The sequence below is a fragment of the Sminthopsis crassicaudata genome, chromosome 4, assembly GCF_048593235.1.
Source record: "Sminthopsis crassicaudata isolate SCR6 chromosome 4, ASM4859323v1, whole genome shotgun sequence".
Classification (NCBI taxonomy): Eukaryota; Metazoa; Chordata; class Mammalia; order Dasyuromorphia; family Dasyuridae; genus Sminthopsis; species Sminthopsis crassicaudata.
This window is the reverse complement of record NC_133620.1, coordinates 452412868-452652867: the sequence shown is the minus strand read 5'-3', so window position 1 is coordinate 452652867 and position 240000 is coordinate 452412868. Positions and strand designations below refer to the sequence as shown.

Sequence of the window (240000 nt, the reverse complement as noted above, 5' to 3'; positions counted from 1 at the left end):
CTCGCTGAGCCGTTTCCTTTCACCACGGATGCTATGAAACCTTTTTGTAAACCATGATTCTTAGGGGGCCACCCAAGATCCCCCCGATCTCAGAAACATACGGTGCGATTCTGATGGGGATTAATAGGGAGAGAGTATCTGTGGGCTGCAACTTGGAGCCAGCTTGACCTTGGCCACCCTGAAATCCATGAGACTATAGTCCCAGCCCACTTCGGATACATTTGGGTGGTTCTGTGATCCTGGGTGAGGCGCTTGCCCTCTGGAGGCGGGTGGGAGTCCGCCTTGGTGGAGAGTGTTCCTAATGTGGGAGTTCCCTCTGTTGCTGACATCAGATGCCCATTCCCTGTCCCTGTCCCCAGGACTATAATAGGACATTGCCTAGGGTGGAAGGACATGAGGAGGGCAGCCTGTACCATGGAGCAGGAAGGACTTGGGGGGGGGGGGGAATTTGTTGGGATGGAGAAGGGCATCCTCCCTTGCCTTGGTCAGATATGGGAAGCTCACTCCTCCCTCCACATCCCTCCCCCATCCTGTGTAGTCAGACCTGTTCCAGGATGACCTGTACCCTGACACGCCAGGCCCTGAGCCAGCCCTGGAAGCAGATGAGTGGCTGTCAGGCCAGGATGCAGACCCCATACTGATCTCCTTGCGGGACGGCTACGTGCCCCCTAAGAGCCGAGAACTTCGGGTCACCAAGCGCAACATCCTGGATGTCCGGCCGCCCACTGGCCCAAGACGCAGCCAATCTGCCAGCGACGGCTCTTTCTCGGTGAGCTGGGTCCCGTGCCAGTGGGACCCCGGGCTTCCTCCGCCTCAGTTTCTCTCTCCATTAGTCCAGCTATCTCCGGAGGCCTCAGGGGCAGTTGTGAGAACTCTGGTTTGGGTATCAGAGGTATTCGAGTCAGGGTCTCCCTTCACTTAAATCACCCTGCTGACATCTCAGCCAAGGACCCACCAGAACTTGCTATAGAGAGCATCCCTCGGGGCTTTTCCAGATTTCTGACCCTAAGAACTGCTTGGGGGACCTCCCTGCCCAACGTCCCATTGAGCACCCCCCCATCACTTCCTGCCTGGATCCTCACCTCAGTGGGGAGCAGAGGCCATCATGACAGCCCTTCCCTTTGCCCCTTCTCCTCAGCAGCAGCAGCAGCAGCAGACCCTGGAGACGCTGCTGGAGGAAATTAAGTCCCTCCGGGAGAGGGTCCAGGCCCAGGAGGAGCGAATCACAGCCTTGGAGAACATGCTCTGCGAATTTGTGGATGGCACCGATTAGCCCCCACCCCAGTCCCCATCTCTTGCTCCCGCCTTCCTTCTTCTAACCCCAGGATGGGAGGGGAGAGCCTGGGACAGGGTTGGAATGGCCGGGAACTCAATCCTGGGGACTCCCCACAGAGGGGAGGGTGAAGAGCAGAATGCTTTCCCCGACCTTCAAAGGGGGAGTGGGGCATGAATTGTGGCCTTTTCCTCTGAGAGAACTCAGCCCCTCTCAACGGGACATTCACCCCCAACCTTGTGTGTCCACAGCGGGGGGTGTAGAAGGGCTAAACCGTGTACCCCATCAGGGGCAGGGCTGAGGGATATTGTTAGCAATCAGTCAGTAAGCATTTAGTAAGCTCCTTCTGTGTGCCAAGCAGAAAAGACAAAAATGAAACTATTGCTGCCCTCAAAGAGCTTACATCCTTTTGGGGGAGACTTTGATGAGGCTAGAGGAAGGACTTGGGGGGCCAGTAGAGTTGAAAGTGGAATTTTAGGTAAGCCCTCTTGGAAGGGGAGGTGAGATCAGGAGTGCCATGGTCAGTAGGAATAGCCCCTTTCTCCCAAGTTCTTTCCTTTCTCTCCCCAGCCACTAATGGGGTGGCTCTGGAGATGTGGGGGTGAGGTTTCTCATTGGCTGGGCTCTAGAGGTAGGGGCTTTGCTCCAGCCCCAGGGTAGGAGGTCAAAGAAGGCAGAGACTGTCTAGTGCATCGATGAAGGGGCTAAGGGATTGTTGGGAGCCTGAAGGGCCATCCCTTTCTCCATCCTTCTAACCACTCATCTCCCTCAAAGCACGTGGGCTCCCACACTGACCCCCATCCCTGGCTCAGGTGGAAGATGTGCTTTGGAATGGAGCAGATTCTCCAGCCCCTGCCTTGCCCCAGCTGTCCTTTCCCCCCTCACAAGATGTGCTTTGAAATGGAGCAGATTCTCCAGCCCCTGCCTTGCCCCAGCTGTCCCTTCCCCCCTCACAGGCTCTGCTCTTTAAAAAGGAGATTGTGGAGGATCGAAAAATTAAATATTTTATTAAATACTTGGCCTAGAGTGTATGTGTCTGCCTGTCTGTGGCTCTGCCCCTGTGAGACAGGGCTCGGGCTGGCCAGGGGCTGAAGGCGCAGTGAGCGCCCAGGGCTCAGGGAGCCCCTACCTCTTTGCCACAGCTGCTGCAGCTCCTAGAGAGGGATGTGGAAGGATGGGCATGAGGGGCCCTCCTCAACGACCCCTATTGCCTATAAAATGTAGGGGTGGATCCAGGAAGAGGATGCTTTGTCCCCTTTTCATTCCCCATCTGGGGCATCTCGGCCACAGGGGCCCCCATTCTTAGGGGGCTGAGCTGGAAGCACACCTGGGAAGTGAGAGTGTTCAACTCCGAGTCTGAAGAGGCAGCTTGGGATGGGAAGGGGATATTTGTCTTTAAATCTCCTCAAGGCTTTCCCATGGAAGGGCCAGCTTCATTCTGCTGAGCCCTGGAAGGCAGAAGTGGGGCCGCTGGTGGAGAGGGTGCTCCAGCAATGATTAATCCTGTCCCAGAATTCCCCCAGGGGCAGGAGGACCACCTTCCGTTCTACCACAGAGGACCAGGGGTTTATTGCCACACTCTGACAAGGGGATCATGGGCCCTCCCAAGAGGGGTCACTCCCACCGTCCCTCCCTGGGGGGAGGGCCCTGAATGAGAGAGGCTCCTGTACCCCCCAAGCCTCCTCTCCCACCTCCCCTGGGCTTCTCCCAATAAAATCAGTCTCAGGAGGAGAACTTCCTGTTTTAAAGCCTTTTGTTGCTTTGTTTTAATTGTGTCTCTTCTGCTGGAGTGTCCCTGGCCCAGGGTGGGGAATGAGGGGAGAGGCGGGTGGGACAGGGGGTTCAGTCTTGTTGCTTTTGTCTGTGTGTGTGTGTGTGCTCAGAGTTGTCCGGCTGGGCAGGCCCTTCTCACAGTGTGAGCCAGTCCTTTGGGGTGGGGGGCAGGGGGGTTGTGTGCATCGGGACCCTTGCCCGGGGGTCTGTGCTTCTCGGGGCGGGTGGGGAAGGGGAGAGCAGGGAGGAGTTAGCACCATTGGGTGGAAGGTTTCTGTGGTTGCACCCTCAGCAGGGGTGGGATGGGATAGCAGCAGCTGGTGGGGTGGGGGCTGGGGAGAGGGCACGTGGTGCCAGGGGGCATCAGGAGGGCCGGGTGTGACCCCCTCACACAGCACACCTCCACCACTACCGTCTCAACCTTCTATAGTGCCTGTGCCCATACGCCCCCTCCGCCCATCCTCGGAGACACCGGAAGGCAGCCTGAGGAGGGGGCACCACGTCCGGTGGGGGGTGACGCTTTGCCCTCCTCCCTGCCCTTGCAGCCCACGGCGGGGGTGCGGCGCTGGCTCCCAGCCGTGGGTTCCAGTGTCGTGCCCCCCGCCTGGGAGAGGTCAGAGCCACCCTGAGAACCGGGAGGGGCGGGGAAGGGGGAGCTGGCTGCAGCGCCCAAGGCGCCCAGGCCCAGCTAAGTGCACTTGACTCAGGGAGGGGTCGAGGGGGGCCGGGCCCCTCCGAGGTGCTGGTTTGTGTTGGGGTGGAGCACACGGGGCGGAGCTGAGCTCCCCTTCCCCCAGGAGCGTGGGCCAGATGTGGGCGGGGTCTGAGAAGGTTTCCTCGGGGCAGAGTAAGCAGGCAGGGGGGTCGGTGTTGGGGCAAAGGGGCCAGGGCTCGGCCAGCCCTCCGCCTGTCCGGGGTCCGAGCACCAGCCGCCCCTCTAGCACTGCTCTGGGAATCATGAGGGGGAGGGGGAGGGGGAGGGGAAAGGCTCGCCCTGCCCGCGGAGGAAGATGCCGGGGTTCGGCGGCCGGGGGCGGGGGCCGGGTACAGCCTGCGAGGGACTGCAGAGAGCCGGCCCGGCCCACGTGCCCTCCCCGCCCCCAGCCCCGCCCTCCGGCCCCGCCCCGGAACCGTCCCCCTGCTCTGTCCATGGTCCCCAGCTCGAACCCCGAAGCTCTTGCGTCACTACCAGAGTCTCAGTTCCAAACCCCCTCCCGTCCCCCTCCTCCCAGAGGCTCAATCTGAGTGTGGCCGGGGGCGGAGCCAAAATGGCCCCTCCCCTTCCGTCAGTCCCGGCCCCGCCCCCGCCACGCCCGCGGGGAGGGCGCGTCCCGGGCGGCCCAGCCCTAGCACCCTGGGAGCGGTCCCGCGAGGCCGTGGCCGAGGCCCCTGCTTGGGAGCGGGGAGGGGCCGCGGGGAGGGGGCCGCGGGGCTACTGCTCGGTCAGCGACAGCTGCAGAATTCTCTTGAACTCCTCCTCCTCCTGGCGCTCCCGCCGCTCCGCCTCCTCCTGCTCCTGGGCGGACAGCTCCATGGCCAGGCGGAGCTGCTCGGCATAGCTAGGGAAGGCGTGGCCGGGGCCGCCGGGGCCGGGGGCGGGGGCTGGGGGCGCCGGGGGGCCGGGCTGCCGCTGGGGCGTGTGCTGGGGGGGCCTGCGGGGGAGAGAGAAGGGTGACACTTCCCGAGAGACCCGGGGGAGGGGGGGGGGCGCCCGACTGAGCCTACCCTTCCGGAGGGGAGGGGGGACAAGGAGCGATGTCCCTCACGCCGGGAGCTTCGTTGGGCCCACGAGGTTTAGGAGAAACGCTAGGCCCGACCCCGGGCCAGCTCGTCCGAGCTTAGGCTTGCTTGGGGAAACTGGCCTGGAGAGGACTCCCCAGGCCCGGCAGAGCGTGGGCCGGAACTCCTCCCTCGGCCCCAGAGCGGCCCGGACACTGTGACCTCCGGCCAGGCTTGGGGGGTGCATGGGGCCCGCCCCCACCTGGAAAAGGTATTTCCTCTCAAAGCCTTGGGAGGGGCCCCTCTGCCCCCAGCACCGGCTTCCGCGGAGCGCAGCGGCCCAGGGCCGGGGCCCGTCCCCTTGTCCTGCTCCTGGGCAGGGCACCCTGGAGGTCCGGGAGAGAGAGCCCCAATCCTCCCCAGAACTCCCGCGCGACCCCACTGGTGCCCCTGTCACTGACCTGTCCGGCCTTCGGCCTTCCTGGGACATGGGGTGGGTGCCAGGCTTGCTGTTGGTCAGCGCTTCCCAGATGGTGACCTGGGAGAGGGGGCATGGGGCGTGTCAACCTGACCCTGAAGTCACCCGCCCCCCAAAAATCACTGCTCCTTTCCCATCCCCAGCGTAGGGCTCTCCCCGGGAGATGGCGTGGGGGGAGAGGGACCCCCCAGTCCCTGCGAGTGGCCCCACCCTGTGGGGACGCATGAGGCTGAGCCAGAAGGGGGCACTGCCCGCTGGGCACACCTGGTCATATTCACTGCCCGCCTCTAGCAGGCTCTGCTGGATGGCGAACTGCAGCAAGTCATCCTCTTCCTCGCGGCCTGGCTCCCTCTGGCTGCCCAGGACGCTGTACCCCCGGGGCGCCTCGAACAGCGAGGGCGCGATCTCACAGCCGCGGCACGATGCTGGGGGGCGGGGAGACGAGCGTGAGAGAGAGAAAGGCTCACCAGATGTGGAGGGGGGGGCCTCCCACACCCTCCTTTTATGGGAGAGGAAAAAGACCCAGGGAGGGAGAAGAACAATCCCACGGTGGAAGCAGTTTTTGGACCCAGTTCCAAGCATCCCCTATGCTCGCGGGTTTCCACCGCTTTGGGAGGCCCCACACCGGAGACCGCCAGGCTCCTTAACCTGGGGGGGGGGGGCCCAGGGCGGTCCGGAGGAGGAGAAGGGCTCTCACTCATGGAACTGGAGCTGCTGATGCTGGAGTTGTCACTGCTGGGGGACGGGGCTTCGCTGCTGGGGCTGCCTCGCACGGAGGTCACCGGCTCGTCACAACCATTGAGGTTCCCGAAGGTTATCCGGGCATTGAGGATGTGGAAGATGGGGATTTCTGGGAGACGGGAAGGGAGGGAAAGAGCTGCTGAGAATGGCCGCCTGCGCCACCCACAGCCGCGCGCTGGAGAGTGAGGAGGCAAAGATCCCCACAGCCCCCGCCCTCCAGGAGCTTCCATTGTCCCTCTGATTCAGCCCGTTCTTGAGGTAAGCCAGAAGGGATCTTGGAGGTTATCTACAAACCCATTTTAGAGGAGAAAACTGAGGCCCTGAGAACAGAAGGAACTTGCCTAAAGTGAGAGAGGAAATGGAAGAAGGAGGAGAAAGAGGATGTGGAGGAAGAAAAGGAGGAAGAAGAGGAAAAGGAGGAGAAAGAGGGGGAAGGGGAGGAGGAGGAGGTGATAGAAAAGGAAGAAGAGAGTGGAGAAGTTGAAGAGGAGCAGGTAAGGAAGAAAGGAAAAGGAAGAAGAGGCAGAGGAAGTGAAAGAGGAGAAAAGGAGGAAGAGAAGAAAATCATCACAGAGAGAGAGAAAAGATGGGAAAAGAGAGGAGAAAGATTAAGAGAAAGAAGAGAGAAGAAAAGAGGAAGATAGAAAAAAGGAGAGGAAGAAAAATGGAGAGAAATAAAGAGAAAGGAAGAGAGAATAAAAAAAGAGGAGATAGGTTAGAGAAGGAAAGGAGAAAGAGATGGAGAGAAAAAGAACAGGGGGAGATAGAAAAAACAGGAGGAAGGGGAAGAGTGACAGAAAGAGGAAGAGAGGAGAGGAGAGAAGGGGACAGATGAAGGGAGGGAGACAGAGTCAGATGGAGAGAAAGAGAGAAGAGAAAGCAAAAGGGAGAGCCAGAGGGGAAGGGAGGGAAAGTAAAAGGCAGACATAGAGACAGCCGGGCCACATTAAGATGTCCCAAGGTGTGGGAGTGGTCCTTTTGTGCTCAGCACTCCCCATAACCCCTTGATCTCAGGCTAGGACAAGAAGGAAGACTCGAATGGACAGATTGGCAGGGGAGAGAGGGGAGCACACTCACCAATCTTAACAGGAAAACCAGGAGGCAGGCGCAAGGTGATGAAGTCTCGGAGCTTGGCAAAGAGGGCATTGCTGATGGCCATGAGGTCAATGATGGGAGCCACCTGCTCACACAGGGACAGTGGGTGCTCTTCACATAGCCATAGCTTGGCTTTGAACCTAGGGTGTCAGATCCCCAAGGTGAGGCGGGGGATAAAGATCTTAGGGAAGGAAGGCTCACCCCCTCGTCCAATTATCCTCCCCGTTCCCCCATTCTCTCTCATCCCTGTGAGCCTCCCCCCCTTGCCCAGGGTCTCCTGCCCTGCTTAGAGCCTAGGAATCAAGGTATCCTCACTTCTGGGTCTTGGTGGTGAGCTCCATGGGCCGCCCCATGTCCCGGTTACCGAGCTCAAAGCTGGGGTTGAAATACTCCTCTGCAGTGATGGCGGTGGGGTTAGTGTGGCTCAGCGTCTGAGTAATCAGGGTCTGTGCCGGGAAATCAGTTCCATTCATTCCCATTCACACAGAACATCCATAGGAGCTTGAGGCCAGAACTTCTCAGGCCAGCTAGGCCAGCCCCTCATTTTACTGATGAGGAAATGGAGGCCCAGAGATTTGATCTGACTTCCCCAGGGCCACATGTATAATAAATCCCAAAGGCAGAATTTGAACTCGATTCTCTGATTCCAGAGGCAGTGCTCCCTCTGTTTCTAGACACCGTTCTTAGTTCTGAGTATGAGAAGCCCGCAATGAAATAGCCCCAGCCCTCAAGGAGTGTATGAGGGGGAGAGCACAGGAGTAGAAGTCGGAAGAACAGAGAAGCAAGCACAAAATAAATGCAGCACACTTTGTGGAGGATGGCACCAACAGCCAGGGGAACCGGGAACGGTTTCTGGTAGAAGTTAAGGCTGTTTGAAGGGAGTTAGAGGATCTGTGAGGGGGAGTTTAGGTGGGAAAAATGCCAAGCATAGGGCACAGCCTATACAAACAAACAGAGGTGGGGGAATGGAGGAGGGCCAGCCTACATCAGGCAGAGTTTGGCTGGACTGTCCATAACCCAGGCCAGTAAGGCCAGAGCATGGGTGCCGAAGGTGAAGCGGCATAAAGCTGGCAGGTTGTGGAAGGCATTAAAAGCTGCATTCTATCCTAGAGGTAGAAGGGAGCCATTCATGTCTCCTAAGCAAGGGCTGGAAGGGTCTGACCTATTTTAGAATATCAGTTTGCTGGCTCCACGGAGGAGCCATCAGACAACAATCTCACCTCCACCCACTGTGACCCCCAAGCTGGATCTAAGTACATTCAGGGGCTAGATCTCCCTTCAGCCTCGCCCAGTGTACACTCAATCAATCAACAAGTATTTATCAAGCTCTTGCCATGTACCGGGCACTCTGCTCAGTGCCAGGATACAAAGAAAGGCAAAATAAGGCCCTGCTCTCTCCTGCTCTCCAGGCCCCAGCCAGGATGACATAGCCTATAGGGATCCAGGAGCTCTGGAGTTGAGGAGAAGGAAAGAGTAGGATCTCAACAGGCTATGGAGGGCGGGGGAGGAGAGATGGCCTAGAACAGTTTCCCCAATACTTCCCTTCTTCCCTGCCCCCACACTCATATGGTCCCTTCCAGGCATGCCCCTCCCCAATATGGCACTCACCCCATTATTGGGCCCCCCGTGCTGCTCAGCGATGCCCAGGAAGGACTGCAGTGGGGTCTTGCTCCCTGCAAGAGACAGAGGTCTCATCACTTAGGCAGGTACCACCTGTTCCTACCTGTTCCCTTTGGCACTGCATGCCCTACATGGTCCATGACAGAAAAGCAAAGACCAGGACCAGAATTATGCCTGAGGCAGAAAGCAGAAGGGCTGCCAAGATCCATCTCAACTCTGCTATTCTATGGCTCTATTCCATGTTGGGCAAGACAGCCTAGGAGCTGAGCAGGGTGCCCTTGGGCTGCCAAAGGGCCAGGGGAGAGCTGAAAACAACCACCTTCCATCTCCCCGGCTTTAAGAGAAACAAAAAGCTACCATTGTGGTTTTTAATGATTGCTGGCCCTATCTTGGGGGTTACATGGTATAATGGACAGAATGCTGGACACGAGAGTCAAAAATCCTGCCTCGGACACGTACTAACTGCGTGAGCCTGGACAAATCAATTAGGCAAGAGCCTCGGCTTTCTCATCTGTAAGACAGGAATAATAACAGTCTGCATCACAGGGTTGTTATGAGGATCAAATGAGATAACATGTAAAATACTTCGCAGATCTTAAAGTGCTATGTACATGGCATCTTTTGTTCGATGAGACTTCAGAAAGCAGTGGCTCTTGCCATTTTTCTTTTCTTTCCTGTTTGTCAGTTTACTGGGCAGGTGAATACAATGAACATTCTTTATAACCAAGGAAAAATATTAGGAAGTCATTAAACCTTTTTATTATTTTATTTTATTTCTCAGTTTCTTCTCAGAATTGTTTTGAGGATCAAATAAGGTAATATTTGTACAGTGCCTGGCACACAGCAGTCACTTAATAACTGCTTGTTTCCTTTCTTCATTTCCCCTCAGTTCACTGACTCTCCAAAAGACAAGTCCAATGCTATACAGACTAGGGATGACATGTACTTTGTTTCTACATAATTTTACCACTTCTGTGAAGTCTCTCTATTTTGAAGATTTTCACTCCATGTAATTTGGAGGTGATAAGTATTCAGTGAGGCCATGGCTACAGAAAATATTGGGCCTAAAATTTTATGAATCAGTATTGTATCTAGATGATTAGAGGCAGTGATTTTATCTTTGTATATAGAGTTATACACCAGAGAGCTTCAGGCATATAATTCTTGTGACTTGATAAAATTTAAGAATCCAGAATGCATTAAGTACCATTTCCTTGTAAAATCTGCATCTATCCATATGGTTGAGCTGATTTTGGGTGACATTTCTGTAATTTTTGGTGGTAATGCCCAAGTCCCATAGAATCATGATAAATTCTATCGCTGAGGGGGGAAAAATCCAAGGGACTTAGCCTCTTATTCATTTGAGATAATATTTTTGATTGAATTTATGTGGTTGACACTCACGGAAGGTCTTTTTGTTCCACAATTAGATCTTAGCCATTTAAGTTCTACCTAAAGATAACCCAGTATTGATCACATTCCAGAAGTATTTAAGTTTTTAACTGGATAAGGATGCAATCTGAGAACTTTTATCAAACCTCCTCCTCTTTTTTGACAAAAACAGTTTCATCTTTCTCTGACTACCTTAGGGTGGTAAGCACCGTGTTTCATTAACACAATACAGGTTTTTTTTTTTCCAGATCATTTTAAAATCTGTTGTGCACTTTATTGTTCTAAAAATGTGCACTGACTTATACTGGAAAAGTGTTCATTGCTCTAAAGTTGTTTTTCCTAATGTACTTCTGATTCAGGATAATGCAAATCATAGCTTGAGAACTGGAAGGAACCTTAAAAGACATTTTGTCCCTCATTTTATAAATGTGGAATCTGAAGTCTAGGGAAATTTAAGTGAGTTAGAATCATAGGCTCATGAATGTGGAATTAAAAGGGATCTTGAAAGTCCTTGTTCATTAGCCTCACTTTACAGATAAGGAAGCTGAAGAGATAAAATTTTTAGATCTTTATAATTATCACCTTCATTCACTGATTCTAGTTTGACCTTTGTTCAAGGGTAAAAGTTTGGAGCTCTATTTTTTTTTTTTTAATACTCATTCACTCCTGTGATCTTTCCATATCATTGGAGAACATATCTGGGTGATAAAAAGGCTATGGAATGTTTTTGGAATGGGTTTTTTTATGGATCCACATAATGGCTCCATGGATGTCATATATGTACATCAAGTGATTGACAGTAGCATTTCCCACTCTGACATCCAGAAATTTGAATCCTGGGCTCTGCCACTTACGATCTGGACTAACCTTAGGTAAGGTACTTCACTCCTCCAGGCTTCAGCCTGTTCATCTATAAAATGATAGGGTTGTGAGAACTCTTCTGAGTTGAATCTTCTATGAGATGAAATTCTTACCCTACCCAATTAATTGCAAAAGTGCACAAATAATATATTCTGCACATATTTTCAAACTTTTCCATCGTATCAATAAGTTGTGCTCATTTTTCCTTCTTTCTCTTTGTTAAAAATATTATTTGTAATGTGGGATTGTACTCTGGAAGGAGAAGGGGAAGGAATAATGAGGAAAAAATTGGTGATCTTAAGAAAAGATACCAATGAAGACTTTAAAAAAAAAAAAAAAGAATTTTATAATGAGGAAAAAATTGGTGATCTTAAGAAAAGATACCAATGAAGACTTAAAAAAAAAAAGTTTTAAAAAATGAAGGAGTTGGACTCCAATATCCCTTCTACCTCAGAATTTATGATCCTATTTTATGATTTCTCTGGGTCTCATACATAAAATAAAAGGCTTGAAGTCAGTATCCATTAAGGTCCCTTCCAGTTCTCAATCTATGATGCAATGAAAGTATCTGATCCTGACCACACTGATAAGGCATAAGGACAATGGAAAGCAAATTTTAAAATTCAATTTTAAACTTTAAAATTTCAACTACCACTCAAGTACTGGGGCATGGAAGTCATTTAGCAGAGAGGGAAGAGTGTAGAAGGGTGATCCAGATCCCCCTCCAGCCAAAACCCTTCTGTGACTTAAGTAGCTGGTCTCTGAGAGCAGACTGAAGCCAGGCTGCTGCAGAATCCCGCCAGCCTTGGAGGGGCTGATTCTTGACCATGGGCACACAATCCTGGCCATGGCAAAGAATCATGGAAGCCATTCCAAACTGCAAGGACCTACCCAAGCTTGCCCTCCAGTGGCATAGCATTCTAGATCAGGAATTATTAATCTTTTATTGTGTCATATACCCCGCTGGCAGTCTGGCAAATTCAAAATAGGGTTTTTTTTAAAGCATAAAATAAAATACATAGGATTACAAAGAAAATCAATTCTATCAGATTATTAGTTATAAAGAAAAAATTTTAATGAGTTCAAAGACACAAGATTCTTTGTTTTAGAGCTATGATAATAAAGGTGATTTTCATGGAAAAAATTTTAAAAACCAATATCCCTTTTGTGCTTTAGGGTTCCAAAGTACCCGTTGTCACCTTTAATCCTTGACAATGTCCTAGTCTGAAGGTAGTATGATTAGCATTATACCCATTTTACAGAGGAGGCAGCAAACTGACACCCAGAATTGAAAAGATTTCTCTAGACTTAAACAGCTACAATGTGATAGAGCCAGGACTGAAATGTAAGCCTTCTGACTCCAGTCCAGCACTCTGGGGTATCCCTGTTTTCTTTAAGGGTCAGCTCAAATCCCGTCTTCCTTTATGAATGAGACTCTTCCTGCCCCAGCTAAGGCTGCCCCTCTCAATTACCTCCTGTTTCTTTTGTTGTGTCTTGTATATACTCAGAGATTTACAAGCCATCTTACCCATTAGACTATAAGCTCCCTGAGTCAGAAACTATTTTCTTCCCTTTCTTTGTATCCCCAGTGCTTCGCCTGGCACACAGGAAGCACATAATAAATGCTTGTTGACTGGTTGACCATACTAGGATGTGTCACTATTATATCCCGTCTCAGACAGGCTAACTGAGGCTCGGAAGAGTGAGGTCATTTAATTAGTCAGTGGCAAGGTTGAGGCTGGATCCAATGTCTCCTGACTCCCTCACTCAGGACCCTTTCCACTGGACCACAGTAAGCCCTCGCTGGGATGCTAGAAGATACCACCAGAGGGAGCAGTGGAGCTCCTGCCCACTTCACCCAGGCCCACCTGGTCTTCCCACCATTACCTTTGATCTTGCCTTTGTGCTGTTCCGATAAATGCTCTGTGCGGGTTCGGGTGATGAGCTCCACGTTGGATGCACCATACACCTGGAAGAGGTCAGAATGCAGGTTCAGCAGCAGGTTCTCCCCCTCTCGGATTCCTCTTCCCACATCCCACTTACTCACCCACAGAGTGGGCTTTTCACCCACTTCTCCCCACCCATTTTCTCACTGTGAGCTTTCCACCTATTTGCTGAAGGAGAGGAAATAAGTGGACTTATTATAGACCTGGAGAGGTCATATGGTCCAGTCCCCTGCCTTCACGAGATCATCAGTGATCAGACTCTAAATTCCTGGAAGGCAGGGACCTCTTCTTGTTTGTCTTCACACTGTAATTTCATTGATGTGGGAAACTCCTTGGTATAAACACGGTTGATGCTTCGTTTTGCCGAACAAATAAATGAATGTCTAAATAACGAACCCAGCCATGTGTGGGCACAGGAGCAGCGAGGTGGGCAGTGCAGACATTCTGAGAAGGGGGTGAGCTACATCACTTACAACCTCTCTGACTGGAAAAAGCTCTGCTCTTCTCTGAGATTCAAGTTCCCTTCTGTGAACCGAGAGGTATTCATTACGGTTCCTGTTCTAAAATCTATTCCATGAGCCATTGTCCCCACTTTACAGATGAGGAAACTGAGTCTGAGGATGGGACGGTGATTTGCTCAAGTTCTCGCAGTGACGGAGAAGAGGAGCCCTGGCCCCCAACACCCTGCCTAGTGCCTTTGCCACTGGATCAGAAGAGCTCGCTGCTTTCCTTCATTCAACTCAGTAAACACTTATTAAGTCCCTATGACATGTTAAGCACGAGGGATACAATAAGAAGCAAAAGACAGTCCTCAAGGAAGTCCCTCTCTTGTCCCTCCTGAGACAGTCACCGGGGCCCCTCCTGTGCCCAATCCCTCACCTTAGCTTCGTAGCCGTTCACCATTTCGGTCTTCTCACTGCGCCAGCCCAAGATGCCCGTCTTATTCCTGAAGAAGGATAGGGTTATAGAGCCTGGCTAGCACCCCCCGAGCCCTGGGGACCCGAGGAGCCTCTCCCCAGTCCCCACCTCTCAAAGGAGATGTTCTTGGTGTCCAGCTGAGTGGTGACCACGGGCGCAGTGAGGCGGCTGAGCACCTGCTCTTCTGTGGGCTGGACGGCAGCCAGCAGGACGTCCCGGTCATGGGCAGCCAGAGCCAGGGTCTCCGTGTAGACCACTCGCCGGTCGTGGTCGATCTCCATCACCACTGCGCTTGTGTCTGCCCCAGGGGATGGGACGGAAAAATATCAGACTGAGGAGGGGACAACAAGAAACCTGGATTCTGCCCCTTCCCCATTCCCTTCTCCTAATCCTTTGGGATGCAGGAGAGGACACAGACCACACCCCACTATTATGTCATTCCCTCCCCCCAGCTAACATTTATTAAAAATTAATTTCATTCATTTCAGTGAACATCTATTAAAGCACCTACTATGTACCAGACACTGTTAGAAGCTGGAGAACCAGACAAAACTGAGTCCATTTGCCCTCGAGGAGTTTACATTCTATAGGTAAGAGTGTTCTGGGGATGGGTTGCATACTTGGGACAGTCAATAAACACTTACTAATAAGCACCTACTATGTGCCAAAGCCCAGATCCATGCAAAGTGCTGGCTATTCTGGGACTGACCCTCAGCTCCTTCCTGGCCCATACCCCTCCACCTCCTGTCCTGTCCTAGGACTGACCTTGGCCCCTGAAGACAAAGCTACGATTTCCCCGCTGCCACGTCATGTGGTCAAAACCCAGAAGCGTGGTATCCACTCGCAGGTTCTGCCCGCTCTTCCAGACCTTGTAGGTGTCGCTGGGGCAGATCTTAGAAACCAGGGGCACTGCGGAGAGGAGGCCGGGGCCTGAAGTTTCTGGGCAACGTTCCCCCTCTCTCCTCCAAGTATTCCTCAGCACAGGGGGCAGGGGGGCTCTTCCCAGAAGTCAGTGGGAGGCAGACCCCGGCTCCTATGAACACCTCCCACACAACCCGATCCATTTATCCTGAGCCAGTGTGTGGGCAACGAAGTGTTAGAAAGAGGTTAAGCAGCTGCTGAAAGAGCATCCCCCAAATACACCTCCCACTGCCTTCCCAGCCAGACTGTAACTCATGGAAATGCTACAGAGGAGAGAGTAGTCCATTTAGAGGCTGAGGGTCTGGGCTCAAAAACTAGAAAGCCAAGTCTGCCATCCTGTGACCTTGGACTTGTTCTCTGGCTAAAACCGGGGATTTCATTGTGTGAGATGGAGAGGCGGTAGCACAAGAAGCCGAGGGACCCAGAAGTTTCTGGGCATGGGCGATGCAGAAATTGATTTTTCTCGACTATGTGTATCTGTTAGGAGGGTTTTGTTCTTCTTTTTTTCAGTTTAATGAATTAATGAGGGTTTGTTATTTAGACATTCAACAAAAGTTTATTAAGCACCTTCTGTACCCACAGCAGGCCATTTCTTACACTGCTAATATCTTCCTTCCACTGGGGAAGGAGCAGAGAGAAAAAAATATGCTTGTGAATTGAAAAGAAAAGGAGGAGATAAAATAAAATAAGGGGGTTGGACTGGACGGCTCTTGATCTGTGGTTTTATGAATGAACAATGAGCTTGGAGGTCAGACATGAGTGTGGGCTCATGCCCCGGGGCTTCTACTCTGAATCCAGGCAGGTTGTTTCTGCCCTCTGGCTGATTTTACTCTGAATGAGTCTGAGGGGCCCCCTGAACTCTGACGTTCCCTGCCTCCAGAATCCTTTGGTCTAATACCCCGGAGGCCAGGAGCCCAGAAAAAGGCCTCGGGACACTGGTCTGTCCCTGATGGACAAGAATCAAGAGCAGGCAAGGTGCTAGGGTCTCCCCCCAAGCCCTGGACTCTGTGACTCACCCCAACTGGTGAATTCCCATTTCATTTCTACGTAGAAATCCTGGGCCTGGGCCAGAGAAGAGAGGAAGAAATAGCTGGGTTTGTTTAGGCAGGACTGGGGTAGGAAGGGCAAGAGGGAGAAGGGAAGGTGAGGGCGAGCAAGGCTGGCGAGAAAGCGGGGTTACCTTGCGGAGTTTCTCCAAGAGCACAGGCACACCTGCCAGCCTCTTCACGGCCCGCTGGTAGTCCCGGTACCGTAACACGAGTTGGACCAGTTCTAGGTCGCGGGTGCTCACGGCTTCCTGGAGCACTGGGACAAGGACAAGCGTGGGGGTCACTGGAAGGCAGTTTGAGCCCCAGGGCCCCAAGCCAAAAAAGACTTCAGAAGCCATCTATGGAACCCCAAACTTGACCCCAAGCATCATTTTACAGATGAAGAAATTAGGTCCACAAATCTTCCTACCCCACTAGGGCATCTCCAACTCAGAAAGGAACAGAACCAAGTCTGGGCTGGAGAGAGGAGGCAGAACAGCAGGTCTAAGGGTAGTGCCTTCTGGGAGTGGGGCATGTCCTGGGGAGGCCGGAGGGAAGGAAGGGACTCACCTGTCCAGCCACTGCGGTTCTCTCTGCCCACGTCTGCGCCGTGTGCCAGGAGCACCCGGGCGCACTCCAAATGTCCCAGCGTGGTGGCCAGATGCAGGGGAGTGCGACCGCGTGGGTCCAGCTGCTCGATGTCCGCCTGAGAACAAACACGGCCTGAGTTCCTCACCTGGCCACTCGCCTCGATCCCCAAGTCACGGCAGGTCCGATCCTCAGTGATCCGCCACGTGGGGAACAGGCCCTTTTTTGGATTCTAGTATGAACTGAAGCAAGCCCCTCTCCACAGATGACTTTGATTTCCTCATCTGTAAAATGGTGTAATTCCCACAAGGCCGATCTCACAGATGCATAAGAACAAATAGGTCAGCAGATATCTATGTGCTTTGAAGAATTACTCAGAAAACTTGAGAGCAGTTGAGCATAAATTAGACATAGACCGACAGAAATCTCACACCATATACCAAAATAAACTCCGGATGGACCCATGACTTAGAAATAAATGGTGACATCATTAGCAAATCAGAGAAGCGAGGAAGACGGTACCTCTCAGATCTATCACTAGGGGAACAGTTCAAGACCAGAAAATAACAAAGAGGATCACGGAAAAGAATATAGACGATTCCAGTGATATAAATTCAAAACTTTTTGAATAAACAAACCTAATACAGTTTAAATTAGAAGAAAAATTTTAAAAGAAAATTAAGAAAGTTGATTCCTTAATAAATATCTTATTGTTTAATTTTTAAAATATGTAAAACAGCGCCATTTGTATCAGTAGATTTTTTCTGTTTGGGAGAATATAGTTATTTTTCATGAATATATATTATTTATGCTAACATTTAATGAGATTATTGTTTTTAAATAAATAAATACTTTAAAATAAATAAAATTAGAAGGGAGACAAGTAACTGGGGAGGGGGGAATCTTTCTCATAAGTTTCTCTAATAAAAGTCTTATATCCAAGATATATAAGAAACCAATTCAAATGTATAAGACTAGGAGCCATTTCCCAATTGATAAGTGGCCAACGGAGGTGAACTGACAGTTTAATTTTTTTTTAATCCCCCCCCCCCCCCCCCCCGGCTGGGGTTAAGTGACTTGCCCAGGATCACACAGCCAGGAAGTGTTAAGTGTCTGAGACCAGATTTGAACTCGGGTCCTCCTGAATTCAGGGCTGGTGCTCCATCCACTGCGCCCCCTAGCTGCCCCCTGAACTGACAGTTTTCAAAGAAAAATGTCCAAGTTGTCAACAACCATATGAAAAACTGCTACAAATGATTAATAATTAGAGGAATGCAAATCAAAGAATCTCTAATAAATGGAATGTGGAACCTCCATCTAGTGGATTGACAAAGACAAAAAAAGAAAAATGACAAATCTCGGAGGGACCAGGGAAAAACAGGCACATAAATGCCTCCCAGTAGAGCTGGGAATTGATCTGGCCATTCCGGAATGCCATTTGGAACTAGGCCCTCGAAGTTATGACTTTGACCCAGTTATTTCCTTGTTAGACTTATCCCCCCAAAGACAGCAAAGAAGCAAGAAAAGGCCCCCATACTGCAAATATATTTGGGGAAGTTCTTTTTGTAAAAAATTCAGAAATGAAGGGGGTGCCCATCTCTTAGGGAACAACTAAACTAATTATGGTTTCTGGATGTAAATGGAATATTATTGTATCATAAGAAATGATGAAATGGACAATTCTAAGGAAATAACGATGCAGAAGGAAATGAGCCAAATGAGAATAATCTATACAATGACGACAGAAAAACAACATGGACTCCAATCGATGCCAGGACAAACCTAAATGCAGAAAATTCAGGGTGGATCAGACTGCCCATCTCCCGCCAGAGGCGCAGAACTTAAAATACAGGAAGAGAGAGACCTTTTTAGATGTGGTCAAGATGGAGATCTGTTTGGCTGGATCATATATGAGGATTTTATTTTGTAGGAGGGAGAGATAATAAATGCTAGTAAAAATAAGCAAATTACTTTTTAAAGCCATAAAAAAGAAAAACCACTGTATGCCTAGAGAAAGAATTAAAATGCTAAACATTTAATTTTGTCTACTCGTCCCTCCCATCACCTTGACTGTGTAACGGGGCATTTTCTCTCCTACGTCTGGAGAAAGGAGAGTAAAGCCCTCAGAATGGGAGCTTCTGGTGGGATCGTTTATTCATAACAGCAGCTAAGAATTCTACAGGCCTTCAAGGTTTGCTTGATCTGATCCTCAGAACAGCTGGTGGAGGAGAGGGAGAATACTATTATTATCCCCATTTTGCAGATGTAGAAACTAAGAATGAGAGGGGCTAAACAGCATGCAATGTGCCAAGTATTAGGGATTAAAACCAACAACAACAAAAACCAGTCACGGTTCTTTTTCTTTAATCTTTGTTATAAGGAAAGGCTTACTGAGTGGAGGTATCTCTGAAAATGAATTTGATATAAAAACAAAAGGCAAAAAAACTTTTTAAAACAGTAATGAGGGTAAACATTGTTCCTGTCCCCAAGGAACTTACATTCTATTGAGTGCATGTGACATGTATATAGTTAATAAATGTACCCAAAATAATTGAGGCAGTGGGAGTTAGAAAATGCCCCCCCCCCCAGGAGGAGGCAGTAGAAAGAGATTAGGGAAGCCAGAGGTAGAGGTGAGAAGGAAGTACAAGCCCAGGGAACGAGACGGACAAATGCACGGAGATGGGAGATAGAATCTCCTTCACTGGGAACGGCAAATAGGCCAGTTCAGCTGGACCATGGAGGTCATTAGGAGAACATTATGTAACCGGCCCAGAAGTGCAGACCAGAGCCTGTCTGGGCAGGGCTTTACGGGCGGAGGGGTTTGGGTTTGAAGCCGGTGGGACTCCTCTGGCAGGGGATGACACGGCCAGTCCCACGCTTTAGGGTCATCCTGGAAGCCTGGCAGGGGCAGCCGAGGACAGAAGATGCTGGGGATTTTATTGCAAGCTCTCCAGTGATCTCTATTGTCTCCTCCTCCCACCTCATGAGGGCCTCCTGAGGCTGAGGAAGGAACAATTCCTCCCCCATTTAAAATGGAAGAAGGCCTCTATTCTTTGCCCAGGGAGTGTGGCTAAGTCCGGGGGGCCAAGAAGAGGAGGGAGGGAGGGAGGGAGGAATCTCACCCTGAGGGCATGGCAACACCAAAAGGGCCTCCCAGGTGCAGGGTCAGCACAGGGGGTGAGGCTGGCTCAGGCTGAAGGACACAGGGAGGAAGGGGGAGGGGAGAGGGCAGGAGATGCCAGTGATACCCACTGCTCCGCCTGCATCTGGCTCTCTCTGTTCCATGCACAATTATTCCCACACCCCCCGTGGCCTTTCTGGTCCTGGCACAGCAGGGCACTAATAAAGTCCTGGAAAGCATGGCAGTCGGGATGAGGCGACGGGCCCTCCTCCCCACCCCGGCGTCTCCCGTGTTCCAGCTGCCTCCCAGGGCATCCAGCAGCTGGCACATGCTACAGAGAGGGCCAGAGACTGGTGCTGGGCTCCCCAAGAGATGCCAGAAAGAGCCTCCAAAGGACCCTTCACCATTGCCCAGGGAGAGCCCCGTCATGGGTGAACGCCACCTGGCACTGCTCTCCCCGTGGGACTGCCTCCTTAGGCAGAGGCCAGGGAAACCCTGGCTGCCTTTGACTTTTGAAAAGGCACGCCCCAAGGGAAAATCCTCTCTCCCCCAGGACCCCTGGAGCCATCCAAGGTGTGGCCCAGGGCCCGGAGCTTGTGCCCTTTCCGGTTAGGGAGGATGGTCCTGCTCCAGGCACCCCCGGACCCCGTGAGTCACTCCCCACCCAGCGGGGCAGGGGAGCCATCATCCAGCTCCTTCTGCTGCTCTCCCAAGGCTTTGCTGTGGGGGCTGAGCTGCAGGTCACCGGGCTCCAGACTGGCATTTGGCAGAAGCACTGGGACACGTGGCTGCCCTGCCCTGCCAGCTGAACCCCCCATAGGTGAAGGGGCCGGGGTGCTATGAGCCACCCTGATCAGGACTGAGTGGAGAGGAACAGGGCTGACTGCGGGAACACCGTCTCCCCCAGAGTCAGGTGAGAACGCCCATTAAACACTTCCACCAAGGCAGAGAGAGGGCTTTAGCTGCCAGGATGAAGGTTTCTGGCAGGATGGTGCACCCAGCACCTGCTGCAGCCCAGCGGAGCCAGGGCGGGAGACCCAGCGGGAGCGGCTCCCAAAGCATCTTGGGGAGGCAGGAATTCTGGGAGCTGGACCGGCTGGGCAGAACCCCTCCCCAAGACCCAGGCTAAGTCTGCACACACAGCTCCAGGGACCAGGTCCAGAACGGGAGGGCCCCTTCCAGGCCTGATGTCCGACCCACTCGCTTTACAGAAGGGGAAACTTCCGGGATTGGTCTGAGCTGGGAAGTGTCTGAAGCAGGATTGGAATCCAGGACTCCCTGACTTCAGCTCCACCGGGAGTCAGATTCACATAGAAATGGGCCGCTATGGCAATGTATGGATTTGGAGAACCACACGTGAAGATTCCAAATCACAATTTCAGCTTAATCTGGTTCAGGCTGGGCTCTCCCTTCTCCCCTGCCCCACCCCGTCCGCCTCCCCCAGACACAAACACGTGTGGCTCACGCACCAGCGTACAGAGGAAGCGCCCACATGTGATGTACACGTACGGGTTATGCACCCAGCCAGCTTTGTGCACATGGGCACCTGTGGGCACCAGCACGCTCCATCACAGGTGGGCATCTACACGCTCCTGCAGGCGGCACGCACGGGCACAGAAGCTGGGTAACCTGTCCCAACGCACCTGCCCCACAAAGGTTCAGGCTTGTGTGTACACACCTAAACACGGCTGAACACAGGTGCTTGCAGAGATCTGCCTGAGGGCACGTGTTTATCCATAGGTCATCATAATAACATATAATTAACATACAAGCATTTATACTATGTTTTAGGTTTAGGAAGAAGCATGTGTACCCATTTTGCAGAAGAAAATCCTAGCTCTCATAGAGGGTAAGTGGTTAAGTTTTCTACACAGGCTCCAAGCTGAAGGCACCCTTGGAATCTCTGATCCTCTCCTTTTACAGATAAGGAAACTGAGGCACAAGAGGACGTGATTCACCAGGATCCCAGAGGAAGTAACTGGGATGCAAATCTGCCTCCAAATCTAGGGCTTTTCCACGGCACACACTTAGGGCCATGTGCTGTCAGACACGTGCACACGCGTGGCAGCCGGTCTGAGGGCTGCTCCGGGGGCCCCGCGGGTGGGTGCCTGTGTACGTGTAGCAGCGCACCTGCAGACTCGCTTCCTCTAGCGTCAGACACAGAACAGCATGTCCACGTGCACACACGTGTATTCCATGTAACAGCAGCGGCAAATAGGAATGTGCGCACCAGAGTTCATGGCGCACGTGTGAGGGTGAGTACCTAGCCACACAGGAAACAGGAGTCTTGAGTCTGCCCCCGGGGCCCTAGCAAGGGTCATTCCACTGGACAAGTCGCCTTTCTCCCTGAACCTCCGAAAAATGAAGGCATTGGACGAGCGGGCAAGGCCCCACCTAGACTCTGTCTTTCTAGGGCCATGCTTGTACACCGGCACAAGGCCGTACCGGCGTGCGGCCCTGGCTCAGGTTCCTCTCTAGAAGAAGGGTCTGGCCGGACTAGACTGAGGCCCCTTCCAGCTTTGTCTGGGAGTAGCCTGGGACGGGCCGAATGGAGACTAAAGCCAGCCAACCCCCGATCCCATAGAGCTGCTCTTTCCATCCCGTCCTGGGTGGGGTGGGGCCGACCCAGAACTGTCTCTGGCGTCCCTTGGGAGGTATCACCAGCCTGGCCCTGATCCCAGGGTTCCAGTGGACTGAGAGACTTTGTGGGGGTGGGGGCGGGGCGGGGAAGGAAACCTTACTCTTCCTTTAGAGCTTCTCCTATCCCTCCCCCCGAGGTGCAGCACCAAAGTATGTCACATTAGGAAGAACATTCTCCAAGCCCTAGGGCTTCGACTTTCCTTGGAGGAAACTGAGGTCTGGGGAAATGAGAGGGTGACACTCAAAGTTATCGAACCACATTTATTAAACCCTTACTGTATGCACAAGACTAATAAGGCTTGATTGTGCTGCTACAACTAATTAGCGGGTGGTCGAACTTAAATTTGTCCCCATTTTACAGATGATGGTGAGCCTCACGCTGAGTCTCTGATTCTCTCATCTTACAGATGAGGAAACTGAGGCACAAGAGGACGTGATTCACCAGGGTCACAGAGGAAGTAACTGGGATTTGAGCCTGTCTCCAAATCTAGGGCTTTGTGGTAAGTGATTAAGCCAGGACTGCCCAGCATATTCATAGCCCAGGCTTTACCGTCTCCATTTTACAGGAAAGGAAGGCAGAACAGAAGACCACTAGATAGCAGCGGGCACCATGAAGCTCTCCCCGACTGCCAGAGGGGGTTGTTTATAAGAACTCAAGGCTCTTCTCTCCAAGCTGGCACGTCTGCCTTGGGCATGACTGTCCCGAAGCCTGGGGCATCCCGGGTGTGCCCCCTACCCGGCACCCTGCCCTGTCTCCTCCAAGCCTGCCGGCTTACGGCTGGGGGGCACCTTGGCGCAGCCTGGCACTTCGATACCTGCCCCTGTTAGAAGGGAGGGAATGAGGCAGGGTCCCCCTGGAGCACTCAAAATAAAGACCAGAAGGATTTCTTAAGTGAGAGGGAAGGCAACAGGCAGCAGGGAGGCGGGGAGGGGGAAGGGGAGGAAGGAGGGAGGAAGGCCCGGCTGCCTGGCACTGGGAGGGAGAGAAGCCCTACCCCCAGACCTTTCTAGCCGAGATCTCGGTCCGTCAGTCTCTCTCCTTCCTGCCTCAAGGGAACATTGATTTTTGGTTTTTGGGGTTTGAGGCTGGCTCCCTCTGACCTCCTACCTGCGGTGACAGCTCCATGCCCAAGGCTGGTTGGTCAGGATGTACCCACCCAAGAGTCTCAGGGGCATTGGGAAGGGGGTGTGCTTGTGCATCCTCACTAGCTCCCATAGCTAGAGGTCCCCAGATCGAAATCCCTTATCAACCAAGCCAGAAGCCCCAGCAGCCTCCAGGATGCCCAAACGTTAAGATGCAAAGTACTTCCTATGTTACCCTGACAACCATGGCCACTAGGCGCTATTATCACCATTTTACGGATGAGAAACTGAGGTCAAATGACTTGTCCAGGTCACACAGCTAGGTAGGATTGGGACTTTTAAACTTGGGTCTTCCTAGCTCCAAGGCCTGCACTCTATCAAGCCTAATCAACATAAGGGGAAATTGGGGCGGGGGCAATCTGAGACTGAGTGGAGGACATCTTCCTAACAACTCCATTTTTGCAGCATCTGCTGGGTATGTACAGGGGCTGGTCACTGGGGGGGGCGAAGACAGGAAAGAACTTGTCTGTCCTTGAGGAGTTTCCATTCTATGGGGAGAAAGGGGGGAATTGGGGAGTAACCTGTAAAGAAAACAAGATAATTTGGGGAAGAAGAAAGAACAGCAAGAGATTGGGAAAGGCTCTGAGTAGGAGGGCGCTTCCCACTCAGGATTCTAAGGAAGCAAAGGTAAGGAGAAGGGAGAGCGTTCCAGGCGTCTGTGTCAAGGCGGGGGGCACCGAGGCGAGCTCCCTTCAGCCCAAGTTCCATTGCAGAACGGGGAAGAGAGAGAATCAGGAGAGACAGAGAGAAAATGAAGAAGAGAAAGGGGGAGGGAATGAAGAGGGGGGGAAGGAGAGGGAGAGCAAGGGGGGAGGGAGAGACGGGGGGGGGGAGGAAGAGAAAGGGAGAACATCCACATCCAAGGGAGGCCTTCTGGCCCCTCCACTTCCCATTGCCCCCCACAGGAGCTGTCCAGCGCTCCTTGTTCCAGAGAATCACCAGGAACATAGGATTTCAAGAACGCTCGATGCCCTCTGGATTAATGGGAGTCTCAGTCCTGGGGAAGCTGGCACCACCACTGCCCTTTGGTTCTGGGCTGGGCAGCTTGGCAGGAGCGACGTCCTTGCCTCAGCCATGGTGCCAATCTTCCACCGGCCCCCCAGCATTCGTCCTGGTGCAGGTGCCAGCCAGGGTGAAATGGACACGCCAAGTCATCCAATCAACAACATTTTGGGAGGATTTCCAGCGATCACCTCACCCTGGAACCCCACTCATAGCCAGAGCCCATTAACTTAGGCAGAGGAGAGAGGGCACAGGGCTGGATTTGGATCCTGGCTCCAACACTTACTAGCTGTGGGACTTTGGGCTTGTCACATGACCTGTCTGTGCCTCAGTTTCCCTCTCTGTAGAATAAAGAAGTTGACTTTGAAGGCCCTTCCAGCTCTGGAGCCGTATCTCAGAGCTCGGGGAGCCTTCCTCTCTGCTCCAAAGCTCATCACATCCTCCCTGCCCTTTCCCTAGGGAGCTGCCAGCCCCGGCTGAAGGCGTCCCCCTCCACTGGGATTTTCTTGGAGTCGAGAAGGTGTCTGTTCCGCCAAATTGGAATGGGGAATCCCTGTAGCTCAGTGTCCAGAGAGGCAGGGGCAGTGGCTGGGCTCAGAACCTGAGATGAGAAACTGACAACCCCCACCAGAGACCACCAGGAATTCCCCAGCCCAAATTCCATCCTGGGCAAGAAAGGGGATATTAGTGGGAGCAACACCCTCTCTGGATATCTCCACACTCTGGGGACACCCTTGGGATGCAGGTAAGAGGGGGAAACCCTGCCTTTGACATCGGTTCCAATCCTGCCCCCAGCTGTGAGACTTTGGGTAAGTAACTTAACTGTTCTGGGTCTCGGTTTCCTTTCCTGTGGAATAAGTAGCCTGGCTTAAATGAACTCGAACAGATCTCTTAGACACAATCCCATCGTCTGGTTTCCTAGGGATAGCCCCCTGCTTCGGGGAGGGGGTCCCGCTGTAACTCTGGATGCACGGCAAGCCCCTGCTCCTGAAGGAGGCCGTGCATCTTGCCACGGCCACGCTTCCTCCGAAGCCCAGAGAGGGTTAACCTCCTGGCCAGGAGTAACCCCTGTCACTGCCCTATATTTCTCTGGCCTTGGAAACTGGATCATGGGCCGGTGTCCATTTCAAGGAAACACCAGCTCAGCAAGCGAGATCTTGACTGTTCCTGAGCGCAGTCCCGAAGGAAGGGAAGAGTTAGGGATAAGGGCCGTTTGTGGCCTGTTCTTAGACCTTACCCGCCCCTGCTAGCACCCTCCAACCAAGGCAAGATGGCTGTCAGCCACTGTGTGTGTGGGCAGAAGAGAGAGGATCTGGGGTAGAAGGGCTGGGCTCAGACGCTCCCACCTTAGGCCTTCCTGGGGGCAAGACCATGGTCAGTGCAGCTGCAGGACTTGTGGGATGGCTACAGAAAGACACATTCAAATCCTACCTCAGACACCGACTGTGGGCAAGTACTTCATCTGAATGGCTTCTACTTTCCTCGGTTTCCTCCTCTGTAAAGTGGGAATACTAATAAAACCTACCCCCAGGGCTGTTGCGAGGACCCAAACTATATGAAGTGCTTTGCTATTATTCCAGAACTCCCCTTTGGTCAGTTCTTCCCAGAGTCTGTTACCTCCCCCCCCAGCTCCCACGCTAGGACTCCTGTCATTGGGGGTAGTTGGGGCGGAGAACAGCTTCCTCAGACCCAGCCTCCCAGCCTTCCAACCTCTGGCCTGCGAAGGTCTCCGCCTTTCAGATTTCTGCTGCTGAGATTTCCAGGCCTCTCACCAGGTTAGAATCTACATTCATCCAGATTGTCTTCTCCAGGGAGGTGGGCATGGGCCCCGGCGGGGGCGAGATCACCTCCCCCCTCCTCCCTTCAGCAGGACACGATTAGGTAACACCCCAATTCTGGGATTGTTGTTGCCTGGACAACCACACACACACACACACACACACACACACACACACCTATCACTAAAGAAACCTCCCTAGACTTGGCCCTTAGGGTTCTGCAGTTCATGAGCCGGCATTTCCCTGGAGAAAGCTTTGTTTTTCCTACCAGAGGAGGCAAGGAGGGAGGGCAGGCCTCTGCTACTCCTCTCAGCCTAGATCCCAGACGAAGCGGGACCTCACTCTGGAGCCCCCCCTCGTCCCCTAAATTGACCTAGGAAGGGCACAGTGTGAGCCTGCTTCCAGGTGCCCCTTGGTGAATTGTGCCACAGGGTGACTGAGCTATCCGGCTTTGGGGTGGCCAAGTCAAGCTTCCCCTCCCAGGACGGACAAGCACCTAGGGGAGGGATGGAGGCAGTGCTCCGTCCCCAGCTCCTTCCCAGGGACCCTGGCCATGGGGGCGGGGGCGGGTACATCTGCAAAAGGGAGCAGTAAATGAGGAAGGCAGAAAGGAGACTATCCCAGCCGGGAATGGCCTCAGCTGCCTGGCAGGCATGGCGCTGGTGACCAATGAGGCAGGAGTTCTCCCCTGTCGGTGTTCTTGTGCCCCCTCCCCCCTTTTTTAAAGCTAGGAGCCAGTGCAGCGAGATTTTTAAAGCTCATAGGTTAGATCCGGGGCTGGAAGGGCCTTAAAGGCTGTTATCTATTCCTAAAAACCCTCTCATCCTGCGGCCCTTCTCAGTCTTTAACAGTGGGAGAGCTGGGCCGGACCTGCCCTTTCCCTTCAGCACTAGAATGAGGCCGCTCCTTAAGAACATCATTAGGGGAGCACAAGAAAGGGCTCTGTCCTCCCCACCCCCAGGGAAACCGCTAAGATGTATATGTGAAGCTAGAGAATCCGGGGTCTGAGGAGACCCCCTGGTCTTCCTCTCCCACCAAAAGTCAAGAAGCAAGAAACACAATAGAGCCGCGGAGGTCTCTAGGGGGACCTCTAGGGAGCCCCGCCCAGTCTCTCTCCCTGACCTCTGACCCTGTCCACACCCAGAGCTGCCAGCCTCCCGGTGCGACTGGGTGAGGAGGCTGAGCCCCAGCTGTTCCAGCCTTCCCGGGATCTCAGTAAACAAACCCCAGAGGTCCCTGGTGCAGAGCCCCCCACTCCCCGCCCCAACCGGAGAACCCGGAGGGAGGGGGTTTGGTGATCCAAAGGAAGGGACAAAGACGAGGAGGGCCAGCGGGCCGCAGAGGGACGGCAGGCCGCCGCCCCCCACACCTTTGTTAACTTGCAGCTCGGGTCGGGGCTCCGGCGCCCCAGCTGTGTCCTAGCGGAAGCCGGGCTTCGGGAGGTGGGCGAGGAGAACGGGAGCCCCAGCCCGCCCCTGCCCGTTAGCGCTAGTCTCCTGTGGGCAGCGATGGGAAAGGGGCATCCTGCGCCTAGAAGCCCGGCTGCTGCTGCCTTGAAGGGCAGAACCCAGACACCTGCAAACCTCGGGGAGGGGGCTGGGCGAAAGTCGGGGTGAGGGCCGGGGGTCCTGGCCAGAGGGCCAGGGAGGAGGACCCTGGGCAGCTCCCGCGGGCCACGTGGGGGCCAAGGCCGTATTTTCCGGTGTAAATACGCCGGCTTCACCGGTCGCTCTCCAGCCGCAGCAGCGTGGCCAAGGCCGCTCCCTAGCCAGCCCCCTCCCCCTAAAAAGCCCACACAAAAGCCCCCAGCCGCGCACAAAGCCCGGCCGCAGAGCGTGCGTGTGTCGCCCTTTCTCCCCCACGCAGGGGGACTTCCCCGGGGCGAAGGGTCGGGACCCACAGACGGACACCGAGCTCCCCGCTCCGCTGCCGCACCGCGCCCCTGTGCGTGGCTGCCCGGGACGTGGGGGTGGGGGGCAGCCGCGACGCCCCCGACGGCAGCGCCCCGGGCCCCCGAGCCCCCAGCCCTGCCCGTCACTGGCACCTGCTGGGCGCCTCCCGTCCTGCCCGGCAGACCCCCCCCCCGTGCCCGGCAGGGCCCCCACCCACCTGGCCGCCGCGGACTTCTCTCTCCAGCTCTCGGTAGCGGTTGTGCCAGACCAGGTAGTGCAGCGGGTATCTGCCCTCCGGCCCCTTCCTGGCGGCGGACGCGATCATCGTGCCCTCCGCATGCCGGGGCCGCCTCTCCCGGCCCGGGCTGGGGGGACGGGGACACGCACGGGGGGCTGCGGGGGCAGGGCCGGCGGCGGAGCCTGCTCGGGAAGCCCGGCGACGGGCAGCTGCACGGGCATGTGCCTGGGGAGGCAGGCGGGCTGGCGAGCTGGCGTCGGCGGAGGCGGCGGAGGGGGGCACGGCGGCGGCGAGGCGGGGGGCGGGGGAGCGGGTTCCCAGCGTCCCCGAGAGGAGGGGAGAGGAGGAGGCACGGAGGGGGAGGAGGAGGAGGACGAGGAGGAAGAACGGAGAAGGAGGAGGAGGAGGAGGAGGGGGAGGAGGTAAAGGAGATGAGGAGGAGAAGGAGGAGGGGATGGAGGAGGAGGAGATGAGGAGGAGATGAGGAGGAGGAAAAGCCTGAGCCCCGGGTTACCAGCACTAGGCAGCGCTGTTTGATTTCTTTGCCTCTCCTCCCACACCCCTGTACACAAAGGCAGCGCTACAAGGAGGGAGGAGGGGAGAGAAGGATCAGGCGCCTGGAGAAGGAGGAGGAAGAAGGCAAGCGGGGGGCTCGGCCCTGGTGGGCACCGGAGGCATCCCAGCGGGCAGGGGAAAGAGCAGCCCCTCGCTTCTCCCAGGCGCACGCCTCCGCTTGGCATGGCCAGCGCAAAAGCCAGCCCCTTCCTCACCCCTTCCCAAAGGCAGCAGGGGACCGGGGAACCCCGGGGTGTGGGTGAGGAGGGAGGGAGACCCTGGTGCGGAAGGCACAGCCGGTCAGGGCCGGGAGTCCGAGGTCTCGCTGCATCATGGGAGTTGTAGTCTGCACCCCCCAAGCTCCAGAAGTGGCAGGTGTCGGGGGGTGGGGGGTGGGAAGGGGCAGGGTATCCCTACCTTGCCAGCCTCTCATCCCTTCCCTTCTAAAGCCTTGCCACAGAGTGGGGCTGGAGTTCTCGGCCTACCCCGGGGACGGACAAACTAAGGTGGGGCCCCAGAATCGGTCCAATATTCCAGAACATCTCCGTATGAGACTGCCGCCCCCACTTTCCCCTCCTTGGGGGCAAACAACACTTTCCTTCCTGAAAGGAAGGTTTAGGAGACCCCAAACCCGAGTCTTCATCAGTAATTCTGAGCCTGCTGAGATCGTGGGACATAGTGAGTCTCCAGTCCCGGGTTCAAATTCTGCCGGAGACATTTGCGGCCGCCTGGCCCTGGGCGAACTCGGCACCCTCAGTGCTTTAGGCAGCCTTCTAGAACCCCGAGGAGCAGAGAAGGAGCCCGCTTGCTTTGATGGTGGCAGTTTCTTCTCCTAAATCCAACCTTTTTCTCTGTACCTGCCCTGAGCCTAAACTGATGCTAACGGAGCCCCAGTAACCGAGACGTGGGGGAACATCTTAAGTCACACTTAGTACTAGTCAAAAAAAAAAAAAAAAAAAACCGCCTTGTACAGGAATTGGAAGATTAGAAAGTTCAAGCCCCACAGTTTACTAGTGAGATAAGGGGGATCCAAGGAGGCTGTGAATGTCCCAGGTCAGACGGCCAGGCCGCCTGGGGAAGGCGAGCAAGCTCCGGGGCGCACGGGGATCCGGCCCGGCTGACCGGGGGTGGGGGGGTTAGAGACGAGCCGGGGCTCGGACAATCAGCGCGCGTGGTTAACCGCCCGCCACACAGCGGGGACCTGGGGAAGCTTCGCTCGCCTTCTCTCAGCTCGCACACTCGGGGAGTCACAAAACAAGCCTTGCAGTTTCGTCAGACTTCCCGGGACGGACAAATCGTCCCCATGTTCCGCAGCCCATTCAAAGCGAGGAGGGGCTTGATAGAAAATGACATCCTCGTCCTTCCCACCCTCTCTCCCTGGCTGTTCCTCACCGCCCCGCCCCCCCCCCCCCCAGCCCCTTCGGGAGCCTTCCGGAGCACGGGATGTCCGCCACTAGGGGGAAGGAGGGAGCAGTTCGCGCCCCATCCTCTGCGGAAGAGCCGGCCTTGGGAGCGCGGGCGTGCGCGCCCCGCCTCCACCACAAGGGGTCAGCAGAGGGTTGTCCCTGGAACCTAAGCGTCCCTGTCCTGCAAGCGTGGCTGAGGGGAGGGGGCTTCTGGGCGCTTCCTCGTGACATGGCGAGACCCGGGCGGAGGACGCGGCTTCCTTCAAGCCTCAGTGGCCCGAGATTCGCGGACGTCACGTGCTCCCGAATGTCCGATAACGCCCCAGCCTCCCGATCACTTTGTATTGACTCTGGATACTTTGTATCCGTGGGCGCCAGTCCTTCCGGCAGAACGTAGTCCCGTGGGGACGCGGACGGCTGCCGCCTTTTACCACACAATAGGTCTCGGAAAACCGCGGCGTCCGCAGGATCCCCCCAAGAAACTGTAAGCCCCTTAAGGGCAGGGCTTGCTTTTGACTTTTGGTTCAGTGACTTCCACTATTCATAAATGTTTTTTTTAGTTAAACGAGCCCCCTCCCCAGATTTCTGCGCATTTTGGGGAGGGAGAACATGGCGGGGTTGCGGGGGTTAGACTGAGGGTCGGAGTCAGGAAAGCCTGGATTCAAATCCAGCTTCTGATGCCGTGTCTGGACTAGAGCGCCTCAAACGCCTCAGCTCTAGATCCATGGCTCTGGGCTCTGTCCCCGCCCCGTCTGCTTAGAGGTTCCCCCGGAGTCGGTTCATCCTGGTTCTGGGGACGCCCTCCCCTCCTCACCCCAGAGACGGAGCCCAACCGAGAGATTGAGGGGGGCCGCCGGGCACCTGTCTGCGCTCCTTCTCGTCTGCCAGTGCGGGCGGCCACGTGCTCTCCAACTCACCCACACAGCCCGAGAAACAAAGACAAACAGCCCCGGCAGCTGAGAGCCGAGCAGACATTTAATAAATGAAATTCCATCGCTGAGGACTGAAGCTCCAGCGCCAGCTCCCACCCCCAGCCTTCATTCCACATGCATTCACTCACCAGGAGGCTGGAGGACTACAGAGGAGGGGGAGGGGAGGGGGAGCCCATCTCAGCATCCCGGCCTCGCCAGGGTGACGAGGAGAAGGTCCCTGGGGGGAGGGGGCGGCAGCGGTTGGCAGGTGAGGCTCCTCCAGGAGAAGAGGGAGCCAGCCAGCTCACCCACAGCTAACTCAGGTGATAAACGGCCTGACAGAGACCGCATTGGGGGAGGGAGCAAAGCAGGCAGAGAATGCTCCAAGCTGGCATTTTCCTTCCCTTTGGTGTGATTATAAATACTCCCAGTGGCCACACACTTTCAAACAAACTTGTCAATCCGGGTAGAAATAAGTGGAAGGAGACCGGTCTCCCTGGATTTGGGGCACCGTGACTCACGGGCTGCTGCTGTCTCCGAGGGAGCGAGTCAGCCCACCCACAAGCCCCTGCCACGAGCATCTCTGGCACCTCTCCCATGGAAGCCAATCTCTTGTTGCCAAGTAGAATCCCCTTTTTGTCTAGACATCCACCTGCAACCTTTCCGCCACTGGAATGGCTTCTGACACCTTCCCCTCCCCACAGCTTTCCCACCCTTCCCAGAGACAGAGCCAAAATGGAAAGGGGGGAGAGGGGGGCTGGGGGCGCCGGGACAGGCAGAGAGGGGGGCATTTTGTGCTGTCAGACACATATACACAATGCACACACGCACACAGTGTACGTGTGCAGCCCGGGGCCACAGGTTCTGAGCTTCCCAATGCTTCCCCCACAAAATTTCCGCTACTGACCTGCAAAGAGAATCCATCCCCCCAAAATAATGCTGGGGTACCTGTGCATTTACACCCACACACCCACACCGGGGCTGCAGGTATACTGGGCTCCTCCCCTGCAGAAATAGATAAATGGGTACATGCCAAAACACACCACAGTACCTACAGCAGTAGGCGGGCGTGTTTACACATACAGACACGTCTCCGCCTCCAGACCGCTTCAGAAGTGGGCTAGATTCTTAGCCACGGGGAGCAGGAGTTTAGGTGTGGCCTTGCCCGGAAGCAGCGGGTGACCTCTCTGGCACCCTGGAAGTCAACGCTTTAATTCAGTTCAATACCAACAGAAGGAGAATATGGGGAGAGAATATATAGCTCTATAATACATAGGATGAGAGAGAGCTGCAAGGGACCTTGGAAGTGATAAATCTGACAGAGGAAACCGGGAGGTGATTTGCTCAAGGTCACATAGCTAATGTATATAATAATAAGGCACAATATGGATAAAAATGACTCACTCCGCGCCCTCTGGCTTTTTTGAGTGCTAGCTAGGTGGGGGTGGGGAAACAAAGTTTGGGGGAGTGAGTTTCTTTCTTCACGAAACTTGATCTATATTCCTCACCTGGGTGTTCAGCTGCCCTTCCCCCACTATATGGGAAATTAAGGGATCCGGACTTCCTGCGTCAAGCTAAGCCAGATGTTGGGAACTAGGAGGGACCCCAGGAAGAAAAGCAGCGCATTTTATGGAATTAGGGCGTTGTCTGGGGCTCGGGGTCACCCAGCCAGAGGGTGTCAGAAGGAAAGCTTGAGCCCACAGTTGCCGACTCGCTCTCCATCAAGATGGCATCGTTGCCCCCCCTCACCCAAGCGTGGGTGCACCCTGCGGGGACGTGTGCCCCCTCCATGCATATATAGCACGTTCTCCCCAACGCAGACACCCGCGTGAGGACCCGAGATGTGCTAGACAGACAGTGCTCCGAGGATCACGGAGGGATTCGACTGTAGAGCTCTTGGCCCGTCCCTCCTCCCCCAACCCCCACGGACTGGTCACCCTCACTCAGAGAAAGGCCGCCTCTCCCCCGACATTCTTCGGCCTCCTCTCCAGGGTGGGGCGGCTTGCGAGGTCACCCCTAAACTGGCGTATTTACAGACAAAAATAAACGTCCGCGAGGAGGTCAGCGAGCCCACTTAACCTCCCACCTTTGCCCATTTTCCTTCACCGCCAGCCCCCAGTGCTCCCCTTCTTCCTCCAGCTTCCGCGGCTGGAAGAGGAACTGGAGCGGGTGACTCACCACCAGCTCCGCCCTGCCCTCGTTTTGGGGGCAGGAAGGGGAAACTGAGGCAAGAGGCCAGGACCCGAGGCGAGCCGGCGGCCCAGAGCCCAGGCAAAGTCTCCCCGCTCTATTCAGGATGGGAGAAGACTGGGCAGTGGGAGGTCCCCGGGGCTGGGTTGGGGCGTCGGGGGCGGGAAGAGCCCGGCCCTCCTGGCCCTTTAAAGCCCCCCCCCCTCCTCCCGCACCTCGCGCCTCTTCCTGTGCTCCTTCCCATTTCCTTTCTCCAGCTGGGAGCGGGGCGTGTCCGGACCCGGGCTGGGGGTCGGGAGGCGCGCGGGCCCCTCCCCCGGTGGGCCGGGCCTGCGTCGCTTCCTGCAGGAGCAGCTGAGAGCGAGCTGAGCAGCCTGCGGAGAGCCAGGGGCCGGGCCGGGCCGAGCGGAGCCGATTCGAGCCGGGCGGGCCGAGCCGAGGAGCGCGCGGAGGGGCGGCCGGAGAGCACGGCCCGGGGGGCGATCTGAGCGCCGGCGGCCGGGGCCCCGAGAGGGCGGACGCGCGGCGGGGAGCGGCCGCCGCCGCCGCCACCGCCGCGGCCGCCGCAACCTCAGCAGCAGCAGTGGCCGCGGGCGCCGCGAGAGCCCGGGCGGCAGCAGCCTCAGCCTCGGCGGCGGCGGCCTCGGGGACCCCCTGCCTGCGGCCGACGCCCCCGCCCGGGCCCCCCACAGCCCCGCGCGCCCCCCACGCTGGCCCAGAGGGCTGCGGCCGCCTCGCCGCTGAGGATGTCCCGGAAGGGGCCGCGGGCCGAGGTGTGTGCGGACTGCAGCGCCCCGGGTAAGGCCCGGGCCGGGGGCGGGCACCGGGGCCTGGGGGAGGAGGCCGACGCGGCAGCGCCCGAGGCCGGGGGCGGGACGGGGCCGGGAGCCGGGAGGCGCCGAGCCCCCCTGGCCGGGCGGCGGGCCCCCTCCCATCCCCGCCTCTGGGCGGGCGGGAGGCTGGGGGCTGCGGCCTCGGCAGCCACTGCAGAGCCAGGTGTCCTTGGGAGGGGCAAGGGGGTGCACGGGGGCCCGGGCTCCGAGGGGAGGGGGGGAACCCGCAGCCCGGGCGCAGCGTGCGCGGCGGGGCCGCCCTTCGTGCCCGGTTCAGTCAGGGGTCATCCCGGCCCTAGCCCCTCCACCGCTGCGGCCCCGCCCCCACCCCCGCAGGCCCCCGGGGTCCGAGCTTCGGGAAGGACGTTTCCCGGCGCCTTCTTCCTTCGGCAGTCTGGGGGAGCAGCCCCTGGGAGCAGCCTCGCTAACCCCTCCTTCCCCCAGCCCCCCAGACAGCGTACAAGTGGGGGTGCCAGTCCCCCTGCATCCCCCCCTCCAGCTCCTAGGCGGCAGAAGGGCTGTGGGGGAAGCGAGAAGGATTTTTCCTTAGGGGGGTGGAAGTGTGTGTTCTTAGTTTGTGTCATGGAGTCTCGGCTGCCTCCTTCTGTCTTACACCTGCTGCTCACACGTCCCCGGCTGCCGGGTAGCTGCAGAGGGCATCTGTGGGCAAAGGGGTGCGCAGGTGTCGGCCCTCGCCGTGCTCGGGGACGCGCACACCTGGGCTCCTGGGTATTTCTCACCACAGGCGCCAGAAGGCAGGAGTTAGCCCGAGATGCTGGTCTAGGGGCCGGCCTGTCCCAGGCCTGTTCTCCCCAGGCTGGAGCCGCAGGAGGGCCGCGCAGGGGCCGGGCCGCTAACTTTTCAGAAGGTGCTGACTGAATCCTGGGCCTCTGGAGGTGTTAGGGCTCTCACACCTACTCTGGCAGACCAAACGGAAGCCTTCCTCAGCCCCATAAACAAAGCCTGCTGGGTGGGGGAGGAGGGCCGGCTGGGCCTGGAGAGGTGGTTCTCCTCCCCAGGTTGTCAGGAAAGTGGGAAACCCCAGGGTCAGATGCCAGGCAGGAGCACAGGACACACCCTCTGCCACGGGGGCCTTGGGACCTCTGTGGGTAAATACAAGTAGAGGGAGGGCGCTACTATGTAGGACACTGGACTCAAATCCCACCTGAGTTCAAATCCCCTCAGCCTCTTACTCTGGGGTCTTCCACTCCAGAGCTCAGCTTCCTTCTCTGTAAAGTGAAGGTCCCTTGCAGCTTAAGATCTCTGACAGGACCCCAGGGCTAGCTGCCTTCCTGCTCCGCATCTGCTGCCACTGGCGGGCACTTCCCCTTCTCCCAGACTTGGGGGTCCGTTCCGAGTGGGAGTTCTTCACCCCCACCTGCTTTGTCCCCAAGGAGGAAATGAGGGGACAGAGCAGAGAAGCCCTTTCCTTCTGCTGTGGGGGGGAGGGAAGTTCAGAGGGGGCCTGCTGGAATAAGGGCTGGAGGAGACCTGATAGTCAGAGGTAATCTCCTTGGGCCTCAGTTCCTTTAGCTGTAAATTTGGGGTAAATTGTTTAAATGGCCACATTTATGGTTTCTCCAGGGTCGCTCCCTGGCTTCTTCCATTTGGGAGAGAGGTAGCCTCTCCCCCAATTCCCACTTAGGATGTCAGATCCCTCTGGGAAGTGTCCAGAAAACCTCAGAAGGCAGGGGCAGCTGGTGCCCAGTTTGCCCTCTCGAGACTGGCAGAAAAGATGGGGGAGCTTGTGCCCTCTTCACAGGGAGTCCCCAGTGTTGCTATGTCGGCTCCAGTGACCATTTTGAGAAAGGGGCGTCAGGAGAGGCCTTCTAGTATCCTGTGGTATCTGTTGAGGGTTAGAGAAATCTCTCTCACCGTGATGGAGTCTCTGCGGTTGCCCAGCTGTGGGACCCTCTGCTGATCCCATTCGTGTCAGAGGTTAGTCTCTTTCTGGTGGGTGAGATACCCCCAAGTTGGCATGGGACTCTGCCCTCAGGCCTCTCTTCTGCCCCGCTCGTGGCTCTTCTGGAAAGGCAGCCTGGCAGAGCGATTGGAGCTGGGCTTAGAGTCCGGAGAAAGGTTTAAATTCTGGCTTAGGCACTAGTTAACTCTAACCCTGGTCTTCTCAAACTCTCAGAACTTGTTTCCTTCTCTATTAACCAGGGCTGTTAATGCCTTTACTGGGCTGCTAGATCACCTGCTCTGTGGTTAAGGGCTGGGGACATAAAGACCAAAAACAAACAAAAAAAATCTGAAGCAGTTCTTGCCCTCAAGGAGCCTGTATTCTATAAGGAAATGATTGAAATATTTACCGAGCAGTTTCAGAAAGGACTCCCTGCAACAGAGGCATTTCTTTTCCTCTAGAAAGCATCGCATGACATTTTAACTGGGCTTTGAAGGAAGTTAAGGATGTCTAGAGGTGAGGATGGGGAACAGTCTGTGCAAAGACTTGGGAATTGGCAATGTGCACAATGATGTCTAGAAAGAGCTTTGCAAACTTTCGAGCTCTCATCGGTGGTGATTAACGTCCTCCTCTGAATGGCCAGGACGGGGCTAGGAAGGGCCTCACAATAGTTACATCAGGTCCCTGACAACACAGGCTTCCGGAATTGTTCTAGGCAAAGTAGTCTCCTTGCTGGGGCCCCAACTGGGTACCGGCTCCGTCTCTGCCATCGGTGCCCAATATGGCCGATCTCAGGGTTGGTTGGGGGACTCGGAGTCAGAAGGCACGGCTGGGCATGAGATGCTCTCTCTTTGCTCTCCATTCTAACTTTCAGTCTCTGATCTCTGAGCCTCCTTCTGGCTCCCCAATTCTTTGGTTCCATGATGAGACGACAAACAGAACCAACAGAACCAGGTTCTGGCTATGTCTTATCACAGAATCAAAGCTGTCTAGAGCTACAAGGGCCCTCAGAGGCCATCCGGTCTCATCCCCTCATTTTACAGATGAGTAAACTGAGGCCCAGAGAGACTCGGGGCTCAAGGTCGCTCAGGTGGTACTCTTCATTTATTCTCCATTCTCAACTCTGTGGTCGCCCATTAGGGTCTTTCCTTGAATGTTTAGTTCATGTCTTGGCTCTCCCATTTTCCATTTTAGTTTAGCGTTTGGAGACTTGGAAAGTGGAAAAAGAATGGGACTTGCAGCACAATTGGTGGTTGTGATGATGATGATGATTGCCAATATTTATTAAACACCTACCATGTGCTGTGCTAATGTTTTTTACAATTACTAACTCGTGAGAGAATCACAGCTCTGGGAGGTAGATGCTATTTTTATTTTCATTTTACAGATGAGGAAACTGAGGCAAACAGGTTAAATGACACAACTAGTGAATGTCTCGGGTCTTCCTGGCTCCAGGCTTGGCAGCGGATCCACTAGTGTTTAGGTTCAAATATCACTTCTTATTCGATTTGCGGCTTCAGGCCTCTGGGTCTCAGTTTCTTCCTCTCTACAGTGAAGGGGAATGGGAGGTGTGGGGGACCAGATGATCTAGCCCTGGGATCCTATGAATGGTGAATTGTGGCCTCTGTTTTCCCATTCCCAACAGCGTCCTGTTTCCTCAGATGGAGGGTTATTATTAAGTCTCTGCACTTCAGTGTTGGGGGGCACCCGTGGTTGCTCACCTCGGGTAGGCTATAGGAGAAGAGCTTTGATGGAGGACAAAGGAGACAGTGCTGAAAGGATGAGATAGAGCCGGGGGTCACCGGCACCTGTGGTCCCACGTGAGGCTCAGCTTTGTCACTGCCCGTCCCAGGGGGTGCTCGCACCTCCCCCCCACCAGAGGGCTGAGTTAGGCCCATGTTCTAGGTTGGTTCCGCTGTGTGAGAGGTCCTCATGGTGGCTTTTGGAGAAGGAGGAAATAGTTTCTAAAGCAGGCAAGATGTGATGGGGAAAAGTCCCAGGATCTGGGCCCAAGTTCCATGCTCTTTCATCTACGTGTGACCTTGCCTTTAGCAGCCTTAGTTTCCTTGTCTATAAAATGGACATTAAAATCCCTGTACTACCGATCTCAGCATGAGGGTCATAAGTGAGAGAAAGTATATAGCGATTTCAGAAACTGAAGCTCAGTACAAATAGAAGTTGTTCGATCTAACGTACAACATTTCACGGTGATAACGGAGTCACTCGGGGGTAGTGCTTTTGCCCTGGGATTGCCTTTTTATTATCTGGAGCTCTGAAGTCTAGCACTGAATTAGCTCCACAGTTGTTTAATCTCAGTGAGCCTCAGTTTCCCCCGAGTGTTTCAGCTCTGCTGCTGCCTCTGACCACGGCCTGCACTGAACATCCTGGCAGAGTCCTGCCTCCCGGGCTCGCGTCCCTTCCCCTCGGGGTCCTCCTTACCTTCTCTGATTACCCAGGGCAGTGACTCCCCTCCTTCTGCCCCTGTTTTTCCCCTCCCCCCAGAGAGGGAGCCCGGAGCCTTGGTCAGAGGGGATGCTCTCAGGGCAGTCATTAGAATGATATACTGAAGGACAGGAGGGGAAACTAAGAGGTGGAAGTCGGTTGTCTCCTTCCTCCAGAGGGGCCCTGCCTTTGTCCCATCTTCCCGGGGAGGACACCGGAGAGCGGAGGCAGCAGGCACCGATGCCAAGCTGTGCAGCTGGACGTGGCCTAACCGCCTCTTCGGGAGCCATCTGGGCCCGTGTCCCCCTTGGGTGGCCCGGCGATGGGCAGGGGACAGCCCGGAGGCAGAATTTGCCTTCTCTTTTCCTTTCTTTCTCGGTGCCATTCTCCTTACGGGACTTGGCTCCGGCTGAGGGGAGCACTGGCCAGCTCTTTGGAACCACCAAGGCCCAAACTGCTGCCCATTCTCTGGTCACATGCTTTAGCAAGCTGGGAGGGACCACATGTCTGGCTCTGGCTAGCCCCCGCCCCCACCTCGGCCCCTGCTGTTCACCCCCATGTCCTTCTGTAACCATCTGCTTCTCTGGCTCCCTCCCCCCACAGCCTAAAAGTCATTCCTGGCTTGGGCATAGAATGGAGGCCCATGGGATACTGATCCTCCAGCATCTTCAGAGCAGGAGCAGGGCCAGCGGCCCACCGTGGACCCCTGTAGGGGAACAAGCTGACCTCTGCCGGCTTCTGCCATAGGGAAAGTGCCGCCACCATTCGCACTGTTTTACGTTCTTGTGACTCCTTTCCTGTTCTCATTGCTCAGGAAAGGGAAACTGAGGTTTGGAATTCAGCTCCTGGAACATGAACTCCTGGCACATGCCCCAGGTCTCTGTTTTCAGAGGGGAGCGTGGTTAATAAATACACCCCAGTAAGTGACCCTGCCCTTCTCGTTATCCGGTTTCCACCCCTCTTTCCTTTTCCCTGCACACTCAGGAGCCTGAACCCTGCCCTGATTTTAAAATCCCAACTCCCCTTCCCCCACTGGTAACTCAGGTGAGTGCCCAGTCTGAGGGAAGGGATGGGATGGGGGAGGGGGAATGGAGGGTGTCTGGGGAGTGGGACCAGTCGCCTCCCAAATTTCCCTGAAAACTACTTCCCTTCCTGTCCCTCCCCTCCCCCATGACCTATCACTTCTGGCCTATTGAGATGGGAAAACTTTATGTACATGTGTGCGCTCTTCTCCACGCGGATATTCCGCCGTATGGCTTGGGACAGATCACTTCACTTGAGGGAAATGTTTCCCTCTTGAACGTTTCCTGGGCTTTGGGCTCAGGGCGTTTTCTTTAGGGATGAAATGAGAGAGGGGAGTTGGGTGACAGGAGCTGGGGGGCACTGAGTGTGTGTGTGAGAGAGAGACAGAGAGATTTATCTCTGTTGCTCGGAAAGAACTGACCTGTCAAACAATGAACTCAAACTAGGACTTCCTCCGGCATCCATTGTTCAGTCCTGAGGCTCCTGTCCCCTCTTCAGTCCCCTTCCCCCACAGCCTGTACCTCCTCTGGCCACCGAGCCTTATTCAGAGGGTTGGGGCCAGTATTTATTGTTTCACATCCCTTCCCAGCCCCGTGGGGCCTCCGGGGCACCGTCCGTCCTAGTCCACCACACTTCTTCCTGCCGAAGTCACCTCGTGGGAGCACGGAGCGGAAGGAAGATGTGGGGCAGGGGCCCTCAGATTTGGGAAGGGCCCCCCCGGACATGGTCCCTTTCTGCCCCTGACTTTCTACCTGGCCCTCTGTAACTGGCTTGAAGAAGCTGGGGAGGGGGCTGTGGTCAGGCCTCAAGCCCTTTTCCTATCTTTGGGTGGAGGGCCTGAGTTTCCATATTCCGGCTCCCATGTTACTGGCCTCTGCTGTTGGGGTACAGGGACTGAGGAAAGTCCGTCAGCCATCATGGCTCCGTGCCACGGTCAGAGAGCCCAGATGGGCTGGCACAGATGCCAGCCAGTTTTGCCCTTCCCTGGGCTGCCTTGCCAAGTATAAGGGAATGCTGGGAAGGGGAAGAGAAGGGGTGCCACCTATTGGCACTGAGGTCCCGTGGGTTACCTGGAAACCAAGACTAACCCTTCTTAGCCCCAGCTGCTGCCAGGACATCGGGCTCCATCAAGTGCCAGTGCTGGTGTTCTGTGCGATTTTCCTGTGAGAGAGAGACACCGAGACAGAGGGAGGGGGAGAGAGAGTGTCAATGGGGGAGCGGCGTCATTGTCCCAAATCCTAGCTGGGGAAGGTTGAGTGCTGGAGTACACTATCTGAGTGATGGCAGAGGGAGGGAGGTGCTGGCCATGCTTCCCAGCCATTCCCGGGATGGGGAGCATCCCTAGGACCTCACAGTGTGAGTGTGGAGAAATCTGTTCCATCATCGCTGACCTTCACTATCTGTGTGACCTTAAGGAAACCTCAGTTTCCTCATCTGTAAAATGGGCTAGTTGGCCTCTGAGTCCCCACCAGTGCTGTTGCAGCTCCAGGGGATCTGGGTAGTGACCTTGAGCCGAGCCCTCCAGGGTTTTCCAGCCCTCCAGGGAGGAACTCTGATTGAGTCATGCTCCGTTTCCTGAGAGTGGGCTGGCGGCTGGCCCCTGACCCAGATGGGCTCTGAGCAGGGCTCCACCACTGGCCACACCCAGTTCAGCCTGTTGGGATAGGACCCGCTCCCTCCCCCCTCCCCCCATTGAGACCACACATTTCAGTGGTTGCTTCCCTGGGACACATCCCTGGATGGAACACTGGCCCAGAGGAAGAAAGGAAAAAAGCAAGCATTTATTAAGTGCTCACTGTGTGCCAGACAGTGCTAAATACTTAACCGACTATCTGATTTGATTCTCTTAACTCACCTGGGAGCAGCTTCACCCGAGGCCAGATTTAAACTGATCTTTTTACTCCTGGCCCAGCAGAATGGGGGAAAGGCTGGGACCTTTGGTGAAAATCCTGACCAACCCCCTCCTCTCCACGACACAATAGCTGAAGAAGGGTCAGGTGTGCCCTGCCTCCTTGACCATTAAGTGGCAAATGAGAAAACTGCATCCTTGAGTCCTTTGACCCTAATTGAAAAGTCTTTGCACCCCCTACCCTGAAAATCAAAGTTAGCCTGGTCTCCCAGTAGTCTAGGCCAAAGTTTCTTTCTTTCTTTTTTTTTTTTTTTTTTTAATAATATTATCCCTTGTATTCGTTTTTCCAAATTATCCTCCCCTCCCTCTACTCCCTCCCCCCCCATGACAGGCAATCCCATACATTTTACATGTGTTACAATATAACCTAGATACAATATATGTGTGTAAATCCCATTTTCTTGTTGCACATTAAGTATTGGTTTCTGAAGGTACATGTAACCTGGGCAGATAGATATTAGTGCTAATATTTTACATTCACTTCCCAGTGTTTCTTCTCTGGGTGTAGCTACCTCTGTCCGTCATTGATCAGCTGAAAGTGAGTTGGATCTTCTCTATGTTGAAGATATCTATTTCCATCAGCATACATCCTCATACAGTATTGTTGTTGAAGTGTACAGCGATCTTCTGGTTCTGCTCGTTTCACTCAGCATCAGTTGATGTAAGTCTCTCCAGGCCTCTCTGTATTTCTCCTGTTGGTCATTTCTTACAGAGCAATAATATTCCACAACATTCATATACCATAATTTACCCAACCATTCTCCAATTGATGGGCATCCATTCATCTTCCAGCTTCTAGCCACTACAAAAAGAGCTGCCACAAACATTTTGTAGGCCAAAGTTTCTTAACCGAATGTTGTGGTCGTGAAATTAGGCTTTAGCATCGGTGATGTCTGATTGTGTACCTGTAGTTTGGTGTAAACCTTTCTCTGGCAAAAAGGGGTTGTGAGTAGCATGAGAGAGATAGAAATGTGTTTAGAAGAATTGAATGTTTAACCTACATTGGATGGCTTGTTGTCTAGAGGAGGGAAGAGCAGGGAGAAAAATTAGGAACCCAATGTTTGGCAAGTGGGGGTGTGCTGAAAACTATTTTTGCATGTATTTGGAAAAATAAAAAGCTATTATAAATGTTTGGTTTTTTTTTTTAAGGGGTTGGGAGTGGGACAAGTTTAAGAAGCCTTACCCAGCTCCAAAAGGAAGTTCTCTGTTCTATTGTTTCCAGTATATGGCCAAATACGATCAGTATATGATCAAAGTAGGAAGGCCTGGCTCAGAAGTGGGAGAATGTGGATTCAGATCTGAGGCTTATTGTCATTGTGACTTTGGGGAAATCACCTACTTTCCCTCTGCCTCAGTTTCCCCATCTGCAGATTGGACGGGAGGGACTCTGAGATCCCTTCCAGCTCCAGAGCTGTGAGCCCCTAGCTCTTGATCTTTGGGAGTCACTTCTTCTTTGGGTCTAACCTGGCTCCCTCCTGCTACCTTTGGCAAAGAGTATCCCAATTCTAAATCAGTTGTGTCACTTCTTCAGGTGTTCCCTTGACAGCCAGGTCACTAACAGGACAAGGCATTCCAAATCTGAGTAAGGGAACATTATAAGAGGGAAGGGAGAGAGGAAGAGGTGAGGGAGAAAAAACGGAGCGGGAGAAGGAAGAGAAGGGAAGGTGAGGAGAGAGAAGGAGAAGAGACAGAGGATAGAGGAGAGAAGGAGAGCAGAGGAAAGAGAGGATGTTTGGAACCCTTGGTACAGAGCGTGTCTGGAAAGTGCTTCGAGATTCCTCCAGCCCAATTATTGTAGTGGAAGGACTTCGTTGGTTCTTAGCTTTCCCTGGCTCCTTCCTATGTGCAGTGGGTATAATGGTTTCGCCCAATAGATTTTAGAATTGGTAGGCACATGAGCTGTTTGTCTGATTAGCCCCATTTTTCACAGATGAAATCACTTTACTGGAGAGGTCATATCCAGATGGGTGCCCGCCCAGCAGCTTTCAATGTGAAAGATTAGGGATGGCCATGTCACATGGCCAGTAAGTGTCTGAACTAAGATTTGAATGAAGGTTCTTTTCTTTTCTTTTTTCTTTTTTTTTTCTTAACGGAATCTTTTTTTCCCTTCCCAATCACATCAATCCAATTTTTAGCATTCATTTTTACAAAATTGAGTTCCAAATTTTTCTCCCTCTGCCCTTCCTCTCCCCTGTTCCAGAAATGGTAGGCAATTTGATTTAGGGTATACATGTGCTATAATGTAAAAATATTTCCATATTAGTCACAATTGTGAAAGAAGAAACAAACCAAAAGAAAAAAAAAAAAACCAGAAAAAAATAAAGTAAAAAAACTGTGCTTCCATCTACCTTCAGAGTCCATCAGTTCTTTATCTGGCTATGGCCAGTGTTTTCTTTTTCGAATCCTTCCTACTTGTCTTGGATCATTGTGTTGCCAAGAAGAGTCACTCATGGTTGATCATCACAACATGTTATTGATACCGTGTACCATGTTTGGTTCTGCTCTATTCACTTTGCATCAGTTTGTACAAGTCTTTCCAGATTTTATTGAAATCTGCCTGCATTTCTTATTGCATGATATTCTTCCATTATATTCAGCTTGTCCAGTCATTCCCCAACTGATAGCATCCTCTCATTTTCCAATATTTTAGCACTCAAAAAAAGGCTCCTATAAATACGTTTGCCCTGGTAGGACCTTTTCCTTTTTTTAAGATCCCTGTGGGATACAGACCTAGGGTCAAAGGGTATAATCTTTTCTTGTCCTTTGGACATACATAGCTCCAAAATGCTGTCCGGAATGGTTGGATCACTTTACAATTCCACCAGCAATGCATTAGTGTCCCAATTTTCCCACTTTTCCCCAACATTGATCATTTTTCTTTTTTGTCATATTAGCTCATCTGATCGGTTTGGGGCTGTATCTCAGAATAATGTTAATTTGCATTTCTCTAATCAAGAGTGATTTAGGGGAACAGCTAGATGGCACAGTGGAGAGAACACCAGCCTTGAAATCAGGAGGACCCGAGTTCAAATGTAGCCTCAGACATTTAATAGTTCCTGGCTGTGTGACCCTGGGCAAGTCACTTAACTCCAGTTGTCTCAGGGGGAAAAAAGTGATTTAGAGCATTTCTTCATATGCCCAGAGATAGCTTTGATTTCTTCATCTGAAAACCATTCGTGTCATTTGCCAATTTCTCAGTTGGGGAATGGCTTGTATTCTTATAAATTTGATTCAGTTCTATGTATATTTGAGAAATGAGGCTTTTATCAGAGATATTTGCTCTAAACATTGTTTCCCAGATTTTTGCCTTCATCATCTTGGTTGCGGTGGTTTTGCTTGAACAAATTTTTTTTTTTAATTTAATATAATCAAAGTGACTTTACCTTTCGTAATGCTCTATCTCTTGCTTGGTCATGAATTCTTCCCCCCTCACAGATCTGAGAGTAGACTGACTGTTCCCTGCTCTTGCTATTTGTTTATGGTGTCGCCCTTTATGTCTCCCATTTTGACCTTATCTTGGCGTAGGGTGTGAGTTGTGCCGTTGTTTCCGAGTTTTCCGGGCCGTTTTTGTCAGAGAGGGAATTCTGATCCAGAACTCGGGTTCTCCTTCCCCTCCCCTGCTCTCCATCCATCATGGCATCCTGCCTCCTGCTCCTGCTTCTTCCCTGATTCCGCTGAGTTCTGGATGCTTAGTTATCCCATTGAGAGACAGAACCATCGAGGCCCTAAGCCAGCCACTCCAAGCTGGGTGAGTCAGGAAGGAGGCACAGGATGCGGCCTCCCCTGCGGGTCTCTCTGCAGGGAGGGCATTGGCTGGCTGCCTGGGGGAGGGGCAGGGGGCAGAGTTGGGTGACCCTGAGCAGGGAGGGAGAGAGGGACAACAGAGGCCCTGCCTCTGCTCTGGGCAGGCACACAATAGCGGCTTTCTCCCTTGTGACCTTTTCTCAGCTTGTGCTCTCAGCAGCTGTCCCTGCCCCCGCTCCCTCGGGGCCTGGGAGGGAACTTTGGGAAGGGAACTGGGGGGTATCCTCAGACCCGGTCCTGACAGTCCCATCCCGCCAGGCAGCAGGCAGATGGAGCAGGAGTGTCCTGGCTGAAGGCAGACGAAAGGCTAAGCTTTGGAGGGCTTCTTACCTCCGGGTGAACTGCCCTTGCTACTCATGGATGCTTTTCCCACAGTGCATTGCAAGGGCTGGACCAGAGAAGGGGTCCCAGATCCCAGCCTTCTCTGACACAAAACGGCTCCTACTCCCTGGCTCTAGACCAGAATTTCCTCCTTCATCACGCTGAACCACACCTCTGAGCGGGTACTCTGGGCCAGGGTAGCCGAGGGAGGCAATAAAGGGAGACAGCAGACCCCCAGAACCCCCACACAAGGGATAGCGCTGCCAGTGGCAGGGATGCCCATGAGTGGGGCAGAGGGTTTGAAAGCTGATGTGTTGGATGGGGCTTCCCTGGGAAGAACTTCTGGAGGGCAGGGACTGTGTCATTTGGGCTTTATATTCCCCCCATACCCAACATGGTGACTGGCACTCAGTAGGTTTCTAGGAGATGTTGGTTGGTTGGTCCTTCCCCCAGATCTGAGCATAGCGCCTGGCACACAGTAGGTCTCTAATAGGTGCCTGTCTGTCAGTTATGCCCCAGATCTGAGCACAGTGCCTAGCACACAGTAGGTCTCTAATAGGTGCCTGTCTGTCAGTTATGCCCCAGATCTGAGCACAGTGCCTAGCACACAGTAGGTCTCTAATAGGTGCCTGTCTGTCAGTTATGCCCCAGATCTGAGCACAGCGCCTGGCACTGCAGGGCACAACATGACTCACTCAGTAAGCTGCCATTATCTCCTTATGTTCTTCCTTCTCCAGGGAGACCCTTGAACTCTCTGGGGTGTGGGAGTATGGGCAGGAGGTCAGAGAGAAAAGAAACAGAATGCAGGGAGCTCAGAGGCCATTTTAGAGCGGAGGAACGGAGGCTCCCAGGGGGATGACTTGTCAAGGGCCAGGCAGCCGAGAAGAGATTTGAGCCCAGTTCCTCGAAGCTTCTAGCCCAGGCCTCTGCTGCTTGCTGGCCTTAGGGCCTGCTCTATGACCGGAGGGGCTGGCCAGGACAAGGAGTGTGTCAGCGGCTGTCTTTGACTTACCTACTTCCCAGCCCCGTGGGGTCTCACCTTAGAAACCTAAGGCACTGACATGGTTTTTGCCCTGGGTGAGACTGGCCTTGGGTTTGTGACCCTCTGGATTGTGGAGCAGGTTAGAGGATCCCAGCTAGCCCAACTTCTTCATTTGACAGCTAAGGAAACTGAGGCATGAGCTGGGAGTGAGACTTGCCCTGATACAGTGGGTAAGGCTCAAGGGCTTTATCTTTACCTTACGTAAATTCCAAAGATCCAGGGAGCGTCAGATTTGAACCCGGGTCCTGTGACTCCGTTCGGTGTACTTCTCCCCTTGTGCCAGTTCTTCAGATGCCATAGAGACTCGGAGCATGCCCCAAGATGTGGGAGTAAGTGGGGGGGTGGGAACAGGCCCTGGTGGGGGAGGGAACTTGACTGAGCAGAGGGATGAGCCGGAGGTGAGGCGACAGCTTCTCGCCTGTTCCCGAGAGAAAGGGAGGAGTGTGAGATGTGCGCGGCCCATCTGCCAGCTCCATGCTCCGGTGGAATGGCCGCCCCACCCACTCTCCGGAGTCCTCCCTGCTCCCCAGGCCCCCGGCCTAGAGCAGTCCACCTTGGGTGAGGTGCCTTGTGGAGTGTCTGCAGCGTCGCTGTTGCTCTCTGTGGGTCAGAGTCAGAGGTTCCCCAGAAATAACAAGGCCCTTCATTTCATATCCCAGTTCCATTCCCCGGAAAGGAACCCTTCTCTTTCCTTGGGGAGGTGGGGAGCTCTGGGCAGAGAATGCGGTTGTGTGTCTCCAGACGTGGTTGCTATGTGGCTGTGCTTCCTTGTTTTTCTTTTTTGCCGGGGAAGGCTCACTGAAGGTGAGGGTGGGGAGAGAGAATGTCCGGAAATGACTGATATAAAAACAAAAGACATTAATAAAACATTGGGAAAAATGGAAGGTGTGCCCCACCAACATTGCAGGCTCCATCCCGGGGCGTTGCTCATGGGGTGGGATCAGGTGGTGTGCTGGGGGGATCCTTTGGGGGAGTCTCTACTTACTCATGGCTCCGGCAAGGGAGGGGCAGGAAGGGGACCCTTGGGTAGCAAGCTTGCTGGCTGCCTCCTCCTCCCTCCCTTCTCAGAGGAAGAAGCCCCCAGAGGCCACTGAGAAGAGGAAAGGGGGATGTTGAGTAGACTCGATAAGTGGATGGACTCTGGCCTTTCTTGGGAGAACGTTCGTTGGCATTAATTAATCATTTCACTTAGGCTGAAAGAAGGGAAGTTCAGGAAAGGCCCTGGAGGCCCTGTGGGAACGAGGAAGAGAGGGGAGTGGGGGCTTCTCTCCTAGGATGCCAGAGCTGGGAGGGAAGGGCCTTAAAGATCAACCTACACAACCCCCCCCCCTTTATTAGTGAGAAGGAAGCCATGGGGGAGGGGCTTCCTCAGGGCCCCTGTGGCGGGGCCAGAGCTAGAAACCCAGGATTCCTGGCTTCCCGTCTAGGATTCTCTCTTTTATCTCATGCTAGCAATCAATCCAAAAAAAGGGGGGGGGGCTGCCACTGTAAGAGGCAGGGCATGGAGCTAAAAATAAGGGGATATCTTCAGGAGGTTAGCTGGAAGAATTGGCATTATAGTGCACTGGGAAGAGGGCCCCCCAATCTCTTCTGAGACGAATGCCATCCATCAGTAAGTATTTATTAAGTCCCTACTCTGCCAGGTAGCAGGGATGTCAGGGATGAAAGGATTTGCCTGAATGCCCATCCTCCCCACACCTTCACTTCAGTCATTCCTGGGAAGAATTAGGGAGAACTGACATATTCCACTGGAGAAAAGGGAGGAAACTGGGGCCTATAAAGAGGGTTAATTGTTAGCCTTGTCAGGCAACGAGAGGCCTTGGGGTCCCAAGGAGAGCTGAAATAACTGCCCCTCTTCCATAAGGACTTTGCTTGATTTCTCTTCCCAATCATTTGTGCCTCCCCCTACTCCCCATAATTCCATTTACGTTGTAAATATTTTATATTAACTTATACACATTTTTTTCAGTAGAATGTAATGAGGGCAGTGTTTTCATTTTTTGTTGTTGTTGTTGTATATCTAATAGTGGATCTCTCCCCCCTCTTATTTTTATTCATTGCCCACCTCCAGAACTTAGAGCAGTGTGGTCTCCGTAGTTCAGGGTCTTCCAGAGTTGCCCGGGGTGTTAGAAGCCTCACCCAGGGTTAAGCAGCCAGTCAGTGTCACCAGTGGGCCTCAGCGCTGGGTTTCTTGGCCATGAATTCCTACTCTCTGCCATATCCCACCGCCTCTCCCTATAGAGACCCTTAATAAACGATGGTTGATGAGTTGCCCGATCCGGGAATACCCAGGGGTTGCAAGGATGGGCATTGTTGGAGCGCCTTGTGGAGTGTCTGTAACAGTTGCTGTTTGTTGCCCAATGTTTGGGCACCTGAGTCCTTCCCACTCTCTCTGCCATATCCCACCGCCTCTCTCCGTAGATGATGGTTGATCAGTTGCCTGACCAGGAGTATCCAGGGGTTGCAAGGATGGTGTTTGGGTGTCTGAGTCCTTGCTTCTTGTGCCTGGTTTGCCATCACCCAGGTTGGCGGGAGAAGGAAGCAGACAGACTGAGAAGGGGAATTGGACTCTTGGAATGACTTCTTCCTTTGTGATTTTTTTTCCTCTGTCACCACCACTTTTGGAAACCCTAGATCCTGGTTGGGCCTCCATTAACCGGGGCGTGCTGATCTGTGATGAGTGTTGTAGCGTTCACCGGAGCCTGGGCCGCCACATCTCCATTGTCAAACACTTGCGACACAGCCCCTGGCCTCCCACCTTGTTGCAGGTAAGCAGGGAAGTAGGGAGGGGACGTTAGGGTTAAGTTGGAGGGAAGTTGTGGGGTAGCTGCTGGAATGGGCTCTCTTGGTCAGTGTGCCCTTAGTTCTTGAAGAGTTATACTGCCTGAGCAGGGACCTATCTCCATCCCCCTGCTGAACATGGACACCCCCCGCCCCAGCTGTTTCCCGAGACCTTCATTTGGGCATGTCCGCTCTAAGGATCATAGACATAGAAAAGGACCTCAGAGGCCAGTCTAATTTCTTAATTTTACAGATGAGAAAACTGAGGTCCACATAGGCTAATTTCTTGTCCAAGGTTACACGGAAGTAAGCGTCGTTGGCAAGATTTGAACCCTGATCTCTTGCTTCTAGAATTGATGCCCTTTCCAGTATTTTGTGCCACAGTAAGGTAGTGCCAGCCTGGGAAGTATCCTAACTTTGCTTTTTTTCTCCCACTCCAGATGGTACACACCCTTGCCAGCAATGGGGCCAACTCCATCTGGGAGCATTCCCTTTTGGATCCTGCTCAGGTGCAGAGTGGCCGGCGAAAGGCCAACCCTCAGGACAAAGTCCAGTGAGTATGAGGGTTGGTGGGAAGGCAGGGGAAAGCTGGCCTTCCAAGTAGGGGGCTGGGAAGAGGCTGGGGCAGGGGGTCTGGAGTGGGAGTTGGCCAAGGAGGAAGGCATGGAGCAGAGCCAGGATGATGGGGGCCAGAGGAAGGTGGACATATCCTCATTTGCTCTTGCCTTTTTTTCTTCCTCCTCCCGCTCCCTATTTCCCCAGCCCCATCAAGTCAGAATTCATCAGAGCCAAGTACCAGATGTTGGCATTTGTTCATAAGCTACCGTGTCGGGATGATGATGGCGTCACTGCCAAGGACCTCAGCAAGGTGAGGAGGACATAGTTTGAGGATTTTCTTTTGGTAAGAGAGGCTTCCCCGAATGGTTGCTGCTGGTCTCAGTGAGATGGTTCCAGCAAACCGAGTTTACTCATCTTTCCTACTCCATGAGGCACGAGGGTTGAGGGGCTCCCCTTGTGGGGATCCATGACTGGTCCTGCCCTGAATTTACCATTGCACTAAGCCTCATTTACCCATTCTTGTTATGCTCCCTCCCCTGACACACATTTAACTGGCTCCTCATCCTTTCCAGGCACTTTCTGTTTTGAGGGTGGATGGAATAGTTCTGCCCTTCAGAGTTGTCATGCCCTAGGGATGGGATGCCCTCAGAGTTGATACTGGACTCTGACTGCCCTGAATCCTTTCTCTCCCCACCGGGCAGCAATTACACTCCAGTGTGAGGACTGGCAATCTGGAAACCTGTTTGCGCCTGCTGTCCTTGGGAGCCCAAGCCAACTTCTTCCATCCTGAGAAGGGCACGACCCCCTTGCACGTGGCAGCCAAGGCTGGGCAGACGCTGCAGGCGGAGCTGCTGGTTGTATATGGAGCTGACCCAGGTGCTCCCGACATCAATGGAAGGACTCCTATTGACTATGCTAGGTGAGTGTTTGGGGATAAAGGGTCTTGCAGAAAGAACCTTTTGGAGGAGAGGGAGGATTCTGGGTGGGTGCTAGAAGCCCTGCCCTTGAGCCATACTCTCCACATACCCCCTCTGCAGGCAGGCTGGGCACCAGGAGCTAGCAGAAAGGCTGGTCGAGTGCCAATATGAGCTGACTGACCGGCTAGCTTTCTACCTGTGTGGACGCAAGCCGGGTGAGTATAAGGTGGCACAAGTTGGGGGATGGCCTCCCTGATCCTCAACCCCAGCAGCTGGCTCCGTAGCAACAAAGCCACTTAGGGAGCAGTGTTGCCCAGCAACCAGCTCCTGTGAAACTGCCTAGGGTCCAGGCTCTTGGAGGAGCAGGGATGAAGGTGGGGGCTGGGGGGAGTGTGGCAGAGTGGTATATGTGTACAACATCCCAGCAGCTGCTGCTTCTTCACCTTTCCTTCTCCCCTTTTTCCTCATCTCAAATGCCTACCTCTTCTCCTTCCCCTTGGCCTGTTGGGAGCCCCAGAGCTTAGGGCCCAGGACTGAGAGGTGGGAGTCCAGGAGGAGGGCTCGGGGCCAGCTGTGCCCATCCCCACTGGTGACTTGGCATTTCTGGTTTTGCTCAGATCACAAGAATGGACATTATATCATCCCGCAGATGGCTGACAGGTGAGTGTTACCCCAACCTAGGGAAATGACCACCCTCTGGGAGGGCCTGGAACCCCTCCTTTTATACAGGAAGAAGCTAAGGCCCCCAGCCCCTTAAGGACTTGGAGGAGGGGATGTGGTGTACTGAGACCTATAACCTAAAATCTATAGGTTTTTTTTTTTTTTTAATTCATTGTCTAAGGTGGGGAAAATGGGCTAGATGGGGCTCTAGCCTCTTGTCCAGCTGCCCCCCAGACCTTGGTCAGTCTGGAGCTCCCATTTTATTCTCCTCTGATATTTCAAAATGGTAAAAATCAGACTCACTTCATGGATTTGGGCACTGAGGGTCCTTACAGCGCCCAGGTATGCCCAGAGTATTAACTGCCTGCAGGCAGATTTGCTTATCTGTAAAATGGGTATAATAGTAGCAGCGCCCTGGCCATTATCAAACAAGAAGATAGTGAGGAAAATTGCCAACGATTATGTAGCACTTACTGTATGCTAAAGCACTTTACAATCATCTCATTAGTTTTCATAACAACCCCGGGAAGGAGGTGCCGTCTCCACTTTACAGTTGAAGAAACTGAGGTAAATAGAAGTTAGGTGACCTGCTCAGTCGCACACAGTCCCGCTGCTCTATCGTTGCCACCTCGCTGTCCCTCTCTGTGTACAGTGCCTGTAATAAGTGATGTCTGATACATGAGCATTAAATGTACAGGACTATTCCGACTTGGCTCAAGGCTGAGAGGAAGTCCGGTCCGGCTCTGTGAGTCAGTGCGTGGCCCAGCCTGAGACAGATCGCTCCGTCTCAGTCCTCTCCGTAAGCTGAGGCTGGACTAGGTATAGAAGAGGCATCCTAGTATAGCTTGAGGATCTGAGGGCCTGGATTCAGGTCCCACCCCTGGGGTGTGATTACTGTCCCAGGCCTGTTTCAGTCCCTTAATCTTCCTGGGCCAATGAAGAGATTGGGCTAGAAGGTCGAAGAGGGCGGCTTGGTGGCCCAGTGGTTAGAGCGCTACAGCAGGAAGATGCCCACTCTCAGACACGTGGGTCAACTGGGCAAGTCATTTAACTTCTGTTTGTCTCAATTTCCTCATCTAGAAAACAGGTTGATGTGGAGATCCAGTGAGTTTAATGTAAAGCGTTTTGCAAACCTTCAAGCACTAAATACATGTTGGCTGTGACTATCTTTATTATTATTTATTCCTGCTGCAGATCTACGAGTCTGTGGCCTGTCTGTGACTTTTTCCGGGCCTCCGCTTGCCCGTCTGTAACACACAGGGGTCCAGTAGCTGGCCTCTGGGGTCCCTCCGAGCCCACGCAGGCTCTGACCAGGCAGCCCGCCCCTTCGGGACTGTCCCATCTCGTCCCACAGCCGGGAGGAGGCCGTGTGGGGTTTCCATTTGCTCCCAGAAGCTTCTCTTCTCTCCCTCCCTCCAGGCACCCCATCCTGGGTGGTCAAATTGACCAGCTGGCACACTTTGATCATGGCATCCATAGGGAAGATGCTCCTGCCCTCTTGTGGCTGCTTTCAAAATGGCAGCCTTGCCTACTGTCATGGCTTTAGCTGCCAATCCTGAAAAGAAAGGGGAGGAGGCCCCTCTCTGGCAGCTTTGTTGCCTGGGCTTCCTTGTACAAGAATCTTCCCCAGAACGCCCCCCCGGGTCATGAGGGGGTGTATCTTTTCCTTTACTTTTTCCATTCAGACGTGAGCATTTTGGTACTGCCCTCAGTGGGTGAGAGCGGCGCCGGCTGCTTGGCCCAGATGGCGTCCATGTGCTTCTTGGTGGATGCCCTTTCTCTACCAGCTCCTAGCTCCTGCTCCTGCCTCTGCTGTGTGGGGATGGAGAGAGTGCATGGCGTGTGTGTGTGTGTGTGTGTGTGTGTGTGTGTGTGTGTGGTGGGAGGAGCAGGCGCCCCCAGCCCTGCCCTGCGCTCGGGTAACCACTGCCTCTGTCCTATTCTTTCCTCTGCTGCCTTACCCTGGACTTAGATCTCGCCAAAAGTGCATGTCTCAGAGGTATTGTGCCCATGGGCCAGGCGTTTTGCAAGGGACTGGGGGGGAGGGACGAGTTTGGGGCTCCCCCTTTCCTAGGGGCCTGGACTTCACACTTCCACCAGGACACCTGCATGTGGGGGAAGTCCCCGGCACGGGGGAGGGCACCTGGCTGGGCCTTATCTGCCTGTCCTCTGTGTCTCACCCCCACCCTGACGTCCATTCCTCACCTTCCCCACGCGAAGCCTGGACCTGTCGGAGCTGGCAAAGGCGGCAAAGAAGAAACTGCAGGCGGTGAGTGAGGGTGTCTGGGCCTCTCCATCTCTGCCCCGATGGTCCCCCTGACCCCGCTCCCATCTTTGCCCCGTCCCCATGGTTCCCGTCTTCAAAACGGGGCATTCCCCATCTTCCTTGTGCCCGACTTTCTCCAGGCCTGCCCCATCACCTTCCGGGCTGCGGACTCTTTGTCCTCATCTGACCTGCTCCTCTGCAGGTAGCCCTGAGCCCCGCTGGGCAGGTGCCAGGGCAGAGCGGGCAGGGCCAGGGGAGTCTGACAGTAGGGTTGCCGGGACCTGGGGGAGGCAGGTGGCAGGCAGGGTGTTTGCCTTCCCGTCCTTGCCCACCACAGACTTTGAGTCAGCTCTCGGGTTGGGGGCGGGGTCCCTGCTGTCTCCCTCAGCCGGACCCCTTCTTTGCCTACAGCTGAGCAACCGGCTGTTTGAGGAGCTGGCCATGGACGTCTATGATGAGGTGGATCGAAGAGAGAACGATGCAGGTGGGCTGGGGGAGGGGCCACGGACATGGGGGGGGGACAGTGTTTGAGAGTGCAGAGGTTTGAAGCCGAAAGGGATCTTAGCGGCCCGTGCAGAAAGAAGCTGGGGCCCCAAGCCCCGGGCCTTAAGGCAGATCAGATCGGGACATGGGGGCTACAGGCAATCCTGTAACTGGGGGAAACTGAGGTCCGCTGAGAGATCGTGGGGGCTCCGAGTCAGGACCCGGGCCAGGACTTGTGCTTTCCGCCGCTTGGCGTTGTGGGGACTTGCGTCCCGGCGGCTCCTCAGCTGCTGTTTGAGGTGACCTCTGGTGAGGGGCCAGGGGAGAAGGAAAGATGGCCCCGGACGGCCTGAGCAGGCGCCTCTCACAGCAGCTGCAGGCAGGGAAGCTGGAGGCGCCGAGCCAGGCTTCTGGGCCTCCCCGCCTCTTTCCTGGCCCCACCCCCATTCCTTCATTCCTTCCCGGCCACAGCTATTCCAGCCCAAATACTAAGGGGGAGCTTGGGGGGGGGAAGGGCCGTTCTCTCCCCACCCACCCGCATACATCTGCCCTCCCATCGGCCTCGCCCTCCCCCAGATCTTTTTCGGCCCTACCTGGCTCTGGGGCCTCTCCCCGCCACCTCCCCCCCTCCGAGGAGGCCCCTAAAGTTGCAGCCCCCGCCCCCGGCGTGACTGACGGCCCATTCCCCCTCCCCCCAGTGTGGCTGGCCACCCAGAACCACAGCACGCTGGTGACGGAGCGCAGCGCGGTCCCCTTCCTCCCGGTCAACCCAGAGTACTCGGCCACTCGGAACCAGGTGAAGGGGCCGAGCGGGGGAGGGGAGGGAGGCCGGGCGGGGGCTGGGGGGGCCTCACGTGGGTGTTTCAGCTTCTCTCCCCTTGGCGCCCCCGCAGCCTTGACGGAGCCGTTACTTGGCCCATCGGTGCTGGGTGCCGTGCCAGCTTTGCCCAGCCCGGCTCGGCTGGCACCTTGGCTGTAAGGGGAGGGGAGCGTCCTGAGGGAGCGGGGTGTGTCCCCGCGAGCCCCGCCCCCGCCTCTGCTGGCACTGGGAGGCGCTGCTCCGCCCGAGGGCCCGGCGCCCCAGCCCGCCCCGCCGGGACCTCCGCTCACCCCAGGCTCTCCCTCCTGGCAGGGGAGACAGAAGCTCGCCCGCTTCAATGCCCGGGAGTTCGCCACTCTCATCATCGACATCCTCAGCGAGGCCAAGCGGAGACAGCAGGGCAAGAGCTTGAGCAGCCCCACAGGTGGGCCGGGGGCGGGGCCAGCTAGGGGCGGGGCCGGGACTGCCTGCTCCTGCCGCAGCCTTGGGGGAGGGGCGTGGGCCTCCCCACGGAGGTCTCCCTGTCCCTAGGCGCCGCTCAGGGGTCACACTCCCTTCTCCCCCTCCCCCCCCGGAGCCCGGGCAGGCCCGGACCGCCGCCATGTGTCTGCCTTTGCCTCCTCAGACAACCTTGACTACTCCCAGCGCAGCCAGAGCGACGTGGACGACCAGCACGATTACGACAGCGTGGCCTCGGACGAGGACACGGACCAGGAGCCCCTGCGCAGCGCCGGGGCCACCCGCAACAACCGGGCCAGGGTGCGTGCGGGGCGGGGGAGGGGCCGTGCCCTGGCTCGGGAGACTGAGGGACCTGCCTCTGCCCGCGACTCTCCGGGGGCGTGGCCCTTTCCGGCCTTGCCTTGATGGCCCCTCCCCCAGAGCTGGACTCTGCCCTTCCTCAGAGGGTGCCTGGGGGTGGGGAGGAGTCAGGGCTGGGGGAGGAGTCGGCTGGGGGCGGAGCGGAGAGGCGTGCTCATCTTCTCTCCCTCCTCCCCAGAGCATGGACTCCTCCGACCTGTCGGAGGGGGCGGTCACCCTGCAGGAGTACCTGGAGCTCAAGAAGGCGCTGGCCACCTCGGAGGCCAAAGTGCAGCAGCTGATGAAGGTCAACAGCAGCCTGAGTGACGAGCTCCGGAGACTGCAGAGGGAGGTCAGGGAACGGCCCGGTGCCCCGGGGACCCCCGCGCTCCTGGGGAGGGCGGCCTCCGCCTGAGGGTGACCTCTGCCTCTGCCCCCAGATCCACAAGCTGCAGTCGGAGAACTCCCAGATCCGGCAGCAGTCGGGTCCCGCCCCGGCGGCCCCCGCGCCCAGTGAGCGGGCAGAGCACGGACACGGGGGCGCCGGCGTGGCCGCCCACCGCCGGGACCGCCAGGCCTTCTCCATGTACGAGCCAGGCTCCGCCCTGAAGCCCTTTGGGGCCCAGCCTGGGGACGAGCTCGCGTCCCGGCTCCAGCCCTTCCACGGCAGCGTGAGTGCCCGGGGCTGCCCCGCGGGTGAGGGTCGGGGCCCCTCCTCGCACCAACGCCCTTTCTGTCCGCAGGAGCTGGAGGACGACTCCGTGTACTCCGTGCACGTCCCCGCCAGCCTCTACCGGGTAAGTGGGGCCGCGGCGCTCCCCGAGCTCTGTGGGCGGAGGCCCCATCCCCGCTGGTTTGAGATCTTGGCAGCGGCTCGGGCCTGTGTGGGTCCCTTAGCCCCCGGCCTCAGTTTCCCTGCCTGCCGCATGGAGGGGTGGGGTTGCGGGGTCCCTCCAGCTGTGGCTGTGCCCCGAGGAGCCTGTGCTGGGAGACATCAGAAACCCTGGCACTTAGCCGCCCCTGCTCTGGGTTCCAGATCCGCAAGGGGGTCTCTGCCTCGTCTGTACCGTTCCCGCCTTCCTCCCCGCTGCTGTCCTGCACACAGGATGGAGGCCGCCACATGGTAATGAGTCTGACTCCTTTGGGTCTGCTCCCAAGGGCCACAGCCCCACCCCCTTCTGAGGGGAGGGAGGAGGACCAGGGAGGGGGGAGGGGCGATTTCAGACCACTCTTTTCCTCTCCAGAGCAAACTCTCCCGCCACGGCAGCGGGGCCGACAGCGACTACGATAACACTCAGAGTGGGGAGCCGCTGCTTGGGTGAGCACCCCACTTGCCCCATCCGCCCGAGGTGGGGCCCTGGAATCAAATCCCGCCTCTGACATTGAGCATTCCTGCGGGCTCCCTCCTCTCGAGATTCGGCAGTGGGGCCTGAGCACGTCTGGGGCCTGTGGCTCAGGTGCTCACGTCCGTCAGGGGTTTATGTGGGGGGAGGCTCCAGGGTCCCGCTGCCTCGTCAAACGCTTGTCTGAGAGGGGACGAGCTCCGACTCTGGGCCTGTCTCTAGGCTGGAAGGAAAACGTTTCTTGGATCTGGGGAAGGATGAAGACTTTCACCCTGAATTAGAAAGCCTGGATGGGGAGCTGGACCCCGGCCTGCCCAGCACGGAGGACGTCATTTTGAAAACGGAGCAGGTCACCAAGAACATCCAGGAGTTACTGCGGGCTGCCCAGGAGTTCAAGCATGACAGGTACCCCAGGCAGGGGCAGCCCCCGGGGGAGCACCCTGCACATGCAGTGAGGAAGGAGGGGAAAGTGAGGGGACATCTCACGCAAACCTGCGAGCACAGGACATGCTCCCGCCCCCACACACACGCATGCACACACCTTCACCTACATACACACATCACAGCCACACACACACGTACATTTACAGACACTGACACAGTCACACACTGACACATTCATACATGTAAACTAACACATGCACAGACAGACAACCCCCCCCCCAGGTGGTAAATGCTCCCTCCCTTTCTCTCTCCCCCTCCCAGTTTCGTGCCCTGTTCAGAGAAGATTCATTTGGCAGTGACTGAGATGGCCTCCCTCTTCCCGAAGGTAGGGCTGGGGGAGTCTGGCATGAGGGGAAGCCCCCCCGGCCTCTCCTTGGGGCTCTCCGGCCTGCACTGGGGGCCTGCAGCTGCAGCCCCTGAGCGCCCCGCGCCCTTCCTTCCTCAGAGACCCTCCCTGGAACCCGTGCGCAGCTCCCTCCGGCTTCTCAATGCCAGTGCATACAGGCTGCAGAGCGAATGCCGTAAGACAGTGCCCCCTGAGCCCGGGGCCCCTGTGGACTTCCAGCTGCTCACGCAGCAGGTGATTCAGTGCGCCTATGACATCGCCAAGGCAGCCAAGCAGCTGGTGACCATCACCACCCGAGAGAAGAAGCAGTGACCAAGCTCCCCCCTCCCAGGCTGCCCTCCCTGCCCTGCCCTCCCCTCCTAGGGGCCTCCCGGGCCAAGGGAGCCGGTCACTTCCAAACTCACTCCTCCCCATCCAAGTAGCCGCTGGCTCAAGTGCCCTTAGCGCTGCCGTCTTCGCCGAGCAGCCATGAGCCTTGGTGTCCAACACCCTCTCACTCCCCCCCTCCCGGGAAGGACGGGGGTGAGGAGGGTGGCAAGGGACTCTTTGCCCACTGGAAGTGAGGTGTGACTCAGGGACAGAGTCCAAGCAATGGGACCCAGCCCCCTCCCACCTCCCTATTGTAAATAGGACCTTTCCCTAGCAGAGATCCAGGGTGGGGGTGAGAACACTAGGACTGCTCCCTTGGTCCCCCAGCCCCTTCCTTCCCCGCCTCCCTAGGCTCCTTCAGCAAAGGATCAGGGGGAAGGGACACTCCATGCTGGGGTCCGCTCCCCACACACGCACACCCACCCCCATGAGCCAGTTTAGTCCCCTCGTGGGCTGAGCGGGGGGCACCCCCCCACCCTGTACATAGTACCCGTGGATGTCCCCTTTCCTGTAGCCACCAGCCCCTCGGCTGCTCTCTAATGCCAAACGGCCCCTGCCCCTGGTGTGGGCTCCGCTCCTGCTCGGGGGCTCCCAGCAGCAAACACTGGAAATCGTTTTTCTTAATTTTAACTTTGTGGTAACTGAGTGTCCCTGTGTGCCTGAGTGTGAGTGAGGGGGCGGCAGTGCCGTCCTGCAAGCCTGCTCCCTTTGGGATTTTTTTTTTTTTTTTGGATTGGGATGGGGGGGAAGGAAGGGAAAAAAAACGAGGACAGGGGGGCGGGTGTGACCAGCTGGAGCCTCCCTCTTCCCTGCCCTGGGCAGAGCCATGCCAACTTGACGAGTTGTGTTGTACCAGCTACGATCCCCAGCCCTATACCCTTTTTCACCCTCCTCCCCCCCAGCTTCCCCTTTTTTCTACAAAGAGGAGCTGTGGCCTTAAAACTCAAATGCCCTGCCCCACTTCACTTGGGAGGAGCCTGGGTGCTGGGAAGGAATTACTCTGCCTTGCCAGAGGGCAAAGGACCCGAAGCCTGGGGCTGGCTCCCCTAGGGTCCCTAACTCATCTGCCAGGCCTAAGTTCTTGCCATCTTGGTCCCTTCCCAAACCCCTAACCACCCCAAGGCCCACTGGGAGGCACGGGTTCCAAAGTGTGGGGCGCTGTCCCTCGCCAGGGCTATAGAGGCATGCCATGTTATCTTGGCAGGGGTGGGACTCTCCGGCTCCTCTCCTTCCTCACCCCAAACACTCCACCCCATTTGGGGCTGGGGGCTGGGCCATGTCTGTGTGGTGGTGGGTGGGCTGACTGTCAGCTGTGTGTCATGTACATTTGTATCAAAAATAAATAAGTGATCATTCTGTCTGCTTCCTACTTGGGGTGGCACCCGTGGGCACAGGAAGCCTGTCTGAAAGCCTGCAGCTAGTCTTGGTCTCTGAAATGCCAGGCTCTTAAGTCCTGCTAAACCTCATCCCATGAACAGAAATACCTCCTTCCTCCTAAGGGAGGAACTAGCCCCCTCCTAGAACAAACTAAGTCTGGAGACTCCCCATGACCTTACTCAATATCCCCTTGAAGAAAATCCATAGGTTTATCAAGGAAATCAATATCAAAGTTGTAGTCAGAATATTAAAAGATGCTCACAGCCCCTAGGTAAGAATCTTTTCCATATATTAACCACAAATTGATTTGCATTCCTCTTACTACTAGTAATTTAGAATTATCTTTCATGTGGTAATTCTTTTAAGAACTTTTTATATCTGTTAATCACTTTTCTAGGGCGGGATCTCAGGGTTATGTGCTGCATTATTTCTCTATGTGTCCTAGATATCCAAACCTTGTCAGGCTTATTCCTTTCCCCAATCAGTGGCTTGCTTTGTTATGATGGCTGCATTGATTTCTTTGAAGATCTTCAGTTTTCTCTGATTGCGGTCACAGAGAAGGTGCCAGTGTCCTGCACTAGTGGGAAAAGGTTAGGACGGCCTGCTGCCAATGCCAGGTCCAATCTGGGATAATCACTAACGTTTATGGGGTGACTACCACGTGCCCCAGAGATGTTATTTACAGATGAAGAGACTGAGGCTAATCAGTTATCCAGGACCACAGAGCTAGTAAGTATCTAACACGGCATTTGAGCTCAGACCTTTTGGATCTCCAGCACTGTTGCTCTGCCCACTGCACCACCTGGTCACACTTTACTTTTTGTGATAATCTGCTGGTTTGGTTAAGATTTCTTCCTTTTTTTTTTTTTAAGTAACATTACCTTTAAGGTTAAAGATAATTCCAAGGCTTCACTTGATCCATTCATCTTGTCACCTGACACCTTTTCTGAACTGATATTCCTTAATGTTCCTCCCTAGATTTTGGTAGAATTTCAGAAACTGTCACCTGAGGGAGATACTTTTTTGTTGTTTTTTTTGCTGAGGCAATTGAGGTTAAGTGACTTGCCCAGGGTCACACAAGGGGTTAGCATTTTTGAGCGATTTCCTGTCTCATCATTTTCGTCTGAGTTCCTGGTTACTGCAGCTAAGTCTCCAACAGCAGCTGTTGGAACGCCAAGCTGCAGGGGTTAGCAGCACATGGGGCTGCAGGTTGGCTGATAGCTCTGCTGTCCCCTGGCCTGGCCCTGCCTTCTCTCTGGTTCCAGGCTTAGTTTGGGGCACGTTGTAAGAAGGGTTTTGATAAACCAGAAGACAAACATTATGAGGAAGGGTCCCAAGATACGGCCAGAAGAGGATAGGGAGAACAGAGAGCAGGGAAAACCTGATATATTGGAAGTATTCTAAAGGGTATCATCCCAGGCAGAGAAAGTAAGGCACTTCACTCCTTCCTCCTCAGTCTCATCTGTAAAATGGAGCTAATCCTAGGTAGCTAACCCGAAAGAATTTTGAAATCCAAAGAAAATATTCTTAAATACTTGGCAAACTTGAAGGTACGCCCAGTCCATGTCAATCAATAAAGGATCCCCCTCAGTTGCCAGAAGCCCAGAAGTCACGCCTGGGGAGAGGTTTAGCTGCATTTAGATTGCATTTCTGCACAATGCACTGATCATTTGACAACCCCCAGGTGAGGATGATGAAAGGTAATTAATTTTTGCTAAGGGCCCCCCCCCATGAAATCAGGAACTGGGGATGAGTGGCCCCCCTTAAGAGGCAATCGGAGGCTTGAATGTGTACGTGGAAAGAATCGCACCAAAAATGGAAAACAGTCATTGGAATGAACAGTTGTGACTTCAGGAGACCAGATGAGAAGATGTACAGATTTCTCTCCAGAGGTGGGGGACTGCGGCTGAAGAACCCCCTGTGCCTCTAGGTATTGGAATTGGTAAGTTTTCCTGGGCGCCCTCCCTCTCCCCCTTTTTATTCGTGGCATTCTGGGTCAGGGAGGACTCTAAATGACTGAGAAAGCTAGGGGCCCAGTGGATAAAGTGCTGGACCTGGACTCGGCGTCAGTAAACTTCGGACTTGGTGGCCCTGGGCAGCCCACAACACGCGCCTGCCTCAGTTTCCTCCTGTGTAATAGCACCTGCTCCCTGCGGCGGCCGGTGCGGATAAAGGGCTTTCAAAAGACGCATGCTATAAACGCTAACTGGGGGGGGGGAGGGGGGAAGATGGGGAGAGAAATAACTAGTCCGAAACAGCTGGCTTTGGGACAGCGCGCCCCAGCAGCTGGCGCAGCCCCACGGAAGTTAGCGGCCTAGGGAGCCCGGCCTGGCCCCAAAATCCGAACCCTCGGGCCACGCGCCCCACCCCCGGCACAAACGGAGTTCCCTCCCAGTCAATCAATCACGGGCCTGGGCCCAAAGCCAAAAACCAGGACACGGGCCTCCCAACGGCCTCCCTTTAGTCCGAAGCTGGGGCGCCCCCTGAAGGAGGGCGTGGGGTGGGGGAGGGGAAGGGGGCGGCCGAGTCCGGGCCGGAGAACGAAAAAGCCGCGGAAATCTACTAAAATAATTTAATTAAAAGTTCAGGGAGCGGGCCCCGCCCGGGGAGGAGCCTGCACCGTCCCGACTGTCCAGCAGAGGCTCCAGCCGGGCGCCGTCCACGTGGCAGGGTGACCCCAGGCGGGGAGGAGCCAGGCTTGGGGCCGGCCCCTCCCCTGCCCTGCCCTGCCCTGCCTTCCTCCTCCTCGGCGGAGCCCGCCAGCCTTCAGGCCGAGGAGCAGTCACTGTCACCGCTCCCGAAGTCCGGGCCCAGGCCGCCTCCTTCCGGGTCGGGGCCCGGCGGGAGGAGGGGTCTCCGACGGGAGCGCTTGGGTCTTCGGGGGCCGGCGGCCTGCAGTCTCCGCTTCAGCACGGCTGGGGGGAGGCAGGCAGCGGGTGGGTGAAAGAGGGCGATCGGGGTCAGGGGAGGGGGCTCCAAGGGGCCGGGGGAGGGGCCACCGGTGGCTGGGGAGGAACAGGGCGGGGAGAACTAGGGGTGGAGGGGCGGCCAAGGGTAGGGGATGGAGAACTAGCAAGGGTTGGAGAAGGACGCTTGGGGAAGAGCTCTAAAGGTGGGGGACGGCCTAGGGCCTTCGGGGAAGAAAAAGCTCGGGGAATAGGTGACCTCGGGCCCTCTGAGTGTGGGGAAGGGGACCGAGGCAGGGGCCCTCACCTGCCACGGTGTCCTGGCTGTCCGCCGGCGGCCCCCAATAGATACTCTCCCCTCGACGGAAGTTTCGGTGCAGCCGTGTGCAGAGCGTGGCCAGCGTGAGAAGCACCAGCAGGAAAGTCAAAGCCGTGGCTGCCCACGCAGCCTCCTCTGTGCGCGGGGTGGGAGCCCGGGCCGGCCGGGAAGGGGCTGCCCGGGGGGCCGGAGAGGGCTGCCCCGGGCAAACGCAACCCCCGGGGCTTCCGTGGTCTGCTCGGGAGTCATTGTTCTCTCCCCCTCTCTGAGGACTGGCCATCATGGGACTATCCCCGGCCTTCCGGGGGCTGTGTGTGACAGGCCTGCGGAGCCCTGCCGAGTGCGGAGGGGCCCTGGTAGCAGGGGCTGCAGGCAGGGAACCGAGGGCGGCTCGAAGTCCCCTCCTCTTGGCTCCGAGAATGTACTCTGGACCCCAGGACTTAATCCGTTCCCCAGGGGGGCGCCAGCTCCGCAGGGCAAAGGCTGTAGCCAGGGCCTGTGAGAGAGCCACAAGGAACAGAAGTCACCTCCCTGTTCCCTCGGTCTAAGATCCGCCCCAGACGGCGGGTGGAGGCTCCCACCACGGGCCTCACCTGCGCACTCCCTCTTGGGCACAGGCGATTCTTGCCTAGGGTGAGCTCTGCCCACTGAACCCAGGGGGCACTGGAAGGGAGGGGCCAGGCTCTCCGTTTCCCCCTTCTCCTCCTCTTCTTCAGCCAGTGGGCTGCCCAGGCTGGCTCTACTCGGGCCATCTCAAGCGATGTCCCCCACGCAACCAGTACAAGAGGCTGTAAGAGACACCGCCAGCACAGGCGTGGGCGGGGCATTTTAGCGCCCACTTTACCTGCACTCCCAAGAGAAGGGTTTCTCTGAGAATCTCCTGTTCACAACCAGAGACACCCCTTTCCACCAACATCCAGACCTCCCCCCTCCCCTGCCGAGTCCCAAGCTACTCACCCGTTGCTGAGTGAGGCCCAGATGAGGGATCAATATGGGCCGGGGTACACAGACGCAGGCCAGAAGGGCAAACTGGAGTTTCAGCCAGGGGTGGACACAGGGGTGGTACAGGAAAGTAATGTTTCTGCCCTGAGGGAAGGGCTCTAGCTCAGGCTCAAGCCTGGGCACCCAGACCCAGGGCTTTCTGTCCCTCCTTTATGAGCCATGGAAGCATGGGGAAGGTCATTTCTCCGACGTTCACCGATATTCTGATAGTGGGAGCTATTTCCTCCAGGGCCCAGCCAGTTGTCCTGCCTCCCCACTCTCCCGGCAGCTCTTTCACTTCTGCCTGATGGAGCCTTCCCTTTCTACTCACCCTTTCTTTCTGGGACTCGCTCCCCCTCCTTCAGAACTCCATTTTCTCCAATCCACCAAACTCAGACCACTCTTTTACCCTTTCTGTCCTTGGTATTGTTCCAAATAAAATGTCTTCACTGATTAGATTGCTGTGGCTCTCTCTGGATTTTAAGCTCCCCACGGACATTCATTCATGTTTTCATTCAATACTTGAAAGATGCTACCATGAACAAAATTGTGCCAGGCTTTGTTTTTAGGGGGAGATAAAAGGTAGAGGAGATCTGGTCCACAGCATTCAGGAAACAGGAGAAAGAGCATGGGCACGACATTCACATATGTAATGTGCACAGAAGAGCACTTGGATGAGGATGCAAGAAGGATTTGTAAAGGCCATGGCCCTCAAGGTGCACTTTGTTAGATGGGCAGGATTTCAATGGGGGAATGGAGGGAGAAGCATTACAGATGGAGGGCGAGGGGGATGGAAATCTAGGAAGAAAGAAAGCTCACGATGTCTGCAGAGGACAGAGGCAAATTCCACTGACTGAAATATAGAACATGTGGAGAAGAAAAAGGAGAAAGAGGGGAAAATAGGGAGGCATCAGCTCATATGGGGTCTTCAATGTCAACCTAAGTTTAGACTTTATTCTGGAGGAATGTGAAGGGACCACACTGAGGTGCCTCTGAGAGGTGCACTCAGGTGTACTTAGGAAGATGTTTGGCCCCTGTAGGAAGGAGAGACTGAAGGGGGTAGGGGAGACGGAGAGGTCCATTAAGAGGTCATTGCATTAACCCGGGGAAGGTCAGACCTGCTCAGACATAAGGCCCAGGCTGATTTGCCTGAGCTTTAAATTATTTAGTTGTGCAAATTAAGGACCAAAGTGATCAGCTCAGCGGAAGCCCAAGCCTGTCTTCTATTTATTCAAAAGTTCCAGCAATATTCAAACAGAAGGCTCAGCAAGACATAAGGCTGCCCACCCCATGGTGTTGACTTAAACACCTCAATAAATTCTAAGTTACTCAATAACTTACTATGGAGGAGAAAAGCTGTAATAAACACTGCCTCTGGAAGAAAGAAGGCTCTAGTGAAGACACAAAGTTAAAGACAAGCAGAGGTGGAAGAGAGAAAGTGTGTGAACTTCTCCTTTGTTGCTAGGGTTCAAAGAGCAGTTTGGGGTGAAGGGGACGGAGGAGAAGCAGGCTTTCTAACTGCCCCGTCCTACAGAGCTCTTGGGATCCCTCTCCAGATCAGCCCTCTTTTATGTGCCGTCTCCCCACGAGTACACAGCATGTACTAACTTCATTCATTGAGGGAGAGAGGATTTGGATAGATGCAGAGGGGAGAGAGTCAAGAATGACAAATATCAGGAGGCAGCGGAGCATGAAAAAAATGAGCCCGGTCTGGCTAGACTGGATGGGTCGCCAGGGAGCGAACCATGCCGGGCCAAGCAAAGCCGCCACAGGAAATCAGGAATTTCTGAGAAGAGGAATGATAGGATGAAAGGTTGGGGGAAGATTCTCCCAGGCATCAGCCTTAGAAGGGGGAAAGGTAGAGTTCCCCGGGGGAGTGCTGTAATAGCGGTTCTGAAGCGCCAGGGACCTCTCGGCCAGCAGTGGTACAAACGAAGGGGAAGGCCCGGAAAGGTAACAGGGTTAACCGTGGGCTTACACTGGAAAAAAGGTTTCCGAGATGCTGAGTGACTTCCATAGAGATCCATTCTCAGAAATGAATAGGGCTCTTTTTAAAGAACTTTCCCACACATTCTCTCATCAATATGCCAGGCAGAGGCTTGTCCGGGGCAGGGGGAGGCAGGACAGGGACGAGAACCCGGGAGTGGCTGACTCGGTTCCAGGTCTGTCCAGCTCACGAGGCCCCGCCCCCGGCTCCGGGCCAGGCAGTCAGGAAGCACTCACTCACCATGCCGGTGCCCCATACGGGTGGCAGGGCACGGGGTGGATTAGTTCGGCCGAGCAGAGGGTCCGAACCCCAGGGTTATGGGTAATAGAGTTAGTGACACAGGATGAAAGAAGCAGCATCGGCCTTGCCCGTCACCACCATGCTGTGGGTGGCGGCTCGGCCCCTACCTGCCCTGGGCCCGTCCAAGTCTTGGTTATTCTCGGAGACACCTGTGAGAAGAGGAGGAGGAAGTTTGGGACTCGGGAGCACTCTGGGTGTTTGGGGAGGAGGGTTTAACTTTTGGCCAGGGGAGAGATGGGAAGGGGCAGGGAAAGGCATTCCAGGAAACGCTCCTTAAGGAGCTTTGTAACGGGTGCCTCGGTCAGAGTTGGCTCTGGAGAAATCAGTCCCTGAAGGACAGCAGGGTCTCCTGGAGTTCTCAGAAAGAGCCGGAAGGGGGCGTCACCGCAGAACGGGGAACCGGGCCAGAGACCGGAGGCTTTGGGCTCAGCTGCCTCTCCAGCCCTCAGAATGGGGGTGGACGCCTTCACCTTGGGCCCTACATACACCTATGCAAGGGAGGGTCCTACCTCTTGGGGCAGAGGCCACAGCTCTCCCGGGCACCGCACCCTGTCCTGGGCCAGCTCAGCCGGGACCTGCAAACCCAGAGGCAGAGAATTGGGGCGATCCGTCTGGAAGGAATCCCTCCCCCCCACGCTCCCCTCTCTGGTGTTCCTCCTCCCAGTCTGCCCGGGGCGCGGGGTCCCAAGCTTCACCGGAAGGTGCCCTCCGGACTCAGTTTCCCCACTCTCGGAAATGGGGCTCCAGGTTGGCAGAGCCCAAGTCAAAGGTTGACGATGCGGAGGCGGGGCCTCGGAACGCTTTCCTGGGTCCTCCTGCCCAGCCTCTGCACCGAGGCGGGGACACTTGGAGATCTCAGAGGAGGGGGTGGCAGTGCCCGAATCGGGGCACAGGGCAGACTTACCGCCCTGAGACCGCGCGCGGCCCCGCAGAGCAGCGCCGGCAGCAGCAGCAGAAGCAACAGCAGCGGCGGCGGCGGCGGCAACAGCGGCTGCAGCCAGAGGGGCGCCCCCATCCCCGCCAAAGTCCAGGACTACCTCAGCGGGGAGCTGGCCCCGCTGGCCCGGCCTCTGGCCCCGCCCCACTTCCTGGCTCCGCCCCTGCCTCGCGCCCCGCCCGTTCAATGGACAAACTGCCCGCCTATCGCCCCGCCCCCTACGGTGCTCCTCCTCCGGAGCACCCCCAAAGGGCCCCGCCCTGCTCTCGGGCTGCGCGGTTAACGAAGGTGGCGGACTGAGATTCTTCGCTCCTGGCCCCGCCCCCCGATTTGGCCCCGCCTCAGGTGAGTCTGGGCCCCAGATCACGCCCTCAGGCACCGCCCCCTTCATACGCTCCTCACGCTGGATTTTGCGGTGGAAGGGGAGAAATGAGCGTGTGCGTGTGCGTGTGCGTGAGGGCGGAGGGAGGAGCGGTGAGCAGCTACAAAATATCTGGCCGGCCGCGAGCCGTGACGCCAGCTCGGCGGGGTCACGTTGAGGGGAACTGGGCGAGACCCGCCGAGTTGCTGGGGAGGGGAGAGGAGCATGAGGAGAGGAGCATAAGGAGAGAAAAATGGCGCTTGCGTTGAAGCTGTGGGATGCAATGCCAGGTGGGAGGGTAGGAGAGGGATTTGCGCACGCGCAGTCTCTAGTGGCTGGGGGGGGGGGCGGGGACAGTTGGCTGTGCGCGCTGGGAGGGGTTGGGAGGAGTGGAAGCGTTTAGATTTTGCCCCGCAGGCAAAAGAAAGGTTTTTGCCGGAATCTCTAGGAACCTCCTGGGAAAGAGAGCCTCGCCGGAGTCCGGGCCAACCTATGCTGCTCCCTCAGCCTGTTTCCTTTCCCATAAGATGGGGATCCATGATCGCAGCCTCGCCCAGCCCCGGGTGAAACACACAAATGTAGCGCTTTGTACGCCTCGAAGCGCTTTATAAATGTCATCCTCGTTACTTCGTCCGGGTGAAGGCAGGGAGGCTCCTCACGGCCCCCAAAGGGCTCAGCACCCACTGTGAGACGTGAGGCAGGCCACTTCTCCTTCGTCTGCCTCAGTTTCCTCAGAATAAATGAGAATTATAAAAGCACCAAATCCTCCGCAGGGGGTTGTGGGAACAAAATCAGGTAATTCCGGTCAAGCGCCTCCAGAACCTTAAAGTGCTGGAAAACGCTGGCTCCTGTGGTTACAGCGTTTCAAACACTACGTGTTCAAGCGCCGTCAGCCACAAAACGAGATGCCACGCGAGGCTCCAGCGTCTCCAACAGTGCAGCGTTAAAGTGTGAAAAGCTACGGCTCTTACACAATTCTTGGTACTGTTGCTGCAGCTCCCCCAAGCTCCGGTCCCACAAGGTCCCCCTCCCCCCAACGTCCGGGATCCAATCCCCAAACCACTGGTCTCGAACTCCCCCACCCGGATTGCAAAATCGGCTGGGACAAAGTGTGTGAGGGCAGGGGTGTGGAGGGGAAAGATGAAGAGCAGGGAGGAGCCAATCACCGGGCTCTGGACCGGGCTGGTCCTATTAGGGGTCGTGCCCAGAGGAGCCACCCTCTTGTAAATTCCTGGCTGCAGTGGAAGTTGCCTCTCCACCCCGTGGGAATCCCTCGTCCAGAGCACCGATCCACAGCCTGGGGGAGGGGGCTAGAGAAGGCCCAGTATCTCATATTTCCCTCCCATCCCCTTTGCCAGCCGATCTCCCCACACACTCTACACCATTACTGTGGATACGGATGTTTGCTAGGGATGGAGGGAGCTGGACTTTGTCCTAGTGATATGGAGCAGGCAGCCAGCAAGATTGGCCCCTAAATAGGGGAGCTTGCCCTCTGGCCTGCCTACGCTCCCTTTCCCTTGGTCCCTGCTTCGGCCAACAAGCTCTATTAAAATCTAAGGAAGGATTCATGGCGGTGATCCAAGGGAAGGCAATACAATTCTTTCAAGCCAAGAGACCCTGCCCTCCCCCAACACAGGAGGTTGCCTTGCCCCCTCCACCTTGGTTAGCAATTCTTAGACCCCCGACCTAGGGAGACCTCCTGCCCAAAGAGGACTTCGTTCTCTACAGGGCATCCCAAAGCTTTATCAGGAATTCTCTTTACACGTCTCTGTCTGGTCCCACTTTCTGTGAAGGGCTTTTTTTTTCCCTGAGGCAATTAAGGTTAAGTGACTTGCCCAGGGTCACACAGCTAGGAAGTCTGAGAAGTCTGAGACCACATTTGAACTCGGGTCCTCCTGACGTCAAGGCTGGTGCTCTGTCCACTGCGCCACCTCGCTCCCCGTGGAGGACTCTCTTTACAAGAGTCTGTCTGTGAGAGCTCTCTGGGGCCAGGATCGTTTTGGGTACTCTCTCCACAGAGGCCTCTGAGAGTTCAGTTAGGGCCCGGCATTTTGGGGATCTCCCCACAAGGTCTGACAATGGCAGCTCCCTTTCCGAGGCTCGTAGTGTGAGAATTTTTCCGTGTTCGGTGCTTTTTCTGCCGTCAGGGCCTTCATTGGGTCCTCTCTCCCCGAAGTCTTTATAGGAGCTTTCTTTTTGAGGTCAAGGTCTCTCTAAGGACTGTGGAGACCCGCTCTCACCCTAACAATCCCCGATCCGTCTTTGACGACTTTGGCTTTTGAATCTTGCTGTCCTCTCTTCCATTCAGCCCTCAAGCACTCCTCTCGTCCCAGCTTTGAGACAGTAGCCTCTCCCGGCCCCTAAGCTCTCTAGCTCCCACTTGCCCTGTGGACCGTGGCTGCCGAGCCCAAAGCCCGAGGTCCAAGACCAGGCAGAGAGCCTGGGTCCGGAGAGGACGACAGGGAAGGGAGGGAGGGGAGGCAGCTCCTGCAGTGGCTCGGACTGAGGGACGGCGTGGAGGCCAGCCAGCCGCAGCCCGGCCGCCCCCAGCCCTGCTCCCTCACTTTTCCAGTGGGTAGGAGGGAGGCCGGGCCCTCGGACGCTGCCCTCGAACTTTTCTGGGTCCCCTCCTCCACCCTCACGGCTGGGCCTGCACCGAGGCAGTCCAACATACGTGGGATAACGGGAAGGTGCCCTGGGAGAAGCGGGGGAGTTCCCGCAGCTCCCCGGAGTCTATCTGGGATCCCTCAGAGCAGGCACGAGCAGGGCCGCACGCCCTCCCTACGCCGCCCAGTTGGCACCACCTTCCTACCCATGGCCCCTTCCGGCAGGCAGGCGAGACCGCGCCCCGCCCAGCTCCGGGCGCCCCCTCGGCCCACACTCCCGCCAGCCGCAATCACTGTACAAAGGACGGGCGGGGGGGCGGGGTGGGGGCGGGCGGCCCCGAACTGGCTGCGGCTCTGAGGCCGGGCCAATAGGGAGCCAGGGCCCCCTACGCGGGAGGGCTCTCGGGCTCCGCGGTCCGCCGCGGCCCGGCGCCGAGCTCGCAGATTTCCGAGGGGGCGGACGCTCGCGGCCACGGCCCGTCTGGCTCCGCGCGGCAGCCCGCTCCCTCCCCCTCGGACCCGGAGCCCGCTCCGCACGCGCCATGCCAGCCTGGGGCCCCGCCCTCGCCCTGCTTGTCCTGAGCCTGCTCTGCCTGCTGGCCCGATGGCGGGGGCGATTCCCTGACGGTTCCGGCAAGGAGCCGGCGCCCAGGAGACAGGAGGGCACCAAGGGACAGGTGGTGGAGGAAGAAGAGGACGACGAGGAAGAAGAGGAAGAGAATGAGGAGCAAGAGGGGGACAGGGCCGCCTTTTGGGACGGCTTCAGTAAGGGCCAGGAGCTGGTGGCCGGGGGCTGCCGCCTCATCTTCAAGCGCTCGGCGCTGGCCCACCTTCTGCTGCGCACCTTCCGCAGGTCCGTGGCCCTGCGCGAGCCTGCGCGCGGCTCGTGGCTGTCCGGGCCGCACCTCCAGACCCTGTACCGTTTCGTGCTCCCGCCAGGCCGCGGGCTCCAGCTGGCCCGCGAGAACCTTCAGCTGGCCGACAACGGGCTGGTGGCCCTGGACTGGGTGGTGGGGCCTTGGACCCCCAACCCCCAGATGGTGACGAAGGCCCACAGCTCCCCGCCGGTCCTGCTGGTCATCCCCAACTCGTGGGGGCTCCTCACCCGCAACGTGGTGCAGCTCTGCCTCCTGGCCCTGGAGAAGGGCTACTACCCGGTCATCTTCCACCGAAGGGGCCACCAGGGCTGCCCGCTGCTCAACACCCAGCTGCAGACGTTCGGGGACCCCTCGGATCTCAAGGAGGCCGTCACCTACATCCGCTTCAGACAGCCCGCGGCGCCCCTGTTCCTGGTCAGCGAAGGCTCGGGCTCGGCCTTGCTGCTGTCCTACCTGGGGGAGTGCGGGTCCTCCAGCTACGCCACGGGAGCAGCCTGCATCTCGCCCGTGCTCCGCTGCCGGGAGTGGTTTGAGGACGGGCTCCCCTGGCTCTACGAAAGGGCTTTCCTGCTGCACCAGAAAATCACTCTCAGCAGGTGGGTACCCCGGGCAAAAGGCGCCGGAGCGGCCCGGACGGCAGCGGAGGCGGCGGTGGGGGCGGATTGGCTCCCCCGCCCCGCCCCCGTCCCTAGCTGGGCTGCCGGGGAAACGCACCAAGTCTCAAACAGGTGTCGGGCCTTAGGGAAAGTCTGGGCCGAGTTGTGCCCGCGCGCCCGCGGCGGGAAAGCAGGCGATCTAGTCCGTGCTCCCTGGTTTTCAAACTTTGGGCGGTGTCTAATCCCGTTTTAATCCACACTGGTCTCAGGCTCTGAGCATCCTGGATGCTGAGCAAGCAGGTCGGGGCTGTCCAAAACTGGAGGGTCGGCGGAGGGGAGGAGCTTTGACCCAGCTTGGCAGCAGAGGAGGGCAGGAAATGGCACCCACAAGATGAATCATCCTTAGACCGAGGCAGATGCCCCACAGAGGTTGGACAGGGTGTCCCAGCTAAGTCACCGACTGGTTGGGTGAGCTTCAGTCACTTCCTCTCTCCAGCCTAAGCATCCTACCTTGGAAAATGAGAGGGTCAGACTGGAAGCACTCTTAAAGTCCCTTTTTCCTTCTAATGTTCTTCAATTCCCTTGAGTCTTTTGATCCCTGCAGAACTGGTGGGTGGGTACTTCTCAATAGAGGGGGGTCCATGTCCCCAACCTTGGAGGAGGGGAGGGAGTTTCCACAGCAGATAAGTTGTCAATATGGATAAAAGGTTAAAAAGGTTAAAAACAAAAACAAAAACAAAAAAACCCTTTCTGCCTCCTTTTTCCCATTGTCTTTCTCTTCCCACTTTTCCCTCCCCCTCTCAAAACTGTGAAGAACACATCATCTGTATTAGAGCCATAGAGCTTTGCACATGGCCTGTATTTAATAATGCTTCCCCAATGACTGGCAATTTATAGAAGTGAGGAAGGTGGCGTCCCATTCCTTCCAACTGAAAATCAGTATGGCATAATGGATAAGAAATTGGCCTTGAACTCAGGAACACTTGAATTTAAACCTCACTTTAGTTTACACTGACTGTGTAAAACTGAGCAAGACATGCAATTTCTCAGTGTTTTAGGCAACTTCCTGTGATCCTATATTGCAGAGGGATTGGTTTTTTGTTTGTTTGTTTTATTTTGTTTTTTGTTTGTTTTTTTGTGTTTTTTTTTTAAACATTCATTGGCAAGAGGAAATTTCCTTACCTGAGAGTTCTTCACACCGGTGAAATGACTATTCTATTTCCTTACCCTTGATGATTTTATTTCTGCTTTCCTATAACTGAGTAAAAACTTCTTCACAGTATGTCTCATACCCTCTTTTTTCATTATTCATTCATTCAGTCATTCATTTACCTCTATTGTTCATTTCTGTTATCTAGCATGCCAAAAATGTCTGCAATAAATTTTATTTTTATCAAGATTGTAGCAGAAAAGTTCACAAAATGCTAAGGAATTACTAGCAAAAAAAAATGTTTTGCATGTTCTCAATTTAATTTTGTGTACTTTATTCATTATTTCATGCTCACCGTGTTGGGGAAAATGTTTTAATTTAAACTTAAGATAAAAATGTTTCTAAAATAATCTGCAGAAAAAGTATATTTTCAATAAAGGATTAAAAAGGAAAAAAAAAAAAAAACTGTGAAGAACAAACTTTGTACTCCACAGGGCTGCCATGGTAACAGAAAATCCGGTTTAGAGACCCAGGTGTCCACCTTCCTTCTTGGTTGCCATGGTTTCAAGGCCCATATGATTTGTAATAAAAGCTGCTACCCTGTGCTTCTCCACCACCAAGAGTCAACCACTCCTGACCTTGAGACAGCATTCCAAAACCAGGGGTGAGGAAATGGGGTAGAGGAATTCAGAGGCGTGGGAAGTACCTGGAGTCAGTGAGTCTGGGGCTGAGCATCTGAGGCAAACCTTTTGGGGCCCAGCAGATGACATCTATCTCGGGTCATCCATGGTCCATGACAGGTTCGAAGCTAGTTGAATCTTATGGTGAAGAGAGATGTCATTGATCCTTGCTTGGTTCCCACCTGAGAAGTGACTGTCACATTGTGGGAGTCTGAATTGGAAACAAATGCAATCTGATGTCATCCGTGCACACTTCACTGAGTCTCCTTTCAGATACTCTGCCTGGAAGACTGCAGGAGATTCTGAATTCTTCCTCTGCCTCCTCTGCCCCCAAGTTCCCTCTTGGAATATCTTCCCCAAATGTCCAAGCCACGTACAATCATGATAGGCAAATGACTTTTAGCATCAGCCCAAATGTCACTAGGTAAATGGATCTGCTCCCAAAGATGATCATAAATACATAGGTTATCAGAACTGGAAGGATTCCCAGACATTATTTAGTTCAATACCATATAAAGGAAATCAGAAAAACAGAGGGACTTGCCTAAGGTCACACTGTGTGACCTTATGACAAAAAATGAGTTCCCCGATTTCCAGGTCAGAGCAATCAAAGAGTCTGTTCAACGTTAGGCAGCAAAAACACCAAAAACAATGTTTGGGAGGAAAATATTATGTATGTATTGGAGCTTTCTGGCCTACCCCAAGCCAGCCCAAACAGAAATGATCTCTTTATCATTTGCAATTTGGGATCATCAGAAGCATGGCTCTGGCAGTCCGGAAACATTATTTAAAACTTGTTGAACAAGGGGACTTACCCTCTTTTGTGTCTGACTCTTTGGACATTTCATAATCATGTTTTTAAGCATATAAAATACATAGAACTACAAAGAAAACCAATTTACTGAAAGTAAACATGTCATTTTTTCCCCACCAACTTCAGATTCCCTGAAAGCTATCTCCCTTAGGAGTCTATAGACTCCAGGTTAAGAACCTCTGTTCTACAACACAACATTCTCACTCTCTCTGTTACTTGCTTGCATAGCGTTTTCTTAGTTTTTCTTTTTCTTCCTTCTTGATCTGATTTTTCTTGCCCAACAAGATAATTGTATAAATATGTATGCATATATTGGATCTAAGACATATTTTAACATATTTAACATGCAATCCATGTTTACCAATCCAATGATTACCTGCCAGCTAAGGGAGGGGGTGGAGGGAAGGAGGGGAAAAATTGGAACAGAAAGTTATATAAGGGTCAATGTTGGAAAAATTAGCCATGATATGCTTTGTAAATAAAAAAGCTTTAATTAAAAAAAAAAAGAATTCTATTCTAAAATAATATCTCAAGAAAGCAGGAGAAACTAATAATCCACTATGTTGTTCTTCTGCCTCAATTTATAATCTTGTCATTGACAGATATGCTACAGCCCTAGATGACATAGTGGACACGGACAAACTCTTCATGAGCCGCTCTCTGCGGGAATTTGAGGAGGCCCTTTTCTGCCGGACTAAGAACCTCCCCATCAGTTGGGACACCTACTGGGATGACAATGACCCCCTCCGGGATGTGGATGAGGCTGCGGTGCCCGTGCTATGCATTTGCAGTGCTGATGACCCCATTCGGGGCCCTCCAGGCCGAACCTTGCCCACCAAACTCTTCCAGAACAACCCCTACTTCTTTCTCCTGCTCAGCCGCCATGGAGGCCACTGTGGCTTTTTCAGGGAGGACTCTTCCCCGGCTTGGAGCCACGAGGCTACCCTGGAGTATTTCCAGGCTCTGATTGAATTCTTCCAATCAGAAGAGAGGGTGAAGGGGCTTTCCCGCCACCGATCCTCCTTCTTGGCAGGCCGGAGGCGTCGATTTACTCTGCAGAAGCGAGAGATGGCACCGGCCTCCCCTCGACTTGAGGAGATGTTCAGCTGGAAGCGCTCATATACAAAATGAAGTGCAGAGACACCCCCCGCCCATTGTTGCTGCCCCTGATCCCAATGCCTCATGGGGAAAGGAAGCTGGCTGCCTCCATCCATCAGCTTGGGTCCTAAATGAAAGATGCCAGCTTTGGAGGGGGCAGCCATCATCCCTCTTGTCTCTTAGTGGGGGTGAAAGTCTGTGGGGGCTTGTTCCTACGTCCTCAAAGCAGAAGGGGTCATTCCAATTCATCCTGCCCTAAACATCTTATTCTGGCTTGCCATCTTTTCCCATCATCATGGATTCCAAAAGCCAGAGCAGGGAGTGCAGCCATTTTCTCAGGAGCAGTAAGCAGCCACATTTATGTTGGGAGTCACATGTGATGTTCTGTAACTGATTTCTGAGGCTAGGGCAGCCTTTTAGCCACTTAGTAGGAAGAACTACAAGGCCTTGAGTGCAAACATCCTGTGTTGAGTCCCACCCCTTTCCCTCCGCCTGGAAAGTTCTGTTCTGAATACAGGAGTTGTTTCAGCTTGACAAGGGATAAGCTCCTCATTTGTATTAGAGAAAACTGGGGTCCCCCAAATGGAGACAGGGCCTTTAGGTAGTCATTCATTCTGGTCTGTAGAGCGGCTCCCCTAAGCCTTGAACCTGAGGGGTAGAAGGAGATGTGAGGGTTAGAGACACGAATCTTTTTCTAGGTCTCCTCAGATCCCCACTTTCAGACTTTTTCTTGTCATTCCCTTCCTGTACAATCTTCCTGACAAGGAAGAGAACAGAGGGTAAGGAAAATGGGATAAAAATTCCCAATTGAGCTCCGGCTGGTTTGGTACCATTAACCAAAGGCTCCAGGGCTGGGGCCTGCTCTGAGAAGGCCCCGGGGATGGTGCCAGGATCCTCGGGATCAAGGGCTGCCGGCACAGCTGGGACTTCTTTAAGTGACCCAGCTTCTTCAATTTCCTGCTAGGTTTTCAAGAACCTTTTCCTGTCTTGGGGCATGATTGCTCTATTCCAAGAAAGCTGGGTCATAATCTCCCATTTCTCTCTTGTGGGCTAAGTTTAAAGGATCGTATTATTTTACATAAGGATGGAAAGACAAACTCAAAAGTCTCTTTTCTCTCCAGGGTTTTCTGCCTATTTCTTCAAATGGACACTAGAGACTTTCCTCCATTCCAGGGTTAGGAGAAAGGGGAAAGTTATTACCCGTACTGTGAATGGAAAACCTTGAGGGGTTGCTGCCTACCCAGTGTCTTATTAAAACTCAATTTTATCGTCTTTTTTTTTCCTGTCCCAGTTATTTGAAAGTTCATTCACACTGAATTTAGGACTGCTTGAAGGCATCCCTGCTTCCTCCGGTTTACAATCATCATCAGTGAAGGGATGCTTTGTTCTATGAGGTAATCAGAAAGAAACAGCTGCAGATGGGAAGACAGCCTTGTCTGCAACAGCCTGTAAGGTACACCGCGTTTCACTAAGACATGAGGTCTCGTTTCTCATGATTTTCTTTGAACCTGTCCCTGTACTCCCTCATGCGATCTGGAGAGTGTTTGCTCAGATGTGACCAAACCACATCCTGGTCTAAAAAGCAACAAAGGAGCTTTGAAAAGGGAAACACATTTGCCCACAGTCACGCAAGACAAAGGCTCGCCTCTGATATTCCTAGGGGCAGAACCTGAGCTCTGCAGATCAGATTACTGCAGTTCTTTGGAGGTGAGGTCTAATGGATCCGGTAATCTGTCTGGGTACGAGAAACACCTCCAGGCTGCAGATATGGACAGAGCTGGGTCATTCAGGAGGAATTTTGTTTGAGAGTTAGATGGGCCTTTGCTCCTCCTCTTCCTCCTCCTCCCTCCATTCTGTCACCTTCTAACCTTCAGCCAGTGACAGGAAAGGCCAGGAAAAGCAGCTGAAATATAAATCAAACAGTTCTGGGGCACACATGTCACTCTGACAAAAGGCTGGGCGAGAAGGTAGGCGGTCGTGGCTCTGACGTAGCCCAGCATAGTGCTGTGCCCATGGCAGGTGCTCAAACACTTCAGTGAATGAATGAATCAGCATTTCCTTTATCAAGACTTTTTTTTTTTCCTCCTTGGCAACCAGTAATTCAAAGCTGGGTGCAAAGTCAGAAATAGCCTGGTGGCTGTAGCAAGCAAGAAAAGCTCATGCAATTTGTGCCCCATTTCCAAAGGCACAGTGGTGTAATAACTCACTTAGGTCTTCCAATCATCATCGTCATCGTTGGTTATTTTTTTTTTTTTTTTTGGAAGAGAAGAATGAGGAAAAGAAGAAAGAGGAGAGAACAGAAGAGAAGGAAGGAGAGGAAGTTGAAAAAGGAAAAGAAGCAATTATAATTGCCTTCAGATTTCCCAGGTATTTGCAGTGACAAGTCACATCAGGATAAAGTCCAAAGCCAGTGTGGTCCAAACCCTGGCAGGTCTCGGGGGGAGCCAGAAGGACATGGCTCAGAACCACACAGCTGGAAGCTAGTTTCAGGCTCACTTAGTTCCATCCACTTACTTTCACAGAGGAGAAAAATAGGGGCCAGGAAAGGAAGTGGGAAAACCTCAGACCCACAACCATCCACAACCCCTTGCCAAGTCCACAGGGCGAGGAAGTTGCTTCCTCTCCACCTCTCAGCTTCCTGATCCCCCATAGGAAACTCGAGTCTGCGGGCTGCAGCTCCAGAGCCATTCCCATAGTTAGATGAGGTTTGGGTGACATAGTCCCAAAGGGATCTTACTCTTTCTACTTTGCCTGAGTAAACAGTCAGTCACCTTGAGACAAGCTGGACAAGCTCGAGGCAGATAATTTTGAATGACCTCTTGGGGAAACTGGAGGATGAAAGCATTTTGCAGGCAAACGTCAGCATCTCAGAATTAATTCTCAATGCACTGAATGTCCATATGACCAATTTATAGGCCCTCTTTTGGTCACTTGGAGGCTCATGAGCAGAAGCAAAGTGAAAACCTAAAATGACGTGACTGGGGGAAGGAAGCGATGTCTTAAGCCCTGGTCACTCGAATGGATCATCCGCTTCCTCTCCAGTGCTGTTGGCATTGAAGAATTGGCTGGATTTAAAAAAAAAAATGGGCAATTACTTCTTGCGATCTCTCCAAATTCGACTAGGAGGCAATATCAAAACAGGTGGTACAGTGGATAGAGGAGCTGGAGTCAAAAAAAAAACTGAGTTTGAATCCTGCTTCAGAGACTCCTTAACTGTAACACTTCGGCAAGTCAGCATCTAGCATCTATGCTTCAGTTCCTTCACCTGTCTCACAGAGTTGTTGTGAGGATCAAATGAATTAACCTAGGTAGAGTGCTTTGCAAACTTTAAAATGTTCTATAACCGCTATCCTATCGTTATTAATTATCCCAAAGTGGCTTCCTACAGAGGTAAGTGTAGCTTGAATTCTGAAGTGGGAAGCCAGCCAGTCTCCTGCTTTGTAATTATAGTCAGAACTTGGAGGAATTTTAGAAAATAAAACATGCCTGTGAAGGGTTTAAAAGCCTATTCTACAATAGGATTTTAGAGGCAATGAAGAGATATGAAGTTTTGGCTTTTTTTTTTTTTTTTTTTTTTTTCCTTTAATGGGAATATTGCCGCACAAAAAAGTGGCAGAGCAAATGAAAATACTCCATGATTGTTTTACATTCTGGCCAAGTGTAATTGAGAAGACCTCAAAGGTAGGAAAACAGCCAGCATTTCTATAGAGCTTTATAAATATAGATCTCATTTGATTCTTACAACAATGCTGAAGAGTAAGTGCTATTTATTCCCATTTTACTGATAAGGAAACTGAAGCCAGGGTCACAGCTAATTAATATCTGAGACTGAATTTGAACTCAGGTCTTTCTGACTCCAAGTCCAACATCCTATACTCAAGTATTTAACCCAAGTCTCTGAACCAGCTATTGACAATAACTGTTGAGAATCAGATGAAAAAGCTCATCAGGTCTACTCCTACAATCTCTTCCCCTTTAAGAAAAAGTCAATTTATCATCGTTGTATTAATCAGCCGTGTGGTTGGACAGAAAAAGGATTCATCTCTTGATGTTTGTCTGCTTGTCTTTCCCCCAAATCTCTAGTCAGAAACAAATGCAAGTCTTTATCCCCTGTTATGTGGGCATGGAGAAGAGGGACGTACTTATCCATCTGGGGATTGAGATACCTCATTGCACGGCCACAATCTACAAACATTGCTGTTGCCTGGAGTTTGTGGCGCCAGCCTCTTTCTTCAGAACCCTAAACAGCAGTTGCTGCTTAATTAATAACTAGACTTCTTGCTTCAGTTAATCATTCCCCAGCAGTCTGAAAATTTTCCCACCTGTCAACGCTGCTGGTTTGTAGCATATGGGCCCTAGCCCTGACTTTTGCCATGATGGAAACCCCTCGGTGGTGTGCTGAAAGTTTGGCCACCTGAGTTCTGCTCCTTCTTCCCACTGTATTTCCCCCAGAGATGCAGTCTGTCCAAGCGATGTGAAGCCAACCAATCCATGCCTTCTCCTTTTGGACAATACTGGCCCACTCGTTGCCTCTCACTCCTTAGTCAACCTGCTTCCTCTTCTCATCGCACACTGCTCTGATAAACATCAAGGAATCTTCTAAAGCAGGTGAGCGAGCCTCCGAGGACCCGCCAGTGAACTAGGCGTTGCTTTGAATTCCAAGACAAACACAGCCTTCTCCCTATCAGGAGGCAGTATTTAAAGATGAGGCACAGACCTGAGACTCTTAAGGCTTGGTCTCATCAAGTTGGAAAGGAGTGACAATTGAGTCTATGAACTTGGGAGGGAAAACATTCTATTCCTTAAGAGGCCCATCCTCGTTCTGTTCTATTGAAAGCATATTTAACAGTCGAGTATTATCAAAGGGCCTGCGTTCAAATCCTCTTTTCCTGTGCTATTGGAGAAGTCACATCACATCGTGTTCCTTGGTTTCCTCATCTCTAAAATGAGGGGGTTGAATTGAAGACTGCTTTATAAAGCGATAGCTCAGGAGAGGTATGGTCTCTATTTCATGTCTCTAAATAAGAAAACATTCTTAGAAGTACTGAATGATTTCTGTAGAGGCTCACACAGCTTTTAGATGATAGCAAGGCCAGAAAACCAGAACCTCTGCCCCTGGGCCAGTGACCTCTCATGCTTTTGGGAGCACTTACCCACTTTGATGGGGATCCCTTCCCTACCTCCGCTGGATTTGTACTGCTAAGTGTACCCTCAGGTGAAAAGCCTGAGCATGACCCGGTTACCTTTGGCTATGTGGAGCCAGTGAGAATAAGGGGAGAATCTCTTTAGCTTTCTGACTCACTGGATCATAGGTGGAAAGATGGAAAGGATGTCAGGTGTTAGGTGACTTCCCCCCATCGCACAGGTAGAGTCAAGATTTGAAGCTAGCTCTTCTGACTTCAGATTCAGCAACATCCCAACCCCTGTACTGCTCCAGCGACTTTTATTGCCCGATCAATGCTGACATTATCTATAACCACTTTACGGTTTATAACCGTCTCTCTTCACAACAGAGAAATAATTTGCCCTGTGTCACAGCAGAACCGGAATCCAGGACTTACACGTAGCCAATCTTTCTATACTGCCATCTAACTGATCGGGTTCCCGAGTTACTAATGACCCATTGTGTTATGGAAAGAGCATTGAACATGGTCTAATTCTGGCTCTGCCAGTAAGTATGTGAATATGGCCCCTTCTAGCTTAGACATTCAATGACTTCAAATCCGGGGGGAAGGTGCAGGCAAGGCTGACACCTCCCTATAAGCTTTCTCTCTATTCTGAAACCAGGTCCAAGTTGGGAGATTCCTGCAGTCATTCAAACCACAGTGCACAACTGATGGATAAGATGCCCTTAGAACTTCTACCTTCAGGTAGAATAAGGAGAGCTCAAGGCCAGATGACTGTTTTGGTGAAAAGGATGGTGCAGCTCTTGGGAAATGCATAATCACATGGAGTCAAGCCACAGAGGACTGCCCAGTGAAATATGTGACATGTGTTATCTAGAATCCAACTTTTTAAAAAAGCTCATTGAGACTGTGTGTACTAAAATTACTTTATTACAGTTGATTTTTTTTAACTTTTCCTTTGCTATGATACAAAGGATACTTACAAACAAAATATTACATATGACCTTGTTTTCTCTCATTTTCTGACAACTTGGTAACAGCTTTAAATGCACAATCTATACAATTAATACAGGTTATATATGAACTATAATGTATGCAGAACCAGAAGAATACTGACAATATACTGTACAATAAGCCTCACCAGTTAGTGCTGTGGACCATCTTTACCGAAGAGAAAAATGCACACTTGTATCATACCATACCAACTGGTGCTCATATCAAGGGAAATTCCCCAACGCAACCCCTTGTAAGCCTCCACTGTGGGCATCTGTTTGGTCTGAAAACTCAGAGGACGCGACAAAGGTGTAGTTAAAAAAACAAATTTATTAGTATGGTGGCAGCACATCACACTTTCAACATGATTCTTAACCTAAAAAAACAGTCCTAGTTTCCAGATCCAGAGGTCCTTCACCCATCATGACAATGTGACAGGCAGGGGGCCGGGGGAGAAAGATGGTGACTGCCACAAGAAAGGCAAGTGATCTAACCAAATTTTGAGTCCTGTGGAATCTATAATTTCTCCTCCTTACCACAGGGAACCAACAAGTCACAAAAGCTTCTTGATGAGACCCAAGCAGACCTTCTCGGGGCACCTGGTCTTACCCAGACTCCCCACAATTGGTCTTTTAAAAATATTTGTGGGAATTACTGGAACACATTCTGGGCAACAACATATTCCAATAAAGAAAGGCCCTGTGAGCCATGAAAAGAGTTTCCCTTGAGTGGGCCACCAAAACTGGTCCTGGGGCTGTTACATGTGTGCATCCAACTCCCAATGGCCTACTCAGAACTGATAAGGTCACAGCTTTTTTAATCCTTTCCTTTATTATTATTATTTTTTGTAAAAAGGCAACCGACTGAGCATTTTTTTTTGATGAATGGCAAAATAATATTTTTAAAAAACCTAGCATTTGCAGGAATAGTGCAAATGTCATAAAATGGCCTTTAAGAAAGGAAATGGGGAAAGGAGAAGAAAGAAGTGATGAAAATTCAAGATGGAAAAAAATGGATTTTTTTTTTTCCTTTTTAAAACTTCTACAATACCTGTAGGGGGAAATCATGCTGGAGATGAAGAGATTTAAGGGGAAGTGAATATACTGTATAAAATTAAAAACATAAATAGGCTATCTGGATGATGGGTAGAAGCAGAAACCAATCTGGGTTACAAAAAGGATTATACATTCAAGATGCTCTTAAACCCAGTGGGATAACTTATGTTAAAATTGTGTTAATAGTTAATGTTAGAAATCTCAAGTTTGTTTTTAAATCTTCACAATACAAGCAAAGCTGTTTTAAAATATACACTATACACATTTCTCTCCCAGCCTCATTAATGCACATTATACTATCTTTCCTGTATACAAAAACAAGGGGGTTCTTATAGCTAAACTGCTCAAAGTAACCCAACCATTTATTACCTAAATGTTTGCCTTAAATTTTAAATGGGTTATTGACTTCTGAATAATCACATAAATAGGATTTAGCAAAACAAGTGTTAATAAAAACTTCTTAAGCATTTACAATTGATCAAGTTGAAATAGTCTGGGTGAATTATACACGCTATACTGCAAAATGTCACTTATTTACATCAGACCCTCATCCTGTTTTGTTTTTTTTTTTTTTTTGTTTTTAAGAAAAAAAAAAAAGGGGGTGGGAGAATGTCCTTAATTTTCTAACCTAGTAGAAAAGGGTCTTCATAAAAGCAAAGTTAACATGACCACAAAGTTCTCTCCTCTCCCGGAAGTCCCTCTTCTTTCCCTCCCCGATTCTGCCATACCTTCTCTCCATGAAAACTGTTTGCATTTTAAAATGGGTTCCTATCTCATTTCAAATTTCAAGGAAACTTGGTAAAACTCCTCCTCCAATCTCCTTCTGGTCTCTTCTGTGTTTACTGAGTACTCTTCCCCCATTGTGCCTTTGTCTGGATGGGCTCCTCCTTGGACAAGTTTTTGGTTGAGAGCGGTTGGCACAACTTCCACCCAGTACAGAATAGGAGGTTTAACACACACCATTGTGGTGGAATGAAGGGAAGAGGTTCACTGAGGAATAACAGGATATTTGGAATGGGCTGGTAGGATGTCCACACTAATGGAAGCCAAAATACAACTAGCCAAGGGCAAAACAAGGGGCTTCAGTCTCAGATGATGGCGGTCTGGGCAGAACAGCCACAGGGACCACCTGTATCCATGCATTTGGCAACGACAGCCTTCTGAACTGCTTATTTCACTTATACACATAGAATTTAAGGTGTGATGCTCAACTCAGAAAGTAAGAACCAAATGTTCCCCTTCTATTGAGCTCCATGCTTTCTTTCAAATGGCCCTAATGTATTTCTGATGGAAAGTTAAGCTGTTCAAAAGTGAGGATTTTAACTTTTAATAAACATCAACATCTCAATTCCAAAGGTGGCTAACCTCAGAGCCGCCATCATGGAGACACGTCATGTGGGCACTGAAAGCATGCAAACCAGGCTCCATGGACAGGATCTTTCTTGGGATTTCTGTGCCAACAAAGAGTTCCACTCATTTCACTTGAAATTCCAGCTGTAAGGGAGCCCAAGGAACAAAAGCACCAAACCATAAGGTACCTACTGCCTGCATAATCGAAAGAACACGAAAACACTTGCACTTGAGAGACAAAACATTTCTGCAAACATGGGCACTGGGGAAGGGAGCTCTCCCTACCTCACTCACGATCGAAGATATGCAATCGTGACATTAAAGAAAATCACTTTGCTTCCAACGTATTTAAACTTGACACATGATTAAGCCTCACATCCTCCTGCGTACAACATTTAAGCATTTTAATTCTAAGCTTTACCTAGGATGGTTATAGGGTTAGATGCTAGGGCCACAATGGGCAATGACAGCAACTCCTCTCTAGCTGGCACAGATCTATAAACTTTAATACAAAAAACTCCAAAAAAAAATAAAATAAAATTACAGAAACTAGGTCAATTTGTTACCTACATATTTACAGTTAATTACACGGTTTTCACTCACAATTGCTAAAATGTCAGCAAAAAAGTCAAACTGTGCAGGTGGAAGTACCCGTACTTTGGAGGCATTATTGGGTATGAAGATACCCTTTTTATTTGTTCATTCAGAAGTATCAGCTCTTCTCCACTCTTTCCTGGCAGACTATCCAGAGATGATCTGGTTGGCTTGTCCAATGCTCATCCTGCTACTTTCAAAGGGAGCCTTCAGAGAGAGATCAACATTTTTGTATATAAAAATAAAGGGGAGGGGAGAAGGTACATGGGTGGGGTGGAATGAGGGTGGGGAAGATGCTCAGAAAATTTCGATGTCTGGCAAACAGCAGGGTAGCAATCATGGCCAACAGCTCTTCCATTTTACTTGCCCATCTCTTTGGGCAAGTGTTCAGAGACCCACAAGATATCAGATAAGGTGCACAACTGAGTCTGGTATCTATTTAGTTCATATCCATTTAGGACTACCATCAAGCCACAGATGCTCTCTGCCAGGTAAACGGAGGTCTGGGAATCGGTACATTCACTCGAGGGGAAACTGTTCTACATGGCCTCTGTAGACAGTTGGGGAACACTGGGAATCAGTAGAACATACAAATAAATGCACAACAGGAGGAGTTCTCAGCTTCACCTTCTCTTCTGGACAGTGTTTAACAAGACAACTTCCTTCTTTACAGCATTAATAGCTATAAACAGAGCCCACGAACATCTCTACAAACATTCCTAATGTAGCTCTAACTGTAGTGATTTCATAAAAGTGCAGACAACATAACCAGACACAGCAAAATAGACTTCAATCAGTAGTCCCTGAAAACAAGAGGAAGCTCTACAAAGCTCACAGCACATTCTTCTGGAGTATTCGACTGAGGACGGGAAAAGTTTACAGTTCCTCATAATCAAAAGGGAAGTCTTCAAAGATGAAGAGGCTGACTCTGATTTGACAATTCTGTGGACATTGTCATGCTCTTAGACAAGGGAAACAGGATCTTGGTGGGAGAGAACATTGAGGCAAATGGATGACCTGAGAGTAACAGAATCTGCTGCTGCCTTCTCCTCTGAATCCACTAGCAAATCCAACCCTCCCCATAATTGAAAGGTCTATCTCTTTGGGAGCTGAAGGAACAAGATGGAAACCAATCTCTCTGGCAGAAACAAAGGGTTACTGCTTGGGAAGCCCAGGGAGAGAGCAGCACCAGAGTGAACAAGTCTCTGGCCATGTTGAGACAGCCCTTCACTCCTTCCCTGTGGACGTCCCTTGGGAGGGAAGAGGACCAAAGCATCCCCTCAATGCCCTTGTCCTGGTTTGGAATCTCATTTAACAGCTAAGGATCAGTGGCGGCATCTCCCTGCCCCCACCCAGAAACACAACTGCATCCTCTGGTCTCTGGTCCCTTCCTCGCGACCATTCACTACTCCGGGCCACTTCGCGTCCCCAACACCACATCCCTCTCCAGAGCACAGACGCCCACTGGCCTCTGCTTCGGGGCCCTCCTGCTCATCTGCAGCTGAGGCTTCACTTTCTCAATCCCCATGGACTCGTTACCCTCTTTCTTCAATAGCCTCAGAGGGCTGAAGGGGGTCACAGCTGCCTGGAGTGATCCATATTCTCACAAAGACCAATCCAAACAGCAGACACTAAGAAGTGTGGGACCCATGCATTCTTGCTTTAACTGAGAGAGTTGGGGGGGGATACACACACACACACACACACACACACACACACACACACTCATATATGTATACATGTGTGTATTTGTATATATAAAAAGAACAGGACTCTAAGTGCTTTGATGCAAATGTATAGCACGGCCAACTTGTCTATCTCTCTCTATTTATATATATATATATGTACACACTCATATGTATATACAATATATACATACAAATGATAGAGCTATCCCAAGAAATGTGCATATTTAACATAGTGTTTTGTTTAAAAGCCAGTAGATCATGGTATAATACAATTTATTTCCACTAGTGAATGGCACACATGGAGGAATGCAGAGGAGGTGTTTCAAGTATAAAAGTTATCTTCACAGGTGAAAATAGATAGTATTATTCCAGTGTCCAACACAATGCATTCTGCAAAGAATTAAACACACCAGACATTTGGTACTTACATAAACTACTGCAGTTATAAAGTCTAGAGTGAAAATAGGGTTAGTAGAGTTTGTCTTCCAACCTGACAAAAATATCCAGAGTTTTCATTTTAAATGGGAAAAGAGAAAGGAAGAATGTTGATATGCTTCTTTAATTACTGCCCTTTGCCCATCTGGCAACTGGCTTCTACAGCATCCTGGGAGTCATGGAATCTCAGAGCTGGAAGAAACCTTGGAGGTCACATTAGCCCAACTTCCTGGTTACACAGACAAGCAAAGTATAGCCCCAAGAGGCTAAGAGATTGCCCAAGTCATGTGGAGCTGGCTAGTGACTTGGCCAGTGAGAGGAGCCCAGCTATCTAGCTTCTCAGCCCAGTGCTTTTTACACTATACCCCAAAAGATAAACACTTCTGTGACACTACTCAGCAAGTAAGAAGTATTCTCTGTAAACTGCAACTTGGGGCTGTTTTAACTCCGTGACGAGTTAAATGTGCAGATGGGCAGGGGAGGGGGAATAAAGTATTTTAAGGTACAAAGTCAGTGATTCAATGTTAACAAAGAAGGTCGGGCCGTTTTCTACCATCAGAGGTTCTGGATCCCAGATGCAGCACTTGCCAATTTCTGATATATTTCTAACAAATTCCTCATCATTGCTTAAACACACACAGGAAGTAGACATGCATCAGAACTCCAGAGAGATAATATGATCTGATTACCAGGGAGTATGTGCAAACTGATTCAGAAAGGGCTCGCCTCACTCAAAACCATCCAAGTTTCCTTTTACAAACTTTTCTACGGGATAATTCCCACTATGTAGAAGACTTTGCAGATTTTTTTCATGCGCGCGTACAAACACACACACACACACACACACAAATCAATTAAAACCTGAATCAATCTTTGCAAACTATCTATTTTAATTAAAACATTAACCTAATGGAATAATTCAGGTCTGCACATGACCAACACATAAAGCTGGTGACTACACAATCAGGTTGGCTACAAAGCCCTATTGAAGAAGACCCTCTGCGGTCAGTGAAGTCAGGTGTCCCAGGACCCAGGCTCAGAGAGAACACCAGGGAAGTAACTGAATTTGATTAGGCCAAAGCTCTTTTTCACTCAAGTCAACAACAAGGAGAGAATAAATAACTTCTGCTCAAAACAGACCGTTGGTGCATCCAGGGGATTTTAAGTTAGTCCGAGATGAATTAATCTCAATAGATTTTGTTCCTATTAGCCCTTACGCACACAAGTTCTGGATGTATCCCACCCCTCAGCTGCTACTACCATGTTACATTCCAGTGGATATGTGAGAATTCCTGATGAAATTGTAACTCTCTCAAATCAAATGAGGAAAACACAATGTCCAGCCAATCTCAATTTTCTGAAAGTATTTGAATTATGTTGTCCTGCAAAAAATGGCTAACAAACTACATTTCTAGTCAATAACCAGATATGACAACTAGTTGTGACATTTACCTTTGGACCTGTGAAGAGCTGCAGTGTGAGGTACGTTGCTAATTGGATTCCCTTGTTATGTGGATCACTGTCCTATTTTCATGAATGTCCTTTTTAACCTCCTATGGCAAAGGCTTCCAAACAATTTACATAAAAAGAAAATTTTCTTTCATTTGGCTTTATTAAGATGTCTAATATCCTTTGAATGGAAAAGATTTGTGAGAAAATGGACACCTCGGCAAATGGTTATGAAATCTGGTGGGGTTGGAGAGGTGTGCCATTGATAGGAACTGAGAAGAGACAAGGTCCTCAATGCCTTAGGATTCTCTGTAAGATAAGTTCTAGAGTTAGCAGCTAGGGTTCTCTTCAAGACAAGCTAGGAAGGGGGAGAAAAAAATAAGTTACAAAAACTTTGGTGATGGGAAAGAACATCTACATCACGTCAAACTCGACTGACCTGGTTTTAATCAAGGACTTCCAGCTTGGCCAACTGGCACTGATGAGAATACCAGGAAACTCCTGACTCAGTCCTAAAGGTTGATCCTTCATCATAAAAACAAAACAAATGAACAAACACAAATAGAAAAACCAACAAAAAAGATTTTGTCAACAGACTCCCTGACCAGTAGAATTTATTTTTAAAATTTTGCCAAACTTCCTAGCTCCTTTTCAGTAGTACTGCTGACACAAGAGAATAGAGACTTCTGGAAGTGGTGTCTCCTATTTTAGGGGAGGGGGTTTTAACCTGCTACCAAAAGATCACAAAGCCTCAACGAATGGGAAAGTTGCAGAGCAGTGCAGCAATGGAAACGGTAACTGAAAAGAGCAAAAAGGGGCTGCCCCATGCAGCCCATTTACAGTGGTGATGGGGGTCAGCCAGCAGCTGGTCAAAGTCATTGGCTCAGCGACTCCTGTACACTCTGTATGGCAACTAGACACCGAAACAATTGGCTACACTACATGTAAACAGGACATTGCAACAAGCCAAAAGAGGGGAAAAATCACATCTGTGTAGTGTGGGAAGAATTTCAACAGGCAGCAGTTTGCAAACATGGTATCCTTCAAATACATGGCCATGGGCATATATTGGCTATGTGGCTTTTGTTTTCAAGACGGGGGCAAGGGAAGAACAGGGCCTCCAGAATGATCCAGGTGCTCAGCTACAATGGGAAGAGCAGCACATGTGCAGTCTTTGCAACCTTAACCTTTCTCCACTCATGCTAGAAAAGCACAGTATGGACTAGAAGAGGAGGAAAGACACCAGAACTGAGTTTCTTTCCTTTAAAGGCTCAAAGATTTGTTTCAACTGCCTCCTGATGTAGAGCACATTAGGATGGTCTGGAGCACTAACAAGCCTGTGTAGCTCCCCCAAAATAAAATAAATAGAACCCAGGCAAAACTGTTTCCGACCCCAGGAAATGGGCGGCTTCCTGGAAACCTTTGGTGTCTGTGGATGTGTCTCCTTTCCTCCTGCTCTGGGGATGCTGAGAAACGAGGCCAATTTAAGAAGAATTTTAACCTGGGGAGGGAATGTAGGTCTGGCCCACACATTAATCTAGCTTAGTGCACACATGTTGCCTGCCATGAGCAGCTTTGAAGGATTGTGGGGAATTAGGAAAGCTCCAAACCTTCCTATAAGCCTCTGAGAGTAGAGGAACCCAGGAAGTAGTAATATAAGCTCACTGTACTGCATTCAGAAATGCCCCTTTTGGGAGAATGCCTTCCATTACATGCAAAGGGGGTTTTGCACCCATACAATGCCTGGCCCCAGTACTCCCCCCTCCAAGTAATAAAACAAAACAAAACAAAAAACCATGCCCAGCAGCCAAATACGATGACATCCCATTAGTAAACACAGAACGGAACGCTTTACAAAATGAACAAACTATCCAGATGCACTCAGCTCCCACACTGCAGCGCCCAGGTGACATGGCTGTGGTGATGACGTCTGGAGGCGGCAGTTGCTCTTGGCAGACAGCTCCAGTGGAAGTGCCACGCACGATCATTGTTGGAGTTAAGTATAAGACATGTGTGAACCATTGGATATTTGTGAAGTAACACTTGTGCTCCTGCTCATGCCCTGCTCTGTCCGTCCCCCAGAAGCTGTCCGCCTCAAAGCCTGGGGGCTGTTGCGGACTCCCATGCCGCTGCCTCGAGGCACCCCTTGCATTGGCCCCGAGGGATGACCCCATGGCTGGGGTCCACCTTGCATTGGGTGGCCCCAAGCTTGAGGTGGGCCACCCATTGGATGACCCCAGTGAGGGCTTGGGCCCCCGGTGGGATTATGGGACCAACCCGAAGCTCCAGGGTAGCTGTGGCTGAATGCCTCAGGGGAAAGATTGGAAAGGACCATGTTACTAAAACCTAGCCTCATGCTCTCAGAGTCAAAAGCTTCAATTTCTCTGGCTTGACGCTCTAGCAGGCTTCGTATTCGTTCTGTGCGCTCATTCTGCAAGGCCAACATCTCCTCTTCAATCTGAGTTGGAAAGAAGGGAAAAACAACTTTTAGAGACCAAGTATTTACCAATGCCCCTTTCATCTTTATGTTGCTTCCACTTTCCCTCTCCCTGGGGCCTTCCTAATACTCCCTTACAATTGGAATGCCCCTTTTCTTCCCAGTTCTACTCATGAAAATACTTTTCATTCCTTTCCAACATCATATCTTCCTTGAAGTCTCAACTCTGGCTCTTCTGGACATCTTCATCCCCTGATGCTTCATGTACCCCACTCATGCAATACTTCCCAACTGGAAATACTACTCATATGTACTTCTCATCCAGGATCTTAATTATGGAGCTCTCTGAGAGCAAGGATTTTGTCCATCTATGTCCCAGGACCTCACAAAGATACTGCACATGCAAAGCTACAATGAATTTTAGATGAATTAAACAAAATAAGGAGAAGGCTATTTTATTTGCTATTACTATTACTGCTATTAACTGTAGCTTTTTGGAAACACATTCAAAAGCAAAGTCAATATTACTTAGTAAGACTATAGAAGATAATAGTAACTTAGCATTTCTCAAATGTTTGACGAACCTCTGTATGACAACTGCCCAAAGATTGTTGCCTGTTATAAAAAGTATGCAACACATCTACTAAAAGAGTTTGATCCCAAAGTTTATTCAATATTTCACTTCCATATATTCATTTTATTTTAAACTAAAAGACAAATTCAGAGGACTTCTAGAAGTCAAACTAAGTAATAAGAGACATAAGATTGCTAAACTAGCTACAGAGGGAATTAAAAGGAAAAAATTACTGTACGTGGTGAACTTTAGCCACTGTTTCACTGGGTAAAAAAGTTCAGAATCAAACACTCAGTCTAAGGCAGCATTAAGATACAGTGGGAAAACATACAGATCAGGTGCCCACAACCCTATGACTTTTCTCTGTAAGAAACTTTTTCTTGTTTTTTAATGAACAGGGCAGGGGGAAGAAGGGAAAGAATGTAGAACTGAAAATATAAAAAAGAAAAAGTCACATGATTCCTCTGGGTCTTTCTTTCCTCCTCTATCAGGAAGGGGGCTAGCTCTGGGGGTCCTTCCAACTCTTAATTCTGATTATACAATGACTCCTGATTACCTGCCTTTCTCGTCTTCTAGCAAATGTAGTTATTCAAGTCTTCACTTAAATCCAGCAATCATTTACCTTCTTTCATTAATCTTCTCCTAATTTCTTGCAAACAAAGTTTCCTAGTTATTGCTATTATAGATATAACCCAAAATATTATATCTCTAGACCCAGCCAATAGCAGCAAAGGAACTGACTATATGTTGAATAGCTGATAAATCAGTTAAGGATCTGGTTATCAATGACCCTAAATTTAATCTGTTTTAATAGAAGTACAGATTATGTGGCTTGGAAACAAAGTCCTTTTTTAGATAAGATACTGACAGATATTGGCGTCAGTTTGGGTTTACATGTGATTCATTGCTTTCTGCCAATGTCAGTTTCTAGCCTGAGAGGAGTCTGTGACACACAGTCCTAAGACCAATTCTTAAATTGTTCATTGATTCTTAGGTCTTTGATATTCCCATGAAATTTGGTAATAAAGTATTAATGAAAGCATCACAAAATTACACTGATTGGGACAACATTGTTGGGGCATTTCAGCCAATCAATATTAAGACACTTATTATGGCCAGGAAAAAAAATATCAAATTGTCGCTGAGAGCCAGAAGTCATTTAAACTATCTTGTGTAATAACCATGTGAACCAATAGGTGCATGTAAATTGGAAACATGTAAATCCAGAAAAGGCTTCCTGCAGCCAGGTGCCCAAAAGTCCGGCTCTGAAGGAAATGAGGTAGAAGGGAGGAACTGCCTTCCAAACAAAGTACACAGATGAGAGGAAAGAGGTGGGGATGGGGGAGAACAAGAGGGAGGCCAGTCTGGTTAGATTGTCAAGTGGGCAAAGGGGAAGCATCCAATGCCTTTAATACTCATTCTTGTCACCTCCTTAATACCTACTTATTTCCTCTCCTTACATGATGGCAGGAATACCATGAAAAGCCCAAAGTTTGCAAGAGACCTCTCTTGCCCCTTGAACGACTACAGGCACAAATACATGCCCTTGCATTTTTCCAGCACGGCCAATGGACTGCAGTGTCCGACTTAACTGTACTTCTGTATCATCAGGGAGAGCTCTACTAGGAGTCACTGCAAAGTGATGGTAGCATCAAAGAAGCATCAATAAAACATTTTTTTTTAAAAGGCCCAGGCCAGGCCACTTCTTTTCTTTAAGCCAAAACAATTTCACACGTGATAGTTATTACATATAAGTAATTGCTTTGAAGACATCCTTAAGTTGAAGAGTTCATCAGAACCAAATGGGTAAATACAGTAGGATCTATCCCAATTCATCGGATATTTTTGTAGGAAATGTTAAGCTCCAGGGAAGAGTGAACAACTTTCCAAGAGGAGAAAGGACTCTAGTCATGATGTAAGAATGTCAGATACCATTTTTACTCAAAAGTCCCCCAGAGAGACACTGTCCTGGCCAAGAGCACTACAAAGTTCATTTCCCCTTTGGAAGAAAGATGACTTTGAGAATAGTCTATGAGGACAATTCAGAATCTTTTTCATTTGGCACATAACATTCTGAATCATTTAGATGCAAGATGAATCTAAGTGAAGGCTGAGAAAAATAAAAGTATGGTCTCACTCATAGGGAAACATACATAGCTCATCTGCTGGGTGGCTTAGTCTATAAGAACTTACATTTCGTTAGACTTAAAACAATTCCATGCCACAAATGATTATCCATCTGGAAACAAGTAAAATTTACTCTTGTTGGGTTCAAGAATATTTCCCTATTTTCTAGGCATTTTGTTATTTGTTCAGTCTAAGTTTCTTTTCATCAGGCAATTGTGTTACAAGTAGGTAATTGTGTGACAATTCTAATATGACATTAAAGAATTAAAATATAGAAATTATCCTTGGAAAACCAGGTAGCATTTGAAAACTGATACTTTTAAAACATTTGACATTTCTATTATATTGACTGATCTTCAAAGAGCCATTCTGGGCCTGCATGTCAAGGAGTCATGTTTCCTATGACATTAGAAAAATAGACTTCAGTTGGACATGGCCAGAAGACAAAATGATACTAATTCAATATTGAGAAAATGTAGCCACTAGGTGGTGCTAACACACAAAGAGGAAATCCTGAACTCCAGCATTTCTTCCTGATCTTGCTGCTTAGGATGGGCTAATTAATGGGAGAAGAGCTGGGAAAAGAGCTCCAATTCAGTCATTTTTCATGAGTGCAGAGAATTTTACATTGAAATTCTAGAGTTTTCTATGTTAAATATAAAGTCTAAATTCATAGGGCTAGATGGTTTCTAGGACCAATGGGAGCACTCCTGCAAAGATTCCTCTCTTTCTTTCCTCCTTTCTGTCTCTGTCTCTGTCTCTCTGTCTCTCTCTGTCTCTCTCTGTCTCTCTCTCTCACACACACACACACACACACACACACACACACAAAAATACACTTGCTTAGTTGGATCCAATAGGGGAAAAGAATTCCCAATCTTTGCCACCACATATGCTAATGCTGCCAAACTTCTCTCAAGATGCCCTTTTTCTGCCCAACCTTTCAGCTGTGTGAATAAGCAAAGGGCTTGGTATGGGTGACAATCCTCTTAAATCAGTGATCTCTGGGAATCTGTTTACGTGGAAATGAAGACTGAGGCCGCCAGACATTCCAGGCAGACAGTCCCGTCTTCTCTCTCCACTACTGAAGCTGTCTGTCCCAATATCCCCGTTTTAGCACTCATCTTCCCTGAGTTCTGCCCCTTTCTAATGATCAGCCATTAAGGCTGGCACCACCAACATGACTATATTACCGGATGCTAACAAGAGATGCACAAGCCCATGGGTCAGATATACCTTTTGCTCCAAGAGTGCTCTGCGGAGGGAGACCCTCTGCTCTAGCTCTCGAAGCTCCCGGTCATGCTGGGCCTCCGCCTGCATCTTGATCTTGCTTTGATATGCATTGAGTAGTTCCAGCTCCTGCTGCAGCTGCATCTTTAAAACTTGGCACTCAGCTTCCTGAGCCTCATCCAAACGAAGCTGGGAGGGGAAAAAAAGAGGCCTGACTCACATGGGGGCAGGCTTCTGGTAACCCACTCAAGGGTGGGGAGAAGAAAAGAAAAGAGAAAGGGAGAACAGGGAAGGGTTTTTGTCTGTTTGGGTTTGTTTTTTAATAAAGTATGCACTTATTACCTCTTGTAAACAAAGATGATACTTTTAATAAGCTAGCCTGAATAGAGCTTGAGAAATCTAGTATCAGGCTAAATGATGTAAGTTTTTTTTTTTTATTTTTTTTACTCACTAAAGGGAAAGAACAGAAAAGCAGCAGCATTCCATTCAAATGGGATAATGGGGGAAACTCTCAATCTAATACTACTTATTGGCCCACTGAGTTGGCCAGCTATAACTACTGACCTTAAGCAGTTAGAAGGGACCTAATCCTGTTCTTTAGAAAAAGAAGTGGTTTATGGGGAGAAAAGGGGGCTGGGACAGAATCTGTTTCCATCTGATTCACTCTCCACCTCATGGGAAGGCCACTGTCACTAATGTCCTGGAGCTACAGCAGGAGAATTTTGGTTTCAATGTCTGTTCTGGCTATCTTCATGTCATCTAGGTGGGGGGAGCCTGTGCAGACAAAGCCACTCACAGCTTGTGTAGAGAGCATTTCGTTAATGCTGTGATCGTACTGCTCTGCCAGAATGGCCAGTTTCCTCGTCTGTTCCTCCTTGAGCCGCTTGAGAACTGCTTTGTGCTCACTCTTTGGTGTGGTCTCCAACAAGTGGTTCCTCAAGGCTTTGTACTGTCTGGTCTGAATCTTGCAGGTGTCTTGAAACTGTTTTTTTATTTGTAGTTCTTTAGACTGAGAAAAGAGAGAAAGGATGCATCAGTTAGATGGTTTTCAAATTACTCTTATCTTGAGAAGCTGAGACTTCATGCTCTAATTACAAGCCTAAAGGAAAGAAACAGAAGTAAGTCCAAGGCACACGCACACACACACACAAAACAGATGGGATCCCAGGCCACAGCTACCTTCCTTTAAAACGTGGAACGTTGGCATTTTGATAAGAAAAGCTCCAACTTCAACATGTGTCAGGACACAAAGATCCTACTGATGGCTCTGCTCTCAGCAGTCCTCTTCCCTTTTCTGGCCAACTTGGTCATGACTTCAGGGATTCATTCAGTGGACTCTGGATTGGCTTGAAAATCCTTGTGATGGACAGAGACACAAACTCAAAGGGCCTCTCTGAATCAGTATGCTGGGAACGTCACAGTTTCTGTGAATCCGCCCTCACAGCAGCCTCCTGAGCCCTGTCTCTGCCACAGGATGCTCAGGCCCGGCCCTCCTCGGATGTCAGGGAGAGCCTCAGGTCCAGTTACCAGATTGGCCACACAGCCATAAACAAACAAGAGGAATGTGACATGCTTGAGGCTAATTGAGAAGGTTTTTCTACTCCGTTAATACTCCTGTCTTTTCTCCTTCAGGGGACAAGCTTACTCTGTGATTGCACAAACAAAGGAATGAAAAAGTATCAGTCACTGCCTTTCTCAGTGCCCCTTCCCCAACAAGCATTAAGAAGCTGGCCCCTGCTTTAGCTAGCCCACCCCACTCTGCTATCTCCTGCCTCCTGATCACACTCCCTTCTACTTACTCCTGCTTGTTGCAAAGCAGGCTTCCCGGGGATTCATGGGACACCAGCTTGAACAAGGAGCTTGAATAGTCTAATCACCTGCTTCTTTCGGTGGAATGATCTCACCCCTGATACTCTGCCTGGATTCATTCTCCAGGATTAGCATACAACTGATTTCCTCACACTAGCCTCATTATGAATTATGAACTCCCAACTGCAAATATGGACACCCATTCCACCTGTTACTTTCCTATTTCCCTTTCACCTGGCTCAATCTCCCCCTGCATACTCCTTACTCCCATCTGCCTACCCATCCCACTGTATCTTTGGGATCCTTGCCCTGTAATCTACACACTTCCTGTCATCTTTTGCTTTTTCTCACTTCTTCCATTTTCTGGCATTCACTTAGAGCTTGCTGTTCCCTTGATAACAAAATCACATCATCTCCTGATTGGCTGTTCTCCTGATTTCATGACCCCCAGAAACTTCTTTTTCTGCAAATGAAATCAACTCTTAAAAACACCTGTTTCCTGAACATTCCCACCCAATTGGAGAGGGTAGCTCTGGGGGACACTGAAGAGTTCCTCTCAGATTCTCCACTATTTCATTTCCCATCTGGTTGTCCCCCTTCTGTTCACCCCCATACACTTTTCAGCTTCTGTTGATCATCTTAATGCCTTTTCTTTGTATTCCCAGAGTTGAGCATAGTGCCTACAATATAATAACTGCTTAATGCATGTTTACTGACCCTGACTTTTCCCCCTTAAATCTTTTTCTTTCCTAAATCATCTTCTGGCTCTGAAATCTGGATCCCTCTTGATGAAAGAGCCAGCCTCTGGCCATCTTTCCTAGAACTGCTTGCCCTTTTACTCACAACTCCTGATTCATTGCTGTGATGATGGCACTAGAATACTTCTTGTTCCTTCAGCCCCTCTCACTCAGAAACCTCCCTTTTCTTTAGGGCCATGCTATTCAAATTTATCACCCAATCAAGATCTTGATGGTTATTATCTATTGGCTTCTAGAACATTCTCCCATCCTCAATGAGTTCACTGCCTGATTCATAGCCATTTTCCACTTCACCTCTTGCATTCATACAATTTTCCAGTTGCTCAATCTATTAATTTTCTTGATCTATTCCTCCATTGTTCACCTTAGCTACATATCAAAATGGTTATATACAAATGTGGGTTTGTTCATTAACTCCAAAATTCCTTCACCTGAACAGCATTTTTTATCATTTCATCTTTTCCCATGCTTTGAACTCCTAAGCCTGTTCTACTCATTGTGACTTCCATTCCCTTCCTCAGTCATTTCCTGGTCTGGAACCCTATGATGGCTACAATCTCCACCCAGTGCCAAATCAGCTCAACTCTGCACTTGTCCCTGTCCCATCTCCAACCACATCTTGCATAGCTCTAACAGTTAATTACTCTAGACATCTTGTAAATTTGATTCCTATTTATTTGTTACTGAATGAAGCTGAAGAAAAATTTTACAGAGCTGCTCTGATTGGGTTTATTACAAATTAATGTGACACAATCTCAGCTGAGCCCTCATTAGAGCAAGGCAACTATTTTATACCTTCTGAGTTGATTTGTTCTACCATTCACCATCTTTTATTCTTTCTCAAGCCTTCTATAGTATCCTCTTCTTCAGTGTTTCAGCTGAGAATCTCGTTTTATACTTTAAAAAAATTTGAAGCTATTCAGTGAGAGATCTCTTTTGATTTCCTATCACTCAAACACCTCCTTACACTATCTTCAACTTCCCTTCTACAGACAAATCCTTCTACATTCACCCTTAATCTCATCATCTCTCACCCTCTCCAGTAAACTGTCCTTATATTATCTATGTTAGTCCTCTCTACCCCTGTATCTTCCCCATTCTTAAAAAAGCCTTAGTTAATTGGTTATAATCCTATGTTGCTCCTCCCCTTCTCAGCTTAGCTTCTTAAGAAGGCTGCTTACACTTGGTACCTCCCATTCCTCTCATCCCATTCACTAATAAACCCTCTGCAATCTGGCTTCCAAACTCCCTAATTAATTAAAATTCCAAAAAATTAATTAATATTCCTACCTCAAGTCCAATTCATCCTCTATATTCAGCTACTAACAGCTACTAAAGTGATAATCATAAAGTGTATGTCTGCATTTAAATCCTCTACTCAATAAACTCTAGTGACTCTGTATTACCCCAGGATCAAATCTAATTCTTCAAATAAAAACTTCTGTTTGTTATGTAAAGCCTTTCATAACCTAGTCTCTTTTACCTTTCCAGTCTTTTTATACTTTACTTTAATCCACATCCATAATGACCCATCTACACCAGCCTCCTTCCATCTTCCCTTTGCCCCCTTCTCCCCAAGATGCCTCTGAGCTTTCAATCCTCATACTTAAAGGCCTTCCTTGCTCACCTTAACCTCCTTGGCTTTCTTGCCTTTTTTTTTAAGAGTCAGGTCAATTCCCAACTCTAGCAAAGAGATCTTTTCTAGCCCCTTCTGTTGCTAATGTCATTCTTCTGGAATTAGATTCCATTTACACTATATATATATATTTTATAGATTTACTGTTATTTGTTTATTGTCTGCTCCATTAAAATGTGAGCTCTCTATAGCCCCAATCAATACTTTTTTCCTTTCTCTGTATTCCCAGCCAGTGTCCAGCATACAGTAAGTATTTAGTAAGTGCTCACTGAGAAATAAAAAGAAAGCTTAATCTTTCCATAATCTAGAAAAAAGTCATACAAAGATATATTCAGTTGGGGCTCAAGAATAGAAATAACCTATTGTAACATATGTAAAATGTATGGGATTGCCTGTCATCAGGGGTAGGGGGTAGAGGGAGGGAGGGGATAATTTGGAAAAATGAATACAAGTGATAATGTTATGAAAAAAAATTACTCATGCATATATAATGTAAAAAAATTTTTATAAATAAATAAAATTTAAACAAAAAGAAAAAAAAAAAAAAGAATAGAAATAACCACCATTCTTCTGGGATCTCTTCGGAAGATAAAGTAATTCTACTCTAGAGACACAAAAGGGCCCTTGCCTGTGGTTGGTCCCCAAACCTTTAACCAAAAAATCAGGGAGAATATATGTCCATATTAGTGATGTCCAAGTACTTTAAACAAAACCCATTATTCCTTGTCCTGCTTGCCACAGTTCAAATTGATCACCACGCTGCTTCTCTCAAATGACATACCCCCTTCCTTTTTGTACTTCTGTACTGCCATTTCCCCACTTCCTTACTGGGAATTTAGTCTAAGACTCAGCCCTATAAAGCCTATTCTCATTCTCTCAGCTCCTAGTGCTCCCTCCTAAAATTTGTGTACCTGTCAGATACTAATTATCATATACACTGTATCCTCCAACAAAGTGCAAAGTCCTGGAGAACCAGGATCCCTCAAGACACAACACAGTGCCTAATACCACAGAGTTTTTCAAGAACTGAAATTTTAACTAGAGAAAGGTACCTGCAGACATCCTCAAGAGGATGCAAACACTTACCACACTAAAAAACACAAGTTACACTATAGAGTCTGTGTAAGAAAAGAATATTTTTGTTTGTTTTTTGGGTAGCTTTGGAGAAAAAAAAAGTTCTAAATTCTTTGCCCTAGGATCTGATCTAAGGAATCTTCCTCTCTACTGAGAGAACATTAGAATTATGACTGTTCAGTTGAATTGCAATCTGCTGGGCCTAAACTGTCCTTCCCCCCCTTCAAGGCATGATTTCTGGCAGAGTGTCCTTATTCACAGTGGATGACATCAAGTTTATTCTTTCCTCACTTTCCACCCACTCCCTTGAGACTCCCTGTCATAGTCACATGTCGTGATTCTACTGGAGGTCTGGAGAGAATTTCTTTTAGCTAAGTGGAAAATGTAATTTTCTATATATATGGTACCACATCTCTGAAGCAGAATGCTTAATCCTTAGAATTTTCCCTGTTTCTTCCAGTCAGAAACTGGGCAGAGAAAAGAATCAAAGGCTGTTACCATGATGCACCACTCTTTAACAAGTTTTCATATTTCAAATGCTTCATGATGAAAGGTATCCAATTTGTTAATCTCAGTGGCCTGAAGGGAGAAAAGGAGGTCTCTCCAACTAGCCATGAAGAAGAAAATTTACTTGGAAAGGAAAGAAAATAAAATGACGGAATGCTACTAAATCACCAGAGCTACAAGTGAGATAAAATAAAAAATTTAACTTGGACTAAATTTAAAGTTCAGAAAAGGAAAACCCCTCACTAAAAACCAGATTACTTTAGATGGAAGAATCAGCTTCAATAGAGAAAAGGCACTTTTTACTCACATAAAACAAGTAGGTAAGTTACAACATGAAGGAAAACCAGTAGGAAATTCTGAGTCTATGCCCCACTCCCCCCAACATCTCCTGAAGGTGAAGAATTTCCTGATTATAGCATCTATTCATTCAGTCACAGAGCACAAACAAAAACAAAAAGCAAAGAACAAATTTGTCAAATCACTGCCAAGCCTAAATGTTTCAGCTTCATAAATGAATGAAGTTTAAAGTCCATAATTTAAGTCAATGGGGACAGCAAAGTGTTTTGAGATCGAGAATGAAATTTCCTTCATGTCCCTGATCTACCTCAGATCCTCCTGGGTAACTACTCTGAAGACTTGGGTGCTGTGGATAGAGATTTTGTAGACACAAGTATCTCTGTTCCAAGACACAGTGAGTCCAATAGGAGAACCCTTCTTTTTCTACTCCATCAGGCTTTAAGTAACGAGAATGAGTGCCCTGCTTCCAAAAGAGACAGCAGCAAGAAAGCCCTCAGGATCATTCAACCTTTAATAGACTTTATGACCTTCACTGGACATGGATAGAACTTTAGGAAGAAATAGTTTAATTCTAGCAGTGATACTATGGTATGTTACAAGTACATAACTTTTAAATTCAATTTTTCTACTATTAAAATTCTATTTTTTTTAATCCTATACTTTGACTTAATAACTAGCTTATTCTGTTCTTCTCCTGACACTAAACAGCACTGATCAGCAACATTTTTCATTTAAATGTCCATATTTGTACATTAGCAAATGAGCAGAACTGAGTAATACTAAATTGTTTACAGGCCAGACCCAAAAGGCTATCTTATTTGGAAAATAAAGATGATTTAGAAATCATGCCCTCACCTGATATTTATAAAGAAAAATTGTTACATATATAAGAATTAAGTTTGCATTCCAGCCACTTGTGCCAAGCCCTTAATGACATGGGCTGGTAGGGTCAGGAGATAACATGGACAGGGACTGGAACAGGCTATGTGAGTTCCTAGACTTTTCTGAGATGGTTAGTAGTGTCCAGAAAGAAACTATTCAGTGATAATCACCTTCATTTAAGTGTGTACCTTTCCTTCCTGAACCATGCTCACATCAGAGAAAAAGATATGCCACAAAGGTACAAAGATGGTATTGTTGGGGAGAGGGAAATGGACCACACACACACACACAAAAATCCTAGGAAAAAGTGTAGGAAAGCTATTTTTTCGCTGGTTCCTTTGTGTCTCCATAGGACTTCTCACGTACCTTCAGACTCTTGGGCTGCTGCCGAACCTCCATGACATGCTTGCGCCTCAGCTCCCTCTCCCGCCGCTTGTTATACTCCAGCTGGTTGGTGAGCTCTGTCTGGTGCTGTAGCCTGATCAGTTCACAGCGCATCTTCTGAATGGTACTGAGGTGGCGGAACTCGAGCTCTTGCATGGACTCGTGTTGTCGCAGGAGCATGGCGTGTTCCAAGTCCTTCTGGGTCTGCCTTTTATTTAACTCCTAATCGAGAAAATGAGAGACAGGGATGAGCTGTTTCTCAGATACACGAATAGAAGGAGGCTCTCTGACTTGGGCGTGGCTACAGGGCAGAGTCAATGATTGGGGTCTTTGGCTAGAGCTGCATTCCTTGGCATCAGGTAGCACACATTTTCTTATACTTTGGGGCACTTGGTGTTAATGATTCTTCCTAGTAATTATGGCTACTATACAATTTATCAATATGTTTAAACTATATGTATAGTTTATGTTTAAGCCATCCTGTCAAATGAAAGTCAAAATCAAGAGTTCCTAGAGGTTAGACTAGGAGATGATTATCTAATTGACATTCCAACTTCTACAAGTATTAGGATTAAGAAAAGGACCCTCAGCTGGCCCAAGCAATACGTGTGCCCATAGTGCCATACTGAACCTCTGACACGACTGCTAACACACCTCTCTGACAAGATCCTGCTCCAAATTATGACGGCCGAGCAGCATTCTCCTTTTGAAGCGCCGGCACTCCAGCTCCAGGTACTGCCTCTGCCTTCTGAGGAGGTTAGCCTCCTCTTCTGCTTGGAAGTGCTGGATGTTCTCCTTCTGTTTGGAGAGCCATTCTTGTTTTTCTTTCTTTGGGGTACTCTGGTTTTCATTTAGCTCCTGGAAAAAGAATTCAGACTAAATTCTATTATCTATGTGCAACCAAAGTCATCACACCAGATTAGGATGATATTTATTATTCCTTTGACCTTCTGAGAACCTAAAAAAAGAAATTCAGGACATCACCTACAGTGGCCAAATATTGTCCTTAAGGTGACATTTCAGCACTAGGCAATCTTGGTCTTCAGAATACCCCAGAACAGTGTTTTGTTCTTTCTTGGCATTAAAAGTCAGTGAAGAAAGGACAAATGGCCTGTGTACCAGGAAACACATAATGCTTTTTAGATTTAAATGGCTCCATTTTTAACAAACTGTAGAATCAGGAGTAGGGTCTGAGAAAGCCCACCAGTTAGCATGCACCATATAGCTAAGAAATCCCTCTTCAAGAATGCCAGAAGGAAGTGAATGTTCTGGGGCTGCTATTTTAAAAAGAGTAGCATAAAATATGGAGCTGAAACAGTTATTAAGCAATGCCATATCTCCTGGTTTTACAGATTATAAATGGTTCTATAATAACCACAGAAGTCCCATAGTTTATTACCTTATATTTCAATCCATCTACCTCAACAAAAATGCTCTTATAGCAAATAAGAGAACAAAAATGGTCAAGAGACTTAATAATATGAATGGCAGAATGGCCAATGGACTAATCTAAAGTCTTCAGTACTTTCCGTAGTCTAAACACAATATCAAAATTAACTATGATGATGCAACTGAAAATTCTTTGAAACTGACATGCTTTATTCATAATGCTGGTCCAAGAAGATGACAACAAAATTTAAGTTTTACTATGTCTCCATCTTCTACCAAATGATAACACATGAATAACAGAAAAAAAATCAATTAATAGGTTAGGCTTATAACAAAATCATCAAATCTAACTTACTGCTTAAAAACAATTTCTGTGTTACCCAATTTACTTGAAGAGTGGTCACTGTTTATTTTTATTGATATCAATTAATTGATATTATTTCTGATATCAGAAAATCCAGCTTACTTATCATTAAATTCAGTTATCTAATAACAATCTTATAATAAATATATTTGAGGAATATATTTTAGAATCTCCAAGTTTTCATCTGTATTTTCTGTATTACAGAATTACCATATAAAACAATCACTTGAAAAAGCCTAATTACTAAAATTGTGCTTATAATAGGCAATATGTCTTTGACCCGCAACATATAGATGGTTACCTTTGATGAGATGATGAATACATGAAAAAGAATATATAAGATATTATATAGGATATCCACATCTTGCCTATCACATCATTTATAGTTAACTATATGTATATTAAAATATTTCAGACAATCAATTTGTAAGGGAAAAAAATTTATCTGCCACTGAAAGTGCTCTAAGAACAGAAATCTTTTAGTGTGTAAGAAACACTTTTAAGGTAAAAAAAAAAAAATTTGTAAGATTCCCAAAAGATATGACTTGTGCTATTAGTATCTATTAATTGATGCTTCAAGTATCCAATTAGATCACTTTTCTATCTAGAGACTTCATTTAAATACTCATTCTTATGAACAATTAATTTTGCTGCCATTTTACTGAAGGTACTTCCTCCCAGGACTGTTGTGAGGACAAAAATAAAATAAAATAAAATAAAAATAAAAATAAATAAATAAAAAATTTAAAAATATATATATTTATAAACATATATATACACACACATATATATTTATAAACATATATATATATAAACATATATATACACACATATATATTTATAAACATATATATACATATATATATATATTTATAAACATATATAAAGTATCTTCAGAACTATCTGCTGACCACCAATCTTTAATAATTCTAAAGAACAAAGAGATATGAAAGGTGTGATCAAACAAGACAGTGAACAAATTTTACTTTTGAGAAGCCAATATGGCGAAATCAACTATCCTTACTATGGGGTCAAAAAAGTTTGTACTTTTATTAGCAGAAATCCAATTTTTCCTAAAATGAATGGCTTTTGACTTATTCTAAGTGATATGTATCACATCTGACCACATTCTTGTAAATTATTAATAAGAATATAAGTTTCTGCCCATAGGAGAAATTAATACATTTATAAGAACATATAAAAATTTAGATTTGAAGCTGAAATACTAGTTTGCCTTTCGAAAGACATGGAAGATAGGGAGGAGGTAAGAGATGAAACTAAAAGCATCATTGGCATCTAATCTAGAAATAGGGGATCTATGCTAGACATTCCTTGTATACTGATGGTATAAAAGTGCCTATGAATGACTCTGAATAAGACCCAAAGATTATAAATTATTTTACAAAGAAATGGCTATTTATATAAGCCATCTTTATGGGTTTTCTCAGGTACACCAATTTAATGATAACTGGAGCAATGATAAGTTGCCTTCTTTAAACCAATTTTAGGCTGACTTTTGAATCTTTTCTACCACTGCAAGTCAAATAACTTTAGCATTCATCATGAGAAGTAAGAAATTATTCCCCATGTTCCATTTAATTATCTCTTTAAAAATGCTTGCTTTATTTCTCATGTACCATACTTATTCTCAGTATAATGGAATGGATAAGTAATCAAAGGTAAAAGAAAAGCATCAATATCAACCATCAAGGAATGCTTCCACAGCTGAGAACTTACATCTAACTTGGGATTGCGGGATATTTTTATGAAGTGGTTTGCCCAAGCAAACTCATTCCTCCCAACTCAACCAGTTGCAGAGCCGAAGTCTGGCCTCAACATTTGCATAAAAAAAGAGAAATACCTCCTTAAGTTGCTCTTTGCGTAATTTGTACTCTCTCTTCTGGGACTCTAAAAAGCTATTTAATTCTTTTTTCTGCTGTGCTTGAATATGTTGTTGGAATTTCTTCTCTTCATTGGCCATCACTTTTGCCTAGAAAAACAAACAAACAAACATATAAGAAAAGGTGAATTGCATGCCATTCAACTTAATTTACTTTATTGTGGTACAACATATATATCAACTTATGGAAGATTAAGTTGTTTGTTTACTTAAGGTCACCATTTCTGTGTCACCACTTTTATATGAAGAATGTTACATGATACTACACAACTAAAAGAAAAGGAAAAAACTTAAACCATTTATTTCTTCTCAAATGATAAGTTGTTTATTGACTTTAGCAGTCACTATTCTCTAACATCATGTAGGCAGAAGCTATTGTCTTGCAACCAACATTCATTTTAAAAAAGAAAATTCCAATGAAGAATAAAATGCTAAAAATACCACACCAATCTGACAAGTGAAGAAACTGAGACAAAGACTTATTTGAATAACTAACCCCAAAATTGTTAAGTTAAATAGTGGAAGTGACTCCCAGTCCCTGATCTAAATGATCAGACCCCAGAAAATTTGAGCAAAAGTCTTTTGGAGCCATTTTCCGATCCTCAAAAATAATGAAAGCTACAAAAGATAATTTCACTGCTGCCATTGGTTATTCACAAGCACTGCTTATCATCTAAAATGAAGGGAGAACACATAGGAAAATTACTCCCATCTTTCTGTGCTTCATCTGCAAGCAAACAGCATAAAGCAAAAACATCTTTCTGAAGCTACAGAAATTCCTTGAGAGAGATACTATACAATTAAGGGTTTTCTCCCTAATTGTCAATTTGCTTGACTTCTAGGAAGAGACATGGAAAACACTCAGTGTCATCCCTTTGTCAGTGCTAAGAGATGAACATCAATTGACAGGACAACAAACACGTTCACAATCTGTTTCCCTACCTCCTTCTCCATAGCCGCTTGGTGTTTCTTGATAAGTTTCTCCATTTCTGCAGCAAAATTGTTGCGCTGTGTCTCGAGGTCTTTGTCTAGTCGGAGGCGGTGCTCATCCATCTCGGCCTTGAGCTTGTTCTCTAGAGCCATCAGTTGCTTCTGGTGTTGCCGCCTCATGCGCTTGTAGCCAGACATCTGTTCTCTCAACTCCGAGTCTTGCTCATGTTCTTGCATCTGCCTTGTAACCTAGGTGTTCAAGGCAAGAGGGATGAAATAAGAAAAATAATTTTTCCTCCTTATCCTTTGGAAAGAGATCAGTTTTAGAGATGTTTGAAAAGCCTAAAAATTGGCACCTGGCTTATGTCATTGGCAGAAGGAGCACTGATTCTGGGGCCAAAGCACCCAGGATGAGACCCTAGCCACTAGCCTCTAATCCTTTGTCTCCCAGCCTCTGTAGGCCTGTTTGCTTTTCTGTAAAATGGCAGGTCTGGAGTAAATGCCTGCGGATTCCTTCTAGATCTACAACAAAGATTCCCTCAGTGGCATTTTATGGATGCCAGCCTTGGGTTTAATACTAGTTAATATTCTTTTACACTAGATGAGACATTAAAGTTGGTCAGCACATGAGTTCAATGCATGGGCTAACACCTCAGCTGACAGACACATGGACAGAAGAATATTAATAGGGTCAAGTGCCTCAGGAAAATTAACTGGAAGAAAAAAGAAATGGCTCAGATGAGAAAAAAACAACTATTAGAAAATATGGCAGAAAGATACACGGGAGTTAGGAGACCCTAGACTAAATATGTATCAACAATTTCTTGAGATGGTGAGAAAAAAAAAAGAATCTAAACCTTAAAATTCACATGAAGAAGCAGGCAGGGCATGGAGAATACTGAGACAATTTCCCTACAATGATTGGCTCTAATCAGGCATTTCAGTACTGATCAGGAATTTATTGGTAAACTACAGATTTACATGGAAGAAATGATAAAGTTCCTGTATTTAATTTTGCTATTTCTCTATTAGTAGTAGGAAGAATTTAAGAAACACCCAATTAGTGGGTTGATCAGTTTGCAAAGATTTAAAATCCATGCACTGATCTCTCTATCTGAGAGTAGGAAGCAAAGGAGTGGCAATATAGCAAGCTTAGGTCATATCTCAGACAGTTTAAGTAAACCATCAGAAGGCAAAATCCTTGGATTTAAAGCTATACACAAAATAGGGACTCACGGGATCTGTTTACTAATGGCCTTCTTAATAATGTATTTTTTGGATGAAATAATAGAACAGGAATGCCCTCTTGTTTTCTGAATGGGAAACTATGAGTTTATCACAAGATTAATGAGAGCTATAAACAAAATTCCAAAGTTTAATATGCCTAAAAAACAAACACATCCATAGCATGTATAGGTTTTTGGCATAAGATAGACAAGAAAACATTATTTTGCTTGAATGGTTCCACTGAAACTTGTGATTTGGACTCAACTGCACAAAAATCTAAAATACCCAAAAACAATACAAGGTTGTAGGACATCTTTTTAAAGGAACTCATGAATTCTCCCACTACCCTTATAAAGTATAAAGAAATATATATTTTAATGTTCATTTGGAGAGAAGGTACATTAAAGACACAGGCATTTAAGGTACACCACAAACTATAATGCCCCCTATTTCTTAAATGTGTTACAGTCTTTTTCTATCTAACCTATACCTATCTAATTTTCCAGCTCCATTTCTGATGCCCCCCTCTTCAGGAAGTTCTCCTTGAGCTCTTAATTTCTATGAATAACAGTTGCCCTTCTTATGGTGATTTTAGCCTACTTTGTAATAATTACATAATGCTATCTTACTGCTTAGATTGCAAGCTCCCTGAGGCTGTGTCATATACCCCTGGGGAAGACACTGGAATCAGATTAAAATACAATTGGGAAATATATAGTAAGTAAAAATACACTATAGCATTGCATCCTGCATATAACAACTGAATAAAGTGCCAAATACTTTGCAGGCCTCATTGAAGAAATGAATTTATGCTCATGTTTGGGGGACTACCTAGAAGCACCCAAAAGCAAAACTGAGGACACAAAAGAGCTCAAAGTTAAGACTTGCATCTGTTTAAAATATCAGAATCCAAGAAAGAACATACCAGTGATGCTGTGCGGATAGTAGCAAAGTGTTCTCGATTACGGTAATGTGACTTCTGGCGGGACACTTGTTGGGGTGGAGACTGTGGTTCAGATGCCCTGGTTCTTGGATCTGCCTCTTCTCTATAATTTTCTTCTTCCTGATAAATGAGGATGACATCAATAGTATAGCAGGTAAAAACACCCCCACACCCCCCCCCCCACACACACACACCCTTAACTGCACCTTTGAAGGGAAAACTTGGAATTTGACTCTATCAAAGACAACTTAGATTAGTAATTTTCTTAAATAACATACACATATGCCTAAAAACTAAAAATCTCTCATATTTCATCTACAATCAATTTAAAAATCAAAGAATCTTCCCTGAATACATAATACATAATACAGACTCAGGATACTAAAATACTTAATGTCTACATTTATATTCTTCCCACCATGTGGGAAAGTAGGGTCACTTTTAATACAGCAAGAGTGCTGATAGTCACAGCACTATGCAGTTGACCTCTTCTTTGTACTATGAATATGTGAGTCATGATGAAGTACATATAAACTAAAAATGCTATCATGCTAACCAAATGCCTCAGAAAGGCACTTCATCACTTCTCATAGGATAATGATCCAGTAGAAGCCACTATCTTCACCAACAGAATATGCTTGATTTGATCTATCAGGACTACTGTTGTCTTAGCACCAATATGGCTATTTCATAACTTTCCTTAGTCCAAAAAAAGTCCATGAAACCATTTTAAGCAATGGAATCTTCATGAAGTATTGACTCTTTCAAATAAGTACCCTGAGATTCTTAACTACAAACATTTTAGAAGCAGCCTATTAACTGAGGGAATAAGTTCTTTCACTGTTGTGGTCCACAGTGTCTGAAAATACAAAATAAACTTTAATTCTGCCCTGAAAGCTTTGCTCAAAGACATCATTATAAGCAACACTATCAGAAGTAGTGCTAAAAAGTGCTTTTAAAGTTTTACCTCCTGTGTTCTTTTTAGGGAATAGAGAGACAGGAAAGACTTTGCAAAAACAGACATAAAGGAGAAAGCAGGCATATCCCTGATATTTAGTTGGTTTCCCCAGATACTTTGGGGGAATTTTCCCTTGGGTAAAATTGGGACTGAGATACCTTGATCCCAACAATAGAGCCAATTCACACTGTGTGTTCTAATATCTCTGACTTCTATTTGTTATCTTTTTATATGGATTTACTTTAAAATATAAATTAAATTTAACCACTGCAAAGTGAAACTTAACTTCTAACATAATAAATCCTTTTTTTCCCCCAAGTGCAGTTTACTAAGTAGGAATCTAATTTTGTCATTAGCATATTTGAAGCAAGTTAAATAAAGGAGTTCAATCACGGCCTAAAAAGTATTAGAAATCCCACCCCTTCTACATGATTTACATCCACTTTTTATATTATAGTTTTTTTGAAACACAGATACTCACAGGTTTTAAATGGATGACAGAACTATTAGACATCACTGTATGATCTCCCTCCATCATATCTAATTCACTTTTGTCATCTGAGGCATCTGGAAGACTGTTAACACTACTGCTTTGGCTACTGGCACTGATAGACATACTGGGAATGGACTGATTACTTCCAACACTATTCACTGTTCCTGTTCGGCCAACGACATGCTCTTGCTCCTATAAGAAAACATTCAGTTAAAATCTTTACATTATTAATGAACTATCTATCAGAAGTTTGCTTTATTAAGAAATACCAAGATTTGAACACTTCCCAACTATCAGCTCTCTGCTATTAAGAAAACCAAACATTTGTATAAAAAAAAAAAGTTAGATTATTTTCAAAGTCTAGCATGAGGTTGGTTTATTACAGCTGAGACACAAATAAATCCTCAGCCAGCACTCTCATCATCACTGTAATAGCTAGCATCTATATAGCTTTACAAAAGCCTGCAGTTTTGCAATTTTTTTCATGTGTTCTCTTCTTCATTTATGTCTCATAATGCCTTTCTGATCTTTGCTTTTTATTCCATGTTTCCTCATAACCACCACATCTTTCCTTTTACACACTTTTAATACTTAAATTTTTCAATGCTAGTCCTTCACCCCAAATCCTTGATTGTCTATTCTTTCCTAATGGTACTATCTTCTGATTCCACAATTATCCTGTAGAAATATAAAGTTACTGGCAGCTATTTAAAAATACAAGTATACTTTTCAACTTCATTATTCAAAGGATGATTCCCCAGGAAAAAAAAAAAAAAAACACATTCTAAGACTTTTTTAAAAAAAGCAAAAAAGGAAGTTACATCAGAAAAACAGTATTATAAATAACAAAATCACTTTTTTTAGGCCTGCTTTTTCCACAAAAAGGACTTAAGAGCTTTAAGATCTTAAAAAGAAATAAAATGGGGAAATAAAGAAATAAGATGAAGTTAAATAGTTAATCATATTCATTCTATAATCCATTAGAGATCATGATTCCTTGAGAGCAGGCACTGTTTTTTAACTCTGTCTCCTCAGAATGGGCATAAAGTAGATGCATACCAAATAAATAGTAGCTGAAAGCAAATACCATTGGTAGCAATCTGGTACCAATACAATTAGTAGCAACCAAGCCTGGGGTTTATTGAATTATTTAAGAATATATTCTGTTTTTTTTTTATTATTCAGTCTTTCAGTTAAGTCTGACTCTTTTATAGTATCATGGACCACAGCATGCCAATACTGTCCCAAGGAGGTTTCTTGGCAAAGATACTGCAGTGATTTGCCATTTTTTCCATAGTATTAGAGCGAATAGCCTAGTCTTTGCAGTTTAACAGGAGACTGCCTAACACTATATCAAAAGCCTTTTCTCAGGTCCCAGAGACAAGTTTTGAGAACAGTGATGCAATGCTTTAAGTATTGAATTCTTAAGGAGAAAAATTCTGAAAGAACCCAAATGTATGGCATTTTAAATTCTTTTTTCCTCCTACCTCTTCTTCCTCCTGTGCTTCTACAGCAGGCCCATTATGTGCCTCCTGGAAAAGGAGTTTCTTCATCTTCCGATACTGCAAGTTGTCCAGTTCTCTTACGGCATCCTTGGTTCTCTGAATGAGGTCTATCAACACTGTTTCAGGGCGCTCACGAAGAACAAACATGTGCTAAGTTAAAGACAGAGGGAAACAAGATGAAAACTCTTTTTAGAACTCAGGTCCTAATCTTAATAAAGATTCCTAATAAAAAGAACTATATAACATATGAAAAAGTATACTCATTTCTTTTTTCTTAAACTTTGTAATAAACTAACTTCTCTATATCCCTCCTGAAATCTTTATTTTTTTTAATCTTTTAAAAAAAAATTATATCATCTCTTTTCCCCAGTATCCCCTCTCTTCTCCTTCCAGAGAGCTAAATTTAAAAAAAAAAAAAGAAAAGAAAAGAAAAAAAGGAAAAAATTAGCTCAATTTATCAATACATTGTTAAGTTTAAAAATATATGCATATTGTAGACTTCCCACTTCTGAAAAATGTGTGAGGTGAGGATGTCTTTTCATATCTCTCTTTCAATATACTTAGTTATTTTTTATTAGTTATTTTTCAATATACAGTTATAAATAACTCTGCAAGTCACTTTTGATTTTTATGGTTGATCTTTCTGTTGACATGGTTATCATCACTTTGTCTATTGCTTTCTTGGCTCTGTTTCTTTCATTCTGCATCAGGTTATATATCCCTTTCCCAAGTTTCTCTGTATTCATTCTTACAGCAGTCATAGTCACATACCACAACTTGTTTAGCCATTTTCTTATCAATCAAACCTGCTTCCAATTCTTTGCTACCACAAAACATCTTATTATAAATATTTTGCTGAGTATCAACTCTATCTTCTTATCAGTCTCATAGAGGCATAAGTCTAATGTTAGAATCACTGGGTCAAAGAGTATGGACATTTGCATAATCCCTAACTGTTTCCAAGGTGTACATGTCTCTGAATTAGCAGTACAATCCAGAAAATTACTTTTGAAAGTGGTCTGGATATTCTGTTTCCATATTGCTCCTCCTTCACTATCACATATGAATAAAAGAGCACTCCCATGTAGCTCACATTTTAAAACTATGAAGTGCCATTAATACAGTTTATTCAGTTCTCATAATGACCCTATAATTTGCTGGCTTCACGAAGACATCACATAGAAAACTGGTGTTCAAAGTGACTTGATCCATGTCCCTCAACTAATGGGGAGAGATCAAGCTCTAGCAAGGAAAGGACAGGAGGACCCTTCCTTTTCTGATGCTAAATACACTTGCTTCCAATGAATTCTTCTATAGTTCCCTTCAATGCAATCCTGCTCTAATTAGTATAATCTCAAGACATTCAAAGTTATTTTTCAGTCTGAAATTTGGGGCTAGAAGGGCCCCCAGAGTTCACTTAGCCCATTCCTATTAGTTTATAGTTGAGGAAACTACAGTGAGATTAAAAAAACATTATCCAGCAATACAACTACTAGTTTTAATTAAATTGATAGACCATTAAAAAGAAATGAGGACTCAACTCAAAAATTTCACACAGTACTACAAAAAATTAATTCTTAACCTTGAAAAAAATGAAAAAAAAAAAATCCCAAATTTCCTTAAGTATCACAGATAAAAAAAGATGATCATTAAAACTTTCTAATAGTACTGATTCAACATTTTTAAAGCACCTACTACACTTTTAGTTATGGAAGGTTAGATATACAAATATCATAGGAGAAAAGGGGGGAAATAATATCATTTTGTACAACAGCAATAATCTATAATATCAAGAGATAGACCATTCTCTCTAGCTTTTATTTTTCCCTCTTTTTCATATTTACCTAAAGGCAATCATTATGTGAGATATGATAGCTAGAAAGAAATAAAAATCAGAGTAAAAGAAGCCATTCTTTCTTCTGAAGTTCCCTTCTTAGGATTGGTATCACATCAACACAAAGAGATAGTTGTAAAAAAAAAAAATTGGGAAGCTACTTTGATTTATTGAATTATTTGGTTTCCTGTTGCTGTTTAGTCACTCAGTCGAAACCATTTCTTTATAACCCCATGGTTATATGTATATATAGCATGCTAATATTGTCCAAGGAGTTTTCTTGGAAAAGATACTGGAGTAATTTGCCATTAACTTCTCCAGTGGATTTATTAGTACTTACATAGTATTTCAGGTTTGCAGTTTACAAGCATATAACTGAGCAAAATTGGATTGCAAACAAATATACAAATATTTTAGCAAGCACCATCAAATAACATAATTGTCATTAGTGTTATAAGTATATTAATGGGGGGTAGTTAGGTGGCACAGTGGGTAGAGCACCAGCCTTGAATTCAGAAGGACTGGAGTTCAAATATATATATATATATATAAATGGAACTGGAGAATCATAGAAGAGGACTGCAACCAAAGGCATTTTTCTTTTTGACCAAGCCAAAACTGTCGGCAGCACCATAATGGCAATTCTTACAAGAAACCTAGAAGACAGAACATTTTTACTACTATTTTTTTCAGAATCAATCTCTAATGATTAAAGGTAAACAGAGGCTAAGTGACTTGCCCCAAAATCACAAAGCAGTGAGTATCTCAGGCTGAATTTTAACTCGGTCTACCTGACTCTCAATCTATTGGCCTGGCACTCTATCCATTAAATTACCTCGATGCCTCTATATTTGGTAAGCAGAGTGAGTAATAATGTAAAATCAACTGACCAGCTCTATAAGAGTACTTACCACTGCTTAAGGAAAAAAATTAGATGGGATTAAAAGTGGAAAAAGAAAACAACAAACTAGAAAACAAGAGAATAAGCATCACGTGGGGTACTGCTGAATGAACTGTGGTATATGAATGAGACAAATTATTGTTTCTCTGTAAGAAAAGATAAAAGAGAATCTTGGCAAGTAGAAACTGATGCAGAGTGAAGTGAGCAGAACCAGGAACAACTTGTTCAGTGAAATAACACAGTAAAGAAAAACAATTCTTGAGAGTTTGAAAGCTCTGGTCAAAGCAATGACCAAGTACATTTACAATGGGCCAATGAGGAATGGCTCTCTGGCAGGCTGGAAATGGGCTCAGAAGTAGAAAAGATGTTCAGGTATAGATATATCTAATGTGTGGTTTGGTCTGGAGTGTTTCTGCTTATTTCTTAAAGAGTTTTAGTTTTATTTTTTAACTATAAGTGAACTATAAGTGAAAAGAGTGAAAACTATAAGTGAAAACAACAGTTACACCAAAAGAAAAGTCACTGAAACATATTGTAAATAAGTGCACAGAGAAGTACAGAAGAAAAGCAGTGCAGTTTTGAAAGCAATGTGTTGAATTTATTAGATACTTTTTTTTAAAGTGAAGGATGGTTTTATATACAATCCTCATGTTGTATGTTTCTTAAGGTGAGAGATCTTTAAAACAAAAAGAGATGCAAAATAAGCAGTATAAAAAAGTAAGTCCTTCTCAAGACAGGTCTTCGGTATAATTAGCAGAACAAATCTAAAACTTGTTTAAACTGGAAAGAGTTATCATTTGAGAAGGGACTTAAAGATGAGAAAACTGACCTTGAGAAGTTCATCTGATGTAGGCCGATCTTGAGGAATTTTTTGGAGACAAGAATCTACGAAGTTTCGAAAATAATCAGACCTATTTCAAGAGGAAAAAAAAAATAAAATAAACAATTTTTGATCATGATACTAACTAACATCATCTTCACTAACCAAGATCCTAATATGTAGGAGAATAAAGGGGGACATATAAAGGCATCAAAATAGGGAAGACCCTACATTGAGAAGATGTAGTCAATTGTTAAATTAAGGATACAAGCCTACCTAGCTATGTATAATCATGGACTCTGTTTCTAGGGAGAACATGGGATGGGTGAACAATGACTTAGGTAGATATCATCACTTGCTGGCTCGCCCCCCCCCATTTTAATGAAATTACACAATCCTTTGAATATATCTGCATGACAGAGAAACTGTCTATAATTATCAATTATTATTTTTTTTTGGGGGGGGGAAAGAATTTTTCTCCTCCCACCTTTTTTTCTGTCTTGTAGCTTACCAAAAGCCTCATGATTCTAAGCAACATTTCATATATCCAGGGAAGAGTTATCTTCTGAAGTTGCTAAGCATTGTGATACTGGTAAAGTTACAAGACTTGCATTAAACTTAGGAAAAGCCATTTATATACATTTTAAGAAACTTAAGTGTCCAACAAAAACCCATACTCTATAACATACATATTATCATGTACTATGTTCTGGTATAACAGTTTATACTTTACAATTTTCCCATTCAGGATACAGTGCCTAGCTCTCTATTTTGTGTGGATTTGTAGAGACTCCTAAACTAGAAAATAAGTCCCTTATCAACAGAGAATATCCCTATGCTCCTCTGTCTACTCCATACAACAAATAGGAGGGAGATTAAGTATTTAGTAATTTAATTAAATTGCCAAATTCTGCTTTTCTTTCATATCTCTATGAAAAGAATCTCAGAGAGATCCTGGAAGCTATCTGAAAATCACTTTGATAGTGAAACCTACGAATCTACCTTAATTGTCCCACCTTTAACAAAAGATACTTTTAGTTACAGAATACTTTTTTAAGTCTTTATCTTAAACAATTCTTCACTCTAGTTCTCTTCGATGACTCACCATGGTATGGGAGTGATAATGGACTCCTGAAAACCACCATCAGTGTAGCAAAAGCTAAGGCAGGTGCTGCTCGCTAGATATGCCTGTCATCTAAGGAACAGTTCTGTTAAGCCCAGGGAGACCGAGCATCAAGAGGTTGGTCACAAGGCAATGAACTAACTTTGTCGTAGCATTACATAAAAACTATCTTCTGTAGAATGAAGGAAGGGGGGGAAGAGGATCCATACAGATAGAATCAGTTTCTTTAGAAGTAAAGATTAATTTATATAAATACACACATATGGATTTTGCTTTATGAGCTGGATGACTTAGGTAGTCAGGTGGTCATTTCTCTGGGATAGAGTTTTATGATTAGTAAAATGAGGACTGAGTTAGATGATCATTCTTTCTAAAACAGTCAAGTACATTTGAAGTGTTCTTTTTCTGTTAAAAATTTCCAATACTAACGGAATGTTTGCTTTCTAAATTGGTCAAACTGTTCTCTACAGTGAACATAATTATATAAAATTCAAGAATCTAAGGAATGAAGATAAGAGCAATATGAATATCAATGAATGTGAGGATTACAATTAGAGTGATTTGTTCTTTAGTTTTTAATTTGAACAGATAACTATACATGTTAATTCAAGGGGCACATCTTTTACACCACCAAAACACTGTGTTCCTTCATCTATATTTAATAGTCATTTCTCCAACTGTTCTTACAAGCTGATTCAATCTCAAGCTTTCAGGTTCTCAAACATAGTTTTTAAATGTAGTTTCATATATTGGATTACTTGTTGTCTAGGGAAGTGGGAGAGGGGGAGTGAGACAGAAAAATTTGGAACACAAGGTTTTGCAAGGATGAATATTAAAAATTATCTTTGTACATATTTTGAAAATAAAAAGCTATTAAAAATAAAATGTAACTTCTATTCATTTTAACACTAATGATTCTTGTTACAAATTGAATGTCAAAATACTGAGACGTTAATGAAAGGGATATCTAACTTGTGGTTTTATTATAGTCTATTTATAAATCTATTTCTAAACAGCATATCTATGCAATACCATTTTTAAAAAGAGTAAATGTAACTCAATAAAGGACACAGTATCTGATGCAAAAGATCTTCATGTTACCCAACATACTTCATTTATGTGCCTAACACAGTGCTGGCCACAGAGGAGGCAGGCAATGAATGTTTGTTGAACTTAACTGAATTTCTAACAACATGTTTATCAGAAATACTCACCATTCATTGGATTGTAATGTAGGGGATTCATTCTGAGCTATATGATATAAGGCACTCATTGCGTTCATATTAAATAAAGGAGGCTTCCTTTCCGCTGAAAAGGAAAGAAAAATTTCATGAGAAAATGAAGAAAGCACAGTAATCCTGAACCATCAGTATGACATGCATTCATTTCAAATATTTTTTAACTAAGACTTATATTAAGTTCTAGTCTTATGTAATAATTCTACTGATGAACTTAGTTGAGAGTCCATATTATTAAAATTTATAGTAACCATGCAAACTGTTTCATATAAGCTATTACAGCTATATACCATCTAAGGAGGGACATGAGGAACTAATTCCTTATGACTTTGAGTTTATGAGTCTCAATTAGTCCTTTCCTCTCAGCAATACTCTTTTTTTTTTTAAATGATAAAATTATAATTTTATTTGATTAAAAGATAAAATAAAAATAAATAAAACATAAACCTCTTCTAGAAGAGATATAAACTTTTAGCAGCTAAAATTGTTATTCATTTTTATAAATGCATCTCTACAATATACAAGCTTAAGTCACAAATTCTTCATATATTATATATTTGAAACGGGCTTAATATTCCTTACTATGCTGAAGAATCTAATCAACCTGAATTCAGCAATGATTATAATGTGTCTACTAATCATGTTACTTGTCTGCTTCAGATTTCTGATATTATGATGATATAGACATAACTACACAAAGAACTTAGATATGTATAAACATAAATATCCATGCATGTACACAACAAGAGTTAAATTCTGAGACTTGTGTTTCATGGAACTAAACATGGACAGCAACCAAATATAATCATTTAGACCTGCAGGCTTATTATATATTTTCTTTAAGAAAACATTGTTGAATAGTCACTCACTTGCTTACTAAAATAATATATTTAATGCAATTTCTCCTTCTAACTATAGTAGAACAGACTGTCAACAAAAAAACATTAAGCTCATTATACTTTTACACATTCAGCAATACTCTTAATAAAATCAACATGAAACTTTCTACATGGAAAGTAAAATCAAATTGGAACATTAGACCTTAAGGCTTTTGGAGAATATTTATAGGGTAAAATCTAGAAGACTAACATTTACTGAAAAAAAAAAAAATTATAGAACTGTTTAAAATTATCATTTAAAAAGAATAGCAATTAAAAATGTGAAGAGGTTCAAGTTTTAGCTTTTTTTGTGACTGTGATATTTTTCAGCATAATGAAAACCTGTTTTTGTAGGACTGTTTTAACTCGTTAAAAAAAAAATACTTCCTGTATTCTTGTTGCTAAAAGTACCCATTTATTTGATGCATGAATTTAGGACACAATAAGCAACTTTTTTATGCTCTGTAATCCTCACAGTGGCTCATATTGTACACTAGTTGCAAAGTAGACGCTAAATGTTGACTGAAGGTAATAAATTATTATTAGTATTAACAAAACCAGAATATTTAGAAGTATTTACTCCTTGTCTTCAAAATTGAGGGAGATCTAGAACTTTCTCATCCCAGGGTAAAAAAAAAAAAAAATTATGAGTATTTTTCATTTCTATGGAAGTCTCATTTAAAGGAAAACTAAGCAGACATAAAAGAGAACCTTGGGGACCCTATAGGAGGAGAGGAGAAAAACAAAACTAGATGTGGCACCTTTCTTCCCCAATTCCCAGGTCAACCCTGAAGTTCATTGTCAAATGCTAGAATTATATTCCTCTCTAGCCTGTTCCTAACTCTATTTGGAAAGACCAAAATATCTTGAAAAGAAAAAAAAAATCTTCATCACATTCTAAAGCTAATTCAGAGCAAGAGGGAAGACTGATTCCTAGACCAGATTATTAGGGATAATGTCCAACTTCAATTGTCCCAAGGTAAATAGCAACTGACTTCAACATCTTATATTGCCACAAAAACCAATTTTATATTTATTCAGAGATACCAAAATCTAGTGAAGAATCCAAAAGATTTAGGTGTATCCTTTTAGCTTAATGCCTCAAGGAAAAAGTTCACTTTCATTCCTTATCATTTCCATGATTATTTTAAGCTAGAAAGGGCAATCAGATGCACAAGACCATGTCTAACTTACACTGACAATTAACCAGCACTCCACCAGGCCTTTCCCAATGAATTATAGCTAGGTTAAAAAAACAGATCCCTTGACCTCATACTTGATAAGGAAAAATTCAGCGTGGAATAAAAATGAAGTGATGTTTATGATATAGTAGGGGAACAAAGCAAGGGGAACCCCAAATCAATCAAAATTCTCACTGAGAGTACTATGACAACTACATACTATCTAAAGTTATTTTATTGCAAATATAAAGCACTTTATTATAAATACAGTCTATTTAATTGATGGCCTAGAATATTAAAGAACAATTTATACAAAAACTCATTGAGTTTGTATAACTGGACTTGTAAACATATAACCAATCAATGAGAACGCTTTCCAATCAATTTCGAGCCATTTTCTTCAAAGTACAAACAAAGAATAAAGGTGAATGGCACTACAAAACTTAATGAAAATGCTATTTCTTGCCAGACAAGCTGCAACATTTGTAATTTGGGGGAAGGCACAGAAGCTGAAGGACATGGGAGAGTGAACAGTTCAGGAGACTCCTCTGAGAAAAATATAGGATGAAAACTCTTACCATGAACAGAAGCACACTTTAAGGACAGAGACATTAGATAGCAAGACAACCTTCTAATGCTAAAACTAATCCATTTGTGAGCTCTCTAGCCTGCAGTTTTCTCATTTATTTATTACCCATTTCAGGGAAGTGTCAAGATCATTGAAATTTTGCTTTTGTCTCTTAATAAAAATGAATAGGAGTGACTATTTTCAACACTAACTTCATTCAGCACCAATGCTAGAAATGCAAATAATAGTTCCACTGGTAGAGAACTTCTTTAGAAAAATGCAAAACTACTTTTAACTAGTAATAAGTTTTAATCACATATATCCCCATGAGACAGTATAAGGGATATAAATGTATAGCTTCTTACTGAAACTAGGCTTGATCAGGCACCAAGATCCCATCTGTCCAAAGTCAACAATGATTTTTTTAAAAGTTCACTCTGAATTGTTCATGTCCTTGGTGTCTAAAATATTTCTAGCAAACTTTTCCCAAGTACTAGGAAATTTTTTCTCTAATTATTTTAGGTAAATTCTTACAGAACAGCTTCATAAAAAGAAAAACTGAACATTGAAAAGGGTGAGAGGAAGAGTTGGTGATGCTGAATTAGAAGAGCCTTTCTAATTTACTGTGACATGTTTGTGAGGAGCTACACAAGGACAAACACCAAGACCAGTGATAGGCAGTGATCAACTGGACATCTTAATCACCTGGCTCACCCCAGGCAACTAGTATTCCATTAGAGGGTTTATAATATATCAAATTTCATGTGAGACAATCCAAGCACAGTTTTGCCTAGCACATTAAATGCTGAATAAGTATTTATTGATTGCTCTTAATCACAGATGTACTAGTTCAGAAAGTTATTTTAGGGTCCATTACACTAATTGACATGCTAAAATAGGAAAAAGAGAGCCAAACTAAGACCTCTGACAGAAATGTCATTAATTGCTCCCCTATGGAATTGGTATGAAATACATAAAGTTATACACATGATATAGAATTGAGGTTAAAATAGCTATTAAGGCAACCCATCACATATCAATAAACGTGTTGCTTACCTAATTCAATACATGTTATTCCAAGAGACCAAACATCTACTTTGCCATCATATTGCCCTTCATCCATGGCTAAAATTACTTCTGGGGCCATCCTAAAACACAAAATATTAATTTTTATTTTTTAAAACTCTATAAATTTGTCAAAACAGTCCATTTTAACTATATAACTTATATGTAAGAATGAATATTAGCTTAAACTTTAAGGCCATTTATTGAACTGCTAAAAAATTATGATGGGCAAAGAATGTAACTGGGAAGCAAGTTAAATATGACCATCTTAGAACTTCATATAGGGATATCTTTAATGCTTAAAACCAATCTAATAATTTTTCTAAAATTTTATTCTAGATCTCAAGTATTAAAATCTGAAGATTCCAACTTGGTACAACCCAGAAAATAATATATCTAAACCAGATAGCAAATACTGGGCAATCTCTATTGATACTTCAATTTTTCCCCAGAATCTGACTGGCAATATTTATCTTTTGTTTACAGAGGCTTAAAATTAATCACCAACTGTGTCAGTAATTTACAACTGTTGCATGCAAGTTGTTTAATCACTTCAAATGATCTAATGCTTTTAAAAAAGGTAAAACACATATAAATATAAAATGATTTAAAATTTTTGCTTTTTCTTCAACTGCTCTACAACTACATATAGAGCTTTTACAAGGCCATAAGTTTGCATGCATGCATAATACATACATATATACCTACATACACATACACACACACATATATATCTATATATAAAAACTTTTCAAAGACTCTGAACCTTAACCACTCAAAATAAAATCATTATCCATGGGCTCATTCATAGATTCATTGTCAATGGACAATATTTTAATTGTAGTATTACATGTAGAAATAATTCCCATGCATTTATTTGGTTTCCTGAACTGAACTTTATGGAAAAGACTATGTCTGGTACCTACTTGAAATCTAGATATTCTATCCCCACATCCCTGAGCCCAGTGTAGAAAGCATGTAATGCCCACTCAAATGAAAAAGCAATGTGATGTAGTTAAAAAAGAGGTCTCAGGAGAGACTTGGGTTCAAAGCCTCTGATACATACAAGGAATCTGACCAAGATTAAATCACATAACTTCACTTCAATCTTAAGTTTACCTGTAGAATGACAAGAATTATACTTGTAATATTTTCCTCTCAGGAGCAAGGATCAAATAAAATTAAGAATGTAAAGTCCTATGGAAACTTTAAAGTGCTATAGAAACATCAGTTATTATTATTAAATCATTCACGGAGGATTGAATACATGAATATCATTACTAAAACATGACAGAGTGATGAATATACATTATTTTGCATAATTTAAAAACTTTTCTCCACAAAAATTCACAAAATACAGTTTAATATGGCCAATAAAGATGACACGGATATAACATAAGTACACATGATTTACAAATTCTGTTGAGTTAGTGTTTCAATCTTTCAGTCAAAGCAATTTACTAACTTTACTACTTCTTTTACTTTTCCTTCACATCCTCAAAGTCTATCAAAAGGGCTACCAAGTAAAACAATGAGGAAAGAAGCAGAGAATTTAAAAGCTTTAAATAAATTAAAAAGAGCATTGCTCTAATGCTAGAGACCTGATAGTGTGCAATAGTCAGGTACTCTGGGGCCAACCCTTAAAAATGTAAAGATTTTCAATATGATATACTTTGAGGAAAGAAACAACATTATACATTTTCCCTAGGTGTTGTTCCCAGGCACCTCTCATTATATACTCCCTTCCAAATGAAAGTAATTCCAAATTGAATAAAGTTCTACTTGTTATATTAACTAGACGTATTGACTAGTAACCAATAGAAAGCTATTCTTACCAATATGGCGTCCCCACAAAGGAATTGGCAGGAGATGCTATGGAAGCAGATCCAAAGTCAGCAAGTTTCACCTGGCCTGGCTCTGTCAGGAGGATATTTCCTGCTTTGATATCTCTGATTAAGGAATATAAGATAATTATATATCTTGCTTTTCTTAGATTGTGTAAGAATCAAATAAGAATCCCTCAAAGGGGGGGAAAAAAAAAGTCAAAACAATTATGTTCTAATACATTCAGGGTAGAGTTTTTTTGTTTGTTTGTTTGTTTTTGTTTTTTTTAAGCCTTTAGAATTAGAAGAAAAGGCTGTCCTAGAGGTGGGGAGTGGGGAGGGAAGGGAAGGGAGGGAGGAAGAAAAATTTGAAATACAAGGTTTTGCAAGGGTGAATGTTGAAAACTATCTTTGCATGTATTTCAAAAATAAAAAGCTATTACTTAAAAAAAAATTAGAAGAAAAAATACAGAAGCTGTAGAAATTAAAAATAATTACCTGAAAGAAAAAAATTAGCAAAGGAAGGAAAGAGCCTATAGATAATTAGTTAATTATAAAATAAAAAGTTATATTTTGAGTTTTAGTTTACCTGTACAAATAATGTTAAGATTAAATTGAATTAAGATTTTAAAACATGCATACCCACAATTGCAAAAACCCTCTACAAGGAAAATGTTTTTGTCCCTACAATCTATCATCCATAACTTCCTAAATCCTAGACAGAAATTAAAATCAAAATTTCTACAATGATACTTATATTAAATTTATACTGTTCTGACTACCAAGTTACATTGCAATATACTTCTTTAGGAAGGCAGAATCCTACTGCAAACACACTGTCTCTCCATGGATGGTATATTCTAATTTTGGACAATATACACATAGGACTGTATAATATGCCCTATTCTAAAACAAATAAACAATTATGACAAACCATGCATACATATAGCATCACTTAATAACTTCCAAGGATACTCTCAAAAATCTTGAGAAAAAAGTTAGCCTCTGCTTTTCAAAGCAATATAAAAAGCGGGGGAAATCCCCATAAATTGCTTTTGAATAAAGTTCTAATCAATTTTCTTTTTTTGAAATTTAATTTTCAAAGAGTCAATTACCATATTCAAAAGTAATTTAATTGTTAATGACAAGCAATAAGAATAAACAAAAATTACTATCATATCAAGGTCTTAAGAACTTTCTCACATACTCAAGAAATTCCAATAGTTGCAAACAAACAAAATAGAAATAAGAAGATATCCATTGTGGTGTTTTAGTATGTCAGTTAAATTCACCATTCTAAAATATGGTATTTCTATTAAAAAATTACAATTAAACTTAAAATTTTTAACTCTACAAAATAATGAGTTTGTTATTACCAACAATAAATTCACTACAAGAGTGACTAAGCTATGATAAATTAAGCAAACTAATAATAAAGGGGAAGGAGATAGTTTTCAAAACTTACCTATGGATCATATTGTGAGAATGTAAGTAGGCCAATCCCTGGAGAGCACCATGTGTAATTGCTGCTATTTCCACTTCTTGTAATGGCTTTTTGTGAACTTAAAAAAAAATATTGTTAAAAATAAATTAAAGTACCCACATAATTCACATACTTTGATAATCTTCCTCCTCCCCTCCCAAAAATGAAGTCTAAAAAAGTGGAGCAGAGAAGGAGAGTGAGAAAACCAAGGATTTCCAACATGACAAAGCAAAACCATATGAGCAGAAAATCACCAAGTAAAGTTTACAAAGTAAAGTTGTAAGTCTTATTCAAAATTTCAACTTGTCAATAGAATGCTGAAGTTCTTAAGAAATATAAGTACCAGCAAATATATTCACAAGTTCTGAGTTTGAATAAAGGAACTAGGTTCATCTATTGGTACAATGTTCCAAGTGTGCGAAGAAACTAACTAGCCCAATAGACATTTGGGAAAGTAATGGTTCTAAATAGCGTAATTTTATGGGCACAAAAATATACCATCCTGTAAATATGGGAGGAAAAAACCTTAAGGTTTCTTCTATTTCTCATTATTTCTGTAATTTTTATTTTACTGAATCAAAAATTCACGTTTGGGAAATCTATGAATGGAATTCTCCAATTTCATCATTTTAAGAATAAAGAAGCAACTTACCTTCTAGTAAGTCTGAGGCTGATCCTAAACAATATTCCATTACAAGCTGCATGAAAAAAAGTTATTAAAAAATTATAAGATTTTAAATGCCATAAAAAGTAAAAAATGAAATATTTACAATATGAGGTATAGGGAGGCAGCAGGTGGAATACATGTCTCTTTAAGCTTGTCCAAGATTTACTGAACACTTTTACATATTGAAGAAACTCAAATAAATACTAAGTACAGTCTACTGATTTCCCTTCAGGCATGGCTTTTACAAAAGTTCAAAGCATATCATTATTTGGACCAGCATTCTTTGATCAAGTCTAATATCTCCTAATCAAAGACCATTATAATATCATACACCATATTCTTATGAAACAAACTATCTTCTGCTATAAGTTTGTCTATTCTCTGTGGTTTTTTTTCTTGCGGTCCTGTTTTTCCAGGACATTCTACAATGAGGCTAGCAATGATGGCCATATGGATAACAACTTGGACATTATTCAATGATTTTCTTACTCAAGTAACTTACAGATTCAAAGAACACATGGCAGGGATTAGATTTTTGTGCAACAGGGATTTTTCAGGTAATGAATCCCTCTGCATAGAGCAAAGATATGCACCTCACTTCTGCATGGTCCCTAAATGACTAAATCAAAACATGACTGAAAAGTGTTTCACAAGCTAAAGAAGAAATACAACACAGATAATGATAACGTGGAGTTATCCAAGTTAATCTGTGGCCCTGGGGACAGTTTCTACTTGAATTGGACACTGAGCAGTTCTTTTACTAGAGACAGGACTTGAGGCAAGGCTTTCTGGTTTTTGAACCTGGCTCTCCAGACACTGCATCACATTTCCTTAACAGATGCTGAGAAAATGCCAGGACCTCTTCAGATGAAGAATTTGTTTGGTAAACCTCCAATGGTGACTGACTATGGCCTATCCAGGAAACAAAAATTCCTCATGGCTCAAAGGTCAATGAAAAACATCCCTAGCCTGTCAAACACTTCAACAGCAACAAGATGACAAAATTCACCACAACTAAGGTTCAGACATTACACTCAAGTTTTTCCTGTAACAACATTAATGATAATGGCCAGCTTTTACATTAGCAGTTTGAAAGGTACTTTATAAACATTATTTCATTCAATCCTCCCAACTACCCTGAAAGGTATGTATCATTATGATTCCCATTTTACAGGTGAGAAGTTATTAAATGATTTGCCCAAGGTCACAAAGTTATTAGGTATCAAAGGCAGGATTCAAATTCAAGTATTTCTGACATCAGCATTCCTGTGCCAGCTTGCCATCTACATTAAACTGAAAACATGATACAGGTAAGAAATCACATTTGGCCAAAAGTTCTACCCAGTAGTGACTGATGAACACATGACAAGTGCTTTTCAAATTGCTCACATTCACTTTCTGATTTAAATGGCACAAAACAAGAAAAGGTGACCCACACTGCCATGGGTCTGATAGAAAACAATCCAAATCCTCTACTTGTGACTTTGAGCTCTCCCTCCATGTTCTAGCTTCAAAGTCTCTTTATGTGTAGATGCCCAATTACTCTGGCTCACTTATTCTGTGCTCCAGCCACTCTGACCAGCTCGATCTCCTGCTTCTTTCTGCACTGTTAGCCAGACCCTGTCCTATATACTTTCAGTTTCTTCCTCTCTTCCCAACCACTACTCAGGTATTGCTTTCATAGGAACCTATCCTGAACCTCCTATACTTCTGGCAAAATTAGTCTGCGCATGTGTTAAGTTGTTTCCTCCAGAAGAATATAAGCTCCCTGAAGACAGGGATCACTTCCAATCATTGTCTTTGTTTCCTGTCTCTAAGCACAGCATCTGGTACACATTCAGTGCTTAATAGATTTTTGTGGAACAGAACAGAATAATTGAAAACATTTCTAAGAGAGCAAGATAAAAAATTCTAATTTGTATATGAACTGGTTTTGAAAGCAGTCTAGAAATTCTGTTTTAAGTCTTAAGCATCCCAGAAATTTGTTCCCTTCTCTCCTGATATTATAAAGATCCTACATCTTCCCTTCTTAAAGTGATTGAGAGTTTTCAAGTAGTACTGCTGACTGAACTTAGTTCATTCTATATCAACCTAAACCCAACCATCTAACAAGACAGGAAGCAAATAGAACACTCACCCATGCAGTGTGCTCGCGCAAATAGCAGCCTTTGTACTCTATGCTGTTAGGATGCTTTATTCTCTGTAGAAACTTGACTTCCTTAATAATGTCCTGCCATTTCTGTAAAAAAGAAATACGTAGAAAAGTGTCAGCTGTCATGTTTCAAAGCAAGCTAAAATGAAACCAAAAAACAAAACTTCCCTAGAAAGAATATTAGGGAGAGATAACTACTCACAAGTACATACAACATATTTTCTTTATTTACTTTAATACTTAAGTTTTAAAATGTTCAACTAAAATTGGTGCTATTTAGAGCATATCACCTCAGTAAAATGTTTATGCTATAAAAGAAAGTCTTATAAGAATAGAATTTTGGTCAAAATTTTACACATGTACTAAACACTGAAAGAAAATGACATACAAAAACCAATGCAGCCAAAATAAAAAGGAAATCAGGAAAATGAGAAACTTTCTTTTTAACAATAAGTTTCTCTGATAGTCATGAAAATATAGTCTATAACATTATTGATTAGAGAAATGCAAGTCAGAGCAATACTAAAGTACCATATTATACCTATCATATTAACTAACATGACAGATAAATGCTAGAGGAATTATGGAAAAATCAGGACACTGATTTACTGTTGCTGGAGTCATAAAGTAGTCCAAACCATTATGGTGAATAATATGGATTTATGCCTAAAAGACTATAAAACCACTGTGTACATCATTTAATTCAAGGTATATGTCCCAAAAAGATCAAAGAAAAAGAAAAAAGGAAAATATCTAAGGCTCCTAGGTGGCGAAGTGGATAGAGCAGGAACCTGAGTTCAAAAATGACTTCAGACACTTAACACTTCCTGGCTGTGTGACCCTGGGGCAAGTCATTTGACCCCAATTGCCTCAGAGGAAAAAATCTATAGAGCTCTTTTTATGTTGGCTAAGATTTGGACATTGAGAAAGGCTGAAGAAGTTGTGGTATATGATTGTGATGGAACACCACTCTGCTATTAAAAAATGACAGCCAGAGTGGTTTCTGAAAAAAATCTGAGAAAAAAAAAATCAACTGATACAAAATGAAGTGAGCAGAATCAAGAGAACACTATACACAGTAACAGGAATACTGTATGTACAATGATCAACTGTAAAAACTCAGCTACTCTGACCAAGTTAATGATACAAGATAACTTTAAAGGACTCATGAAAAATACTATCCACCTGGAGAAATAGCTAATGAACTGAGTAGAGATCAAAACATTCATATAAAATTGTTAATTTGTTCATTCATTCTCTAATGGATGGTCATTCAATCACTTTCTAAATCTCTGACACTACAAAAGGATCAATTTATGTTTTTCTTGACTCCTGTATTTTGATTTCAAAGTTGCTAAGTAACTCTGATCTTTTTCATATAGAATGCTTAAAAGTCCTTATTCATTAAAAGTTCATATCTACTCTCTACTCCCAACAATTACACTCAGTTTTGCTGGGCAAGTCATTCTTGGTTCAAGAGTCTATATACTTTGCTTCTGGAATACTGTATTGTAATCTCTCAGCTCCTTCATTGTGATGGTTGCTAAATGATGTATAATCCTGAAGTGGCTCCTCCCTACTTGTATTCTTTCTTTCTGGTTGCTTCTAGTATTTGTTTTTTGATTTGAAAGCTCCTTCCAGAGAGTTTTCATTCGGGAGTTTTTTTTTTTTTCCCAGGGGTTAACTAGCAGATTCTATTTTCACTTTGTCTACTAGTTCTAAGAGACTTGACCAGATTTCCAGAGACCTTGAAATATGACATATATATATATAGCTCAGATCATTTTGGTCATGGCTTTCAGTCTGATTGATGATCGTAGTATTTTCAAAGTCAATTGCGTTTGCTATAAGAAATCATATATTTTTTCTTATTTTTAAAAAGTCTTTTGATTATTTTATTATTTTAATATTTCTTGTTACCATACAAATTTATTAGATTCTGTTTTTCTATTCTAATTTTCAGGAAGTTTGTTGGTTGAGAAAGATTTTCTATCTCTTGCACCAAGCAATTAATTTCCTTTCTAATTTGTCCTTCCAAAGCTCTCAAATCTTTTACATTTTTTCCTGTAGCATTCCCATTTCATCTATGAAGAAATTTTAAATTCCTTTTAACTCTTCATTTCCAATATAAACTCTAATAAAATTTGTGCCATATTCTTAAAGCTTTGCTTATAAATGCTTGAAGCCATTCCCTTCTTCTGGGTTTGTATCTTGACTATCCTGTCAATATAACAGCTGAGATTCTTTTTTGTTTGCTAATTCTCCCAGTCTACTTCCTGACCTAATGTCAGGGGTAGACTATGATCCATTCTGAGGAGTGTCTGGGCTGGTAGCTCAGGCTGAGGTCTTGTAAGATTTCAAGGCTACTAAAGTGGCCTGACCAAAGGCAATCTGATCTGAGCTCTGCAAAATGTTGGTTTAGACCTAGGTCTAAGCAACAGGCTCTATAGACTTGTCACCTTACACATATCACAAGACGAAGTTAGACTTAGTTGCAGCTACCTAGAAAACTTTGCTGGTTCAAAGAGACAGAACTATATGCCTTTCTGTGGTTTGAGATTCCTTCTCTAGATACATCTCTTCAGGCTTTAGATTGGGCTGAATCTAAAGCTGAGCTCTCACTCTGTTCCTCAGGGCAGAGCCACACAGTGGCTCCTTGATTTAGAATTGTTCCCCAAAGGACTTATTAGTACAAAAATATTTACAGCAGCTCTTATTGTGGAACCAAAAAATTGGAAATAGAAGGGAAACCCATCAATTGGGGAATAGCTGAACAAGTAGTGCTCCACAATTGTGATGGAACATTATTGTGCTATAATAACAAAAAATCACTTATACAAACTAATGCAAAATGAAGTGAACAGAACCAAGAAAACACTATATATAGTTACAACAATCAAATGTGAAAAACTTGAGCTACTCTGATCAAAGACAATGATCCAAAACAATTCCATATTTGACCTATGATGAATAAAGCTATCTATCTTCAGAGAGGAAATTAATGAATTCTAAATGCTGATTAAAGCATACTTTTTGTTTTCTGTCTGTATTTTCTTTTACAATATGGCTAACATGAAAATGTTTGGCATGACTTCCCAAGTAGTATAATCTAAATCAAAGTACTTATCTTCTCAATGAGGAGGGAAGAGCAAAAGAGAGGGAGAGAATATACACACACACACACACACACACACACACACACACACACACACACACACACACACACTCACTCTTTTTAAAGAAGCTATTCTCTGTTCAGTCTACTCTGGATATGTGACCTAGATCTGGGTAGTGAAAGACAGCTGCTGACTTGTATCTGTTCCCATACCAGACATGAAAATCTCATCCTGCCTTGGTATAGAGTCTCTGACATCTCTCAGTCCCTGGATGTTGGATGCTCTGTGCAGTGAGCTCTCTGCTAGACTTGATCCACAATGTCCACAGAACTTTCTTGCTGACAGAAAATAGCTGTGACTTTATCTTGGATTTCCTGATTAGGACTTAGTCTGGAGCATTTTTTCTCTCTGCTTGAAGTGTTTAACAACTTTTTTTTTTTTTTTTTTTTTTTTTGCCTCCTGGGGGTGGAAAGGTAGGGACAGAACAGTTGTACTCTTTCCTGCTACAACTCTTTAGTTCTGCCTCCTTAGAAATCAGTCTTATACCTAGCATGGACAGTTTTTTACCAACTTATATTTTTAGCTAAAGATAGAAAGTATCAGGACCACAAAATGTGTATGTATTTTTATAGATATGTAGATTCATCTTCAGATCATTCTAGTACAGCAACGTTACAAGTTTGGAAAAATAAGGACTCTTCAGAAGATCAATAATGTATTTGTGCCAAAAGGTGATTTGATCAAATCTCTGGCACTTTTAACTTTTATTTAATCAGAGTAATTTTTGCATTTATTTTCTTTATAGATATTCTCCCCATTCTATCTATAAATTCTATCTATAGTTTTGTTGTTTCCCCCATTAGAATATAAGCTCCTCAAAAGCAGGAATTATTTCATTCACTGTCCTGATGATTCTTTTCTAAAAACAGATGACTTCAAATAATAACCAAAAAAGAGAAGGGAAAAAAACAAAACAATATAAGTATTTAAAATATTTTCAGCACATTCCAAGTTGCCTAGTAAAGCAAAAACTATAACTTACCTATGTTGAAACAGATTCTAAAAAGAAAATCAGAAATCTACCAATAGTTTGTCTAGAATCAGAATGGAAGCAATTTCTTCTTAAAGACTATGTTTAGAATTTTAGTTTCTTGATAGATGTTAAACACTCAAGAAACTAAAGCTCAAATGTTCCTTGTATGACTAATTTCACACTTGAATCTTTTGGATTTACCAATCTTTTTCATTTACCAAGGAAGATCACGTCTTCATTCTTACATCATTGGAAGCCAATAAATACTTGAAAATTCTTTAGGATGTCACTTTAATTCCATCTGTATTACAACTTACTATCCCCCAAAAGACCATGTATTATAATTTTGGTTAATTTTTTATTTCTTTCATCCCTCCCCCTATCAATTCCACATCCTTTCTTTTAAAATAGATTAGCTACAGTTTAACACTCAGAAATAGTAAAACTAAAGCCAATTAAATTCAGGTTGACAGAAATATTCACATATACTTTTGAAACTGCACCTTATTCAATTTGACTCAATTATAACAAAAGCACAACTCAAAACAAAAAATCATTAATAATTCTATCTGTAATACGGACTGAGTTGCACCATTCCCTTCACTTTATACTGTGTGTTTCTTTTGAGAGGCAACAGAATACAGCAAGAGAGTCCTGGGTTTAGAGTCTTGGGGAACTGAATTCATATATCAATTATATTTATTACTGAGATAATCTTGAGCTTCCCCATTTCTGGGCCTGTTTTCTCCTTAGAGAAAATGAGGAGCTCGGAATAGACTATCTCAAAAGTTTCTTCCAGCTCCAAATGTATAAGGTTTCAGGTATTAAAAAAAAAAAAAAAAATTCAAGGGACATTACATGCTTGTTAGTCAATTAATGGATCTAGTCTATTTGTTATAAAGTTCACAAAGTATTATAAATATGCCTACCCAACTAGAGGAAAAAGAAACTGACATAGCTTGTTTCATTCTTGGAAACATGACTTATAGCATAACAAAACAGGAGAGAATTAGATACAGATTACATTTTTATTAGCATAGTATTAATAAATGAATTTTATACCATATAAAAAATATGAGGGAAGAGGTAGAAGAAAAACATAAAAAATCATGAAATTCAGACTAGAGATTGGCATGGCAAGCAGATATACACATAGTTTGAAAGTTAACTGGAAGACACATAGGAAACATCTCAATTTTTTAATGGGCCTGAGACATCAAAATTTTATTAGTAAATCATACTGACTTAGAATTCAACACAATTACTCAGTGCTCACATAAACACTTACAGAATTTTTTCTGTTTCTGTTAAAATCTCTGAGAAAAATCTTTCCACTTTTCTCAGAATTCCTCATACTATTTCTTACTGCACCACAATATTTCATCAATTCATATGCTACTTTTAAAAAAGGAGTAGACCCAACTTATTGATAGCTATATTGTTTACAATTCTTTGCTACCACAAAAGGGCTGTTACAAATATCAAAATATTGTCTTTGACCTATTTGTGGGTACATACCTGAGACTGGAATTGCTAGGCCACTACAGTAGTTTAAAGATATTTCTTGCATAATTCCAAGTTGATATCCAGAATGTTTGGATTAATTCAAAACTCTACTAACCATGTAAAAGGTGCCTGTCTTTCCATGGCCCTATTGAAAATGACTGTTCCTGTTTTCTTACTTCTAACAGTTTTCAGGGTATAATAGGATCTGCTTTCATTAAATTCTACAGAGAAGCAAACTAAATACTATATTCATTGTGATCATTCCTAACAAGTAACTATCCATAATTAAAATTAAATGCCTTACAAAAATATAAAATAAATTCTAGTGCTAAATCTTCACTTTTTAAAGATAAAAAGCTTTTTTAGATGATTGGGGTTTTTTCCCCTCAATTTGGGGTTTATGCAACCCAGATAATATTTAAATAGTTGAAATGAATTTAAACAACAATAAGCATTAGGTAGTTGGGATACAAAGAAGAAGCAAGACACAGTATTACAATATTGAAGATAGCAGAGGGGTAACCAGGGTAACAAATAACAAGGCAGAATGGAGAAAGTTCACCCAAAGTGCTGGAAGAAATCTCAGAAGGGTGTGATGAATTTTACTTAGGAGAATCAGGAAGTGGCATCTGAATGAAAAGAAGAAAATGGGAGTGAAGCAGCTGGCAGAGAAAAGTCCACTCCAGACATAAGGCAGAGAACAAAGGACAATGAGAACAGTTTAATTTAATTAAAAAGTATAGTACTAGAAAAAGAGTAATGAAAAGGGAGACTGGAAAGTTGGAGGGGCCCTAAACTGTGGAGGCTAGTAAAAGGCAGGTTACTAATTATTTTATTTTCTAATATTTATTAGACAAGTGGGAATCACAGAAGGGTTTTGAGTAGAAATGGCAGTGTCTTTGAAAAGTCACCAAGACAACAATATGAAAGAGAAGAAGGAGTAGTCTAAAGGTAGGAGGACCAGTTAGGAGGCTCTTATAAAAGTCCAGGTAAGAAAATAGGAGGGGTCTGAAATAGTTTGAGATGAGCAAGACATTTCAGAAAAGGCACATCTATTTGAAAGCCAGAAATATGGGTTCAGATCTTTGGGAAGATGTCGATATGGGAGAGAGAGATTTGGGAGTCATATGCATAGAAGTGAACTATTAAGCCCTAGAAGTGAATTAATTCAAACTAATATTTAATTAAGTACTTAGAATATATAAGAGTTAAGATATTGGGGTGGAGGACAGGGACAGAGTGATAAATCTTCAATATATAAAGTCAAAGAATATGAAGAGCATGTAACTAAAGGAATTCAATCAAAAACTATATGAAAATATGCTCCAAATCATGAATAAAAAGAAAAATGCAAATCAAAACCAATCTGTGATTTCACTTCTTGCCCAGCAAGTTGATAAAAATGACAAAATTGGAAAAGTCCACGCTGGAAGGGATAAGACAGAAAAACTAACTGTAGGTGGAGCTGTGAATTGATCTAACCGTCTATGAAAACAACAGGAATCTTGTCAAAAAAGGATTAACTTCTTTGGACCCAGAAACCCATCAATTCCACTACTTTTTTTTTTAAATTAAAGCTTATTTACAAAACCTATCCATGGGTAATTTTTCAACATTGACTCTTGGAAAGCCTTGTTCCAAATTATCCCCTCCTTCTCCTCACCAGATGGCAGTTGGTCCAATACATGTTAAATATGTTCAAAAAATATATGTTTAATCTAATATATGTATACATATTTATACAGTTATCTTGCTGTACAAGAAAAATCGGATAAGAATGAAGAAAAAAACTGAGAAAGAAAACAAAATGCAAGCAAAAACAACAGAAAGAGTGAAAATGCTTTGTTGTAGTCCACACTCAGTTCCCACAGTCCTCTTTCTGGATGTAGATGGTTCTCTTCATCACTGAACAATTAGAACTGGTTTGAATCATCTCATTGTTGAAGAGAGACACATCCATCAGTCAATTACATTACTTAGCATATATCCTCAACTAGGTCAAAGAAAGGTATAAAGAAACAATATATATCACTTTCTGCATAGTAAAAAAACAAACAAAACGAAAAACCAAAATAATGTGTGCTTCCACAGAGATTGGGGAAACACTGAATGAACTGTGGCAAATAAATGTAATAAAATTATTAATATAAGTAATTCGGAGAAACATGAATGGATCAAGATAGAAATAAATAATACATGTATACACACAAAGCCAATAATGTAAATGAAAAGAATACTGAACAGAAAAAAGAATCAAAAAGTATATATGGAGGCAGAGATCTCAAATGAATTCCTAAGATTAAAACTTTAAAATTGGAAGAAACATTAATGGTTGATCAAGTAAAAACTTGAAACTGCCTCACTTTCATGGATGAAATTTGGTGACTTGCCCAAGTTCACATAGTAAGTGGTTGAGACAAGATTTAATTTAGGGTTAACTCCAAATTCAGTGTTTCATCCACTATACCATGCAGTTAGCCCTATTGATTTTTTGCTTAACTAATTGTATAGGGGAAAAACTGAGTGAAGACCCCTCATAAGAATGTAGCTTTGACCTATGCCCTAATTGTGACTTGAAAGTTTGCAATAACAAACTGAGCTATAGCCAAAAACCTGCAGGCTTTCCATTGTCTTGGATGAACATCTCCCCTCCGGTTTCCTACTACCTCTTAATTAGTATTTAAGTACTTCTTTTAAAGGCAATTCTAGGGATAATTTAATTGTTTTTATTTACCAATACTCTTTTGTTTCTGGGATAGACTTCTGCATTTAGAATGTAAGGTCAGAGTTCCCCAGACAAGGGAGAAAAGTGGGGGAAAGGGGGAAAAGAATGGGGGAGGGAGCTTCTCTGTTCAGGGTCTTATTTAATCTTATGTTTTGCTGTTTCTGCTTTGCACTTCTCTACTGATACTTTTTCTGCCCTTTCTCTAAATATCATAATAAATCCTCTTTTGCTTTTTCTTACCTTGAAAGTCTGACTGTTTTTGTGGTCACTACTGTCTCACACAACTGTTTTTCTTTTTACAAGGGAATCTTTAATTGACAGATGGTAAGATGAAGCTTGCCTAAAATAAGACTGTGATGAAAAAGTAAAGATATCAATAAATTTTACTTTATAATATTTAAAGAGAAGTAAGAGAACAAAGATAGACCTCTGAAAGACACTTCTGTTTAAGAGATGGGAAGAAACAGGGAAGTTAAAAAAAAAAAAAAAAAAAAGGCAGAGAAATGTATCTATGCCTAATCATGGAGGTCAAAGGAGGCTAGCGTATCAAGGAGTGATTTGTCCATAAAGTCAAATACCACATAAAAGATAAAGATTGAAAAAGGCCATTGGGTAGGCCACAAGGAAGTAATTAACTTCAGCGAGAAGAGTTTTAGCACAGTAGTGGTGGAAACAGAAGCCAGAGTACAAAGACTTGAGAAGTTTTGTGGGCTTTAAATTAAGGAAGTGAAGGTAGATTATCTACTTGCCTACATTAATTTGGGGGAGAGGGGTCTTCATTAATTTTAAAATGCCTTTATCCCTCTATCAAGTAACTAAGAAAGCAACTATTTGCCCATTTTTAAGGCTATAGTAAGAGCTAATTCATCAAGCCTTCTATCAGTGGAGGTTTGTCTATTACTATACACAAGTGTTACACTGGCAGTACAGTAAGTGACTATATTCACAAGACTGACCATAAGGCAACCTCACCATATTAGCTGACCCATCAAGAAAAGCATGAAATTAAAAGCATTCTAAAGTTACTATGTTTATAGGATCACAGGATCACAGTGAGGCCATCTAGTCCAATACTCCCTTTGACAGATGAGTAAACTCACGTCCATAAAGCTGCAGAGCTGAAATCAGAATCTGCAGCCAGACCCCAAATTCAGGGCTTTTTTTTCCCCCACCCTAGTAAATTTATTTATTTTTAATATACATTGTTTTATGAATAATGTTGGGAGAGAAAAATCAGAGCAAAGGGGAAAACCATGGGAGAAATAAAATTTAGAAAAAACCACACAGCACATGTTGACTTATATTCAGTCTCCTTATTTCTTTTTCTGGATGCAGATGACATTTTCTGTCCCAAGTCTATTGGGATTGCTTTGAAGCACAGCTCTTATTCACCACACTGTCAGGTTATTCTGCAGGATCTTAGTCTTGAAAACTAATAACTGATCTGTGATATACACACTGTTTGGCTAAATGAATGTGAGTTTAGTGTTTTTACCCTTTTTGTTATTTGCTTGCTTTTTGTTTTCTTTATCATTTTTCCCCCTTTTTTGATCTGATTTTTTTTTTTTTTTGGTAGAATGATAATTGTGGAAATATATATAGAAGAATTGCATATGTTTAACATATATTGGATCACTGGATGTCTAGGGGAGGAGGTGAGGGGAAGGAAGGGAGAAAAAATTTGGAACACAAGGTTTTACATGGGTAAGTGTTGAAAATTATCTTTGTGTATGTTTTGAAAATTAAAAAGCAGGGTTTTTTTTTGTTTGTTTGTTTTTTTTAATTATGTGAGAAGAGCCAGAATGTTCTCTTTCCTGGTTAGTCCTGTGTCAGAGTTTAGCATAAACATAAATATTTTCACATACCTCATTGGACTGCTTTCCACTATAAGACATTTTCTTGATGGCCACAACTTCATTAGTGCGCACATCTCGTGCCTGCAACATCATAAAAGAAAAGCGTTACTATGCTATTTCATACATTTTTCAAACAATAGGATCTGCAAAATTATTCCTGTGAATGTAAGCATTATAAATTAACTATAAACAGTGATCCTTCCCTATTCCCTGATTCCTGTTTCCAAGGTTCCAAATATTCGTCTATTATGCAAAACCACCCACTCTCTCCTACTGAAAGAGATGATAGAGTTTTATTTTAAGGCTTTTGAAAAACCAAAGGGGTGGGGGGGAGAAAGAGGGGTAATGAGTGGGTGAGTTAGTTGGTCACTGTGGCTGCTATATGCTACATGCATTCTACTCATAGAAAGATTAGTCAGAAGGGGAGAGAGTTCAATATATTCTACCAGTTAGACATTCGGAAGGATTTATGAACTTTCTAGCAAAGTCTAGCCTAGTCTCTATAATTCAGATCAGTGTGTCGATGTCCAATTCTAATGGAGGAAGGGAGGAAGGAGTGAGGAAAGGACAAAAGAGAAAGAGAAGGCTATTCCTACTTTTCTTCGCTGTCTCTCTTACCTTAGGGACTCCTAAAATCTTTCGCTCAGAAATGAATATGCATGGGGGCTTGATACACTCTGTTTTCTAAAAATCCCCAACCCTGGATTTCAGGGGTAGTGAAGAAAATACTAATTTCCAACAGTTATAAAAGACCCTTTGGGCAATATAGCAAGAAACCTCTGAAAGATCCAAAAGGGACAATGGAAGAGGGAGGCACACACCAATTAAAAAACACAAATAAATTGCAATTATCACCAGGAAAGAGACCAAGTTGACATTCCCCGCAAATAGTCCGAGGTTTCTAGGACATTTATGGTATTGTCAACATGTGCTTTTATTTTTTCATATTTTAACCCCTCATCCCCTGACAGCACTCCCCTCTATGACCCAACATAATTGCTAAACATTAAGGCAGATTCTGAGTTTAAAAGTATTCTTGTCAAAATAGGTCAGGTGATTTCTCTCTGGGTGGTAAAAATTTTCTCAATTTTATCTTTTTCTTTAATCTTTGCAAATAAAAGGCAAAACAGAAATAAAATCTCATTAAATCAGATCAAGTAAGAAAAAGACCAGGATGTATTCAAGCCTAATTTATGATTGTATTTAAATTAAGAAATGCATCCTAAATCTAAGAATGTTGAAAAAGTCTTCCAAATATAAATAGTCTCCAAGTTATGAAAGGATTGGACTCCAAAAGTTTACTGGAAGTTTCCATTGAAACATTGTTTAACATGTATTGGTCAACCTGCCATCTGGGGGGAGGAGGTAGGGGGAAGGAGGGAAAAAGTTGAAACAAAAGGTTTTGTAATTGTCAGTGCTGGAAAATTACCTATGCATAAAATTTTTGTAAAAATTAATTAATTAATAAAAAAAAAGAAATAAAGAAACATTGTTTTAAATTGTGGCTGAATTTTTAACCCTAATATAGTTGTCATACCATAGATTTATCACTGAAAAAAATAATGCTGATAACAAGGTACTGCAGGTAAAATAGAAAAAAACATAATTGAAAGTCTTGCTTTTATTTACCTTTTATTTATATATTTACTTGTTTTTTGCCTTTTAAAAAAAGCTTTCCCCATAGTAAACACTGGTTGTGCTGACAAAATACTGAATGCCATTGCATGAAAATATACAGCCCAGCTTCTTAAACTGTGGTTCGTGATCCTATATGGGGTCTCGAAATTGAATGTAGGGATTGCAAAATTATGATTTGTTATCAGTAAATGCCTGATTTGTATACCTATTTTATAATACACATATACCCCAGGTCACTTCAAAACAGGAAGCTTTCCTTTTTCCTTGATAAAGATATATCACTAGCACTATTAGATTTATCAGTCATAATTAAAACCTTGAGATCTGAAGGGTTCATAAATGTAATAAGACAAAGCAAGAAAGACATGCAAGTGAATTTTCTTCTAGCATTCTAGATTCTAGATTCAGTCCATAAATGTCAGACTCTTCCAATATCCTTATTACATACAAAAGGAAGCTTAGGCTCAGAGAATAAAATGATTAACCCAAGAATGGATTAATTTCTAAATCCCTTTAAAGAATTTGCTATGAGATATTTGTAGACACATTCCAAAGAGGACAAGAAAGGAGACTGGACCTGGCTATAAGCTGCTGCTACTGGCTTCAAACAACAAGGAGGGCTTTTGGGTTGGAAGCCACCACAGGGAAAGGCTGGCTCAGAAGATGGAAGATAGGGAGATATCCTGTCATTAGTGTGCCTAAGAAATATGAAGGTCAACTATTCAAAGTGTGATGACCATCTATAGAAAGTGTAGCCTAGGATGGAATTCCTTGGTGGAACTACAATATGAATAAAATAAGAATGGTTTGTAATTAATGTGTTATTTGGATTCCAAAGATTTTGAAGACTAGTTAGGTCTATATCTTTAAAAATTTGGCATGAACAATATCATAAAAAGATAATTAATTTGCTTTCTTAAAAAATACAAAGTATGTCTAGCCTAATCCTTTGAAGTGTGATTCCAATTAAATGGACTCTTTTTCTCTAAGAATTTATCCATTACATGTATCATCCCCTCTCCAATTAAGTTAAATAACTGGGGGGGTGGGGGGGAGAGACCAGATTATTCCTACATTAATGATGGAAAATCAACAGATAAAGTGACTTTTTCAAAGTCACAAAGTACTTGTGACACTGACCGATATTCCACTTGATTCCTGGTTTGGTGCTCTGTCTGCCAATTATCTCAAGGCCATCTATTATATTACCAGAAACTCAATGGCATACGTCTCAATCTGGTGCTCTAGAGAGTCAGTTCCCTCTGCTATGCAAGACTATGGGTTCAGTTTCAAAGACATATTCTGATATTGTGGCCTTGATTACTCTGCCTAGTTTAAAACAGTATTCTTATCCCTTTGGAACATACTTCTGATTAATTCTTGTAAAAGATGGGTTTCAGAAAAAGTACAATTCTTGAATGGAATTAGATATGTGGTACCAGACACAATCATCAAAAAGGTAAGGCAATGGGACAAGCATGACCCCTCAAAATCCTAGGCAACTTGATAAGATTCTCCCTTATGAAAGAACACAGCAATCTGAGCTGGCAAAAGAAATTCCTCACTGGCAGTTCCCAAAACTGATGAAATTATAGTTCTGTAATATAGGCAGCATATGTATACACATAATATATATCTCTATATATGTACATACAAAAATATTTCATATGATACACGCATGTATATATGTGCATATAGTAAATAATGTGACTTGATTTATGAATCTGTATATATCTCATCTCCCCTAAATTCCTCTTTGATGGTTCATTTTGGTACTGAAAGCCCTCAGTTCTATAAATCCTAGAAGATATTACCAAGTAGAAAGGCTTTGAATGCAGGGCCTATAGTGGAAATGTCTTTTGAGAATCAACCCACTTAAATGTGGAAAGGTTTATTATTCTTAAAAAATTAACTATGGAGGAATGAATTTTTTTAATGTTAGCCACTCAGGAAGACTGTTTACTTAGCGCTTAGAGAGATTGCAATCTATGATAGCCAAGGGATGCAGCACAATGAGAGAAAAAAAAAAAATTCACAGGACTTTAAATATTGGAGGATGCTCTAATCTTTTTTTAAAATAAAGCTGAAAAATCATGGAAATAGAAACCAAAAAAATCTCTGAATTTTTAAATCTCACAACAAGTTATATTTGAACTATGTCATTTATTACTGTTATGCTTTCAAAAATGCTTTATAGTTAGCCATTTTGAAGTGAAATAAATTTTTATTCTTCTCTGTTAAAAAAAAGCAGGAGTAAATACTAAAAAGCAGTGTTTTAAAAAGAGTAATTTTTTAAAATAATAATTAGCTACAACCTAACCTATTAATATATTATTTAAATTAATAATATGAATTTGAAAACAGGAGAAAGTATTTAACTTTCAATGGTAGAAATGAGAAAACTTTAACATTATTATTAAACTCAAAAAAACTCCACCATTATTATTAAACTCTTATGAAGTAGTAAAGCAGAAAGTCAACCTGAAATTTGTATACTACCACTGCTATGATCAAAGTTAACTTACATACAAGCATGCAAGCTATCATACTGAAACCAATATAAAGTTATTTAGCAAGCTCTACTTCTTTTACACAGGTGAACAAAAAATTTCATTCTACTAAATATTCAAGGCACAGGGCCCTAAACCTTAAAGGGGTAAAAGATAAACTAGTTATAGATGAAGAAATAAGCACCAAGAAGGCAAAGTAACTTCTCAAGGTCACACAGACAATAAAAATAGCAAAGGTAAAAGCCAAACCTATGACTCCAAGACTGCTTCCATTTTCACAACACCACAGTATTCTGGCAAAATAAATATTTCTGAAGCAGACCATTAAGATTCTTGATCTTGCTAAGATCCAAACACTTCTAATTTACTTGGACCACTTACTATTCTCACTATTGCATCTGTACCCAAACTGTTACGATTCATGGTTGTCGTTGCTATTGTTTTTAATACCCATGAACAATGTGGAATATAATTTCTACACCTTTAGACATTGTCTTCCTGCTCTTAGAATTAAAGAAATAACTAGCCATAATTTAAATTGTTGCAACAACTCTACCCATCAGGGTTATAAAGAATTATGATTTATCCAACAAAAGAGCAGTCCAGAAAGAGTTGAGCTTTTTCTCCTAAAAAACATATAGCACTTCATATTAGAACTCATCTCTCACGCATATGAAAGAGTGTTCCAAATCACTATTGATCAGAGAAATGCAAATTAAGACAACTCTGAGATACCACTACACATCTGCCAGATTGACTAAGATGACAGGAACAAATAATGATGAATGTTGGAGGGGATGTGGGAAAACTGGGACACTGATACCTTGTTGGTGGAGTTGTGAAAGAATCCAACCATTCTGGAGAGCAATCTGGAATTATGCCCAAAAAGTTATCAAAATGTGCATACTGTTTGACCCAACAGTGCTACTACTGGACTTATATCCCAAGGAAATACTAAAGAAGGGAAAGGGACCTGTATGTGCCAAAATGTTTGTGGTAGCCCTTTTCATAGTGGCTAGAAAACTGGAAAATGAATGGATGTCCATCAAGTGGAGAATGGTTGGGTAAATTATGGTATATGAATGTTATGGAATACTATTGTTCTGTAAGAAATGGCCAACAGGAGGAATACAGAGAGGCTTGGAGAGACTTACATCAACTGATGCTGAGTGAAACAAGCAGAACTAGGGGATCATTATACACTTCAACAATGATACTGTATGAGGATGTATGCTGATGGAAGTGGATATCTTCAACATAGAGAAGAGCTAATCCAATTCCAATTGATCAATGATGGACAGAATCAGCTACATCCAGAAAAGGAACACTGGGAAATGAGTGTAAACTGTGAGCATTTTTTTGTTTGTTTATTTTTCTTCACAGATTATTTTTACCTTCCAAATATAATTCTTCCTTTGCAACAACAACAACAAAATTCGGTTCTGCACATATATATTGTACCTAGGATATACTATAAGATATTTAATATGTATGGGAATGCCTGCCATCTAGGGGAGGGGGTGAAGGGAAGGAGGGGAAAAATTCGGAACAGAAGGGAGTACAAGGGATAATGTTGTTAAAAAAAATTACCTATGCATATGTACTGTCAAAAAAGTTATAATTATAAAATTAATAAATAAAAAATCTTAAATCACTTAAAAAAAAAAGAAAGGAAAAAAAAAACAAAACTCATCTGTCAACTCTTTCATACATATAAAAGAAGTGACTTGTCCAAAGTTAGCAAAACTGAAATCCAAATGCAAATCTGACTTACAATCTATATGGTGCATAGAAATTGACATTTTTCCTAATAATTGTTTCCAAAAACACCGCCCCACCCCCTTTTTAAAAAAACACTGAAGTGTACACATCCAGTTAAGCCCTCCACTGTTGCTCCATTGGAAAAGGGCAGTGAACCCTGTGTTCTCACTCTGCCAATGGAGCATAAACTCTGCACAATTCTACCACTCTAAACAGACATGGAGTATGGGTGTGGTGGGAGCCTCTGGTCAAACCACTAACTAGCTTAATCATAAGAGATTCATCATCAGACTGGTTGTAGAATAATGGATTTTTTTAGTCACAGGTTTTGAAGGCATGTGAATTCCAATTTCTGTTGTTTCTTTATTTTATAATCATAATTAGCCAGTTCTGAATGAAGGAAAAAGCACAGTAATAAACACTTACTGTATGCAAAGTACTAATAAGTACTAGAGATACAAATAGGCCCTTCAGTTGCTAGTCAGGAAGCCACAAATCTAAAGAATTGGTGATACAGAAAAGAACACCCATCTAAGGCTTCAAAATAGTAAAACTCAAATCTGGGAGTTTGAATTTATTTTAATAGGATTGCTATAAAAGCTATTTAGGAACTGTAGCTAGATAGTAATTGAAAAGATATTTTCAAAGTAACCTTTTCAGATGATAAACAGACATTTATTGAGCACCAACATGAGCCTGATCCTTAGTCAAATTGCCCTAAAGTACCTTAAAGGGCAAGGCAATCAATTCAATTCAAACATTTATTAGCCCTCAATTTCAAGCTAGGAAGTCTGGATTTAACTTTATAAGCAAAATTCAATTCAACAAATCTATTACTTTTTAATCAAAAATGATAATCTTATTTTATTGTTTATTCATTTGTTTTGTTTTAGGGGCCTGTCTATGGTTTTCCTCTGGTAAAAAGGGAAAAACACTTTTTTAAAAAGGTGAAGAAAAGGAGGGCTTTGAAGACAATCCCTATTAAAGGTAGCACTTGCTTTCATGCTATCATAAATTAATGCTATAAAATGGGACTATTTGGATAGTCTAAAGATCTCTCATGTAGCCAGTTAAAGAGTCCATTTTCCTCTGAGCCCACCTGCAAAACATACTGACTTAGCAGACTTTGGACAATTATTGCTGCCAAAAGACCCACTGCGCTCAGCCCAATAATCAATCTTTTGAAAATGTAAGTCTTTCTCCACTGAGAAAATCTAAGTTTATATTCTGGTTGTAGAGCCTTTGAGAACCTAGGGTGATTTCTCTAGATCCAAATATGGCATAAGAGCAGGACTAAGTGGAGGAAATATTTTTACTAGGAAAATTAAAAACCACACGTTCAATACATAAACTGAACTATCTAGGTAACACCAGAAAAAAAAAGTTCTCTCCAGTTGGCTTTAGAAATTCCATGACATTATTACATATAGGTATTCTTTGTTTTATTGTGCTTCCCAGATGTTGTTGTTGTACAAACTGAAGGCTTGTGAAAACCCTGTATTTTGTAAGTTTATCGGCATCACTTTTCCAACAGCATATGCTCATGTTTTATCTCTGTGTTACATTTGACAATTCTCTCAATATTTCAAATATTTCCATCATCATCATCATCATCATCATCATCATCATCATCATCATCATCATCATCATCATCATCATCATCTCATAGTGATCTGTGGTCTTTTCTATTTCTATTTTAACTGTTTTGGGATACAATGAACCAAGCTCATATAAAATGGCAGCCTTAATTAATAATTGTTGTGTGTTCTGACTACTCCTACTATCCGCTATTCTCCCATCTGTCTCCCTAACCTCCCGACTCCCTGTTCCCTGAGACACAACATCACTGAATATTACAGAAACTCATTTGAGAGGATTAACTCCAGTTATAAAAGGTAGAACTATCCTATCAAACAGCATTGAGTGATACAGAGAAATCTTTTGTGGAAAAAGAATCAACTGATGTGGCAAATTTCATTGTCTAATTTTAAGAAACTGCCACAGCTGCCCCAACCTTCAGCAACTACCATTCTGATTAGTCAGCAGTCATTAACATTGAGGCAAGACCCTCTACCATCAAAATGATTGCAACTTGCTGAAGGCTCAGATGATGGTAAGCAAATTTTTTTTTTTTTTGTAATAAAGCATTTTTTATTAAGGTATGTACATTGTTTGTTAGACATACTATTGCACACTTAATGAATTATAGTATTGTGTAAACATAACTTTTATATATACTTCTTGTGTCCTGCTTTCTAGAGCCCCCAAGTTGGGGTGACAAAATGTACCCATGCTTTCTAGAGCCCCCATGACAGGGTGATTAAATATTCCTTCCTAGTGGAAAAGTGATGAGGCAGGACTCCTGAGGATGGTGGAAAAATGGAGTCTGTTTATTTTAAGGACTTTCCCCTTTTTATGTAACAAAAACAACACTGAGCACGTGGGACCACATAAACAACTTTCTATAGTATGTAGTTTGCCACCTGGGTATCACTTCCACCTGCTCTCATTCTGCTTTAATCTCACCACAGATTGTCACTGTCCCCTGACTTCTCAGGAAGGCCGAGAGCCCTTAGGGGAGATGGGGAGCCGAACCAGACATTGTTAGCAGGTTCTCTCTAGGCTGAAGGGTTTTATACCTCATCCAGAGTTTCCATATACTGGGAAATAAAAAAAATTCCTGTGACTTGCTTTACTGAGGGTGACCACAATGTCTCTGAGGGAGGGAGGAAGGGAGGGAGAAAGGGAGGGAGGGAGGGAGAGAGGAAGGAAGGAAGGAAGGGAAGGAAGGAAAAGAAAAATATTCCCCAGTCATGTGATTCATTTGAATTCTCACTCCCCAGCCAGACCACAAGTTTCTAGGGCAGGGGCACGGCTCTGAATTCCCTTTATATTGCAGATACCATTTCTTATTATGAATGTTTTCTACAATGTACCTCATTAGTAAATACTACTGACTGATATGATTATGGGATTACTCACAAAATATACTGCTCCAAAGCTCCCATGTCCTATCTCTCTTAGATCTGTGAAGAGTTTCTCTGGATCTTCTTTGAAGAAGAGCTCTGCGATTTCTGGGTCCTTCAGGCTGCCCGCTCGACTAGTTGATGGCATCCTGCTGGGCAGTCAGCTATCTGACTATCTGGGTTTACACTGCTGTCCCAATCCTTGGTTCATCTGTATGAATGAAGTCACTTCTGCATTGATTACTGTAAGAGAGGAAAGAAAGCACATGATAAGGAATAAAATTAACAACTACATAAGACTTTGAGGTGAGTGCTCATCTGTTTGAATTTTGCCATGCTAAGGCCAGGACTGGGTATCCAAACAGCCCAGAAGCCTTCCTGAATCCCTGCATTTCTCAGTATCTTTTTACCCTTTTTAGTACATTGTATTTGTATAAATGGTGTATTTTCCTTCTTCCATGCTCCCAATCTCCCCCACTAGAAGAATGCAAACTCCCTAAGAACAGATTATGGGAGATAGGGGGGAGGGAAGGAGAGACAGAGGACATCTGCCTCATACAGAGTTCTGCACATGCACAGAGCAATTTCCTCATCAATGTTCGGCTGACTTGTTTTAAAATGAAAGATGATCTATTACGATTCCTTTAGCACAAATTATCTAATAACAAAAGAATTAGTATCCATGAAATTACTCACACTATTCTTAAATACCAACAAGTGTACAGTAACTAACTTAAAACAATGAAATCTCTATAAATGGACTAACAACAATCTTTTCTTTTTATGATTAAAAGCTCTTTAAATAACAAGAACCTTGTTCTTTTCTCTTGTAAAAAGGGAGACCCTAATCTGCTATACCTTATATTTCATAAGGTCCATCAGCCAAGTCATATAATGTTCTAGATAACTGGAATAATTACTTCTTCCTCTATCTCCTTTCTATGGTAGGGACAGGATTGGATAGAGAATTTCATAAGGTAGAAAAATTGAGGAATAAGAAAATTCCCTTTAATTATTAAGGTTGGCACCTTCTCTGAAACTTACAGTCTCAGGAAACAGTCCCAGCCCACTGAGAGACCAAATGCTTTGTCCAGGATCACACAGCCATCATTGGATGTGTCAAAGGCAGTCCAGATCTTGCTGTCACACTGCCTATGTAAAAATATTCTTCAAATCTCTCCCATTTATCAAAATTAGCAGATGTGTACCAAATGTAAAATATCTGAAATGAGGCTCTTTATTTTTAAAATTCTTTTGCCAATATATATTGCTTGTGTTCATGAAATAACATGGTATGTCAGAATGAGAAGTCAAGGAGGCCTGAAATATGGTCTATCTAAATTCTACCAATTCCTGACTGTATGAACTTGGGCAAAGTCCTGAATAGCTTGGATCTCTACTATTCACCTATAAAACTCAGGCCCACAGGTGTCTTGAAAGGCATCTAAAAATGTCATCAAATCCTATCCTTTCTGAAGAGGAAACTGAAGAAAAATGCCCAGTTATTCTGTGATTATTTTTCTAAAATGATATTCTCCACCTAAAATAAAACCTTTTGATTCTTGAAAAATCCAATCTTTAACAATTATTTAAGAATTGAACAAAATCAAAATTAGCTATATTTTAGGTTTTCTAACCAGTTCTTATCAAGCATTCCCTTCAGCCATGCATATATTTCTTTTTAAATTCAAAGCAATTCCAGCCTTTCCCTGGACAAGTTGTGTACAATATTATACATATAAAATATAGACCGTTTTTGTTTCCATATGGCTTCCAACTTATCTACAAAGCAAAGACTGAAAAATCTGAGCAAACCTAGCCTAGTTCTAGTTCAATTCTTATTACCATGATCTACACTCTAACTTTATGTTTGAGATGGGCAGGGCAAAAATGTTACATATCATTAAAAAAAATTTTTCCCTTTTATTTAAAAACTATCCTATCTGCACAAAGGAGCCAACTTTTGGGAGGGCAGTGGCAGCAACGTCCCAAAGATGGAAATTAACTGCTGCCACTCAGGCAGAATGCTGCTACAGCAATGGTGAAACTAGGAATCTGACAAAGGCACCTGAAGCTCACCCAGTGTAAGTAGCTGCTACAATCCACTGCAGGAAAAATGCTTCTGTAGAGATTTCAGGACAAGATTAACTATGAACTCCATCATCATCTTTCCCTTTAACATGAAGGGGAGGGGAGGACAACTGAAGAAAACATTATGAAATTATACCCTCAAATTGAGGGTTTGGCTAAAGAATGGAAGCATTTTTATCTGATCTGAAAGCAGAATCTACACCATGGCATGTGCAAACTTCTATATAACTCATGAGCTATTATTAAGATACATATTTCAAATATGTAGTGGGCCATTTGTTAAGTACATTATTACTTTATTTTAAAAAGAGAATTAATATTTTGGAAAGGAGGATTAATCCACCTGGAATTATTAAAAAAAAAAAATCATGATTAAAAGTAGAAATTTTAAGCCTATACTTAATTTCACTTGTGGCAGAAAATAGGAAGGGCCACTAATAGAGTACATTTTTAAAAACCTGAGTGAAAGCTGGGTAATTTTGTCAATACCTGAGTAATTCACCTTTAAGAAAACTAATTGAAATAAATTTGGAGAACAAAACAATTGTTTTTTCATCTCAGATGAAAATAATGAATAAATAGGTTTTTTAACTTAAAAAAAAGAAAAAAGGCAACTGTTTCACATTTACAACATGAAGCCCAACAATGGACAATAACATCAGTCAAATGCAATTGAAGGGGGGGAAGGGAACTAATAATCAGAGTGTACTCAGTATTACTAGTGGAATGCTTCTTGGATCAGTGGTAATGATGTCATGTTGTTCATCTTTTAAGAAGCATCAAATTCTTACAAAAAGGACATTGTTGTTCAAAAGCAACTGCTTCAATCCCACAATGCCCTGTTCCCTACATCTGTTAATCACACAGAGTCCAGGTTTAAAATATTCACAAATCATAATATCCTTGAAAGGAAAAAAAAAAATCTTTCTCCCCCCAAGATAGAGTGAGCTCTCATTTTCTGACTTTGAATATGCTTTTATCAATACAGAAATGTGTATGTATTCAGTTTATTGGGATTAGCATTAATAAGGTGATTTATTATTTTGTTTCACCAGCTTTAAAAAGACAAAGGAAAGTTAATTTCTCCTAAACTCAAAGTCAAGACTTTGGAAGAAGGAGGGAGAGGTCTGAATCTCCCCAAGCAGAAAAGAATGAGAAAATAAGACCTTTACAAGGACCACAACTAAGAAAACCTGCAAGATAGGACAGAAACAATTTTTTGGGAAGCCTCAGTAAAACATTGAGGAAGGGATGCAAAGAGGACAAAAAGAAAGAGGGAAAAAAAAAAAAAGTTAATTCCTACTACCAAAAGAAAGATCCCAAAGAACTAATTCATCATAATTAAAATGTACTAAATGATTCTTCTCAAATACAATTCATACTTAATGTACAAATATAAACATACTTTCTGAGCATATCAATTACATACTGCATACTAAATACAGTGAAGGGTTATCCTGGACTCATTTTCCCTCATCTTATATATAATTAGATGTCACATTTTGTAATTTCTCTTTGTGATCTCTTTATTCACACTGGGCCCATTCTAGTTAAGACTTTCATCACTTTTTATCTAGACTATTCCAACAACATCCTAACTGGTCCCTTCAATAATCCACTCTCAACTGCCAAAGTGATTTTCTTAACGAAAAGATGTGACCATTTCCCCATCCCTGTTAAGTGAACATAAAAGCTCCCTTACTCAAAATGTATTCCTTTACAGCCTAATCCCAAAACCCCATTTTCCAGGATTCTTAGATATAGATATATAGATTCTCCCTCAAGCCCTCAAAGGACTATAGTCTGATAAATCCCTTTTAATTTTGTTCTTGTTCCCTTCTCCACAACTTGGTAGTGGCTGTTGTCTCCCATCCTTCATCACCTGTCTCTCACACAATTCCAAATATTCTTGTCCCCACTGAATTTCTTTAATATATTCAAGATATAAAAATGCAACAATTGGGAAAGGAAACACCATGGTAGGCCTATCCATGCCAATTACACCACCATGGACCTCAAACAGAAACACAGCTTCCTACTTAATCTATTGCTAGTTACAAGGAACTGATAAAAGTAAGATAGTGAATTCAGTCTACTTTATTACTTGAAAACTCAAAAGAAGTGTATGAAGTTAATATGTATAATTCTTCAAGTGATCCATAAGTTTTATTCTCTTAATCACAACAAAATTATGTATAGCAGATTGCTGCCTGTAATAAAGGATACAAATGCCTGAAAAGGAAAAATTTTAAGTTAGAAATTCAATTTAAAATATTATGCATGATTGCTTAATTAAGTTGAAGTTTCTGATTTAAACTTATACTTTTCACAAATATTCTAGAACTTTAAGACTTGAAACATCTAATATAGAAAAGCATTAACTATAACAGAAAGAGTACTGAACTTGGAATCAAAATGTGGGTTCAAATTCTAATTCCAACATTAAAAAAAAAAAAAATTAAAGCTGAGAAAGATCTGTAGAAATAGTTTATTTCAAGTGAATTATCCAATCTGACAAGCATAAAACTATCTTTTATGTGTACAATGTTAGGCATTGAGGATACAAAGACAAAATGAAAAAATATATTACTGACACAATATGTAAACAAACATGTAAGTGATAATTTGCAGGTATAAGCACTAACAAAAATAAGAAATCTTCAGAGGCTTTCCATAGAAGGTGTCAAAGAGCTGAACCTGGAAGGAAGCTAGGTGAGGAGAAAAAGAATGTTAAGGCAAGGGAGACAATCTATACAAAGGCCCAGAAGTGGGATATGAAGTGCTAAGTTGGGGGAGTGGGGAGGAGAGAGGAGAAGGGCAGGTTCACATTTGGATATTTGAATTTACAAATATCTGAATGAGAGTGATGTGCTAGCTGAAGTCATGTTATAAAGGGTTTTTAAATGCTAAGCGGAGTTATTAGTGTCTTATCCAATGTTGTGAAGAGCCTCAGAAGTTCCTTGAAAAGGGGAGGAAAATCCGATCTCAGTGAGTGGAGGCTGAGTGGAGGCTGTTTGTTGCAAGAGTCTACAAAAGAGCAGTTGAGAGCTTAATATAGGCTGGCCTCCTAGAATAGAGATACAGGGAGTAGATATAATTCTCAACTGACTGTATATGGGGAGGGGGTGCAAGGGAATGGGGAGAATCAAAGATCACCTTCACTTTGTGGACCTTGATAACTGAAGGCTTGATGGTGCTTTTATAAGAAATAGGTAAGTTTGGAGAAGGGTCTAGGGAGAAAGTAATGAGCTCCAATTTGGAGGTGTTAAATTTAAGATGCCTTTGAAATATTCAGGTAGAGATATCTAGGGGAATGGTGATGTGAGTGATATGGGACTCAAGTTCAGAAGACAGACTGGAACGATTTATATAGACATGAGATTCAATAACATAAAGAAGCAGAAGAGGAAACTGTGGTACCCTGCTTTATAAATTTGGGCAACTCAGCCTGAGATTTAGTTTTCACTACTTGAAAAGGCGAGATAATACTTGCACTTCCCCTCTCTAGTAAGGTTGTTGAAAAACTGTTTTGTAAACCACAAAATGACATATAAATAGGAGTTATTAAATCATTTACCCCTCTGCTGACTTTACACTGTGTTCTTATGACATCCACTGTGTACATGTACACATGTGTATAAAGGATATAATGTACTTCTAATTTTATTAGTATAGGAAACTTATACTAAATATATAAGAATGTTATTTATAATTAGTATGTAAGCAAGCTAATTTTATTAGCTTTGAAACTACTATCAAGGATCTTACTAAAATCCAATCTATTGGCTAAGGCATTCATTCCCCTGATATACTATTCCATGAAACCTGTTAAATTGAGGAATTAGTTTACTCTTGTGTGGATAGGGTCTGAACCGGTAATTTCACTGGTATTAGTAACTCCCAGATGAAGACGTTCCAACTAGCAAATATAGGATGACATCTTCCTGCAAGTGACATTCTTTAAGAGTTGTCCAGGGCACCTGAGAGGCTGAGAATCAATATATGCCAGAGGCAGGACTTAAACCCAGGTCTTCTTGGTTCTAAGACTGGCTCTCTGGTCAATGTCATCATTTCTCTACGTATATACCTATACACCTACTATTTTAAAAGAAAACTGAAAAATTCAGTAAAATATTTAGTAAGAATTAAAAGCTTGAAGGAAATTGAGAGAAAGAATCCTACCTCTTTATTAAGGCCTTTTCTAAATTCCATCCCCCAAACAAATGAGAAAACTGTCTTATGATAACATAAGAGGTCAATATAAAGAAAGAGGATTCTTGGAACCAAGTAGTGAATTTGGGAGAGAGCTTCTCTAGTGCAAAATCTCAAGTTTATTCTCAGGCTAGTTAAGCCTGGTTTTGTTTGGTTTTGTTTTTTAAACCCCAGAAGAATTCATCCTAGAGGGGGGGAAAAACAGGCATTGTCAGCTTTGCTTTTTGGCCTCTCCTGGGATGAACGTCAATTAGACATCATTATGTTTAATGTCATTATGTTATGGCCTGTCATGGTAACCTCCCTTATGAAAGCTACTGGCTTTGACCTGTACACTAATTCATACACTTGGCATATTAGGCCTGTCTAGCTGAGTCTTCCTCTCCTCTATTATATTTAGCAACATCAGCTATGGCTTGGTAGATTAGTCAATTTCTCTAAAAGAGCACATATTACATTTAAGCCTTCCTAGTTGTCTGACTTTTTAACTTGTCTTTTTTTATCTATCCAAATACAGTTATTTAATTTTCTGAATTGCACTGTATTTTTCAGGCAAAATTTTTCCTGGTTCAAATATTTCATGAAGAAGTTCCCTTCTTTGGTTCAAAAGATATAATTTATATTTATTTTGTTTCCAAATATTAAAATTACATATATGTTTGTATATAAAAACACGAATATATTGAGATACAAACACAACAAGCAAGGTATCACAGAAGCAAATATAAAAAAATGTAATTGTTTTCTAAATTATATAATATATAGAATTTCAGGACTAGAAGAAAACTCATAAATACTCATTTTAGCAACCAGACCCCTCATTTTAAGAGAAGGAACTGAGGCTCAAAGAGGCAACTGATAAAACACTGCTAATTACAGGTGAAGCAGGGACCAGACAAGGTCTCCAATCCTTCTCCAGTGCTTTTCCTATTTAGTATATCATGCTACTTCCTTTATAAAAGACAAATAAGCTACAGAACCAAAACATGATACACAATGCTATTTAAAATAAAAATCACCAGTATGTATTTGATCTAAAATGAATGTTAGAGTTGAAACAGGAATTAAACGCTAAATAATATGCTGGCTGGTCTTTGAATCTGAGGAGACGGTTTTCTTGATAAAATTCCCCATAACAAGCAAAAGCATTTAAAAAAATAAATACCATTAATAAAGATTGGATGAAAAATCTTAATATTTTACTCTAAAGAGTTAACTGAATGATAAATTTAATTTATTTTTATTTGTTGTCTCCACCTCTCTGCTAAGCTCCTCCTCCAAAAAGGAAAAGGAAGTCATCATCAAGGGTGGCTCCAAACAGGAAAAGGCACATGAGAGACTAGTGACAGGGAAAGGCAGTGACATTTCCTTGTCCCAGAGTTTAGCAGAGGGTGTTTCTCTTCCACCAGTGCAACCCAATAGGCACCTACTATGTGCAGAAAATATGAAAACAGGCTATGCTCTCAGGAACTGCATTCCAATGAAGAAATGACAAGGATAAAGTACACAAACAAGTATGCTTAAACTCAAGGGGCAAAAAAAAAATAAAAAAAAAAAATGTTCATCTCTTTCTGTTCTTCACTTGTTTCTGCTGAAGATTTTACTATTATTCCTGAATCATCTTCTCTTATAGATCCAATTAATGACAAGTCTCATAAGTGATATCTCCACCTCCCACCTCTCACAAGCCTTTTGAAAACTCACGACCCCTCCCCTCTTTACCAGTTTCCTAAGCGTTTTCCCCCATACCCATCCACTTTCTCATCTTTCCATGTTATTCTCCAAAAAGCTACCCAACTGATATACCAAAAGTCCTAGTCTGATCCCTGGCCAAGCTAAAGCATCTTCTTCCTCTGTTTAGCATTCATAACCATTCACAATCTGATACTGGGATATCTTTTCACAATTATCTCAAGTTACTCTCCCTCATTTGGTCTACTTTTCTGTATCCGTCCCATGCTCCCTCCAACACAAACATGACATCTCCTACCTCCATGACATTGGCAAAACTATTTCCTCAACTCCTAACACTCTCTTTCCTCACACAGACCTCATGAAACTCTGGTTCCTGCCAAGATTCAACTCAGGTAGCACCTCCTTTGACAAGGCCTTTCCTGAATCTCCCCCCTCAATAAGGTCCTTGCATTGGTTGTATATGTGGCAATTATCTGAGAGACAGAGCTGCAGAACTTGCTCACTGACATCAGTGACACAGGTGGGGATGGGCTGTGTATTGGCTTGGGCCCAGAAAGCCTGGGAACAGCAGGGGGGTGGGGAGGAAGCACTGTCTTCAAGCCAGAAAAATGTGAATCCTGAACCTAATTCCAGTTTCACTAGGACAAGTCACTTAAGACACTCTGGACTTCAGGCTCCTCATCATCAAAATAATGAAGGGGCAGTACTAGATCCTCAGACACTCTGTCATGTCCTTGCCAGGGCACCCTTACTTAGTCCTTGAAGGCAGCAACTGTTGGCTTTTCTTTAGGTAATAATGGAAGAAAAGAGAGGCTGAAAGTTGGACCTTTGCTTCAAGTGGATGAGATGGGATAACCGACAAGAAAAGGTACAACTACTCAATTTTATTTTGCAGTACTGAACAGGGAGCAGCAATCTAAGTGAACTACAGAATCATCTGACTGCCTTTATCAACTCTTTATCAACTCACCTGCCAGCTGTGGCTGCTAAGAACCAACAATGATAAGGAGAAAATCAAGGAAAAGAGACAAGGAGTCACAAGGTTGAGAAAGCAACTGTCCTTATTTTCAAACAAATGGAAGAGAATATAGTCTACAACCACAGGACAGTCCATGAGATTGACTTCAATTCCAGAGAATTTTGTACAACAAACAGATCATTAAATAGATGATTGGTGAGCATACAAAAAAGGAAACAGTGATTACAATGAGCCAGTATGATTTCATCAAAAACAGATTATGCCAGTGGAACCTCATTTTCTCCTTAGATCATTCCACCTTAGAACTGAAAACTTAAAGATTTCCAGAACTAGGTCTGAAAACAGCTTCACTAAAAATCTAAAACCCTCTTTTCTAGAAGCAGAACCTAATTTTAAAATAAAGTGAAAAGTCAAGAAATAGGCTGGAAAAATGAGCAAACAATTAAAAAAAGAACTTGATAGAAAGTATCTAGGGTGACAGAGAATATCAAATGCAAAATCAAAACTGTAATACCCTAAATCTATATCTCAAAGAGATTTTTACAGAAGGAAAAGGACTATATGTACAAAAATATTTACAAGAGCCCTTTTATGGTGACAAAGAATTGGAAATTGAAAGAATGTTCATCAATTAAGGAATGGCTGAACAAGTTGTAGTCTAAAATTGTGATGAAATGATACTGTACTATAAGAAATGACGAGCAAGACGCTCTCAGAAAAACCTGGAAAGGCTTACATGAACTTATAGAAAGTGAAATAAGAAGAACAAGGAGACCATTGTACACCATAAGATCGATACAGTATGATGATCAACTGTGAATGACTTAGCTATTTTGATTAATACAAGGATCCAACACAATTAAAAAGACTTCATGATGAAAATGAGACCCTTCGAGAAAGCCGAGATGGATTCAGAATGCAGATCAAAGTGTATTTTTTAAACTTTATTTTAGTTCTTTTGTTTCTTTCACCATATGATTAATATGGAAATGTCTTGCATGACTGTGTGTATGCACCAGTATAACCTATATCAAATTATTTGACTTCTCAACAAAAAAGGATGGGGAGGAAGAAGTGAAAAAGAATTTGCAATTCAAAATTTAAAAAAGAATGTCAATTGTTTTTATATGTAATGGAGGGAGGGGATAAAGGATATAAAAAAGTGTAAAATAAGGAACTATGAGAGATAACTATTATTCTGAAAAAGGAGCTGGAAATTTTAATAGCCCAATAATAACCACCATTGTTGTCCAAATGTTTTTCAGCCACATTTGGCTCTGTGACCCCTTTGGGGTTTTCTTGGCAAAACCAACTTATTGTACAGATGAGAAAATTGAGGCAAATAAGGTTAAGTAACTTGCCCAGGGTCACACAACTAATAAGTTTCTGAAGCCTGATTTGAACTTAGGAATATGAGTTTTCTTGACTCTAGGCCCAGCACTCTATCCACTGGATCTTCTAGCTAGCATTTTATATTCTACCTACTATGTGACAAGCACTTTAAAAATATTTCTTTTTGTCTTCTTCACAACAATGCTATGAAGTAGATGCTATTACTACTGCCATTTTATGGATGAGAAAATCAAGATAATTAGAGGTCATGACTTTCCCAGGTTCACACAACTATCAAGTTTCTGGGGCTACATTTAAATTCATCTTCTTGACTCCAGTCTAGCACTCTATTGTGCTATCTATTGTCTTAAACCCTATACAAGTTAACAATGTAATAATACATCAGCCCCAAAAGTTAACTTGATCTTGGACTGAATTAAGAGAGAAATGAGGTGATAATCCTTCTGTGTTTTTTCTTTTTTAAATTAGACCTCTTCTAGAGAATGGTCTGCAGTCCTGAACATCACTGTTTAAGATCTTTGCTAGGCTGGCCAGTGTTTAGAGGGCACAAGAATGATGAAGGGCCCTGAATCTATGTCAAAAGGATCAGTTGAAGGAATTAGGCAGGTTTAGACTGAAAAATATCAGTTGGGGGTAGGGGAAGCTCAAACCCTGTGACTCTGATCTATTCCATTTACCAATGGGTTTTTTTTTTTTTACATTTTGTGGGTATCGGCAAAAAATTCAAGGTACCTCAGGACCAGACCATTTCCTTTTCCAATTATATATATATATATGTACATATGTATATATGATTGATAAGATACACAATACCTGATATCTATATAAAACTAAATTAGGAAATTATGCCTGTGGTTATCTTTTTTGATAGTCTGGCAAAAGGATGATCTTTATGGCACAATATTAACTGACTGCTTAATAGAATCCAAAATGAATATAGAGCAAATTTCTGCTTTTTGAAAATGATGATAGGATGGGGTGATTTGATTATCCATGCAAAGCTTTATTAATTTATAACTCGGCGGGGTGGGTGCAGCTAGGTGGCGCAGTGGATAGAGCACCAGCCCTGAAGTCAGGAGGACCTGAGTTCAAATGTGACCTCAAGACACTTAACACTTCCTAGCTGTGTGACCATGGGCAAGTCACTTAACCCCAAATGCCTCAGCAAAAAGAAAAAAAAAAAGTATAAGTTGGGCTCTTCCTCTCCCTTTATTCTTTCAAATTGTGAGAAAAATTGAGAATGCTGAAGTTTTGTATATGATTGTTAACAAGATTATTTCAAATTAATTTACATAAATTAATATGAAGCAGTACATTTTGCCACTGTCAGGTTTTTGTTTGATTATTCTTAATAAATAAAAAGAGCAGCATTAAATTAAAATAATGAACCTAACAGGAAAATTTCAAAAGTTAACATCTTGGAGCAATGCAAACATAAAATGAAAAACATCATTAAATCCATCCAATCTTTAATTTATTTACCTTTTTGTCTCCCACTCCCAAATTTTTAGTTTCTTCCCCCCCACCCCAGGCTGGGGTTAAGTGACTTGCCCAGGGTCACACAGCTAGGAAGTGTTAAGTGTCTGAGACCAGATTTGAACTTGGGTCCTCCTGAATTCAGGGCTGGTGCTCTATCCACTGCACCACCTAGCTGACCCTTTTAATTTCTACTTTAAAATTTTTCAAGTTCTGGTTTAACTTTTTTGTCAGTAGTGTGTCAGGGGAATATTCTAAATTACTATCTAACAAAAGTAGACCAGTGGAATAAATTAGGCAAGGAAGAAAACAGAAACAACATAATTCAATAACTCAGTATTCAATAAAACATAACTGGAAATCAAAGGTCTGCCCAACAGTGGGAAATGGCTGAATAAACTGTGGTATATGCTTATAACGGAACATTGTTGTACTATGAGAAATGACAAGCAGGTCGTTTCAGAAAAATGTGTAAAGACTTATATGAACTGATACATAGTGAAGTGAAAAAATCAGAATATTGAACACAGTTAACAATACTGTTTGAAGAACTGAAGAATTTAGATGTTCTGAATAATACAATGATCAAAGACAATTCCAAAGGATTAATGATGAAGCATACTATCCAACCCCAGAGAAAAAATAGATTATTAATACAAACTGAAGCATGCTATTTTTTTACTTTTGAGTCTTCTTACACAAAATGACTAATATGTAAATGTTTTAAATAATTATATATATAATTTCCATCTAATTGCTTACTGTCTCAGGAAAGAGGGAGACAGAATTTGTCTTTAAATTAAAAGATTTTTTTTAAAAAATTTTAAATGAATAAAACCAAAAAACCATATAAAAGCAGGACAAGCTCTGAATGTTACATAATGAAGTTTTTAATATACTGAAAAAGAAAAAAGGAAATAATATTTTGAGGCATGGTATTAAATAAATATTATCTTTGCAAATTCCTAATAGGTAATTCTTCAGTAATAAGAGTACACACAAACTAGAAATTTTCAATTTTTCTAGCGCCAAACTGCCTAATTTGCAATATTCAGAAAATAGGAAAGAAGTTAAGTAGACCTATTATTTCAATCCCATTCTCTTAACTATTCAGATAAATAGAGCCGGTTGACATATTGGGTGGTTTTGCTGAACTACTGAACTGTTCTTTTTCTTTTGTTATAAAAGGATGAGAATGTAATATTTTTCATATTATAATAAATTTAATGCTTATTGATCTGGAGAAGGAAATGGTAAATCATTCCCAAACAAGGTCATGAAAAGTTGAACATGACTGAAAATGACTGAACAACAAGATTACCTAGAAAAGGTCAACAGTCTAAGTCAGGAAGACCTCAGTTCAAATCTGATCTCAGTCACTTATTAGCTGCATAACTTTCAGTGAGTCAGAGCCTTTGCTTCAGTTTCCATTTTTGTAAAATAAGGCTCATAACAGCACCTATCTGCCAGGGTTATGATGCAGAGCAATTGAGAAACGTTTTAGGCAATCTGAAAACCTTAAAGAGTATACACATGCTAATTGTTTATGATTTTATTATTATTATTATTGTTTATTAGGTCAGGGAAACCAGAGTCAAATTCAGTCTTAGACACTAGCAGTATGACCCTGAATAAACCACTTAATCTGTCTGCCTCAGTGTCTTCATCTGTAAAATGGGGATAAGAATAGTAAATAAGAATAGTAAACTACCTCAAAGGATTGATGTGAGGGTGAAATCAGATATCTGTAAATCACTGAGCACAGTGCCTGGCACATAGTAGGTGCTATATAAATATTTCTTTCCTTCACTTTTATTATTACGATTTAATTCTATTATTGGTTGTTCCCCTTCCCTGTTTCCAGCTCCTTACCGTGTAGCTTTAGCTTTTATTACAATATGTCTCAATATGAGAGCATATTGAACTTACAGCAAGTTCTCAAACTTTTTAATCTCAGGATCCATTTACATTCTCAGAAATTATTAAAGAACCACCCCACCACCCCCTTAGGGATTTTGTTTCTGCCAATTATATCTAATGATATTTATTGTATTCAAATTTAAAACTGATAAAACTTTAATACATTCATTTAAAAATAACAATAAACCCAATACATGTTAACATAAACATTTTATGAAAAATAATTTTTAAATATACCAAGAAGCAAATTTTTTACATATTTCTGCAAATCTAACGTCTAACATGACAAGAGTTGGACTGTCAAGGGTCTTTGGACCATACTTTTAAGAAATATTACACAACTAACATGAAGATAGGCTCATTTGAATTACTGAAAATGCACAGGCAGTAAAACATTGTTTTTAGCTTTAATATTTTCACATGGCACCTACTTTTCCAGTCATTAATTATTTAGCAATGTGAACCTAATTAAGAATATAACTATGTCAGGGCTATTTCTGAAAGCCACCAAATCTAAAAACTATTTAGGGAAAGATTAATAAGGTTATTCTGTGAGTATTATGCATTCACTAAAGTCAAATCATTTGCTCAGGAAATATTTAATGATAGAGTTCAGTGTTGGTATACACTTCTGGCTCTCCCATAGTTATCCCCACTCGTACCTGAGCTGCCTTCTCATCCTCAATTGTCCCTTAGTGCTTACAACTTCTTCTCACAGTGAGGAACTGAAAGAAAGGAAGGGAAGGGAAGCTCTATTTTTTGGAAAATCCCCTCAAGGATGGCTAGCCTTCATTCTTTTTCTGGCTTTCATTCTCTCAAATTTTGCCAATATGCTCTGTCTTTCCATCACTGCCAACCCTTTCCCTTTTTAGTTCCCCCATTAGAATGTCTTGGAGGAAGGCTCTTTTTGCCTATAGTTGTATCCCCAAAGCTAAGCATCAGGATGTAATAAAATTTTGTTGACTAACTCATACAAATTTCTAAATGTAAAGTACCATCACTGCAACTTTTTAGGCTTATTTTTCACTTTGTATTTAAATACAAAGAAATGAACCTATAATTCACCAATATCAATTTCAAAAATACTTAAAGTTATATATACTAACCTAATTCAAATGCTCATCTGAGTTCCTCTTGATTTAGGGCATATGTTACTTTATTCGAGAGACATAAAATATGTTTTCAGATGCCAAATCATTGATAAAGGTTAAATAAACCTTAGTCTGACATATTAATTTTTAAAATTCTGTTAATAAGTAATAAGACTTTTGGGGAGAAGCTGCTAGGATCATACATACTTCACAATCATATTATTAGCACAAAACTAGCTTACTGAACAAATTTCAAAGGCTAATAAAAATGCTTTTTTGCTTTCACCATAATTATTTTCAACTTGGAAAACAGGAAAAAGGTAATCGACATGATAGATAAGCAAACTATCATTTGATTACTAAGAAAAGAGAACATTACATACCTACACAATGCTTTTAATCCTAACTTAGCTAAATTTGTCCTTCACTTCCTACATTTATATCCCAGGTTTTGTTGTTGGGTCTGGCATTCTTTATCACAGATATTTTAGCTACTTTTCTAAGCAGATTTCACATGTAATTTTTTGACTAGTCTTGATAATACTGTTTAGCTTTTGCATTTTTTCTCCTGATGATCAATGTAAGGGCACAGCAAAGGATAGTAATCCTAACACAGTATTCAGTGTACATTTGAGATGCACTAATCAACTCAGTACTGGAGACTTGGGTCCAGGAAGTCTACTTCTTCACTGTAACACTTTATCAAGTGATATCTTCTCATGTACTATAAAATGCTACCAAACTATATTCTCAGGAAGAAAATTTCTTTTGTGCTCCTGAATTTGTGACAGCAGAACTATCCAAAATTGCTATGTAAATTGCTTTGCTCAGGACCCAGGAGAGGGTAGGGTTAAAAACTACGTATTAGGTTTGAATCAGGGAATGTCTTAAGAAGCAAATGTTGATGACTGGAAAAAACTCTCTACCTGATATCTCTCCTCACTCCTCTCCTTCTTCACCTCTCCTTCCCCCCCAAACCCTTCCCCTTTACAAAGATTTTACTGAAAGTGTTTTCTCCAAAGTTACTGATTGGCATTTTCTTGACCACTCTACAGCACCTAAATCTTTTCTTTCTAGACACGCTCTTCTTGGGTTTCTTGATTTTTCTCCCGACTCTACTCCCACTTGACGTCTCAATCTCCCTTCAATGCCATGTTACCTAATAACAGCTGGGATCTTTACTAATTTCTCTTACTTCATGGACTCATTAGGAGTTCACAGCCTCATTCTTTCTTGAGTTTTAGTCATATGTTTTCAATTATCTTTTGGCTATTTCAAACTCAATGTCATATAAGCATTTGTCTAAAATCAAGTTCATTGTGATAGGTCAGTTATGTACAAAAGATGCAACAGTCAATGATTATAGTAATCTAGTGTTTGATAAACCCAAAGACTCCATTATCTGGGATAAGGACTCACTATTTGACAAAAATTGCCAGGAAAACGGGAAAACAGCAGGGCAGAAATTAGGTACAGACCAACATCTCACACCCTGTATCAACATAAGGTTGAAACGCATTCATAATTTAGATATAAAGGATGAAACTATAAGCAAAGAGAGCCAAGGGATAGTTTATCTCTCAGATCTATGGAGAAGGGAATGATCATAAAAGAGGGAAAATGATTTATATTGCAAAGGTATTTGAAGCACCCTTTTTGTCTGGTGGCAAGATTGCCACCAGAGAGATTGAGATCCGTTCAATTTCCCAATAACTAGGAAATGGCCTAGTATGTTGTGGTATCTGGATATAATAGAATATTATTGTTTTATAAGAAATGATGAGCAGGCTGATTTCAGGAAAACTTGGAAAGACTTACATGAAAGGATGTTGAGTGAGTGAAGCAGAACCAGGAGAATATTATACACAATAACAGCAAGATTATGTGATGATCAACTATGATAGACTTAACTCTTCTTAGCATTACAGTAATGATCCAAGATAATTCCAATAGATTTGGAGTGAAAAATGTCATCTGCATCCAGAGAAAGAACTATAGAGACTAAATGAAAATCAAAGCATACTACTTTCACTTTTTTGTTACTTTTTTGTTTTTTCTTTCTCAAGGATTGTCCTTTTTACTTTGATCTTTCTTTCACAATATGACTCAAGAAAATATACTTAAAATGACTGTTCATATATAATCTATATCAGATTGCTTGCTGTCTTAGGGAAGGGTAAAGTAAGAGAGAAAGGAAGAAAAAAAAACAAATTGGAATTCAAAATCTTACAAAAAAAGAATGTTGAAAACTATCTTTATATATAATTGGAAAAATACTTTTAAGTGAAGGGGAAATAAAATCAAGCTCATTTTCCCCTTCTACTCACACCTTTTTTTAAAATTTAATTTTATAATTATTAAATTTTTTGACAGTATATATGGATGAGTAATTTTTTTATATAACATTATCCCTTGTATTCATTTTTCCAAATTATTCCCCCCCCCTACTCCCTCCCCTAGATAACAGGCAATCCCCTACATTTTACATGTGTTACAGTATAACCTAGATATGTGCGTAAATCCAATTTTCTTGTTGCACATTAAGTATCAGATTCCAAAGGTATAAGTAACCTGGGTAGATAGACAGTAGTGCTAAAAATTTACATTCATTTCCCAGTGTTCTTTCTCTGAGTGTAGTTACACTTTCTTTAACTTCTTATCTATTGAAGGCATTACCATTTTTTCTGTGATAACCTGGGCATTTCCCCTGATTCGATTCCTCACTCTCTCCTACTCATCAAAATCCAATCATTTTGCCAAATTTTGTCATTTGGACCTCTAGAATCTGAAGCTCACACAACCACCATCCTATCAAAGGTTCTCATCACCTCTCTCCTAGTCTACCCAGTTGAGATCAGTTAGAAGACTACTATAGTAAGTCACTTCCCACTCCAATCTATCCTCCAATCAGCTCTCAAATGATTTTCCAATTGTACATTTCCAACCATGTCACTCCTATATTCAATTACCCCCAATGATTTCTTATTATCTCCAGAAACAATAACCATCTTTGTTGATCTTTTAAAGGCTTTCATCCCCTAGCTTTCCAAACTTACCATATATTATATTATTCTTGTGTCTGTACACTAGATTACTCATACCATCTCTTGCAAATTGTATTCCGAGTATATTTTTGTGAACTTTGTATGTACATGTTGTTATCAGGTTGTTTTAGTCATATTCAATTCTTTATGATCCCCATTTGAGGTTTTCTTGGCAAAGCACTGAAGTAGTTTGCCATTTCCTCATTTTACAGATGAGGCAAGCAAGGTTAAGTGACCTTCCTAGAGTCACAGTTATTAAATATTTAAGACCAAATTTGAATTCAGGTCTTCCAAAACTGTGGATATTCTATTCACAAAGCCACTAGTGCCCAATATATGTATCTACTCTAATAGAATATAAGCCCCCTGGGGGCAATTGACTTCCTTTTTGTCACTGTAACCCTAAGACCTTATTCAGTAAATTCCTGGCATATTCCTGGCTAATGCCTGCTGATTAATTTATTAATGTAAAACTACCTGTCTTTTCACTGGATTTTAGCAGTGGGATAGGCCTCAGCAGTCATCTTTTCCAAACTATATCCTAAAGTAATCCTACAACATGTCTGAAGTCTTCCAAAGGAAAAAGTTTCCTTCCTTCCAAAGTAGCCCATAAAACTTTGAAAATGACTTCCATTAAAACATTTTTACAGTTAAAGGTTCTGATAAAGACCTCATCTCCAAAATATACAGAGAATTGACTCTAATTTATAAGAAATCAAGCCATTCTCCAATTGATAAATGGTCAAAGGATATGAATAGACAATTTTCAGTTGATGAAATTGAAACTATATCCACTCATATAAAAGAGTGTTCCAAATCACTACTGATCAGAGAAATGCAAATTAAGACAACTCTGAGATACCACTACACACCTGTCAGATTGGTTAAGATGACAGGAACAAATAATGATGAATGTTGGAGGGGATGTGGGAAAACTGGGACACTGATACCTTGTTGGTGGAGTTGTGAAAGAATCCAGCTATTCTGGAGAGCAATTTGGAATTATGCCCAAAAAGGTATCAAACTGTGCATACCATTTGACCCAGCAGTGCTACTACTGGGCTTATATCCCAAGGAAATACTAAAGAAGGGAAAGGGACCTATATATGCCAAAATGTTTGTGGCAGCTCTTTTTGTAGTGGCTAGAAACTGGAAAATGAATGGATGTCCATCAATTGGAGAATGGTTGGGTAAATTATGGTATATGAAGGTTATGGAATATTATTGTTCTGTAAGAAATGACCAACAGGAGACTTGTATGAACTGATGCTGAGTGAAATGAGCAGGACTAGGAGATCATTATACACTTCAACAATGATACTGTATGAGGATGTATTCTGATGGAAGTGGATATCTTCAACATAGAGATGAGCTAATCTAATTCCAATTGATCAATGATGGACAGAATCAGCTACACCCAGAAAAGGAACACTGGGAAATGAGTGTAAACTGTGAGCATTTTTTATTTTTCTCCCCAGGTTATTTTTACATTCCAAATCCAATTCTTCCTTTGCAACAACAACAACAACAAAATTCGGTTCTGCACACATATATTGTACATAGGATATACTATAAGATATTTAATATATATGGGAATGCCTGCCATCTAGTGGAGGGGGTGGAGGGAAGGAGGGGAAAAATTCGGAACAGAAAGGAGTACAAGGGATAATGTTGTAAAAAATTACCTATGCATATGTACTGTCAAAAAAAGTTATAATTATAAAATTAAGTTTTAAAAAAAAGGGAAAAAAAGAAAATGACTTCCCTTTTCCAAACAAAAATTCTTTAGCTCTTCCAAATTTTCTTGACAGATTCTTTGCCTTCGACCAAGTACTAATCAAGTTCTTTCTCTAGTTCACACCTCCTGATAGTATGTACTGAAGCTAAAAGGATTTCCCCTCATACCATGATGATCACAGAGCTGTACGGAGGTTAAAGACAATCTGTCTCCTACTCTTCAATGCCTGCCTAATGTCTGAACCAGAAAAGATGATTCTTCAATGGAAAACTTCTGTAATGGGTATTATTGCTATCTTCAGAAATTGTACAGCATAGGGATTTTATAGGCTGGTTAATATTACTGATGATAAACATCACAGGGTGAAATTTGTCACATCGCCCACCTAATAAGATACCTGAAAGGAAACTATTAAGTAAAGAGCTTCCTGCTTCCTGCTTCTTTTCTGTTTAGTCTCAGCCAGCTCTAGGGTGCCAATGTGCCAAGTACACTATTCAACTCTCTTAAAATGAACTTCTACATTGGGGTCACTATTTGGGGTTTTTGATTAAAAAAATTAATATTTACATGGTGCTTAAGATGAGCAAAATAATGTGCCTGACAAATAGTTTTGACTACTAAAAGCAAATTTACTATCTTGAAAAGGCTGTCAGATCCTTAGGCATTTGAGATCTCATTTGAATTATAGGCTTCTCTAATTTCTTTCCTGTAGGCCTTTCATTGAAACACCCTAGATAGTACTGTCTTTATATTTCTCTTATGAAAATATCAACTAGCAATACTATTATTTATTTTCATTTTTTATCTCTCCTACCAGATTGTAAGCATCTTGAAGACAAAGGAAATATCTTTTTCATCTTTGATCTCTCCTCTCAGTACCTGGCACTAAATGGCCACACAGTAACTGAGAATGAAAGATTATTATTAGCCAGTAAACACTGGTGTCCTTTTGCTAGATTAAGTCACATACAACTATAAATGGGACAAGGATGGGGAGGATTCCTAAACAGAGAATAAAGATCTGACTAGAAGAAAAGGAAAAATCTTGTAAAATGAAATACATAATAAAAATAAACTTTAAAAAAATCAAATACACAAATATAACATGAGGAAGATGGCTAGACAACAGTTCACATGAAAAAGATATGGATTCAGTTGAGTATAATATGATTAGAATTGAAAAAGCTAACATGAATTTATTTAAGTTGTAAAGCATTTCTTAAAATGTATCTTGCTAGGCATAGGAGCTACTATTGAGAGAGCTGGTAGACTGCTTGAGTTCAGGAATTCTGAACTACACTGAAGCCAAAAAGTCAACAGGAGTGTTAGTTGATTCAGCACCAACAGAACAAACTCCAAGTAGTCAGTGCCCACCAGGCTGTTTATGGAGGGACAAACTGGCTTAAGTTAGAAGCAAGGTTTCCATAGAGTAGTAGTCGGATTAAGTCTATAAGTGTCCATCCCCTTTTCTGTCAGGATGAGATAGGTAGGGAGAGGAAGGAAGAGAAAGAAGAAGGAAGAAGGGAGAAAAAAATGACAGCTCTTTCCCTTCTCTCCAAGTATTTAAAGGACTTTCATGTGCATACACTTGTTTTGTTTTGCCTAAAGAGAAATAGGAATGATAGGAACTATAGAAAGGCAGGTTTTAGCTTGATGAAAGAAAAAAAATCCCAACTTATCCAAAAATAGAATGAAAAACCAGAGTTAGTAGCCCAGATTGAATGGACAACTGCTGAGGATGTCAAAGAGGGGATTCCTATAAGTCTAGTGGGAAGGGATGAATTAAGGTTCCTTTTTATTCTGATTCTGATTCTAAGTCATTACTAATACTTAATAGAATCCTAAATGTAAATATCACCCATAATTCATAAAAACGTAATTATCTTTAAATGTTAAATACCCCCATTCTTTATACTTCTGCTAGTCAGAGAATGTTTCTATATATTAAATAAAATTATCTAATATCAATTATAAGAATTATCTTTAATATAATCAGTTATATGGTACTTTACTATACAAGTTACCAAATAGAAAGTCAAGTATCAACAGTAAAAACACCAAATGACCACACTAAAGCTAAGAAATTCAATTCCAAAGTAAACCTAAGTACAATAGATAGAGAAAGCAACACATACCAATATCACATACATAACATATAAGAATCAAGAGAACAAAATCAGTGGGTACACTATGAAAAAATATGACTAGGAAGAAAACTTTCCTTTTCAAGTTGAAGCCTATGCATGTTCAAGTACAAGCCTATGCATGTTGTTCCAGACCTCAGACAACTTTCTAAAGGGGAAAAAAATGAGTAAATGAATATCATCAGGCAACAAGGAAGAGGCTGAGGGGTAGACAATTTTATACAGGGCTCAAAGAGGGCAGTGGCCAAATTAAAGCTATTGACCTCATTCTTCTGTCAGTTAAATAGCCTTCCAGTCACAGGCACAACACCCAATCCTTACCTCAGTAACATGGGTCATATTTCCTAAAGGAGTACACTGGTGGAAACTTCCTTGCTGACAAATGATAACAGCCACAACAATTTTTCTTTGTCATTGCTTAATTTTACTTCCTACCTAACTTGGTCAAATTCTATATATATATATATATATATATATATATATATATATATATATATATATTTATGTTCAACTGTCTTCTCTTTGTAATTGTAACAACTTAAGCAAAAACTAGATAGCTACCTGTTACAAACACTCTGAGGTCAGGAACCAGATCCATAAGTAGAATCACTAGGCAAACATTTAAAGCCAGAAAGTACTTCACTGAGAATCTAGTCTAGCCCCCTCAATTTATAAAGGCTAAAGAACTTATCCAAGGTGATGCAGGGGCAGTGAAGGAATTTAAATCTACAGGCTCTCACTCCAAATCCAGTTATCTTTCTCTATTATGCCATGTATCCCCCTTCCTGGAGAGAAATTTATTTACAGTGCTTAGAACTTTAATTTAATAACATGCAGCCAAGATGGCTGTCTAGCTCCCCCATGTCTACACAGGCAAAAATCTAAATTCAAATACGGCCAAATAATTATTAAGAAATCCAATGAGAAACTACATTAAGTGATTCACACCGAAGAGCTACACAAAAAGTCTGTCAGCAATCCACAGGCAATAAACCAGTTAGCTCATCCAGAGAAGGGCTAAAGACAAATATTACCTGCAAGGAATGGCGCAGTAAGCAGAAAAAGCTTGTAAACTTACAGCAGGTTATGTGCACCATGACCAAACAAGAGCGACCCAGGCACCCAAAATTCTAAGTTCCCTAGCATTCTATACTGAGATACCACAGAACACATTAAAGAACCAGCACTCTGAACCTCAAAAATCCAGGAAAGGTGTCAGTGCAAGAACCTGGGGACACAAACCAAGCAGGATTGACCATCCTACCCAAAAGTACAGAGGGAAAAGAACATAAACCTCAATTCAAGAACTAAAACTGGGTAGATGAGACAATCAAAGAAAACAATGACACCTATCAAAAGTTATTACAAAAAAGCCTCAAAGGAAGAAACTGATTTTGCAAAAGGCTTACATGGATAATTAGAAGAAATAAAGCAAAATCAGAAAAAAATTGAAAAGACTTATTATATGAATTAATGCAAAGTGAAAGGGCTGGCACACAGCTAGTTAAGTGTATGAGGCCACAGTTTAATTCAGGAAGATGAGTCTTCCTAACTCCAGAATCAGGGTTCTATCCTCTGACACTTAGTTGCCTCCCTCCCCATTCTGTCGTAAATCTGAGTTTTTTAAACTTAATTTAAGGTTACATTTATTCCTATTGTTTCATGTTATTAGTTTTAATCTGACATTCTAACTTGTCAATCTTGTCATCCTGTGTGAGGGAAGAAAGTGATGAGGAATTGGGATAGGAAAAGGTCAGGGGAGAAAACATCTTAACAATTAAAAGATAGATGTCCGAAGATGACATAGGTAATGAGTTCCCTATTACTATGAGGTCTTCAAATACAAATAAAATAAGTTAATTAGTGGGGATGGGACGATTTGGCAAGGTTGCCATTAGATTGTTCTCCCTATTAAACATGATGCCTTGAAATCTTCAACCAATTAAATATTAAAAGGCATACCTGAACTATCTCCTCTTTTTCTTGAGTCATTTACATTTGTTGATGCACACACACGAAAACTGAACCCAATTTCTACTGAGAAGTATGCTGTGCTTGCTTCCAGATTCAGCTTTCTCTCCGCAAGAAATAGTTCTTCATTGTTGTACTAATATAAGTTTGTTGAACTGCACCAGACTAAGCCATTTGTATTTTTATCTCATTCAGAAAACTAAGACTTTGGTTCAACCTTGATAATTCCCGTTGAACGGTTCAAATAGTTCATTCAGAGGCACAACTTTCTGAAAAACAAAAGCAGATTCATACTGCCAATTATATAATGCCTATTGATTGTGATGTTATAATTCAAACCATTGGGGTATACTACAACATATATTGCTCAACCTAATTTCAAAACAAATCTGCTCCAAAATGAAACAACAGTGCTAAACTTCAGCCTTAAGAAAATTCTTCCAGTGACATTCACAAACACTTGAAAAAAATTTTTTGACAGAGTAATACTAATGCCACTGAGAAGCATTTTAGTGTTACTCGAATAATGTTTTAAAATATAAACTCAAACCATTTATCTTTTAAGATCACGTAAAAATATGAATGTATCGAAATCTCTTCTAACAATTATCAGCTTGCAATTATTAAATCTTGAAAAAAATATTTTTAGACTTTACATAAGACAGATTGTCACTTTTTTTGTAACCTTTTAGCATTTTTAAACTTTATTTTATTACTATGTCAAGAACCTAGCACACTTGGAAGGTTTTTAGGTGACAAACCTGCTTTTAATGGGTAAAAATGGCTTATAAACATGTTCACTAAATGAGAATTCCTAAAGTGTTTAGAGCATATTTGAACTATCTTTTTTAAAAATTCCCATTATGATTTTGTTCAAACTTTTTATTTACTCAGAGTAATATTTATTTATGGAAAGTGCAAAGTAAAATTCCAGAGTTATAAATTGGTGAAGTACTAGAGTTGTGTTCAAAGGCTGTTACAATCCTGAAAGTGATTTTTTTTCCTGTTTATGTGCCAGTCAGTATGCCTGGAAAAAAGTGCTCTGCCTAAGAGCCCACCTTCCCAATTCCCAACTTTCAAGGTTGTTTTCTATTTTGTGGCTACAGAAGCAAAAAGGTATCGCAAAATAACACTGCACTTGTAATAACAAGTCTGGGGCTCTACCACTAACCAGTTGAGGAACCTGGGAAGGGGTTCTCAACCTCATTTTAGTGGCTATAGGCTACATATTACTGCTTGAGGAGTAAATCTGAGTAAATCACTATTCTGTTAGCTTCTAACACTTTCACCATATATGTCAGAGTTCTTGTAAGGAATGCTAGAGGGCAGCTAGGTGGCACAGTGGATAGAGTAAATCTGGTCTCACTTAACACTTCCTAGCTGTATGTGACCCTGGGCAAGTCACTTAACCCCAATTGCCTCAGCAAAAAAAAAAAAAAAAAAAAAAGAAATATGAGACTATTATTTAGCTGTTTTAAAGAAGCAATGAGAATACAAGTGAAACCATTTTGTGAACAGCAGAACTATACAGACTCATTACTGCAGTCACAATCTGTATAACACCTGTCTGCAGGATTGCTTTGCTTTTCCAAAAAAAAAAAAAAAAAAAAAAAAAAAAAAAAAAAAAATCCTAGAAGTATTAAGCTCAGAGTTATTGCTCTGTCCCATCCAGTTTCTCAAATTTCTACCTCAAACTGAAAATAATTTCTAAATGCTTCCAAAATGTCCCAAATACTGTCTCCTCTCCTCCCTGTTCATTGGTATCCATCTACCTACAGTTTCTCGGATAGTCGTGTGGTCCTTTATATGATACACATGACCATAATGTCAATTTGCCTTTGTTTTGTTTTGTTTGTTTCTTTAGTTCAGTATAGTGCTTGGCACCTCGTAAGGATTTAATAAATATTCGTCAATGCTGGTGATAATGACATGCACTGCTTCAAATCTTGCAAATTTTATAAAGAAATATTATTTCCTGAAAGATGTTTCCTAACCATCATAAATTTTCAATAAAAGTCAAGTACAGAAAGCTTAGCCAAATCAAGGCTAGGAAGGTTTCACTTAAACTATTAAGAAATCTTAAATGGGGCAGCTAGGTGGTGCAGTGGATAGAGCACCAGCCTTGAATTCAGGAGGACCAGAGTTCAAATCTGGTCTCAGACACTTAACATGTTCTGGCTGTGTGACCCTGGGCAAGTCACTTAACCCCAGCCTAAAAAAATTAAAATTAAAATTAAAAATTAAAAAATAAGAAATCTTAAATGTTACTTATTCTTTTTTACCCTTCTGAAATCAGTTTGTGACCACAAAATACAGCTAATTTCTACCTTTCTCTTAAATTCTCTCACTTTCCATTTATTAGTCAATTGTCCAATTAGTCAATTGTCTAGAAAATAGGAAAAATATGAAAAGAAATGGCCAGAACTAAGGACAGGAATATAGCATGCAGTGGGAGTTTAGAACCAAGAAGGCACAGAAAGGTAGTGAAGATCTGGGAGAGGCATCAGAGATAAGTACATAACTAAGTCCCAAGAAGTCTAACAGCTAAAGGAGAAGGTACAGAAAATGACATGGCATTCGAAGACAGGGACAGGAGACATACATAGAAGCAGAAAGGCTAGCTGGTGAAACACAAAGGACAAAAGTGAAGGCCAAGTTCAGACACAGGAGATAAGTAACAAGGACTGAGCTACAAGACATGAAGGGGTGGGGGGAGGAATTAACTTAAAGAAACTGGAATAAAAAGAAATAGATAATAAAGAAAAGAATGGAATTTTATATCCTAAAAGATGTGAAATATTATTTGAGTCTTGCAGTACACAATTACCAACTGTAAGTCAGGCATCCTTTACACGAAGCTTAACTTACTAAAGCCTACACAATTTTGTACAATCAATCTCAAGTCTATGGAATACAATATTTGATCCATCTTTGACCTGAGGAGAACAAAATGTTTATATTAGTGATTGTTTGGTAGATTTCAAAAATGAGCTGTTTAATATGTTTTGTGCTATTTATATATTACAATTTCTTATCACAGTAGGATACAGGTTAACTTGTTTATCTTAAAATGTTTATTCACTAATTTATAATTCCTATATATAGAAAAGTTCTACATTTAATTTTCTTAAATTGAAAATAATTTCCAAATATCACACTAGTTTTAACATAAACAGAAAATACTGGTCACCTAATATCACTATTATGATATAGTAAGCCAAGGCAATAAGAAAATTTAGTTTGATTTACATTTTTGCTTTAATAGCCTTTAAGTAGTATGGTATTTTAATATCTTGCAAGCTAAATTGGATAAGATATCAACTTATAACAATAACATGGAAAAAATACCACATACCCACAAAAAGTAAGCAAGAAATTTTCCTATTCGTGAAATATTCTAAATAAAATTTAATTTCCCCAGTTGCATGTAAAAATAATTAACAGTTTTTTTTTTTTAATTTTGACTTCCAAATTCCTTCCTCCTCACCCCCAGATGGTAAACAATTTGATAAAGGTTAAACATGTGCAATCATTATGCATGACAGCATCAAATACATTTTTTATTGGAGGCATCTTTAAATATGCTATGCCTTTACTGAAGCACAAATGAAACTTGTCAAAACTGTTACTATATTTGGATATCTTCACTGAATAATCTCGTCAAATAATTTTTGGCCATTAGCATAATGAAATTCAATGAAATATCTAAATTTTTTTTTACTTATAATGACAATGGAATAAGAAAAACAAATTTCTATTTGCTTATATTAATTTTTAAGAAAAAAATGACAATAAGCAATCTGACATGTCAGACATTTTAAAAAGCAATATTCCTAATTTAATCATTCTGACTCAATAATCTATACCTATATTATATATAGAATGATACAAGTTTTCAATCAAAACAAAAACAAAAAGTTGTTTGTTTTTTTAAATACTGGGTGCAAGGGAGAGGAAATTAGAAAAAGATAAAAGCAAGAATTTTGATTACCTGAAATTAAAAAGCTTGTGCAGTTAACAAAATCAATGCTATCAGAATAAGAAGGGATGCTACTGATGAATTTTTTATCAGTCTTTGCATCTAGTATCTAGGAAGAATATCCAAATGTCCTAACTATATAAAACTAAGCCATTTCCCAATGGAATTGTTCAAAAAATATGAACCAACAATTTTCAAAAGAAATCCAAGCTATTAAAACTACATGGAAAACTACTTCAATTCACTAATATGAATAAGATAAATCTAAACAACTCCTGAGTTTTTCCCTCTGACACCTAACAAATCGGGTAAGAAAAAAAAAAGGTCAACGATAGAGAGGTTATGAAAAGATGGGTACTACTGTAGAGCTATAACTTGGTCCAACCAATCTCTAAAATAATTTGGAATGATACTTTTTAAAAGTGACAAACATGTCCATTCCCTCTAATCTTATTCTTAGGCAAAACCCCCAGTAAATCAAAGACAGAAAGGTTTCATTAACCCCATAATATTCATAGCAGTACTTCTTGTGGTAGGCAAAACAGTAAAAACAAAGCAGATTTCCACTTATTAGGGAACAGACAAATAAACCATGGCATAAGAATACATGATAGCATATTGCTGTGCTACAAATAACAACAAATAATTAGAATAACAAATAACAACTAATATGATGTATAAGAAGTATGGAAAGAGCAATATGACCTGATACAATTATATTGACTACAAATGTAAACAGAACCCCCATGCAAAAAAAAAAAAAAAAAAAAAAAAATTAAAGAAAAACTGAAACCTGTATAATTACAATTATGACAAAGCTTGCTATCAAACATCACATAGCTATCAGACAATTTGGTTGATTTTGTTCAAATACTCTTCTCTATTTCCTTTTTTTTATTTCTAGTTGTAAAGATGAATAAGAAAGGGGCAGCTAGTTGGTGATAGAGCACCAGCCCAGCTGTCAGGAGGAACTGAGTTCAAATTGGCTTTCAGACATTTAATACTTCCTACTTATGTGACCTTGGGCAAGTCACTTAACCCTAATTGCCGGGGGTTAGGAGTGAAAAGTTTACTAGGAAAAGAGGGAGGTGGATATTTGTAAATGATGGTAATTTTAAAAAGATAAAGGGGCAGTTAGGTGGCTAAATGAATAGAGCACCAACCCTGAAGTCAGGAGGACTTGAGTTCAAATCTAATCTTAGACTCTTGATACTTTCTAGCTGTGTGACCCTAGGCAAGTCATTTAACCCCAACTGCCTCAAGAAGAAAAAGCAAAAAGCAAAATTTAAAAAAAAAAAAAATTAATTGTTAGGAGAAAAAAGGGAATTTTGTTTGGTACTTGAAATATCTTTCATCAAACAAATATTAATAATGATTAGATTTTCAAACCAGCCCACTAACACCCATTCACTGACATGTTATTTAGTTATTTTCAGGCATAACCAAAGGTACTAAAGATACTAAAGTGGTTTGCCACTTTAGATGCCAGTGGGTCTCCAGATCATTTTACAGATGAGGAAACTAAGGCTGAGTAAAGTGACTTGCTAGTAAATGTCAGAGGCCAGTCTTCCTGATTGCAGAGCTAGCATTCTATCCACTGCACCTCCTAGCCATTCACATACAATCTAACTAAAATAATAATGGGATCTAAGGAGAGTTCTAGTGTTTGTGAGGGAGAGAAAGGGAGTAAAGAGGCCAAAGAAAGATTTCTCAACTTTCTGCACAATTCCCCTAAAAGCACAGGCAAGTTCTAGGTTCAATTGAAAAACAGAAGGATAGAATGAGCAAAATACAATCAGTTCTGTTAGAATGAGTGTTTTTTAAATGTGAATTTATTTCAAAAATTGATATATTTGAGAATATTCTGAGTTTTCTTCTACATGATTTCTTCTATGACAAAGTGAAAACACAGAAAACTACACAATAGCTTCACAATAACTCAGGAGTTCCAACTTTTCCAATGCCATCTGCCATAAGCAAACTTCAGCTTTGTTAAATTCCATATTTAGCTTATCTTCCAAGGTAGTAGGACCTGGGATTGGAAAAGGGCTGGTCTACATTTGAACCCCTCAAACCACCTGCAACCATGGCCTTCTGAGTTTTTGGTTTCTATCTCCTTCTTGTTGTTGCTATCAATGTCATTAATGTCCTTCACTCTTGAAAAAAAATCAGCATCTTTTTTAAATGTATCACTAATAAAGTTTTCGAGCATTACACCCTTAAAAATCCTGTTTTTCCCATAAGCCCAGTAGTTTTTGTTGCTACATTTGCATTTTAACAATGCTATGTCAGGTGATAGTAGAGCTGCCTGAATTTGGAAGAAGGCGGTTCCAGGAGAATATTGCAGTAACAGCAGGTTGGGGCTCTAGTAGAAGCTAAAGACAGATGTTAAAGAAGGGTTCAACAAAGTACCACAGATATTAGTTGGGGAGTTCAAGGAACTGCAAATAAAATGGTAAGTGACATCATGCCATCGTCATTATCATATCAAGTATTTAATAAATGTTAACTAGGTTGAATTGAATTAGAATTACTCTAATTATGACAATGCAAGAATATAAGTAAAAAGTAAAGTAAAAAAGGTGTTGTAAAGAATATGAGCTGGGCGAATAGTTGCACACTGTCTCAATTTCTATTCTCCTAGCTAAGAAGAGAAAGGGAAGAAAGGGAAGGAAAAGAGATGGATGAGGAGAATGAAGGTGAGGAAAGAAGAGGGGAGAAAGGAAGAGGTAAAAGGAAAAAGAGGAGAAAAAAGAAAAGAAACAGGAAAAGTAGGGACAAGAGGCATACAGGAGGAAGGAGGAAAAGGAGAGTATATTAATGTCACTTGAATGTTAATGTAATTTCTTTGTTCCTCATATTATTGAAAAATCTGGCCTACAAACACCCTTCTGACTAGTTAGGTTTAAACTGCCTTTTTTTTTTTTTTTTTTTTAAACCTATATAAATAATTCAACAGATTAGAAAACTAATTTAAAAAAAAAAAACACTCCATCTTGGTACATGTAGATCAATGATCTCAAATGACAAGGAATATAATATTATACCACAAATTTCCATACAGGCCAATTTCCTAGCCTATTATTTCATAGATGCATGCTACAGATCAAAAAAATTTATATTACTTAATATTCTATGTATTACTATTCACATTGCCATTACTAGAAAAACCAACTCAAAATAACCTTTCCTGCTAATGTCATCTGGATTAAGGCTGCTGACTGTCTAAGCCACTTCCTTAGAATAAGTATTCTAAACTTTAATATTCAAACTGACAAAATTCCTCAAGTCAATCCCAATCCCAAATGTTATCTTCTCATTTCACCCTATAGAAGATATCTCTCTCTGATCTTTCACTTGTTCCTCTAATTTTTCCCAATCTAGAACTGAGAGAAACCTAGATACCTTTCTCCTTATTCTGTCTCCTATAACAACTTTCTCTACTTTCATGACTTCAATTATCATTCCAAAGTAGATTTTTCTCTCTTCTACAACTCTATTCCTAATAGTAAAGTTTCCAATAGCCTAACCAACCAGTTCAACACCTCCAACTATACATCCCCTTGGTACTTTAAACACAACAGAGGAATAGAGACAAGGAAAGGGGATGGAAATAGGGACAGGGAAAGTAAGAGATTAGGACTAGATTTATAATTCCACTGGCATCAGACATAAAGAATTCTCTTCTCTCTTCTGATCTTATTTTGATGTCACAGAAAAGAGGTGGAGGAAAGAAATCATAAAACATGCAAACTTGGCCGTCATTGCAACAAGGGAAGCATTCTATTCCTCCCTAAATGAATTATCCCATTCTCCACAGTAACTGTTTCAAATGTTCTTGTGAGTCTTAAAGCCTCCCTGCACACTCTTTATTATCAGCTGAGAAAACTACCACTTCATACTTCACCAAAAAGTTGAGACCATTTACAATGACCAAGACAAGGTCCTCTTTTATACCAATTCTACATAAAGAGATGCCAGCACAAACCCCTCCATGTGAAAAAAATGCTTTATTTCACTATTGTTTAAAGAAATGCAAATTAAAACAATTCTAAAATACCACTTCACATTTATCAGATTAGCTAACATGACAAAAACAGAAAATGACAAATGGTGTAAAGAATGTGGAAAAATTGGAACACTAATTCATTATTGGTGAAGTCATGAACTGGTCCAACCATTCTAAAGAACATTTGGAACTGTGCCCAAACTGTGCATATTCTTTGACTCAGCGATACTACTATCAGGTCTGTACCCCAAAAAAAGAAATCAAAGAAAAAGGATATGGACCCATATGTACAAAATATTTATGGAAGGATCTTTTTGTGGTGGCAAAGAATTGGAAACTGAAGGGATGTCCATCATTTGGAGAATGTAACCAATGATTTATGATGGAATACTATTGTGCCATAAGAAATGACAAGTAGCATGGTTTCAGAAAAACCTGGAAAGAATTTTATGAATTGATGCGAAGTCAAGTGAGCACAACTAGAAGAACACTGTACACAGCAACAGCAATATTTGTAACTATGATGAACTATGAATGGACTTAACTATTCTCAGCAATACCATGATCCAGGTCAATTCTGAAGAGCACAGAATGAAAAATGTTACTATTTCCAGAAATAATTGAAAAAGTCTGAGTGCAAATTAAAACATAATATTTTCACTTTTTTAAAAAAATAATTCTTGTGTTTTGGGGGGATAGGGAGAAAGGGATATGTCCAATATGGCTAAAATGGAAATATTTTGCATGATTTTACATGTAAAACTGATATTGTGATGAATTGTAGACTCTCCAAACTCCATGTATCTAAAATAAATCTTTCACTCTTTAAACCCTACCCCATTCTGAACTTCTCTATTATTTCTGAGGGTACAACCAAATTCACAGCCACCCATGGTCACAAAAAAAATTGGTTTCCATCTCAAAGCTAATCACTTGAATTCACTCCCACTCATCTCCTATCAATTATAATAACAGTTTTCTAACAGGTCTTCCTGCCTCAAGACTCTGCCCTTTTTAATCCTTTCTCTCTTCACTTGTCAAGATAATTCTTCTAAAGCATAAATATGACCATGTCACAAGCCTAATCAATGAGATCCTTTGGCTCCCTATTATCTCCAGGATTCAATTCTAAGAACAGTCAGAATTTATATAAGACTATTTAAAGATATGAGTTAAAGTCTCAGATATTTACTAGCTGTGTGACTTTGGGCAAGTCATTTAATCTCTTCTAATAAGAGTACCTACCTCACAGGGCTGTTATAAGGATCAAATATATCTGTAAACTATGGAGCACAGTGTTTAACACAATTAGTTATTATTTCTTCTTCTCTTATGCCCCAGCTCTTCATCCTGAAGACTTAGTCCAGCCCTGGAATTCACAAACTGGGAGTAGCCTCCTCACCAGCAGCCTCTCCCTCAGATCAGATGGTTCTTCCTAGAATCACTATTTAAGGAGGTTCCTGGCCAACCAGGTCTCATCCCTCTCCACCCCAACTCTGAAAACAGCCTACCAAGTACCTCCACTTTTCAGCTTCCTCTAATAAGTTGTCTTATCCCATTAGAATGCAAATTCCTTGAGGATAGGGACTGTCTCTCTATTTGTATTTCCAGCTCTCAGCACAAGAGCTGCTACAATTCTAACTTTTCTTACTTTATAACCCTAAAGACACATAGCCTACTTAAAATACATGTTCCTCAAACACATAATTTCATGTCCTATCTCAGAGCTTTTCCGTGTTTCTAAACTGGCTGTCCCTGGCACCTGAAATGTGATGCCTTCTCTTCTTTTAAGTCAAGAATTTCAGTGATTTTCCTCAAGACTCAACTCAAATCCTACCTTTCACAGGAGGCCTTTCCCTAACCCTACAGTTATTAATGTGCCCCTCTCCCTTTATGAATTATCTTCATCTTTTCTAAATATAACTTGTGTATACCTAGTTATTATATGTTGTCAGAATGCATACCCCTGAAGAGCAGAGACTGGCCTTTCATTGTACCCCCAGCAAACAGCACAATGCCTGGCACATAGTGAGCAATTAACCTTTCGATCGATCAATCCCACTTTTGAGAATATATCCCCAAGAGCATGACAGAAAAAAAGCAACAATATTCACAGCAACACAATTTTTGGTAGCAAAAAACTGGAAACAAAATAGCTATCCATCAAATAGGGAATAATAAACAAAATGTGGTATAGGAATGTAATGGACTATTACTGTACACTGAAGAAGTATGGATACAAAGAATTCTAAAACACACAGGAACTCTTGTGTAGGGTTTTGATCAAAAGAAAAAAGTGATTTTTTTTTTTTTTTTGCTTTATAAGCTTACCACTTAGGAAGAGCTAAGAGAACTCAATACGATATAATACCATCAATAAAAACACCAAAAGTCAGCTAGACTCAGTAACTAAACCTTGGTTCCTAAGAAGAGAGAAAAAAACCAACTGCCATTCTCTATGGTAGAGAGGTGGAGAAATTCGAAAGAGTCTCAAATGTTTTACATATCTATGATATCAATAATTTTTGGGGGGGGGAGGGTAATACGGGAGGATTCCATTGTAGGGAAAAGGGAATCAAGAAATGATTGTGATGTTAAAAAAAAAAAAAAAGAAAAAGAAAAGAAAAGAAAAAAAGCCACTCAACCAAAAGATACAGTAGTCCTGTCTCAAAACATTGGAGGGATTTTTCTAAAATTGCTTTCTGAGCCAGTTTGTGAACCACAAAAGCAAATGTGCCTTTTTTTATAGTCACATCTCCAAAAAGAACAGACCTTAATTGGAGAGCTCCAAATCACTTTTGGAAGTTTTCAAAGGCCAAACCTCTCTCAAAGGAGAAAGACTTTCCACTAAACAGATTACATTTTAATATTAAATAAGAAAGTATGTTTAAAAAAAACATACTCTTACAGCAATTCTGAAAGAAGTTTCAAGTAATCTGTGTCATGGAATATTACTGCATCTAAGAAACATATAGGAAGAATTCAAAGAAACAGGGTTCTATGACTTGAGTGTGCAAGGAACTTAAAAAATAATGCTTAACAATTAACTTGAATTGAATGGATTGAAATGACGCAGAGCAAAGAAAGTGGATGCAAGAAAACAACATATGAAGTGACAGTTGGTGAAAACATCAACTGGCAAAAACAAAAACAAAACCACAAACACCTCAGATTAATACAACAGACTATATTGGCATTATGTATAAACCTGAAAAATAGGGCAAATTATGTTTACAAAATTTGATTTATAAAACCAAAATCACTTTTTATTACTTCCTTAACTATTTTGAAAGAATATATTTTCATCATTTTAAATATTTGTTTGCTTTGATAAAATTAAATTTATGAATATACAATTATAATTGTTTTCAATGAGGACAGAATTTTTAAAAGGCTGTAGATTGCCAGAGAGGTTGAAAGCAAAACATTTAACTTGCTTCTGATTTGAAATGTTTGCAGTCATATCTGCAATAGGAAATACACATACTGGGCTTATATATTTCTATCCTGATTCAGAACCCAAATCCCAAAGTTTGCAGCTGTAGATCGGGATGGGGCAGAAGTAGCCAGGGTACATTCCTAAGAAAATTGGCTTCAAGCCAGGAAAAGTCAGTCTGAATTCCAGGCCTGTCTCTTTTCTCAGTGCTCTAAACTCACCTGCAATAGTAAAGGCAAAAGAATCATAAGGCCAAATACCTTATTCTCAACCTGCTCGAATGGTACAAATTCAGTATATCTCCACTCCCTAAAAACAGTTCCTCTTTCTAATTTTGGCAATAATACTTAGACTCACTGCTCAAATGTCCTCCCTCCAGCCATATTGGAATACACATATTCAGTAAATTTCCAACCTTGTCCAATCTGACAAACATCAAATTTCTCCATTCTCTTCTCCCCACTCAAGAAGACCACTCTGGTCCAGGTCTTCATAACTTTTACTCTAGACCACTTGTAACAGCATCCTAAGAGGTCTCTCTTTCACTCTAAACCATTCTTCACATGGCGGCTAAAATAATCTTCCTATTGACCAGGTCTTACCATATCATTTTAGTGTACCATAAATTTTCAGTGGTTCCCAAGTACTGATAGAATAAATTATAAACTCTTTTGTGGCATTTAAAGCTCTTTTAAATCAGCTTTCAGCTCATGTTGCCAGATTCATTACACCTGTCCTAATTCCCCAAGAGCAGTAATTATACATTATTTCAGGAATTTTTCAATTCAACCAAACTGACATTCTTGCTATTCCTAACACATCTCTGTACCTTTGCCTGAAGTGCACTTGCTCCTTATTTCTGTCACTTAAACTCCTACCTTCCTTCAAAACTCAACCCTCACTAAATTATATATTTATGTGCACATGTTTTTGTCCTTTCCCACTCCATTCCCAAAAGAATGTAAACCTCTTGAGGTCAGGGGCCATTTTTTTCCTTTGTATTCAATATGTTTAGTAGGATATTAGGCACATAATAAGGCCTTAATAAAAATACACAATAAACAAACAAACAAATAAATAATAAAGTAGAAATGTCTTCTGATTGACTAATCATTTGGCACTTATCCAAAAGATCTTTCATTTTCTCACCTGGAAGCTTTTGTACCTTACCAAGCCCAACATTTTCAAAACTGTACTTTTCAAAATATTTACCCATTCCTCAAGATCTAACTCATTTGCCACCTTGTTCATGAATACTTTCTTAATTCTTAACAACTGAAGGTTATCTACCCCTCTTCACTTTTTTCATAGTATTTTTAAAACAATTTTTATCTCTGCTTTCAATTGTATATTATAAATATTGCAATTATTTTTTTCCTCAGATCTCTTGACTTCCATGTACTTTTTTTATTCCTTTCACCATCCTGAATGATCTCTTCTTCTTTGCATTTATGGCATTACTTTTCATAGCTTGTAATGTTCAGGCTAACTTTCTAGAGGTCCTCAGGATCAGCCCAAGCCCTTGGTCTTAGTGGAGAAGTGATGAAGGCTGGCCAGCCACCACAAAGCTGATCAAAAATGGAATGTCTCATTTCTAGTCCTTCTTAGCTCTTATATACCTTAGTACAATTACATCATTACAGCATACTGAGAATGTGTGAACTAGAGAACCATTACATCACCATACTAAGTACTAAGTATATATGTAAACTAGAGAACCATCATCTTATCAATTCCACTGAGTTAATACCTTGTTTCAAATATACTTTTCCAGAATTCCAGCCCTCTACAATAGCTCTTTTTCCGACCTATCTAATCTCTCACTAAGTTTCACTTGTTAGATATCAGGCAAAACCTTCTCCTTAAGTATGTGTCTATCAAGGCTTCGTTCTTAGATCACTTTTCTCTATTATTCTCTCCCTAGAAGATGAAAGAAATACAGAAGCAGGCTTTTGGATGAATGAACTACTGTCTGGGATCTCTTGATCCAGGGTCACACAGCTAGAAATGTTAAGAGTCTGAGGCCAGATTTAAACTCAGGTTCTTCTGACTCCAGGGTTAGTGATCTATCTACTGCCCCATCACAAGCTTTCTGGGCTCTGTCCCTCCATATGTAAACTAAGGAATAACTTGCCTATGCCAACTTAAAGGAATTATAAAGATCAAACGAGAGAATATAGAATTCTTGGTGAAATATCAGGTAGTATAGCTATTGCTATCTAACCTTAATTCTTTTTTGTTCTTGCTTTTTTGCTGAGGCAACTGGAGTTAAATGGCTTGCCCAGGATCACACAACTAGGAAGTGTTAAGTGTTTTGAGACCAGATTTCAACTCAGGTCCTCCTGAATTCAGGGCTGGTGCTTTATCCACTGTACTACCTAGCTAACCCTTAATCTTCATTCTTAATATTAAATGTCCCTCCAATATCTGGAACATAGAAAGGGCTTTAAAAAAAAAAAAGTTTGTTCTCTCTCCGACAAAGAAAGATTACTAGTAATAAATTAACATTTAAAAATTTTAAGTAATAAAGGTAAATTAAGAAATCTACAAAATACAGAGGCTTAAGACAAAACAAATTGAGATTTCCTGAATACTAAAAAAAAAAAAAAAAAAAAAAAAAAAAAAAAAAAAAAACACCTCCTTTATACTAAGATGGGGAATTAGTTTAAAAACTAAGTAGTTCTCTAATATTATATGTTTTAGAAAATACTATTACTGGTCACTCAATCAATATCTGTGTCCATTTTCCTGATTTAGCTCTGTAACAGGCGATTATCTGTAACGAGAAAGTTTTTTTAAAGTTTTCCTATTTTTCATATTTTCTGTTTATGCATAAGAGTTCTGCTAAACTATCTAATGAATCCAAGGAAGTATTTCTAGTTCATGTTAAAGTTGTGTATTTCAATGCCAACATTCATGTGCTTAACTGCAACATTAATATGTGACTCAGCATTGCCTCACTGAGTTTGTTCATCAGACTCTGTAAAGAACACTGTCAGTAGCGCCCAAAGAGTTTTTCTGGGTGTGTCCTGCTTTAGATATTTGCATTCACACGTATTTGTTATATTCTGTTTAGCAATGCAGTAATCCTTTTTAATTATATATATTTTATAATTTTAAATTCAATTGAGAGAATACAGAAGGAGGATAGCTGCCACAGGGCCTTAGTAGCTTCAGCTCATCATTTCAGGATGCTTTCTTCGGTATGCTTTTATGAGAGTACAGAAGTCTCTGAAAATGATAGTCAAGAAAGAATGGGAAAAGTGAGTACTTCCTATCATCTGAGTCATCCATGGCCTTTAGTTGCCGAGCATATTTAATAGGCAAGGCTTAAACATTCTTCTAAGAGATTGTGATCATGACCTTCTCATTAAAAGTTGCATAGGCCAGAGCTTAAGCATGTGGAAATAATGAGGCAAAGGAAGTTACAAATACAGCTGACCAGATACAAAGTACTTGGTCCTTTATTAGAAGAAGCAGGCCCGCTGGACTCTATGTACTTCTCAGAGACATTGTCATAGCTAACCTGGGGGAAGATTACCCTTTCCATCCACCCCAGATGAGGTTCTCCTTTATTTCTCTCAGCCCCAGCAAGCCATATCATCTGATAGTGACGCTGGTGTAATTGCTTTGTATATGAGCAAGCACTCCCTTGTCATTAATAACCTATTACTCAAAAGGCTGTCATGTTATGTGTTAAATGTTAGGTTATATACAGTTCACATTCAACATGTTTAAAATTGAGCATTTCCCTCCCTAAACTTGTCTCTACTACTTTCTCTGAAAATTTCCAACCATCAATGCAGGCTTGTAACCCTGAAATTATCTTTGATTCTTCCCCCTTTCCTCACACTCTAAATCCCCACAAAAAAGTTACCAATCATGCCATTTCTATCTCTGAAATTTCTCACACCTGGCTCATCTTCTTTATTCTTCCTGGAGTTGGTGTCTAGTAGGCCCTTATCAACAGGAAGAGCTTCAAATGTTCCAGCACTCAGGATATCCTTTCCTAAAACCACCTTTCATACTGTGTCTAGGTAACCTTCCCAATTCTCACACTATCATATCACTCATCAATTCAAAATTCTTCAGTGGTTTGGGTTTGCCTACTAAATACAATTTTACTTGTGATTTTACCATTCAAGGTCTTGTAGTTGGCCTTCAACCTACCTGTTAGCTTTATCTCCTCCTAATTTCTTTTCTGTGTCAACTAAAGTACTAACCATTTCTTGTTCTCTCATTATGCCTTCTCCCACTTGTCCTTTGCTCATGGACTGAAATAACATCTGAAATAAGACTGACTCATATCAATCTGTCCTTGATGCTCCTCTAGTCCTTCAAGACAGCAGCACCTTCTCTAAAACCTTTCTCTTATCTCCCCAGACAAAAGTGACTTCTTACTCCTCAAATATTTCATGAGGACATGCTTAGAATATTGCTTTCCATTATTTTTTGACCTATCGTTCACTCTCCCTTTATCCTTGAGAAGGTTTCTGTATCCCTTGTGACTAGTACAGGACACTGTATATCGAGTATGCATTCATTTTAGTTGAATGGAATGTGTTAAATACCTGTGATCAGTGTTTTGCTTGAAGCTAGGAATGGATAAGCAAAAAAATCCACCTTTTTGCTTAGCTTAACAGACTATTCAAATTCTACCACTCAGTTATATCAATTCACACTTTTCCCTGCATAAATTATCAGTCAGATTATCTAAGTACTATATATTATGTACAGCATTGGTGCAACACATGGGGAAAAGACCACAGAGATGAATAAAAGATTCAGTCCTTGACCTGAAGGAGCTCATAACAAGAAAGATAAGATAGGCACTAAAATAAAGTTTAATTGAACAAACATCTTTACTATGTATGCATACAATACTGACAGTTCAAATATTTTTCTCAAGTCTCATCCCTCCTTCACCCCAGGGAATCCCTCACTGGCCTACTCAGCTAAGAAAACTGAGCCCATAAATGAGTTCCCTCCCCTTCTTTCTTTCATATGTCAGAATTCTTCTATATATCAATTCTCTTCTTTGCATTAGACCCTAGAGAAAATGAAGTAGCTCTTCTTGCCAAAGCAACCCTCCAACCTCCATATATGCTCTTGATCACAAATCGACTCACACCCAATTCTGAATCTGTCTACTGGCTCCTTTTCACATTTCAATCCCTTCTCTTAAACACATTCAAGTCTCTTTTATTTGCCAAAAACATCACTTAACCATGTCAGTTCCTCAGGTTAATCTCTTCTACCTTTTACTGAAGGACTTTTAGAGAAACCCCTGTTCTACTCTATCACTCCCATTGCAATCTGGCTTCTGACCACACACCATGCTACCGAAACTGATCTTCTCAAATATTAGCAAAAATTTCTTTTAACTACTTAATGTGACAGCTTTTTCTTACCCTGACTTGATCTCTGTATTTCTGACACTTTTGACCACCTTTGCTATATTCACTGTTCCCTTACCTGGCTTCTCTGACATTGTTCTTCCATGATTCTCCTTCCATCTACTTGATCATTTCCTTCTCTAGTCTCTTTGCTGAATCATTCCACCTTAAGTGTGGGTGTCTTTGAGGACAATGAATCAAATCCTACAAATGAATCAAATACTACATCTGTTTGTTGGCCATAGCTACCTGGATACCCCATCAGTATCTAAAATGCTCAAAGTCCAAAATTCAATCTTTCCCCCTAAACCTATACTTCTTCCTATTTCTATTGAAATTTCTACTATAGGGGGCAGGTAGGTGGCGCAGTGGATAGAGCACCAGCCCTGAATTCAGGAGGACCCAAGTTCAAATCTGGTCTCAGACACTTAACACTTCCTAGCTGTGTGACCCTGGGCAAGTCACTTAACCCCAGCCTCAGGGGGAAAAAAAAAATTAATTTCTACTATCCCAAATCACCCTGGTTCAGAATTGTCAAGTTCTCCTTTTATTGGGATATCCAACTAGTTACAAAATCTTGTCAATTCAGTTCTGCTTTTAATCATGTCACATGAAGACCTTTTTCTCCAGTCATATGACCAAGCCATCTCACTTAAAGTCACTCCTAATATTATTTTTTTCCGGGTCCTCCTGAATTCAAGGTTGGTGTTCTATCCACTGCGCCACCTAGCTGTCCCTCCTAATAACCTCCTAAAATTGGTTTCCCTAAGTCCTATCTATTCCTTCTCCAACTCAGCTTGCACATAGTTGCCAAAACAATTCCCTACTACATAAATCTGACCATATCACTCCTGTTTAAGAGGTAATAGTGGGTAGAGCACTGGGCCTGGAATCAGGATGATCTGCTTTCCAACAAAACATCTGACTCCAACCTATCTTTCCAGCTTTGTTCCACATTCCCTTTATACATGATGATGCCATTAAACTTAAATGTTGACTATTCTTCAAAGCTTTTCCTCCTATTCCAGCAGATTTTTCCTCATTCAGATTTCCTTTGGTTATCTATAAATGACTCACTTCTACAAACAAGGAAAGCTCAAGCCGGTTTCATTTTTGTTTATACCCACAATGCCAAATACAATAATGTGGACATGATGAATGCTTAATAAATCTTTGCTGAACTGAATTGATAGGGACGGAAAGCTAAAAGACAGTCCTTGCCCTCGTTCCAGGTAGGGAAATAACCAATATATTAATCAACATAAGCATTTCCTTATTATGTGCCAGGCACTTTTAAGTATTAAGAAAACAAAAGCAAGCAAAAGATACTACTGACCTCTAGGAGCATACAATCTAATGGCAGAGGGAAACATGCAACCACTTACAAAGCAAACTATATAAAAAGTAAATAGGAAATAATTAAAATGGGGAAAAGCATTGGAATTAAGAGAGGGGTTAGGAAAAGTTTGTTGTGGTTTTTTAGATGGGGACTTAAAGGAAACTGTGAGAAGTAGAAATCCATAGTTGGAGGGAAGAAAAGAAAACATTCCAAGCACAGGGGGACAGCCAGAGAAAATGCCTGGAACCAAAATATGCAGTGTTTTGTTCACTATATCAAATAGAGATCACTGCCTCTCTAAATTAATTAAAAAAAAAAAAAAGTTGACAAGTATGAAAATACAATTTTTTTTTGCTTTCAAGTATAGCAGCCCTTTTCCTGTAAAATGCATTTTAGAACTCTTTAAAAGTACATTCTACCAAAGTTTATAGGATCACATATAATTTTTAAATTATTATTCTTTGTATGTTGAAATGTTTGTGCTTATTCGTGATTAAGTTAATAATGAAATGAAAAATCAAAACTATATTATATCTCTGGTAGGTAAAGAAACATCCTAATTTAAGAACCTAATTAAAGCTCTAACTCAGTGATCCATGTAACAATTCAAAGCTTCTAAATTCTAACATGACAACATTCTATTACACTTAACTCTGTGGAACAAACAATAATCCTGTAGGGATTGGAAATTTCCAATCACAGAACTAGAAGCATTTCAAGCCTAAGCACACAGGAAGTATGTTCAATCAAAGATTGATAAAAAGATTGAGAGAACACATATAAGTTATGAGGTTTAAGATTCATTCCCACTCCTCTGAACCTCCTATATATAGTATGAATTTAGCTCTGTATACTGAAACATCTAGATGATTGTACTTGCTCATGCACCACTGATTATGGTGCTTTACCCTGTCACCCCAAGACCCTCCTCTCTCTGTCTCCTTGATCCTGTTCCATTTAAGGATGGCACATAAGGAATTTCCTTCATCATTTCTCATCCCACCAATTTTCCTGGACTTTCATCATCTCCGAAAACTCTTCATTCTACAAAGAGATTCCAGTAGAAACCTCATGCCTTTGGGGAAGGACTTCATCATCAGTTTCTATAGGTGGTCTTTCCCATTGGACTGTGAGCTTCACAAAGCTTCACTGTCTCATGCCTTTCTTTGTATCTCCAGTACTCAGCACAATGTCTGACACATAGCAGGCACTTAATAAATGTATTTACTGACTGATTAACTATATCATTATCATGATTAACATTAACCATTATTAGTAATAGCAACAACCAATTTGCATACAAACCATCCCCGAAGCCTTCTTAAATAACAGGTACCAAGAGATTCCTGTCACACACACCCCCAACTTACCAAATTCAACTATATCTGTTAGGGGAAAAAACAAGAAAGGAACTTAAACAATATGACATCACTCTACATTCTGCTCAATGAGCTTATGCCCTGAAAGTGAACAGGATAAGGGAAAATAATCTGTTGTTTCTTCAGTTCATTTTAGTTTCTGACATTTCTCAGAGGATATATGGGCATCTCCCCAAAATAAGGGATTTTTAAATTTTTCTTTCGCCATAACAAGAAACAGTTTATTCATCCTGCTAAGGCTGATGGAGCCCATGAGAAAGGCAACTTTCTAGAATCCCTGGTCATGTTGAAAGCCTGGCCCTTCACCATTCTCTCTGACTTCCTTATATCATTTCTTACCTCATGACGAAACAGGAAGACGAAAAAGTAATGTATTGGGGCCTGATTACTCTGATATAATGATACTTCTCTATGAAGCACTTTCAAAAGTTGCTAATCATCCAAGTTTTCCTGCCAGCTAAATCTCTGCCTGTCTTTTCTTCTCTTCTTTTTGAGTAAAACCTCCAAAAGCCAACCTCTCTCCAAATCAACAAATTCACTGGAGGTTTGACAAATAAAACTTACATCTAATGTTTCCACAGCAACCATCTCTGACCCATCTGCTCTCTGATAAAATATCCTTCAAGCTCTAAAGATTTAAAAGAACTGTACTGGATTTTATAGATGATTTCTGACAAGCTTCTTTCCTCTGGTTATTTGGATTTGAGGAAAAATACACTGTTGGGGGGCACAATATCTCCCTAAATCAGCATGACCAAACCTGCATTTTTTGCTCTCTAAAATTTAGAATCACAGAATTTTTTTTTAATTAAAAGGGTCTTATACATGATAGTCAAATCTCCCCATTTTCAAGACGAAGAAACAAGCTCCAAAAAATTATCTCAATCAATGTTTGATGAAACAAGACAATAATTCTGATCTTCTAGCTCCTGGTCTAAGACTTTTTAACTATTGCACTTAATGATTTGGAAACGAAATTCAGGGATTAAATAAATTGTAAGAAGTCTAAAAAAATGAGGGCCTACTTAAAATAATGCCCATAGCTCTCACCATTCATTTAGCAAATAGTGATATATTTTTTTATCTTGTTTCTATGATTTAACAATCTTTTATTTTTTTATCTTGTAGAAGTTGACATTTCATTCATTCAACCAACACACATTAAGCTACTGGCAAAATCCTAACTCGCTAAAGGAGCCTAACAAAAAACAATGAGATGGCTTTCTGGTCATCAACCTAATTTTGCTTACAACCTGATAAAAGTTGTTTTATAAGACATATGAGTAGAAATAGGAAACTACTAGCCACCTCAAGCCTGGGTTATTATAATACTTTCTGGGGGATCTCCCTGCCTTGAGTCTTAAATACTTTCTGGGGGATCTCCCTGCCTTGAGTCTTAACTCAATCCAATCCAATCTCTAGCTGCCAAATTAATCTTTCTAAGGTGCCAGCTTGTCCATATTCACCCTTTTATTCAAGAAACTCTAGTTGTTCCCTATTATCTCTGGGAATAAACATAAAATCATATTTCCTGTACAAAGTCCTTCATAATCTGGTCTCTTCCTACCTTTCTATAGTTTTCCTTAGCAACCTCCTTGTATTTCGAGATCAAGTGTCACTGGCACTGGTCTCACTTACATTTATTTCATTTCCACACACTTAAGTATTTTTACTATTAGCTAGTTGATATATATTTATTAAATGTTTGCATGCCAGGTACTGTGCTAAGGGCTGAGAATGCAAAGAAAGGCAAAAAACAGTCCCTTTCTCAAGGAGCTCACGGTCATGGGGGGAAAGAAACTACAAGTAAAAACAACTCTGCATAAACAAAATATACACAAGGATAAATTGGAGAAAATAATACAGGGATGGTACAGGCACTAAAGGAGAACAGAAAGGCTTCTTGTAGAAGGTGGGATATTAAAATGCTTAAAATTCTCTCACTCTTCACCTCAATCTTCTGGCCTCCCTTAACTTCCTTCAAGTCACAGCTAAAATCACAGCTAATAGGAAGCTTTTTACAATCCCTCTTAATGAAGAGAGCTAACCTGGCAGCAAATATAGAAAAGGCTGAAGTAATCTAAATACTAAAGACCACGGTTAATATGCCCTTTTTTCCTTTAGTGACTTCTAAGTGACTCCTGGCTGGGGTATATGGGTGTTCAAGTAAAAGTAACACCTCTGGTGTGAGAGCTTGCCAACAACTTTCTACCACCTTTGATGTCCACCTGATTCTCATCACTCAGTTGTTTTCTTCAAGAAGCTGCAGCATACCCAGCAGCCACAACCCAGGAGAACTGTCTTGGTAGATAGGCTAACCAGGCTGGGGGTGACTAACAGATCTCAAACCTGCTGAGTTAAAAGATGTCTACCCCAAGCAAGAATGTGAAGGCTGCCCTGGCAGAATGGGCAGATGAGAATGAGATTTTCCAAAGGCCATGAAGGCAGCTGTGGAGTGTTTAGAGCTTGGTCAGACAGTGAAGACATCAAGGACATCCATTACATCCCAAAGAATCTCCTGTCATCCTGACTTTTTTGGCCACTGGACTTCAAGGATTCTGGAAGAGAGTGAGGCTAACAACTTTGTACCACTGTGCCTCATTTAAATCTAATTCACAAAGCCAATATACTATCTCTCTGAAAATGAAGGACAAACCAATTCCAATAGACTTGGGATGGAGAGAGCCATCTGCATTCAGAATGAGGACCATGGAGACTGAATGTGGATCACAACATAGGATTCTCACCTTTTTGTGTTGTTTACTTGAGAAGTTTTTTTTTTTCCTTTCTAAACTGTTTTTTTCTTGTGTAGCATGATAAATGTGGAAATATGTTTAGAAGAACTGCACATGTTTATCCTATACAGGATTACTTACTATCTAGGGGATAAGAGTGGGGGGAAGGGAAGGAGAAAAATTTGAAACACAAGGTTAATGTTGAAAAATACCTTTGCATGTATTTTTAAAGTAAAAAGCTATTTTTTAAAAAAGAAGAAAATGAAGAACAATAATAATAAGTGATAACTGGCTAAGATGCCAGTTCTGCAGTATTAGCCTCCACAATTTAATCCCACTCACCTTTTTAGCCTTATTTTATACTACTTCTCTTCACATATTCAAATATTCCAACAACATAAAATGCTTAATTTGATTTGTATATTCTCACAGGTAGACTTCCCCACACGATTAAGTTTTTCTTAATCTGTTACCCTTCTCTAATGAAAGTGATCACCAATATCTGGCTCTTTTCAAAATTTCCTATAATATTTCGTCTGATTCTGTCTTCCTGGGCTCCCTTATTCTGCATTGTTTGCATACAAATTGTATCTTTCTATTAAACTTTAAACTCTTCATAGTAGAAATTGTAATGTTATTCAACTTTGTAAAACTTGTCTTGCAAATAAATGATGCTTAATAAATGTCTATGGATTTTAATGATAATTGCCCCACAGTGAGGTAGTTAACACCACACTGTGGTAGCAATGGGAATGGAGAGGAATTAAAACAAAGAAACTGTTGAGTGACTGGATATGATACAGTACTGCAATATAAAGAAGGAATAAAATAGTTTTTCTAGAGGGAAATGTCACAGAATCATACAACAACATGACTGAAAGGAACTTCAATGGCTATCTAGTCTAACTGTACTAGAAAAATATTCCCTTCTACAACTTTGTACAATGATTCCAGTTTTAAATCTATAATTTACCCTGCTAGATTTCAAAATAATTATTACCAAACTATCTGCTTCATTCAACAAATGGATATTTATTAAGAATCTACTATATACCATGCATTATATAAAGTCTGGAAAGAAAAAAACAGTCCTGGTAGCCCTCAGGTATTTTATGTTCTACTAGGGGAGAAATACATGAGGTGGAAGATGATCAGAACAGGTTTCATGAAAGAACTGGCATGAGATGAGTTTTGAAAGAAGCTATGGATTCTATGAGGCAGGTGAGGGAGTACACTAGGAGAATAAAATAGATCATTCAAAAACAGGACCAAATGCAAAATAGAGATCTGTATTACAAAAGAGATCCGGTATTACAAAACAATGAGGAATAGAATACCATGTTAATTTTATAAATATAACTGTAACTCCCTTCTTCCCCCCCCAAAAAAAAGAGCTTCATATTCACATACAAATAAGTCCAAGAAAATGAATAATTTCATAACTTTTGAATGAAGCCATATCCTCAGTTTGGAAGGAGAAAAATTGCATTTTCTTTCTGTTTCAAGTATACTGAATGCTATAAAACTATATAGTAGATACCTAAAAACAAAGCTTTATTTAATTAAATGTCTCTAACCTAGTGATAACTTTTCTGCTTCTATACCCTCCTATAGTTTTCCTATATTTGAGCATTCCAAAAAGTTTAGGAATGTCCCTTCTCATAAATACATGCCGCCTACAATATTATAGAGCTGTTCTATTCTAGTGAATATCTAAAAATTCCGAAAAAGACTTCATAAATCCATTAACTCTCACTATGTATCTCAGAAATACAAAAGTTGAGGCATGTACAATTGATCCATAGAAAAATTAAATAAATGGCTTAACTAGCATAAAGTTTAATCTCAAATGTCCCTACCTGAATTCTTTTGTTTGTGTGTGTGTAAGTAGATAAGAGTCTACAATCATGTAAGAATAAAGTTTTAATCACTATCATGCAAATTGCTTAGATATTTTGTTACATAGAACAAAAATTGTTAAACCTTGATAGCAACATTCTGTAGACTTTACTAATCCACCTATGTAGAAACCTATTTATTGAGTTAATTCAAACACCTCCTTTTTCTTTTACATTTAATTTTATGGTAATACATTTTAACAAAAATCATTTTTGTGAAGGAATACATATTTATGATATTCTACTAATAAGGTAGGTTACAAAATGAACTTTCTTTGAAAATATCATTGAAGTCTTATAATGGAAAGAGCCATCCATATCCAGAAAGAGAACTATGGAGATTGAATGTGTATCAAAGCATAGTATTTTCATCTTTTTTGGGGGGTAGTGGTGGTGTGTTTGCTTGTTTTTTTTCCCTCTTTTAATCTGATTTTCCTTGTGCAACATGATGAATATGGAAATATGTTTAGAAGTATTGCACACATTGAACTTATAGTCTATTCTTTGTTGTTGGGGGGGAGGGAAAGAGGAAGGGGAAATAATTTGGAACACAAGGTTTTGCAAAGGTAAATGTTGAAAACTATCTTTGCATATATTTGGAAAAATAAAAAGCTGTTATAAGATAAAAGAAATATAACCAGAAAAATTTCTAATTTAGTAATATATTCAATCACATTTCCACCAAAAAATTTAAGAAAGACAATGCCATTTTTGAACAGCTGAAGACATTTCAAGGGTGAATAATTAACACAGCTAGCATTTGTAACAGTCTATGTTCTTTTTTTTAAAATAGTATTTTATTTTTCCAATCATGTATATAATTTTCAACATGCATTTTTGTAAGATTTTGATTTCTAATTTTTTACCTTCTTTTCTTAACTATTCCTTCTCCAAGACAGCAAGCAATCTGATATAGATTATACATGTACAATCATTTTAAGCATATTTCCATATGAATCATGTTGTGAAATAAAAATCAGAACAAAAAGGAAAAAGAAAAAAAAGTGAAAGTAGTATGCTTCCATCTTCATTCAGTCTCCATAATTTTTCCTCTGGATGCAGCTGACATTTTCTACTCCAAGTCTATTGATTTGTCTTGGATCACTATACTGCTGAGAAGAGCTAAGTCTATCATAGCTGATCATCCCACAAATCTTGCTGTTTATTGTATACAAAGTTCTATTGGTTCTGCTCAAATCACTTCATGTAAGTTTTTCCAATCCTTTCTGAAATCAGCCTGCTCATCATTTCTTATAGAATAATAATATCCCATTACATTCATATACCATAACTTAATCAGCTACTCCCCAATTGACGGCCATCCACTCAATTTCCAATTCCTTGCCAAACAATTTATGTACTAAACATGATCAAATAACTTGGGTTAAAAAAAAAAAAAAAACACAAAGAAAATGACTTAATCATTCAGTTAAATTGGTTTAATTTTATATTTAAACTATTACCGTCAATCTATATAACAAAATAACCATAATGTAAGCAGTCTTTCAGATATTTACCAAGCAACTATTCTACACAGGCAATTGTGCTAAGTATTGAAGAGGGAACTTTGAGCAGAGTAGAAGAATATTTCAAATAGAAACCTCAATCTTATGAAGCTTTCAAGTTAAAGTAAAAGCTTTCTACCCTCAATATTGCAAAAGTGATGTTTAACACGTGAATGGCAAGTACACCTGCTCAGGGGGAAAAAAAAGAATCTTGATCAGTCAGTAACAGATTACTGGATAAATAGCTTCCAAAATAATTACAAAGAAGACAAGAAAATTATGCTCAGAAAAGAGATTTCTATCTTGTTAGTATTTACTGGAACAAAAGAAAATTAATCTCATAATGATATATATAAGTTGATTGCTCAATGACACAAGACATGCTCTATCAGTCTATTAAGACTATATTTTTAAATACAAAAACCAAAAGATAAATAGTCAATACTAAGTAAACTATCATAGAAGAAATTAAGGGTCACTGAATTCATATTAAATTTGCTTAGACTTCTAAATTATGCCTACATTTTTAATAAATATAAGATAAATAATACTTAATGAAACCAAAACGAACTTTATCTTCTAACAAGACCACAAAACACCCATGGCTTTATGATGTAGTTGACTAATTTGAGAAGAAAAGTAATCTTGTAAATATATAAAGTGATTATCCATAATCAGTAACTGCAATCTTCAAAGAAAGAATAAGCTTTTCACTTTTCTTCATTCTATATTAAAATACTTCAAGAAAGCTGATGCTATGAAACAGAAGTTTAGTCTAGAATTCATAAACTTTTATTTTCTGATAATTTGCAGCAATTTGTTTCCCTTTTAATTCTATTTCATTTAATTTACATATTTTAAAAAATTCATTCTGAGGCTTCACCTGCCTGCTAAAGGGATCCACGCCACAAAATTATTAAAAATGTCTACTATAAAAGATTCTGCATAAATAAAAATAGAAAACTAAAGTTGCCCTTCTTTCAAAAAAAAAAATTGATATAGACTTGTAATATCATATGACTATCTTGATAAAAAAATAATGGGCAATATATAAACCTTTAGGTAGAAGGCAAGTTCCAAACACTCATTTTCTTCCTATTAGCACTACAATTCTTTCATCATTGTTCGTCTTTTAGCTGGATCCAACTCTTCTTGGGAGAAATATTGAAAGGGTTTGCCATTTCTTTCTCAGTTCATTTTACAGATGAGTAAACTGTGGCAAATGGGGTTAAATGACTTGCCTGGGATCAACAACTGTTTTGAGATCAGCTGAAAGATAAGTCAGTTTTCCTGAGTCCAGGCCCAGCACTCTATTCACTGCACCATCTAATCACTCATTATAACTTAGGGAGTTTTCAATTCAGTGTCTATTTTGGACATTTTGGTACTTGAATATGAAGTAAAACTTCATTTATCCAACAATATTAGAATTCTCTCTCTCTCTCTTTCGTGTGTGTGTGTGTGTGTGTGTGTGTGTGTGTGTGTGTGTATAAACTGATTCATCAAGTGCTTATTCTTGTAAGCACTAAAACTTCTTTTATCATAATTCTATATGGAAAGCTTTCTAATTTCACACATTCTTTTTTGGTACTCTGGATTATAAGTATCAAAGAGGTACTAACCTGAGGGATTTAGGACTGAGGACAGATCCTCAATTTCCTCAAATGAAGGTCAAAATTGGATTAGTTGACCTACGAAACATCATGATAAAGTAGAAAAATTACAGAATCTCAAATTAAGAGATCCTTGATCAAATGAAGGCTTTGCTAATTATTTGGAGAAGTAATTTATTTTTGGATATCAATTTCTTCAGATATAAAATTCGAGAGTTGGGTCAGATCTAGATTTAGGAACTGAGAGGATTTGAAGAATGGGTTGTATTTTGTTCAGGCACAGAGAATAGAAGTGACTCAAAGTGGGGAACAAAGCACAGAAGCAAAAATGAGCACAAAAGCAGAAGGTATATTAAGAAGAACCCAGAATAAGGTAGAAAAAGGTAAGTTAGGATCAAACTGTAGAAAACCTTGAGAAGCAAATCAGATCTGTAAAGGTCTTTGAAAATCCATACAAAGTAGATGATAGCATCACTGCAGATAACTAAACAAGAGAATTAGTCCAATGACAGTAAACAGTATAGATCAGAAAATGTTAGCAGTTGTCTAAAACGAGCTTCTCAGAAGCATAGAATAGTAGGGGGAAAGCATGGTATGAAGGGCATAGGTAAGGTCCCAACTGAGCTACTTAATGAGTTCCATCTCAGCACATACTCTTGAGAAAGTAACAATCTTTCTGAGACATCTTTAAAATCACTTCTAGAATTGATCAATTATAATTCTAGATTTATTTGTAACCATGGTATCACAGTTTTAATGCTAGAAGGCACTTTAGAAACTGGGGTAATAGGAATGATATACCAGTAATATGGGATTAGATAGAGAAACCAATTTGGGAGCAGAGATGAGCTTTTAGTTTTGGTGTTTGACATGACAAGCACAGCTAAGAAGTGACAACCTACATGTAGCTGGAAATATAAATCTGGAACACATGTGAGAAATCAGAGGCACAGAAAGAATGAAGAGACTTAAGCATATAGATAACAAAAATAAAGATTTTTAAGATGGAAAAAAGACAAGAAAGAGCCTCAAACAAAAACCATAAGCTAGGAATAAAACTAATAGTTCTCAAAGTGAGGTCCCTGCAATGAGACCCTTTCATATGGAATGTATGTCAAAACTAAGTAATAGCAAAACCCAATAATACTAGGACATAATATCCTATAGGAAATACTAAAATATTTCAAAATCTCACTAATACTAAGACATTTGAATTTCTAATCAAGCAATAAAATCCATGTAAACAAAAGCACTTGGGGGAGGTAGAGTGAGTGTCATCAATTCCTCAATGGTGTCAAGGGGTCCTCCTGTATAGGAACTACCCATGTCTAACATATATTGAATTGCTTGCTATCTAGAGGAAGAGGTAGGGGAAGGAGGAAGGAAAAATTTGGAATGCAGGGTTTTGCAAGGGTGAATGTTGAAAACTATCTTCACATATATTTTGAAAATAAAAAGCTATTTTTTTTTAAAGTTTGTGCAAAAATGTGGAGGGAATAACCTTAAATTATTAAGAAAGTACTGAGAAGTAAAATTTCACATTTAAGTCTTAAAGAATAGAAATTCAAGATGATAATAAGCAATAATTATCCTAAGACTTTTTTTTTTTCAAATTGCTTGGTTTATTAGTATAATACCAATGAAACTTCAGAATTTGCTTTTGGAACTTTTTATTTAATTAAAGCCTTTTATTTTCAAATATATACATAAATAATTTTCAACATTCACCCTTACAAAACCTTGTGCTAATTTTTCCCCTCCCCTTCTTTCCCCCTCCTTAGATGGCAAGTGATCCAATATATGTTAAACATGTGCAATTCTTCTATACATATTTCCACAAATATCATGCTACATAAGAAAAATCAGATCTGTATTCTGATGGAAGTGGATATCTTCAACATAGAGAAGATCTAATTCAGTTCCAGTTGATCAATGATGGACAGAATCAGCCACACCCAGAGAAGGAACACTGGGAAATGAGTGTAAACTGTTTGCACTTTTGTCTTTCTTCCCAGGTTATTTTTACCTGCTGAATCCAATTCTTCCTGTGCAACAAGAAATTCGGTTCTACACACATATATTGTATCTAGGATATACTACAACATATTTAACATGTATGGGACTGCCTGTCACCTAGGGGAAGGAGGGAAAAATTCGGAACAGAAGTGAGTACAAGGGATAATGTTGTAAAAAAGTTACCCATGCATATGTACTGTCAAAAAATTATAATTATAAAATTAATTAAATAAGAAAAAAAAAGAAAGAAAAATCAGATCCAAATGGAAAAATAAATGAGAAAGAAAACAAATGCAAGCAAGCTATTGGGCTTATATCCCAAAGAAATGCTAAAGAAGGGAAAGGGACCTGTTTGTGCCAAAATGTGGCAGCCTTTTCGTAGTGGCTAGAAACTGGAAGTTGAATGGATGTCCATCAATTGGAGAATGGTTGGATAAATTATGGTATATGAAGGTTATGGAATATTATTGTTCTGTAAGAAATGACCAACAGGATGAATACAGAGAGGCTTGGAGAGACTTACATGAACTGATGCTGAGTGAAATGAGCAGAACCAGAAGATCACTATACACTTCAACAACTTCAACACTTCAACAATACTGTATGGAGATGTATTCTGATGGAAGTGGATATCTTCAACATAAAGAAGATCCAACTCACTTCCAGTTGATCAATGATGGACAGAAACAACTACACCCAGAGAAGGAACACTGGGAAGTGAATGTAAATTGTTAGCACTACTGTCTATCTACCCAGGTTACTTACACCTTCGGAATCTAATACTTAACGTGCAACAACAAAATTGGATTTACACACATATATTGTATCTAGGTTATACTGTAACACATGTAAAATGTATGGAATTGCCTGTCATCTAGGGGAGGGAGTAGAGGGAGGGGGGGATAATTTGGAAAAATGAATACAAGGGATAATGTTATAAAAAAAAATTACTCATGCATATATACTGTCAAAAAAATTGTTGTTCATATACCATCTTCTTGAAAGCAAGGATTAAGTTTAAGGTCTGTTTTTTGGGATGGTTTTGTTTTGCTTTTTTTTTTTTTTTTTTTTTTTTTTTTTTTGAGAGGTGGGGAGGAGAGGGTTATCTTTATCTGTATCCTCAGCACTTAGCACAGTGCCTGGCACAATAGTTACTTATTATAAATGCTTGCTGATGCCTTATGAAAAATTCAACTAGTTTATGAACCATATACATTTTCAATGTTCAAAAGGAAATCACTGATGCAAAACTTAAAAACAAAATATAATACTATGAAGAAGAAATTAAATGAAAGTTTCTGAAATCTAAAATGCCATTGTGACCAAACTTCAAATCTTTTTCTGCTCCTGTTCAATGACATGGGATGGCAGCTCAATAGCACATGAGCATGAGTGAGTGTGTGTGTGTGTGTGTGTGTGTGTGTGTGTGTGTGTGTGTGTGTGTGTGTGTGTATGACAGACAGACAGAAAAGTATACACTTCCAACTTTCCTATATGATATATTTGATTAAGATTTATTTGGAGCACAAATTATTCCAGATCTCATCAATATTAACTTGTTCTATCAATAATGTGGCTTTCCAATGCAAAAGAATTATTATGACATAAAAATTCCCTATTTTTACCTTTATTATGTGACTCACCACTCCTAGGCTAATCTAGTCTTAGCATTTTATGAAACTGTTACACCCCCCCCTTCACTTAAGAAGCTGAGTGAAAAACTTGCATTTTAAAAGACTCTTAAATTACAAATATGTCTTATTAAATTTGGATTTTTTTAAAATAAAAATATAAAATTTAATTTAATTTAAAACCTTAATTTAAGGTTAGGGTTAAGTTAATGTTGCAGTTTAAAAGATAAAATTTTCAAACCACCTCAGAAAACTGCTGCATTCTAAAAGAGTAAGTTTTGGGGACAGCTAAATGGCACAGTGGATAGAGCATCAGCCTTTGGAGTCAGGAAGACCTGAGTTCAAATCTAGTCTTAGACACTTAAAATTTCTAGCTGTGTGATCTCGGGCAAGTCATTTAACCCCAACTGCCTCACGAAAGAGAAAAAAATTAAGTTTTTGTTTCATGAAAATAACAAAATCTTGCAGTACTATTTTTCCTCCATTTCCCCAAAATTCAGTTTGCATATTTCAAAACATCTATCCTTCAAAATAAGTTAAGTTTATCTAAATTAACAATCATCTGTTCAGAGCCCCAAAATCAGTTTCCTCCCCCTCAAAAAGATTACATTCTAGCCTATTTTTTAACTGTTGCTAGTAGTTTCAATCCTATTTCCTCCTTCCTTTCTATACAAAATTCATTCAAGTCCAGTCAGAAGTGAGTGTACACATATGTTACAGAATATTGCCAAGAATAATTTGCAAACCACAACCAGAATAAAAAAAAAAAAATTTTAATAATAAAATTGATACAAGCTGCAAAAGAAGTGCCATGCTTGGTTTAGATAGAAGGGACAATCTGACCATTGCAGGCATAACTAGGTCCCAATAAAGGAATTAAGAGGGCTTCCAGGTCATTAAGTAGAACCCATAATTCTATAACTTATGAAGGGACCTGGACAAGAACCACAGAGCAAAGATGGCAAAGATAGGAGTTTCCATGTGTAGCTGTTGATGAGACTATAGGACTTGAAGTAATGACTAGTACACTGGGATGTCACATATTCATTATTTTATATTGTGTGGGAATCCATCCTTAAGGCCGACTACTCAAATCTCAACTCTGTCACTTAATACTTATGTGTCCTGAAACAAAGCCAGTATTTTCATAAGCTTCACTTCCTTGACAGTTTTAAATTCATCAAACTATGATCACAGTATCCTGAGACAAGAAGACATGAACAATCACAGATACAATTAATAATCGAAATCCAGCAATATTTTAATGATCTTAATGACTCACTTGATTATTACTAAATAAATAACATTTATGCCACAGAGATACAAGAACTGAAACTTTTCCTTTAGCTTCCAGGGAACAGAAACTAGACTTGTGATTTCACAGATACAGGCTCACAAAGATAAAGAATCTACTTCCACCAGTGTGGATCAACATCTTTGCTGCAACTCAAAATGTTAGAGTTATCTCCAACACAGAGAGAATTTCATTAGCTTCTACAGGGCCACATACCCACTATGAGCCAGAAGTCAGTCTTGAATCCAGGTCCAGATCTCAGAAGGCCTTTCCTATATATTGAAAATGTTAAAAATTCCTATTCACCTTCAAGTTTTTTAAGAACTTTGTTAATGACCTTAATGAAAATCAGTAAAAGATTAAAGGAAATTAGTATTGCTGAATCAGGCAAATAAAAACCACTAATCTATATTCATGATTTTTTTTCAGCTACAATCAACTAAAACAGAATGAGATTTTAAAAGTATACATATTCAAGCAATATCATCTTATATGTATGTATGAGAAGGCTTCATTCTGAAGGAGTTAAGATGATCAGGATTCAAATCCTACTTTAAGCACTTTGTAGCTGAATGACTGGGCAAGAAATTTAACTCCCACAAGACAACTCTCTAGAACTAGATTATTCTTGAATTCAAGCAGATTGGTGAAAGAAGTTCAAAATCACAGATCCTTCAAGCATTTGGTAATATTTTATATTACAATAAATCCATGGAAAGAACTTTCACATATCCAAATAAATATTTATTATGAAGCTCTCTCCTGTCACCAGCAGACTTTTAAGACTCACTAGATGATTACTACCAGGTCCAGTTGGACCAGAGATGGTTTGTGAGGTTCCCTTAAATTTTTAGGGCACTGTGCTAAACACTTCAGAAGATACAAAGTTTACATAAATAAGATAGGGCTTCTGTCCTCATTATTCTTAAAGTCTAGAAGGGGAAAACTACATTGGAAAGATATAAAAGACTCTGGAAACAGAGAAGGAAGATATCTGAATTTGATTTAAAAGATGGATAGAAATTTAACAGTCAAAACAGGGAACAATGTATACAAATACATGGAAACGGGAAAACTCAGAGAAGGAATACTCATAAAGGGATCCAATTTAATCAGAGCTCAGCAGACGTGGAAGGAATCATGTGATGTCCACAAGTTCTTCAGGATTGGGACTTGCTTCAGTTTTGTCATTATGTACCCATTGCCTTGAACATATGGTAGGTGCTTGGTGCCTGAGTTCTGAATAAAAGCATAAAAGAGGCTGTAAAGACATGATGGTGACAGGTTATTCAAGATTTTGAATGCCAGGTTTAGGAATCTGAATGTTACTGTGCAGGTACTAGGTAACCACTAAAGACTTTTGAAGAGAAGAGGAACACAGCCAGATTTATGCATGAGAAAGGTTAATTTAGGAGTGAAATAAAGAATGTAAAAGAGGTAAGGAAGAGAAAAAAAAAAAAAGATTACCATAGCCCAAAAGCCCAAGAATGAGACAGGGTCCATATGAGGGTGGTAGTAATAAGAAAAAGGAAAATATAGATGAGTTATGAAAACTAAATGTGAGACATGAGAAAGAGAGACAGACCCAAGTTTCCAAACACTGGAAATTGGATAAATGTCAGTGCCCACAACAAAATAAGGAGGCACCACTGACTGCTTAGTCCTCTAGGCTTGCAACTGAGAAATTATGCTCAGCTCTTCACTATCTCCCACATTTCATATTCAAGTGGCTGCCAAGGCCTTTCAACTTTAAGCTTTGCAATGCCTCCACAAGATGCTCTTTTCTCTTCTCTGACATTGCCATCACTGCCTAGTGCAGGCCCTGATCATCTTGCAATAGCCTGCTGGTGAGTCTATTTGCCTCAAGTCTCTCCGCACATCAATTTAGCCTCCATTCAGGCACTCGAGTGATTTTCCTAAAGCACAAGTCCAATCATGTCACCCACTTGATAAACCCCAGTGGTTTCCTATCACCTCCAAATCGAATCACAAAATCCTGTTTGGCCTTCAAGGCTATTCCTAACCCGGACCTCTCCTCTTTTTTACACTTCACTCCCCATTAACCCATGTAATCTTTTGTGCAGTAATAATGACCTCCTGGCTGTTCCACAAACAAGATACTCCATCCTTCAGCTTCAGACATTTTTTCCTAACTGTCCTTCATGTCTGGGACACTCTCCTTCCTTCTCTCTGCCTCCTGGCTTCTTTCAAATCCCAGCTTCTAAAAGAAGCCTTTCTCAGCCTCTAATTCTCTCACCCATAAGGGAATCAATCCCTTAAGGGCAGGGATTATCTATCTTCTGCCCTTTTTTATATCCTCTGCAGTTAGCACAGTACCTGGCATGTAGTAGATACTTATTACATATGTTTATTGACTGATTACTCTGATACTTAGAAGACTACAGTAATATGGCCTTAAGAGTTGGAAGAAATCTTAAAAATCATCTATCTCAATGCCTTCATTTTTAGATGGGAAACTGAGGCCCAATAAGTTAAGTGTCTTTTGTACAAGATGATATCACTAGCACATCAAAATCAGAAGTGCTTGACCAGAATTTTCTAAATATACTTTTAAAGAATTTTCCATATACACAATTTCATATAAGGTCTATCATATAGACAGTGCTTGACCTGGAATTCAAGAAACAAAGAATGGCTGCTATCACCACTCCTCCCTTAACATAACAGAAAGGTGCCAATGGATTATCACCTGCACCCTAGACAATGTGATTGCAGAAATGTGGATATAAAATCTGTGTCACCAAAGTGATCCTAGGTGTACACATATGCTAAGGAAGGGAAAAGATGAGATTATGGGGGGAAAAAATGGAGCTTTACAAAAGGTTCATAAATAATCTGTGAAAAACGGGGTCTTTGGTAATTGATTTTTGAATGAATGAATAAACTAAACTATAAAGACAAGATGATGACAGTTATTCAAGGCCTTGAAGGAAGAAGACAGATTCTAAGACAGGAGCAGTAAGAAAGTCCCCTACCCCAAAATTGCCCACATACACAGTCTGAAATTTTTCACTTGTTATGTTGCCTTAAATTTTATTACTCAAATTATGATCCATTTGGGTTAACAAGGATCCTCTCTTAAAAACACATCTACTTCTGGAAGATATCTGCTTTCTTCCTAATACTTAGTCAAAATCAACTACATCAAGGGAAGGGGCACTTTTTATAATATTGAGAACAAGGGGAAAGGAAAAGAAAAAATGGGAATAATAATTAATCCTGGATGCTCAGTGATAGGTTAGGCCTGGGCTAATGTGAATGTATTACCATATAAGATATCAAGAAATCATCCTATCACTATTCTGATTTGTACCATAGAGAAAACTGAAGCTCAGGAAGGTCAATCAGTATCTGAAACAGGATTCAATCCTAGAAAAAGCAGAAAGAATTGCCTAGCACTAGAAGCCCAGACCTGGGAAAAGAAGTTCTCAGTCTTAAACTTCTCCTTCCTATTGCATGTGGACTACTCCCACCTAAAACTCAAAATTAGGATTATTAGTACTAGTACATAACTACAGCACAAGTTAAAAGGGCATTTGTGGATTAGCCTGGAAACCTGTCTGCCGTGTAACAGTGTTTCTATAGGAATACACAATGAAACTTACAAATGGTATTTTGGAACACAACTCATTCCTAAATTGAGAAAAGCCTGTCTATTACTGATGAGTGATAGTCCAGATCCTAGGATTATAAATTTTAAGGGTTAGAAAGAATGAGAGGTCTAGTCCAATCCTCAACTCAGACCTATAGAGATGAAGTAGAGCCTGGATCAGTAGAGTCTAGATCTGAATTCAGGTCAGCCTTGAAATTCAAAGCTTCCCACTATACTACATTATCCTAAACTAAAGATTTTAACCTTGATTTTTTTGTTGTTGTTCTTTCATGTCTTTGAAATGCAACAATGATGAGTATATTTATTAAGTTATAAATATATATAAATAAATAAAAAATAAATTACTTTTAACAAAAGAAAAATTTCCCTCTATTTCATCTCTAAAGGATAACTTTTAAAAATAAACAAGAAAATGTCATAATGATTAAGTAGTGACATAAGAGTTCCACATACACATTTTATGTAAAGCATTGTGCTTGGCATGGCAAAAACAGGGCACTCATTAAGTGGATGCCCAATCAGATCTCAGAGTGAGTTTCTCATTCTGATGAAAGAACACAGAAGTGAAAGAACCCTGGGTCTAGAGTTCAATGTAGCCTCAATTTAAATTCTGTTTCTACCACTTACTACCTGGACATCTTGGGCATCTTAATTCATCTCTCTGGACTTCAGTTTGCTCTTTTGTAAAATGAGAATGTTCCAAAAAGAAAATCAAATTCTAAGGATTCTCAGTTTTCTACCCAGTCCTCTTCTATTTCCAATGGAAAATTGGTTCAGAATTGCAACTTATGATTAACTTCAGAATAAAAAGTAAAATGGGAAAAAAATGAGGAAGGAGGCCTAGATGACTAAACCTATTCTAAGATATAGAAATTATAAATAAGTACAAAAGTTGAGAGTCATGAAAAGTACTTCAAAATTGTCATCTCAAATAATGGCATGTTTATGTACATATTTTCATTAAGAAACCCTTAAAAACTCAATTCCTATAATAAAGCTTTGGAATCAAAACAGTTAGTAGGAATTCTAAATTAAAATGTTACTTCACATTCAACATTATGAACTGTAATACACTCAATAAGAGGAATGTTATTGAATCATAATGGTCTGTCTATACCTTCTTCATGCAATCATACTAGTATGGTTCTTAAAGTTTTATAATAAAGTATGATCACAGACTTATAGCATTAGAGTTGGAAAGGATCTTCAAGGTCACCAAGCTCAGCCTTCTCATTATAAAGCTAAAGAACTAAGGCTGCAAATGACTCACCAAGGGCCACTGAGTTAGCAATTCAGCAGAAACAAGTCTGTCTGAATCTAGACCTAGGACTCTCATATCTCAGACCTTCCAAAATGGTTACAAGAACTGGAAGGTATATATTTTGATTTCGTATCTTCTGAGGATTCTGTTTAATGAAACACTACAACATTTTTAATTTTGTGCAAGTTGTACTCCATGAACTCCTTAACATTTACAGAAATAAAAGATTAGATTTATTCAAACACAACCCTGAACTATGTTACTAAATTAAGCATGTGTAAGACCTCTTAACAGTGTCTCATTTCTACAAATTTAAATTTGTGACACTGCAGTGAGTTCTTTTGGGTGACTTATAAGAGAATACTGATAAACAGAGCTATTTAAAAGAGCTCCTGGTTAAAAAAAAAAAAGAATAAAGCAATTTAGAAATAAAACTTTTATTAAATCTTTACACATTGTTTATTTTGCTACTTTCCCAATTCATTTCAACAGTTGACAGATATAACTATGAGGTTTACTAAGTATTAATGTTTGGTGAGAATAAATAAATTCTTAAAATGAGTTACATATTCTGTGGCTATTTAAGAGTAGAATCAAGAGGAAATATGTCCAGCTATTTTCTGATATGTAGTAAAGAACAAAAAACTTGCTTCCTTAACTGTAGAAGAACATTACAATATGGGTCAATGACCTGTCTTACTTGCTTTGACAGCTATGAAAAACATACATACAACTAACTAAACCCTTCGGAAACTCAACACATTCACAATTCTTTGTTGTATTTATTGTTCTTCCCAAATCCTTATTACAGAAAATACAACCATCATTTTATTTTCATCTCTTTTATGCTATAGATACCAATATAAGTCCTCTACCCTGCAATCCTGTCTCTAAACCTTCTTTCAGCTTAAAGAACTTAGTGTAAATTTAAAAATAAACCAAGCCTTTTGTACATACTTGGTATTCCAAACCTTTTAAGATAATCTCATTATATGCACATTTTGAGATTTCAGTTGATTCTTACAGTTTCTTCCATCTACACAAAATGAGAATTATAACTGAATTAGAGTTTGATAACAGAATGCCAAAAAATTAAGTCATTAAAAGGGAATTCTGAGAAAAGAAGTGGTTGTGAAGAACAGGAAGTGATGTACGTTGCCATTTTGTTCATGAACTATGTAAGAACATAAGACCTATAGTCCTTCTAGCTTGATTTGTCTCTTACAGAAGCATTAAAGGTTATGTTGTAGATATTCCTTTAAATAGTTTTTCCCTATCTGAAACTTTCCTGAACCAATTCATTCATATTTTCAGCCTCTACCATGTTTTGAGCAAAGAGACTGCTCTTTGCATTACAGCAAAGGGTTCAAGAGAAATCTGACTTGGACAATGATATCAAAAAATCAGGAGATACTCATAATAAATAATTATTCTTGGCTTCATAATCAGTAGCCAAACCAACTAAATGCAAAGAGAGGCAGATTCAATAGTGCTAGGGGATAGAGGCATTTGATGCAACATATAGTGACTAAAATGAGAATCATTCTGTCCAACAAGTTGGCATTTGACTACAACCCGGTTACTAACAACTTTACTAATATCCTGATATTTCATTACCTTAAAACAAGTTTTCCCGTTGCAAAACACAACACACATAGAGATATTTAAAATACCACGAATTTTTCTGTTCTGTGAACATATGCAAGATAATACCACTAACTATAGGTAGCATTTTAGAAAACTTAAAAGTAAATGATTCCCAGGCTTAAAAATACTTGAAACAAGCTAAAAACACCATGTTGCTATTAAAATAATACAAATAAATGTGTATATTAACAACTCACTAGCTCCTTAATATTCAGCAGTTTTCAAAGTGGGGTACAATGTGTGTTTACCCTTCTTGAAATGCTATTTTTAAAATATCTAGTCCTTAATAATCAGAAGATATGAAAATGTCAAAAATAGCAAGACTTTTTGAGTCTGGAGGAAAGATTATGAACAATAGCATTTAAGACTAAGCATTATTAATCAATGAAGCTTTCTTGCCAAGAGAAGTTTTTGAGAAAGTTAATTTTGACTTAAAAAAAAAAAATGTCTAGTCTTTGGAGGGCAATACACATGGGGAGGCCAACCAACAAGTGTTGCTGAAAATCAGATTGAGAGAGTTTGTTTTTTAAAAAATAGTACGCAAAAAGAAAAAGGAGGAAATTCAACCTCTTGACTGGAATAAAGCAGATCATACTGAGTATTTTAAACTGACATGCAAATGCTATTCCTAATAACTGGCAATCACAGCAGAAACAAAATTTCAGATGTAGATTACTGTTATGTAAATTTCCCCATCTATATAGGTTTTACAGACTTAAGTTACTCCCTCCCCCTCCCCAAAAAAGAAAGAAAATCTCCAGGATGGAACAAATACCCAACATGTTATAAGTCACCCTGTAATCTAAAGTCTTGGTGAATTTCTGTTAACTACAACAAAGTCGGCCATCCTTGCTGGAGGGGGGGGAGGGGGGGAGGAAACGACCCAGCTGTCTCATTCGAATTTATGCCTCAAATCCAACCTGCTCCCAAAGACGTCAATCTCCTACTAAAAACAATAAATAAGAGACAAACAGAACAACCCGGATCCGGGCGCCGGGCCTGGCCAGCCCTCGAGTCCCTGCTCTGAGAGCCCCATCCCGGGCACACTTCCTCAGGGCAGATCTAGGGGAAAGGCTGTATGGGGTGGGAGGGTGAGGGGGACACCCAGGCATCGATTAAAAGGCAGGAGTAACCTCTCCCAAGGAAGCGCCATTACCTCCTCTGCCAGCTCCCCCTCCCTTCAGTGGAGACACGGGTCTGTGTATGGAGAAGCAGCCTAGGACTTCTGCAGCATTGCAGCACAGAGAATGGGGTGGGGGGTGGGGGAGGCAGCTTTCTGCTCCCCCTCCAAAAGAGGGGTGCAGCCCCTGGGGAATGGGGGAGGGAACTGAACTGGCTTCGGATCCAGGCAATTCGAAGCCTTCTCCCTCGCAGCGGACACCCGGGCAGCGACTGAGGAGGCAGGGGAGGGGGAGCACAAGGGGGGAAAGGGCCCTGAAGCCTCCAGTCTGGGGGGAGGGAGACCTCGACCCCGACCCCTGGAGGGGAACACACCTTCATTAAGACATCCCAAAGCCACCAGCCGGGGAGAAGGGGAGGACAGAGCCGGGTGGACCCCCACACACACAGGCCGGGCTGGCTTCCTAGCCCCCTCCTCTCTGAAGCCGGGGCGACCCTCTCCTCGGCGTGGCTTTGCCTCCCTCCCCCTCCGGGGCGAGGCCCGAGGGGAGAGGGGGGTTCAGACCGGTCCCAGCCCCCCGCCCGGGCCCCGCAGGCGCGCTTACCCTCTCGGCGACAGGCCAGGCCCGGCCCGGGGCGGGGCGGGGCGGGGTGCGGTGGGCAGCCGCAGCCCCCCGGAGCCGATCCGCTCCGCTCTGCCGGACGAGGTGAGGACGACGACGACGACGAGCAGAAGGAGGGGGCCAGGCGAGCCACCGCCCCCCCTCCGGCGCCCCCGCCAGTCGCCCAGCCCGAGCTCTGCGACAAGGGGCGGGCCGGAGGGGGCCGCGGCGGCGGGGCCCGGCCCGGCCCGGGAGGCGCCCGCCCTCAGCACTGCCGGGCTCCGCAAAGATGGCGCGGGAGGCGCGGGGAGCCGGGGCCGGGCCGGGCCGGGCCGCGCCGAGGAGGCCCAGCCGCCTCAGTGGCCGCCACCGGCCCAGGGGGCGCTCACAAAAGGACCGGAGGCCGCAGGCACCGGGCGGGGCCGGGCTGCCGGGAGGCGAGGCCGACGGGCTCGCGGGCACCTCACGCTCTGCGCCCGGGACCGAGGCGGGCGGGGGCTGAGACGAGGTCGGGGCCGGGCCGAGCCGGGGCGGGCTCGCGCGCCCCCTCCTCGCTTCGGGCGGCGGCGGCGGCTGCGCCGGCGGGCTCGCGCGCTCCCTCGCGCTCTCGCTCGCTCGCTCGCCGCCTCCCTCCCTCCCTTCCCTTCTCTCCTCTCTCTCTCGGTCTCTCTCCCTGTGTCCCAGAGCCCTGAAGCCACAGAGCCCGGGTGCTGCCCAGGCTTCCCCTCCCCCCTCCCTCCACCTCCCCGACACCACTCCCCTCCTCCCTCCTCCTCCTCCTCCTCCTGTACCTCCCCCTCCTCCCCCTCCCCGGCAGTCACCCCAGAGGCCGCTCTCGCGAGATTTCCAGGCTGCCCGTCTGGGCCTGGCGCGACACATAACACACCCTCGCGCTCTCTCCCATGCTCACACTCTTTTATACACACACTAACACACACACATACACACACACAAACCGAGGCGCGTGGAGGCCACAGTCACCAGGGCTGCCGGCTGCCCCCCTGGCAGCGCTGGCATCCCCCATCCCCCACAGCCCTAGTCCCACCTCGGAGAAACAAGCAGGTGCTTCTCGCGCGCCCGGTAGCTCAAAAACCATCCCGGGATAGGAGCGGGGCCCGAGGAGTCGCAGTCACACGGCTGCCCGTCTCGGCCCGCACGCCCGCTATGCCCCGTGGGCACGCCAACCTTAGAGGCTCCAGGCCTGGAGACTTTGCAATTGCCTCTCTCCGCTCCCATGCCCACCCCCACACACCGTCTAGCCCGGACCCTAACCCTGCACAAATTAAGCACTTAATAAATGCTTACTGATTGATTGACGGATGACCTCCTGCTCACACATCCACTCCCACGGCCAGAGAGAACCAAAGGGTTTTTAAACGATGAGGAGGGGGTCAAAAGCGCACTCGGGAAAACTAGATGTGTGGGGGAAGGGAGGAGGAGAAGGACTTGCTACTATCTCCTCCCTGGACAGGAAAGTGGCCCCTCCCCCACTTCCTTGTCTTCAGGGCAATGGACAGTCTTCTAAATAGTTCCCACCTCTTCCAATCTTTGGTGTTTCCTAGTGAAATTGCGAGGATACAACTCTCCCCTCCCCCCCCAAAAAAAAGGATTGGAGCTTGATAAACCCCTCTACTCTGATAAGCTAGAAATTCGGGCTTTATTCGAGTTGGAAACAACTTGTGTTAAAAATCAATACCGGCTTGCTTTGTAAAGTGCAAAGAAAAAATCATGGACCCGAGCATAAAATGCCTTGGGTCTATGTACTGCTTTCCTCCCAGCCTCTAGGAAGCAGCGTGTCGGTGTGGGGAAGAGCTTTGGTCTGGAAATCGGACCATCGGGATCCACCTCCTGCTGCTGACATTTCCTTAGAAGCCAGGGTGATCAGGCATCGCTCTGAGCCTCGGTTTCTTGGTTCCTTGATCTGTAAAATCGGGAGGATGATGCTGGCAGCAGCCATATCCCAGGTAGGAGGAATGTGCTTCTGCGATGGGGTCCGTTTACGGCCCCGTGCTAAGTGTGTATCCTTCCGGCACTGACTGAGGTTAGGGAGGCAGGAATGGTCTAACTTCATACGGAAGGACGCCGAGAACCGGAGAGAGGTTTGGTGCCTTAAATTTCCATAAACTTATAAGCATCCTTGGGCTGCTTGTAAAATTCAGACAATAAAAAATAAAATAAAATTCAGACAACATCCCCTTCATGGAGAGAGGAAACTTTGCAGATTAACTGTTAAACCAGCCATGATTTAGTTTACTTAATAATAACAAAGAATTACAATAATCACATGTTTTATGTTTGTGTGTGTGTGCAAGTGCGAGCCCTCCCAAGGTGGTCAGAAAAAGCTACAAAGACACTCCCAAGGTCTCTCTTGAGAACTTTAGAATGGATTGGATGACATGGGAGACACTGACACAGGACCACCCAGCATGGCGTGCTCTCATCAGAGAAGGTGCTGTGTGCTCCAGGAGCAAAGTGGAATGGAATTAGTCCAAAGGAAACAGAATGCATGAAATGAGAGAGCTAGCCCAAACGTACATATGGACTCTTTGTGGCGGAGCATTCCACGCTCTTGTATTGGTCTGATCAGCCACACATTGTAACTGGATTCTAATGTAGTGATGTCATTTTGGTCCTCTTCCAAAACAAAAAAGGACAATCACCAACATACATATATATATGTGTGTGGATATATATATATATATGTATATATACATATACATATATATATATCCACACACATATACACAATTACATATATAAACAATAATCATGTATACATATACACATATACAATTTTCACATATATACATAATCACATGTATACACAATAATCACATATAACACATAAGCATGTTACACACATGTACATATACATATACAATTGTAAATTTAAACCTGAAAGAGACTTTATAGGTCATTTAGTTCAACCCTCTCTTTTTACTGAGGTCCAAAAGTTCCGGCAGCTGACTGGTACAGGGGCAGTGGATAGAGTGCTGAGCCTTAAGTCAGGAAAACCTGACTTTAAATCTAGCCTCAAACTACCCAGCTGTGTGATCCCGGGCAAGTCACTTCACCTGTGGGCCTCAGTTTCCCCAGTTGTAAAATGAATTAGAGAAAGAAATGGCAAGTCACTCCAATATCTTTGCCAAGAAAATCCCAAATGGGGTCAGAGACTCTGACATAACAAAAGCCAAGAATATGAGACCTAAAGAGATGATATTATGACCTTGACTTGCCCGAGGTCACATTGAAGATATCCAAAGTGAGAATTAAACCTGGGCCCCCAGACCTCAGTTTAGCCCCCTTCTCACTCATGCTACCTCTTCTCCAAAGGAATATCCTGAAATTCTGTGAAGATCCATATCTAAAAGTCAGGAAGAACTAGATCCTCCCTAATGACTGGCTGTTTGGCCCACAAGAAGTAATCTCATCTGAATAATGAGGGTGTTGGATTAAATAATCCTTTTATGCTCTAAAATTCAACCATTATGAGTAGTATTTTTGCATTTGGGAGCCATAAATCATTAGATGTACACAATCTTAGAAATGGAAAGGCCAATAAAAAGTCATCTAATCCCACATTCTTCCTAATCCATGAATCCTACAAAGCATCCTTAACAAATGCAATTATAGATTTTTATTCTAAAAGACCAAGCCTTTGCTCCCTCACTTTTCATTTTTTCACTTCTCTCCCATCATTATTTTCCTCCTTCCCGCACCACCCATATGGCTATCTTTGTAGTATGTGTGACTAAAGAATAATGAGGCATTTCTGATCTCTCATTATTTTATAATCACAGCTTATACTTCAATAAAGACATCTTGGTAGTATGGAAAGAGTTCAAATCCCACACCTGTTTTCTATTTCTGTGACCTTGAGCAAATTCTTATTTTATCTCTGAACCTCAGGTTCCTTACCTAGAAAATGAAAAAACTGTACAGGATTGCCTTAGAAGTAACTTCTAATTCTAGATCTATAGACCACTAGCCCTTGATTCCAGAAGATACAATCCTCACAGAAACTACTAGGAATAAAAAAAATAGCATTTGTTAAATTGTGTGCAAAAAAAGTATATGATAAGTCCTAGAGATATAAGTAAAAAAAAATAAGAAAATCCCAAAAGTTAAGGAAGAGACAATACTGATGAAAGATTTTAGCTAAAAGTCAAATGGACAAGTTCCATGGTTCTTTGGATACAAAAGGTTCTATAATTTAGAAAAGATCTTTGACTGAGTAGGCATTTAATCAATACTTGCTGATTGATGGATTGAGTGATGTTAACTGAAAAATTCATCATTCTGGGGCTGAGTCCTTTCCATATAGAGCTGGAAAGATATTCCTAGGAAAGACAGGTATCCTTGGTAATAAGTTGCCTCATTCCAACCTAAAATAATCTGTCTGCTCTCAATCATTTGTAGGTAAATGAAAGTAATTGTGTGGATAATACTAAAATCACAGAGCTAGGATTGGAAGACCCCTAGAGGTCATATAGTCTAACTCCCTCCTTATGCTGATGAAAAAATTAGGACTAAGAAATTATGTAGCTTGTCCAAAATTATACCAGATCATACAATATTATTTGAACCCAGGTTTTCTCACTCCTAATCCAATATTCTGTCTACTATATTGCATGGCCTCCCACATTTATTTGATTCTCCAAATTTTCCTTCTAGGCTATTTAAATCTATGATACTGAGATAGGTTTTCTTCCTAAATCCCAGGCAATGGTAGAAACCTAGGATGATTATGCTAGAAATTGGGGAGATATTCTATTGGGAATATCATATTGACTACAAAGAATTTATAATTACTAGGTGAAGTATCTGAGTTCCAATCCCACATCTGTTTTCTACCTCTGTGACCTTGAGCAAATCCTTATTTCATCTCTGAACCTCAGGTTCCTTATTTAGAAAATGAAAAAGCTGTACTGGACTGCCTCAGAAGTAACTTCTAATTCTAGATCTGTAGACCATTGACCCTTAATCTAGAGAGTGTAATCCTCACAGAAACTCTCTGTTTCTGTTCTGAGAAACCTCAACAGAAACTGGTTGTCTGATTTTGACAATGCTTCATTTCTAGATGCAAATGTATTGGCCCAGACTTAAGAATTGTAAGGGACTTAAAGGATAGTGTAGCTGATCCCTATCTGAATTCATTTTGCATATGAAAAAGAACAGAGGCCAAGAAAGGGGAGAAAACATCTGAGATCATCTAAGTAACCAGCAAACACAGGATGTGAATCCAGTGGTCAGACTCCTGCAGTGGACTTCTATTAGGTAGTGGGAAGACTAGGAAAAGATTTGCTTAATGCTTTTAGAGAAATGGTGAGTTTAATAAAGGACAGGAAGACTCTCACTATAAAAGAGGGACCTGGATAGAAAAGAAAAAGCTGAATTTCAGGATATTCTGGGGATGGAATCCAGGGAAGTCAATAAATCAGAATTCAGGTGAGAGACAGAAGTAGAGAGAGACTGAGAGAGAGGAGACTGACAAGAGACAGAAACAGAGACAATCCATAAAAATTCTGTTGTCTCTTCATGTCTATTTGGAGATATAAGTCCTATGTAGGAATAAGTATTGATAGACATATATCATTCTGTGTGTTTGTGAGTATTTGTGGGTAGAAACTAGGTCTCATTTCTTCCTTATACCACCTAAACCTTTCTTACCATATAAGAGAGCGTTATCAGTTATTTTTTTACTGGGTACCTACAATATATGTTGGAGGTAACAGTAAAATGGAACAAGAAACCCTGGATTCAAATCCCATCCCTGTTACTGTCATCATGGACAAATGACTTAATCTAAGTTATATGTAGGTCGGAGGTCATAGGAGTGATACTGATAGAAGGAATTTCAATACTAAGAAATCACAGGTTATGTGCTGTCGAATTGATATATCTAGCAAACAGTTTTCCCCCTCTTTGATCCTTATTTTCCTTCCCTATAAAATAGAGGATTGGCCTAAATGATCTCCAAAGTATCTTTGAAGTCTAAAAGTGTTAGCATTGTGAAATAATGGAGACAGAGTTGTCCCTGAAGCCAGAAAAACCTTGATTTGAATCTCCAACATAATACCTTTGAGATCCTCTCAAGGAGTGACAACATGCAGACAATTATGTATAGACAAACGATGTTGTAGTCATTCAATAATTTCAGTCATGTCTGGTGACCCCATTTTAGGGTTTTCTTGGTAAAGATAATGCAATAGTTTGCCATTCCTTCTCCAGCTCACTTTATAGATGAGGAAACTGAGGCAGACAGCTTGAAGTGATTTCCCCAGGATTACACAGCTAATGAGTGTCTGAGGCCAGATTTGAACTCAGAAAGATGTCTTCCAGATTTTGTGGCCAGTGCTCTATCCACTGTGCCTCAAACAAGCTATAAAGTAAGGATAAGTTGATAGTATTCAATAGAGGGGAAGCCCTAGCATTAGTGGAGATCAGGAGAGGTTGTAGAAGGTAGAATTTTAGCTGGGACCTACCTGAAGGGAGTCAGGGAAGCCAGAAGGTAGAGAAGAGAGAGAAATCTGAAATACGGGAGAGAGCCAGGGGAAATGCCCAGAGTCTGGGGAATGGAGGGTCTTGTGTAAGAAAACAGCAAAGGGACCAGTGCCATTGGACTGAAGAACATGTAAGAGTGAGTGAAGAATAAGAAAACTGAAAAGATAGAAAGTGGTCAGGTCATGAAGAAGTCAAAGCCAAGCAGTCGATTTTATACTGGAAGTAATGGGAACCACTCAACTTCATTGAATAGGGCAGTAACTGTGTCAGGCCTGAGTTTGAGGGAGATTAATTTGACTACTGACAGGAGAATGGGCTAGAAGGGGGAAAGACGAGTCAAGGAGACCAACCAACAGATTGTTTAATAATCCAGGGAGAGCATTGAGGGTCTGCCCCAGTGTTAGCAGGGTCAGAGGAGAGAGTGGGGAGGAGAAAAGTGTATGTGAGAGATGTTACAAAAGTCAAAATGACAAGGCAACAGACTGGATATGAAGGGTGAGAGAGAATAAAGAATTAAGGGCACCTTAATACCTAGTCTGCAGCCAGGATTTTATATATATACACACACACACACACATATATGCATACATACATACATATATATACACACATATATACATACATATATACACATACATACATATATATACACACACACACACACATATATATATGTATATATATATATACATACACACACACATATATTAGAAAGAGGAGAAGGCTGGGGAAAGGATAACAAATTCAGTTTTCCGTATGTTGAGTTTAAGATGTCCATGGACAACCAGTTTGGGACAACCAATTAGCGATTGGAGACTCACTGAGTGTGAAGAGACAAGTTAGAGCTGGATGAGCAGATCTGCATATATCAGCATAGAGATGAAAACTGAATCTATGGGAACCAATGAGTTCACCAATAAGAGAATAGTATATATAAGAGGACCCAGGACACAGTGTTTAGCAGTGATCAGGATGATAATCTAGAAAAGGTTTCTAGATAAAAAGCAGAACAACCAGGAGAGAGGAGGGTAGGAATCCTGGAGAAGAAAATATCAAGGAGAGCTTGGTACTTGTACCTACCTCATAGGACTGTTAAAGGCTTGTTAAACTAATGAGATAAGATCTATTAGACTTCTTACAAGCTTTAAAGCTCTAGTGACAGGCTTGATTCTGAGTGTTAGAAACAACTAGAAGTTAACTGGTTAATGTTTATTTAAATGTACACATGGACAATGAGTGAACCTAACTCTGCCCAGGGATTCCCTAGTACTAATTGCTAAATTGGGGAAATAATTTGATGGCCCCTGGAATTATCTGCATCCAGCAGAGAGCTGGACACCTATTTTATGAAATCATTGAGAAATGCTATCCTGTCTACACAGAATTGAATGCCCAGTAGAGTCAAATGTGTGGGAAGGGAGTTGGTGAGAAATGTGAGCCTCTGAATTCCCAGCTTAGAAACGAAGGGTGAGGCTCTCTGAGGGAATGATACCATCAGAAAAATTACTAGAAGCTCACCTAGCCATGAGTGTTTATCAGCCCATGCATCGTCTCCATCTGACTTGGTCTGTGGGGCTGGGACCAATCAGCTGAAGGTGAATTTCCCAACCTAGCCTTTAAGCTGGCAATCATTCTTCAGGGTTTGGCTGTCACACATCTCCCAGGCATGTTTGTAGTGGGCCACCTGACATTTTAATTGCTTTTAATAACACAAAAGTAAAGCCAGCCACATGCCAGGGAGGCCAATCAGCAGCAAAACCTATTTTTTTGGGTTTGGATTTCCTTACAATACTATCTAGCTTGGGAACAGGAGACATAAAGTCTTTAAAACCACCCTGCTTCTGGGAATAAATACATTTTCAAACTCAGTGAAGGGTGAGCACTTAACCAGTGTGCCTTTAAGACCTACAAGTGATTCCTTACCCAGAATCCACTCAATCACTTGTACTTGCCAGATAAGCATCCAGGCAAGAGGTGAATAAATTAATCATATCCATGAACCTGAGGCTAAAAGAAATCAGGGGCCAAGTGGATAAGAATTTAAATATGCAAACCCACAGCCCTGGCATTCTATTTTTGTAGGCAACTCATGTTCTCTGCCTTCAGCTGTATCCTGGGCAGGATATTACTAAGTATGAAAAGGGCTGGGCAACATGCTTGTGGGCTGAGAGTTTGAGCGAATGCATCTTCAGGGCAAATTCAAGTCCTCGACAGGGTCCAGCCCTGCCAACGCAAAAAGTTCTTCCAGAATCCCTGACATGGCAAAGCCATGTATCTTGAGACAAACAGAACACAGCAAAGAGAATACAAAATGGTATGATGTTGAGTAGGTCTGGAATTATTTTGGGGAACCTTTTTTCCCTTCTCTCAGTAGAACTGCCAAGTAGATGGAATAAAAGCTATGCTTAGCCCAGGCAAAGGGTGTTTGATGAGCATTTTAAGTCAGATGTTCCATAGACATCTCAAACTCAATATGTCCAAAAGAGAAGTACCCCATTTCAGAAGATGGCTTGAGCATCAATTAGGTCTACAACTTAGACATTATCCTTGCTGTCATACTCTTCCGGCCTCATTTATACATTCAGCTACCATAGCTTGCTTTTTCTATCTCCATATCTCTCCTTTCCCAGCTGTTTACTCACTTTACTTTATGTACTCTAGGTACCATTTCTACTCCACTGGATACTTGGACTCCATCCCACCCCAGCTCTCAAAGGGGAACTCTTGTTTGCTGTGTAATGGGGCTCAGCTCACTGAGCACCTAAGAGGAAATATTCCCCTTTCTAGGACCTCTTTATTGTCCTCTACCACTAGAACTTAAGATCTATGAGGGCAGGATTATATCTTTTGTGTGTGTTTGTATCCCTATGCTTAGCTTAGCATTTAGTTTTATTAACTGATCTTATTACCATCCTTTTTTTTTTTGTTTGTTTTTTTTGTTTTTTTTGTTTTTGTTTTTGTTATTACTCTCCCAGCTTCTATTTTAGTTTAGGCTTTTATTGTCCCTCATCTGGGCTATTATTTTCTTCCTGCCTTAAGTCTCTCCCTAATCCAATCACTTTTCCACATCTTTTAACACAAGTTCATTTTTTTTTTCCTACTTAATAAATCACATTAGTTCACTATTGCTTCAACTATCTCCACCATTACCCTTTTTGTTGAGGGTTAAGTGATTTGCCCAGGATCATACTGCTACTGAGTTTCTAAGGGCACATTTGAACTCAAGTCCCCCTGACTCCATTCATTGTACTATTAGCTGGCCCCGTTTGACTTTACAACTTGTGTCAACCATCTTTCCAATCTAATTCTCTATTACTCCCCTTCCTATACTCTCCAATCTAGGCAAATTGTCCTTCCCACTATTCCTTACATAAAGCGCTCTATCTCTATGTCCATCTACTGTGTGGACATCATGTATGGAATGCTTTCCCTCCTCCTCTCTATCTCATAGAATAGTATTCCTTAGTTCCTTCAAGCTTCGGCACTATCTTCTATATGAAGCCTTTTCAGACCCCATCACATCTGAGGGCTATCTGCCCATAATTTACCTTGTAGTGAGTATGCTGTGGCCCACTATCTCATAGTCAGTCCAGCTTCATCATCTCTTCTGAGTTAAAGGTGTAGCTTGAGGATTTAAAGATCTCTTGCCTCATGACCTCATCTCATCACAAGCCCCTTACCTGTTTTGTTGCCCCTGCCCCTTTAGTACCAATGACTAACACCCAGTTTCATGTAACCACTAAGATCAATCAGCTTTTACAAAGGGATACATACTTCAAAGCTACAAACAAGAAGAAAAATACATCTCCCTAAATACTTCTAGGCTCACTCTCACCTATATCAACTTCAGTCCTTGGGGATGTTGGGCTGACTTAGTACTATAGTTCCTGTTCTTAGCGTTAGTCCCACTAAAGTCACATCCAAATGCTGCATCATTGCTGAATGACTTCCTGCCTTAGCTACTATTGGGCTGAGTGCCCAAAGTTACTTCTAAGGATCACTCCTATATATATATGGGGAGAAATAAAATCTTAAATAAATATAGTTGTTTTTTTTTTTAAAGAAATGAAGATCACTTCTTGCTCTTTAGGATATCAATGCTTATTTGGTTACAAAATCTGGATCCTGGCAGACCTAGGAGCCTGACATTCTCAAATTCATGAGAGTTTGAGATCTCCCATCCCTTAATCTAAAATAAAAAAGAATAAATGTGGCATGGATTTTGTGCATGTGTACATGTAGTATTGGGGAATGAGTGTTGACAATAAAGTCAGAGGAACCTAGTTCAAATCTACCTCTGCCCCCTTACTACCTGATTGTTCTTGAATAAATCATAACTTCTTTGGGGCTGTAAAGTGAAGAGATTGGGGTAAATGATCTTTTCAGTTCCTTCTAATTCTAAACCTGTGATTTTATTATCTCTTCAGCCCTTTGTACTTTTAAAAGTGTTTTCACATGTATGATCACTTTTAATCGTTCCAACAGCCCCAAGAGGTAGGTAGAGCATGCATGAATAGTATATCTGTTTTACAGAATATGTATGGAGGATTCTGGTAGTACAGCAGACAAGAGTACCTGGTCCATTTGTCAGAGTAAAATGTCAATAGCAGCACAGGAGGTAAGTGTCTAGCAGATGCACTTGGCATTCTCTCAGAACATCTGCCACCCTGAAGCATCTGGCAAATGCAACAGCTAGGAAAGGAAGTGCCCATCCATCAGACACCTACTGCTGTCTTGATAACAGAGGCAAGAAAACCCTGTAACATGTTATATTTCTACATTGTGTAGCTCCCTATTACACAAGCCTTTCCATTAGTTATTTGCCTGTAGCACAAGGGTTGCTTTCCTGAGTTCCTAATATGAGATGAAGTGGAAAGGAAAGTGACAAAAAGAAAAAATATATTTTTGGTACATACTTGATACTAGTTAGTTGATCATGTGTTGGGTATATTATAAGGGAATTCCTTTGGTATGTGGAGTGAACTAGATGGCCACTGAGATTCCTTCTATCAAATTCTAAGGTTCCATATCAAGTTATATTAAAATCCACACACTGTTTTTGATTCTGAATGACTTGCATAGGATAGTTATTCCTTCCACATCACAGGGGGCTGCAATCCAGAAAATTCAGGTAAATTTTTTTGGCTCCCTCTTCATACCATGAATTTTTCAGTTTTGCAGATTTCCTTTTTTTTTTTTTTTTTTTTTTTTTTTTTTTTTTGATATTATAAAATACTGTACAAATATTTTATGCATTTCGGAATATCAAAACTTTTTCTACATCATTTCTGGCCTTTGCTTATTGTCTGCAGCTTTCTCAAAATTCCCCAAAATAGTCAATATTTCTTAGACAGATCTCTGATATATTGAAATTGTGATGGGGAAAATTGCGATGTGGAAGGGATAACTATAGTTCCATTTGTGAAACAAAAACTTAAAAACGACCTTTGTAAGCTGGCAAACTTTTAAAAAGCTTGGTTTAAATACCACACATCTTTGGACATTGTAGGATTATAGAGCTAGAAGAGATACCAAAGGTCATGAAGATCTGCCCTCTTTTATAGATAAGGAAACTGAGGGATTTCTTAAGGATTTAAGTGATTTGTTCAATCACAAAGTATTAGAGATAAAATCGGAATCTACAGCCTTTAACTTTAAGAGCCATTGCCCTTTCCACCATAAAGCAATGTTGTACATTGATTCCCTCATTAGATTCTGAGATCCTTGAGAGAACAGAGTGGTTTTGCCTCTTTTTTTTTTTTTTTTTTTTGGATTACCAGCATTTAGTACTGTGCTTGACTTAATAAATGCTTAATAAATGTTTATTGAAAATTGTTGTATATGCATGTAGTGAAATATTATTATTCTATAAGAAATGATGAGCAAGCTGATTTCAGAAAAATCTGGAAATACTTATATGAATTGATGCTGAGTGAAGTGAGCAGAACCAAGAGAATATTGCATAGTAACAGCAAGATTATGTGATCAACTATGATAGACTTAGCTCTTCCCAGCAATTCAGTGATCCAAGACAATTCCAATAGACTTGGGATAGAAAATGCCATTTATATCCAGAGAGAGAACTACAGACTGAATACAGATTGAAGCATAGTATCTTCACCTTAAAAAAATGTTTTTTCCTTGTGGTTTGTCCCTTTTGTTCTCCTTTCTCTTTCACAATGTGATTAGTGGAAAGGTGTTAAAAAAAAAAAAATGATTGTACATGTATAACCTATATCAGCTTGCTTGCTATCTTGGGGAAAGGGAAGGTAAGGGAGGCAGGGAGAAAAAAAATTTGAAATTCAAAATCTCACAAAAATGAATGTGGAAAATTATAATGACGTAATCAGAAATATAAAACACCATTAAAATTTAAAATAATTAATAAACATTTATTGAGAAGTAGCTAGATGGTACAGTAGATAGAACACTGGCATTGGAGTTAGGAGGACCAACTTCGAATCCAACCTCAGATACTTGGTTGTTGTATAAGTCTGGGCAAATCATTTAATCCCATTGCTTCCCCAAAACTAAACTAAATAAAGGCTTATCAGCTGATTTTTGTGGTGGACAGAATGCTAGACTTGGATGGAGTCAAGAACATTTGAGTTCTTTTTCCACCTAAGATATTTCCTAGTTGCCAAAGACTATTGGCCAAATCAATTTACCTCTCTGTGCCTCAGTTTCCTCATCTGTAAAATGGAGATAATAATAGCCCCCATCCCACAGATTACAGTGATGCTCAAATGAGATTTCATATATATATATATGTAGTTTCATAGTCTTATGTAAAGAACTTGGCAAATAAATCTCTCTATAAGTGCAATTGGCATTAAATTATTGTTAATATTACAATTATAGGACTTTCTTCTCTTACCCTAAAATCAAAGAGACACTCATATTATTTTGGCTCTAGTTACTATATTGAAGAAACCAACTATGCTCACCAAAACTCTTTGAATGACAGGATGTAGACTTTTGGACTCCCTGGGGATTGGAGGCCAGCTGTGAAAAAGTCAAGAATTATGAATGGTTTGGTGGGAATGGGCTTGTGAAACCCCTCATCATGATTTCCTACAGTTCAGCTGAGAATTTAATTAAAATTTCACCAGGCTGGAAAGGAAAAACAGATTGTGGAGAGAGAGCTAGGTTGGAGATCATGAAGTATGCCATACTGGCTCTATCCCAAGGGTCCTTTCTATTCCAGCTATAGCAGGACACATTCATATAATTCACATTACATATGTTTATTATCCAGAACAATGACACAATGTCAAACTGCATTCCTCTGTCAACTGAGTCTTTGGCAGCCATGAGAATTGAATGGGGGCATTGACCTGATGAGACAAGGATTTCCTGTATTCTCAGAGCCAAGTATAATACCACCTTGCACTAGCTTTTCTTCTGGAGGTTCAGTAAACTATAGTCAGTAAACTTCCACATCTTTCTTCAGTGAAGAAGAGCATGTCAGTATCAGGACTCTGAGTGAGTCAGGGATGGACTCCTAGACTGGGTTCTGCTGGACCCAAAGACAAGGACTCTGCTAGAGAGATACCGTTGATAGAGGAAGAGCTTGGGAATGGAAATCCAGGAAGGAGCTTTCCAGCTTCAAAGTTACCATCTTATGATTGGGAGTGAGTGGGGCAAGAGGGATAGACTAATAACTGGGGAAATCAGTAAAAGTTTCTTAAATACACTTAATCTGGGCCTTATGAGATCCAGGAATTCCTGGAGGTATGGTGGAAAAGGGAGAGAGAGCATTCTAGTCTTGGGGAATCCAGTCTGTATAAAGATACACAGGGGATATAGTTTGGTAGGAGTAAACCAAATCTCCACATGGTAACTGGTAACTTTAGAGATGTTTGGAAATAGGTAGTAGGGACTTCACCACAAGATCTGTGGTTTAAGGTACAATTCTAATTCCTAGAATCACCTATCTATCCAATTCACTTGATTTCTACTATTACCACTTTAGCACAGGGTTATGTTTCCATTCTTCTAGATAACTAAAGTAACTTCTTTACAACTTATCGTTGCTACACTTGCTAGTACAGCTATCCATATGGCTCCTAGTAGAATTTTCCTTCTATTCAGATTTAGTTATATAGATTCCTCTGCTCAAAAATCTTCAAAGGCTCCCTATTGCCTTCGAAGCAAAATTCAAACTTTTTTGCCTGGCATTCAGGATCTTTTACATTCTGGTGCCACCCTGTCTTGTCAGCCTTCTCTCATGTTATTCCTTCCCTTGTATGCACTTTGTTCTCAAAACAAATTAGACACCTCTCCACCTTCCAAATATGTCTTATCTTTTCCCAATTCTATGCCTTTGCTCACAGTTTGCCCTGAGCTTTTCAAGTCCAATTCAGATGCTACTCCTCCAGGACATCTTTACTCAATCCCCTACCAGTAAGAGAAACTTGGAAAGACTTGTATCAAGAACTATAAAAAGGAAAGCAAACAGAACCAGGAGAACAATTTATATAATATCAGTAATGCTGTACACACAAGCAAGGTTGAAAGACTTAAGAATTCTAATCAATGCAATGACCAATATTGAAGAAGGTTATTTTGCTCTTGATAGCTAATGGACTTAAGGTGCAGAATGAAATATTCATTTTTGGACATACTGATGTGGTAATTTGGCTTGACCATGCATATTTGTTAAACAGGTTTTTTTTTTTTCCTTTCTCTTTTTAATTGGTAGTAGGGAAAAGTAGACAGGGAGACAGAGCTTAGAAATAATGTTGCAAAAAAGAGAAAGCAAAAAAGGGAGCAGTTAAAAGATTTTTTTAATGCAAAAAAGACACTTATTCAATAAAGATTTGTTTGGCAAACGAAAAAATGTACAGAACATAAGGAAAGTCAGAAAGAATCATTGACAAGCAGAACTCTTTAAGTTACATGATGAATTTATTATATTTATATACATTAAAAATACATATAAATATATTTAAATTATTTTTATATGCATTAAAAGAAAATTCAAGCTGTACAACAAGAAAATTTGCAATTTTAAATAGAATCCTCATTTCCTCTTCTACTATATCAATGGAGTGCTCATTTATTTAATATTTGTTCAATTCAAAATGAAAAACACACAAAAACCTCCAGTAAAGCCTTTCTCTTTGAAGCTTCACATAGTACTTTCTTTTCCAGCTGCCTATTTGAGGTAGCATGAATTATTGTGTATTATGGCTAGCTCTGTTGGTTCCTTACCACCCCTCCTCATCTTTATTAGACTGCAAGTTTCATAAGGGCAGTCACTGTGCTTTATCTAGATTCAACACATGTGTTTGGGGTTATAAAAGTGGATACAAGATGTTGGTGCCTTCAGAAATAACAGGGAACTTTGGAAGAGTAGAGAGAGTTCTGTAGGGGAAAGATGACATATTTAAGTTGCTCATGGGATATCCAGTTCAGCATGTTTAGTAGTAAATTGGTGATATAGGACTAGAGCTCAAGAGAGAGGCTGGGCATTCTGGAGAGTGATTTGGAACTATGCTCAAAAAGTTATCAAATTGTGCATACCCTTTGACTCAGCAGAGTTTCTACTGAGATTATATCCCAAAGAGATTTTAAAGAAGGGAAAGGGACCTGTATGTGCAAGAATGTTTGTGGCAGCTCTTCTTGTAGTGGCAAGAAACTGGAAACTGAGTGGATGCCCATCAGTTGGGGAATGGCTGAATAAATTGTAGTTTATGAATATTATGGAATATTATTGTTCTGTAAGAAATGACCAGCAGGATGATTTCAGAAAGGCCTGGAGAGACTTACAGGAACTGATGCTGAGTGAAGTGGGTAGAATCAAGAGAACATTATATACTTCAACAACAATACTATATGATGACCAATACTGATGGACGTGGCCCTCTTCAATAATGAGATGAACCAAATCAATTCCAATAGAGCAGTAATGAACTGAACCAGCTACACCCAGCGAAAGAACTCTGGGAGATGACTATGAACCACTACACAGAATTCCCAATCCCTCCATTTTTATCCGCTTGGATTTTTGATTTCCTTCACAGGTTAATTGTACACTATTTCAAAGTCTGATTCTTTTTGTGCAGCAAAATAACTATGGACAAGTATACACATATTGTATTTAACTTATATTTTAAAACATTTAACATGTATTGGTCAACCTGCCATCTAGGGGAGGGGATGGGGGGAAGGAGGGGAAAAATTGGAACAAAAGGTTTTGCAATTGTCAATGCTAAAAAATTGCCCATGCATATATCTGGTAAATAAAAAATTATAAAGAGAGAGAGAGAGAGAGAGAGAGAGAGAGAGAGAGAGAGAGAGAGAGAGAGAGAGAGAGAGAGAGAGAGAGAGAGAGAGACTGGGGCTGGATCAATTAATCAATAAACATTTATTAAGCATTTATAATGTGCCAAGCATTATATTAAGCATTAGAGATACAAAAAGAATAAAAGATAGTCTAAGAAAAAAGACAATCCCTGACCTCAAGAAGTTTACAGTCTGATGCAGAAGACAATATGCAAACAAGCTATATATAGAATAAATAAGAGATAATTAATGGAGAGAAATCACTAAAATTAAGAAAGCTGGGAAGACTTTCTGTGAATTGTACACTTTGATTTGGGACTTAAAGGAAATTGGAACAGAGTAGGGAAAACATTCCAGGAATTACTGAGAGCCATAAAGAATGCTTAGAGCTAAGAAATAGAGGATGTTGTTCATGAAACAGCCCAGAGGCCAGTGTCATTGGATCAGAGAATATACATTTGTATTGGGAAGTAAAGTATAAGAAGATTAGAAAGATAGGAGGGAGCTTGATTATGAAGGGATTTCAATATATAGATATGGAAATCATCTTCACAAGAATGATAATTGAATCCATGGGAATTAATGAGATCACCTTGTGATCCAGTACCAGAAAGAGAGAAAGGGTCCAACACAGAGCCTTGAGGCTTGTCAACATTTAATAGGTGTGACATGGTTGAATTTCCATCAGAGAAGAGTAAAATGAAGGGGTGGAGGCAGCTAGATGTCACAATGGATAGAAAAACTGCTATGGAGTTAAAAGGACCTGAGTTCAAATTTGATCTCAGATACTTATCACTTTTTAAAAAAAATTGTAAATGTTTATTTTACTTAAAAAAAAAACAGTAAGAAAAAAAAGAAAAACAGAAAAAGGAATATAAAACAAAATGTAACAAAACAGAATTGTCATGCCAGTCATTGTCATGTGTCCAGCAGGACACCAGGGAGTATTCAAAATATGTAAAAACAAATCATAAAATCAAGAAAAAAAAATATATATATATAAATAGAAAAAATTATATTCATGAGTAACCATCTTTTCTTTACTTCCTTGTAAATTGTTTTTTTTTGTTCTTTGCTGCATACCTTTTTTAGTTTATTGGGTTTTTGCTTTCATCCCCACCCCACCACCTCCAAACAGGCTATAGTTAAGAAAGGTTATATTTATATATATTCATAAATATATACATATGTGTATATATATATACATATACACACACATACATCCTCACACATACACACAGATATCTTTCCTATCCTTTCAGACTCTTTAAATAAATTCTGTTCCATAGCTGGCCTAGCTATTAATCTCCCCCCACCCAAGGATCTGATCCCTTCCTTGTCTTCTTCCCTCATCCTTTGTTTCCTGATCTTCCCATCCTCTCCCCTCATTTCTTTAAAGAAATACCCTTCATGGTATATATGTAGTATTGTCCATTTAACCCATTCCTGATATGAGTAGGTTTTCAGAACTATAAGCCCTCTTCCCCTTCATACTTCTATATTCTTCCTCTGCACCTCATTTGTATTACATAGTTACTATTTTTGCCTTATCCAGAACAATGACACAATGTCAAACTGTATCCCTCTGTCAACTGAGTCTTTGGCAGCCATAAGAATTGAATGGGGGCCCCAATCTTTCTTTTGAGCTGCCCTATTGTTGATGTCAATCTTAAACATATAGTTTTTATTTTCCATATTAAAAAAAAAACCACCATAATTTGTCCATGTTGAGTTCCTTAAAATTGATCTTTAATATTGGCTCTTATATATTAAATTTTCTATTGTCTTTTTTCTCGTTCAAAACTATAGATAATTTTATTGGATATATTTTTGGCTGGAGGCCTAATTCTTTTGATTATCAGTAGGTATTCCAGGACCTGTGGTCTTTTATTGTGGCTGCTGCTAAGTCTGTGTAATTCTAATTGTAGCTCTAATGTATTTGAATTTTTTTTCCTCTTGTTTCTTGCAAAATTTTCTCTTTGATCTGGGAGTTTCAAAATTTGGCAATAATGTTACTATGTGTTTTTCACAAAGGATCTCATTGAGGTGGTAATCAGTGAATTTTTTTCTATTTCTAGTTTTCTAGTGATAGTGTTCTGTCACTCCAGAACAATTTTCTTGAATATTTCTTGCATTATTGTGTCAAGGTCCTTTTTTTGGTCACAACTTTCAGGCAGTCCAATTAATCTTATATTTTCTCTTCTTGATCTATTCTCCAGATCTGTCTTTTTTCTTATGTTTCATATTCTGTTCTATTTTTCCATTCTTTATAATCTGTTTTGTTATTTCTTGGTCTCTCATAGCTTCACTGATTCCCCTTGCCCAATTCTAATTTTCAAAGAGTTATTTTCATCTTTGAGACTGTACATCCTTTTCTAGTTGGTTAACTTTTTTTTTTTTTCATAATCTTATTTTTCTTGGATGGTTTTTATTTTTTTATTTTGTAAGTTTTCCCTCAATGTCTCTCATTTGACTTTTAAATTCTTTTTTGAGTTCTATAAATTTTCTCTGGGCAAGGAGCCATTTTATGTTACACTTTGGGGTAGAAGCTTTTTACTTCAGGGTCCAACTCTGAAGATGAACTCTGGTCTTCCCTGTTCCCATAATATTTCTATGGTGGGGTTCATTTTTTAAAATAAGAGATATTTGTGTAAGCACCTCTAATGATGGGGTAGGACTCTGACCACCTCTAACCAAGCTCCCCAAACCAAGAGCTCCCCCCTCCAGTGAATGTCCATAGCCAGCAGCATCCCTGCTTCCCCGCCTCTGCACTCCAGGTGTGCTGGTTCCCTCTTACCCAGGGCAACATCTCTGCAGTACAGCTGGGCCTGGCATTGCTCCAGCCACACCCTGCTAACCCTAGAGACCCTTGCACTTCATTTGGGTTAATCCCTTGCTCCAGGGTAGTTTTTCCGGTCTTCCAGGGCTGTATCTAGAGGACCGTGTTCTGCCCCAGGTCTTTTTGACTTTTCACCAGTGTAAGTTGACCTGAGGCACAAATTTGTTCTGTTTGTGGGGAAAATCTGGAGTTTGAAATTTACTAACCTACTGAGAAATCTCAGAATCTTCCCTCAGACACTTAACACTTACTAGTTAGTATGTGACCCTGGGCAAGTCACTTAACCCCAATTGCTCTGCCAAAGAGACAGACAGATAAGAGACAGAGACAGAAACAGAGAGAGACAGAGAGAGAAGAGTGAAACGGATGAGTCAAATTGGCAGGAAGAAAATCAAGATTAAGCAGAATCATGAAAACCCAGAGAGAGAGTATCCAGGAAGTGATCAATGGTATCAGATGGAGAAGTTTGCGAATGTTAAAGAGGTCTGGAGGTTTGGCCCTTACAAGATTAGTAGTTCTGGAGTTCACCTTTTCATTTGCATAATGAGCTTGGAGGTTAGATTGCTGAGGGTCCAGAAGAGTGTGGGAGGAGAGGAAATGGAGGCTATCTTTGCGGACTGCAATTTAAGTTCCAGGAATTTATCTGAGAAGGGGAAAAGAGTGATAGCTGGCAGGAATGGTCAAGATCTAAAGGGGACTTTTTTTTTTTTTTTTTTTTTTTTAAAGATGGAGTAATTTTGAGTGCTTTTGCAGACAATAGGAAAGGAACCAGTAGAGAGGAAGAGTTTGAAGATTAGAGAATAGGGATGAGAAGGGGCAAGGAATCTACTGGAAAGATTGGGTTGATAGGATCTCAGATATTTTATCTACCTTTTGCATATATATATAAAGAGATCTACTTAGCTACTTGTAACTACTTTGTAAATATCTTGCTTCCCCTTTAGAATATAAAGTCTTTGAAGTACCTTGTTATTTTAATATTATTTTTATTGAATGTTATTTTCATTTTTTTGCTTAGCAAAATGCTTGGTCCTTCATAAGAGGGATAAATGATGATTGATACAAAATATAGACAAAGTAAATTCTGGTAATTTCCAGGAGAAGGTACTAGCAGCCAGGGTGATGGTGGAGGATCACAAAATACCTCACCAGGGAAGATGGGCTCAAGCTTTGAAAAGAATTAAGGATTCTAAGACTGAAAAGTGCATTCCAAGCTTGGGAGGAGAGCCAAGTAAAGTCTTGGGGATAAGGAGATGGAATGTTGTGGATAAGAAACAGCCCAGAAAGCTAGTTTGACTGAAATACAATTATGTGTGAAAAGGAGGAATGGACTTAGAGTCCCATAAGGGCTTTAAATGGCAAAGGACTTTCTTTTGCATGCTAGAAACAAGAGTAAGTTACAAGCACTTATAGAGCAGAAGAATGACTTGGTTATCCCTGTGCTTGAGGAATATCACTTTATTGGCTTGGTGGAGAATGGGTGGAAGAGAAGAGAAACTTTAGGAAAAGTTCAGAGACTGGGAGACCTGAAGTAGGGTGGTGGTCATGTGAGAAAAGAGGAGCTAGATAAAAGTGATGTTGTGGAGATAAGGATTGACCAGACTTGGCTGGTGAAGAGGTGAGGATCATTCCAAGGTTGTTAAGAAAATTGAATTTATCCAGATTTAAAAGAGGATTGGATTTGAGAAAAGAAAAAATGAGTTCTGGAGGAGAAGGAAGAGGAGAAGAAAGAAGAGGAGGAGGAAGAAGAGAAAGAGAAGACTGAGAAGGAAAAGAAGAGAAGGGGAGGAGAAGGAAAAAAAGAAAAGAAGAAGAAGAAGAAGAAGAAGAAGAAGAAGAAGAAGAAGAAGAAGAAGAAGAAGAAGAAGAAGAAGAAGAAGAAGAAGAAGAAGAAGAAGAAGAAGAAAAGGAAGGAAGGAAGAAATTGAAAGAAATATAAGATTTCTATGAACTGATATAGAATGAAGTAGAACCAGAAAAAATATGTACAATGAATGCATGTAAAAGAAAAGAACCACAAATATCCTGAAATGAAATAAAATGTTACATCATTTTAAATTATAAGTTTGGCCTCAGAAAAGTGATGAAGAAAGGTACTTTACTTCCTTCTTTGGGGAGGTTAGGGATTGTAGGAATAGAAGGCTTTCTACTTGGTCAGTTACTGAAGTGGTGTAAATTGGTTTGCTTAATTGTTTTCCTTTGTTGCCAGGAAAGGCCTAAATAGGATTGAAAGGATGGGTGGCAGTAGGGAGTGTTTCTGAAAATGACTAATGTAGAAACAGAAGGCATCATTATAAATTCTTTTAAAAATAAGGTCATGGTTCACTTTTTTTTTTTAAAGTAAATAGTAGTTTTTTCTCTCCAATTATATGTAAAGATAGTTTTCAACATTTTAAAAATAAGATTTTGAAAAAAAAAAAAGATTTTGAATTTCAAATATTTCCTCCCTCCCAGCCCTCTTCCCCAGGACTTCAAGCAATTTGATATAGTTTATACATGTGCAATCATGAAAACATATTACCACATTAATCCATATTATTGTTAAAGGAAAATAAAAGGGAAAAGCCACCAAAAAAAAAAAAAAAAAAAAAAAAAGTAAAAATAGTACTTGCTGTAAAAATTGTTTCTTAGTTTTCTGTTTTCTTTCTAATCTTAGTTGCATTGGTTTTGTCTGTGCAAAACTTTTTGAATTTAATGTAATCAAAAGTATCCATTTTGCATTTCATTATGTTCTCTAGCCCGGTTTGGTCTTAAATTATTCCCTATCTCATAGGTAAACTATTCCTTGCTCTTCTAAGTTGCTTATGGTATTACCTTTTATATTTAAGCTATTTACTCATTTTAACCACAGTTGATACTTTAAAATAATGGATCAGGTTTCCTTCCAAAAAAGAGAGAAACAGACAATCAGAGAGACAAGAGTAGAAAGAAACAGAAACCATGTAAGCTATTGGAAGCATAAGAGAGCTTCAGAAATTCTAGAATGTGAAAGCTTCCCATGCTACTGTTTCTCAGATGATAACAGTTATCCAGAGCAGGATGTTAAGCCTGGATGTTAAGAAAATCATGTCTTCTATGCAGCCTTCCAGAGGGAAAAGGTCAGTTTCTTCCTAAACATTCTCATAGTTCTTAGATCTTACCTCAAATATTTTCCCTGATCCATTTTGTATAGAATTTATTTTTATATATTTCTTATCTTTCTTCAATAAAAATTAAGTTCATCTACTTCAAGTATCTAATAAATAAAAATACTGTAGAGAAATGCTTTGAGGTGGAAGAAAACACTTACAACCAGGAAAATTAGAAAGAAGAAAAAAGACCAAGTATGCAAAAATGTTTGTGGCAGCCCTTTTTGTAGTGGCAAGGAACTAGAAACTGAATGGATGCTTATCAATGGGAGAATGGCTGAATAAGTTATATTATATGAGTGAAATGGAATATTATTGTTCTATAAGGAATGCTGAGCAGGTTGATTTCAGAAAAATCAGGGAAAAACTTACATGAATTGATGTTAAGTGAAGTAAACAGAACCAAGAGAACACTGTATACAATAACAGCAATATTGTGTGATGATCAACTGTGATGGACTTGGCTCTTTTCAACAATGTAGTGATTCAAGGCAATTCTATTAAAACAGGATGGAAAATTCCAGTCACATTCAGAGAGACAACTATGGAACAAAGCAGGTATTTTCACCCATTGTTGTTTTTTTATTTATCATGGTTTTTTGACCTTTTGATTTGATTTTTCTTGCACAACACAACAAATATGGAAATATGTTTAAAAGAATTGCATATATTTAACCTATATCAGATTGCTTGCTTTCTTAGGGAGGGAAGAAGCAAGGAAGAAAGAGAAACATTTGGAACACGAGGTTTTTAGAAGATATATGTTAAAAACTATCTTTGCATGTATTTGGAAAAATAAAATACTATCAAATAAAAAAATTTAAAAATAATTTGCTCAAGGTCACATAACAGTGAATGAAGTCAGATTTGAACTGGCGTCCTCCAGACTGAAAGCCTGGCATTCTATTCATTGCACCATCTAGTGGCCTTTTGATATAGTATAGAATAATTAACTGGAAACTCATGATTAGAAATGAACATCTGATACATGTGTAAATAAAAGTCTATCCTGCAAAGAGCCATTTGAATCATCTTGAATCACCCAGGATTTAGCACAGTTGCTAGCACATAGTCAGCATTTAATAAATACTTGTTGATGAGTTTACCATAATACCTGGCTTGTAGACAATAAATGTTCATTAACTGACTGACCCTGGACTGCTTCTCTGATTCTGAGTATTTATTCCTAATCACCAAAGAAAGACTCAAGGGTGAAGCCTGGAGGTAAAGATAACAAGAGAGAATTCTAGATGAGGGAGAAAACAGGATTGGGACCGAAAAGCCTTCTGATCTAGTGTGTTTTCTCACTTAGTGCTCTGCATGTATAAACACTTCATAGATATTTATGGACTATGGAAGAATTCAGGAATGAACGAAAGTTCATTTTTCTTTAAGTCCTCCAGCCACCCTAGGGAAAAGATCAGGTTTCAAAATTTGTCATGTTTTTATCTTATTTCTCTGAATGCATGCTCAGATAGCAGGAACTTGGAAATTAGGTTCTATAGTTAGAGAACCAGAGTAAAGGAAGGAAGGAAAGACCATACACTTAGGGAAAGGGAGAAATCAAGAGAAGGCCTTTTCTTTAAATTAAATTTTTTTGGTTAAAATGTACATTAATTTTTTAAATCTACATTTCTTTATGAATCATGTTGAGAGAGAAAAATCAGAACAAAAGGGGAAAAGCACAAGAGGAAAAAAACAGAAGAAAAAAAGTTAACATAGCGTGTGTTGATTTATATTCAGTCTCCCTAAGTCTTTCCCTGGATGCAGATGGCATTTTCCATCCAAAGAATATGGGAATTGTCTCGGATCATTAAACTGCTGAAAAGAACCAAATCTTTCACAATTGATCACCACACAACCTTCCTGTTGCCATGTACAATGTATTCCCGGTTCTGCTTTTTTCGTTTAGCATCAGTTCGTATAAATCTTTTCAAGTCTTTCTAAAATCAGTTTGTTCATCATTTTTTATAGAGCAATAATATTCCATTGCTTTCATACCAAAACTTATTCAGGACATCTACTCATTTTCCAGGTCTTTGTCGCTACAAAGAGAGCTGCTACAAACATTTTTGCATTTGTGGGTCCTTTTCCCTTCCTTATAATTTCCTTGGGATGCAGACCCAGTGATGGCCCTGCTGGATCAAAGGGTGCACACAGCTGATAGCCAGAAAGAAATCACTTGAGATATTGCATATAATACTACTACTAATAACTAGCTTTTATATATCACTTTAAAGTTTGCAAAGTTAATTACAAGTTTATCTCATTTGATTTTCACAACAAGCCTGGGAAATAGGTGTTATTATTATTACGCTGATAAGGAAACTGAGACAGGTTAAGTGACTTGCCCAGCATCTGGGGCAAGTTTTGAAGTCAGAGCCCAGCCTTCTGTCCACTGCGCCACCTAGCTGCCTGTAGAGGAATGGAAATATTATTGGGTGGGAGTCTAGAGTCTGAATTCTAATACTAATCCCCCACCTCTCACTAGTGACTTTGTACAAAGCACTTAAATCCAACTCACTTCCCTGATGTCATTCATGGTTCTCTTTGAGAAGGAAGGACAAACAACAACTAACTATAATCTCCACCGTGGAATATAGAGCTGGAAGTGAACTTAGTCTATCGCATAGATCAGGAAATTATGGGAAGCATTAAGTGACTGATCCAGCGTCAAACAGTAGTCTGCTTTTGGCAAGTCACTCAACCATCCTGAATTTTCTTCCACATCTATTAAAGGAAGTTGGTCTCTGTGATCTTAAGACTCTTCCAGGCATTCTGTGACATTCTGGCATTTTTACAGCTAAAAATAAGAATAACAATAATAGGCATTAATACAATTTTCCAAGTTCTTTTTTTACATAAATTATCTTATTGGATCTTTGCAACAATATTCAGATAGTTGCAATCATCCCCATTTTACAGATGGAGAGACGGGTTAAGTAATTGACTAGGGTCATATGACTGGTAAGTGTCCTGGGTGGTATTTGAATCTAGATCTGCCTGATTCCAGATCCAGCGCTTTATCCATTCCACCACATCACAGAAACAGCTCAGGGGTTCAGTCCAGGAAAACTATTAGTCACTCTCACCTTCAATCACTCAATCAACAAACATTTATTAAAGATCTACTATGCATCAGGCACTCTAGGGATACAAAAATAAAAAGAAAATAGTCCTTGCCCTCACACTCTAATGAGAAGAGAAAACATGTAGGGATTTGGTACAAAAAATTGTTGTTGTTTAGTCATTTCTGGCTCTTCCTAATCCCTTTGGGGTTTTCTTGGCAAAGATACTGGAATGGTTTGCCGTTTTCTTCTCTGGTTCATTTTACAAATGAGGAAACTGAGGCAAACAGGGTTAAATGACCTGTCCGGGGTCTCACAGTAAGTGTCTGGGACTGGATCTGAACTCAGGAAGGTGAGTCTCCCTGAGGCTAGACACAGTGATTTATCCACTGCACCACCAAACTACCCATATACTGTGGTTGTTGCCCTTTGTTCTGGAAGAGGGTCAAAATGACATTATACTGTGTCCAGTATGACCAACACGAGCTTGGAGTGCTCTACCACAGGTCAGTCACAGATAGATAGTCCCTGTAAACGTTTGGGGTTCTAAATCTGCAAATCTCGAGTTTCTTCTGCGCTAATCCAGTTCTACTTTGCTCCATAGTATAGGGAATGCCAATGGCAGCTGGGGGAATGAAGTCAGCTTTGAGCCGAGTCCTGAAGGAATTGAAGGATTTTACAAGACAGAGGCAAGGAGGATGTGCAATCCAAATATGGAGGAATGACGGCCAACTGCACAAAGATGGAAGATGCAGCAGTGGCGAAGAATAGTCAGGAGGCTGGTTTGACTGGATCAGTTGACAGGAAGCAACTATTGTGTAACAAGGCTAAGAAGGTAGGAGGTGTCCTGGTAGTTAAGGCCTTTAAATGTGAAACAGAAGAGTTTCTATTGTTTCTTGGGGGGGGAAGAAGAAGCCACTGGTTTGTTGAGTAGTCAAATGATGTGGTCAGATCCGAAGCAAAATGGCTGGGATGGAGTGGGAGGAGAGGAGTCCAATGAAGAGTCTATTACCATGAGTAGGCAAGAGATGATAAGGGCCTGAGCTATGGTGATGGCTGATTACGTGGAGAGGAGGGGATACACAGGAGAAATGCTTCCAAGCTAGCAGCCCATCTGTCCTTTATTGGGACATAGTTTACTCAGTTTAGACTCCTGGGATTTTGGATTACATACAGATTTGGAGCTAGAAAGTACCTGAATGGCTATCTAGTCCAACCCGCTCATTTTACATATGAACAAACTCAGGAAGACAGGTTAAGTGACTTGGTTGGGATCACTTGAGGCTGCTTTGGAATTCGGATCAGAACCAGGTTTTGAACTCCAAGCCCAATACTCTCTGCCCTCTGGCACCGCCTGGTGGTGTGGATTTATACATTTCTCATGTACCTGAGGCAGGCTTTTCTAACCTGTGCTTCTAGTCTGTAAGAGGATGAGGGCCGGGTCATCAAGGGCTTTAAATGCTAAAAAGCAGAGTTTCTATCTATTCTTTTGTATGACCTCCACAAAGACACTCGAGTTGCCTAAGTTTTTTATCCATAAGCCAAGGAGATTGAACAAGATGGCTTCTGAAGTTGCTGCCAGCACTAAATCAGAGAGCTCATTAATTGCATTTACTTCCACGTGCATGTATTAGAATTGCAGATAATAGCCCAGCACAGACAAAGAGTTGGGAAAGCAGGAGAGCCAGGGTGTCTCTGGGGAATAGGGGGATGGAGAAATCGAACGAGGAGACGGATGGGAGATGACTGTATGGGTGGCTGTTGTTCTGGGGGCCTTTCGCTAATAGTAGCTGCCCATGGTCCCTGGAGCAGCTCTGAAGAGAGGGTATTCTTCCCAGTGTGATGATCCATTCACTATTCTTTTCCCTTTCCCTGTGAGAAGACTACCAAGAAGGGGCTCAGTGGGGAAGGAGGCCCCAGTGGGATCCTGTTACCAGCCATCTGTGTTCTGTTCTTTGCTTTCGAACAAGACGGCTTCAAAACTCTGAACTTGAGAGGGCGTTGGGCTTGCATACAGATCAGCAGAACCGTTGCTAACGGCCCCGTCGACTGCCCGATGACAATGTCTGTGCCTGGCAGAGTCAGCTGTGGTCCACTGGAGCCTCCTGCCCTTGGGAGGAGAGCCGGGAATTGGGGAAGTGCATGAGGAAGAGGAGGGGGCAGGGCCAGAGCTGGAGATCTGGGACAGCAGGAGGAAGGAGGGCAGCGAGAGATAGCTGGGCCCTTCGCTTGCTGTTTTGGAACTGATGATAGGGAGGGAGGCAGGAAGAAGGGGAGAACAGGAAGGGATGGTTCTTTGTGAGCTGTTGATGCCCCCAAAAGGCTCACAGTAGCTTGAGGATGGCAGCCAGAGCCATATGGCTGTGTCACCAGGAAGTGGGTTCAGGAATGCATCCCGAACAAAAATGTCACTCACCTCCCCAGTGAATTTCCCTTATGTCCAGGCAGATCTTACGGCTTCCCCCTCCTCACACACTTCCTGCCAAACCTAAAGCTTATTTTAATCCCCAGGCCGCAGTTATGCTAAAAGGCACCTTCAGTTCCATGACCATTTATTTTTAGAAATATTTATTGAGATCTTTTTGTTTTTTCCATCACCCACATTTCCAACTATATCATTCCCTCACCCCTTATAATAAAGAATTTTAAAAAGAGGAAGAAGGAGGGGGAAGTCCCACAAAACTAACCAGTATATCAAGAAGCCTGACACTATACCCAATGTTCCACACCCAAGGACTCCCATTTTCATAAAAGAGTAGATGGAGATATCTTCTCATATGATTGAATTAGGGCCAGATTTGATCATTATAATTTCCCTGCATTCTGTTCCGATTGTTTTGTTATATTTTCTTCCATTTATATGTTGTTTTCCTTGTTCCACTCACTTCATTCTGCAACTTTGTTCATGTAATTAGCTCTTTAGCAAAAACATTTATTCAAATGTCATAGCAAGAACAGTAATTACAAATCATCCTCCCAGAGCCCAGGGTACAGACTCCCACAAATGCACATAGTCAGTGGAAGAGGAGGTACATGCTCCAGGTATGGAGGTGGTGAGGTGCATATGGAGAGTATCCACATAACCAAGGCAATTTGCAACTCTCCACTGACCTAGATGGTTTTTTTCCCTTCCTTTTTGCTGAGGCAATTGAGATTAAGTGACTTGCCCAGGGTCACACAGCTAGGAAGTGTTAAGTGTCAGAGGCCAGATTTGAACTCAGGTCCTCCTCACTTTAAGGTTGGTGCTCTTTCCACTGCACCACTTAGCTGCCCCCAATTACTTATTTCTAAGGAAAAGGTAGAAGCTGCAGCCCATCTTATTTGACTTCTTTCTAATTCAGACCCAATTTCTTTCAATGAAGGACCTGACTCTAACTTATGGTGACTGGTTAATTACATTTCCCTGATTCCTGTTTGGGTCTTATGTACATGATGGCTATGGACAAAGGTATGGATATAGTTTGTGACCTGGGGGAAGCTACTGGCCTTTTAAACAGTAAAGCTATTGGACCCCAAGATTTTTCTGGGGCATAGGATTCTCCTTTAGTATCAGAAGGGTTTTTCTCTTGATTTTAATATCTTTATCTTTGCCTTTCCTAACATTCAACTTTGCCTAAGTCTCAACTATACATAACTTGACATAAATACAAAACAATTTGGGGGAATGAGAGTGTGGAAAGGACTGATGGGAAGGTAGGGATGAGAAGAAACTCTCATTTTGGTGG

The 240000-nt window shown here is 42.4% G+C and overlaps 6 protein-coding genes across 15 annotated transcripts in view; 3 read left to right on the top strand and 3 right to left on the bottom strand.

The window, feature by feature from the left end:
* The window catches only part of CORO6 (coronin 6), a 17968-nt gene extending 15682 nt beyond the window's left edge, over positions 1-2286 (top strand). Inside the window, exons 10-11 of the mRNA XM_074263773.1 lie at positions 543-769; positions 1139-2286. Coding sequence (XP_074119874.1) covers positions 543-769; positions 1139-1273 — 362 coding nt within the window. The 3' untranslated portion in view covers positions 1274-2286. The remainder of the gene's footprint in view (positions 1-542; positions 770-1138) is intronic.
* A 722-nt stretch (positions 2287-3008) lies between these two features.
* Positions 3009-29017, bottom strand: ANKRD13B (ankyrin repeat domain 13B). Of its 2 annotated transcripts, XM_074263772.1 has the most exons (15): positions 28147-29017; positions 16336-16471; positions 15918-16042; positions 15754-15799; positions 14582-14725; positions 13925-14114; positions 13778-13844; positions 12840-12921; positions 8688-8752; positions 7395-7525; positions 7062-7219; positions 5941-6093; positions 5508-5668; positions 5227-5303; positions 3009-4698 (listed from the first exon to the last, which is right to left on the bottom strand). In XM_074263772.1, the coding sequence occupies exons 1-15, from the start codon at positions 28252-28254 to the stop codon at positions 4479-4481; spliced, it is 1863 nt and encodes a 620-aa protein (XP_074119873.1). In that variant the 5' UTR covers positions 28255-29017; the 3' UTR covers positions 3009-4478. The 2 variants fall into 2 exon arrangements, with proteins under 2 accessions (XP_074119873.1, XP_074119872.1); XM_074263771.1 differs by lacking the exon at positions 3009-4698 and having other exon boundaries at positions 4769-5303; positions 28147-28673.
* Positions 29018-33849: 4832 nt separating this feature from the next.
* GIT1 (GIT ArfGAP 1) lies at positions 33850-59647 on the top strand. 2 transcript variants are annotated; one of them, XM_074263768.1, is made up of 21 exons: positions 33850-34027; positions 49141-49274; positions 49728-49840; positions 50050-50155; positions 50547-50764; positions 50883-50977; positions 51380-51422; positions 53395-53421; positions 53643-53691; positions 54100-54172; positions 54870-54967; positions 55304-55415; positions 55617-55750; positions 55989-56141; positions 56230-56460; positions 56533-56586; positions 56826-56912; positions 57034-57107; positions 57355-57537; positions 57838-57901; positions 58022-59647. In XM_074263768.1, exons 1-21 carry the CDS (start codon positions 33976-33978, stop codon positions 58232-58234), a joined length of 2313 nt encoding a protein of 770 aa, XP_074119869.1. In that variant the 5' UTR covers positions 33850-33975; the 3' UTR covers positions 58235-59647. The 2 variants fall into 2 exon arrangements, with proteins under 2 accessions (XP_074119869.1, XP_074119871.1); XM_074263770.1 differs by lacking the exon at positions 53395-53421.
* Positions 59648-62228: 2581 nt separating this feature from the next.
* Positions 62229-71262, bottom strand: TP53I13 (tumor protein p53 inducible protein 13). 6 transcript variants are annotated; one of them, XM_074263764.1, is made up of 7 exons: positions 71171-71262; positions 66671-66736; positions 65853-66310; positions 63851-63979; positions 63487-63681; positions 62882-63389; positions 62229-62583 (listed from the first exon to the last, which is right to left on the bottom strand). In XM_074263764.1, the coding sequence occupies exons 3-7, from the start codon at positions 65889-65891 to the stop codon at positions 62435-62437; spliced, it is 1020 nt and encodes a 339-aa protein (XP_074119865.1). In that variant the 5' UTR covers positions 65892-66310; positions 66671-66736; positions 71171-71262; the 3' UTR covers positions 62229-62434. The 6 variants fall into 6 exon arrangements, with proteins under 6 accessions (XP_074119865.1, XP_074119863.1, XP_074119867.1 ...); XM_074263762.1 differs by lacking the exon at positions 71171-71262 and adding an exon at positions 67066-67265 and having other exon boundaries at positions 66269-66310; XM_074263766.1 differs by lacking the exon at positions 71171-71262 and adding an exon at positions 67066-67085 and having other exon boundaries at positions 64206-66310.
* On the top strand, positions 70374-76552 carry ABHD15 (abhydrolase domain containing 15). The gene is made up of 2 exons (XM_074263761.1): positions 70374-71539; positions 74786-76552. Exons 1-2 carry the CDS (start codon positions 70608-70610, stop codon positions 75312-75314), a joined length of 1461 nt encoding a protein of 486 aa, XP_074119862.1. The 5' UTR covers positions 70374-70607; the 3' UTR covers positions 75315-76552.
* Positions 76553-81319: 4767 nt separating this feature from the next.
* TAOK1 (TAO kinase 1) lies at positions 81320-211864 on the bottom strand. 3 transcript variants are annotated; one of them, XM_074263760.1, is made up of 20 exons: positions 211752-211864; positions 146256-146482; positions 137374-137445; positions 127114-127215; positions 124962-125007; positions 124292-124388; positions 122839-122952; positions 120995-121086; positions 117288-117381; positions 114960-115041; positions 111378-111545; positions 109879-110082; positions 108422-108559; positions 106282-106518; positions 105301-105429; positions 102341-102544; positions 101669-101908; positions 95136-95348; positions 94346-94528; positions 81320-90429 (listed from the first exon to the last, which is right to left on the bottom strand). In XM_074263760.1, the coding sequence occupies exons 2-20, from the start codon at positions 146385-146387 to the stop codon at positions 89968-89970; spliced, it is 3009 nt and encodes a 1002-aa protein (XP_074119861.1). In that variant the 5' UTR covers positions 146388-146482; positions 211752-211864; the 3' UTR covers positions 81320-89967. The 3 variants fall into 3 exon arrangements, with proteins under 3 accessions (XP_074119861.1, XP_074119858.1, XP_074119859.1); XM_074263757.1 differs by lacking the exon at positions 211752-211864 and adding an exon at positions 210450-210683; XM_074263758.1 differs by lacking the exon at positions 211752-211864 and adding an exon at positions 169945-171572.
* Positions 211865-240000: the final 28136 nt, after the last annotated feature.

What these genes read in the sequence shown, in the direction of transcription:
- ANKRD13B (XM_074263771.1), bottom strand. Translation starts at nt 28,254, where the DNA reads ATGATCGCGTCCGCCGCCAGGAAGGGGCCGGAGGGCAGATACCCGCTG. An exon ending in CTTTGTCTTCAGGGGCCAAG is followed by an intron (nt 14,115 to 14,581) that starts GTCAGTCCTAGG and finishes CCCCTGGGGCAG; the next exon opens with ACACAAGCGCAGTGGTGATG. An exon ending in AAGAACATCTCCTTTGAGAG is followed by an intron (nt 13,845 to 13,924) that starts GTGGGGACTGGG and finishes ATCCTTCTTCAG; the next exon opens with GAATAAGACGGGCATCTTGG.
- GIT1 (XM_074263768.1), top strand. Translation starts at nt 33,976, where the DNA reads ATGTCCCGGAAGGGGCCGCGGGCCGAGGTGTGTGCGGACTGCAGCGCC. An exon ending in TCCAGCCCTTCCACGGCAGC is followed by an intron (nt 56,461 to 56,532) that starts GTGAGTGCCCGG and finishes TTCTGTCCGCAG; the next exon opens with GAGCTGGAGGACGACTCCGT. An exon ending in CAGGAGTTCAAGCATGACAG is followed by an intron (nt 57,538 to 57,837) that starts GTACCCCAGGCA and finishes TCCCCCTCCCAG; the next exon opens with TTTCGTGCCCTGTTCAGAGA.
- TP53I13 (XM_074263762.1), bottom strand. Translation starts at nt 67,176, where the DNA reads ATGGGGGCGCCCCTCTGGCTGCAGCCGCTGTTGCCGCCGCCGCCGCCG. An exon ending in TGTGGCCTCTGCCCCAAGAG is followed by an intron (nt 66,311 to 66,670) that starts GTAGGACCCTCC and finishes CTCTTCTCACAG; the next exon opens with GTGTCTCCGAGAATAACCAA. An exon ending in CAGCCAGGACACCGTGGCAG is followed by an intron (nt 62,584 to 62,881) that starts GTGAGGGCCCCT and finishes GCCTCCCCCCAG; the next exon opens with CCGTGCTGAAGCGGAGACTG.
- ABHD15 (XM_074263761.1), top strand. Translation starts at nt 70,608, where the DNA reads ATGCCAGCCTGGGGCCCCGCCCTCGCCCTGCTTGTCCTGAGCCTGCTC. An exon ending in CAGAAAATCACTCTCAGCAG is followed by an intron (nt 71,540 to 74,785) that starts GTGGGTACCCCG and finishes TGTCATTGACAG; the next exon opens with ATATGCTACAGCCCTAGATG.
- TAOK1 (XM_074263760.1), bottom strand. Translation starts at nt 146,387, where the DNA reads ATGCCATCAACTAGTCGAGCGGGCAGCCTGAAGGACCCAGAAATCGCA. An exon ending in GTGGAAAGCAGTCCAATGAG is followed by an intron (nt 127,216 to 137,373) that starts GTATGTGAAAAT and finishes TCTTTTTTACAG; the next exon opens with AAATGGCAGGACATTATTAA. An exon ending in GAGCACTCTTGGAGCAAAAG is followed by an intron (nt 90,430 to 94,345) that starts GTATATCTGACC and finishes TTTCCAACTCAG; the next exon opens with ATTGAAGAGGAGATGTTGGC.